The following is a 288358-nucleotide window of genomic DNA, read 5'->3' as shown; positions in this document are numbered from 1 at the left end:
AAGGAGGAAAGAAGCTGGGGAGGGTCAAAAAGGTGATGTGTTGGATGGAAGGAAGAGAGTGAGATCATTTAGAAGGGGGTGATTGGAGAGAAAATAAGAACAGAATCAGGTAAAGAAGAGATGGAAATGGTGGAACCAGATAGAAGTAGGGGTTTAAGTTTACATTTGACCTCACCCTTACAATGGATGAGGCTGGGACAAATACATCTGTGTAGGAATAGATGAGTTACAGGAAGCTCAAGTCTAGACCCACAAATAGAGTGGGTTTGGTCACAGTGATGTAGAGAAGGTTACACTGAGTATACTGAATGTAGTAGACTGGGTAATATTGAGTAATATTTATATTTGAATACTAAAGAAGAAAATCTTTCATGATAAAGCTAAATTAAAAATTGTCAAAAAATGTATTTATTTACTCTTCCTGATATTGATACTACAAATACCCAAAAAATTATATATTTTTTGGCATAAGAGAGCCATTCTTTCGCAGGTATTTCAGTTGATGAGAAAACTACAGCTCACTTTTGCTCTACTTTGATGATGAAACCTAAGGGAAGAGGTAGAAATCGTCCCTAAGTAGTGTTCAGATTTATGCTCCAATGGAGATTCAATTTATAAGATAGTCAATGCAAACAGAAAATAGCTGTGTCTAAATTACACCTAATCAATATCCTTATGGCAGCATGCAGTGATGTTAATCCTAAGTTTTAAATCATTTGTTACGTGTAATTATCCTCCACTTGCTACAATTTTCATATGTGATTTCCTGTTTTTATTGGGAAAAGTTGTGGAGGTTTCTGTTTCCTCTGTTCTTTAAACATTGTGTTCTGAGTCAATGGAATTTGTTTGCTCCACAATTGTTTGTTTTCTATGAGCTCAGACATTATCCCCACCCTTCCTCCAACTCATTGGCTAACAGTGTTGTTGATAGGGACTCTTCAATTTTAAACTATAATGCAGTGAAACAAAATTCAAGGGTCAGTTCCTCTGTTGTGATTATAGATCAAATGAGGAAAAGAAACTTCCTCTTTAGTTCTCAACAAGTGTCAAAAAATATTTAGGAAATTTAGACATAGAAAATTAACAAAAGTGTGCTCACTTTAAATGGAATTCTTTTGATAATCATCATTTTGAATTCCACGGAATGAATCCTATGCTGGCTGTTTTACTCCATTCCTCTCATTAGATGTCCTTAATTATAACTATTTAATTCACCTAAATTATAATACTGAATTTAGCCTCAAATAAAGTTGAAGCAAATCTGTCTTTAATTCACAGATCAGTTCATTAAAATAAGCAGTTAAGAAAAATGAATAGTTTTTGCTTAGTATTAAATGATAACTTTTCTCTAATTTGTCATCTTTCTTAATCAAAAGCTATTATAAAAAAAATGATAGTTATTTACAAAATCCCTGACAATTGCAAACCTATTTGATTCCAATAAACTATATGGAACTATATACAAAAGTAAAACATGAAAATCTGCAGACACTGTGGTTGAAGTAAAAACGCAAAGCTGGGGAAACTCAGCAGTGTCCTTTATGCAACAAAGATAAAAATACATAACTGACATTTCGGGCTTGAGCCTTTCTTCAAGGTATTTGGAATATTAACAACTATCTATCTTGGAAGGTAGAATGAGGAGAAATGTTATTTCAATATTCTGTCTTGACAGATATTTGAGTGCTCAAGTACAGCATTTCATTTTTAAGCCTTTTTACATTTACTCATTTGGAAGGCATAGTTTTTGCTTTATTTAATTCCCTACTGTGTTTGAAAAACATAATTTCTAGGGTAGCGGCTACCAACATATAATTGTGCTTATTTATAAATTAACGGATGTATCATAGAATTGTGCAGTGGTTTAGTGAACTGGATCACCTCCAATACATTGTATCACATTTCGTGATAAAACCTCCGATTTTCCATTATCAGGCATGTTTCTGTATAAAGTCATCCAAAGGTAATTCCCATTGGGATGTAGGAGAGGGTGGGGATTGCCAGTTAGCAGAAATAATAAAAGAAAAATCTTTCTATTTTGTGGACCTAAAGAAAAATCTGCATTTATAGAAGACGTTCTTTGTGGCTCTAAGGAAATCACAAATCACAATGAAATACTTCTGAAGTGCAGTTATTGTTGTGATGCAAGAAGGATGTCAACCAGTTTGTGCATGAAGTCTCCAAGAACAGCAAAGTGAAAATGACTAAGTAATTTGGGTTAAGTATGTGGACCAATAATTTCCCAATTTTTCTCAATAATACTCTGAAGGACCAGGTCAAACTCAATTTATTTTCTCCTCCCATCCTCAATACTTCACTGCAACGTCAGCCTAGATTTTGTCCTGCATTTTCTTGGATCCCACAACTATCTGAGGCAGAGGCAAGAGGTCCACAAAATGAGCTACACCTAACTCACTTTTCTATTAAAGGACAATTGGCTAATCCTGACTGAAGGCAATATTCAAAACTGTTTTAATGTATGCAGAAAATTATAGCTATTCATGTACCTCCGAATAAAAGTCCTGATTAAAGTAGTCCTGCATTTATTTATAAATTATGGGATGTATCATATAGTGTAGTGGTTTAGTGAGCTGAAGCACCTCCAATACATTGAACTGAACTTTCTTGATAAGTATGTGCAGTCTACAGGTAGAAATCCAAGGCAGAATCCAAAGCTTCAATTCATTTTGCATATTAAGTAATTTACTGTACAACTCCAATAACTCAGCACCCTCAAAATGTTGTTGGTGTCAGACGAGCAGATTTTCTGGATTATTTGGTTATGACTCTTGTTACGAGCCCAGAGGACCCCAAAACCCAGCAGCAATAGAAATTCATCGAAAAATGGTTAAACAAAAGTTACTTTTAATTTTCTTTAAACATAAATACAGGATCAAACTTTATTACTATTAATGTAACCTAACTTAGCCCCCTTCTAATTCTAAGTGCACGTGTATGTAATGTTCAGGAAAGTTCTTTGCTTTATTCACTTCTCCAATTCACTCGTATCAAGCAATTCTTATACTGTGCACAGAATTTAACATTTATGAATTTTCACTAGGCTCTGGTGCTTAAAGTTAAATGGTTACTGCTCAGGAAGGTTTTTGTAGTTTTCAGAGAGATATTTGTTGCTTGTTGGACACACACAAACTGATTTCCTCTGATCAGCCAAAGAAACTTTCCCCATCATGGGTTTATCAAATGATAACCTCTTCTTCCAGATCACTATAGAGTTTCTCTTGTTCCCCTTATTTCAGGAGAAACACTCTAGCCAGCCATTACCTCTTGTAAGGACTATAAGGGTTTTCAACAGGCTGAACTCAGGACTCACAATCCTACTTCAAAATGGGGTTTTCAACAAACTGCCAGCTTGCCAAGTTGCAGTTTCAAAAGCTACTGCAGAACTGGCTTCTCTGTATAAGAGAAGAATCCTGTTTTCTTCCTCTCTCTCTGCTTGTAAAAACCAGAACCCCTCCCAAGGCTCCAAATCCAATCCTTGAAAGATCTTTATCAGCACTTGAGCCCAGACTTGTCCATTTATGCCTGCTTTTGAAATTCCTTCCAAAGCAGTTCCATTGTCTTTTGCAAAGCCACTGGTGCCTGAATGTTCAACTTCAGCAAAGCTCTTCCATTTTAAATGTGATGTGAACTGTAATTATCTGTTTGTGAAGTGACCTACACTAAAACCTCCCGCAATCCATCTCTTTTAAAAATATTTATATAATATAAATTATAACCCATAACAGTCTTCATGTTACTGTATTCAACATAGTTTCATTTTGTTTTTACACATTGGTTATTATTTTCCAGTCCATCTGCTAGTTTTAAATGGAGTGAATAGATACAAGCTCTCTGGACTCTGCCTCCGTCTGAAAAAATGCTGGTGTTCTGGACCCCAACCACAGATTTGGCTATGCACCTGGCCGACAGTACAGTTTCTGGCCACAGCTACCCTCTGGGACCTACTCCAAATCTGAACTAATGAATGGGCCAGATGCTGAATCCACAGGATTTCAGAATAAATAAATAAATTCCAAATCATTAGTTTTACTGCAAAGAATTTATAGTACAAATATATACAGTACAATTTTGTGGCAGAGTCCTCAACGTGCTTTATCTCATTCTGTTCTGCTGGCGCATGGCACAGCTCTTGAAAATCTGAGAATGTGTTGATTTCAAGGAAGAATTTGGTTAAAATATGTCATTTGGCTTCTGCATTAGCTGATCTTCTGAACATGGTATCCATGGTAACAACATCCTCCTATGTCACCTGGAGCTCAGATAGATATGACGCACAACTAGTTGGGAAACAGTCTGAAGCTACCAGAAGGAAGCAATTTTGAATATGTGATTAGAGACACAATGATAATTAAAAAAAATTATAACAAACATGTACATCAAACTGCCAGAAAAGGAGAACGAGGAAACAAACTGAAAACCTAAACAAAAATGGGAACAAGATCTAAACATAAAGATAAAGAATGAAACATGGGAAAAGCTATGCTCTGGAACTATGAGAAATAAAATAAACACGAGGTTATACAATATAATTGGTTACACAGGCCAAAACATCGCACCCCAAAAGTTAAATAAATGGGACCCAACAGTATCAGACAGATGTTTTCACTGTAAAAAGGAAAAGGGAACAACAGTACATGCAATTTGGACATGTGAGAAAGTGAAAAAATTTTGGGAAGATCTAAACCAGATATTAAATAAAATCACAAAAAGCAATATACCAAAAAACCCAGAGATCTTCCTTCTAAATAATATAAGAAATAAAGAATTTGGACTTGATTTGGATGGATCACAAAAAAGATTTATTATGATAGCCTTAGCTGTAGCAAAAAAATCTATTATGTCAACCTGGAAATTAGAAGACAAATTGAGAATACAACAATGGTACATAGAAATAAATAAATGTATTCCATTAGAAAAAATAACATACAATTTAAGAAATAACATCACAATATTCGAACAAATATGGGAACCATACATGAAATACAATAGAGAAATCCTACCATGGACCTCCACCACCTAAAATGACAGAAGGAGAAGACAACGAAATGAACTGACTCAGTATATAAAAGTAAAAGACAAAAATTTCTTGTTTATTTTTATTAAGTGACGACATTGTTTAACGGGTTTAATGTATCTTAGATTGAACTTTGAATAACTGGGAAGGGGGGAGAGGGAGGGAGGGAAGGGAGGGAGGGAAGGGGGTAAAAGGGGAGAAAATGACACTATATATTCAAGAGAAAAATGTCTGTATGTTTTGGTCAGTATGGTTTATAGTGTGAAAAATAAAAAAATTAAAAAAAAACTAGTTGCTCAGAGCCTCAGCTCAAAGGAAGAATTGTGGTATATTGTAAAATTCTAAAGGGGCAGTGTCTCAATTCCAAAAGCAATTTGATGACTGAAAGAGGGTGGAATTATAAGAAAAAATAGATTGATTCAACATTTAGAATGAAAATAAGAATGGGAGCAAGAGGTGGAAAGATGGAAATGCAGAAATGACGGGGAACACCAAAATATTTATTTTACTACTGATCAAGAACCACGGCATTCCAAGATTATGTGCCTCTGAATGGCACTCAAATTTCGGGCTCCAGTGATCAGTTGAAAAAATACAGAAACGAATACAGGCAGAAAATGTCCAGTTGTTTGACTTGCAGAGGCTTTGCCAAATACTAATTGTGAAATACTGATCCCCTCTTCCACCTTGACTGCTTGAAACAGCATTGAAAGTAGAGTTTGAACTAAACATCATAAATTAATATTTACAGGAATATATTCTTCAACACACCAATAAGCATAGACACAACATGGTTAGAATACTGTTTAATACAGCAATCCAATTTTAAATCTGACGTCTGTAAGGTGTGTGTTCATTCTCCCCATGTACTGGGTGCTTCAGTTTGCTCCCACCCTTCAAAACATACAGTGGATATTGGGGCAGCACAGGCTCATAGGCCAGAAGGGCCTGCTACTGTGATGAACATCTAAAAGAAAATAGGTTCAATTGGTTCGCCTGAATAATCCTGAGAATCAATCCAGTGAACCTTCTCCGAAATGCCTCCATTCCAAGTATATTCATTCTTTAAATAAGGAGACCAATAAACTGTCCACTGTACTCCAAGTGTGCTCTTGCAAAAGCTTTGCAAATTTTCCCTAATGTTGAACTGGTTTCTCTTTACCGTACAGGTCATATCTACATTTGCCTTTTCCCTCTATTTCCTGTCACTCCAGCATCATCTCCTAATTGCCCTCCTTTAAAGTAATTAAGGATGGGTGATACCTGCTGATCTTGCCAACAACACCCATATCCTGCTGGTGAAATAAACAAAATTTGTTATTTCCTACTATTCAAGCCAGTTTATTCTCTAAGCCAAGGTTTGTAATGAGTTTTGTGCATAACTAATGCTTGTTTGTGAGCAACTGTATCCAGAGCCCAGGCAAAGTCAGTTGAATGTAATCTAGGACTTTACCCAAATCACTGGAGTTCATATTTTACAAGAAAAGTCAAAAACTATATATTTGAACTTTCTCTATATACAGTATATTAAGAGGTCAGAACCAATTAAGCTCTGAGCAATAGTAGAAGGCAGGAAAAATGCAAATATATAGTTGTGATAGTACAGATTCTATCACCAATGTGTATATGTATAGATTGTAGTGTAAGATTATTGTGAATGGCTTAGAGCAGAGCCACGCCTACTGGCGGGTCTTAAAGGGTTGCTCCTAGCCAGAGCAGGTCATTCTGGACTGGTCGACGTACATGTGATACGCACCAGTCTTCTAGTTAATAAATGCCTTGGTTTGGGTGAACAAGCCTTGATTCTTTTGACGTGCTCTACAATAGTAAAACCCATTATCCAGAATTCAAGCAATAAGCAATCACAAGCAACTGGGAGGAAAAAAAAGGGGAGGGAAATAAATAAATAAATAATAAGAATTTTAAAATTAATAAATGTCAGTTAAAATAATGTTTTATCATGTAACAAATAAATCTTTGGCAAAGATGGAAGCAAATATTCAGCCAGCGAAGTGCCTTGGTCGTGCTTAGCTCAAAGCAGATGTTTGAATAAAATTGTGTTTGAACAAAATGGTGTCACCCATGATGAAAAACTCGTTGATGGGGCTTGCCATTGGGAAGACTCTCTTAAAGTGTCTCCTCACCCCTCCTTAGTAAGAATTTTTAAATTTTTCCAAGTATATTATTAAGCATATTAGTAAGACTTTTTCTATAAATGAGGTGGGGGGGGTTGGGTAGACTAGCGATTAGCACAATGCCATTACAGTGGCAGTGACTGTAGTTTGAATTTACGATTTATTTTGGCTTATAATTTGACTGGTGTACAAGTCAATCCCCATTTTTCAGCCTAATTTTAAGGGTTTTATTGTATATCCAGCGTATAAGTTGACCCCAATTTTCTGGATGCCTGATGTGCCACGTTGACTAGCGGATAAGCCGACCCTCCCCCCAAAGATCACACGGATTAATTTGCTGCATGCTAGCTGGAGGCAATTACTATCATGGAGGGTCCATCAACACAACACAACTCACGATGAAATTATGAAGACAATTTTAAATCAAAAGTGATAGAAATGGCCAAGAAAACCAACAACCGTGCTCCTGTAATAAAATGTGATGTATATAAGAAATTGGGAAGAGATTGGAGGAAGAAAGAAGAGACTTTAAGAAAAATACCAAAGGGGCAATGTCATTGAGAAAAGGAATCATGTATTCCATATTTATTCCTTAGTTGTTCAAATGACATTAAATGGCCTTGTTCATAACAACCTTCAATATTTTTATGAAACCAAATAGTTAAAAATTGATTATCCTTTGAAAAAGGTACGTGATAATTTTGAATCAGAGGCATCTTGGGTAATATACTTCCTTTCATTCCAATTGCATCATTTATCTTGTTCAAAACAGTAATCAAATATTTCAACAATGGTATTTCTTGAAGACCAATCATTAATTTTGAATCCCATTGGTATACAAATTCTTCTGCTAATCTCTCTCCTATTTTATCCAATTCCATTTTAACCCATGTTGGTGTTTCTGCTCCTCCAAAAAAAATGTGAGAAATCTCATTTGAGCCACTTGAAAATAAATCTTGAAGTTAGGAGGCTGTAGGGTTCCCAATTCATATTTCTACAGAAATGCTTGACATTTTATCTTTCCAAAGAAATTTCCATACATGTTTATTTAATTGTTGGGGGAAAAAAACTTTTGAGGTAATAATATCAGTAGGGTTTGAAAAAAGTATTGTATTTGGGAATATATTCATCTTAATACAGTTAACCATTCCTACTAATGTTATATGTTAAATCATCCATTAAATGTGAGTACAGGCAGTTAGGTAGGGAGTTAAAAAGAAGGACCGCAAAGGGGGTAATCTCTGGATTACTCCCTGTGCCACGTGACAGTGTGAATAGAAATAGAATGAGGTGGAGGATTAACACGTGGCTGAAGGGGTGGAGTAAGGGGCAGGGTTTTATGTTTCTGGATAACTGGGACCTTTTTTGGGGGAGATGTGACCTATACAGTAAGGACGGGTTACACTTAAATCCCAGGGGGACCAGAATCCTAGCAGAGGTATTTGCTAGGGCTACTCAGGATCCTTTAAACTAGAATGGTTGGGGGGAGGGAACAAAATAGTACAGAGCAGTAAGGAGAAGGTTAGAATGCAAACAAAGAAAGTTTGTAGTAAGTATTTGGATATGGATGGGCAGGTGATAGAGAAGGGAAATGCTCTGGAAGAAGATGAAGGGCAATTGGCAGGAAAAGTAAATAATGTTGTTATTAAAGATGAGGGAAAACAGGGATTAAAAATTGAGAAATCTCTGAAATTCATATATTTTAATGCCAGGAGTATTGTAAAAAAGGTGGATGAGCTGAAGGTGTGGATTGATACTTGGAAGTATGATGTGGTAGCGATTAGTGAGACATGGTTGCAGGAGGGATGTGATTGGCAACTGAATATCCCTGGGTTTCGTTGTTTTAGGTGTGATAGAGTCGGAGGGGCAAGAGGAGGTGGGTTTGCATTGCTTGTCAGGGAAAATATTACAGCGGTGCCTAGGAAGGATAGATTAGAGGGCACATCCACGGAGGCTATTTGGGTGGAACTGAGGGGTAGGAAAGGAGAGGTTACACTTGTAGGGGTGTATTATAGACCACCCGGAGGGGACCGAGACCTAGAGGAGCAAATCTGTAGGGAGATAGTAGATATTTGTGATAAGCACAGGGTTGTAATTATGGGAGATTTTAATTTTCCACATATAGATTGGGAAACACATTCTGTGAAAGGACTGGATGGGTTAGAGTTTGTGAAATGTGTGCAAGATAGTTTTTTACAACAATATGTAGAGGTGCCGACCAGAGAAGGAGCAGTGTTAGATCTACTGTTGGCAAATGGGATGGGTCAAATGACGGAGGTTAGTGTTGGCGAGCACTTCGGGTCCAGTGATCATAATGCCATCAGCTTCAATGTCATTATGGAAAGAGAGAAATCAGGGCCAAGGATTGAGGTTTTTGATTGGGGAAAAGCTAGATTTGAGGAGATGCGAAAGGACTTGCAGGGTGTGCATTGGGACAATTTGTTTTATGGGCAGGATGTAGTAGAGAGATGGAAGTCTTTTAAAGATCAGATTTTGAGAGTCCAAAAGCTTTATGTTCCTGTTAGGTTAAAAGGAGGGGCAAAAGGTTGGAGAGAGTCGTGGTTTTCAAGGAATATTGGAAACTTGGTTTGAAGAAAAAGGGAGGCGTACATTAGATATAAGAAGCATGGAGTTAAGGAGATGTTTGAAAGATACATTGAATGTAAGAGGAATCTTAAGAGAGGAATTAGGAAAGCTAAAAGAAGGTACGAGAAAACTATGGCAAGCAGGGTGAAAACTAATCCAAAAGAGTTCTACAAATATGTTAATGGTAAGAGGAAAGCTAGAGACAAAATTGGTCCCTTAGAAAATCAGAGCGGAAAACTGTGTGTGGAGCCTAGAGAAATGGGGGAGATATTGAACAGTTTCTTTTCTTCGGTATTCACTAAGGAGAAGGATATTGGGAGATGTGAGATAAAAAAAAGCAAATTGGGTAAATATGGGGAATATAGAGATTACAAAAGGTGTAGTTTTAAGGCTTTTGAAGAATATAAAGGTGGATAAGTCTCCGGGACCAGACGGGATCTTCCCCAGGACATTGAGAAAAGTGAAGGAGGAAATAGCAGAGGCTCTGGCGGTAATTTTCCAAATGTCATTAGATATGGGGATAGTGCCGGAGGATTGGCGCATTGCGCATGTGGTTCCGTTATTTAAAAAGGGTTCATGGAGGAAGTCTGGCAACTATCGGCCTGTAAGTTTGACGTCTGTGGTAGGTAAATTAATGGAGAAAATTCTTAGAGATAGTACTTATAAACATCTGGATAGACAGGGTCTGATCAGGAGCACTCAACATGGATTTGTGGGAGGAAGGTCATGTTTGACCAATCTGATTGAATTTTTTGAAGAGGTGACTAGGAATGTGGATGAGGGTAGCGCAGTGGATGTTGTCTATATGGACTTCAGTAAGGCCTTCGATAAGGTACCACATGGAAGGTTAGTTAGGAAGGTGTAGTCTTTAGGTATAAATTTTAAGATAGTCAAATGGATTGAACATTGGCTGAAAGGGAGAGGCCAGAGAGTGGTAGTGGATAATTGTCTGTCAGGTTGGAGGCCGGTGACCAGTGGTGTGCCTCAAGGATCTGTATTGGGCCCATTGTTGTTCGTTATATACATTAATGATCTAGATGATGGGGTGGTGAATTGGATTAGTAAATATGCAGACGATACTAAGATAGGTGGAATAGTGGATAATGAAGAAGGTTTTCAAGGATTGCAGAGGGATTTGGGCTGCTTAGAAAAGTGGGCTGAAAAATGGCAGATGGAATTTAATGCTGATAAGTGTGAGGTGCTTCATTTTGGTAAGAAGAATCAGAATAGGACATACTTGGTAAATGGGAGAGCATTGAGGAATACAGAAGAGCAGAAAGATTTAGGAGTAATGGTACATCGTTCCCTGAAGGTAGAAACTCACGTGAATAGGGTGGTGAAGAAGGCTTTTAGTATGCTGGCCTTTATCAATCATTGGATGGAATATAGGAGTTGGGAGGTGATGTTGAGATAGTATAAGACGTTGGTGCGGCCTAATTTGGAGTTTTGTGTGCAGTTCTGGTCGCCTAATTATAGGAAGGATATAAACAGAGTGGAGAGAGTGCAGAGAAGGTTTACCAGAATGTTACCTGGGTTTAAGCATCTAGAGTATAGGGAGAGATTGGACAGATTAGGTCTTTATTCTTTGGAGCGTAGAAGGTTGAGAGGGGATTTGATAGAAGTATTTAAGATTATGAAAGGGATAGACAGAGTGGATGTGGGTAGACTATTTCTGTTAAGAGGAGGAAGGATTAAAACAAGAGGACATGAGTTAAGAATTAAGGGGCAGAGGTTTAGAGGTAACATGAGGGGGAACTTCTTTACTCAGAGAGTGGTAGCCGTGTGGAATGATCTTCCGGGAGAAATAGTGGCGGCGGAGTCAATTGTATTATTTAAGAAAAGGTTGGACAGGTATATGGATGAGAAGAAGATGGAGGGTTATGGGCATTGTGCAGGGAGGTGGGATTAGAAAGGGGTGTTTGGTTCGGTGCGGACTAGAAGGGCCTAACGGTCTGTTTCCGTGCTGTAATTGTTATGTTATGTTATGTTATGTTATTCTGCAACCTGAATTGGCCCGTTTTCAAATGAGAGGATATTTGAAGAATAAGTTAGGTCCAGCAACGCTGTTACCTACTTGTAGTGAGGTGAAAATTCTTATTAGAAAGGGAAATACCAAGAAATTTAGTTCTGCAATGTATCTTTTATAACAAGCAGGAACTACTAAACATGGAGTCCATAAACCTAGACAGAGGTGGGAGCAGGATTTGAATATTACAATTGATGAGCAAATATGGTCAGATCTATGTCAAGATTATATGTTAAATACTATAAATGTAAGGTATAGATTAACTCAATATAATTATTTACATCAGTCGTATTTGACACCATTATATCCTCCTCCAATTTATTAACCTCACAAGAATGCTGTTTCTTAATCTTTGATGAGAAACTAATAATTTGTCCTATTAATAATACGCCTTCAAAGCATCCCATAAAACATACTTACTATTAACTGAATCCATATTTATTTTCAAACATTTCTGTATTTGATCTCTCATAAAATTACAAAATTCAAAATTTTTTAACAATAAAGAATTAAATCTCCATCGATATACAGAATCTACCATTTCCAAACCTATTAATGTTATTAACAAAAGAGAATGATCTGATAACTTGCTACTTTTATATTCTGCAGATATAACACAACCTTGCAACTGTGCCAATATTAAAAATAAATCAATTCTAGAATAAGAATCATATCAAAATGAATAGAACAAAAAATCTTTCTCCTTGGGATTTAGACTCCTCCATATATCAACTAAGTTCATTTCCTTCATTAACATTGACAGTTGCTTTGCCATTTTAGTCTTCATTACCATTTTTGGGGATTTATCTAATAATGGATTCAAACAGCAATTAAAGTCACCTCCAATCACTTTGTCAAATTAAAAAAAGAATCTAACAAAAATTTCTCATCATCTACATTGGGGGGCATAAACATTCAATGTCCAAGGCTCTGAATGAATTTTACAATTAACAACCAACAATTTACCCACTGTCTCAATTACTGATTCTAATTTAAATGATAACCTCTTATTAATCAAAATAGCTACCCCTCTTGCCTTAGAATTAAAAGAAGAAGCTATAACTTGGCCAACCCAATTTTTAAATTTTCTGATGTTCTTTTTCAGTCAAATGCATCTCTTGCAAAAAAAAGCAAAATCAACCTTCAACTTTTTAATACAAGTCAAAACTCTCTTCCTCTTAATTGTGTTATTGAGTCCGTTAACATTAAATGTGCAAAATTTAAATTAGACAACATTTTAGTCTATATCATTAAACCTCCATGGTCAATATGGTGGGGTTCCAATCCATGGTCAATCTGAAATAAATATTCCATCTCCCTACTAAAAAAAAACCTAGAAAGAAAAGAAATCATAAAAGAAAGATAAAAACCTAAAAAGAGAAAAAAGGAAAAGTACTACCTCCCTCGACTATACAAGAAGTGACCAACGCCACAAAGTGGCCAATGACTTTGGAAGGAGAAATGAACAATACCACCTCCCCCAAGCAGAACAATAAGGAAATCATCAAAAGTAAAAGATTTCAAGCATGATAAGTTTCCTCCAAATCTCTATTAACTTGATCATCATCAATAGGAATTTCAACTAATTGACAACATTCTTTCTCTTGCAAATCATTTTACTTCTCTTCTTGAGCTAGTTTCAATTGGTAAGAAGAATGTTCTGGACTTTCTTTCTGCTTATTACCTGGCAAGGAATTAGCAAATGTAAGGGCTTCAGCATCATTAAAAAATTGAAATTGAAAATCTCCATAAAAACTTTAAGAACAGCAGGAAATTTAAAGGCAAATTTATATTCTTTCTATCAAATTGACTTGATGAACCTGAATCATGAGGATCAGATTTAAACTTTCCTTGCACCTGGTTAGATAAAGGCCTACCCTTGAACATTACAGTTTCTTCTTCTGCACCTGGGTAAGTTTCTTCCTCTTCCTATCCCCCCACAATGTCTCCTCCTTCCTCTTCTGTTGATACTGACAGCATTTTGACCTGCCCGCAAATTCTGGTCCCTCCTCCCAATAGTCCAGGTTCACTTGGCCGTAAGAGGCCAGGTCCCCCTGCCACACGGTATAGCATGTATGTGTGAGACTTTGCGGAAAGACGGTTGCTCCTCATACCGGGCTCCAGTGCCATCTTCCCTGGCGCTCCACGATGTTGGCACTGGGGTTAACTGAGTGTCTTGGATGAACAGAAATCAACTCTCCAGGGTCCATCTTAAAGGTAGGCCAAGTTCTTCAGTACTTGAAAGTTGCCTCTGAGTCTTTTTTTTGCAGTTTGTGCTTTTGTCTTCCTCATTATTGCTTTCAAAAATATGCTAGCTTTACATTCAATATTTTTTAAAAGTTTTCAAAAACTTTAAAATTGGATTTTTAATAGTTCTTTTGGGAGAGGTATCTTCCCACATCTTCCACCTACACCATCACACCCCTTTAAGGTGTTATGTGAGCAGAAAGAAAAAGGTTTGAACACCACTGTTTTAATCACTCCTAATTGACTCGTTATGTGCATGGTTTCTTAACTCCAAAGGAAATGGGCCAATGACAATCTTTCTTAAGCAAAATATTTCAGTAACATTTGGGTCTAGAGCAATGGTTCTTAACCTTCCCTTCCCACTCACATACCTCCTTCAGCAATCCCTTACTAATCACAGAGCACTTATGGCATAGGGATTGCTTAAAGTGGAATGTGAGTTTATGGGGGGAAATTTGAAAACCACTGATTTACAATCTTGGATATGTCAATCCATTTGTCTACTTCCAATCTGAAGATACTTCCTCAATATTGTTAAAATCGAGATCCTTTAAATCCATGCTAAAGAAAACTATAACATGATGTCACACAGATTATGGAAAATGGCTTTCTTCTGTAGTTTGTCATTCTGCAAATTTAGCTCGAGCATCACCTTGGCACACCCTGCTATTTATAACAAAGCATGAAGATTGGATTAAGATGATCCTGAAAACCAGTTTGTGTTAATTTTAAGTGAGCTGTTGGCACAGAAGGATATTTTTCACTTTTTACCTACCTTTTGAATCCCAGTAATCTGGAAATAGATCAACGAGTCTCAAAAGCCAAATAGCATTGAAAAAAAAATCAATCTTGGAATATTACTTGTCTAGAAGTTTCTGGAGCAGGACTTTTCAATGTAGGTTAGTATTTAAATAATTTTCTGCATATTCAGTTTCAAAATCTTATGCACCTTAATTTGCTGGAAATATAAACTGATTACAATACAGAGCAACAAGGCATCAGTGAATAGCAGTATCAGCAATGTATCTCCTTCACCAGTTTAAAGGTAGAGATATAAAGACCAAAGGAATGGAATAGAGGATCCATTAGTCTGTATCCCATGATCCAATCTGGGAAAAAAAAAACAAGGAGAATAAAGGGGGAATATTTAGTTTAAAGGACAGAAAAAAAAAGGCAAAAATGTAAGATCAACAAAACGAGAGATTTTTGAAGCTCAGAGAATGAAAGATCTGGGGAAACAGCACAGAAGAGGAGATGAGGCCATGATTACATTGTGGGGCAGAGGAGGCCTGAAGATTGAGTAGCCTGTGATGATGTTCTTGTATTTGCTCAGAGCTATATCTGAGCAAGGGAAATATTAAGTACAACCTTCAAATAATAACCGTTGAACATGAAAAATAAATAAAAAATATTTTAAAAAATTCTGATACCTATATCTATCCTTACAGAATAGTCCTATTAAGAAAATTGGCCACTGCAATATAGAACATCTGTTAACTATTTATATATTCATATTATTCTTAGTCATCCCTCAAGGAACATTGGCAAATTCTATTGTAGAATGATGTATCATTTGAATACTGTTATGCATCTAATCATATATAACAGTACTTGTACACAACAATGTACAGGATTTCCAATTGAACAACATCCAATACGGTGCCTGTGCCCAAATCAATGTCTTGGAGTGATATAAAACTCTTTTTTCGTATCTGATGTTTCAACACACAAAATCCGAAGTCCTAATTGTTCCAAAATTTAATCTTTTCAAATAAAATTTCAACTATTAAAGACAACTGGAGCTTAGGTTGCTGATGGTTTGAACTTGAGTCTGTGTGGCTACAAGAGCACTGGGGGTGAATCCATGGACACAGTGTTTCTTTTGCTTCTTTTTCTCCTATTGTTAGGATCATAAGGCTATACTCATGGTGACTCTTTGTTTGCCTAATTGCAGGCAAAAGTTCAAGTATAGTCATGTATACTATATTTTTAGTGTATTACTACATAACAAAAGGAACCTTTTAACTGTGCAGCACCATAGTCTGTGTTCCTCCATTCATCCGACTGCAAGAAACAAGGATCTGATGGTTGATTTAGGAAGGCGATGCATCTGTTAACATTGATCGGAAGGAGGTGGGGAGAGTCCAGACCTTCAAGCTCTTGGGAGTCCATATCTCAGAAAATCTCGAGTTAGTACACAAAAGGCACTGTCAAGAAGTCCCTCTACTTTCTAAGGAGTCCGAGGAGATATGGCAAGTTGTCAGAGATTCTTTCAAACCTCTGCAGGTGGATGATGGAATGTATATTGACTAGCACAGCCTGGTTTGGCAATACAAATTCCCAGGAACACAGAGGGCTGCAGAAGGTAGTGAATGTAGCCAAATCCATCACAGGCTCTGACCTTCTATTCATTGCAGGAAAGTGAGGAGCTTCCTCAAGAAGGAAGGCACCATTTGTGAAGGCCCTGGAGACAACCTCTTCTCGCTGCTAACTTTGGCCAGATGGTATAGAAGCTTGAAAACCAGCCCCTGTAGTTTCAAGAACAGTTTCTTTCCAACTGCTATCACCAGTCATGCACTGTTAGCACCATATAGGGTTGTAAAGAAAGCTTTTGGCATGTTGGCCTTCATAACCTAAAGTATTATGTACAGGCGTTGGGATATTGTGGTGACGTTGTACAAGACATTGGTGTGGCCAAATCTGAAGTATTTTGTGCAGTTTTGATCATCTAACTACAGGAAATAAATCAATAATATGGAGAAAATGCAGAATAAATTTACTAGGATGCTGGCAGGACTTCATAACTGAGTTACAGGGAAAGGTTAAACAGATTAGGACTTTATTGCCTGGAGCATAGAAGAATGAGAAGAGATTTGATAGAGGTGTATATAATTGTAAGGTATATAGATAGCCCGCGCCGCGTTCTTGGAGACTGCCTACATTTGCAAGGCGGATTTCACTGAGAGCGGCTATGTCGATGTCAAGTCTGAGGAGTTCATGTGTGATGAAGGCAGGCCGACGTTCAGGTTGGTGGCTGTCAGCCTTGTCTAGCATGGTTCTGATGTTCCAGCATGCTAGCTTAAGTTTGTGAGCATCTTTTGAGGGGGAGGACGTGGAGGGGGAGGACGGGGACATGTCCTCGGGCCTGCGCAAAGGAGCTTTTAGGTGGAATGCAGTGTGCGCAGTACTGGCCCCACCCTTTACACCCATGGTTCGTGTGCCATGGCCAAGCAAGCTGGGATGTGGCAGCGAGGTCCTTGGATCGTAGGTTTTATATCGGAGTGGCCTTCTCCTATGCAGGCTACACACTCTACTGGTCTGGCAAGCCTATGGATGAATGACGCCTATCTGGTGTAGGCTTCATGGTCAAGAACTCCATTGCCTCCAAACTCGAAAACCTCCCGACAGGCCACTCGGACCGGATCATGTCCATGCGACTCCCCCTTCATGCGATGCTTCACCCTCATCAGTGTCTATGCTCCAACCTTCCAGGCGGAACCAGCAGAAAAGGACAAGTTCTCCACTGATCTGCACAACCTCATTCAATGCACCTCTACAGCCGACAAGGTTGTCATCCTTGGCGACTTCAACGCTCGCGTCGGCAAAGACTCAGAAACCTGGCTAGGAATCCTGGGCAAGCATGGTGTCAGCAAGTGCAACGACAACGGGTGCCTCCTGTTGGAGCTCTGCGCAGAACAGCGGCTTGTCATTACAAACACACTTTTTCAGCAGAGGGACAGCCTGAAGACTACCTGGATGCATCCCCGATCCAAACACTGGCACCTCCTGGACTACGTCCTGGTGCGAGAAAGAGACAAACGAGATGTGCTCCACACCAGGGTCATGCCCAGCGCGGACTGCCACACTGACCACCGGCTTGTTCGCTGCAAGCTCAACCTTCACTTCAAGCCAAAGTCCAGGAACAGTAAAGCCCCCAGAAAGAGGTTCAATGTTGGAAACTTGCAGTCAGACGAAGTGAGAGGAAACTTCCAGGCAAACCTCAAAGCAAAGCTCGAGGATGCAATCCGCCTCACGGACTCGTCCCCTGAAACCCTCTGGGATCAGCTGAAGACTGCCATACTGCAATCCACTGAAGAGGTACTGGGCTTCTCCAGGAAAAACAAGGACTGGTTCGACGAAAACAACCAGGAAATCCAGGAGTTGCTGGCAAAGAAGCGAGCTGCCCACCAGGCTCACCTTGCAAAAACGTCCTGGCCAGAGAAGAAACGAGTCTTCCGTCACGCATGCAGCCATCTTCAGCGCTAACTCCAGGAGTTCCAAAATGAGTGGTGGACTAGCCTCGCCAAACGAACCCAGCTCAGCGCGGACATTGGCGACTTCAGGGGTTTTTAACGAGGCTCTAAAGGCTGTGTACGGCCCCTCACCCCAAGTCCAAAGCCCGCTGCGCAGCTCAGACGGCAAAGTCCTCCTCAGCACCAAGATCTACATCCTCAACCGATGGTCAGAACACTTCAAATCTCTTTTCAGTGCTAACCGCTCAGTCCAAGAATCCGCCCTGCTCCAGCTCCCTCAACAGCCCTTAAGGCTAGAGCTGGATGAGATCCTCACCCAGGAAGAGACATATAAGGCAATTGAACAACTGAAAAGTGGCAAAGCAGCAGGTATGGATGGAATCCCCCCAGAGGTCTGGAAGGCTGGCGGAAAAACTCTGCATGCCAAACTGCATGAGTTTTTCAAGCTCTGCTGGGACCAAGGAAAGCTGCCTCAGGACCTTTGTGATGCCATCATCATCACCCTGTACAAAAACAAAGGCGAGAAATTAGACTGCTCAAACTGCAGAGGAATCACGCAGCACTCCATTGCAGGCAAAATCTTCGCTAGGATTCTCCTAAATAGAATAATGCCTAGTGTCGCCAAAAATGTTCTGCCAGAATCACAGTGCGGCTTTCACGCAAATAGAGGAACTACTGACGTGGTCTTTGCCCTCAGACAGCTCCAAGATAAGTGCAGAGAACAAAACAAAGGACTCTACATCACCTTTGTTGACCTCACCAAAGCCTTCAACACCGTGAGTAGGAAAGGGCTTTGGCAAATACTAGAGCGCCTCGGATGCCCCCGAAAGTTCCTCAACATGGTTATCCAACTGCACGAAAACCAACAAGGTCGGGTCAGATACAGCAATGAGCTCTCTCAACCCTTCTCCATTAACAATGGCGTGAAGCAAGGCTGCGTTCTCGCACCAACCCTCTTTTCAATCTTCTTCAGCATGATGCTGAAACAAGCCATGAAAGACCTCAACAATGAAGACGCTGTTTACATCCGGTACCACACAGATGGCAGTCTCTTCAATCTGAGGCGCCTGCAAGCTCACACCAAGACACAAGAGCAACTTGTCCGTGAACTACTCTTTGCAGACGATGCCGCTTTAGTTGCCCATTCAGAGCCAGCTCTTCAGCGCTTGACGTCCTGTTTTTTGGAAACTGCCAAAATGTTTGGCCTGGAAGTCAGCCTGAAGAAAACTGAGGTCCTCCATCAGCCAGCTACCCACCATGACTACCAGCACCCCCACATCTCCATCGGGCACACAAAACTCAAAACGGTCAACCAGTTTACCTATCTCGGCTGCACCATTTCATCGGATGCAAGGATCGACAACGAGATAGACAACAGACTCGCCAAGGCAAACAGTGCCTTTGGAAGACTACACAAAAGAGTCTGGAAAAACAACCAACTGAAAAACCTCACAAAGAGCCGTTGTCATACCCACATTCCTGCTCGGCTCTGAATCATGGATCCTCTACCGGCATCACCTACGGCTCCTAGAACGCTTCCACCAGCGTTGTCTCCACTCCATCCTCAACATTCATTGGAGCGACTTCATCACCAACATCTAAGTACTGAAGATGGCAGAGGCCGACAGCATTGAATCCACACTGCTGAAGATCCAACTGCGCTGGGTAGGTCACGTCTCCAGAATGGAGGACCATCGCCTTCCCAAGATCGTGTTATATGGCGAGCTCTCCACTGGCCACCGAGACAGAGGTGCACCAAAGAAGAGGTACAAGGACTGCCTAAGGAAATCTCTTGATGCCTGTCACATTGACCACCGGCAGTGGGCTGATCTCGCCTCAAACCGTGCATCTTAGCGTCTCACAGTTCGGCGTGCAGCAACCTCCTTTGAAGAAGACCGCAGAGCCCACCTCACTGACAAAAGATAAAGGAGGAAAAACCCAACACCCAACCCCAACCAAACGAGCCTGCAGCTGATGTGGACATTACCCCTCCATAAATCTTCGTCCGCGAAGCCAAGCCAAAGATATAGATAAATGCATACATCCTTTTTTCCATTGAGGTCAGATGAGACAAGGACGAGTGGTCATGGGCTAAGGATGAAAGGTGAAATGTTTAAGGGGATCATTAGGATTTGTCTGACTTGTATCTTTTCCATGTTCCTTATATTTTTTTTCTACCTTTGTTTTTCTTTTAATTCCAGTCATAAAAGCATATGGCAACACATTTAGGTGAGGAGTTTGAGTTTTTCTCCTCTTCTATTTTCTTCTTTCCTCTTTTTTTTTTCCATATTATGTTTTTTTCTTAAAAAGGTACATACTATTTAATATATGAATTATGGATATGATTTACAATTTATGTATGTTAATGATATATTTGTGGAATCTTATTTAGTTTATGTAACTGTCCATACTATCTTACTGAACTTTACCCGTTTTGCTTGTAAAAGTTCTTTATTAAAATCAATAAAAATATTTTAAAAAGAAAAAAGGAGAAACTTTTCATACAGGGAGTGGTGAGAGTGTGGAATGAGCTACCAGCTGAAGTGGTGAATGTGGGCTCAATTTTGACATATTAAGAACAATTTGGATAGTTACATGGATAGGAGGGGTATGGAGGGCTATGGTCAATGGGACTAGGTAGAAAAATAGTTTGGCATGGAATAATGGGCAAAAGAAAAAAGATGCATGTTTTAGGTGTCTCAGCTGGGTAATTATGACTGACCTTGTTACTTTTTTTTCAGAATTATGGTGCTGTGAACTTTGTTGTACAAAACAGTCTTTTATATGCACAGGAAATAAACAAAAATGTAAACAGGGATACAGGTCAAACTAAAAAAAAGAATAATGGGCAAAAGGACCTGCTTTTGTGCTGTAGATTTCTGTGGTTCAATCCCTATCACATTCCCTTTGTATGCTGCTAATTGATCTTTCACTTTACTGCAATCCTATACCCTGTAAGTTATGCTCTTTAGAATGCTGTATGAATGTTGGAGATAACCTGATGGGCTCATTTATGAGCAGACTTTCTGACTGTACTAGGTATAATGCGACAAATAAAACTTAAAACTATTCTAATCTCACCTTATCACTTTCCAAGTTCTTTGTGTCCATCATGCAACTTCCAAACCCACCTCCTTTTGCATTCTCAGTATATTTGACTGCAGTTGAGAGAAATGTGGCCAGCAGAATTAGGTCCTCCAAGCTACATGGAAACAAGCCCTTCTCCCACCTGCTGCCAACCCACCTACAGGCACCCAATTACACAAATCCTACATTTACATTCTTTTGGAATAACTGACCACACTTTAATGTTTTTGATCATTCTTGTGCTCTGAGAATTCTTAGTGATTTCAGCATTTTACATTTTTGATTTCAATCAGTTCTGTGCCTTTAAATTACAGGGACATTCAGTTATCTTTGGCAGCTTTTCCAGCTGGCAAGGCCTTGTGTATGCTTGGCCTGCAACCAAACTCTTCTGAAGTGTACATAGCCCACTGATATGGCAGCATTACTTCACGGGAAACCTCAGCACTGTGAATCAGTGTGATGTTTAACATTAACTAAATGTGGGTGGATGGAGAAAAAGTAATAGAAGGCACCTCATCACCAGTGTCAATTATTCAATGGTGGCTGGTTTAATCACTAAAATATATTTCTAAACTCACTCCTAGTGCTTGTTGCACAGAGAACCATTAAAAAAAACTATGCACAGAAAACAGGCCATTCAGCCCTTCTAGTCTGTGCCAACCATTATTCTGATTGTTCTATTGACCTGCTCCCATTCCATAATACTCCAGATCTCTTCCATCCATGCATCTATCCAATTTATTCTTAAAATTTAAGATCGAGCCCTCATTCACCACATCAGTTGGCAGCTCATTCCACACTCCCACCATTTTCTGAGTGAAATACTTCCCCCTAATGTTCCCCTTAACCATTCCCCTTTCAGCTTAAAACTATGCCCTCATGTATTTATCTCTCCCAATCTAAGTGGAAAAAGCCTACTCGCATCCATTCTGTCTAAACCTCTCATAATTTTGTAAACCTCTATCAAATCTCCCCTCATTCTTCTTCGCTCCAACGAATAAATTCCTAACCTGTTTAATCTTTCCCTATAACTCAACTCTTAGTAAATCTTCTCTGCAGTTGGTCCAGATCCTTTTGCAAGCTTTAAAAATCTTCCTCACTGACCACCCACAGTGCCTCCAATCTTTGTGTCATCAACAAACTTATCATCCAGATCATTGATATAGACAACAAACAACAATGGTTCAAACATAGATCCCTGAGGCACACCACTAGTTACATGCCTCCAGTCTGAGAAGCATCCATCCACCACCACTCTCTGTTTTCTGCCACACAGCCAATTTGGAATCCAATTTACAAACTCTCCAAAGATACCTAGTGTCTTAATTAACCTTTTGAACTAACCTCCCATCTGGGACCTTAAAGGATTTACTAAAGTCCATGTAGGCAATATCCACAGCCTTTCCTTCATCTATCTTCTTGGTAACCTCCTTGAAAAACTCTACAAGATTTGTAAAATATGACCTACCATGCACAAAGTCATGCTGACTGTTCTTAATTAGCCCATGGCTGTCCAAATACCAATATATCTGTCTCTCAGAACTCCTTCCAATAATTTACCTACTAATGATGTCAGGCTCAATAGCCTATAATTATCTGGTTTATTTTTTGAACATTTTTTAAACAATGGAAGAACATGAGCCACACTCCAATCCTATGGCACCTCACCTGTGGCTAAGGACATTTTGTATATATCTGCCAGGGCCCCTGTAATTTTTCACTAGTCTCCCTCAAGGTCCAAGGGAATATCATATCTGGCCTGGAGGATTTATCTTCCTTTATTCCTTGTAAGGCAGCAAGCACCTCCTCCTTCTTAATCTCCATATGTTCCATGACACTTCTGTTTATTTCCCTTCTTTCCTTATCAGACAAGGCCCTGGAGTTTCCATCTGGAATTATTGAAATGTTTCAAAACAACTTACCAGGAATCAAGCCATCCAAATCTTTAAAAAAATAAAGGAATCAGAAACGCAGATTACAACCAGGACAAACTGAGTTTCTGTGTTCTTCTGAACTTTTCTAAAAGAAGCCCGCCTCATCCTCTGACAATTTCCCCAACTTAAATCCATTTCGGCTGAGTTTGCAGTGACTGTAACAATTTCAATCAACTCTGAAACTCCTGTAAGCTGTAAAAGGACATTGAATGCTTTTGAATGCCCCTGTCATTCCCAAAGAATGAAACTGTCAAAACTATTCGAAATCAAAAAATACACCTTCAAATGACAAAATAAATTAAAAGCAATTCACTTCAGTCAATTACAAAAATAAGTAGGTTTTTTTTAAGCTTTCAATAAATATATTAATCATTCTTAATAATTTTCCTCTAAGATTTTTGTTGGGATTTTGAAATAGGTTTCACGTAATTGTCGGCTAAATGCTGATCAATTACAACTGTCTCAAGCAGAATATATGGAGCTGTCCCCATCACTGCCATTGCACAAATGAAAGAATATTAATATGGCATTTAAAAACTACATGTTCCAAAGCCATGTCATAGTTCAGCGTTAAACATAGGGCAGCACGGTTGGTATAGCGGTTAGCACAACACCATTATTGCACCAGCAATCGGGACTGGGGTTCAAATCCCACGCTGTCTGTAAGGAGTTTGTACGTTCTCCTTGTGTCTGCGTGGGTTTTCCTGGGAGGCTCTGGTTTCCTCCCATCGTTCAAAACATAGAGGGGGTGTAGGTTAATTCTGTGTAATTGGGCAGCATGTGCTCATGGGCTGAAATAGCCTGTTATCCTGCTCGATGTCCAGATTTAAACACTTATACGACTAAGTATGAGGAGAAACTTGAACAGAAACTTGAGGAAAAGTGAAAACAAAGCCAGAGCAAATCTGAGTGCAATTTGTATCTGGAAATCTGGCTGTATACTAAATAGAAAATATTGGCTGTAATTTACTGTTTATTCTTATTTCGTTGAAAGGCATTTGCCAGCTATAGAACTCAAAAGAACAGGGAAAAAAAATATGTAGGAATGCACATGACTGGATTCATCAAAAATATATTAAGCACAAATATAGAAAAATACACAGGGCTATAAATTATCTGGCACCTGATAAGACACTTTAATGAAGCACTGTGTTCCCAAGTCAGCAAAGTCCCATCAGACATCAGGCTCAAGCTCCACTCACAAAAGGACAGACCTTGGTCTCTGCACAAGCAAAGGGGGAGAATTCAAAGAGGGATTCATGAAATTAATATGAAATCAATGGTTGGTGGTCAGGGTGAATTCAATGGATCAAGGGGTGTGTTTCTGCGCTGCATTTCACAGTGATTCTAACCACAAATTCCCGCCATTGGCCAGAGGAATAATGAAGGGAGGCGTGCATGGAAACTAATGGTGCAAAGAGCTGTGGATAGAATCTGGGTTAGTAGCAAACAGAAAATAATAAACAAAGACAAAGACTGCAGATGCTGGAATTGAGCCAACAATGAGAAACTCAGCAGATCATACAGCATCCATGGGTAGAAATGGTCAGTTAACATTTCAGGTCTGTACTCTTTATACTTGTTTTTGGAGTTGGGGAGTGGTACACATGTTGAATTAGAACAGGGACTGTTCCATATACCCCACAAAAAATGTGTGTCTGTTGCCTATTCATGTGCCCATGGCTACACCCTGGATCTGGAGAAAATGGAAAGGGTCAAAGGAGAAGCTGTTAAATGTGAGGATACATTCCATGAAGTAGAGGAACGTGTAAGTTGATGGGGACTGAATGAATAAAGGGAAACTTTGACTGACCATTTCTACCCTTGAATGTTGTATTCCTCCAGCAGTTTAATGTTTGGTCCAGAAAATAAGGTCAGGGCTGCAGGCAGTCAGATAGCTCGGGCTCTTCAGGAAAAGGGGAAAAATAGGGAATGGCAGAGATAAGGAATATCACTTAAAGGAGACTAATCTGTAGGGTTTTGGGCACTTTGTGTAAACCCTTCCCTCCTCTTACAGAAAAAATAGCAAAGTGGCCCCAGGGTAGAGACCTCCTTCAGTGACCAGAATCTATATTGTGTATATAAATGATATGGTTGCATTTCTGTGGGGACATGATGGGATCCTATCAGATTTATATTACTAGCTTTGTATAGAATCACTCACATTCTGATTTTCTGGATTATGATTTCTTACCAATTTTATTGTTTGGCAGAGCCTTAAAATTTAATGGTGCATTGGCTGCAGATAGTAGATATGAATCCCTGTATGTTGAATTTTAATTGCAAGTTAAGTGTTGATCTAGGTAATAGATATAGCTATATCTTTGTGTTTGGGAGGGATGTGGGAGGGAATAGAGCAGAGTTCAACACACTAGAGCTTGCCATTTTACAGAGAGTGGGATTGTCTCCACCAATGATTCATTGTGAAGGTGGAGCTTTTCCTGAGTTGGCATTTGTTACATGTACAGGGCTGCTTGAGAGAATCTACTGGGAGCTTTGACCCAGTAAAGAATTCAGAAATGAATAATGACGGTATGGTAATTTAAAATAAAACAAATTCACCACCCATTTAGAAGATTTCCTTAGGCTACATCTATTGAAGATGTGTGTTAAAATGAGACAAGTCATTTTGAGAACTGTCAAGCTTCAATACTTAGTTAAAATAGAGTTGAACATGCAGAACAGACAGGAAGGAAAAACAATCATGAACACTTTTTACCTTCGCCAAGATTAACCATCAAATTACTCCTGCAGAATTCCCACACTATCACCCTCCACAACATCTGCACCATCCCCCATCACCATATTTTACACTGCCTCCCACTGAGTCCCTGCACTGCGAACATGAATATTCCTGACAGCACCACCAATGAACTACCCTGCATCACTTCCCATTACCAATTTCACTCTCCCACTGCCTTACAATGTAAACCCTCACTCTATAACGAGCATCACCACACACCCACCAATGGCATTTAACATTTCAATACATCTGTGCACATTTTACCTGGGAATATATCAATGCAGAGATAATTTCCTTGTGAAAATGCAACCACGAGAAGAATGGCCCCAGACTCTTTCATGTGCAATTCATCGGTGTGCCTTTGGTTTTCTTGGTGAAAGTCACATTGTAGATTGAACAGCACAAGTTAGCTTTGTGCCAGCAGAAGTTGGAGTTTTAAAAGGCAGTGCAAGACTTTTGCTTATTAGGTGAAAACTAGGAGTACACCTTGCAGAATTTGGGAATGGGACAGCAATGGGAAGGGCTGCTGTGTGACAACATGTCTTGCACGCCTTTATCTGCCAGCTTCAACTTTCAATAGAAAATTATTCTCTGGCCATCTCTTCTTTTTCCACAGCATTTACGTGCAGACCAGTTCTTGGCTGCACTTCCATCCTTCGTCCCAGAATACATCTGCGCCTATTGATGGGAAAACAATTGTTCAGGTCAGGCCATTGCAAAGGGCTGCCCAGATATAGAAAGGATTGCCATGTCCTCACTTGCTCCTTTTATTTTCACCCCATGGCGGTCATTGGATGCCATGGGGAGAGTTGCTTGGTCTCAGACTCACTTTCCAGCCTCAATGCTGAGAATAATGCAGCAATTGCAAGGAAACAACACAGGTCTTGTGTAAACACATCTTTTTGCATGCAAAATGTCATGAGGCTACTTTCATACTTGCCCAACATCTCAGTTTATTTCTGGATATTGGAGTAACTGCAATGTTCTGTATTGCATTTAAGACTCAAGGAGAAGGGGAAATTCTATTTCTCCGCTTTATTCACCTATGCAAACCAATCGCAGAACCACCCTTTTCTTGAACTTCAGGCTGCCAGCAGCCAGAAACAAATTCCAAAGTATGACAGTTCCTTGAGAAAGAAATAAAAAATCTAATACCGGCAGGAAATTTCTTGTGTTTTTCTGTTATTCTGTTCAAACTCATTTACATTCAGGATGAAATCACGCTGCTCAAGAAATTCAACTGGGAGTATAATTCAGATTCGTGCTTGCACAATTAATATAATTTCTGTCTTATTGTGGAAAATAATATTCACTTTGTTGGAGTGCACTGACTTTTTAAAAATCTGGTCAGCCCAAAGTTAGTTACTGTTGAAGTGCTTTTGAAGTATTGGTGCTTAGGCAATGTTGGAAACATCAAAACCAATTTTCTCACAATACCTTACAATGAACAAAGTGATCATAGCCAGGCAGTCTTTCTTCTTTGAGCTGTGATGCTTCATTCTCAATGAGCTGAATGCCTTTTATGGTCACTTTGAAAAGGAGAATTTAATTTTAGCAGTGAGAATCCCTGCAGACGCTGGCGACCCTGTGATATTCCAGAGGCCAAAGTCAGAAAATCTTTTAAGAGGGTGAACCCTCGCAAGGAGTCAGGTCCTGATGGCGTGCAAGGTACTGTAAATCTGTACCAACCAACTAGCTGGAGTGTTCACAGACATTCTCAATCTTTCACTGCTGCAATTGTAGGTTCCCACCTGCTTCAAAATTACACAGGTGCCAAAGAAGAGTAGGGTTAGCTCTCTCAATGTCTATCACCCAGTAGCATTCTACTGTAATGAAATGCTTTGAGAAGTTTGCCATGTCCAGAATTAGCTTGTATCCAAATCCACTGCAATTTGCCTATTGCCACCATTTTTCCTCAGCAGATGCGCTATCACTAGCTTTTCACTCAGCCTTGGATCACAGGAACAACAACAATACCAACATCAGGCTGCTTTACATCAATTTTTGCTCAGCTTTCAACACTATCTTCCTCTCAGTACTGGTCAGTCAGCTTCAAAACCTGTAACTCCCTCTGCAACTGGAACCTTGACTTCCTCAATGGAAGACAACAGTCAGTTCAGTAACAACATTGCCTCCTCACTGGTAATGAACCTCAAGGATGCATGCTTAGCCCACTGCTCTACTCAAGGATGCATGCTTAGCCCACTGCTCTACTCAAGGATGCATGCTTAGCCCACTGCTCTACTCTCTCTACACCCATGACTCTGTAGCAAGGCCCAATTCAAATGTCATCTATAAATTGAACCAATGTTGTCAGCAGAATCACAGACAGCAATGAGGAAGCATACAGGAGTGAGGTAGCTAATTGACTGGTGTCACAATAACAACCATTAATGCACCTAATGTCAGAAAAACAAAGGAATTGATGGTGGTCTTCAGGAAGGGGAAATTGAGGAGAACACAAAGCAGTCCTCATCGAGGGTCAGCAGTAGAAAATGGTAAGAAACTTCAAATTCATAGATGTCAACATGTCTGAAAAACTATCCTATGATCACCATGTTGATGCAATCATGAAGAAGGCAAGACAGCAGCTATATTTTGTTAAGAATTTGAGGAGATTTGATATATCCCCAAATTTCTACTGGCATAGTGTGGAGAGCATTCTGACTGGTTGCATCACTGTCTGGCATGGAGGTGCCAATGCTCAGGACAGGAACAGGCCATCATGGACATTAGTCTTCACTTCATTAAGGACATCTTTAAGAGGTGGTGCCTCAAGAAACCACCCTCTATCATCAAGGACACTCACCACCCAGGTCATGCCCTTTTCTCACTGCTATCATCAGGAAGGAGGTACAGGAGCCTGAAGACACACACTCAACTTTACAAAAAGAGTTTCTTCACCCCTGGCATCAGATTATTGAATGGACAATGAACCTATGGACGCTACCCCACTTTTTCTCATTTTTATACTAGCTATTTATTTTTAAAATCTTGTATTTATGAAATTGTAATTTAAAGTAATTTTGCACCTTGTTCTGCACAATTCTGTTGCTGCAAAACAACAAATTTCATGATATATATTCATGATAATAAAACTGATTCTGTTGGGGCAAAAGAAATTGTCGACTTAAGTCTTGGTGAAGGGTTTGAACCAGAAACGATGAGAATCCCGCTTCACTCCTCCCCCCACCCCTTCCCAAACACCACCCCGTGGAAGTTGAATTCCTCAGCAGAGTGATTTATTTTCCTCCAGATTCCTAAATCTGCAGTCTCTCGTATCTGCTGTCATTTTCCTCTGGCACCCCAAATTTTGAGAGATAAATACCGTCTTGAACACTCTTGATCGCTTCTTTGTTCATTTTTGAAATAAATCTATGTATTACCTTTTACATCCATTGAAAGTTCAGAATGGATTAAAGACCTCATTCAAAAAAACAAATGACTCTCAGGCAGTGTAAGGCTCCCTCAATACAACGGAAGATTGTTAGGTTTGAAGTTCACCATCTTGGATAGCACAGTTCATTTTATTTTTAAAACGACACTCCAGAGTGAACATACCTTAGCCAGTTTTATTGAGAGGATTGCTGGGATATAGAAAAGAGGAAAAAATCTGGAGGATAGTTCTCCTTCTGGCTGGTGATGGAGCTAACGAAAATGATCAATGGATAAAGGCAATCAGCAGCTCACTGGCAAGGGTGACTGGACGAACCAGGCCCAGGGGAATTTCATGAAATACAAGCCCGGATTTGTCAACATCAGATAACCAACCAGGATGCTAATGAGGGCCTTTAAAGAGAGTATATATATACACCCCTAATGTCGAGGTACTCGAGATGGCAGAGGTCGACAGCATCGAGTCCACGCTGCTGAAGATCCAGCTGCGCTGGATGGGTCACGTCTCCAGAATGGAGGACCATCGCCTTCCCAAGATCGTGTTATATGGCGAGCTCTCCACTGGCCACCGTGACAGAGGTGCACCAAAGAAAAGGTACAAGGACTGCCTAAAGAAATCTCTTGGTGCCTGCCACATTGACCACCGCCAGTGGGCTGATAACGCCTCAAACCGTGCATCTTGGCGCCTCACAGTTTGGCGGGCAGCAGCCTCCTTTGAAGAAGACCGCAGAGCCCACCTCACTGACAAAAGGCAAAGGAGGAAAAACCCAACACCCAACCCCAACCAACCAATTTTCCCTTGCAACCGCTGCAATCGTGTCTGCCTGTCCCGCATCGGACTGGTCAGCCACAAACGAGCCTGCAGCTGACGTGGACTTTTTACCCCCTCCATAAATCTTCGTCCGCGAAGCCAAGCCAAAGACAAGATATATATATTATATATTTTTTTTTTGTTTCTGCATTATTTGAATGAAGATGAAATTTCACTACATCTAATTTGCTACAAATTCATTTCTGTTTATGTACTAAATCAGCTCAAAAAGGTTTGTACCTCACTAACCCTAACCTACAGGCTGTGAGAATGCTGAACGATCAAAGGAACTGCTCACACTAACCATCTGAGACTCTTATATGTACAAAACAATATTTATTTTTATAGATTAAAAAACTTGTCCTGCATATGTATTATTTGTCTGTGCGTTATGTCTGGTTGTGCATTGGCATGTTTTGCACCAAGGACCAAAGAACACTGTTTTGTTGGGTTGTACTTGTACAATTAGATGACAATGAGAGAAACAAGATAGGCTGCAGAAGCTGTGATTTTAGTAAAATTCATAAATGTCAACATCTCTGAAAAACTATCCTATGATCACCATGCTGATGCTCAGATCAGGGAATTATGTTCATAGACACTGATGATGCCCAGAATGAGATGCAAAAAGCAGGAAGTGGCCAGCTCAAAAAACAAGGTGGCGGTTAGTCCATCATGAAGAGCAAACTGGAAGAGGATTATGTACATCAGGAATGAACTAAGCTGGTATATAATCACTTCTCCTATGGGATAGCAGATGCCTCATGACCCCGTCCACCCCCACCCAGATCACAGTGGTCTGGAACCAGCACACCGTGATCATCAGTGCACGTGCTCCAACCAGTAAAATAACAAATCTGGTCAAGGAGGTCTTACCCCAGACAGAGAGAAAGAAAGTAAACAAGGGAGAAATTGATGCAATTCCCCAGGACCAATTGACTGGTGGGGGAGTGGAGAAGTGTAATCCACTTGTATCTTCCTCCTGTTGGTTTAACAATGGACTCCAAGTTGAATGACTGCCACTATCAGAAGGGCAAATTCAAAAACCACCCTTCATAACATCAGGACTGAGATTTAATGACAATAGACACGCTGTGAAAATCTCCTCTTGCTTTTCCTATTATGTCTGATGTGGGGTTGAGGCCTTCAGCAGTTTAGAGAGAGAGAGAAGAAGAAAGGGAGAGGAGGCAGCTGTCTGGGGCTTTTAAGTTTTAAAACCCATCCATCCTCTGATTTGTCAAATAACCTGTGAGAGGTGATTAATCCCAGATCTGAAATGTTGGAATGGTGTTTGGTTGGGGGAGGGAATTGACTGCACCCAATGCCAAGCTGCTCCTGCCAAACAGCCACACATTAAATTGGGAGTTAATGGATACTTATAAGAAGTGTGTTTTTTTTTCCCCCTGCCTTTGCCCTGGTCATGCTAAGGCCAATCAAAGCAGCACAATTGCTGCTCCAATTTTCTCAGTGCAGACTGAGGAATGAAGCTGCGGACATCTGGCGTGTATCAGTTAATTACCCTGGGGCTAAAGAACTTCCAACAGCCTCATTAAAGGAACTGCTCTGGATTCCAACTTTTAACAAAATTTTACTTCCAATAAGTTATGCTCTTCCATCATTTGGGTTCCTCTGTTTCCATGTAAGAGATTGCATGGACAATCGCCTCACAATGTTTTGCTGACACTGTAGGCAAGGTACTTTTCATGTTCTCGGAGTGAGGCCATCTGTGGGAGCACCAGTCTCCTTCCCTGTCTGCATCCTCAGCAATACACAACAGGGCCATAAGGTTGTCTAAAGAGGAAACTATTTCCAATGGTAAAATCTCTTGCTGGCTTAATTTTGTGTCACTCTGCAGCAGAGTGAGAGCCTCTAATTTAATGAAAAGATCAAATTAAATCCTGGTGACCAACTTTTTGCCTGCTCAAGACGAGAAGCTGTAGAAGGCTGGGTTGGCAGGAAGCTGCCCATGAATAGTCCATCAGCACCCAGCCAGTATCAGGATCTTGATGGGTAACATCAATGAGGCTGGGGGAGCTGGGAATGGAGGTGTAGGATCAAAATAATACCAAGTAAGATCCAAATTACCACTGTGGGGAGCATTAGGAAATTAACCTCAAAAACTTCCCCTGCACAGTTCTCCTGAATCCCAAACCATTCATCTCTATTCTCCTTGGTACTGTTGTCCTGAATCACACCAAGACCATTTGCCTATCACCATACCTGGTGAAATAACATGCTGATTTTAAGAGTTACAATATCCCAAAACCAGTTCCAAAATATGATAGCTGGTTTGCTAGATGATGAAGCTCTACCTGTGGGAATAATTTGTATGAATCCTTCAGCTCTTTGCTCCTGCTCTTGCAGGTAAGCTAATAAACTCTGTGTTCCATAAATGATGTACATTGCAACTGACTCATACTGCCAGAATTCTCTTTGGAAGAATTCACTGTCAGAAGAATTTATAGCCATGAGGACCTCCACAGACAACATACAATGCACGTTATGATGACAGGCTCCAATTTACACTCCGACAGATGGTCTGGCCAACTGACAATCTCGGTGCTGGAATAGAGCAGCCTTAAATGCTGAATACTACTGCAGGTTCTGTTTTAATAGTCTGGACATGTGTACTATAATACTTCCTCGTGCAACCTGTGGAGAGCTTTGCTGTTTGACCCCCTTGCTGGTTCGCTGTCCTTTATACAACCATGGTCATAGTCATCGAACTCTACAGCATGGAAACAGGCTCCTCAGCCCAACTCATCCATACTACTGTTGCCAACCTGAGATCGCCCCACTTGTCTCTGTTTAGTCTATATCCTTCTAAAGTTGAACAATGCAAATGACCCAGTGTCTTTTAAACTGGATCTAAAATTATCTAGAAAAGCTTCTTGTAAATATTCTACATCTTCTAGCTAACTATGAAAATATATTTGGCAAGTTAAAGTCTCCCTTGGTTGTTGATTTACCTCCTAAGCCTTTAATTTTGTGACTACATCACATCAAATAGTACAAGCAGTTTTCAATGGCCTAAAATCAATTCCTCCTTCCTGTTTCCTGGCAGATCCTTGTTAATCTATTCCTACTTAACCACACCTGGTGCATCATCCTGCATGTCCTAAACACCCAGCTCTCCCTGCCTCACTCAATGACCCATTACTGTTGTGCATTCCTTGTTTAGGTCTCCCATGCTCAGTCCTTCTTTACCTGGTGTGGACCGATAGGCCATCACCATTTCAGGCCCGTTTCCACTGCGCTCAAGCCTCTGCCTTTTAGGTCTGCTTGTGCACCAAGCTGCCATATTCCTTTGAGGTCCACTTGTGTTTCCCTTACCCTTCCAGGTGCACTTGCACACTATGCTGCCACATTCCTCTAGGTGCACTTGCACTGGCCTTTACCTTTCAGGTCTGTCACCCATTCCTGCTTCACCCTGCCAGATGTACTGGCTTTTCACCTGATGTCTCTTCACACTTCTGAACACACTGTTCCATTACTTGAGCCTTGCTGTTGTTTACAGTTGTGCATTCTTTGGTTCTTTCCCTGTACACTCTTTTGTTCCAGTGCCTAGTTCACTCTACACGATCCACTGGGCCTTCACCCTACACTGACCGCTTGAGCACATCATTCTCTTCCATTCAGGTCTGCTTGCACTGACCACTCCCTTTCAGGTTCACTTTAGCACCAGGCTGCCCTCTCCTTTTTGGTACAATTCATTTGCACTTGACCACGTCGGGTGCTTCAGCTCATAATGCCACATGTCCTCAGATTGCCTGGTCCATGACTAAACACAACCTCCTGCTTCACCCGGCAGCCCATTACTGTAATGTATTCCTTTCTCATCCCTGTTTCTTCTTCACCCAACTTAGTCCTCCAGACCATCACCCTCCCTGGTCCACTCATGCTGCCCTCTCCCTTTCAGGTCAACTTTAGGACCAATCTGAGATCTCTCTTCCAGATCTTTGTTAACCAATTCTTGCTACACCCTATCTGACATCCTGGGTCTTCACCTGACATATTTTTACACTTTCAATCACCCTATTCCCCCGCCTGATCTTGCCGTCGGTCATGGTGTGCATTTCTTGATTAGTTTCCTCGAAACTCTGCCATCCCTATTCCTGGTTTAACCTCTCAATTCCAATGGAGCTCCATGATGTCAAGTCCTTTTCAGGTCTTTTTCTACTTGCTCCCACATACCAATCCATGGTCCACTTTTACTCTGCATGCCCTGACATTGCCTGGTCCACTGGTAAACACCTCACCCTCCTTGCTTCACACAGTAGCCCATTAGTGTTATGCATTCCCTGTTGAGTTTCCCTTCCGCTCAGTCCATCCTTGTTCACCCTTCATGGTTCTCTTGTCCATAACCCTCTTAGATTCCTTTATGAAGGGGGTTGCATTGTCATTGGCAGCAAGTAAATCATATTGAACAGTTTTCTAAACTGTCACATCTTATTCCATAAACTCTCCTCTAATCTCGGTTGCTTTGGCCAATTATCCACATCATTACTAAAGACACTGATTTCCATCTCAGTAATGTTTCATGACATTCTCTTTACTGTCTCATATGTTTTCTCGCTTGCTTACTTTCCAAAATGATTAAGGAAGTGATGTTTCAAATGCCTGGATGACCACAAAAAGGACCCGATCAAGTGACTTAAGAGTTGGATTTTGGACCTGGAAATCTCAGAGGACAAATACCAAAAATGTTGAATGTAGTTCAACATTGTTGAATGCTGAAGACAAATCATCTTTAGCCAGCCATTTCTCAGAACTTAACCCTTTAGAATTCACTCCATATTTCAGGGACATTGCGCCCGTTTCAAAGTAACTCAGAGCCAAAGTACATATTGGAGTCAGAGAAAGAAACTCTGCATCCTGTTTCTTCACGCTTTTAAATCAGTTATTTATGGGCATCACAATAACCAACTAGACTCCGGATGGTGAGTTTAGTATTCACAGTGTAATTCCATTAGCAAATACAGTGGAACTGGCATCTAGAACTTCATTATTCAATCCTTTCATCAGTTCAATTACACACCTCTACCGCTAAGGAAGATAGATGGAGGTCATTTGGGAGCTGTAAAGCACAATCAATTGAATACAAATCTATTGTGGTCTTAACTAATTTACACTTGTTCTCTGCTGTTCTCCAGCAAAAGACAGCAATTGAAATGCAAGATTGATGAATGAAAAGCCCATTCCTGTCTTCTCCTGAATACCAAGATTTTGAGTGAAGCACTGATGAAAAAGTATGTAATGGCAATAGGGAAACAATCAGATCCCTCTTAGTAATGCTTCTGAAAGAATACATGCATTTGTGATAGCAATACAAAGGTCTATTCATCTCCACAGCAATAAAATAGTGCTAAATTTTCATAGTTAAGGCAATGGCTCCATCTGAACATTAAGAAAACTGTCCAAGAAGATCCAGCAGTTTCTCTGGAAAAGACTCACCTTTTTCCTTTGTCTTCTGTGGTCTCCCAACAGAACAAAGAGGTATGGACATCCAACAATGATGATGTTATGAACCTGGCTGAGCAGCCAATCATATTAACTAATTCTCAAAGTCCGCAAACTACTCTACATTTCCTATTTTTTTTATTGCAAAGCACTAAAAACTGTAACTTCTATATTTTAATATTACAATTAAGTATTCATAAACTGCTTAGTTGTTTGGTAATTTATATACTGTATTAGCATACTCCAAAGATTATCATGTCAGGTATCCAGGATGATTCAAGGACAACACTGTGGCATTCCTCATTTAATTTGAGATCTATGATTCCCTGACATGTGTCTAATGTATTCACTGTTTTGTCAAATATTGATTGTAGAAAATTAAAATCTGCATGCATAAATCTGTTTTCTGGAGCTAGATAATTTACTAAGATGTAATTATGGCTTAGAATTAGATCTGATTCCAGAAATTATTATGTACGAATGTTAGAAATAGGAGCAGACATCGGCCATTGTCCATCAAGGCTGCTTTGCCATTCCATAATGTCATCATTGATCAGACCATGGACTCGGCTCCACTGAGGATATTTTCAGAATATTTCAGTCATTCAGCAGAGGAAATGGATTATCCAATCCAATGAATCCACATCATTCATCAAGCACCCATTTACATTAATCAGATTTTATTCTCTCCATATTTCTGTCAACTCTCAGAAATTCTCACTTGCCTATATATTGGGGCAATTTAAAGTTTCAAATTAACCTACCATCTGATGTTCTAATGAGGAAGAAACCAGCATGATCAATGGTAGACTTTACACAGACAGCACTGGAGGTCAGGATTGAACCTGGGACATTTAGAGCTGTGAGGAAGCAGAGCGATTATACTGCCCCATTTCATTGTGCTTCTAGATATAGATAGGTTGGTGTTAGTTCAACTGTGTTTGCTTGATTCGAGTAGAGGGGGCTGCAGACAGCCCTGCCTGTGGAGGATGGCTGAATCACTGAGAGTAACTGAGACATGGACATCCCAAAGATGCTGCCCATGTTACCAATATAACAGCCAACTCATTGGGTTTCAATACATCTGCAAAATGTTTTCTTTTTATAAAATATGCTCCATGGGTTTCTTCACTTATTTATCTCATCACTTCAAGATACAGTAGGAATCTTTTGCTGAATAATTGAGTGGCTATACTTTGTAAGGAGCATTCTGGCTGATTGCATCACTGCCTGGTACAGAGGCACCAACTCTCAGAACAAGAATAAACTCCAGAGGGTTGTTAACTCAGCCTGTGACATCACAGGCACAAGACTTCACTCCATCGAGGACATCTAAATGAGGCATTGTCTTAAAAAAGCAGCCTCTATCCTCAAAGACCCCCACCACCCAGGCTATGCCCTCTTCACTCTACTACCATCGGGAAAAAAGTACAGGAGCCTAAAGACAAGCACTCAATGACACAAGGACAACTTCTTCCCTGCAGCCATCAGATTCCTGAATAATCAATGAACCAAAGACACTGCCATACCTTTTGTGCATTAATATTATTATTTTTTTAATAGTAATGTTGAAAGATGGATATAATATGAATGTTTACACTATGCCACAAAACACCAAATTCTGATTCTGATAAATGCTAAATAAAGCAAAAAAAGTACCTTTTCTGGACTTGATGTTGTAGAAAGGGTTTATTCTTTGACAGTGTTTGAACTGTGGGTATTGTTGGCAAAATATTTGGTCTAGAAATGTCACAATCTCCCAAGATTTTGTGAGATTCGGGCAGAATGCACCTCCTAACCTATCAATAATTCCCACAACACATATCAATGAATGTAAGAAATTGGAGCAGGTGAAGGTCAATTGGTCCCTCAAGCCTGCTCTATCATTCAAGAAGATCATTGCACACCTTTGATCTAAACAATCCTTCCCCATATTCCTTGATGTTTCTAATCTCTAAACAAAACTAGGAATACAATCAATGACTGGCCCTTCATAATCCACAGAGGCAAAGATTCCAAATGAAGAAATAATTTCCACTCAGAGAAACATTCTGCCTCTATCTGACCTAGTAAGCTTTCTAAGATTTTATGTTTCAATGAGATCATCTCTCATTCCTCCAGTTTGAAGAATGGGGACTAGCCTCCTGAATCTCTCCTTCTGTTACAAAACTGCCAGCTCTTGAGCCAGACTAGAAAGTTTTCATTGTATAGTAAACTTATCTCCTCAAAACCTCAAGGTAAACCTTCCAGCAATAAAGGTTAGCATAACACGCACTCTTATTAGGCCCCTCTAATTGCCCCGAGCTGAATACTCTGCTAACCCATTCAGTGGGCAGATAAGAATCTACCATGTTGTGTTTCTCACATCTAGTAAGGATGTCAGGGTTAATTTCCTGAAGGGTTTGTGAAACTGATGTGGTTTTCAAGATTATCAATGCTAATACATAGAACATACAAAAATACAGTACAGGAACAGGCCCACCATGTTTGCACAATCCATGATGTCAATCTAAACTAATCCCATCTGTCTGCACATGGTCCATATCCTTCTATTTCACGACTGTTCATATGTCTAAATGCCTCTTAAACATTGTTATTGTATGCAAGCTCTTTATTCCAAATAACATAATTATTTTTTTCCCAATTTATCACTCAGTCTCCACTACAAAAGTTTACCAGCCTAACTTTGGAATGGGATGCAAATTTGATTCAGTTCAGTAACCCTGGACTGTGGATATTACTTCAGGAACTTAATGCTTCAGAACACTGAGGATAGTACTAGCAATGCATGTTGTTTGGGGTTTGATGTTGGCTCTACGCATTTGGGTAAATCTGCCTGAATCCTACCTGCAAATACTTAATAATAGTGTTGTTTTGTGTTAATTTTGACTGATAAAAGGGCAAGAAAACTTAAGGTAAGTGAGGAACTTAGTGGATTTCATCCATTAAAAAGTGAATACAAATATAAAGGAGAAAAAGCAAATTTTACAGCATATCAAAGTAATTCTTATAGAAAATGCTGGTTAATTTGTCACAAATTGTTTTAGAAACTTGTATCATAAGACACAGAATGAGTGAGAATTTTTGAGTAATATGATCAGTGATCTGCATGAATTTGTCAGACCAACAGAGATAATTTCTACTTTGAAATTTTCAGCTTGATAGAGATAGAAGCTACCTTTTTTTGTGTCTCATATTCCAAAAGCATATTCCCTATTCGTGATGACTTGCATGACAGTTCAAACAATGCAGAATATTTGCACTAGATCCAAACCTTATTATCAAAGTAAGTTAGGAGGTTCAATTGTTTGTGGAAGCTGAAAGTCCCAGAGACACTTGGAAAGATTAGGTGAATGAACAAAACTGGATAAAACAAAGATCTATTGGTGAGAGAGATGTCAAGTAGGAGTGTGGAATACTGTTATTCACATTTATATCAAGGAGTTGAGAGGAGAAAATAAAGAGTAATATATTCAAGATGGCTGATAATAAAAACAGCTGAATGGCAGTGTTGGCTGTGAGGATTTATTTACGGATAGAAAATAGAGAAGGAATACATGGGTTCTTTTCAAAGTGGGAGGTTTTGACCAGTGGGATGCTGTAGTGATTGGTGCTGGGGACCCATAATCTACATCAAAACTTAGACAAGGTGGGGGTGGGGAGCGGTTCAGTGTAATAATTTCAAGTTTACTGATGATTAAAAATTGGTGGCAGTGTGGGCTGAGAGAAATCTGGCAAGACACTTCAGGGGAACATGGATTGGTTCATTGAATGGCAGGCAGATGGAATATAATCGTGATTAAAGATTGTAGTCATTTTGGTAGAAAAAAAAGTGGCAGAGAATTTTTTACTGATGTGACTTTGAAAGACATTAGTGTTTCGAATTTGTCATTAAGTTAACATGAAGCTGCAGCACACACTTAGCAAGGCAAATTATCCACTGCCCTTTATTGTGAGAAGATTTGAGTATGAGACTAGAGATTACTCATTCCAATTATATTGAGCCTTGTTGAAACTGTGTCTGAAATATTACATTTTAACAATACAGCACCACTGAAGGCTCTTCCAGCCCATACAACCCATGCTACCCAATTACACCCAATTTGCCTGCCAACCCCAAATATTTAGGAGAGTGGGAGGAAAATGGAGAACCCGGAGAAAACCCATGTAGGTCCCGGAGAGAATGTAAAAACTCATTGGAGACAGTGATAGAAATACTGTTCACCATCTGATCTCCCCATCTGAGGAAAGATCTACTTTTAAAAGAGGGAATCCAGTAAGTTCATCAAATTGTTTCCAGGGATGATCAGTTAAAACAGATTAAATAGACTTGGTTTACACTCTTCTGAGGGTGGAAGAATGAGAGGCGATTTCAGTGAGGCATATACAACTCTGTAGAGTTTGACAAAGTTAAAGTAGAAAAGACATTGGTCTAGAGTTGTGGTTTACAACCAGAATCAAAGTCACTAATTTAGGACAGGGATGAGAAGATTTTTATTCATGCAGAGGATAATGAATCTTTAGAATTCTCTACCCAAGAGGTCTGAGAAAACTCAAGTTACTAAAAATATTCAAGAAAGTGGGTGATAGACTTTTAGAAATGGGGGCAATCCAGTGATACAGGGCAAGTGCAGTAAAGTAGTACAATCAGCTATGACTTTATTCAGTAGCACAAGAGCATGAAGACAAAATAGCTTATCCTGCTTCAAAGCTATGTTTCTAATGTATGGATTGGGCAACTACAGATGTAATTTACCTAAGTGCAGCTGAAGACTTTTCCACTGTCAACTGTACATGGGATCTTGCCATGGTACAGACCGACATATAAGATACTTTCATGTGGTGCACTTTTGTTTTATCATTTCTAGATGTATAAAAATGAATTAAATATAGAATAATTAATATACATATCCATTTAAGCAATGGAAAATCCTCTGAAGATCGCACATCAGTATTTAATAATCTGGCAATACTTTATTGCCAATTACCTTTGCCTATCATTTGTAAATTGCTGCTACATCTGGATTAGATCAACTGTGTGAATAATTACCTTTGCTTGAGTATTTCATATTAAATATTATCCTTGCCGTCGATTGCAAAAGACAATTTTCAATCTATTTAAATAAATGACAATAAAGGCAATGAAACAAGCCTAATTTTGTGTTATCTTTAGTTCTCACTAATGATTTTGAAGTCTGTCTTATTCAAGAGATGTTTTAATTACATGTAAAATGAAATGTTGGCTAAGAAGATTTGAAAACATTTTAGAGTTTGGCTCTTTGCCTGAAGATATCTGAGTTTGAATTCCAGAGCTATCCATTACACAAGGATGCCTCATTTAGATGTATGCTACTTGTCAACCAGGCAGCTTGATGAAGGCTTTTATCTGAGGATATTGGGCTGGTAACTGGAGAGAGGTAGTTAGGGGGAAGCTGTATGTTATTTGACAGTTGGCATCATCAGAATTATCCTGATGAATGAGACTTATGGCATTTACTGTGGTTAAAGAGAGCCCTCAGTCAATTCATATTATCATGTTCTGCAGTTAAGGAATGATATATCATAAGAAATCTTGTTTTTTTTTAAAACTCATTTTGCCTCCTTTTCACCTCCGTCTTCTCACTCCCTTAAAATGGAGCAGTGTTGAATGTGCTGCAGATTTCTCTTAATTTCAGTGACAGTGTCATTCAACAGATGACATGTGGTTGATACAGGGTGAAGTTACATGTGTTAGGCCTCACCTTGCATGGGCTGAAAGATATTTTCCATTTTTAAAATGGTCTCCTTTATGCCATCTTTTCTAAAGATAGCAATGTTTTACCTAACAAGAAAAAAAATAGAGGTTAAGTGCAGTTTATGCCAGTGGATATCCACCTAGACAAAATCAAATTAATTTTCTCACCTTTTGCGCTGAGATATTTTGTGACGTTAAAATTTTCTGCTAACATCTGGGTATTGAGGTACAAACATCCTAATTGAAATGCCATTGGGTTGAGCTAACATTCCTTACTTGCATAGTTAATTACCAAAATTACCTTAAAAAGTGCTCCGATGTTAGAAAACACATTGTGGCTGTTAATCTTCTAATACCTATTCTTTAAACATTGAAGTAAACCTGATTTTTTTTAATGCCAGCCTTTGTAAAACTCAATTGAAGATTAAAATGCAAACCTTATTTTGCAGTTCTTTTGGTGTTATTTTACATTAAGGTGCTTCTAACCTTTATTTATTGACCTGGCAGTGAAGCACAGAGACAGTCTATAAAGATATTACCTCTAATAAAAGGAGAAAAAAGTGGAAATTCTCAGAAAGTCCATAGAGAGAAAAAAAAAGTTTCAGCTCAATGATCATTCAGCAGCCTTGGAATGCCCAGCACATTCTGTTTTGTCCTTCAGATTTTCAACAACTGCAGTTCAGTTAAATGCAAGGTCTTTTTCGTTTTATTATCCTTTTATATATAAATGAGGGCAGCACAGTGACATTGCTAGTGAAGCTATTGTCTCACAGCTCAAGAGATTTGCTTCAATCACAACCTTACGTGTGGAGCTTTCACATTCTCCCTGTGACAGAAGGTTGAGATTCCAACATCTGCAATCCCCTGCATGTCTCCCTGTGACTGCATGGGTTTCCTCTGGGTGCTCCAGTTCCCTCCCACACCCAAAAGATGCATGATTTGGTAAATTAAATGGCAACTGTAAATTGACCCTGGTGCTGGAATCGAGGGAGAATTGAGAAGAAGGTGGAAAGAATTTTTTAAAATGGGATAGAAGTAGAAAGATGCTTGTTGCTTGACTCACTAGGTTGGAAGTCTTGTTTTTGTGCTGTATTTCGCTCTGATTAATCGAATTCAACATAGCAGTTGAAAAGGTCTACTCTCCTGTGATTGATAATTTCCTATACGGGTAGTCCCGAATTTACGATGGTCCGACTTAGAAATTTTCGAAGTTACGATAGTTCAAATCCTTAGCTTCGATTTCGAGTTCCGATGTGTCCCCACGCTTGAGATATGCGACACGTTATTCTGACACGATTCTGGGTGATGACAGCATCGCACGAGAGTAGCATACAGCATACTCTCTCATGATGCTGACTCAACCATGCTTGCAGTTGCTGTATTCAACACTCAACTTGTTGTATTCAGCATTTAATTAAAAAAATAGTAAGTGCGGTATTCTTTTTTGAGTTACGACTTTTTCAACTTACAATGGGAGTGCCGGAATGGGACCCTGTCGTAAATCAGGGACCACCTATAATTGCAACATAGTCAAAATCTAATTGGAGAAAGGGGACTTCCATCATTGCTTTGACACAAAATTAGGCCACTTCGGTTTATCAATCTTCTGCTGGCTGACAGAGCAATCCCATCCCCCTTTGATTTTCATGCTTCTGCGTTGGAATGATCAGACGTATCATACAACGGAGAAGGCAACAGGAGTCCTAAATTTTCTGAGACACAACATCCATCATTGTTCAACTTCTGTCAAGGAGAAGCTGTAGCTCACCCTCAACAGACCACGTTTGGAATACACAGTAGCTGCATGGGACCTATACACAAACAAAGCACTACTACCATCAAATGCGTCCAGAGACAGGCAGTCCAATTGGTCACAAATACACAAGGAAGAGAAGCGAGTGTTACAAAGTTCTTGGATTCATTAAAGTGGAACTCTTTGCAAAACAGACCTGTTTTTACAAAATGCTAAACTGCCAGCTCAATACAGAAGTCCAATTCTACAGCGAACCCAAGCCTGCTAGGAGCAGACGAGAGCATGCAACTCAATTTGTAGTGATATCTTCCCCCATACAATTAAAGCATGGAATAATCTTCACAACCAGACCTAATTAAATTTAAGGCAGTTCTTCTTCAAAAATCTTCTCCTTAAGCCACCCTCCTCCATCTCCAGTTTAAATTCCATATGGAATATTTTTGAGGATCAAGAACCAAGAACCTATTCTTCCCACATTCTTAATAGCTGTTCTACCACTCACCTACACACCAGGTGAAATTTCGAGTTAGCCAATTGGTCTACCAGCCATGCAGGAAGAAACAGGAATACCTGGTGAACTCCAGGGAGAACATGTAAACCCAAGACAAACAGCACACGAGGTGAGGCCAAATTTCAGGCTCCCACAGCTATAAGGCAATGTCCCCACCACTCACTTCTTCCAAATCATCTTTTGATAGTTCAGCTAATTAAAGATTGACAATTGCGAGTGAATTTAACTCATTTGCTGTGATAAACATCAAATGTTATTTTCAGCTGAAAGGTAAAGACAAAGCCTATCTTTTTTTAAATAAATCCCAAACTCTTGATTTCAAATTGTTGGGCATATCATTTCATAGATGTGTGATTCAGTTATTAATTATTGACTTAAATTGGATGACAAAATGTTTGAAAAACTGACTGGGCTGCAGACAGGACAGACAAATTTACAAGATAGTAATTTTAAATTTTTATTAACGGAAGTAATTTGCAACAGTCAGTGGCATATTTATTTTTGAAGTTGAAACAGTTTCAATTTAAAAAAAAAACTTCTATGCCAGTAAATCCATTCTTAGGTGTGAATAATAGTGCTTTGAGGCAGCTGCAACAACCAGTTGTTGTCCTCCCACTGTCAACAGACATCTTTAGCCAGGATTCTGGAATGAGCAGGTTGGTGGCTGGCATTGATCTCCCAGGGCTGCCTTTCACACCTGGATTGGTTGAGACCCCAACAATCAACCTGATCCCTCCTTCTTTGTCATTCATATTGGAACAGGCAGCTTGTTTTTAAAGACTGGTATCGGCAACTTTATCATCAACATGTTAGAAAGTAAGTGGAGTGGCAAAATGTTACAATAGTTTGAACACCATGAAACCTGTAATGTATATATTTTTCAAAATCAAGGGCCAAACATGTGATTTGATGTTGGCTCACTTCATAAATGAATCATAGAATTGAATAATATTTTTTTTGTTGCATATTGTTTTGCAAAAAACAAAATGTCCGAAGTTGATTGCACTGGAATTTATTTGCACCAACTTTTCTCAATATTTCTACTCAGGCTGTGAATGAAACTTGAATCTGACTTCCTTCATCATCCTTCCTTCCAGGAAATTTACTTATTATGTACCACAATTAAAAAGTTTATAATTCACATCAGTAGATTCACTGCCAGACTGTAATCTATCATCAACAGGTCATTTTAATGCCAAGAACATAGAATGCGTGCAGGACCAGTTATGGTTTTTAGACTACAATGTTGGGGGAAAAAAGAAATGGCTGAAAAAATTAGCATAAATACTGCCCGCTTGGTTATTCACACTGGGCGTATTTTTAGACTGCAAGTACCTGAGTGCAACAGTCCGGTGGTTGGTCGTGCAGTAGAGTGGATAACTGTCAGCAAATTTTTCCGGTATGATTTACACTGCAGGATTCCTCCAAAAGGCTGTCGGGATCCTACAGGATAAATCACGGTGCAGGAATTGACTCAAAATTCCTGCACATTCCTTTTCAGACTGGCAGTGTAGCAATAAAATACCTTGATTGTGCTGTTACGTGCCTGTAGTCTAAAAACCATAAATGAAATACAATTAAAAAAAAATAATGTTTTACTTTTAAATCAGTGCTCAAAGGGCACATCAAAGATTCTGAGCCAAAATGTCAATAAATACATTGATGTAAAACACTGGTATGTTTAAGGCTGAAGGAGCATCTGTTTATCACACACTTGAGAATTAAAATTGTCAGGCCTCTTCCTGTACCACACAGAATTTTCTGTTCAAGAGATTTTGTGAATAGGTAATGTGTATCAAAATCACATTGCAGATTGTACAGTAATTTACATTTCATATTCAACCCTGGATAATATCAAATTATATTCTATCTATTGCAGCTTTATGGGTGGAGCTGAGGAATGAGAAAGGAATGACCATACTCATGGGGTTGTATTATAGACTGTCCAATAGTCAACAAGAATGGAGGAGCAAATCTGTAGAGAGATAACAGACAGCTGCAGGAAACATAAGGTTGTAATAGTGGAAGATTTTAATTTTCCACATATTGACTAGGACTGAGACTGTAAAAGTGCGCGATGGCTTGGAGTTGGTCACATGTATTTGGGAAAGTTTTCTAAATCAATATATAGAGGTACAAACTAGAAAGAATGTGCAATACTGGATCTCCTATTCGAGGACGAGACAGGACAGGACACAAAAGTATGTGTTGGGAAAAATTTTGGGTTCAGCGGTCATAATGCCATTAGTTTCAAGTGAATTATGGAGAAGGATAAGTCTTAGCCTCAGGTTGAGATTCTAAATTGGAGAAAGGCCAATTCTGAGGAAATTAGAAAGGATCAAGAGAGCGTGGATTGGTACAAGTTGTTTTTGGGGCAAGGATGTGCGAGTTAAGTGGAAGACCTTCAAAGGTGAAATTTTAAAAGTACAGATTTTATATTTTCCTGTCAGGATTAAAGGCAAAGTTATCAGGTGTAGGGAACCTTAGTTTTTGAGGGATATTAGGGATTTGGTTTGGAAGAAGATAAAGGTATAGCAGGTCTAGGCAAAATGGAGCAAATCAGGTACTTGAGGAGTATAAAAATGCAAGAAAAACCTCAAGAAAGAAATCAGGAAGGATACAAGAAGACATGAGGTTCCTTGGCAGACAATGTGAAGTAAAATCCTAAGTTTGCAGATGACACTAAGATTGGAGATGTTATGGACAACGAGGAAGGTTTTCAACGCTTGCAGAGGGATCTAGACCAGCTGGAAAAATGGGCTGAATAATGCTGATGGAATTTAATGCAGACAAGTGTGAAGTGTTGCATTTTGTAAGGACAAACCAAGAAAGGACATACATGGTAAATGTTAGGGCACTAACAAATCAGAAGACATGGGTTCAGAGTGAAAGGGGAATAGTTTAGGGGGAAACTTCATATGGAGAGTAATGGGTGTGTGGAACGAGTTGCCAGCTGAAGTGATGAATCCAGGCTCAAATTCAATTTTTAAGAAGAATTTGGACAGGTACATGGATAGGAGAGGTATGGAGGACTATAGACTGAGTTCAGGTCAGTGGGACTATGCATAAAAGGGGCCTGTTTCTGTGCTGTAATCTTCTATGGTTCTATGGAAGCAGAGAAGTAAATAAATCTTTTGCACACAGATTGTTTGCTTATAGTACTCAATTCAGACAGTATGCAGTTCAATCTCAAAACAGTGGCTGTTTTATTTTCAAACACAGAGTCTTTGCAAAATCTTAGCATGAGGTTGTATCAGTGAACATCTCTCTGCAGGAGCTCAGACCCAGAAGCAAGAAAGTTTGAAATGTAACAGTGCATTTAATTTATTTCTCTTGTTAATTAATAACATTTAAATGGAGCATTTAAGGTTTTCTTTGCAATTCTTGTAAACCAGTTGGAGATCATTTCAAGAAGTGACTGCTTTGCGTAATAAATCTTTGTCCTTGAAATGCAGGACAGATTCATACATTATTGCTCATGATATGTGTTCAAATGTGCACATGTGGTTCTCATCAGTTCACCAACAAACTTGAGGTCATGAAAATGAAACGAGTGAACCATGTGCAGTCATCAGAAAATAAGTGATGTGAGTCCAATTATGGTAATTTTATGGTAAACAGTTCATTGCACAGTATCTTTTTTATTCAGAGCTGCCCCCTTGGGGAAATTGTACATAGAATGTACATCCTATGGCCCAGATTTTCCAGTCAGTGATAAAGTGATAGGGCGTTTCACTGACCTTGAAGAAGTCTGCCCAAAAATATCTTGTGACGTCTGCATTGCAGATTTTACCTTACCTGGCTATTGGTTTCTGTCAGGCATCAGTTCCACCAACAGTGATGTCATCAAGCAAGTGCAGGCAACAAAGCATGTCCTCACATTTAACTAGTTTTGTTTTAAACATTTTGGATGAGTGAAATAAAAATAGAACCATTCACATGAAGTTAAGATAAAGCTGAAATGTTATAATTTAAAACTCTGAAGACATTAAATTTATATTATTGTAAATAACAATGGAATATTAAAATAGTTGGCTGAAAGAATGATAATCTGCAAATGTAAAATGAAATTGTTAAGACCACAGATGGTGTAATCCAATAATTCTGATTTACCATGGTATTAAAATTTAGTTACACCCTCTCCAACAGCATAAAAAATATCATAATGCCCCCTGATCTGATACAATGACTTCAGTCAACTTTCCTGCAGGATCCCCATTTTTACTAATGCTTTAGGTATATAAATTTCCAAGTCTTAGTACTGAGAACACTCAATAAATGAACATGCATAGCCCATTGAAATTGAAGATTTGGATGATTGTGTAAAAAGAGGTTCTAATCAATTCAATATTGAAGCACCAACCATTATTCTGAGATCATTTTCACTAATTCTAGCCTCTGAACTTAAAAGAAATGAAGAAAATTAAAAAAAAGAGAATATAATTAAATCACACCATCTTCAACACATAGACAAAACCTAAGTATCCACCGTATCTTTTAGAGCACACATTATATTTGGCCCGCAAGATCATTTCAAAAATGTATTAGAGGTGGCCCGCCCTGCAGCGAGAGCCGATGCTGTTTTTTGGTAATGTCACCCCCACCATCCTCCCCCTTCATTGCACATCCTTCCCCATTGTAACACGAGAAATTGTAACGTGAGAAGTCTGTCGATGTCATCAGCCAGCAAGCCAGTTGGAAGGCTCCCCGCACAACCAGTCACTTCTCCGCACCTGTTGAGCGGTGCGGCGGATTGGCGAGCGCCTGTGATTTCCTGTCGGCGCGACGGGCATGGCAGGCTGCGCACAGCCTCCGGGCAGCGCGAGCCCCACGCGACTGGCACCGGACGGCCCTTCCACAGCGCGAGCACACTTCTCCCGGTCGCCACGGCCTTCAGCGCTTGCACCCGCGCGGACCCCAGGGACGGCTGGTTCGGCTCTGCACGTGAAGAGAGAGATGGTGGCTGTCCGCAAAGGCTGATTGGCAGCGCGCTGGGCCTGAGTGGGTGGGTAAGCAGGGGTAGGCAGAGGGTGTAGGTGAGGAGTAATGGGCAGGGGAAGTTATGGTGGTGAGAGGGGCAGTTAGTGTGAGGGATGAGTAGAAGGAGGGGTGGATAGGGAAGAGGTAAAAGGGAAGGGGCAGGGCGAGAGGGGAGGGGTGATTAGAGGGTGAGAGATGGGTAGAGGGAGGAACAAGTTGAGGGGAGAGGCAGTAGAGGGGCATGTATAGGATGAGGTGAGTAGAGGCAGAGCAAGTGGAGTGAGGGGTGAGTAGAGGTTGGGTAAAGGACTGGTTAGGTAGAGGGATGGTGGGTCGAGGGTGAATAGAGGCCTAGAGCCTGAGGAGTGAGTAGGAAATGCTGAGTCCTGATGCAGGCCAAAATGGACACAGCCTGTGAATGCTGACTACATCTCCACAGGGACCAAATATGTTTCCCTCAGGTCAAGCAAAGGGTGAACTTGAGCTACCTACTCCTGACCTGTAACATTATCCTCCTAAAGTTATATCCTAAAGTTTAACATTACATATGTTGAAAGAAGAGAAAACATGCAGATGCTGTTGAAAATTTTCAATAAATATTTAGTTCGGCCCTCGACTTAGTCCAAGTTTTTAATTTTGGCCCTCCGTGAATTTGAGTTTGACACCCCTGTTTTAGAGCATTGTATGCCTTAATGTTTACTTTCAGTGAGTATGGCCAATTGTTTCAAATCTTCCTTGAAAGGGCAACCTTCATCCCAGGAATCAATCCAGAGAATCAATACTGAATTGGCTTTAAGGCAATTGTGCAGAACAAATAAAATTACATACATTCTTCCAAATGTAGCCTCTTCAGAACATTCTACGAAAAGCATTTCAGGTCTATTTAAGATAGGATGGTGAGCTTCACATGTAGATTACTGGCTGGTGTCACATTGACATCTCCTCTTTCATAAACACCTCCAAAAATCTTGATAGTTTAAACATTTTATAGATGCTGTAGTTCTTTAAATGTGACATTAGTAAAATCCAATCTGTTCTGCAATTGTTAACTAGCATCCTATCTGTGATTAAATGATTACAGTTACATGGTATGAGATTAATTAGCTGTGATGTTTTATCCATTATAAGTTAAAATCATTCTAAGTCACTGAAGTGTTAATATTAAGAAAGTTCCTTGTTCTACTTATTTTACTGTAGAGCTTGATTTCAACCAAATAGGGAAAATAATCATCAGAAAGAATCAATTTGGAATATTCATTGAATCCTGGTGGTGTATCAATTAATGCTGTTATCTCAGATCTAGGGCCACAAGCGTTATCTGTGTGGAGTTTGTACATTTTCTTTGCAACCATGTCGTTTTCTTCCTGCTTGCCAAGAATATATTGGGAGGTTACCTGGCTACTGTAAATTTGCCCTAAATATAGGATAATGGCAAAAGAATTAAGGTGCAGTGGTTAATGAGCATATGTGAGAGAAATTAAGCTGGAGGTGGAAGAAGATGAGGAATTGGACTAAAGGCATTGCTCCCTGGGAGGAAGCATGGAGGTGTTGAGCTGAATGGCCTCCTTTTGTGTTATTATAAGAATGATACCAAACCACAGAAGAAAAAGCACTCAGTGTCCAATGGCTCACTTGTATTGGCTTAATAACATTGTTTACAGTGAGGTGTGACCTCAGGTCACCTGTTCTTCAAATAGAGAAAAGATCAACCTTTCTACGTCCTCCTATTTCCTGTGCAATGTATACTGAGACCATCTATAACATTGGATCAACACAATATTACATTTGGATGTAATTGCCTTTCTTAGCATCATAACAACAGCTACATCCCACTGGTTCATCGTGAACTAAACAACCAGGAGCAATCAGCTTGAAGAATAGAACAAGGGAGGAAATAACAGTATCAAATTAATGTATTTTGCTGAATTTTACCAACAATTAAACGTTCCAGTTTTTACATTTGATCATCTTGATGCATGTATTCCTTCTCTCTCCTTCCTCACCTATCCCTTTATTTCAACTTGCATTCATATCTTTTTGATTGTTTAAAAACTCTATTTACTAATGTGTAAAACACAGTTTTACCAGAATGAACATGACACTGTTTATTACACATTAATCCCAAAATAAAATAATGGAAAATTAGTTTAATATCCTTCCAAATTTTGAAATAAACCATTCACATTAAAAAAAACCTTAGACTTGTCTTTATGGAGACATTTTTATGATATGCATTCAATGAAAGGTTCTATTTTGACAGCATGTGATAAACTTGCTGGACAGTGAAATTAAATCACACCACCTCCAACACATAGACAAAACCTAATTTACTCTGAGCAATCCACACCAAATATTTATGCAGGAGTTATATTCACTTTTGCCTTGATGTTTCCAATACATGATAATGAATCTCAATTACATCTATTTTTCATCAGTTGCCTCGTATAACCCTTCATGTTGTTTTAACAATAACAATTTTTTAGTTCAATGGGATAATGGAAATAAATTTAAAACAGAAGAAGTGCATACATTCGTAAAGTGACTGTTTTGGATTTCTCAGATGGAACCAGCAGGAGGGAGATGAAAATGATCTGTGTGGGTGAGGTCTAAGTAAAAGAGTTGAAGGAACTCGGCAGTATTTTCTCATTACTAGCCTTCTTATATTCCGATAATAAAGAGCATGCTTTTACTAAACTTGATTTAAACATTAAGGAGTTACGTTACTTATCTTTGCATTTAGTTAGAGGAAACAAAGGATAGTCTAAGTGCATTAAACTATATGAACCAAAACAATATATTAATTGTATTGAAAGTGTAATGAGAGAAGATCAGTTGACTCCTCATGACTGGTCAACCATTCAGTAAGATTGTGGCTAATCTTTTACCTCATCCCTTCTAACCCCAGATTTTTCTATGATCTTGTCATCTAAAAATCTATTGGTCACTGCCTTTAATATAGATGGCAACTGAACCTCCATATTCCTGTTGGAAAGAATAACACTGGATAATAAAGATTTGCATCCTGAACACTTCTGGATGTATTTTATGAATTTTGGGCTGCTGATCACGAAAATCACCTTAAACATTTCTGATCATGTACTTTTTCTTTAGATACAACCTATTTTTGTGATTTCCTGTCATATGTTAAGTCTACTTCAAGCATACAAAATCATGAAGTGTAACATGTTATTGAAAAATCATTTTCTGTATTGGGACTTCTTCCCTGCTAATCTTGGTGCAATCAGTGATGAACATGGTGAAAAGATTCACCAGGTGAACATTGTGACCACAGAATAGCAGTACAATACTTTTCCGATTATCTGAAAACCATTTAACTGAAATTCTCAGTTATCCAAAGTTTTTTTTGGCAGTGATATGATGTCACAAGTTGAAAATATTGATCTTTTCTTGAATTTATGCATTTATCTTATTTTGTAAGCACAGATCATTTTTTTGATAAGAATCAAACATTATTTCATGCTTGGAAAACTTTCCGTTGTTTTTTTTTGTTGTTCAACCACTGATACAAATATTCTGCTGATGCTATTGCTTAAAGCAATTTCTCAGTTATCCAAAAAATCCAGTTAACCGAAAAACGTCTGGTCCCAAGCATTTTGGATAATCGGAAACAGGACTATTGTTAGACGCTGACAGGAGAGGCATCAGATACTGAGTATATATGAAAATCAGCTTCAAAACATTTTATGGTCAGTTGAACTCATGCAAAGTGTCAGCATCGTTAAACACACTAAATTCAATGAAAGTTAATTTACTGTTTCTCCAACTTCCTATGTGATCCAGCAAATCTGAAATTATCTTTGTGATAATTTTGAAGTTTTCTATCATACTTCCCATAATTTTTCATCAAGCAAACCTTTTGAAAAAAATTGTTGTTCAGTGTAATCTAAACTTCATTCACTACCTACTGGAAGAAGATATCTTTCTGTATCTCAATCATAGAAGACAAACTCTTTATTTTTGTGAATCCTGGATTGAGATATTCTCAGAGAAATATCCCTGCATCTTCCATGTAAGAAAATTTTATGCTCCAATGAGATTGTCTCTCATTCTTGTAAACTTGAAAATTTATAGGCCCATGATGAGTCCTTGCACCCAGATGCCTTTCTTTTTCCTTAATCATGGCTTTGTCTTGACCATTGTGAGCAAAGTCCTCATCTACTTCCTATACACTGCTCTCATATGTTCTTCCAGCCACACCAACATTCAACAGATCAGCTTTTGTGCTTTCTGCCACCTGTAAAAAGATTTCTCCACTATCCCCTTCCCTTCCCAGTATTTCAAAAGGATTATCCCCTTCATGCTTTCCTTGATTACATCTTCCACTTTTATAACCATATAACCATTTACGGAGCAGAAACAGGCCATTTTGGCCTTTCGAGTCCGCACCGGTTCACTGATTTTGTGCGCCCTCTTCAGGCAATGGTCCCGGTAGATCTGGTCCTATCTCTTTATTCAGACACCTGCCCAATTTTGCTCATACCTTGATGATGGTATAGATGATGCATTAATTATTCACTGCACTTTCCCATGCAACTGCAGAAGATGCAATATTTGTTCTTTATCTTATCCTTTCCCATAAGTTGCAAATGAACCTGTCAGATGAAGTAAAAATTCACTCACACATCTTCTGGTCTAATGTACAGCATTCAATGCCCACAATGTGGACTCTACTACACCACACACAGACTGGCTGACACCTCTGCAAAACATAATCATTTAGTCTATGAGGTTGAATTTAAGCTTTATGTTGCCTGATACTTTAATTCTCCAATAAAAACAATATACAGGAAAAAAAGAAACACTACAGTTTGAGCAGCATCAGTGGGAGAAAAATAATTGTCAACTTTTTGCGTTGGAACTTTCCTCAAGACCTCAGCTTATTCTCCCATTGATGGTACTTGACCTGCTGAGCTCCTCCACTAGACAGGCTTTTGCTCCAAATTCCAGTATCTGAAGTTTCTTGGGTCTCCACTTTAATTCTCCATTCCATTCTCTCCCAACTTACCAATTTATGGCCTATTTCAATGATGTGTAATGGAAGCTTTAGGAACGTTCATCTTCTATCTAATTATGTTGAAGCCTTTGGCAGTCAATACTAAATTAAACAATTTTAGTTAATTTGTTTTCTTGGTATTAGAAATGTCTTGTTGGAGGACTATCTATCCTTAACATTAATTCAGCTTTTCTCTCTCTCCATAGACTGAACTAGCTATAAAACAGCTAAATTAACCACAACTGGGGACTCTCGAACCAAGTGCTGCAATTTCACAATTAAGTTTTGAAATAAAGGCGAAAGCATTTCCAGATTTTTTTTGGCATTTAGGGAATCAAGGATTTTGAGGAAGATGGCAGAAAATGGTGTTGAGGTAGAAATCAACCATGACTTTATTGAATGGTCACTTTATGCTTCTATATCTTTCATTCTTAGGATTGTAATTCACACCTTTACACACCCCTTTGATTTTTCCCTGTAACTATCCTGATTAATCTGTCTGTTAGACAGCTTTTGCAAGCAATTTTCCCATTGACAATCATGGTCTCATCCAATCAGAGATATTCTCCTTGTCCCAGTCATCCTTTTCCCATGATCTCTGCAACTTGAAACTAGCTTGTTTTCTCACTTTTCCAGTTCTGATATGTAATCTCTTACCTGAAATTTAACCCTGTTTCTCTGCCTGGCCTGCTGTGTATTTCTAGAATTTCCTGTTTTTATTTCAGAGTATATGGTTTGTCCTTCCTTATGGAACAAGGCTCTCATCTCTTATTAAATATATTGATATACCTGTAGATCATGAATAACTGGGAGTGACCTGGTAATAAATATTACCCTCTGATCAAAGCCTATCAACCAAAAATGACACATTCTTTCTCACTCTCTGCATTCTGTCCATTAAAATCATTGTAATTATTAACTAGGAATCTTTGTACTCAGCTGCATATCAAAACTTATTGCACCCTTATTGATTATTGTTGTCAGTGTTAGTTGTACAAACTTGAAAAGCTGCAAGTAAGATTGCCATTGTATTTATACATTGTATTTACTCTATGTATATGACAATAAACTCTTATTCAATTATACCTGGAAGCCCAATGGAAAAGACTTTAGTACAGAATGGGAAGAACTTACAGCTTCTTTCACCGTATGAACATTTTCAAGGCAATGAACATTTTTGAAAGTGTTACAAAATTCTCTCTTGATAGAGTCACTGCACACAATTTGCCTTTGGACACAAAAACAAATTTTTTTATGCATTGATATGTTGTCTTAATTGTGTGTGGAATTTTCCATGGGAGGACATTTAAAATACATAGATGATCTAAAGCCTGAACAAAGAACTAGGTCATAAAAAGCTTTGAAATTGTAAAGTGTCAATTTGGACATTTATATCAAATGAATACTCCATTGCAAATATTGGACTAAAGAGAGGGTAAAACTGAGAAAGAAAAAAAGTTGAGCACTGAATTGAAAATATGGGAAAATGGAAGAATGCAGAGATGGGAAAAAGAAAGATTTTTAGATAGGATTTAAAATTGAAAATATTAACATTGAGGAATTATTGTAACTTATGGGGATGGGTGAGTGAGAATGACTTGGGATGGGATATATTCAGTGGATTGTTTAAACTTGGATTTAAGGAGGGAAGATGGAATACAGCAACAATGATGATAAGAAGTTTATTGGCATAAAATTGCAGCAGCCGAATAGGTACTTTGTAAAAAATCTCCGATAAATTAAAAAGAGATAAAACAATACAAAAGATAGATGCTAAGTATCCACATCTATCATATTACAAAAAAGTCTTGTTACAATAATGCAGATTGGTCTTTTTGTGGAGTTCTGTATTTTATGATTAGTGTAGCAATAGAAGACTCATTGCCATTGTAAATAAATTGGAGAAATTTAAACCAAATGTAGTTAATGGATTCAATGGTGTTTTCTTAACATCTATGAATTGATGTTGAGAGAAAGAAGGCAGTTTGGATTGATGGAAAAGGGAACAGTAGCTGTTCTAAATTTCAGTATATTCTCACACTGATCTCAAAGATCAGATTTATTGTCAGAGTATATACATGACATCACATACAACCCTGAGATTCTTTTTCCCACAGGTGAGGAAGAATTAACATTTATTGGTAGTGCAAAATATAAAAGAACTGTACTCAATATGCACATGAAAACAATTAAAGAAACGTAAACAAATTGTGCAATGCAGAGAGAGGAGAAAAAACTAATTTATAAAGTGCAAAAGTAAGAGTCCTGAAATGAGTCCCTGATTGAGTTTATTGTTGAGGAGTCTGATGGTGGAGGGGTAGCAACTGTTCCTGAACTTGGTGGTGAGAGTCTTGTGGCACATAAACCTCTTTCCTGATAGTAGCAGTGAGAACAGAGCACATCTTAGATGGTGTGCATCCTTGATGATTGCTGCTGCTCTCTGATTTTATCAGTGGTGAGTATCTCAACATTGAATGGAACAGCTAATTTGCCATGTTTTCCCTTCTTCATGCAAATTCTTGGTCTTTGACATTTCCCCAGCTCTCTGCTGTACTTGGTGCTGTCTTTGTACCTTTGTACCTTGGAGTGATTGCTGTTTTCCTTCTTGGTCAGATGGATCACATCCCTGTAGTTAGTAATGTGCTCAATGTCTAGTCTGTAAGTCTCCTGGCTGCTTGTCACTGTGGGATAATCTTAGTTCAATTGCATTCTCCGTTGGATTCACAATATTTTTAACTTTATGCTGGTTAGGATAAAACTATCAAAAGATTTTGAAAGTGGTTTTATCATTGACTTTAGTTATTTTTTCAACCTAGAAAAGAATCACAGCACTCTATCATTCTAATCATACCACAAGGCGTGTATATTTATAATCAAGTAAGCAAATAAATAGTGGGCTTGCAATGCCGTGACTAGCATAATCGAGCCTTATTGACAGGAGCTAACTAAATAAGAAACACTGAGATTTTATTGCTACATTTCAGGAATTCATCACACTATGCTAGAAACAAAACTGCAGAAAAAGGCCATTTCGTTATTTACAAGAAGGCAAAATAGGACAGTGATGATAACTCTACATATGAGAGATATTTTTGGTTTGGATTGCAGTATATGAGAATAAAGTATATTTTGTTTTACTTTAATTACATTTATTGCTATTAAAATGATAATGATGTATTTCCATTCATCAGATATGTGTGCATTATTCTGTGTTCAGGAGGGCAGGATTTGGGCCAGAATCCAAAATTTGAGCCTGTATTATTCTTGAACTATAAACAGTTTGCCAAAATGTCTTGAGGTCACTTCTTCTCTAATTCATCATTGATCCTGCTGGAGATGTGCCAAGTTTTACTCTACATTTTGCATTTTACTCTGACAGCTTGACTGTGATTAGAAGTTGACATGATGTGAACAAGTTCAACTATCCACTGTTTATCTTACTCAGATAACTCAGATTGAACTTAATACTGATTATAAATTACAATATGAAAATGGATAATTTATAATGGGGATCAAAGGCATGGACGAGCAATGAAATCAATACTTTGGTTTGTCTTCACAAAAGAGGACATAAACAAATACCTGTACCCAGAAATCTTTGTGAACCCAGACTGAAAGGAAAAATCACTGAAAATTAGTATCAGTGAAAAAAACGTGAGAAAGAAATTAACTAAAAGCTAATAAGTACCAAGGGCTTGATAACCTACATCCTATCACACTAAAGGAAATAGCCATGTAAATAGCTGATGGCCTTGATTGTAATTTTCGAAATATGAATTCGCTCCTGTAGATTGAAGGGTGGAAAATATCACCCAACTATATAAAAAGAGAGAAAACATAGAACGACAGAAGGGCAAAAATGATAGCAGAATACTTTGTCCAATACTATTAAGTGTGAATCGAATTATGAAAGGTTTTTGAGGGTGTAACTGCTGCCACAGAAAGTAAGAGTGTAAGAGGTGGATTTAAATTTCAGGACTTTTATAGTCTAGTGAGCAAACAAAGCATCAGAGATCAGGGAATAACATGCTCAGAGGATAGTTAACCTGCGATGTTCACTTCCAGAGGATGTGGTAGACAGGAGCACAGCCAGGTTCTAAAAAGGTGCCATGACACATACCAAATAATTTAAAATCATCCAATCTCTGACATTTTGATGATTCTTTTTCTCGATTTGCAATTTCTTTCATCTTCTTTCTGTCCCACCCAGATAATTTCTTCTTCTTACAGTATCAAAGTCAGGGGAATTATGATTTCACCCACGTTAGGAGAGCAAGGAAAGTGCATTGGCTAGGCTGAAGTGTTTCTGTCTTGTAAATGCACGCTCATTTCTCCTACATTACACAAAATATTTCAGTACCCCTCTATTATATACATAATTGCATTCTACATTCATTAATTTAATGTTTCAATAATAGTGTCATTATGAATGAAACTTACATATATCTGGGGCTGTATGACTTGTGACATGAAAAAGATGAAGTTTCTCGGAATCATCCAGCGCCAGAGAGAAGGCGCTGAAGCCAGGAGCCAGCTACCGGCACATCACAGGAGAATGACACACAGTTCAAAGCTGTTGGTTGAATAAAGTAATGGATGAATCCAGAAAGTTCTTCCAAGGCCATGCAATAAAGTTAAAAAAAAATGATGTTCAACTTTTATCACACAAGGAAACTAGAGTTTAAAAAATTGTTGAAAAGGCACCACTTCTGAAGAATGTCCTCAGGGGGAGTGGTTGTTCATTCCCCCCCCCCCACCACTTACTCTCTAGCTACACCACTGGCGGTAGGGTCTGACTGAATCACAAGGAAGCAGATAGATTTGGAAGTATAAGAGGCATCAAAGAGTTATGGGGAAAGAATGGGTAAAAGATATTAAGATTGAGGATCAACCATGATTGTATCATGTGGCAGCACAGTCTCAATAGGTCTGTATAACCTACTTCAACTCCTATTTCTGATTTCTATATTTCAATAAAGCAAAAACTGGTTGTTGCAATAATGTCAAATATTGGACTTTTGATGTTTATATCAAAAATTCTGCTTACTGAATAAAAACTATGCCAATATGAATATTGTAAAAACGTGGATGAAAATGTAAAAAAAAATGAAGATGATGGAAATTTGAAATAAAACCAGAAAATGTGGTAGGCATTCAGCAAGTCAGGGACAATGTGTAGGAAGAGGTACAAAACGAACACTTCAGGTACACAACCCTTCATCAGAACCAGAAATTTCTGATGAACCACCTTTGACCCGAAATGTTCATGTTTTCACAGATGCTGCCAGACCTGTGAGTGTTTTCATTATTTTACTACAAATAAATACATTTTGTAAGAAACTAGGTCTGGCTAATTTTCCTTTACAGTAAGTTATCTTCTTAGCACTGCTATATTCCTCATGATCTACTCCAAATAATTATTTTCACATGGTTAATAAATAAGCAAAAATCTTTCTGTCCTAACTTATTTCCATGCTGTGAATATACTGATTCATGACCAGAGAATGGAATTGACCTTTGTGATCCTTAGTGTAATATAAAAATAGAGTTGTCTTTTTAATTTGACATACAGTATTAGTAAATACTTTGAAAAGACCAGGAAAATAAAAAGGGATAACATACTTTTATCTTGGAAGTCTTATACTCACATCAAAACAAAATGCTTTTTCTGATTTTTTTAGTTTTATTTTTATTTAATTTGTTCCTTACTGAAGCATGTTCCAAGCTCAAGCCATTGAATGAGTGTGCCCTGTCTTTTTAAACATGTTATTTTGCAAAAAAAAGTTGCAAGAGTCAAAAGCAAGGCAGCACTGAAATCAAGAAATAAATTTATTGGCACAGTCCAGTGCAAATTATATCACTTCAGCATGTTATGAATAAATGAAGGCAGGCAGCAACATTTCAACTTCCAGATGATAATGAACATTATAATTAAAGAAGATCATTATTTCAGTATTTGGCTCAAATTCCTATTGGAAATCTTGCCAAAGCACATCATTGTATAAAACCATGGTTACCCACATATGAGTAACTAATTATTATGTTACTTTAAATTACTTGATCTGGTTCAAGATGCATTCTGGGGCTGGTGGGGGTGTGGGGGATTAACCTTCCAAGTGAATGCTTGAAGACTCACAGTATCTCTCTTGCTCTCTCACCAACCGCTCAACCAAACTTGTGGTTTCTCCTTTCTTACTTCTCATCCCGAATGAAACTTACTATCATTTTCAAAATGACTGCGTACTGATGAGGAAAAGGAGGAAAATATTCAAACAGTCTTCCACTGTTACTATTTCAGAACCTTACAAGTTCCTTCCAGTTCTGCTAAAGTGTCAACCCACCAACGCCAACCTTCTAATGTTATATTTCCTCTGTCCCTGTCTTCCTGTGGCTATCCAGGATAGTAAAATAAACTGTAATATCACTGTGATTCATGTATATGCCTGGTTACCTGATGCACAGAGGTACTCCTCTGAAGGGTGCTGCATCACGTAGATCAGAAGATCCTGGATTAGAAAATTCATCTATGCTGTCTGCTATCTCAAATGAGATTACAATTGGAAAGCTTCAATATCAAGGTTCTCATTCCTAATTGCTTTGCAGCCACCCAGTAAGCTATCTGGAAGTGCGAACAATGAGGTGGTGCTCTTACATGATGCCATTTATAACTAAGTAGTTGCCCAAACTAGTGCTTTTAATTATACTACCAGTTCAGATATTGGCAACATATCGTGATGATGTTTGGCAGTCTCACTCTGTTCTGCGACCATATCTCTTTAAAATCAACAGTGAATACTCTTTTTAACCAAATTTCTTATTGCTAATTCTCTCAAAATTCTCACACTCTTCTCTTAACTTGCACTAATGATCCATCAACTTCAATTTGCTGATTCAAACTGGTTCTCATTTAGCAAAAGGAAACTCTTAAAATCTTATTTTCCTTTTCAAATGCATCTTTGGCCTCACCTCTTGAGGGTATTCGAACCACCTCCAGTCCAATAACCCTTCAAGATACTGGCGCTGGTGCAGTTTTGATTGTTTGTGCATAATCCACTTGCAATTCGGTCTCTAAATGGAAGGATTCAAACTCTACAATTCATTCCAAACCTCCTGGCCTCTTTATTTCTTTTGTGTACCATATTCCTGAGATGTGTTTGCTTGATAACTGAATGGAAATGGTTGTGGTTGCTCCAACATCTACCATCCCAACAATATTCATATCCTTAAACTCGTCAGCATTGACTTAGTCAATTACCTTCATGTCAAAAGGATGCAAGTCCTACATACACTAAAGACAATGTCAACTTATTTAAAAGCCATGACAATACAAGAAAAAATGTCTCCCAATATGTTTTACTGTGTTCCTCAAGGATATCACTTCAAATATCACTGCAAACATTAGCCTCCATATTGATTGTGATTAAAGGGTAGTATCAGAATATGACAAAAGCTAATGTGGCAGCTGATTGATCAAGGTCATCTGCCCACATTTTGAATAGGTTAATTAGGCTTACACTTTTATTTTGCTTAGTTTGGTTCCAGCCACCTAAATCAATACCCTTACTCGATTAAGAACGTAGGTCAATTGGGTGTGATTGGGTGGCAAGGGCTCGTGAGCCGAAAGGGTATGTGTCACTCGTCTGAGTGCAGCTGGTACCATGTAACCCAGTACTATCTGTCGCATGGTTGGATGGCCAGCGACTAAACCGCCTCCCCTATCAGGCTTGCATGGTGCGAAAGGTGGCTAGACACTCTGCAGGATGAAAAACAAGACCTGTTAAAGGGTGGATGAACCCTCTTGTAGGGTCAACTGCCATCTTCCAAATGTGCAGTGAAGTGCGGAAAGGGCATCCCTTGCATCAAAGCTTGGTCTGGCCATTCACTGCAACAGAACTTTCCCCCAGCCTTCTTGGACCTCACCGTGGCGCTGGATCAGGAGGGGATGTTGAGAGGGTGGATATGAACCTGTGCAATCCCTACTCACCTAAATCCATTCACATACATGCTGTTCCTTTCTGAAGAGTGGGGTATCCTCATAACAAACCCCACAAACTGACTGAAAGGAACCATCATCATCCTGTGGGATGGATAGCCAGAAGAGAAGAAGTAAATTTAAATTTAAAATTTAATTCTTTCTGTCCCTATGTGGTTTAACATTTGAACTTGCACATTCATTCATGACCAAGATATCTCAAAGCATTTCACAGCCAAAGTATTTCTGAAATGTTGTTACAGTTGCAATGCAGCCAATATGTGTATAGCAAAATCCCACCTTGGTTTGACATTTTAATAAGTGATGACACCATTTATAACACAATACTCCCTCAGTGTTGTTTGCTAAATTTTGTGCTCAAATGTTTAAAACAGATTTGAGAAAAGAATTTACATTATTTCATGTTAAAAATAAATAACTGACATTTTGGACTTGAGCCCTTTATCAAGATATGGGAAAATGTCAGCAGGCGTCCGAATAAAAGAGTGGGGGGGGGGGAAAGGCATGGTCACAAAGGCAGGAGGTAATAGGTGGAGAAGGGAGGGAGGAGACAGCAGCAGGGATGAGGAGGAGTGAGGGAATGACTGGGTGAATAGAGGGATGGGGAAATGAGAGTTGGAAGGTGGAAGGGGAGGGATGTGAGGGGAAGAGGAGAGCATGATGATCAGATGGCATCAACATCTACTTTTTTGGTTTCTGCTGAACTGCTTTCCTCTCCCCTCCCCCCTTCACTCCCCCCTTCCAAGCTCTCCTTCACCCTTCCTTCTCTCAATTCACCCAGCCATCCTTCCTTCCCTTGCTTGCCCTCTGTCCCCTCGCTCTCCTCCCTTATTACATTCAGCCTTTGTGAGCATGCCTCTTCCCCCCCCCCCGCCCCCCATCCCAACACTTTTATTTGGACGCCTGATAAAGGGTTCAAGCCCGAAACATTGGATATGTAATTTTACCTTTGCTATATAAAGGACACTATTTGACTTGCTGAGTTTCTCCAGCTTTGTGTTTTTACATCAATCATGGTGTCTACGGATTTTCAAGTTTTTCTTTTCATTATTTCATGTTATTAAGTTATAAGAAAAAGTGAGCTAATAAAGTTGGTTTTAGCATGTTTGGAAGAATTGTTACTGCTTTACTGTTTTGTCCATTATGGGTTCAAAGTAAAAGTTTCAAAATTTCCATCAGAGTAGAAAAAAATTATTTGCTTCCAATTCTCTTTTACTGGAAGTATTTATGTGAGAAATAAAGAAAAAACATTTCTGGTCATATGTTTTATATATTTTTGCTCTCATATTTAAATTGTCAGGTTTCATTATATCTCAGCAAACACTTGCTAATTTCATTTTGCTAATCAGTCCCACATTATAAACTGGTCCAGAAGACGAGATTGTATGGGATCCTGGTGAGCTAGCCAACTGAAGTTATTAAAAAAAGGGGTCAGAGGGTGGTGGTGGAATGTTTTTATTCAGATCAGAGGGCTGTGATCAGTGGGGTGATGCAAGGATTAGTGCTGGATCTACTGATGACTTGCATGAGAATGTAGATTGCATGACAGTAAACTTTGTGGTTTGCTGGACAACAGGATCTGCATCAACTGGAAAAGTGAGAAATGAATGGCAAATAGAATACCGACACATGTAAAGTGATACATTTTGGGAAGTTAAGAAGGAAGGGATATCTTCTCTTTGGCTTGGCTTCGCGGACGAAGATTTATGGAGGGGTAAATGTCCACATCAGCTGCAGGCTCGTTTGTGGCTGACAAGTCCGATGCGGGACAGGCAGACACGGTTGCAGCGGTTGCAGGCGAAAATTGGTTGGTTGGGGTTGGGTGTTGGGTTTTTCTACACAGTAAAGAATAGGACTCGAGAATGTCAGAGAACAGAAAGACCCATGGGAACAAATACATAGTTCCTTGAAAGTGGTGATGCAAGTCGACAAGGAGATAAAGGAGATGTATGTTTGTCTTAATTGGCAGTGCATTGAGTACAAGAGTTGGATGCCAATTTACTGCTGTACAAGATATTGATGAGACTGCATCTGTTATGCAGTTCTGTTTGTTTGGCATAATAGAGGAAGATGAGAGTAAGTTAAAGAAGGTACAAAAAAGCTTGTCGCCAGGACTGGAGCTTCGAATTAGAAACAGAGACTGGATAGGCTGGGACATTTTCCTGGAGTGAAGGAGGCCGAGGGGCTGACCTTGTTGGAGATCATAAAATCATGGGAACAGAGTAAAGGTCAACAGATGCAGTCTTTTCTTTTCCTAGGGATGGGAATCTAAAATGAGAGAGCTAAATTTTGAGGTAAGAAAGAAAAGCTTTAAAGGGGACCTAAGGAGAGGTTTTTCACTTAAAGGCTGGTGAGAATATGGACTGAGCTGCCAGAACTAGTATTAGAGGTGGGTACAATTACAATGTTTAAAAGACATTTGGACAGGTTCATGGGTAGGAAAGGTTGAGAGGAATATGGGCACAATGCACGTATATCATTTTAACTCTGGAGAACTTATTTTCCGTTTCTTTTGTTGGTGAAATGTTATCAGCTTCTTAATCAGTTTCTTAAACTTTCATTATAGAGTGACAACCTGGCATAATATCAGACAAAATTTAACCACACATGGAATTTGTTTATATTTAGAAATGCAACACTATGATTATCTTGAGTAGAACTATATTTTTTCTCAACAGTCCTTATTCATTGTCCCAAATGATTTCGAAATTAGCTGAAAAAATTTTTAAATTATTATTTGGATTTTTGTTAGTGTGATCAGTCTTACATGAGCCAGGTTAATACAGTATAAGCAATTGCACACGACATATAGATGATTTGAAGTTGCTGGGATTGCTATAGATTCCATTATCTTCCATACCCTGGATGGATTCCCGAGCGATGAAAAGGAAGACTTCAAGTTGTAAGGACAGGGACTCGTATCAATCATGAAAAGATGCCCAATTGTTCTGAAAAAGTGGTCCAATTCCAAGGAAATGGAAAATATTTGTAATAAAGAACAAGTCCTTTCTCTCTACACTAGGTTTTACCATATTCACCACCGACTCAAAAACTGTTGTTTACTTGTCTGCATACTGAATACTATTGTTTCTTTACATGGGGAGGACACAATACTGTACACATAGATTCAAATTCTAGGTTAAACTCTGATACAATTCTCTTATGGAATTATGTTCATATTCTTCCTTTCTATTTGATTTGGCTTGACAGCTGAGAGGCTGAAATTTGTCATTTAATCTCATGACTCACTGAGCCAGTACATCAGATGAATGACTCTCTTCAAGAGATTATGAGAATGAATTAGACCATCTCATAATATATGAATTACTCAGTTTTCAACAAAACCTCTCAACAAAATTGGATGCTGACAGCAAGGTAATTGCTGTTGGAGAAAATAATGTTCAATTAAACTATTTTTACAAATTCATCACAGAGTGGACTGTATTTATTTGTTCTTAATGCTCAGGCTGTGATTAAATTAACTATATGTAAATTATTACAATGCAAAATATGAGCAAACCCTTGCTAATTTAATTTTATTCATCAATGGGATTCTATTCTGCTATTATTTAAGATTTCTAATGATATTGTGGACTGATGCCTTTTATATCTATTAACTCAGTGTTAATTGGAAACTCTGGCCTTTATATTTTGGGGAAGTGGTAAGATACAGAGAAGGCTTGAAAGGATCGAGTCCAGCAAATTCATGCATATGCTGGTTTACAGTTTTGTCATTCCAGAAAATTAATGTGATATCCATAAAAGTTTGAACATTAGAATATTTGACACCCAGGCATTTTAAAAAAATGCAGTATTTACTTCACCTTCTGCCACAAAATGTATTTCGATTACAGGGATGGCATCAAATTTCATTGACCTGAAGAGAATCAGATATCTTTCTTTATCTTCATAACATGTCATCCAGAGAACTGACAAAGCGAAGCGACAGTTTGAACTGTACCTTATGTCAATCGAAATCTGACTCTTCTAAATTGTCACAAATCCTTGCAGTGTTGCATTTGCTGGCTCAGAGTATCTAAAAGGCCAGTGCACAATGAAACTACACAAGATATCTGACAGTGCTATCAGAACTGATGCAATTAGCTGGGCAAGAAGAAAGATTATGGCTGACAAGGCACAGGCTAAGTAATGTTCTGTGGTGGAAATCAGCCCATAGGGTTTTACCGTGCAAGATACGACTACCTTTCAGGGTATTCAATGTTCAAGTATACAAATTAGGAGCAGGCTCTTCTGTACTTCTGTCTGAGCTGTTATTTAATTAGTTCATTTGATTATATGGCAGGTAGCACGAGAGTATATCAAAACTACTATACTGATTGACTTTATCATTTGAGTATAAAGTGATGAAGAAAGAACAAAGTGAACGAGAAACTGGTGGTACGGAAAGCATCCATGGAGAAACATCATCAGTCAACATTTTGGGTCAGGACCCTTTATTAAGATGAGGAAGAACAAATCTCTGGTACAATACCAGGGGTGTGTGTTGCATGGTTTTGGAACACAATCATGGCACCTCTCATTCTTTTGCAGCCATCAAAAAGGATTAAAGAAGTGCATGCCAGGAGCAGCACGAACAATGAAGTTCTAACCAATCATCACTCAATTGTTTATTACCATACAAAATATACAGCTGGATCAATACATCTTCCATCAGTACAATTGCTTTGTTTGCTGGGTGAAGCATTTGGGTAATTATTGGGTGGTTAGTGGGGGAAAGCGAGACAGAATAAATTTCATTGAAGTGTTGGATTGACACCAACACTTTGAAAAGTATCTTGGCAAGTGACTTTTAAAAATGTGTAATTTCACTGAATGTTTTTTAATTAATTTTATTTATGCATTGAAATGGATTGAGATTAAGAATGATAAATAAAATGATTTCAGCTATCTCAGTAACTCCCCTCCCTTCCCATCAAACCAAAACAATCGGGGGCTCTCACCCCTTACCATGAGCTCTCATCTTTCACCTCTCATCATGCCCTGATCGAGGTTATTGTAACCATGAACAATTCTATTTCCATTCTGCTAATCATTGCAGTGAACATTAACTGTTTTTTTCTTAACAGTGCAGGTCAAATGATGGAGCTCCTGACATTCCACCCATATAAATATACCACCCATAAATTACAAAGTGTGATGGAATGCTCTCCATTTGCAGACTCAGTTTTAATATTGAAGAAGAATTTGGACAGGTACCTGGATGGGAGAGGCACGAACGGCTATGCAGCTCAATGGGACTGGGCAAGAAATGGTTCGGCACAGACTTGAAGGGCTAAAGGGGCTGTAATGTTCTATGGTTCTACAAGTGCAGTGCCACCCACTCAATAGAAACTCAACAGAATTGCAGATTAAACATAGAAAGTTGTTGGCACCACACCTGCCATTCTATTCATTCCACCACCAGTTCAAAGTGTCTGCACCATGTACTATGGACAAGAAGCTTCATAGTTACCGTAAAACTCCGATTATCCGAAATTGGATTCTCTGAAACCCTCATTTATCTCGGAGCCGAACTGACCTGGTTCCTCGGGCCCCCCGGTGGCGACGGGACCTCAACCACCTCCCCCCACCCTGGCAGTGGCGGCGGCAGCGGGACTCTCTCCCACACCCCCACTGGCGGCGGCAGCGGGACTCTCGGGCCCCTGGGCAGGAGCGGGGCCTCGGTTATCAGCGGTAATCAGCAATTTTCTGGTGAGAATTAAACGTTACTCTATTCCTTTAAAAGTCTCACCTTGTTATTCGCTGTTGTATAAACGTGGTGACAAATAATTTGCTGTCACTACTGGGCTTTTTTTTAAATGACCAATTCTCCGAAAAAAAACCATTGAACATAAATGCACCCGGCTACTTCTCTGGGCTACTCTGTGTAATTTCCCAATTATCACTGGCAGGTCCATTTAAGTTGTCCAGCACCCTGACTTGAAAAGCTGTTGCCAGTCATCATTACTGTGTCTAAATACTGGAACTCCCTACCCAGCCACATTGTGGATGTAGTATCACTAGAAGAAATACAGTCATTCAAGAAGGCAGCTCACTGCCACCTTCTCAAGGACAATCAGGGACAAGCAATAAACACTGGATTTGCCAGCAACATCCAGATTCAGCCCCCCCCCCACCCACCCCGACCCCCCAAAAAAATATTAGGAAGAGTTTGGCATTTTAGAACTAGCATACATGAGATGATGTGGAACATGCATAGAAGAGTTTTGGAACACAATCATGGCACCTCTCATTCTTTTGCAGCCATCAAAAAGGATTAAAGAAGTGCATGCCAGGAGCAGCACGAACAATGAAGTTCTAACCTACGAAGCTGCAACACGTCTAAGCAGCAAAATCAGCAGGCAATGTACAACATCAAGCAATGTCATATCTAATAGATCCAATCAAAGTTAACTATTCCTGCTGCATACAGTCCCAAACGCTAAGGATTGTGAGCTGCAAGGCCATGCTGGTAGTTCAACTCAAGGAAGGAATTTTTAAATTGAAATGTGCAAGAGACTGAGGAACAGGAATGATTTTTTTTTAAAACACACACACACACACAATGCCTGAAACGCTCAGAAGGCTGGGTAGCATTCATGGAGAGAGAAACCGAGTGAACATTTCAGGGTAATGATCCTTCCACATTAATATTCTGAGACCACATGTGTAAAGGATCTAAGGATGTTAAAGGTGGGAGACAGACCGAATCATATTTTGGAATTGTGGTATGCAATTTCTTAATGGGAATTTGAAATTGGAAACATAATTTGGCATCTAATTGGAAGATAACATTGTTAACATTTGATTTGGCTTAAGATGGTATCTTCTAAGAAAAATATGACTTTATCCTCATGTGGACTACTGTGTCCAATTCTGGGCAGTGCAACTTAACAAGGAACTGAGGAGTGTTGGCTGCCATGAAAATCAACTTCTCCCCCCTCTCGTTTCCATCAGTACTTCTCACTGTCTCGGGAGAGCTGCCAAAATATTGAAGGACATCCCATCATGGTCGTACTCTCTTCTCCCCTCTTATGTTGGGTAGAGGATATATGTGCTTGAGAACTTGAACCTCCAGATCAAGGACAGTTTTTTTTTCCAACTTTTAATCAGACTCTTGAATGGTTCTCACATTGGCAGAAGATAATACTTCTGCACTATCTTTTCTGTCTGTACTTTACTTCCTGCACTATGTTTTTGTACTTTTCTCCATATCCTGCACTATTTGGCCTTGGTAACACTATTCACTACACTGTTGTCTTACTTATTTAGTTGTTATTGTGGCATTACCTGCTGCATCAGTTGGATTGCCTGGGAAGCCCACAAATTGAAGCTTTTTACAATATCTCAGGGCACATGATAATAAAACAATTCGGTCCACTGAAAACGTAAGGAAAATATTCACAAGATAATTCCAGGAATGAGAAATTGTGGTCCCATGGATAATTTGGGGAAGCAAAATTCTATCTCCTTAAATGGTAAAGAAAGCTCAGAATTGTATTGATAAAGGTGTTCTAAATCAAACAAGATTTTGTGGAGTATAAAGAGAGAATTCTTGTTCCCTTGAGTAAATACCAGTTGACGGGGGGTGGGGTGGGGTGGGGGGGGTACGGATTAAAATTGATTGGCTAAAGAACAACAAGTGACATTAGAAAAAGTAATTCAATGGAAAGGCTGATTGCTTTACAAGTTGGTGAATATGGATTTGTTGAAAAATTTCAGAAGGGAATTAGAAGATAAACATTTACTGAAGGGGGAAAGGGTGCCTAATGGGATTCACACAGAATTGCTGGAGGAATTCAGCCTGTCTCATAGCATTCATAGGAGGTAAAGATATATTACCAATGTTTTGGGCCCAAGCCCTTCTTCAAGATATATTCAAAAAACAGGAAGGCATCTGAATAAAGACTAAAGGATGGCAATGGGAAGAGTTCAGACCAACATCCAAAAGGTGTTAATTGAACATGATAAGAGGAGAGTTGAGAATTGATTTTGGATCTGTGAAAGGAAACAGAGGAAAAAAGGGAGAGAATGACAGTCAGAGCTGGGGGAAAGGAGAATTGGGCAGGGAGGGGGGAATAATGGAAACCAAAGATATCAATGTTAATGCCATCCAGTTGGAGGGTGCCCACATGGAAGATGAGGTCTTTGACCTCCAATTTACAGGTGGGCTCAGTTTGGCAGTGCATGCAGACATGTCGGCAAGGAAATTATTAGATTACCATCAAACAAACATGGCACAGACCGTGCAAAATTGCCACCTTCTTCGCTGTGCTATTCAGTAATTCTGAATTGTGTCAGTTGTAAGGAGCAAGGATGCAGAGTTTGTCTGGGAAGAAGGATGTGGCTGGAATGATAACAGTTGTTTTGGCTTTCCTAATGTTTTGGTGGAAGAAACTGCAGCTTGTCCAATATGACTCAGAGACAAGTTAGATACCAGCAAGTGAAGGATGCCATGAAGTTGTGCAGCAATAAAACTAGATGCTCTCAGAATTGCTATAACTCTATAGCATCATTAAATTATATATTTTTTGCCATTGACACCCCAGCCTCAAATATGTTCTTTGAATCCAACCTCAGAAAATCCAATTCCAAGTTTGCTGCGAATGCCAAAGAAATGTTTGCTGTTCCAAGTTGGAGAGAGAAAAACTCCTTTCAATCTGTTGATAAACAACAGGATGTATCAAAAAACGGAGTGCATCAAGTGACTCCAGATTGACTTATTTTTCTATTGATATATTTCATGGAAGTAATTAGGGAGAAAAGGCTGCCTGCATTAAACTTTTTCAGCAATTTATACACACGCCTGTTGGCTAGGAGAGATTCATGTGAAAGAACTGCAAATTCAAATCCCTCGCTGTTCAAATGTCACGGTGATCTAAAGAACACGCTGATACCCCTCAGCTTGTGGCCTTTTTATCTGCACCCTTTAGATTAAGAACATCTGAATTCCGGATGTTTTGAGTCTGAAAACAAAATTAATCCAAAGGTTGTCCACCTCACATATTACCTCATTCACATTGGTGCTCTATAGGCGGTTTTATTTAAAGTAAGCTGAGCTAAAAAAAATGTCAGAGCCATCTATATTTAAAAAAAAATAGACATAGCAGACTCTCAAACTGGCAGCATAGAAAATGGAATGTCAAAATTATTCATATCAAGGATCGAAACCAAATAGAAACTGTTGCTGAATAGGCCCCACTAAATTCATGGGCTTGGCAACCAAGTCATTTTGCAAACAGAGCTGACTCCAGATGCACAATTATCTGATTGAAACATAACCTGATCCAAGCATAGCATTCCACATCAAATCACTCCCTTTCCTCTCATCATATACAATTCCTAATTCAGACATAACAATGACTTCTAGACAATTCACATTTGTGATGTTCAACTCACGGGAGTCTCTCAGTCCACTAGAAGCTGAATGCTTTAATCAGGCAAATGGCTTCTTGCAAGCTCCGCACAAAATATATTTTCTTAGCTTTTATTCCCTTATTTCCTGAACACTGTGATATTGCAATCAAACAGTGAATTATTTTCTTCGAGTCCAGCTGACCAGTAAATCCTCTGATGAGAAGGTTGTAGCTAGCTCACCAGCTCTCCATTAACCCTGCTCTGAGAAAGCTGCTTGATGATAGGCAATTGCAATTTTTGGATGATACTTCTGATTTATCTCCTACTGCTGCCCTCATGGTCTTTCTGCCATACCTCAGGATGGGTCATTGCTCAGTCCTCATGCCTTTGAATCTCTGGGTTCTTATTTGGGGATTTTAGCATCAAATTTAAGCAGAACTGAATAAACTACTGTAGCTCAGAAGCACTGTTGGCCAGGTGAAATGTGAAACCAAGTTCTCTTCTGTCCTTGAGGTGGATGTGAAACATTCCAAGCCACTGTTTTGAATAATGGCAGGGGAATGTTCCCCATAATAAAGGCTAATAGTTGTCTTTGAACGAGATAATCTGGCCATCTTTGGTGGCACAGGCTCCTGGGCCAAAATGACCTGTTACTGTACATCTGCAAATCACCTTTGGAGCATCATGAATTGTCAAAAAACAAACTTAAATCTTGCTTTGAATACTTTAATTTATTTATTTTTGATGTGATTGTTTACTCCTGCAGAAGGTGAGAAAATCTATCCTACCTACCAATAACTCCAGATGTAAGTGACCCAATTCTGTGCTCTAATATCTTGCCCTGACATTTCACTGAGTTACCAGACAGAGCAGAAGACAACACAGGTCTGGTACCCAGTATCTGAAGTTCTGAATACCGAAAAGATCCAAAAAATGGAACTTCATTTTAGCGCCGACATGACGTCACAAGTTGAAAAAAATTCACCACCTGTCTTGCCCATGTAGAGCTCTCACGCTCTGTTGGCGCCAGTTTGGTAATAACAGAGCTCAGAACCAGCCAGGAAGACAGAAGCTGAATGGCTGGAATTTGGCTCAGAGAAGCAGCCTGGAATCGCCAGCCATCAGTGAGCGACTGGAGGAAGTAGGTGGGTCAGGCAGCGCTTGGGTAGAAACTAAGTGCAAAGGTCAGGCCTCAAATCAAAGGGCATGAACACCAAATGTCCTCATTTCAGGTAACGCCCTCTCCTCTCTCTTTCCATTTCTTCTTTACTCTCTGCTGTACTTGGTTCACAAACTGCGTGCCGCTCTCTGCCAGCTGCAAGCAGTCAGAAGAATCCTTTGTCATCAAGGAGAGCAGCCTCTCGAGCAGGAACGGGGATCTTGGGCTCCCGAGCAAGAGAGAGGAACATAGTCAGGACCGGTGGCAGTGTAGAGTTGTCAGAGATTAGCGGCAGTGGTGGGAGGTATCAGGAACTGGCGACAGCTGATGCTACTGTGCTGTTTTGGGGTTTTTTCGTTTTGTTCCAATAAATGAAACAAAAATCTAAAAACTGAACAACATCTGGTCCCAGGCGTTTCAAACACAGGGTACTGTCCTGTATCATCATATGTCATGTAGTCAGTTCAGAGCAGAGAGGAGCTGATTTTTGCAGGTGTTTCCTCACATAAGCATGACAAATTTGAAGATTCCCACTTCCATACTGAGTAAATGTGGAAATTCTAAAAAAAAACAAATTGGCAATTTCTCTCAGGTGATTCCCCGACCACAGGAATATTTTATTATTGAAGGAGCCTGAAAACTTCACAGGGTGAAGTTGCAACAACTACTCAGCACATACTAGCAACTTGTTAAAACTCATTCAGATGCAACCAAGAAATTGTATTTCTCCCTTATTAACACACGACAAATCAAGCAGACCACTCAGCCTTTCATGCCTGCTCTCCCATTTGATTAAATCATAGTTGACCTGATTCCAATCTCAAATCTACATTCTCATCTTTCTACATACCCTTCACTTCTGTGCTTTCAAAGAACTGACCTTTGCGTCAAAAATATTCAGATGACCCCTTGAGGAAGAGAGTCCCAAAACTCATAATCCTTGAAAGAAATCCCTAACTTTTATCTGACATAGGCAACCCCTTAGTTTTATCTTACCCTTTATTTCTAGATACCCCTACATCTGCTCTACATCTAAGCTGTCAAGATGCCTCAGAATCAAATGTTCTCTCACTCTTCTGAGTTTGTCCAACCTTCCTCCCGACAACCCATCTCTTCCAGGTTTAATTTTATAAATGTTCACTGAAGTGTTGCCACAGGATTATCATCTTTCTTTAAATAAAGAAATTAACATTGCATGCAGTATTCCAGATGTGGTCTCAATAATGTCCTATATAATTGACAGTATCTTTCTACTTTTGTAATCAATTCCCAAGCAATCAACAACAACATTTGTGCTATTTTCTTCTCTTCCCCCCCCCCCCCCCCCCCACCCCCCACCCATTACCTGGAAAAATTACCAATCAAGGGACCGGCATAAAAATAACAACATTTGGAAAATGTACCTGTAAAAAATCATTCCAACACTTTTCATTCCTCTATGATATTAATGTGCAACAGCTAAGTGCTGCCAACAGAGAAGACTAATAAGATTACAAATGTCATTAAAGAATCTTCCAAACGGACACTGAAATTTCACTGAGAAGGATGTACAGAAATAAATTGGGGTAGTAGTTTGTAGGATGAATTTATGCAGTTCTTGGTTGTGATCCAGTCAGAACCAAGAACACTTATCCTACAATGGAGACCGACATGACTGAATTTTATTCAGGCTTTCAGGAAATAAAACTGTGTGTAGAGCTTCACCCCGAGGAGCAAATTTTAAATATTTTGACACTGCGGGTGGGACCATCTGGCTTTTGCACTGATTAGAAAAATAGATTCTACTTAAAATATGCCAAGCAAGGCCAACAGGGTGCACATCCATGTTTGAAGGATTTTTTGATTCTTCACAAGGGTTGTACACCATGCAGCATCAAGCCTGGGTGCACGAGACAGCCTACCTGAAGGATGTTCACATCAATGTATTCTGCAGTCAAATCAGAGGATAAATCAGACAGTTTGAAAGCTCGGCAACCTATTCCACCCTAAGCTGAATTTCTGACACAATTTATTTTCAATCATCCTTCTTTGTCTTGCTTCAGTTCAATTGCTGCTAAAAATCCGATATACATGTTTAACACCTCCACTTCTGACTATTTAAATAGTGTCTGGTAGTTTCCCACAATACACCTTCAATGTATCCAAAACCTTCTCTATCCAAAACCCTTCCAAATTTGAGACAGAAATTTGTAACCCTTGTATGCACTAAAGGCTGAACACAGAATAATACAACACAGGAACAGGCTCTTCAGCTTACAATGGATGTGCAAAACATGACAATTATTAAATCAAATTTCTTCTGCCTGTACTTGATACATATCCCTCTATTCACTGCATCTTCATGTGTCTATCTAGAAGACTCTTAAATGGTCAATTGTACCTGTTTCCTTCATTATCCCTGGTGGCCCCTTCCACACACCTATCACTCTCTGTGTAAAACAAATATGCCCATACATTTCCTTTAAGCCCCCTCCCTCTGGCCTCAAGAATTTGATATTTTTATTCTGGAATAAAAGTTCGGACCATCTACCCCATCTCTGCCTCTCATCATTTATAAACTCCTATCAGGTCTCTCCTCAGTTTATAAGGCTCCAGAGAAAACAATCCAAGTTTGTCCAACTTCTCCTTATAGTTCATACCCTCTAATCCAGGCAACTTTGTGGTCAATCTCTTCTGTACTAGACAAAAGAAAGTGGTTTGGCACAGACAAGAGGGGCTGAGGTGGCCTGTTTCTGTGCTGTAATTGTTCTATTGTTCTTTTCAAAGCTTCCATATCTTTCCTGAAATCGGGTTTTGATGAGATGAAGACAGTTTATTGTCATACGATGTACAGATACAACAAAATTCTTACTTGCAGCAGCCAAAATAGTACAAGTTAAATTACCCAATATGCCAAGACAGAAAAATGAATAATAAATCATTTAGGAAAGATAAATAAATATTCACGGTTGCAGTTACTGCAAGAAAAAAATGTTATTTCAATAGTGCAGGCAGGGATGTTCAATTGCATACAATACTCCAAATGCGACCCAAACAAACTTTTATATAGCTGCAATATGACGTACTTATTCTTGTACTCAATGCCCCAACCAATGAAGGCAAACATTCCATACACTTTCTTTACTGCCCTACCTAGTTGTATGACCATTAACAGGGAACTCTAGGCTTGGACCTCTGAACATTAATGTGGTTAAATGTATATTTTCACTTTTCAAATGCAACACTTCACACTTGCCTGGATTAAGCTCCACCTGCCATTTTGCTGCCCATATCTGTAACTGATCTATATCCTCTGGTATTCTTTGATAACCCTCTGCACTGATCATAACTATCAGTTTTTGTGTCATCTGCAAACTTACTAAATTATCCATCTACTTTTTCATCCCAAGTTATTTACATAAAGCCCTAACCCTATTAGGAACAACTTGGGCACCAACACCAATCCCTGCTGAACACTGCTAGTTAGATATATTTTTTACTAAGAACTTGCATGATTTTTCCATTGTAAAGTGTCTCCCTACCTTCTGGAAGTGGCCAAAACTCCATATGTCCATATCATACTGTGAGTTTAGACAGAATACCTGAAGTGAAGTAATTAAGAAGGCTGGATGTCCTATTCATTAGCCCATGGTTCATGAATCAATTGCAGTCTAAACTGAACTGAAGGCGATCCATGAAAATAATTAGGGGTCGAAGAGGTAAAATGCCAGAACAGGGATGAGTCCTTGTTCCTGTTCCAATCTTTTTGGGAATAATTTCCTGGAGCACAGTGGATATGTAAAAAAACATAAGGTCTCAAGCCCAAATAATCCTTCCACTATTACCCTTTGTTTTCAAAAGCATTAATTCCACATCCAAACCATCAATTCACCATGGATTCCATGCATCTTTACCTTCTGGATCAGTTTACTATAAGGGACCTTGTCAAGTGCCTGACTAGCTGTGTTGACAACATCCACTACCCTATCCTCGTCAACTACATTCTTCACCTCCTCAAAAAACATAATCAATTTAGGAAGACACGACTACCCTACTCAAAAGCTATATTGACTGTCTATAATCTCAATATGCCTTTCCAAATATGTGTAAATTCTTTCCCTAAATATCCTCTCCAATAGCTTCCATACCATTGAGGTGAGGTTCACCAGCCTTATAATTTCCTGGGTTACAATTTTCTCTCTTGAACAAGGGAATAAGGGCACAGTCCATTCCTAGTGAGAATGAAAAAATCTTTGTAAAGGCCTCAACAATCTTTTCACTTGCCTCTCTTACTTTCTGGGATATATCTTATCAAGCCCTTGGACATCCAAATGTAAGAATCAGGACTCCCCCCCCTCCCCCACTTTCCTGATCTCAAAATGCCCTAACACGTTAGTATTCGCCACAATTTTCTTACTTTCCTCCATATAATGCTTCCTTGTGAATATTAATGAAAAGTATTATTTTGCACCTTGTCCATATCATTGGATTCCAAGCACAGATTCCCTCAAATGACCTTATTTTTTCCTTAATTTTCTATAATTTTTAATGTAGGTATAAAATAGTTTGGGATCCTATTTCATGGCTCTCCTTAGCCTTCCTAATCCCCTGCTTGTGTTTGTTTCTGCCAATTTATATTCCTCAAGAGCTTTGCCTGATTTTAGCTTCCCAAACCTCCTTACTGGAATATTCCAATCCTGGATTCTGATCATCTGGTCCTTAATCAATTCCCCCGTCAGATGTGAACTTGCCTGTTCCCAATGAACTTGCCCGAGCTCCGATTGAACAGTATCATAATGTGCCCTCTTCCTATTCAATACTTTCCCACAATTTTCCAGCTCATCTTTATTTATAACTATCTTGAAACTTAAGGAGCTGTCATTTATATTTTGATGTATAGCATGGTAACAAGCCCCCCCGGCCCAGGAGCCCATATCCACCAAATCCACTGATTAACCTACAACCCCGTATGTTTTGAAGAAACTGGAGCACCCAGGGAAAAAAAAACACGCAGGCCATGGGGAGAACATACAATCTCCCTACAGTCAGTGTTGGATTCAAACTCAGGTCACTGGCACTGTAATCACGTGGCATTAAACGCTACACTAACCATGCCGCCCAAAATGTTCTCCCACTGAAACTCCAATCATCTAGCCAGGCAATGTGATATAGAAGTATTTTACTTTGAACTCCAGTTCTGACTGAATTTCATAAAGTTGTTCATCACAAATACTTTACTATGTCGTGTAATTAACAAATTAAAGTTTTATCCTTATTTTACCTCTCCCTATTTCTGAATTCCCTTGGTTAGCACTGACTTCCTTCTTCCTAGTTTCCATTGTTCTACCATTCATAACAATGCCTTCAATTACTTACACTCTATTTAATCCTGTGGAGCGCATCAAGATAGCTTACGACACGAGAAGAGATATATGAATGCAATCTGATTGTGGTTGTTATTGTGTCATTCCAAATCATTTCAAAATGCAATAAATTGTATTGACAAAATATTGACTAATACAGACAAAAAGACTTAACAGCTTTATAATTACTTGGGATATTAATGTATTTAAAGTTTCATTATTGGGAATTTTAAAATGTAAAGCATGCTAGTGAATTTTGACAGATGGACCAGAAAAACTCCCCTTAGTCTTGGAAACAGTTTGGTCTGCTGAGCATTCAATGGTTTTTTTATAAATTGACAAAGACATCAGTTTGAAAGAAGGAAGACATTTCAATGCAAAAGCTTGGTTTTCTGCATACTATTAAGCTTGCTCTGCCTTCTGTGAAAGTGAACTGAATATTGATAAGGACAATCTCTTTAATGAGTGAATTTGATGTTTGAATAAGGTTCATTGAATGAATTGTCCAACTGAAAGTTGATCACACCGAATAAACATATATCTATATTGTGGCCATCCATGCATATACTCCACTTCACTGCTTATAGGAGAACCAATATGGATTACATCTCCTCGCTTGTCACTATGTTTTCTCTGCTTTTCACTTTAATACATACATTAAGAGGAGTTGAAATGTTGCTTTGACACAAATATTGCATTAACATTCCCAGTAACAGCACAATTGTTAACAAAGTGCTTAATAAAATTGAACAATATGATCATGTGGTGAATCACATGACTTTTAATTTATCACCTCTGATAGGAGATAGTAAATGCTGCTAATTAACTTGTAAACACCATAATCTTATGTCATGAGTCAAAATATTATGAAATATTTTATGACCTGTACTTCTGATGTGATCTTTCAGTTTTTGTTTCATTTACGACATACCATGATTTCATATAGGATTTATTCTTTTTTATTTATATAGGATTAGTCATAATCAAGGGGAAAAACTGCTAGATCAAGCCAGACATCTTTTTAACAAGCAATAAATAGCAGTGCCCATTTAAAAATAATCACAACACAGGCTTTATGTTAACTGTTTGATAACTGATACCAAAGAAAAATAATTAATACAATACTGAAACCCCATCAGAATCACATGCCAAGCAGATTGTCACAGTTTGGACACTGTGTTTGAGAATGAGTTCATTTACTGTAACTATTGTTTGTCATAATCAGTGATGTATTGCCTAATTACTTACTTTCCAGCTTGTTCATCCCTGACGCAAAATATTTCAGACACTACTGATTTTTAGTGCAATGATATTGGCAGTTATCAATCGCTTTTTATCTAAAGAATCGGTTTCTTGTTCACCTCCAGGCAATACTTCAAGTTTCAAATCAACTTTGACTTTTCAACTGTAAATCACAAAATTCCGTAGACACCAGGGGTTGAAGTAAAAACACAAAATCCTGGAGAAGCTCAGCAGGTCAATCAATGCCCTTAATGTAGCAAGGCAAAGATACATACATTTTCATAAAGATACATGAATTTTCAACTTCTCTTCATGGGGATATGTAAGGAAAACTATTGTTTCACATTATTCCCCAAATTTCAATGAAGAATTTCTCCCAGGTTTAATTGTTCTTTTGTGATTCGATGAATTATGCAGAATAGGAAGGTTCTGGTTTAGATCTTTGGGTTGACTGCTGGAACCTGGGAGATGACGGCAGGATTCAAGTGCTTTTCAAATCCTTGAATGCAAGATTTGAAAAGCACTTGTCTCTGAGTCTGAAGTTCATGAGATCAAGTCGTACTCCAGAGACAAGCATAAAATCTAGGCTTGAAGAGAACTGCTCTGTTGACAGAAATGTTATTTGGATGAAATATTAACTACTTGGCATCTCAGCTGAATGCAGAGAAACTGATGAAACTATTCAGAGGAGTGGAGTTCATCCAACTAACCAGACTGATATTAATCCCTCAAAAACGTAATTTAGATTACCTAGCCGTTATTTCATTGTTAACAAGAACTTGGTGTGAGCAAGTTGACAACTGCATTTTGTACAACATAATAGTGTCCTCCTGCATTTTGTCAAAATACATAATTGGCTGTGAAGCCAATTCTGAGGGATTGTGAAAGGTACCTGCATGTAAATGACTGCACAAAGGCCTTCAAGAATATATGACAGAGCCACTGAGGAAAACAAAAAACATTCCATTACTGAAATTCAAGTCACATTAATAACTAAGTTAATCAGCCACTCCAAAGGGCATTCTCTGAAAATACCTTCTGGAGAAAGGAAGTGGATCAACATTAGATTGGGAAACAAAATGAAAAGAGAAATATAATTGACCTCCACACCTTTGACATAATAAATGGAATAAGTTCCATCAAATATTTTGGTTGTTTTGATCTTAGGGTTTGCCAAATCGTGGGGGCCAATGGTTGATATTCATTTCTTTAATACTTTAGCAGCAGCCTTGATAGCTCTTGAAATAACGTCTTTCTTCATGACTGCATCCATATGTGAGAGAAAGAGAGGGATGTTGGACAGGGAGGAATGTGGCTGTGATGTCCTCAACTAGTGTGCTAATACTATTAGGAGCTTCAAGAAATTGTTTCTCGCAGAAACTACAGTATGTAAAAGTTGAAATTTAATCAAGGGTTCTCCAGCAAATATCAGTTAAATCCATTAGATGGATTCATCAGTTGCAATAAATTTTCTCTGGGGAACTGGGAAAGCATCCTTAAGAATGATTTTTTTTTAAGTGAGAAGTCACGTGACGGAGTAGTGGCTGGTTGAGTGGAACCAGCCCTCTCCAGAGAAAAGAAAAAAAGTTTGAAAAAACAGAGCTCAATAAACATAAAATAAAGGAAGAGAAAGATAAATTTACAGAGAAGAGACAGAAGATGGCACCAAAAAGAGAAAAAGTAAGAATAACAGTGAAAAGGGAAGAAGGAAAATCACTGGAGAAGAAAGAAGAAGGCCTTATCTGCACGTCAGAGCAGAGAGCCACCGTGGAGAGGATCAGCTGATCTCTGATGTTGGTCAGTCCCCAGAGGAGCAATGTCCTCCCGACTGGCGGACTTCAAAAATGGCTCTCAGAGCCAAGAGGAGGTGCAGAACTGCCCATGCGCGAAGAGTTGCCCATGCGCGAAGAGTTGCCCATGTGCAGTGCGCAAGTAAAAGAAAAGGTTAACGCCGGTGGGAGGGGGACTCAGTTGAGGAGCAGCCAGCTGAAAGACGCCCAGTATCGGGGCGTTCGCTGGGGGAAGCAAACAAGAAAGAAGTAAAGAAGCGTGGTGAGAAAGAGAATGAAGGGCGGGAAGAGGATGAGTGGCAAAGGGGCGACTGGCAGGGGAACGACATGTGGCAGAAGGCCCAGCAGTGGGTCAACCTGCAGCAGGGGGCCCAGCAGTGGGTCAGCCTGCAGCAGGGGGCCCAGCAGTGGGTCAGCCTGCAGCAGGGGGCCCAGCAGTGGGTCAGCCTGCAGCAGTGGGCCCAGCAGTGGGTCAACCTGCAGCAGGGGGCCCAGCAGTGGGTCAGCCTGCAGCAGGGGGCCCAGCAGTGGGTCAGCCTGCAGCAGGGGGCCCAGCAGTGGGTCAGCCTGCAGCAGGGGGCCCAGCAGTGGGTCAGCCTGCAGCAGGGGGCCCAGCAGTGGGTCGACTTGCAGTGGGAGGCCCAACTGCAGGAGACGCAGCAGCTGGAGGCCCAACAGCAGGAGATGCAGCAGCTGGAGGCCCAACAGCAGGAGATGCAGCAGCTGGAGGCCCAACAGCTGGAGACGCAGCAGCTGGAGGCCCAACAGCTGGAGACGCAGCAGCTGGAGGCCCAACAGCAGGAGATGCAGCAGCTGGAGGCCCAACAGCAGGAGACGCAGCAGCTGGAGGCCCAACAGCAGGAGACGCAGCAGCTGGAGGCCCAACAGCAAGAGACGCAGCAGCTGGAGGCCCAACAGCAGGAGACGCAGCAGCTGGAGGCCCAACAGCAGGAGACGCAGCAGCTGGAGGCCCAACAGCAGGAGATGCAGCAGCTGGAGGCCCAACAGCAGGAGACGCAGCAGCTGGAGGCACAACAGCTGGAGACGCAGCAGCTGGAGGCCCAACAGCAGGAGACGCAGCAGCTGGAGGCCCAACAGCAGGAGACGCAGCAGCTGGAGGCCCAACAGCAGGAGACGCAGCAGCTGGAGGCCCAACAGCAGGAGACGCAGCAGCTGGAGGCCCAACAGCAGGAGACGCAGCAGCTGGAGGCCCAACAGCAGGAGACGCAGCAGCTGGAGGCCCAACAGCAGGAGACGCAGCAGCTGGACGCCCAACAGCAGGAGACGCAGCAGCTGGAGGCCCAACAGCAGGAGACGCAGCAGCTGGAGGCCCAACAGCTGGAGACGCAGCAGCTGGAGGCCCAACAGCAGGAGACGCAGCAGCTGGAGGCCCAACAGCAGGAGACGCAGCAGCTGGAGGCCCAACAGCAGGAGACGCAGCAGCTGGAGGCCCAACAGCAGGAGACGCAGCAGCTGGAGGCCCAACAGCGGGAGACGCAGCAGCTGGAGGCCCAACAGCAGGAGGCCCAGCAAGGATACAGAAGCAGCTCACCAGAGAAGGATGAAGATACACAGACACAGAGAAGAAGACGAGATAGACATAGATACAGACACAGAAAAAGAGGAGGAAGACCACCAAGAATTTCAAAGGAAAGAAGGTAAAATAGAAGGACAAAATTTAGATAAAGCCTTTTTTGAAGAACAAATGAGGTAATTAAAAGAGTTGGTAATGCTGAAATAGGGAAGAGTAGAAAATGTGGAGGAACGAGAAGCTGCTGTAGAAATGGAGATAAATGATTTAAGAGGGAAGTTGGAAGAGAGCGAAAAAAATTAAAGAGACACAAGATTTATTGTCACAAAAAATTGACGTATTGGAAAACTACAGTAGGCGAAACAACATAAAAAATAGTGGGCCTGAAAGAAGACAAAGAAGGGTCAGATATGAAGGAATTTATGAAAGGATGGATCCCGAAGGTGTTGGGAATGACAGATTCACATGAAGAAATAGAAAATGAAAGGGCGCATAGAGCACTAGTACTGAAACCACCACCACATCAAAAACCGAGATCCATATTGGTAAAACTTCTAGATAAATGACAAGAGAGAACATACTGGAGCAGGCAAGAAAGAGGGTTAGAGAAGACAATAAGCCTCTGGAATATAAGGGACAAAAATTTTTTTTTTTTTTACCCGGACATAAGCTTCGAACTTTTAAAGAAGAGGAAGGAATTCAACATGGCGAAAACAATCTTATGGAAGAAAGGTTATAACTTTATATTAAGACATCCAGCAGTATTCAAAGTATTTATTTCTAGGGAACGGAATAGACTGTTCTCGGACTCAAAGAAAGCCCAAGAATTTGCTGAACATTTGCAGGACAGGAGAAGAGAGGAGGAGGAGTGACAAGAAGGAAGACCAGCAAGAAAATATACAAAAATACGTAAAAATATAAAGATACTAATATATATATCTATATATAGATATATATATAGATATATATATATATATATCTATATATATATATCTATATATATATCTATATATATAGATATATATATCTATATATATATATCTATATCTAAAGATTTAAAGATGGATAAGAGAAGGGGAAGAAGGGGAAAAAAAGAAAGAGCTTTGTTATATGTATAGGAAAATAGTGTTCTCTGGGCGGGGCTGGGGTTGGGAGAATAATGGTCACTGTGAAATCGGTTGATGCTTGCGAGTAAGTTCGCAAACCGAATGGAAAGGGGAGTTGTGGTTGCCGTCAAGGGAAAAGGAGCAATCCAAGGAGGGGAGGTTCATTTGGGGTTAAAGGGTTATTACTTGTGGGGATTGTTGGGGTATTTCATGTCTTAAGTGCGTTGTCATATTTTGAGATTAAAAAGGAAAACTTAAAAAAAGTAATGGAAAAAAAGGGGATGGAGGTGGTGAAGAGGTGGAAAAGAAGCAAAAATAAAGATACAAGATGGCCATGTTGGACTATATGACTATAAACATTAATGGAATATATAACCAAGTTTAAGTGTATCCCATTGGGAAAACAAAATCACATATAATTTAAAAGACAAAGTTACAATGTTTGAAAAAAACCTGGGAACCATATATGGAACATAACAGAAAGAGCAGACCTAGGACCACCACCACCTAAAATGACAAGAAGATAAACATGATCAGATTTAAAGTGTATAAGTAGATGATATGTCTTTTTTGTTTGTATTCCTTTTGTATAAAGATATTGTTTTATTGTATTTTATATGTTCAATATTTACTGTTTTAGGAAGGGGTGGGAAGGGGGAAGGGAGGGATGGGGGAAAAAAAGAGAAAATGTCACTGTGAATATTTAAAGAGATACATCTATAAATATATTGGTTGATATGGTTCATAGTGCAATAATTAAAGAATTACCAAAAAAAGAAAATGAATTTTTAAGTGAGGCATTGAAGGGCCTCGGTCCTGAAGAATGCCTGTTATCAACTGCTGCTACCACTCTCAATGGTGCTGTGATAGTTTGGTGATGGTGCAAGACTCTTTTATTCAGTTCAGACGCATGTCCCCTCAAAATCCTAATATTCCTTTATTATTGCACCAAAAGTTAGAGCTCACAACATTTCAACATCTTCCTGTCACACCCCTCAGAATCTTACATGTTTCAATAAGGTCACTGTTCATTCTTCTAAACCCCAAAGAATGCAAACCCAAATGTTTAGCCTTTCTTGACAGAGCCACCTGCTCATAGCAGAAATTAGCCTGGTAACTCTGCTTTGGACTGCCTCCAGTGCTACTATATCACTTTTTTACAAAACAGATAGAATGCTCAGTGAGTCAATGGTTAACTACACTGCAAACATTTTTCAATTTAAGTAAACCTCTTCCTCAAAGAAAAATACAGTTGCTAGATGCTTTCTCTCATCCTTAGAATTAGAGGTCTATCAATTATCTAACTGCAGGAACATATGAAGTAAGGCAAGTAGAAACTATATTAAAAATAGTGTTTCTCTGCAGAAAATTCTATCACAAATAGAGTTCAAGTTGTAACCTGCATACGAAATGAGTTGTTTGAGGACTGGAATTGTACAGGGAAAATTAATAACCACTCATAGCTGTAGACACTCATTGAATAATGCACTTTCTACTTCATTTTCTCCAAAATAAAAGCAACCATTTAAGCAAAAGAAATAGTCGTGGACCACATGTTCTTATTTATATTTTGAAAAAAATTATGCCCATGTCACAAAGCCTTTGGCACTGTCAATGCTAACAGAATAACAGCCACAAATATGGCAACAGATGCTTGGGTGAAATAGAAAAATTGCCTTTATGACACAACGGAGCAGTTTACCAATAAAGATTTCCTCAGCTGCGCAGTTTTGTTCAATAGCTCTGACAGCTGTCATGGAGCATAGGGACACTCTGCTGTGCCACCAACATTTTGATCACATTAGTTAGCTAGCTAGAATATAAATACATTTTCAAGGGTTTTATATTGTTTGAAGCTTTTATTTTTCAGATTTTTCTTAAAAAAAACCTGTTACTTTAATCCCTTTTAAAGGGCAAAAAATTAATCCAGAAATTGGTAGCAGAGATGACACCTGGAATTTAATCTTTCATTATCATGTCCTATTTAACAACATTCAGATTGACAGGCTTTCCTCGCAGTATTGGGAGAATTAACTGTGTGTCTGGGCATTATTAACATGTCCTTTGTGAATAGATTGAAAATGGTTCTTTTTTAATTCACTAACTGAGCAATAATGTGATAGATTCAAAACAACGGACTGAACATTCAGGTGAATGGGAGAGGGGGAGGCCATGAGAGATACCATATCACTGATCAGTTGGGTAGAATGAAGACTTACTCCAAAATCATTCTCTCCATCATTAACGAGGAGTTTGGGGTCTTAAATGCTTGTGGTCAAAGATGAAAATCCAAAGTATCTCTTTTAACATTCACAAATTTCACACATGTTGGGGGTGGTCTGAAGTGGTAATAATGTATCTTTTTACATTAATCCAGTTATAACAGGATCCGGCAACATGCTGCTATCTCCATGTCTGTGAATTTTATATGGTTTTGTTCAGTTTGCCTCGATGTGATATGATTGCTACCTTCCTCTCTGGGAGGGAAGCAGATTTTGGTCTATACTTTGTTGTGTCCACTTGGCATTTTCAAATGTATCAGCATGAAATTACAAATTGCACATCTGTATTTGTGAACTTCCTTCTGGAAGCCATCCTGATCCAAAAGAGTGAGATGCTGTGTGGCAGCAAGACCCAATGTGACACAATACCACCGTGTGGGTGGGTCACAAGCCCCAAACATAGAACTGTTGAAAACTGCTTTGACAGCCTGCCAAATCACACCTCCAGATTTAACCAAATGTCAAAGTTGACAGAGACTATGAATATTTCAAAATGCCTGTTATTAAATGACATTGAAAAATAAGAAAAGAGTCAATGAAATAATTAAAAAGCTAAATTGATAAATATATGAAGGTAAAACATTTAAAAATACTGTTTAGGATTAAATCTATGAAGCATGTTCAACTAATTAAAATTGTAAATGATCTTTTACATATCTTTGTCCTTCACAGCTTTTTTTTAGTATTTAATTGAATGGGTTATTTGAAATAAAATAACACAATGATGGAGTTTGTGCATGGAGAAAAGGAATGAAGGTGCAAACTTACAATTCTTCATTAGTTTTGGTCTCCAAAGCTATTTGCAATGTTTTCAGAATGAATTAAAAGAAAATCCTCACAGGGAGTACTGGAAATCAAATGGGCTCATGCAACTTCTAGCAGCTGATAAACAGGAGAACCAAATGAGATTGGGAGCAGATCACCTGCTTGCTGCTTTAGACAGAAATAATACATCATGTATGATGAATGAGGTGGGGAAGCAGAAGTTGAAAAATAACCAACACACTTTAACTTGCATTAATTTGATTTTATTCCATCAAAAGAGGTAAGGCAGAGATGGAAGGAATCAACATCTTTGTCGATCAACTGGCTCATTATTGCTGACTGTGGTGTGAAAGTCTTGTCCAATTTCTTTAGTGAGCTGTTCATTAAATAGCAATCTTAGGTTCATTCCTTGCCTGACACTGTCATCTGAGCTTATATTGGGAGATCTGCTGTCATCTTTAATTGAATAAAGTGAGATAGCTCAGATTGATTTTCTTTTCTTGATCATTGTGCAATAACTTGATCTGAAAAAATCATGTTGGTGAATCTTAGGCAAGGACAAGCTGAGGCTTAGTTATGGCTGAATAGTCTACTGACACTTAGATCCCTGGTTCATACATATCAGATGGGTATTAGGAGGATAATTGCCAAGTTAACATACCCAATCCTCATAGAAAGAATTTTTTTTAAAAATCGTATTTTCATACTGCTGTCTCTATTATTTGCCTTCACCTACATAATACTGCATAGTAGGTCTGATGAAGAAATTGTGTAGTTTTTTTCCATGTTTCATTACCTAAAGGTATAGCCTTTTAAAAGTGACAGCCATTTACTGCTCTCTGGATCCTAATACTTGCTCTTTCTACATTTGAAATATTTGTCAGTCTCACTAGAGATCAAATAAAAGGTAATGTTTTCCTATGTCCATGTATTCAATGCTCAAAATCATTATATTTTTCATATAATTATTTTTAACATTTATATTTGTTTTCCCTTTTATATTTGTTATAAATTTGGTTTCAAAGAGATTTCAGCTTTTTAAAAAAGGTTTCTAAATCAAGCCAAATCATTAATGACCACTGCTTGGCCCATACCATGTGTCAATGTATTTGTGCCATAGTATTTTCTTTAACCTGGTGACATTTGTTATTGCCTCAAACATGCATATTTACCAGATTTCCAAATCCACACGCCAATGAAAATGAAAAAAAAAAACTGCAAATGATGGAAATTTGAAATAAAAGAGAAAATTCCAGAAAAGCTAAGCAAGTCAGGCAGAATCTATATTAACTTTTCAGGACGGAGACATATCAGCATGCAGCTTCCTACAATCGTGCAAATCTCAAAATTGTCGTCACTTTTATCGGCCATTTCCAGCCTCTCTTCCCTTCTCATTGTCCCTCTCTGACTCTGCTTCCTGATCTTCCTATCCCCATCTCAGAGGATAGGCCACCCATAAACACCCAACAGATGCGTTGATTTTGCTTCCTCTCATCCTACCTCCTACAGCAACTCCATTCCCAACAAACATTATTAAATAGGTCAATTCAATCACATTTTAAAATGCCACTTTTAATGATCAGCATCTACTTCCAAGTCCACTATCAGATGTAGAATAATAGGGTCAATAAAAGGGGTTTGGATGATCTTAGACTACCCTTGCTCTGGCGTGATTTCCAGAGGGTCTACTAGTATTTACAGAACCAGTCAATAGAAGCAGTCAAAGAACATAACAAAAATATGCATGTCTTTTCATGATTCTATTTGATATTGATTTGTTCAGATTGTGATTTGAATTTAAATTTTAGAGTGATGTTAAAATCAATATCAAATAGAATCATGAAAAGACATGCATATTTTTGTTATGTTCTTTGACTGCTTCTATTCAATCCCAATTAAATTAAACTCAAAAATACAGTGGCATTTTTAAAACCACAACATGATAACTCTGCTTGTTCATCTAATTTCTATCCTGTTTCTAATCTTTAGAAGTTGGACACTACTAAAACATACATCCTACATTGCAGACAAGGATGCTGTTGTTCTGTGTCTCCTTTCAAAACATGTCTGAAGCATATTTGGACCATGAATATCCAAGTTATAAAGATTCAATGATTTAAGTGAAAAAAAGAAACTGTTAATGAAGGCAGAATTTCTGTGTTACACAGCATGATAATTTATTCTTTCACTTATCTGAAATAATATTGGTTAGAACACAAATATTTGACAACATTTTACTGAAACATTTTCAATTATCTTAAAAGGCAATCACACCACAAATATATATCCTATATTCAGGAACTATACTTTGAATTATAGACTCACCATTGATACAGATGTAATGATTTTAATTTGAAAGACTTTTCATCTTTATTTAACTTTTTAGTTATAACCTATGATAATATTAAGTGCCATTCAAATGCTTTAGCAGAAGCAGAATTGCAGAATTAAAATTTGTAACAGGAGTTTACAAATAGATTATTGATCATGAAGAAAAAGATCATTAAATTTTCTCTGATAGACTGTGCACAATTGATTTGGGGTGGTTTTGGTTCCATGCTTTTCAGATGTCCCTGCTAATTTGAACAGCAGAAAAACTTAAGGATATTGGGAAACTTGCTGACACCAATTTGAGCTTGGGGCCTGACTAACAGCTATGTGGGCTGCAAACAATGCAGATGTGTGGGTTAACACAGAGGCAAGTGGAACAAAAAAGATGGAAGAAGAGGAGAATTTCTCAGATATATTATAATACTGAAGGACTGAAAGTCATCAATCAGAACAGTGACATAAATGGTGAAATACAACAGTGCTGTTGCGACAAGAGTACCAGATGTCAGTATCACCCGCAGCGTGTCAATCCCCAGGATACCTTGGCTTTATGTATCGTATGCCTGATATTGGGCAAAGTTCACTTCCATTGGCCCATGCAACTGAGCATTGCTGCTTTCTCCTGCACCTCCTAATACGATCTTTATAATTGCGCAGCCTCATGTGTTTGACTACATTTATCTTTTGACTGATCTTGACAGTCACTTGTAAGAAAGACTCTGGATCCACCAGATGTTGCGCGGTCCCACAATTACGTAGGGATTATTTCAACTAGGCAACAAACCTTTGACAATACTGATGGATCATACGTACAATGGAACATCAAAAACTCAGCAATTCTCACAATACCTATTTTTCACAAATTTGCCTGAATCTTTTCTCCTTGACTAAAGTTTTTATCTCATTTTTTTTAAGGAATATACAATCATGATTACTTTCACAAAATATCTTCAACCAACCAAATCCAAAAAATCTGCAATTCAAACCAAGAGCATTCAAAGCGATTCTAAATGTGCTAATGAGCTTTTTTATTGCAATGCAAAACACAGAGCTTAAATCCTCCCACTTCAACATTTTGTAAAGATTTCTATTTGAAATAAAGTAATAGTGACCATGTCTTGGGAAGAGAATTGTCTAGTGTCATATTTGATCTCACTCCTTATTTTCAAATCAAGGAATATTTGTTGGCATGATCACTGACAAGTAGATGGACTCAATGTTTGTCAGGCTCAATAAATTGAATAGTCACCATAAAGAAATGTAGACAAGAACCGCATTAAATTAAATACCAAAAACTGCTACTTATATTTTGTCAGTAGCAGAAAATGGAAAACCTCCACAAATTCCTCAGTTTTCTAATCTAACATTGGATGTTTTGTTTCTGTCATCAGTTTCAACACAAAAAAAACTCTTTATGTGACATTGTGCCCTGAAAGCACCAAATGTTAGTTCATACAACCGTTTATCAATCTTATGAAAACACCCATTGATTGTTCTGCACTGTAATCATGAAAAAGCTAACAACACAAAATAAATCGCACTGACTAGAAACAATTTCAATCAATACATGCATTATCCAGTTACTGAGTAAAATACTGTGTCAGTCTTTCAAAATATCTAAGATTAGGCTGACACTGTGATGGATAATATAAAGCTCATGGGCCACCTGCAGCCTGCAAAAGACTCCCATTCAATCCGCACTTATTGCAATCACTGCCCACCTGACACTTGACTCGTATCCCTGGAACCTTCCTTCAGGGCTTTTCATTTGAGCTAGATTCTGACTTGGAGGCATCCAGTCATAATCCTCCAGTTGGTAGCTTTGTCCACAGAACACAAGACCTTATGACAAGCCCAGTACCTGACTCTAGTATCAAGGCTCAAGTGACATGAGATGAGGCATCCAGAGACCAGAAATCTCATCAGGTGAAAGGGAGAGAATGGTCAGTGAGCTGAAGTGGAACAGTGAGGAGGCAATGAAAGGAGTCTGAATGGGGATGTGAGAACAGTAGCATTTGCGTCCTTACATAAGACCAAATATATCAGTAGCTTGCTGCATAACACATGTTTCTCATAAAGGCTGTTGAAATTAAATGCAGGAATAATCAAGGTCAGAAATAAGGAGTGCAGATTTTTCAGAGGGTTGGAGAAAATGACAAGTAAAGAGTGAGCAAAATATTGAGGTGATATTTGAAAAGGATGAGACTTTAAAATCAAGTCAGTGTACGTGCACAAGGGTCAATAAAGCTGTGATAGGAAACAAACCATTTTTTAAAGATCACTGAGTGGATGGAGGATAGAACATAAAGAGAGGAGCTGGAATAGTTAACTGAGTCTTTTAACAGGGAAGTAAGCTGACAGAGGGGCAAAGTCAAATGTTATTACTGTGGGGAAAAAAAAGTCATATTAATCACACAGATATGTGGTCCAAAGCTCTTTACAGAAACAAATACATGAGAATAATACAAAAATTGCTTCAAGTACTAGAAATATTTTCTTGTGGTGTAAAGAAATAAGAGCTGGAATAGTTAACTGAGTCTTTTAACAGGGAAGTAAGCTGACAGAGGGGCAAAGTCAAATGTTATTACTGTGGGGAAAAAAAAGTCATATTAATCACACAGATATGTGGTCCAAAGCTCTTTACAGAAACAAATATATGAGAATAATACAAAAATTGCTTCAAGTACTAGAAATATTTTCTTGTGGTGTAAAGAAATAATACATTTTAAACTGAAAACCTGTCTAAATTTGTGTTAACAGTTTTTTAATTTTTACAATGCCTACCTTGAGTATTAGGTAAATAGCAATGCAGTATAAACTCTCCCTGCATTATCCCAGCAAATAATATCAATTATACTCTCAGCAGAAACAGCCAATACTCTTTAAAGCCAGAGGAACAATTTCTTGTCCCATTATAACTCACCCTGACACCCAATTTGTAGGTTATTCCTGCTATTATCATCTTCAGCTCACACAATATTTTTTTAAATGGGAAACTCTTGGGCCCAGTTCACATCATAGTAATTCCTGTTTTATTTTAAAATCAAACCTCAGTAAATTGACCATTAAACAACTTATCTCTGCATGGAATGTGAGCTGTAATATGTGAATAATTGACCTGAAAACTTCCAAATATTAGTTTTAATGCAAGATTTAAAACTAAATTCATTCTGGAAAAATCAGTAACTTTTTGACATAACATTAACGTAAGTACAGGAACTTTGCATCTAAGGTCTATTTTACAAGTGGAAACAATTGCTGTGTTTTGGCTATTTCACCTGTAAAGCACAGGAATATAACATGGAAATGAAAGGGAACAGAGTGAGAAAGAAATAATCAGAAAATTAAAGTGAAATAAATGAAAGTTTTTTTGTGTGTGGTCTTAAATGACCAAAGATAAAATAGAAAATATAGCAAAAACCCGAGAAGTTAGGCGATGATCAAAAGAAATAATATTCTGGGTTGTTACGTTATATTAATTTGAAAATGTCTAAGAAGATGCTTGTATTTTTCATGTTGTTTACAGTATAAATCATATATTGTGGAGTGTTTTATGTGACTGAAAAACATAAAAAGCTAAAATGTAATGAATCAAAATAAATAAAGCTTCATTTTTCTGAGAGACATGTCAAGTTGATTATCTGAAATAACAAATCGGCATGTCAAACTTATCTTTGTTGCCTTACCAAACAAACCAACATATGGTTTCTATTCCTTAATGTACTTTTTGTCAAATTAATAGTCTGATGTAGATTATGAGCATAATTGAATTAAACAAAAACGTCATTACTGAAAGAACACTTTCGGAACATTTATCTTTTGTCAAAACACAAAGCATAACACCATTTTATTTCTAATCCACATTTTTAACACAATAAGTAAAAAAATGTATTCAATATTTGGTATCATACTCTGCTATATAAATGCTAGTTTCAATGTTTCTTACATTCAACATGTGAGTGAGAAATTCACTGTCTTCTCAAATTTGATACAGCCACGTTTAGACATTGATACCTATGACTGTGATTCACTTGGTCTGTGATTTGGCAAATAGAGTAAATTAAATCTTAAGCTCTAAGTGTCTTAAATTTTTTCTTCTTCTTTCCTAAATATTTAAAAAACATTTATAAAGTGTTCATATGATTAAGACCATTAGAATTTCAAGTTACAAAATAAATTTGGGAAATGAGACTCAGAAATAGATTTATTTTAAAATGTTCAAATGCCAAAAATGAAGCAAAGGAAAAAGGAAGTTGAGCTGTGTGTGTGTGTGTGTGTGTGTGTGTGTGTGTGTGTGTGTGTGTGTGTGTGTGTGTGTGTGTGTGTGTGTGTGTGTGTGTGAGAGAGAGAGAGAGAGAGAGGGAGAGAGAGTCTGCATTTCAGAACGTTATAAACAAAAACAAAATATTGCTGTGGGTCAAGGAGTCATCAGGATGGTTCTGTTTTGGGTCAAGACCTTGCAGAAAGACTGAGAGAAAAGAAGAAATATTGCTAGTATACCAGAGTAGGAGGGAGGGGTAAGCACAGGCTGGCAGGTAATAGCTGGAATTTGATGGAATGAGGGGTTAATGATGGGCAGATGGCAACAGGTAAAGGAGGGGGTTGAAATGGGAAAGGGGGGGGGAAGGGAGAGAGAGACTGAGACTCAGAGTTCAACTTGCCTGAAAATAAAAAAATCAATGTTCATTGCAATAGAAGATGTTCAAACAGAATATGAAATGTTTTTCCAAATCTATTTATTTCTTTTTGTTATAATACATTTGAATAATTTCAAAACGAGGGAGCTGGAGGGGAATACAGTAAATTAAGATAAAAATTCCAAAATGCCCTTTATTGAAAAATGTCATTAAACATCTTGTGCTTACTCAAGGTTATCAAAAGCCATATTCTCAAACAGCACTACATGGAAGTTGCCAGAAACTACTAATTCAAATTTAACTATACATTGCTGCAAGTTTACATAAACACCCAATTTATGGGTATACCCTGCTTTATAAAACTAGAGTGTTCCTATGAAACCTTTTGTAAGCTGAAATGGCATAAAGCAAAGACCCATTCAAATCCTTTTGTAAAAGTGAACACAAGTTTCTTCGTAAAACGAGTGTTCGTAAAACAGGGTATACCCATATCAGACTCTGGAGACTCTGACAGGTTCTGATCACCATCCCAGACTATAGGAGGGCTGAGACCCAGGAAAACTCTGGAAGTCCTCATGAAAGCACGCTTAACACAATATAGTAAAAGCCATCTTATAATTTTCACTAATAAATGAGAAAGTCATTATCATTAAACAAAACAGAATTGTGACTGAATCACAATGTTTTTGGATTCCAACCACTGATGCCATTTTGTTCAATTTCATTATCATAACCAAGCTTCATTATTGCTTGTATTAGGAGACTTATTTGCCTGGGTTTAACTGACAGTGAGACAAATTATATGTAAAAATCCTATACATTCTTATGTGGATCTTCTAAATATAAGTTGCCTGAACACTGATTGAGAAAATACTTATATAAAAATATAATTTTGATAGATTAATTTTAATACAGCATTGTTAGAAGGTCATAAAAACAATCAATATACTGGTTATTCATTCTCGTTTGATTAAAAAAAATACATTTCAGTTCAAAAATGTCACTTCTATGTTAAAAGCCGTGACCACTTTATCTTGCTGAAGTAGTAGGATTGACAATGAGAAAGAGATTGGTGGGTGAGGTGTTCACAGCCTAAGGAAAGTCATGCATTTAACAGTAACTATAGATTCTTCCATTTCTTCTGTCTTGGTTACTTTCGACAATGATAGGTGTAAACCTTTTATTATTCAATAAGTGTAATTGTTTCTACAATTTAATAATTTACAAATGGGTAAATATTTCCAAAAATACATTGTTTAACCCTGTCTTAATCACATCTCATTTAAAAAATATCTACACCATAGAAGAATCTGTGCCTATTTCAAGATATAATCAACTTTTCACTAACAAATCTGATGCAACTACAGCTTTGTCTAATGAAACAACTGTACTTTCATTCATTAGACATTGGAATGTGTTTGGGGAATGAAGTGTTATAGGGTCAAAGTGTGTAGGTGGTAAAATAGCCAAGTGGGCATAACATGGAATGAATGAAGTGACTGCTTTGACACTTTGGAGTTTGTCGAGATTGTATTTTGAGGCAAACACTCTGTGTTTCTTTTCATCTATATTCAGGAACAGGCCTGAGGGAGGCCTATGGATACACAAAGCCTCCCAATGGGCTGCTGCCTGTCATTGGTTGACAGCACATCTACTGGGGAGATGTAGAGCTGTGAGTAGGAGGAATTTCGCAGTATCTCAAGGAATAAGTTACCAGAAGAAAACAAGTTAACAATAGACATCACCACAAAGCTTTAATAGTCTTTCAGCAACACAGAATCTTAAGTAGGACTGTCGCATTTACTTGATGACCTTCAATCAATTCCTTTAAATATGAAACATTTGGTCAACTATCCAAAATATATAAAAACAAACAGTATTTACAATTCAGTGGTTATTTGAACACAAGTATCAGCAACAGAATTTATTGGAACTTAACAGTAAATCTTATTTGTATGAAATATTTTTAGCACTTTTCGTTGAAAAAAAATCCAAAGAATGCTTATCAATTAATAACATTTTGTTGCAGCAATTGCCAATCAGCCAAGTTCTTTACAGCAGGATCCCAAAACTTCCACTAATGCTATTTGAGGGGAAAGGTTGCCAAGCTCATTCTCTTTTTCTTCTTTGATCAACAATATATAAAAACAATTAAAAATGAAGCAATCCAGAGGAATTTGTACACGTGTGGTCGAAATTGTGCTGACTGGCCGGATCACAGTCTGGTATGGGGACACCAATACCCCTGAGCATAAAGTCCTACAAAGGGTTATGGACACAGCCCAGCACATCACAGGAAAAGTCCTCCTCACCATTGAGAACATCTAGAGGGAACACTGGATTGGAGAGCAACAGCAATCATCAAAGATCAAGGATCCACACCACCCAGGACATGCTCTGTTCTCACTGCTACCATCAGGAAAGAGGTAGAGATGTCACAAGTCTCACACCACCAGGTTCAGGAACAGCTGCTAAGCCTCCATCATCAGATCCCTCAACACCAAACTCAATCAAGGACTCTTACTTTTGCACTATATTGATTTTTTTCTCTCTGTATTACATAGTTTGTTTACATTTCTTTATTTGTTTATGATTATGTTTATGTTGAGTAGTTTTCTTTCCACTACCAATAAATGGTAATTCTATCTTGCCTGCAGGAAAAAGAATCTCAGGGTGGTATGTACTCTGACAGTAAATCTGAAATATTACTTCAATTTCATCCAGTATACAACCCCTCAGATGCTAATATTGTAAATTATACTTTCTTAATTCTTAAATCTTAAAACATCAGATTTGGAAACAACAACTGATCATTCAGCCAAACTGATATTGGTGATTTGAAATGATAATATCATACCATAAAATTAAAAAAAAGGAAAAATGCTGAGCAGCAGATGGGCAGGAGATTTGTATTCAATTAGCCTATGTCTGGGAGAGTGGAAGTAGATGTGATCTCACTGACATGGTTGAAATGAATAGCTAGTGCCAGCTAGCCAGTAAGAATTAGTTGACTTGCCTGGGTCAGGGTTAGGGTATCTCAGTACATGTGACAATAAACAATTTAATCCAGACCTATGCAGGTCCATGGCTGCAAGTGGCAGAAGAAGTCATGCCAAGGTTAAAGCATTACGGCAGATCACATCTGGGAGCAAGCCTCATCTTGTTTCTCCAACACAGCCTTTGAGGCACAGGCGGATAAGATGTAGAGAAGGAGAGCACTAATCTATTCACAAAACATATCAACCAGCAGTGGTTGGACGAAGACACAATGGATGTGCACATCAGAAACAACCCCTCAAAGACATAGATCAGTGAAGGAAATGATCTGATCTCCATAATTTGGTAGTTTAGGTCAGTGATACACCATCTTGTTTTCAATTGCCCTCGGCCCTTCATTTAATGGAATATTCCAAGCACTATAAATGCACGACATCACCACTAATAATCTTTAACAAACTATGCTCAGTCATTTATTATATCCCACTGCATGTTCACATTCCTCACCATTCCAAGACTCTCATTCATGCCTCTCAACTTCAATCACCCTGCAGTCATAAATAAAATTGAAAATGTTGGGGAAACTCAGGTCTGGCAGCATTTGTATAGAGAAAACACAGTTGGCCTGGAAATTTCTTTGCACATGTCTGTAAAATAACAATGCTGCAATTTAAAACCCGCTACCCCAGTGTTGAGTAATTTTGTGTGTATATCCGGGTGCCTAAGTGTCTGTTGAGAAATTTGACTCCTCTCTTTTCAGTGAGATTTTCACTTGCCCTTGTACATTTCATCCAAAGTAAACTTCCCACAAACGACATCAATGGTTATGTTAAATGCAAAAATCTGTCTGCAGCAAGTTTCAACTTAACTATCTGAAAAATCACAGTCCCTTATTCATTGACTTAACAGCCAGGTTTTACAAACCCAGTTTTCCCCCAAAACCATTCTAATTAAAGGACCAACACTCAATCTGCACTCTTTGACCTCACCATGATGTATTGCCTCCTGCAACCTGAAATAAACCTGGTCTGATTTACCCACAGAGGTCAGGGTTGCATTCATGGTCAGCTTCCTAACCTCCAGGGTTGTTCCAGGCTCTGCTTCATCTGAGTTTGCTGCTCACTCTTTAGGAAAGTCACTTTAACTTTCGACTCAAGATGAGAAAAAAATTATATTTTTTCTAAAATACGCAGCAGATAATATCCCCCAAAACAGAAGCATCCCTGGACTTGAGAAAGCTCTTCATTGTAACCTCCAATCAGGAACTAACAGTAAACTAGTAGGGTGTCACTTGGTGCAGTGAACAAAGAGTGTGCTTATTCTTTCCATACTTACCCCCAACTAATTTGAGTTTACATTATCTATTTGTCCTACAGCAACAGTCTCTCATATTCTGAAAACTATTGGCTTGAGCTCTGGGATGTGCCTCCAAAAGATGTAGCTGGAAACAAAACCAAAGCTTCCCTCTCCTCCACGGACTCCATCCACATCTCCACTGACTAGGAAAGGCAGAGAACACACTGAAAAAACTAATCCCACCCCAAACACACTCTTCTTCTCCCACCCATTGGAGAAAAGGGTTAAGAATCTGAAAACACACCCTCCAACTCTGTAGTCACAGAGCTACCCCCTCCCTCAATTCTCATCTTCCCTCTGCGGTCCTCCTATCTATGTTCAATTCTCACATTTTCTCAGACAGAGGCCGACTGACCTGCAGAAATTCCTCCTCCTGCAATCAGGAGGGATGGATGTGAGAGAGGAATTCTGAGAGGTGAAGAGCCAAAATGTTGTGCTATTCACCTCAGAGTTCTCCACGATCATCTTCCTATCCAAAGACTGCACATTGGAGCAGGATGAGATGTGGTTGCACTTCTTCTACCAAAAGGTTCACAGAGGTAGCCCTGTGATCCACAGTCTTAAGGTGGAGGTCAGCTCAGTCACATCCTCGCAGACAGGCATACAGAGGATCAGAAGATCCTTTTAGGCTGAACTGTACAACACTAAGGCTACAGAGAGAATGGTCTCCTAAAATGTCCTGACCTCTATCATGGAGGTATTAGACAACAGCAAGCAGGTATTAGACAACACCAGCCAATTACCCTGGGAGAAATGACAGATTCCATCCCTTCCTTTGGGTCGAGTAAAACTCCCAGAAGCGATGATTTGTACACGGCTCTGTGGGACTGGGTGGGCCTGGATCTGCTGGAAGTATATAATGCTATGCTCCTGCAGGCAGTTTGTCAGACTCCACGAGGAAGGACAGAATCGCCCTCATCTTCGAGCAGAAGGGGAAGAAGGAAGATATCAGGAATTGAAGACTCATATATATCATTGTAAAAAAAACTGACTACAAAATCCTGTCCAAAGTCATCGCAATTGAGTCAAGTCTGTCCTGAGACAGATAATCCCACCCAGACCAAAACTATATGGTTCCGGGCAGGAAATTCTCTATAGCCTCATGCTGCTCAGAGATACCACTGCCTAAATGCAGGATAGGGAGATGGACACCTTCCTGGATCACTTTGATCAGGGGAAGCCTTTTGACTGATATCACACACATACATGATGGACATGATCTCCAAAATGGGCTTTGGGGAGGGAATCCAAAATGGATTGAACTGCTCTACACAGACATCCATAGCACAGTCCAAATCAAAGGGTGGGAAAAAGACAGCTGCCCAATCAAGTCTGGAGTCAGACAGGGTTGCCTGCTCTCTACAGTCTTATTTCTGAGCTGCATAGAGCCCTTTGCTGAATCCATCAGGGAAGACAAGGGCATGAGGAATAACATGCCAGGCAGTGGAGGCACTCAGGTTAAGGATTCCCTGGACATGGAAGACATCGCTGACATCTGTTCGGTCACATGATTGGCCTGCTAACTGATCAGCATCTGCAGCCATTTTGAGTATGCATTGGCACCAGGTAAACCAGAAGAAGACCGAAGCAATGCTCTTTGGTAACTGATCTAACCAGTCCACCATCCCCTTCACAGTCAGATCTGGCTACTGGAAGGAATTGGGGATCTGGTTAGGTGGGGCTAAGGTGTGCAACAAAAATTGGTCAGAGTGGAATGCAGAGGTCCACTAGAAATTGGGTCTGTGGGTGGGATGCTCCCCCTCAATAACAGGGAAGGACCTGGTCATCAGGTGTGAAGAGGTGTTGGTACTGCTGTGCATAGCACAGATATGGGCCAACCCCGCAACTACCCTGGCAGTCACTGCAGAAGTCTTCCGGTTCATATGAGGATCCAAGATGGAAAAGGGTCTGAAGGATTGCCATGTACCAGTCATCAGACAATGGGGACAAAGGCATACCCAATGTGGCACTATCCTGTATGTGGCTGCATCAGGCTGTGCATAAAACCAAAGTATGAGGGCACCACGTGCCATTATGTGCTGAGGTTCTACCGTCTCAGGTGTTAAAAAGGATGGGTCTTGGCCCAATGACACACAATGTCCCAGTTAATTGAACTTTGCCACACCTTCTATCCTTCGAGAAAAGTTTATCCACACAAACACTTTTGACCACAAGATCATCAGGCAGAGGTCAACACAGAACATCCTGCAGACATTAAGAGACAGTGTCGATGGACATTGTGGGGAGAGTTCCCAGAGCAGACCATCCAAGTCATCTGACAGAATGCCTCATTACCAGCCTTCACAAACAAGTACCTGGATGGCTGTGAGAGGAGCCCTCCCAGCCAGATCCTTCCTATACAACAAGATAATCACCCACCACACATGTTGTCCCTGAGATAACTGTGGTGGAATGAGTGTAGACAGTTGCCCATCTCTTTCCTGACCCATATTCACTCAGAATGTGTGGAAAAGTATGCAAGGTTCCTTGTCACAGTTCATCCCCTGCAGCAGCATAACAGAGAACTCTTTAATATACAGGCTAGTCCCAGGAATACACAGAGTAAGGCATCCAGAAAATCAACTAGAAGAGCATCAACTTGGTGAAAGATGCACTTTGGTCTACCAGAAACCTGTTGATCTTTCAGCACACCAGAGATTGTGAAGGAATCTTGCCGACTGGCACATTCCAGGCTGCAGGAATACATGTTGAGGATGCCCTGAACTTGGCACAGCTAAAGCAAGGGCACTGTGGGGAAGGATCACAGTCTAGGTTCCTTCCATGACCAAGCATTAAGGGACTGAGACTGAGGGAACCCCTTCAAACAACAGAGGGGGTGGTAATGACATGATGCCACAGTGGTGGTAAGGGTGTAAGTAGAAATTAATGTTACAATCTACAGTGATGGAATGTATGAATACAAAACTAAGGATGGGGAGAGACTTCAAACAGTTTTCCTTTGATAAATAATTTATTGTGAATAAAGTCTACTTTTGGTTAAAAAAAATCTTTACCTCCTATGGATGCTGCAAGACTTGATGCGTTCTACCAGCATTTTGGTGTTTTTACTATAATCAGTGTTTGCAGACTTTTGTGTTTCACTAATAGTCTTAAAGTCAAATTTCTCCCTGCAGCCATCAAGCTCCTGAATGAACCTCATAATAGTGCTTTCATGGTGCCCGTGCTTGATCCTAATTTATCTTCCTTTTCATAGTTACCCTGTACTCTGTAAATTCTGCTCTCCACACATTAGGTCAAAGATGACCTGTGGTCTGTTTGCAGAACAACCCTTCTCACTGCATTTGGTATTTTGTAGCACATAAACTTAAGTGCAATTAAAGCTCTTCCCTGTAATGTAACTTTCAAAACCAATATGTGGGGTACCCCAATACTGCCTCAATGCCAAGTAAAGACAAAAAAACATTTCCAAGTCAGGGTTTCATACTAATAACCTTTCACCAATTTCATTCCAACCATGCCTGAATGAACATTTCCAAACTAGCAGATCCAACCACCAGACAGCCTCTCTAGTGACTGACCCTATTTCTGCAGCCGCAGAAGCCACTCAATGTTTGGTTGCTCGAGTAGAAGCAAATACTTCAATGTGAAAGCACAGGCTCTGCTGTTTTGGCATTACAGCTGATGCTAACTTGGTGCAGTTCTGCAATCTGTTCTCTGTCAGCTTGCTAAGATTAAAGATGCATGTCCTGGCATGGATTTCCGGATCTCAAGGTGATAAAATATACCCTCCTACCCCTGTGGAATTAGGCTTGCCAGGAAATGAAGGCCTCGGAGTCCCAAATGAACTTAAAAGGAACTTGAAACAAGGAAATGAAAGACAACTGTAACTGACTGCATAGTTTGTTACACATGCAGAATATGGCAGATGTCTGTGGCCGATTCCCAGAGACACTGCTTATCTCAGGTGTAACTTAAAACAGTGGGGCCTTGAACAACCTTCATAGAAAGGGTTTCCTGCTCAGAACCCTGTTTTCCTTCCACCTCCTGCCTAGAAGGAGGAAGTTTTCCCTTTAAACACCACATTTTGATCATCTCCCAAAGGTGTGAGCACCATGCCTGTTGGACAATGGCCATGCCCGAGTTTCATGATAAAATGCTGAAAATTCAACTCAAAGCAAAATACCTTTGACTTTACAAATTTCTCACAAACAATGCCAAAATGTGTCCCAACGAACTCTCCTGTCGTTCTCACCACTACATGCAATTTTTCATGTTTTTTTTTTAAATGGCACATGTCGAAGGAAAGGGTGAAATAAGTTGCGGAGGCCTTCCCATCACGAAGCAATGCATGTTTACCACCTGGCAAAAGCTGGGTAGACATAGCCACTTGAAAGGCCTGGAATCAAACTGGCATTACACAAGGATTATGGTCAGCAACTGGCTACTTGCATGTGACACACTAGGTACTATCCCAGTTAATGAAGGCCATTTCTGGCTGAAAATCTGTGCTGGTGATTCATATTAGGAATGAGAAGCAATATAAATTGGTATAATTAAAGTTTTTTTGTGACCCAACTTATACATAATTATTTTTAAACTCTGGATTTTACTTTTTGAAGTTATTAATTGTGCCTTTTTTTTACAAGGCAGCACAAATATAACACATCCCAATGTAGAACTTGATTAAAAAAGAGTAGAAGAGAAAATGGGCAGTACTGCCAATGGAGAAGCTGAGATATTTCCAGCCCTCTTCTACAGTCTCCAACTACCTGGTCATCATAACTGACAAGACCATACAGATTCAATCCATCTGCAACATGGGAGCAGCAACATTTTTTCCCCCCAGAAGTCTATGCCCATGATGGCATGCAGGCTCTGGATGACCAGCAGACAGACGCAGGGCATCAGGCTGAGAGAACACCCCTCCCCGCCTCATGAAAGGACCCTGAGACCGCAGCAGCAGACCAACATGGGGCTCCGTGGCCAAAGGAGTCACTGGAGACTGGCTTGTGGGAACCAGATATTGGGACCAGGATTTGTGAGGGTGGCAATGGAAAGCAGGGGTCCCGAAGGGTTTGGAGCACTGCTCCCTCATTGTGTTCAGGGTTTCGAACTAGAATTTGAGAAGGGTGACTGGAAGCCTGTAGCTGCTGTTCACGGTTGGAACATACCAGAGGCCACGTGGGCTTCTGAGGTGACAAGAGAGCAGGAGACGGTGCTTTCTTTGGAAGATGTGATGGGATACACAGACACAATGTCTCTGAAGGGTCTGTGTTTGGCATCCCTTTCTCTTTTTGATTGGAGCCCGTCTGTGGGTCTTTACAAAAGTAACCAATGTGTTTGCATTTGTGTGCATCAGAAAATTATTAGTTTGAAATTAAATCAAGCCCGACTGAATATACATTATTTTACACACGAGGTGAAAATGTTCTGTATCAGTTACTGTAACATTTTTTTAAAATCGTTACTCACTACATTTACCTTGCTGGCGTTTTACCTGTTTTTCAGAAGAACTCATTTAAAGTTGTCTTAATAGCAAAGGTAATGATTTTTTTGGTCTACAATAAGAATGGATCTAATTAGTAAATACAAGTATTTAAAATGATTACCAGGCAACGTGACGCAGATTTAATACGTGCATTGTTACGACACCTTGCTTGTTACAGTCCTTCATTGAAATGCACATGCGGAGTCCATCCACAGTCTCGCGGGGAGAGATGTCTCAATCTCATCGAACACTTTCCATCGCGAATCACCCCGACGATTCCACTTGGTGGCGCTGGTGGGTCAGTTGCCAAAAAAAAACCCTGATTAACTAAAGCAGGGTCTCAGAGGTCCGAAATCAGTCGTCAATAAGGTCAAATGGACAGGAAAAGGTATATATATGGGGGAAGGAACTTGAGAAGGCAGGGCGGAATGAAATAAATGAGTGGAGAAACGGAGATCAAGATACCCACCTGGCTTGGGTCAGTATCAGTTGAACCTTGGCTTTCTCAGTTCTCGACTCGGTATGAAATGAAACAAGGAGGTCTTGACCGCATTTGAAGTATGTCGCGAGCCATAGCAGAGGGCAACTCGCCAGCAAGATGCTCCTTGCATCACGGGGCAAGGGTCTAAAGTTGGCATTCAGATGGCATATTGAAATATTTTACCAGTGGTTATTGCTGTAACCAGGTAAGCGAATGAACGTTTGCAAGAGGTAGGACTTTTTTAAAAAAAAAGGGTTGCAGAAGGGAGGACAATTGTATCATGTGCAGGCTCTGGGTGACCAGCAGACAGACGCAGGGCATTTGGAGCAAGAAATCCAGTGATTTCTTAGAATCACTCTTTGATTGTTTCCCCACCCCCCCCCCCCCCCCCTCCTATCGCTTATTTCCGAATCAGAATTTATTGTCATGAACAAGTCATTGAATTCGGTGTTTTGCTGCAGCATCAGGAGTCATTATGAACCCTCTTACGACATTAGCTCTATATAAAAAGATAATAGTGGACGAAAAGTAAGGCAGTGTCTTCGGTGCACTGAATATTCAGGAATCTGATGGGCGGGGGGCGGGAGAAGCTGTCCTTGTGCTAGTCTTCAGGATCCTGGACCTTTTCCCGAGTGAAGAGGGCATAGCCTGGGTGGTAGGGATCTTTGAGAAACAATTCAAAGAACACTTTACTATCTTTTACTTTGATACATGATGGAGTTTTTTTTTGGTACTGCGAGGTGACTGAGAAAACGGGAAGACGTTGAATGTGGGACCTAGGCTACCCCCAACTCCCGTAGCCCCAGTCTTGGTGCTGCAACTCCAGCCCACGTGCGACACCAAGTCCGAGGCCCCAGTTAGTCCATGCACCATCTTCGATGGTTTCTCACCAGCCCAAAGTTTCTCACAAGCCGAAAGTTGTGAAACTGTGCGGCGAGTTGACTGCTGCCAATTTCACCGGCTATGGGGATGCCAGAAGGATGTCCCCATCGACCCAAAAATCACTCGTGAATCTCCACTGAAATCATTTGGCAAACTGAAAGTAGACTTCTCGCAAGCTGTTCCACGTCTCGATTTATTTTCTTGGTTGCGAGAAGCGCCTGTTGCAATAGATCTCTCTTTCCCCCCCTCCCCCTCACCCCCCCTCTCTCCCCTCCCCCCTCTCTCTCCCCCCCCTCTCTCTCCCCCCCCTCTCTCTCCCCCCCCTCTCTCTCCCCCCCTCTCTCTCCCCCCCCTCTCTCTCCCCCCCCTCTCTCTCCCCCCCCTCTCTCTCCCCCCCCTCTCTCTCCCCCCCCTCTCTCTCCCCCCCCTCTCTCTCCCTTTCAGTCTGAGAAAACGGCATCAAATTAACCGTGGAGCCGCCACAGTTAATTTGATGCCGTTTTAACAGGAGGTGGTGGTCGGCAGTACTGGGGGTGCGTCCAGAAGGTGTTCTTTCCCATTATTTTGACTGGATCTTTTTGATTGACGTCTGACGTCAGGCGCTGGCACCGCCCCTTCGGCAATGTCTTCGAGCTGCAGCTCCCAAAGTCCAGTCACTATTCCACCGGGAAAGAACCATCTAAAGTGAAGCTCCATTGACAGGGTTATAACAAGGAACTAAAAAAAAAGGGGGGGTGGGGGTGGAAATGGCCGGGACTGTGCGGTTCAGCATCTGTGCTCTGCTCCTTGGGATTGCGACGGCATTTTATAATTCGAAGAGCCATCCGCCCAACCAAGGTAAGTTAGCGGACACATCGGGTTGTGAACGAGCAGAAATTGGGATGTGCCCACGTCTCGCAGAGGACGCGGGGCTTCCATCTGCATCCAGCCGCCTGATGAAGTGGCGATGGGTGGACCGGGATGGGCAGGTGTGGGGAAAGTGCATTTTAGTGTGTCCAGGGCTGTCCCGATCGCTGAAGTTTAGAATTCGATTTCCCTGCGTGTCCGATCAGTTCAATGTTCTTTCAAGCGTCGGAACCGAACAGGACCTCCCGTCCACTTTTGTTTTGGAGGGAGACGGTCGCTTCTCCCGTCCCCAACTGTGGGCACGACATTCCGCCGCGCTTACAGTGGGACCACCACAAGTTGAGCGCTGTTTTGTGCCGGCAGAGCCTCCTCAGTCCACGCATCGAAGCCTCCCCGGTACACTGAGAAAGCAGTTACTGAAGACTTGCACCCGATCCTAAATAAAGCCTCAAATTCGAAGTGAAATGGGAGGGTACATTGATGTGGCAGTTTTAACTAGGTCACTCAGAGACCGTAATCTGAATAGGCAGAGATTGTAGATTTTAATCACTTTGTTTAATAAAAAAAGTGCAGTGAGCGAACTTTGTGATAGCGTTTTAACGGTGAGAGCGGATTGTACGGTCTAAACTCTCCAGTCTCATGCCGACGCGTCTTAACATTCAAGCCACGTATTTTCTCCTTTCTGAGCCTGCAATCGAGTCCTCATTGTCCTGCCGCAGTGTAATCCACGGTAGATTCATCCAAATGCTTCTGGAGTGCTATTTGCAACGCGCCTTTGGTGCAGAGTGTGGGGGGGCGGGGAAGCACCTTATCTTTCCTTGAAATCTTGAGGTGATGATACCCATCTGCAGATGGTGGCACTTCTCAAACAAATCCTAAAATGAGATTGATACGCCTGTTTCGGGCTCTCGAACACGAAATGATAACCATCGCGGAGAACACTTAAAATCAGTGTTTTTCTAAAGTTTGAATACATTTCTGCGGTCCTCCCTTTCTCCCAGTCAAGCCTACCTGCACCTTTGTGAGTTTTCGCAGTGTATTGGGCAATAAGAAGTGAGCTTTGACAGCGGACGCTTGCCAAGAGAAAGTATTCCTCTTTAAATGCCCTTCCCTTCCCCCTTCCAGTCTCCAACAGCCAGAGAAGGCGGCGAGAGCAGCTTCGCTCGTCATTCCCTGAGTGAGCATTGGAGCGAGTGCACTGCAGACAGCACTAAGACCGCTCCAACTCCTGTCGGTAATAACCCTCGTATTTCCATTAGAATGAACCAATAAACTTGGGATTGACGACTTATTGATTTGTATTCACATGAATACGTTTTAATTACTACAAACTTTAATCATTAACCCCTAAGTGGTGCCATACTTTAACTTCGAGTAACTGATCTATGGCAAGCGAGGTAATTAATTATTCTAAATTCCAATAAAGTGAAAATTTCAAAGTATTATATCTTTGCAACAATGTCAGCTAATTCCTGTTCCTGTTTCAATCCCAGGTGTGATATTAACAAACGATCAAATGGAATTTCGTATGCCGTAGCGCAAAACTTTAGTTGCTTAGTTTCTGCAGAAGTTTTGCAAAGTTTATTAGCAAACAAAGTTTTTTTTTAAAAATGAGTGAGGGGCGATATACTCCCTTGCCCCCTCCTAATGGGCTGTTTTAATTCTCGACAGTTGTCCTGCTGGATTCCCGTTCTGTCCAAGGCGAGCTGGGCTGGGAAGCTTTTCCTTCTGAAGCCGGAGTGAGTATGAGAACTTGGTATCGCGCTGGAAAGTATTGGATTCTGACCTAATCGGAGCAGATTGTACTGGGAAGGTCGGGTTTCTTCCGTGCTCCCGTGGACTGAATTGCTCTTTGTGAAGGGGTAATTATATACTCCCATCGGAAAGCCATAGTTCGAAGAATGGAACCCCAAAGGGCAGGAGTAAAGGGGGAGACAGTTAAATCGAGAACGGATAGGATCATTTTCACTGGTCACTTGATTCAGAAATCTACATTCACTGTTCAGAGAAACTAATGAAGGCAACCATTGTTCGGAATTTCTGTAGCTAATAAGGGTTAGATTATTGAAACGGTCCCAAAATATAACCTTCCCCGTGAAAGAATGCGCCGAGTTGTTATTTCCACAGTTTAGTGACGGATTTGGGTGGATTACAAATAACAAAAGGGGTTTACAAGCCGCGGGGACAGATTGAGTGTGAAGGGATTCCTTTCCCTTACAGAAACAGGGCGATCCCTCAGGACGTGGCCGGTCCGTGGTGGAACATCAGAGAGAGCGTGAGAGGTCAGCAGGGCTGCTGCTTTTTGAGGATTAAGGGGGAAAGCCGATCTGCTGGAGGAGATGGCATTTGAGCCTGGCGTATTGGTGGGATGAGCACGAGTGTGCACTCAGTCTCCGCTTCTCAGAGAAGTTGAGCATGTCGCAACACAAGGAATCGCGCGGCTGTGATTTGCAACTTGCACAAGACTCTGCAGTTCACGGCCTCACCCTGGCGTCTGAAAATACCTTCGTATTCTCTCTCCAATTTTCCTCGGCATGTTCTACATGACACGTTAGGCGGCGTTTGAGTCAGGCTTATTTTTGAAGGAGAAATGCAACCGAAGGCTAGCATTCTCAGTAAATCGAATATCTACTTTGTATTTGTAGTCGGGATTGCGTTACTAAGTTGTTTCATTCAAGTCGCACAACAACGCAAAGATGTGAACGTGGTTGATGAACCGGAGCTCTTTAGCTTTGATGCATTGATAATGTTCTGAACGGGTTCAAATGGATTGCTGCCAGAGTTTAGAGACCAATCACGGATTGCCAGCGAGTGCCCTACCGCCTACCCAACCCTTCCCCAACCCATAGGGCGATAAGTGCAATACCTCCCACCCACTCCAGCGACAAAGCAGCCCGCAGGACACCGGGTGCTGCCTGCGCACGGTGGCTGGCAGGTTTGAGAGAACTGGTGCCTGCAGGAGGCCCTTGGGTTTGACTGGAGGGTTAATACCGAGTTAGCGGGGAAGGCCTTGTTTTATTTGTAGGACGGAGTTTAATGTTAAACCGCTTTCCAAGGATGGTGGTTTTTCCTACCATGCATCTGAGTCCTATTTATAAACCTCGAGGGAAAAATTAAATAGCCCCTTGATTCTCAGCCGCTCAAAGTGCTCTTGAACCCTTTATTTCGATTACTCTTGGTCAATGTTTTATTCGATAATGGTGTATAGAATGGGAAATACTTTAATTCTGAAATAAAACAACATTCAACTTTGCAAAAAGGAACGTTATGCATCGAAAAATAGAATTGTTAAAACGTTATTGCAATTCACACCTTTATTAATTGAAGAGAAGGCGGTTACGAATGCACTGCTTTATATACCTCAATGTGGGGCGGCCCGGCGCCTACCGACTTGAATTTTAATTCGGTGGTGAGAGAGACGCCTTCCAGTTTCTCTTGAAACCCAGCTTCCAACTAACTATTCTTTTTTGCTTCACCAACAAGTTTTGTCACATCGGCTTCCAATATTTAATTTATCAGTACAATCCCCCGGGAGTTAAGAATTTCTGGTTGGTCATTGAATCTTTATTAATGTTCAACCAAGTCTACATAATCACCGAGATGTTACGAGGCTGACCTCAGGATTTATGTCTGGCGATCTCTGAAGACAGCAGGTGCTGCTCATAGCCTTCCTTTTCTCTAATTAAACGTAAACAGTCAAAATGACTCGTGTGGAATGAAGGCTTTGACAGTTAGGAAACATTATCAGCTTTGTCCTTCATCTCTTCCTGCACACCGCTTGCTATTTGAAATAAATATCTGCAGATTGATTGGAGTGTGTGGGCTTGGTAGGGCATCCTTTTAATTACATTGCTTATTCCCTGTGAAAGCAAATCAACTTGACACATTCAAAGGTTCTTTTTGTTGTGAGGTGGAAACAAGTTATTGATTATTATATCATCTGAAACTGGATTTGCTCCATTCTACACTATCCTCACAACTGTTTGCATGTGCATTTATTTATTCCATGATTTCCCAAATTCCTTAATCTGTTGTACCCCACATTTGCACTCCGTTCAAATCCTCTGTTATTCTTGTCTTTTTGCATATTCTACCATAATTAATTTTAAGAAATTTTCTTCTTCATCTTTGTGCATTGTTAGTTCTCTTCCCATTTTCAAGACCCTTCTAAATCTGTTTGAGTTAAATGATCTCCGTTCATCTTTTATGTGATTTGGCATTTGCGCTCCTTCATGAAGCAGGAATCAAGAGACTATTAAAAATGAATATTCTTTTCAAACTGGGTGCCATGCACATTACATCATTTTAACCAAATATTTTTAACTTGCATGTGCACAACAAGCTTTGGGTGATACAGATGGACTCATTTCCTTGGTCCATCCATACCTTGGGGTGAAAAAAGATCTACATTACTAATGTTAATTGGGATTTCCCAGAAATATGTACCTACGAAATAAAAGATATGTGTGCTTTATTTCTACAGTGGGAGGAAGTGAGTATTATGGATGAGAAAAATATTCCAATTCGTACCTACCAAGTTTGCAATGTGATGGAAGCAAATCAAAATAACTGGCTGCGGACTGATTGGATACCTCGTGAGGGAGCCCAGAGAGTGTACATCGAAATTAAATTTACCCTTAGGGACTGCAACAGTCTGCCAGGTGTCATGGGAACATGTAAAGAGACCTTTAATCTGTTTTACTTCGAATCAAATAATGATAATGAGTGGTATATTTCAGAAAACCGATACATAAAGATTGACACCATTGCAGCTGATGAGAGTTTTACACAAGTGGACATTGGTGACCGGGTAATGAAACTGAACACTGAAGTTCGGGATGTTGGCCCTCTGACTAAGAAAGGCTTCTACTTGGCATTCCAAGATGTTGGTGCCTGCATTGCCTTGGTGTCTGTTCGTGTTTTCTACAAAAAATGCCCGCTGATAGTACACAACTTGGCACAGTTCCCTGACACCGTTACAGGTGCTGACACCTCATCCCTTGTGGAAGTGCATGGCTCTTGTGTGAACAACTCTGAGGAGAAAGATGAGCCAAAAATGTATTGCGGTGCAGATGGTGAATGGCTGGTACCCATAGGCAACTGTCTGTGCAACACTGGGTATGAAGAGCAGACTGGAGAATGCCAAGGTAGAAAAATGTTTTTTTATGTAATTCCATTTAGGCTTTATACGGAAGTAATTTAATTAGTGTTAGTACGGTATGGTGTAAATAGAGATAATTAGCTTGTCCTTTGGGACTCTTAATGCCTCAACAGAGTGATTAACAGTTCTGTCAGTTCTATGTGGTATCTCTTTGCTTCATAGGTGAAAGCACACACTGTAAAACATCTGTTTCAAAAATTAGAGATTTAAAAAATCACAAAAGAATTATAGTCAGTAATGCAAATGCATACCTAGGTTTTAGAATTTGCTGTAAATAGCTATTTCAGGGCCATTAATACTGTTGCAAGGCTCCCATTTAATTCCTAACATTTACAATGATTCTATTGGGTTCTTGGTGAATGTGATAACAGGATCAGCATTCATATACAGTGTAATCTCAGGATTGTAACATTAATGCTTCTGCATGGTGGCATAGCAGATTTATGGCAGGTGCAGCATGCAAATGTTGAAAATATGATGTGAACTGCACAGAAAAGAAATGGAGCACTGAGATTCCCATAATCATCTCTGCACCTATGCCAACTAAAGAAGAACCACCATGAGGAAAAGCATTTCCGGAACAGTAATAGAGTCCAATATAACAGAGACAGATCAAGCAGTACCTTGTGGTCCGTCACTACAGCTTAGTGATGGGCCATGCATTGTTTTGATTCACCACAACTAATCTGGAGACTTTGCAGTGTCCCTTTCATTGAAATACTTTGCAGATATGTACAAGAAGGTGAATAATCTTAACAATTGTAAATAACCTTCCTGAGTCATAGTGATGTACTCCAGTGCTGTATTGGAAAGGACAATAAGGTCTTGGTACCTCAGTATTACAAAGTGAACAATTTAAGTTGAAGCCGATATCAAATCAGCTGAGCAGTTGAGCTTTACAACAACTAGTTTACAAATTGCTTAGAGCCCTCAGTAGTAGACTAGAGTCATAGAATACCATTTTCTGTACAACATTTCTCAAATGAATGAATTTGAATTGATAAAGATCTGTAAGTGCAGTTTTCATTGACTTCGTTGTTATTAATGTGTATAAAACCAGAGTGACTTTTGCTTATAAAGAATTTTTTTAAAGTGGTACCAATTTTGGTTTTGCTAGAACTCTTAAATCAGAAATGTGTCACATATCATTCAGGTGAACACAATCCGATATCTACGAGAAAGTCGTACAGGATGTAAACTGAAAATCAATAAGAAATCGGTTGAAATGTAATCTTTTTGCTCACAATAATTAATGAGGATCATTATTTTATTCTCATCTGCTAATAGGTGCTTTAGTCAGAACCTAATTTATTTGAGCAGAGAGAAAATCTACTCTTTCTAAGAATTTAGAAAAAAATTTCAAATCAAAAATTGTGTAATAAAGTAAATTACACCTTTAACTAGAAGTTTTGGTTTCTCTTATTTTGTTCGTGCATTCCAGTATTTCTACTTTTCCTGTTCTCAAGGCAGTATTTTTCTGAGTCTTCAGTTGATGCAATGAACATGAGCCATCTTTTATATCTCTATAGCCTTTATGTGATCTGTTTGGTTTAGTTATTCTAAGGTTACTCAAAGAGCTCAACGTGCAGCCTCACTGGGTTATCTTGATTAATGGGAGAATAACAGAGTTTTCTTGTTTTGATCTTTCTGCCGCATGTTTGGTACAGCTAATTACATTGCTTTGTTCCATAAGAGCCTTTAGATAAGTAAGACTGGTAAACGATAGGACAGATCCCTAACAAATGCTTAAGCCTAGCCAAAAGGCTTTGCTCAGACACCAAGTCTTGTTTACCAGTGAAGCTACAATCCAGCAGAATTTGTTTAAAGGATGCATCTTCAATAAATTATTCCCAATTTTATGGCCACCCATTCCAGTTTTTAAAAAAGAAAAAGCAGTGAAATGAGTTGTTAGGAAGTGACAACAGAGTATTTTATAACTTAAAAAAAAATCACACTGTTGCTGAAGTTGGGAGTCAAATTATAGCATGTGTTCCTGAAAGGCAAAATGTGATTCTGGTTCATGTAAATACATTATTAATATTATCATTTGGAGATATAATATTCAGCCTTTGAACTGAGAAGGTGTTACCATAGGGGGCCAGGATCTTCTGCCCCTACCTCTGCCATTTAATTCAAGTGACATTGAATGTGTTTGAATCTTTGTGAATAGGAACTGCCCCTATTGTTTTGCATGGAAGAACTCTGACGGGACAATTATGGAGCAGGGGTCAAGGGTCATTTACTTCCTCATCCATCTTCCTCCTGTCATTGGGGGGTTAGCCTTAGATTGATTAAGATCTCATGGTGTGACAAAGCCCTGGCAATCATCAATAGTGGATGCTTTTTGTTACTGGAGTCACCAATGGTGATCATCTGCTGGGGCCTGGGACCATGAGAGACAGACTTACATTTCCTCTTCCAGTTGTCACCTTTAACAGAATGTGTTAATACTTGAAAGAAATGTAGGATTGGTAGGGATGGACCTAAGGTTTCAAAGTGACAGATTGGTATTGTCTGTGCCACCTGCAAGTTCATTTGAAAGGGGCAATGATGTCTGACTTCCTTGTAAGATAACAAATAGAACCGAGTTGTGATGTCAATGCGTCATTAACTATGCATTGGTTAAAAACCAATCAAAACTTTTATTTTAAACAGAATCCTGCAACTTCGCTGTAAAACAAAAATGCATAGTTGGCTTTAATGGTTGTTAGCATACAAGTGTTTGATTTACTGCCAGTACAAAAAAATATCTGATTGATCCCTCTTTAAATTATTGCCTCATTTAGACAATCTCTTAATTATAGTTAAAAAAAATCTCTTAAATATGATGCTAAATTGAATGTTTTGTTAATCTAAATAGGATAGTTGTTCAGAACCAAATCTCTGAAGAAAATAAACTTGTTGGAATTGAAGGAAAATGAGCAACTTATTTTGGCTCATTAGAAGCATTTTTTACAGAATGTGCGAAGACCAAGTATTTCATTGCAGTGACTGTCACATTAGGAATGGAATACTCAATGGCAAACAGGTTTTGTATTCATCACTAACACAGGAAAGTGGTACATGTTGAATTAGTTTTCTGATTCCAGTGAATTAAAAAATGCACTATGTGACTCTTCAGAGAAAAAGATGTTCAGTAATTCTATGCTGAGTTCATGTTTGAATGATAACCCCTTAAAGTTGAACCTAATTATATTATTAATGTACTGAAATAGAAATATTCCACAATGAGACTGTCTCTTTACTGAAGAGGCATGTTAGATAGCATAACCATATAACACTGCGATTGGCTACTATTGTAAAGTGCAGAGGGCTTAAAAAAAATTCCCTGAACTTCGTATGTGGGATTCACATGTTCAGCATCTGTGTTTTACTCTCAATAAATGATGGCTCTCAATGTGGTCATCACACTGACAACCCTGAGCCGTCTTATCTCCTCATAGATCAGGTTCTTTGCAAATTTTCTACACACTAAACTATGCAAAATAGTACATCCCATTTCCTAATTCACAAATTTTCCTTGGAAATTGAACCTTGGGACACATCAGAAGTTAGAAAAAACATGACATTGTCTGAGGGCAAACATTAGATTTGGCATCATAGCCTTACATTAACCTTTTACACCAATGACTTTGCACATGTATAGTGGTCAACATTACTCGATGCAAGAATGGTGCTTACAGCATGTGCATTTCATGTACACTGTATAGTGTAGGTAAACTCAAAATCTGCAGATACTGGGGTTTAGTGCAGTACTGAAGCCATTCCCAGTTATTTTTGGCCATGGCCCCCTTAGGACTCGGCTCAAAGTTTATGGGCCCCCCTTTCCTTGTGCAGAAGTCAAGTTTACTTGGTTTCTCCCATACTTCTCTCCTACGGACTACATTAAAACAAAGAAAGTTGAGATTTTAGTCCATCTTCTCTACCCCCCCATCCCAATCTGGGATGGGTGGGGGGGGGGGGGGTGCTGAACAACACAGTTGAGAATGGCTGGAATATACAAAATTGCTGGAGAAACAGCAGGTCGCACAGCATCTGTAGAAAGTATAAGGCAGTTGACGTTTCAGGCGTGAGCCCTTCTTCAGAAATATGCCCAAATAAAAAGGTGGGAAGAAGCAGAGGATAACTGGCATTAGGTGTATACAGATGGGGGGAAGGGGAGAGAAAGGGTAGAGGGATCACTGAGAGGAGAAAGAAGTGGGTGGGGAGCTGAAGGGAGACAGCTGAGCAAAAGGGAAAGATGAGAGGAGGGACATTCATGGAAATTGGAGAAGTCTATATTGATGCAGTCCTTTGAGAATGTTGGCCTTCATTACTAGAAGAATTGAATTCAAGAGCAGGGAGGTCATGCTGCAACTACAAGGTACTGGGGAGGCTACATCTGGAGTATACTGTGTGCAGTTCTGGTCTCTATACTTGAAGGATATATTGGCCTTGAAGGCAGTCCAGAGGAGGATCACCAGGTTGATCCCAGAGATGAAGGGATTGACTTATGACGAGGAGAGACTAAATTGCCTGGGATTATACTCACTCGAATTCAGTAGAATGAGAGGGAATCTTATAGAAACATATAAAATTATGAAAGGGATAGATAATATAAAAGCAGGAAAATTATTTTCACTGGTAGGTGAGGCCAGAACTAGGGGACACAGCCTCAAGATTTAGGGGAATAGATTTAAGACTGAGATGAGGAAAAACTGTTTTTCCCAGAGAGTAGTGAATCGTGGAATTCTCTGCCCAGGAAGCAGATTCCTTAAACATTTAACGTTCAGTTAGATTTTTACATAAAAAGGAATTAAGGGGTATGGGGGGGGGGGGGGTGGGGAAAGGCAGGTAGGTGGAATTGAGTCAATGATCAGATCAGCCATGATCTTATTGAAGGGCGGAACAGGCTCGATGGGCCAGATGGCCAACTCCTGCTCCTATTTCTTCTGTTCTTATGAAAATGCTGAGAAGGAATACAGGATGTTGTTCCTTCAATGAATGGTGGCTTTAATTTGACAGTACATAAGGCCATGGAAAGACATGTCAGTGTGACAGTGGGGTGTGGAATTGAGGTGGTTGGCTACTGGGAGGTCCTTCCTGTTGCAGCAGGCAGAGCAAAGGTGCTCAATGAAGTGATGTCCCAATGTTCATCAAGGGTCCTTGACCTAAAGGAGGCCACATCAGGAGTCTGCGCAGTGTGTTGGTTCTTGAAGCATTCACGTAGAATTCTGAAAGCTTGTTTGGGCCATTATGGAAACTAAGGCTCACTTGCCATTGATTGTGCAAATTGTGAGTGGGCCAGGTGGGTTAGATGGTCACATCAAAAGCAGGTAACAATTTTCCTTCTTGCTGCATATTCTGGAATCATACTCTCAATGCAAATCCACTCTTAGATTGTTCATTTTATTTCCATGAGTGCCAGATTTGTTTCAGACTTTCACATTCATTTTCTGCTCCATGGAGATGGCTCTGAGGTGCGAATTAAGGGGGTGGTGATACTAAATCCCCATGATTCTCAAAGTAGCAGGTCTGGGAGGAGGCTCCAGACCTCTGGCATTTTTCTTTGGATCAACTGAGAGAGAGGATCCTGAACCTAATGATCCTATTGGATGGTATGGCCTTCCACCAACTGTGCCCCTTACCCATAATTTTCACAGGGGTCTGAGGATGGCTGCTCTTGAATGTTGACTGGGCTCCTGCTGATTCTGCTCTTCCTCGATGTTGTGCTTCCAGTACATAGCAGCTAGAGCAATGCCCACATACACTCCCACTTCTCCATGTGAAGTTGTCAGAAAAACCTTCAACTGCAGCCCAATTCTCAAAAAGACCCATCAATGGACTGTTTGAATGCTCCAAACCCAACAAAGGCCATTGGAGTGGCTTAAGTTGTAAAATCAGAGTGACATAAAAATCTGTCAAGATGCACGGTTTTACGTGGTATAATTATTAAGCCAGTCTCATGAGGAAATGTTGATATCACGGTCTCTGATTCAGTTCCTTTTATTGTCAAGTAATAATACATTAAAAATGTAATCCACATAATGTACTTAAACTTCTGTGCCTTAAAAATTGCTATGAACATTGCTCGGTGCTCCTTACAATAGGAGTAAAAGATGCAAAAGCAAGTCCCTTTAGAGACACTGGGTGTCTGTGGATTCGCCTCCAGCCCTCCCGCAGCTGCTGCAGCCACGTAGGCTCCAGATCCAAACCTCTGATCAGTTCTTCTCTGGAGGCTGTTTGTGAATATTTCTACCATAATAATAGATGGAAAAAAAATCACAAACGTGCAAAATTAGTTAAAGATGTTATCTTTATTGCATGAGGTCCAAGTGAATTATTAATGGTGAAAGGAGCTTAAAATGACTGTTTAGCAAATTCTATAACCACCAAACAAAAGTCGCATGTAATGAAATTGTAATCCCCAGTCATAAATATCTCAAAATTAGATCTTTTAAAAAGAAGTTTCTGATATTTTAGCTTCTGCCTTGATCTTGGATGTATGTTCCAGCCTTAAGAATTATGTCCAATGCATAAAATTATTTTCTTCTTGATTTGTTGCTGGTTCCTTAATTCAATGAATTTGGAGCTCCTGTGATGTTTGTAAGCAGCTTTCATTGATGCCAGTGGTGAATCTGTTAGTTTGTTGTTCTCTGCAACATTTAGGCTATTCTTTTCTAACAATTTTGTGTGCCTTGTAATTGGCAGCCATTTGCAGTCAAGCAGCTTAATGCACCCTGAAGCCAATGATAAGAGGCTGGCTGATGGGAGTTTATTGAACTGAAATGAGAATGAGTTCCAATTGTTGTATAGAATCTTGAGTTACAGAGTGTGCAGGAAATACATTGTGGTCAGCACTGGTGGCTCAGGTGAATTATAGGAAGCCAAAATGTCATTGTGTGAATGAAGATGGCTCAAAGGGTAATTTGTCAGAAAACTTTCTTCCTTTCCACCAGTGAGGCTTCCACTTCAGGTGTTTCTGACATAGCTGACCATCTGTAGCCATGGGTGGGGCAGATATTGGTCGACAGGGTAGTTGAGGGTTTAGTTTGGAGTGATTTTATGTTCCCTATGCATGGATTTGGGTTCTGAATATGCTATTTTCAGTGATTATGGACCATGGATTTTCTTGATTGGTGGGAATCTTCTGAGAAGGCTTTAAGAATACTGTATCCTTGAACTGTTTTTCCTCTTACTATCTGTAATCTCTTTGAACTTGGAGTAAAGTTTGGTCACAGGTGAAAGTGTGTGTGTGTGTGTGTGTGTGTGTGTGTGTGTGTGTGTGTGTGTGTGTGTGTGTGTGTGTGTGTGTGTGTGTGTGTGTGTGTGTGTGTGTGTGTGTGTGTGTGGTCTGAACATCATTACTCAATAAAAGCAGGTCGGAGCAACCTTGATTCTGAGTTGCAAGCAATGTAAAAGATCGACAAAGTCCCATTTGCTCCACTCCAGTGGGAACTTTGTTGGTGAGGTGCAGAATTGTGATGAGAAAGATTTGGAAATGTGTGACACAAATGGCTTCTGAGAATCCATTGGTTTTGTCTTCACTGACATGACGTAACAGGTCTAAGCTGGAAACTAATTTCTCCAGATAGCTAAATTTGAACAGAAATCCCCTCAGTCTGTCTTGTTTGATGGCATCACCGAAACCAGGTGATGGTTGGAAAAGTTCCAGACTCCAGCAACGAGATGATAATCATGACATGCTCTAACTCTCCAGTGCTTTCAAAGGCCTCCACAACCTTCGATGGACCCATTGATCTACGTGCTTGGCCATCCATGTGTAACTGATGTGATTAGTCATTTAAAACTTTAATGTATTAAGAATTAATGATTTGGTTTGATCCTTCTTATGTTGGTATTGATAAGTATGGTAAAGTTCTAGACCATATTGATAGATGGAATGGCCACTGCTAACTAATTGATCCTAGTTTTTTTGAAACATGACTTACAAAAGATGTGATATTATTACATACTTTACATATACAGATAATCCTATTGTTTTACTAGTTCCAGGTTGAAAACATCATTAAAATCAAGCTTCCTGACAATTATATAACATATTCAAGAAGCTTGAAGAGCAAAAGAAGGTCAAGCATTTGAAACACTTGTGATGCAGAGAAAAGACACATGGTCACCCTTGCTTTAAAGTGTTTCTGTCAGGTAGTTTGATAATATCCAGATTAAAGTTTGTAAGCAATGAAGTTTCAGAAACAAATCAAATGTTTCTAATGATGGTTTGTCCTGAGTTTCCCAACCAAGTTTTGTGGTTTGATTCTGTGACTAGCCAGAGCATCATAGATACTATCCACCAATAAATTGCCAAGTGTTATTTTGACAGTTTGATCCCCTGCTGTTTGCAGTTTGACTGTGTTCTGACATGGCTCCAGATCGTCTCTTTGTTTCTTTCAGTTTAAGGGGTCAGAGGTTAACCAAAAACTTTTTCTCCTTCACCAATGACAATTCTAGAATTGGGAAAATATTCAGTTATTCAGTTCTTTTGTTTCAGATTCAACTGTTTAAAACTTGCATATTTGCAAATTACTTTTTGTTATATCATTGCAACATTTTCTTTAACTTGTATTTTATTTCAAATTTGTGTGTCTTTTGCATTCGAGCTCAACCTACAAAATTTTGCACAGTCCTTTTATTTGCTGTGATGATCTGCCACTGTTCTTGCTATCTTTGACAAATAAATCAATCTGCTTAGTATTGTTATTTCCATACCAATCTTTTCCTTTCTGATTATAATTAATACATTGAGCAGCTCCTTATGTGACTAAATTTAACATGGTTTTATTTGCAATTGCTTTTTCTGCATTTTGCACAAAGGGTTATTGGGACAAAATGAATGAATGTTCGAAAATTCAAGAGTAGTATCATTAAAAAAATTGTAGCCAAATTATCCAAACGATTCCAACCATTTGAACTTGATAGTAAAATATTATTTTAAAATAAATGGTCTTGTGTTGAAAAAGACATCTTACCTTTGAAAAATGTCTCATTTTGAAGTGTGCCTGGATGGGAAAGTGATTAATGCAGTTGCTAAGCAAATTAGCATGTCAAAAGCTTTGAATCAATACCACTACTTTTTGTGCTGGCTGGATGGAGTTGGGAAAGCTTGCGAAGCACCAGGAAGCTCTTGACAGCTGTGGAAATCAGCAAAAGAGACTGTGATGGTGATGCAGGCATAGAAAGCTTGATCTAGCAGGGATGCTAATCCCAAAAAATGACTTGAACAGAATAGTTGAAAGATGCTTCAATATATCTAATTACTTCAAGGTGAAGAAATTAGGAACCGTGCCAAAAAAAAATCATGATCTGTGTATTGCAATACTCAATATATCTAATTACTTCAAGGTGCAAAAAAAAATCACGATCTGTGTATTGCAATACTCAATTTTTGTGATTTACTTCATGTATTTTCTGAGGGAAAAATAAATAGGACCATTTTCCAATGAAGCACTAAAAGTATTTAATATCTCTAGGCCTGTGCTCCTGTTAATGGAAAATATTTAATTTGTATCTTTTCAAATGAGCTTTAACCCAAATGTCTAGATTTGATTGGCCCTAATTTATTCACTATTTTATTTCTGACTTACCGAAAAATGATTTTTAATGTACCCATCAAATACCATAGTATTCATTTTACTTTAATCAGTCATGCCCCATTTGGTTGCGAACAGCTAACTTTCGTTTTATTTTGGTTTATTTAAATGCTGCAAAACTAGCCCTCTGAGAAGATGTTTTTGATTTGAGACAACAAAGTGACTTGGACATGGTGCACATCAAGTCTGTGCTTATTGACCTATGTTGACTCCTGATTATCAACACCTCCTTTTTAAAATAGTCCCAGCCTGTGTTTAGATTCCTGCCTGGTCTCGCTCCTCCTCAGACTCTAAAGTGCGTCATTGCAAGAACCCTTCACAAATAATGTGCTCCTCCAACTATTCTCATTGGTGGATTTGGTCTTGTAGATTTGTGCTCTGAAATTCCCTGTTGAATTTTCCCATCTTTTCATAGTCTTTTTAACCCTATTTATTTGCTTTTATTCACCTACTTTACAGCTGCCTCTTTGGCTCAGTGCTGATTGCTGTTTGGAAAATACTTCTGCGAAATGCAAAAGCATGGTTTTCCATGTTAAAGATGCCATATAAATGCAAGATGTTGTTCTCTGCTGTGATTCACTGCTTGTGAATGGAAATAGAGAATTTCAAAGTGCAAGAGGTAGATGCAAATATATTTCTCATTTACTGCCAAGGTAACAACAGACAGATGATGATGCATATCAGATGATGATATGCATATCAGATGATGATGCATATCAGATGATGCATATCAGATGATGCAGATCAGATGATGCATATCAACATTCAAAAACTCAAAAATCTGGTCAATCCAGGGTTAAAATTACCCCCCCTCTCCACAAGGAAATAATACACTACATTTTAACTAGTCTATTTTCCTTTAAAGAACTGATATAAAAAGTGGCTGATAAATTTCAATGCATAAAGCAGACAGTGCAAGAAACTGCTGCTTTTAACAAACAGCGTGTCAAAGCTGACTTATGATGAGAATTTTACAGAATTGTTAGCAAATGCTGAAACTTAACTATATATTATCAATTATATTGAAGTCATGAATCTTGAAGAGCTCACTATTTGTCAGTTTTGAATGGAGAAAGGACTGTTACATGGAAGCACAATACCGTACCCTAAATTAAAAACCAACTCCCCTGATTTTAAAAAAAAAAATCCGTTCTGGTAGTTGTTATCGGCAGTATGTTTCTAATCTGGCTTAATTTTATGAGAATTATTTGTTGTTACAGAACCAAAGTTATCTTTTTGATAGGATGTCAGATATTAAGCACTCGTACATTAAGGATTGGGTTTTTGATGTTCTGAAAGGTGGGAAAATTTATATTCATTCATTTTCTGTTGGTGTTCTTGGCAAGAGCAGTATTTACTTGTCCCTAATTGCCCTTGCAAGTTAAGCAGTGAGCAGCAATCCATGTGCTATTGGTTTGAAAGTTTTGTAAAGGTTCCAGCAATAATGCATGAATAGCAGTATAAAGTATGCACACATAGTGTACTGGTGAAGGACTCGAAGAATATTTAAATGCTAATTAAATGTATATTGCGTGGGATCAATATCTTTGACTGTTTGAGATTCACACATTCAGAGAAGTGGGAAGTATTGCTTTTGCCTTCTATATGGTTGATTAGAGGGTATCAGGATCAAAATACCCAGGCTCTGACCTGTTCTTATCTCCCATAGAATGTTGCTGCTGGAGTATTTAATAATGATCATGAAGGAGGGGCGGGTGGGTGGAACTAGACCTGTCATGCTATAATTGCATCGTACAGGTTGAGTATCCCTTATCTCAAATGCGTGGGACCAGAAGTGTTTCAGATTTTGGATTTTAGAATAATGAGTAACTTTGGGTAACTAAGCAGCAGAATATCTGTATCAGTAGTTAAACAACAAACAACTGCAGGTTGTCTCCACATACAATGCTGTGTTGTGATCAAAAGATTACTATTGTAATGTGAGCTGTTTTTAAAGTGAGGCTGGGAGGGGTTTTACTTCCTGTCTGTCTTTACTTCCTGTGTACCTTGTTTAACTTGGGGCCATGCTGTGTCCAGAGGAAGAAGTCAAGCCTCTTTGTGTGTGTCAAGCTTGAAGTTGTCAAGTGGTTCTATCTCAAAGTAGAAGATAGCACATACTTTTGGCATTGAGGTGAACTGCCTGTGTGGAAGTGTCAACCCGTTTTGAACTGGAGCTGTGCATTTGGGTGGCTGTGTTTGGGATTATTAGTAAATTCGTGGAAGGAAATGAGGATTGGCCGGAGTATGAAGAAATGCTGGGACACTTTTTCTGTGCTAATGGAATTACTTAGGAGGCTAAGAGTGTTCTATTCTTCTGAGTGTGTAAGGGGCAAAAACGTACAAGTTGATAAGGTACTTGGCTACACTGTGAAAACCAGGGAAAATGCCATTTGGTCAAACTTGTGGGGAACCACCACAAACCAAAACCTTCTGTGAGAGTCCAACGGTTTTAAGTTTCACATCCTTTTCAGGAAGCCAGCACAGTCTGTGGCCAATTTTGTGCTTGAGCTTTGGCAGCTATCAGAACATTGAGATCAAGGCAATATTGGATGACATGCTCTGTGATAGATTGGTAAGCCACATTAATAATGATGATGTTGGGGGCAACTCCACTGCTGACTTTCAAGAAAACTCAATGCATGGAGATAGCTCCTAATAATGCAAAGAATATCCAGAAAGGACATGGTGGTGGTGGAGGGGGTCGCAGTCAGCAAAAGTGTACCAAGTCAGGAGGGAAACTAAACTGGTATACAGGCAAAGTGGGTGGAATGTTTATGGTGTGGAGGGATGCACTATGAAAATGAGTGCAAATTGAAAGACACTGTCTACTATGAGTGTAGCAAAAAGGGCCATTTAGTTAAGAAGTGCTATGTTGGGTGGCTGCGCAGACATGCTTCTCTGAGAAAATTCTCTAAAAGACGACCAAAAAGTGGTTTTGATAGAATTTTTTGACTGCAAAAGTGTAGACATGTCTTTTGAAGAAAACTACTGAATGATGACTGGAAGATCACATGGGGGGAGAAAAACAAAATCTGCATTGGAAAAAGCTCCAGCTTCAGTCACTTTGACGGACAATGTGGGTGGAGATGCTTCCTCCTCCCAATGAACAGTGAACCTAGAAACTCTGTTGCAAGAATTTGGAGGTCTGGGACAATGATTTACAAATGTAGAGATTGCCATTAAACCACTTATCATTTCAGTGAGAGAGGTGGATGAAGCCATTAATGACTTAACTGAAAGAATAGATGGCGCCGAGATCTCTGTAAGCATGAAAAACAAATCAAGGAATTAAAAATCAAAGCTAAACAATGGGTCACAGATAAGCAGCTTCATCTGGATCACATGGAGAACTTCAGTCAGAGGAACGATGTGTGAATAGTTAGCCTGAGAGAAGGTGCAGAAGTCGGAGATACTATGAAAATCTTTGAGACTTGGATCCCTCAAGTCCTTTGAATGTGCTCATTGAATGCTAGAACCAAGGAGAATGGGTGAAGCCTGCCCTCGTCTTGTTTTGGTGAGATTGTTGAGCTTCAAGGACAGAGAGACAATCTTGAGCTGCTTATCAGAATTACGGAACTCTCATTCTCCATAAAATGGGACAATGCAGAGATTGTGTACTTCCAGGATATGTGGTAATTCAGAAAAGAAGCAACTCCGTGAAAATGTCTTTAAATACAGAATGTTGTACCCAGCAACGTTAAGAGTCGAAGTCTCTGAAGGTAAAAGAATATACCTTAAATTGAAGGAGGAGGTGGAAGAGTTTATTCGACAGTTATGAAGAAGAACAACAAAGTCAACTGTGAAAAGATTGGTGTAAATAAGATATTTAGGGACATACTCAATTTTTTTTTGTTTGAAGATTGTCTTACATTTTATTATGAAATGTGAAAGTTTTATCCTATCTATGGTTCTTGGGAGCTCGGAGAGTGGAAAGAAGGTACTGAAGGTATAGCACGGTACAACTTGGGATTAAGTGGGGGGGGGGGGTAATGGCATCAACGGGGAAAGAATAGTTTTCAAGATATTGCTTTAGGGTGGAGTTCTCCTTCTTTATCCCTGGAGGCTTCATTTTTTTGGGCCTTGGGGGACTTCCTGTCTACGTCACTGCCGGAGTAGAGATTGTATGATACTTAGTGCAGGGTATGGATCATGAAACTCTTTACATATCTATTTATTTGCACAGAATTTTTAATATGCTGCTTTGGATATGTCATTGAAGTTTAAAAGTTTTAATGTTAATGGTTTATATGGAACAGTCAAAAGGAAAATAATACTCACATATTTTAAAAAAAATTTTTAAAAACTCGATATGGTATTTCTCCAGGAAACACATCTTACTAAAGTGGAACATGATAAACTGTGGTGGTTGTGGAAGGGGGGGGGTGGGGGTGAGAGGTCTTTTCATAAGTTAAATGAAAAGCAGTGGGAGTGGCAATCCTGATTAATAAAAATGTCCCGTTTGCCTTGGTACTTCAATGGACCAAGTGGGTAGATATGTAATGATAAACGGAAAACTTTACTCAAAATTTTGGATTCTTATGAATATTTATGTCCCGAATTATGATGACAAAGACTTTGTGAAGGATGTATTTTTAAAAGCAGCAGAGGGAAGGCAAAATATATTGATTGGAGGAAACTTTAATTTTTGCCTGGATCCAATCCTTGATAAATCAGCAAAAATGGTAACAAGAGCTAAAACAGCCAAGTTAACACTTTCATATATGAAAGATTTAAATTTGATGGATGAGTGGAGACCCTAAGGAGAGAGACTACTCATTTTATTTTAAAAATATGACTCTCATTCTAGAATAGATTTATTTTTATTATCGTTAAGTCCGAAAGACCATGTAGTAAAAACAAATATTTACCTAGGCTGTACTCTGATCACTCGCCTCTAACCTTGGTAACACATATATTGGGGAAACAGGAAAATAAATATAGATGGCGATTAAATACGATGTTATTCAAAAGGGAGGATTTTAGACAATTTATAATACAGCAGATCAAATTTTTTCCTTGAAACTAATTTGGGTTTGACTGATTTTTTTTTTAATATGGGGACACATTAAAGGCATACTTGAGAGGACAAATTATTTCATACACAAAAAAGATTGAGATAATTTAATGCAGAAATAAATAAACGAGACAGAAATAGGGGAATTGGAAAAAGAATGTCAGAGAACCGGAGACCAGGATAGATATAGAACAATGGAAAATTAGAAGATCTAATACAATACTTTACAAACATTTTGAGTAGAAAAGACAATATTAAACACAAAACACAAATACTACGAATTAGGAGAAAGGGCACATAAAGTACTGTCATGGCAAGTGAAGGCTGAAGAATCAACAAGAGCCATAAATGCTATATAGAAGGAAAATGATACAATTGCATATAATCAAAGAGATAAATGAAACATTTCATCAATATTATAAAAAAAATATGTAAACCTGACTCGCCAGGAGATGAGGTTGAAAAAGAAATTTCTGGATGGAGTGGAACACCCAAAGTTGAATGATGAGGACAGGCAAAAATTAGATTTACATTTTATTAGGGAAGAAATTGAAAAAAACACTGGGAACTCTTCAGGCTAATAAAGCCCCAGGTGAGGATGGATTTCCAGTGGAGTTTTATAAAGAATTTAAAGAGCTGTTAATGCCTTTGTTTATGGATGCAATAGAGCAAGCAGTGAAAACTCAGATATTACCAGACTCCTTCTCAAGACTCCTCCTCAATGGCAATAATAATTGTGTTGCCAAAAAAGAATAGAGATCCTCTGAAAACTTAATCTTATCGACCAATAACTCTTTTAAATGTAGATAATAAAATAATAGCGAAAGCACTGGCAAATAGGCTAGGACAGTATTTACCCAAATTAATATATAAAGATCAAATAGGATTTATTAAGGGGCAACAAGCATCAAATAATCTGGTGCAATGATTTAACATAATACACTGAACTCAATCATGGAAGGACCCCAATATGGTAGTAACTTTGGATGCAGAAAAGACATTCGATAGACTTGAATGGCCCTTGTTTAAAACACTGGAAAAACTGGGGATAGGACGAGGATTTATAAACTGGATTAGGGCGTTATACCAAAATCCACAGGCAAAAGTAATAACTAATAATCAGATATCAGGAATGTGTCCGTTGAGTCGATCGAGTAGGCTGGGCTTCTCCCTCTCTCCAGCATTATTTGTTATGGCAATAGAATCTCTAGCAGAAATGGTTAGAGGTGATCCTCAAATCAAAGGCTTCAAGGCGGAGCAAATTCAGCACAAGATTTGTCTGTTTGTCAATGATGTACTGCTGTATATGTCTGAACCCAAAGATAAGGGGTACTCAACCTATATTGTAATCCAGTATACAGTTTAAATTTGCACAGATTTTAATATTTTAAAATTGCTCTTGACGACGATCATGAAGTACTTTGGACTGGTAATGTTGAAGATTTTACCTTCCACGTTTCTTTGTGAACTGACAGGAAAGTTGGATAATGAGCTTAATCAAAAAATACCTCCTGTTTGTCAGTACAATAAAACCCCTGGTATCTGGCACCAATGGAGATTGGTAGATGCTGCTGGATAAGTAAATCTTCTGGTTGCTTGTGATTTCATGATTGGCAAACTAATGGTGAGGTGCGCCAATTTTAAACTTCCGTAATCTTTACTTCTTTCATTTCTGTGATTTTTTTTTTCCTGGTTGCTTGGATTATGGATTACAGGGGTCTTACTGCATAACAATGTGACTGTGTTGTAGAGAAAATATGCCAGCATTCCTTTGGAGTATTATCAAAATAAATGGATTTTGCCTCCCCATTTTCTGTTTCCCAAAGGAGGAGATGGAAGATTTTTAAGTTGGAGGTATAAGAGAATGATGATGTTGGAATCTTGAGCAAAATGAAAACTGCAGGTGGAACCCAGGAGGGATCAGGGAGCATCTGGTAAAGCAAAGGGATTGGAGATGTTTCAGGTCAAGACCATGCATTAGGACTGAGGGTATATATGGAAAATAGCCGGTGTATGAAAATGAGAAGAAGTGAGACTGAGGTTGGTGGTAATAGGTGGGACTAGAAAAGGGGGTGGGGGTGATGGGACAGGTGGAGGAGCAGGGATGAGGGAGGAAAGACAATCAAAGGGGAAAAATCCCATGTCAATAGGTATGTGAGTGATGGACAGATGGAACCAGGTGGGGGAGAATGTGAGCCGAGGTAATGATGGGGAAGGACTAAGAAGGTGAACAGAGTTGCTGGGTTGACTGGTGAGAGTGGGGAAGGAACAGAGGAGGAGTGAGTTATCTGAAATTTGAAAAATTGTTGTTCATGTCTTTGAGCAGTATTCTGTGTGGTGTTGTTCTTCAATCTTACATTGGTATTACAGCGGAAAAGGTTGAGGACAAGATGGGGGGAATGGGAAGAAGAATTGAAATGACGTGCAACTGAGAGAACCAGATGATTGTTGTGGACAGAATGCAGGTGCTCTGCAAATGGGTCCTTAGTCTACATACGGTGCTCATGGGGGAAGTGCAGATGCATGTGTTGCATCTCCCATGGTTGAAGGGGACAATGCCAGGGGAATGGAAAGGGGTGTGTATGAAAGGCTGAGAGGACTGAGGTGTCTCTGAGAGTCAAAATGAAGGGAACCAAAAACGTGGCTCATGATGGGATCCATTGAAGCAGATGGAAATAGTAAAGAATGCTACATTGGATTTGGAGGCAAGAGGAGTTTAAAAAAAAATAAGGAACAGGAAACTATAGGCTTTTTCAGGTGCATTCTATGCGGCTCTGAGCACACTCCAGGAGCTCCTGCCCAGTGTCAGCTGTGATCAGCAGCCTGACCCTTTAACATCTGCTTTCAGCCGACTCCATTCAGATAGCTGGGGGAGCCACTGAGCTGAGCTGATTATCACTCTCGAAGGAGGGTTACGTAGCTTGCCTCAAGAGTTCCTCCTGCACATTCAGGTGACCTCAAAACAGACGCATATTGCCTAAACATGCGGCTTTATATGCGGGCAATTGGCCACCTGAAAGTGCCTTATCTCTGTTTGGGAAGAGGGGGTGATAGCAGACGTGTGGAGAAATAGATGGTATGCATGAGAAGGCGTAATCAACAACCGCATGGGAAAGCCAGGTTTCCTAAAGGAGCAGGATATTTCACCTTTCTGAGTTTGTAAAACCTCATCTTAAGAATAGATGGGGTGAAGACAGAGAAACTGGTGTTCTTAGAGGAGATCAAAATGGAAGAATTATAATAAAGAAAACTGTGGCAATCTGTAGGTTAACAGTAGATATTAGTGGGTAAAGGAAGGGAATAGAGGGATATGCATCATTTGACAGCAGCAGAGTTTAACTTGGGCATCATGTTTAGAGCAGCATTGTGGGCCAAAGCACCTGTTCCTGTCCTAAACTTTATTGAGATGGAAAGAAAGTGTCAAAAATAATCCTGGTGAATTGAATGTGGGGCGGATGTTGGTGGCAAAGGTGATTTAATCAACTGAAAATATTTTTTTCAATTTTTTGATATCATTTGAAAATAAGAAATTATTAAAACAAATTTAATGCATTGTGCCATACAAAATACAAACTAGTTGTGATGTAGAAATAGTATTTTATTCTCTGAACTACCCATGTTGTTCAAGGTATAGATTTAATGTATGATTTTCAAAGTTGCTTTAGTACAGTTGCTCAGAAATTTGAAGAAATAGAGGTTTGTTGGTCTTTTGTTGGAACAGTGACTTTTTCTTCTGAAAACCAAATAATATTTATGTCAATCATACTCCAACTTCGAAACAGCGCAATGTCAGTGCATAGACAATTGTTTGCTATTAATGTGTTGTAGAAGAGGCTCTTGTAACGTGAGTCTTTACAGAATAATTATATACCACAGTTTTTTGATAGCTGATTATCAATCCACATTATCAAGCCACATTATCAATCTTGTATCAACAGATTTTCAAAGAATATATTTTATTTTGTATTGCAGAAATTATGGTATTTGATCAATTGAGAAATTTGATGTCTATTGTACATCCGAACAAGGAATGTTTTTATATGTATTGCTCGTTCACCTGTGAGATTCTGCATTTTTGAGATGGGTTTTCTAAGCATGTTATTGTTTAGCAAGAGAGGATTAATGGACTCTTTGTCGACACACAATATCAGCTTAGCATCTTTTATTCATGCTATAATTCTATACCACAGTATCGTGTTTTTTTTTCCCAAAGAAACCAAGATATCAGGAAAATTGTGATTATTTTCAGCTTTATAAGTATCCTGGATTTTTAATGTGATATATTGGCTAGATGTATTAGTTGGTAGTGAGGACACCTTCTGTACTGACCGATGGCCATGATGGATCAGTTGCAGGCTTTTGAGCAGAAACAGTGGTGTCCCCTGCCAGGGATTTGTGGCAGGACATGCATTACTATCTGTCAAGTGCAAGAATCATCAGTGTGTCATGCAGGAGAGATTTTCAATTCCTATAAATTAATGGGTTATAGGTCAGGTGTTGGCCAAAAAAAAAATGAAATCCATGCCCCCACCCACTTCCAAACTATCTACTTTTATTTTGAATGAATGCTGGATTAGGCAACCAAATTATTTCACAAAGCTAGCGTGGTCAATCAAATATTATAATTTAGGTACATCATTTTAAATTCAGTCCTGTACTGATAGATTTCTAAAATCTCTTGCCACCCAGCAGGTTGTATCAAGGGGTAAATTGTGTTCCATTTAACTGTGAGATTCAATTTATTTATTTCTCTTTTATCATGAGAGAGGGAGACCATTGGGTCCAAGGAATTTTTGGCACCTAAAAGTTACAACTGAAAATATGTGTTTCACAATACTTCCTTTTTCACAGGATCTCTTAAAATGAGATTACTCACCTGTCAAAGAATTGCAGAATTTAAAATAGGAAGTAGGAATTTCACTTTACTCGTGTATAGATTGTAAAACAAAGACAAGTAAAGAAAAATAAGATTAACACAGAGAAACAAAAAGCAAAAAAACCCCAAACTTTATTTTTTGAAATATCTGAAAGAATGAGACTCCATACTTGTAACATCTACACGAGGCAGTGTCTTAAAAAAGCAGCCTCTATCCTCAAAGACCCCCAACACCCAAGTCATCGGGAAGGAGATACAGGATCACTCCGCCGCATGAGGACAGCTTCTTCTCCTCTGTCATCAGATTCCTGAATGGTCAATGAACCAAGGACACTGCCTTACTTTTTGTGTACAGTATTTTTATTTTATTGTTGTAAAAGATGGTTCATAATATGAAATGCTGCTGCAAAACAGACTTTTGTGACTTGGTCAATGATGATAAATTCTAATTCTGAAATTATTTATTTTACTTTTATTTCAGCGTCAATTTTATTGGTAGACTCTCGTGTTACAGAATACAGTGAAACCTAGCTAGAACGCGATTCGGTAACCTGGGGAATCGCTTATAGCACGGGTGTCCGTGGACCCCAAACATTGACTTTAGGATGCCAGGCTAACAGCCGCTAATTCAAAAATGGACTCTCATGACTCATTTAGAAGATGTGTATGTTAATATGTGGAGTTTAAAGGTCTTAAATGTCTGATTATAGGGTTTGAGTCACGGTATTTTGCTTTCCTGTATCATGACATATATGGATCTGTTCTGTGTCTCGGCTGTAAAGCGGTATGAAATCTTGGACCCCAACTACCACGTGCTAACGAGGTTTTACTGAATTTGCAATACCAAAACAACTGATTCAGAAACATCTGGATTTTAAGTTTATTTCCTGTTGCACTTACCATTATGCTTAACTCCAAACACTGACCAGTTTGATATGTTTCTAATGGGACCTTTTGTCCCCAGAATAGATATAGAGGGAATTTTTTAAAGGGACCTGAGGGGCAACCTTTTCACACAGAGATGGTACATCCCTCCTCCCCCAGTCTTTTTATTCAGGCCCCTACTTGCTTTTTGTTCATACTTTAAAGAAGGGCCCAGGCCAAAACTTTGGTCGCATATTTTCTCCTCCAATGGGCGCTGCGGTTCTCTGGCATTTTTGTGTTCTGCATAGAACAAGCTGACAGAGGAAACGGTGGAAGTGGAGATAATGCATTCATAATAGCAAGTGGGACTAGCTGAGTTGGCATGAGCAAGGTGGGCTAAAGGGCTTGTTTCTGTGCTGCAGAACTATAGGACAAGAAACTGCAGATGCTAGAATCTGAAGCAGAAAATATGCTGCTGGAAATAAGTTTTCAACTCGGTGTTTCTATCCCTGGATGCTGTCTGACATGCTGAGTTTCTCCAGCAATTTGTTGCACAAGATTTCAGGATCTGCAGCTTTTTGGTTTCTCTGCTGGAGGAGTTCAACAAATGAAGTAGCATCTGTGGGGAAAGAATTTGATGTAGTTTCTTCCTGATCCCAGGTGTTGCTTGACCAGCTGAATTCCTCGACCACTTTTGTGCATTGCACTAGACTCCAGCACCTGCCTGTTCTTCAGCCACATTACTAGTGAACAGTTTTTACTTTGTGAAATGTTTTAATCTTTCAAGTACTTGTTACCCCCAAAACCTCTTCAAAGTAATTTTTAGCATCCTGATGCAGTAATAATTCCATTCAAAAATTGTATGTTGATTTTTTTTTGCTCAGTTATGTCACATGGTTGATTCATTGTGCAAGATTAGAAGGTGGTAATCTATAGATATCTTTATTCAACCACTTCTTTGTCAAATTCAGGGCTCCTTGCATAAGAATCAATAAACTGGCTGTAAATGGTTTGTTTATTCCCGAATTGTGCAGCAGTGAGAATTGAGATGCAGACTAAATATAATCATCATTAGGTTTTTGTGCTATAAGTGTTGGTTGCAATGAAAATCAATACATAGTTAAAAGCCTCTGATAGCCTCAGAAAGGAGTAGTTCACAAGACAATGCTCAGCAGAGTAGATCTTAATGGCAGTAAAGCAACTCACTTCAGTTTAGTATTTAATTACCACATCCTTCTGCTAAACAAGATCAGATTTATCTCTGGTTTTAATTTGGCTGACTCCCCCGTCCAGATTTCCAAGAACAATATTGTTTCCAGCTGTTGATAAACCAATCCAAAAGATTATTGAAAAAGTATTTGATTTGGCAATGAATTAAAACAAGTATGAAGGTTGCGGAGGGGGTAGGAATGGTGGTGATTGGGGTGTTCCTGAAATTCCCAACTTTGCATTGGTCATGTAATCCGCATCAGAATTAAAATCTCATGCTTAATTTAACATGTCTCCAATTGTAATCATGCAACCATGGAAACAAACCAAATGAATGTATAGTTTACTGCAGATTTGTATTTGGTGAATTAACGTACATGTTGAATTGAGAGGGAGTCAGAAATTTGGCTTCTATCCAAATAGAGTGGTTCAAATACATCATAGATTTTACAAACGAAACTTGTAGATGTCATCTGAACCCTGAGACTGGATTACAACTATTCCCTAGATGTTTATTGTTTTCGATACAATATAGTCATACAGAATTGTATAAAGTTAATACCTTTGACATGTCAGCATGCTGAATGTTCTGCAGTTAAGGAATAAGGATGTTTGACTAGAAGATATGCAGCTTCTTGCTGCCACAACTTGATGCACTTTTTAAACACATTTTTGTTTTAGTTTTCATCTTGATTATGATAGAATTTTAGACTCTCTCAAATAGAAGTGGTCTGTTTGCAGCTTGATTTCCTAAATTGTATTGTTCATGTAACAAAGTACAGAATATGATACTGATCTAAGGAACTAACAAGGGGAAATTTAATAAAAACCGAACTTAAGTAATATGATGGCATGGACTCATGGGCCAGAAGGGCCTGTTACAATGTTGTATCTCTAAATATAAAGCTAAATAAAACAAAATTTTAAAATGATTACGAGCAGAAGAGAAATTGAATGTGTCTAAAATTATTGGACAGCCCAAAGCCCTTCAGCCACTCTCAAGAAGTTATACAGGCGTATCAGAGCCAGCACCACCAGGCTGGGGAACAGCTTCACAAGCCCCTTTCACACTTGCCAGTGATCCCAGGAATCAAATGCCAATCGGCCTTTAAAGTGGCAAGTGTGAAAGTAAAATCTGCTCACCGCAGGCGTCAGATGACATCAGCTCATGCTGGGATTGCCGGCCTTAACCCCTAGTACAATCCCAGGTGTCTGCACACACTGGTATTGAGATCAGGCAAGTGTGAAATGGGCAGCAACATTGCAGGCACTATTGATTAAAGGTAGAACAGACCAAATGCTGGGGATAAATGCTTGCAAGTGTAAAAGTGTTCAGCAGTGTCCTGGTTAGGAGTGGTGTAGTGTTAAAGGCCAAACCCTCATCCCTATCCCGGGGCAACGAACGGCTGATTTACTGGGGATGCAAGTGTGAAAGGTGTCATAGCTTCTTCCCACGGGCAGTGAGAATGCTGAACACCAAAGGAACTGCTCACGTTAACCATCTCATGAGCCCATTTCAGATAGGCAAAAACAAGGGATGTAAAAGCGGAAAAAAATCCGTCAAAACTCATAAAGACCTAACTCTGAAGGTGTGGAGGTGGTCTCCAAGCCGCATAATCCAACCCCTCTCCGGGAGGGATAATCTCCACAATGCAGCCCTCCGCCTATCTATCTGAATTGGCAGCTGCGCTAGGTGTCTGTGGGTGAGCTGATGATGCCGTCAGCCCGCGACCCATCTCCCCACTTACCCCTCTCCCTCCAAGTCAGGGGCAGTGGGAGCAGTCAGGGCAGCGGGGACCATCGGGGGCGGCCAGTGCGGGATGGGACAGCCACACTGGGTTGCTTCGGCCTTCAGGGCTGCTCTCTGTGGCTCAAAACATGGGAGAGCAATGGCCGTCTTCCCTACCCATAATCCCCCACGCAGCTGGAACTGTTCTGGGAACCATAGAGCGGTTTCAGCTGCGTGGCGTACTATTGCACTCTTAACTTTCCTGAGGGCAGTAGTTGTTGAACTGACAGTGACAGCCACATTCTATGAATGAATAAAGTAATTCTCAAGTTTAACCAAATGTAACCTATAAATCTCTGTGGCAATTAATTACATTGTGTCATTAAATGTGGAATGCACAGCTCTTTGATGATTCCCTCTTTTATGCAGAAAAGCTTTTTAATTTATTTTTTGGTTGGTAAGGTGACCCTGTTATTGATATGCTAAAGCTATGCTTTACTAACCGTACAAAGTATGTGGCAATAATCAATCCATTAGTAACATGGTGTCAAAATAGTTTCAGTAAATTAATTGTGTATCTATCAGTCAATAAGGAATTCACACAAATTAAAAAGATTAATATCTTTCTCATGCTGAAATAAGCCAAGGCAATATTTTAAAATTCTGATCATTCCAGCGGATGATGTAACATGAAAGTCTTCTAGAATTTCCAAATAAAATACTTTCATTCTGTATACAAAGGCACATAAAACTCACAAAATGAATCCAAAGTCTGGGGGCTATTTATCATCAGGGAAGAAGATGGAAATATTGATGGTAATTGGTTAAATGAAGAAAATATGAAGAGAAGCATTTTAATGGAGCTTAATACAATCTTTTGTGACCCAGAGGAATATTTTAAAAATCTGTCAGATTTTTGATGTGTTTTGAAAACATCATCATGGAGGAGATTTATTTTGTAGATTTCAGGGTATTTCATCACCAAAGGAGAAAGCAATCACATGTTCAGGTGATAGCGAAACAACTATGAGAGAGTGTGTGCTGGGGAGATTAATTAGTTCTTTAAAAAGCAGATAGTAATTTTTATCAGCACAAAATATATCAAAAGATTATAATAGAATTGGAATTTACCTGCTGGCACAGTTGGCCAAGGGCATATTTCCATGGAGTAGTTCTAATCTAGAAAACTATGTAAACCTGCCAACAAAATATACATCCTTATTGAGCCCTAAAGTGAAAAATCCGGCTCTTCAGCTATCATTTACAAGTGACTTACAAGAGGAACCTGAAAGCACTTCTCCTTTCTACTCCATCATTTTACATTCTGAGTTTCTTTAATGACTTTCTGCACTTTCACCTTTGGAAATGGAAGTTTTCCACTAAGTGCAGTGAGTTTACGTGATTTCAATATAACGATTGATCTGTGCCTACCATTTAGACAAATGTTTTTAGCATATATTGGTATTATATTACTTGTCTCACTCAACAGCTAGATGAATTGAGGGGAGCCATCGTACATCCATAAGGAGTACCTAATGCTGACATTTGGTGAGCAAAGTTTCTCCGTGTGTATGTATGTGTGTGTGTATGTGGAGAAAGAGAGAGATACTCCAAATGATATTTCTCCTAAAATCGCTAAATGTCTACTGATACTGAAATATATTTTGATTTAACTGGGTGACCAGTTAGCATAGCGGTTAGTGCAATGCTGTTACACCACCAGCAATAGGGACTTGGGTTCAAATCCAGTGCTGTCAGTAAGGAGTTTGTACGTTCTCCCCATGTCTGCATGGGTTTTTCCCTCGGGGCTCTGGTTTCCTCCCACCATTCGAAATGTACCGGGGGTTGTAATGGGGCAGCGCACAATCATTGGTCGAAATGGTCTGTTACGATACTGTATGTTTATATTTAAAAATGTACAATTTAAAATTCCTGCTGGTTTGTTAATATACGAAAGAGCATTTCTTGCAAGTTAATATTATAATCCCTTTTTAAGTTGAGTTTTTCTTCATTTCACTGTCAGCTGTAAATGCGTTTACACCTAATATTTTCGTGAAAGTATTTTAAGGATTAATTTATTATAACTATATGGTTTATTATAAGTAAAATTTACATATTGATTTAAAGTTTAAATTCAGTGTTTGCGCTCCCACGATTTTCCATTTTGTTAAAAAAGTTAACAAGGGCCTTAGCATTTATGCAAGTTACAAGTTTCCTGTGTTGAAACTTGTAGTAATGGTGAATGACCTGACACCATTTTTGTTTTTAACTTTAATTGGGGTTGGAAGGCAAAAACATAGAGTTTAACTATTGTATCAAAAGTGCTGTGGTCCAACAGTATTCAAAAAGAGCACCCATATTTTCTATATCTTCTGTCTTTCACTCTTTACCCTTTCATAGATGAAGGCAGCATACTTCAATATCTCTTCTGCGAGTGCAGGAGTGTTGATGTGTGGCTATGATGTAAATGCACTCCAGTCATGCATCCCTTGTATTTCAAAGGATTTATGACTAGGCACCAATAGCAATACTAACTGGACCATTGAATAATTATTATTCTTATTTTAATAATATAACTACCCTACTTGGGTCAATTGCAGCTGCTTTCTGAAGTTAAGTGGCTTTTTAAAGATCAATGAAGCTTAAAAGATCAGAGATAATCTAAAGCAGTCAAGTATTTAAGATATGGATCTATGCTTCCTTTACTTTCACACTTTCATTGTTCCAGAAGACATAAACGATTCTCCTGTCACAAATGTGAAAAATCAATGTAATTCCAAGGAGAATGCTGTTTATGAAACCAAGTTACCAGTTAAATTTAATGTTGTTTCGTTTTGATGAAAGAATGAGACTATATTAAACAATGAAGATATTTTTTATTTTTAATTGAATGCAATGAGAATCTGCAACAGCTGCACTAATGGCCAGTTCCTATATTTAAGCCTTTCAAACAAGTTTTTGTAATCTACATTAGTACATAGGCTCTGTGACCTGTTAACTCTTCAAGCTTAATATTAGCCATTTCCCTTCTCTTTCAAAAACAAATTTTTATTAGTACTCAGCCTATGAATGGACATGAAGGGAAGGCTGCACTTTCTCTGGGAAGAGTATTTGTCCACGGGGCAACTGGGTATCACAACAGTTCATCTATTCCAGAGCCAAATTTTCACTGAACTTTGAACAAACAAGATAACTGGATGAATATTTGGATCTGTCATTTTCAATCAACCTGCTCTATTTTTTTTTGTATCACGATAGAAGGTGATTTCAGTAATTGGCTGCCCAATTACACCCAAATTAACTTACAGCCCCATATGTTTTGGAGGGTGGGGAGAAACCCCCTCAGACATGGGGAGAAACCCCCTCAGACATGGGGAGAAACCCCCTCAGACATGGGGAGAAACCCCCTCAGACATGGGGAGAAACCCCCTCAGACATGGGGAGAAACCCCCTCAGACATGGGGAGAAACCCCCTCAGACATGGGGAGAAACCCCCTCAGACATGGGGAGAAACCCCCTCAGACATGGGGAGAAACCCCCTCAGACATGGGGAGAAACCCCCTCAGACATGGGGAGAAACCCCCTCAGACATGGGGAGAAACCCCCTCAGACATGGGGAGAAACCCCCTCAGACATGGGGAGAAACCCCCTCAGACATGGGGAGAAACCCCCTCAGACATGGGGAGAAACCCCCTCAGACATGGGGAGAAACCCCCTCAGACATGGGGAGAAACCCCCTCAGACATGGGGAGAAACCCCCTCAGACATGGGGAGAAACCCCCTCAGACATGGGGAGAAACCCCCTCAGACATGGGGAGAAACCCCCTCAGACATGGGGAGAAACCCCCTCAGACATGGGGAGAAACCCCCTCAGACATGGGGAGAAACCCCCTCAGACATGGGGAGAAACCCCCTCAGACATGGGGAGAAACCCCCTCAGACATGGGGAGAAACCCCCTCAGACATGGGGAGAAACCCCCTCAGACATGGGGAGAAACCCCCTCAGACATGGGGAGAAACCCCCTCAGACATGGGGAGAAACCCCCTCAGACATGGGGAGAAACCCCCTCAGACATGGGGAGAAACCCCCTCAGACATGGGGAGAAACCCCCTCAGACATGGGGAGAAACCCCCTCAGACATGGGGAGAAACCCCCTCAGACATGGGGAGAAACCCCCTCAGACATGGGGAGAAACCCCCTCAGACATGGGGAGAAACCCCCTCAGACATGGGGAGAAACCCCCTCAGACATGGGGAGAAACCCCCTCAGACATGGGGAGAAACCCCCTCAGACATGGGGAGAAACCCCCTCAGACATGGGGAGAAACCCCCTCAGACATGGGGAGAAACCCCCTCAGACATGGGGAGAAACCCCCTCAGACATGGGGAGAAACCCCCTCAGACATGGGGAGAAACCCCCTCAGACATGGGGAGAAACCCCCTCAGACATGGGGAGAACATACAAACTCCTTACAGATGGTTCAGGATTCGAACCTGGGTCGCTGGCGCCATTGTAGCATTGCACTAGCTGCTGAGACTTTCAGAAAAATTGGTGAATTTTAGCTGAAGCGCCAGCAATTTTATTTGTTTTATGTTTATGCACCAGAAATTATAGTGATATGCATTGGTCCAACAGATGCCCACCTTACCATAAAGTGCTCATCTCCGCAAATTTTACCAAAAATTAGACTTTACTCACTGTAAATTAATTGCGAACAGAAAGCTGTCCAAAATCTCTTCGCATCCTCAGTTTTGCATCCATCCATTTCTATTGCAGTGCCTTGTTACATTCATTTCAAATTACACTATTGCTACTGCTGTGGCATCTTGTCTTTACTTTCCCCCCACCCCCCCCCCCCTCCTTGTTGTTTGAGGGGCTTCCCCTCAGTTTTAGCCCTCCAATGCCTGGTAACAGAAGAACTGTGGTCCTTCCTAATAGTGCCCTCATGTTGGCTACACCAAGCCTCAGTGAGTCCCTCAATATGTACTCCTGCAGTCTGGAATGTGCCAGTTGGCAGCATTCCTGCACAAACATTGTGCTGAAAGACCAAAAGGTTTTGGGGAGATAAAAATACATCTTTTACAAGATTGATGGTCTTCTTGCCTTGCAGATGTCTGGCTCTGTGGGCATCTCTGGGAGCAGCCCATAAATCAGAGAGTCCTCTGTCATGTAGCTGCTGAGGATCAACCATGATAAGGACCCTTGCATCCTTCTCCACATACTCTTTGCGAATCTGCATTTTGCCAAGAAGTGGGTGACTTTCTCCATTCCACCACAGTCATCTCGGGGAGTACGTGCTTTGTGAGTGATGTCCTTATTATACAGGACAGATCTGACCGGGAATGCTCCTCTCATCACCAGCCAGGCTGAATGTTAGTGCTTGTTGCATGAGAACTGCTGATGAGGCATTCCATAATCACGCCACTGAATCCTTGTATCTCAGTGTGCGCAGGACATTTTATGCTGGCTTCTGCCCGATCGATATCATCAAAGGTATTTTGGGGGGGGTGGGGGGGAAATCTTTTCCATGAAGGATAGGTGGTGTGCCAAAGTCCAGCTAACTGGGACATTGTGCAAGGACCACCCTTCATAGCACCTGGGACAGGTAGAATTTCAGCATATAGAGGCACTTAGTGCCATTGATCTTTGGTTCCACATACAGCCTGATGAAAGTGGACATCAGGATGAGGGCCACATTGGGAACGCTCTTGCTCTGTTGTCTTATACGTGGCAAAGTTTGGATCTTTCCATCTTGAATGCCGATATGAATTGGAAGACCTCTCTAGTGATCGCCAGGGCAGAAATGTGGAGGATAGCAGTACTGAGAGTGCCGAGCACCTAATGACCTGGTCCACAATATTGGAATTCAATATTACCAATATATATTAGAGAGAATTGTAGTCAATTTCTCAGTGATCCTTATATTTTTCTCCTTTAAGTCTTTAAGGTGAAAGAAACCTATACGAACATTTAATTTTTTGAGGCAAAGTGTCATTTTACCTTCTTTAGATCTAGACCTCTTTAACAAGCCAAAACACTGGAGGAACTCGACTAGTTTCGCAGCACCAATAAGGAGGTAAAGGTCTATTACCAATGTTTCAGGCCTGAGTCCTTTGTCAAAGTATGAGCAAAAAGCAAGACTGCAAGTTACTACCTTGTTAAATCCTTGTGACACAAGTTAATTATCTAACTTGTTTGCATGTTAACCATAGGATTGCATAATTGGTGATTTGTAGCAGTGTTTATTGGTTGGTTTACCAATTGTAATCTCATGAAAAACAACATTAAATTAATGCACAATCCATGCACTCCACAGTCGTGTACAAGGCACATTATAGTCCTTACCGAAATTGAAAAGAATGAAAGAGGTAACAATTTCATCTTGTCAATTAAAAGCACATTGTCAGCAACTCTTTCTTAGGCAGCATCTTTTCTATAGTATATGATTTGTTATTTTTTTTAAAAGTGCAGTAGATTGGTAAATAATGGAGTCAAATTGGCAGATAATCTTATGACACTGTCATATATGCACAGATTGCTGTTGTTCTGCAAGAAAGACCTGCCTGAAAGACTTGTTATGTCAAAAGTGAAGAAGGGTGCCAAGGACTTGGATAGGGTGGACAGCCAACACCTTTTTACCAGGGTAACAACAGCAAATACTAGACGATATCTGTTTAAAGCAGTGGTTCTCAACCTTTTTCTTTCCACTCACCACTCATATACCCTATGCCATAGGTGCTCTGTGATTAGTAAGGGTTTGCTTAAGGTGGTATGTGGGTGAAAAGAAAAAGTTTGAAAATCACTGTTTTAATTGTCGCTAATTGACTCATGTGCACGCTTTCATAACTCCAAAGGAAGTGGGCCAATGAGAATTTTTCTCAAGCAAACTATTTCAGTAGCAATTGGGTCTAAAGCAGTGGTTCTCAACCTTCCCTTCCCACTCACGTACCACCTTTAAGCAATCCCTTACTAATCATAGAATACCTATGACATAGGGATTACTTAAAGTGGTATGTGATTGGAAAGAAAAAGATTGAGAACCATTGGTTTAAAGTGAGTGAAAAATGTTTGGCAGAGATACCACAGCTAAGTTTTTTTTTCACCAAGAATGGTTGATGACTGGAAAGCTTTTTGCTTGAGGTGGTGGTGGAGTCTGGAAGAAATTAGATATTTAAAATACTCTTTGATAGGCACATGGATGCAAGAAAAATAGGTTATTGATATGAAGTAGGAAAAAGTTAGATTGTTGTGGAGTAGATTTGCATGGATCAGCACAATGTTACTAGCTGAAGGGCCTGTACCATACTATAATATTCTATATCATCCCATGGAGAGATGCCTGTCATGACCATTTTGGAGAATTCACTAAGATGTTTGTCAAAAGCCATCATTCTCATCCTGACTCGTGTAATCTAAATGCATTAATTACATACATGTAGAATCATGTGCAGATGAAGGGATGAGAAACACTTTAGGAACCCACAAAACACTAAGAATTTATGCCCGATAATTAGCTTCAATTTGGTTCATATTTATTTGAATACTGAATGAATTGCAATAATATCAAGCACTCATTAATTCCCCTCAGACCATCCAGTTTCTAATGATGCAGCCAAAAGGTTTGTATGCAATTTTAAAGCTTTCGAACATAGAACAATACAGCACAGTACAGGCCTTTTGGCCTTCAATGTTGTGCCAACCCATATACTCTTCCCTTAAAAAAAAGTAAGCCCTCCCTACCCTGTAACCCTCTTTCTTTCATCCATATGTCTGTCTAAGAGTCTCTTAAATGACCCCAATGTTTCAGCCTCTATTACCATCCACGGCAAGGTATTCCAGGCACCCACAATGTTCTGCATTTTTTTTAAAAAAGCTTACCCCTGATGTATCCCTTAAACCTAACTTTGTACATATGTCCTCTGTTGTCTGCTGATCCTGCCATGGGAAACGGATGTTGGCTGTCCACCTATGCCTATGCTCCTCATAATCTTGTAGACCTCTATCAATCTGCTCTCATCCTTCTACGCTCCAACGAGAGAAGTCCCAGCTCTGCTAACCTTGCCTCATAAGACTTACTTTCCAATCCAGGAAACATCCTGGCAATTCTCCTCTGAACCCTCTCCATAAATTCCACAACCTTCTTATAATGAAGTGACCAGAACTGAACACAATAGTCTAAACGTGGTCTCATCAGTGATTTGTAGAGTTGCAACATAACCTTGAACCTACTCTTGAACTCAATTCCCCATTAATGAATCCCAGCATCCCATAGGTCATCTTAACTATCCTATCAACCTGTGTGGCAACCTTGAGGGATGCATGGATTTGGACCCTAGGGTCCCTCTGTTCAACCACACTCTTAAGTAACCGACCATTAACCCTGTACTCAGCCTTCTGGTTTGTCCTTCCAAATGCATCATTCCATGCCTGGAATGAGTCTCTCATGGGGGGATCCTTGTCAAATGTCTTGCTAAAATCCATGTTGACCACATCTACCACCCTACCCTCATCAATTTCTTTTCTTACGTCCTTAAAAAAAAAACTCCCTTAGACTCGTGAGGCACGGCCTTTCTTCACAAAGTCATGTTGACTAATTTTGAGTAGGCTGTACTTCTCCAAATGCTCATAGATCCTATCCTTAAGAATCCTCTCCATTAGTTTGCACTAATGGAGTCTAAGACTAGTGTAAGACTCACAGGTCTATAATTCCCAGGATTCTCCCTATTATCTTTTTTAAACAAGGGGACCACATTTACCATTCTCCAATCATCCAGCTCATCCCCTGTAGCCAAAGCGGATTCAAAGATCATAGCTACTGCCTCAGCTATCTCTCTCACTTCCAACAGCAGCCTAGGGTATATCACGTCCGGCCCCAGGGTCTTATCAGTCTTGATGTTTTTAAGAAGATCCAACACAACACTTCCACTTCTTTAATCTCCACATTGTCCAGCACACAGGCCTGTTCAATTTCAATCATGATCAAGGTCCTTTTCTCTTTTGAATAGTGATGCAAAGTATTCATTTAGGACCACCCTAACATCCTCTTCCTCCAGGCACATGTTGCCTCATTTATCCTTCAGCAGTCCCACCTTCATTCTCATTATCCTTCTGTTAGAATGCCTTGGGGTTCTCCTTATTTTTATATCCCAAGTCCTTCTTGTGCCCCTTTTAAGCTCTCCTATGTCCTTTCTTAAGCTCCTTCCTGGCTACCTTTTGAAGCATTCCGGAGTTGTTTGTTTTGTTATGAATCATGGTTGAGCTAACATGTATAAGGTAACATCCATTCTAACACAGTATTCACTCCAGCCGAGCTGTTGATGTATCACAGTGTTTGAACACTCTTGAATTTGTTATGGTCTTGTTTGCATGAGAGAGTAGAGAGACAGCCATTGAAACAAGTGCAAAGTCAAGATTGATAACCAAGAACTCACCTGAGATGATGAGTGTGGTGAGACAGGCAAAATGAGTAGAAGTAGATTAGATTGGTGCAGTAGAAATCTAATACTAAATGATATCTTGTTTAAATTGGAAACGTTGTCCACATGACCAAATGTTTTCTGAGAGAGATATGGAATATTTTTACCTTGCAATTACATGAAACACTTTCAAAAAGACTGGGTAGTGAGAATTTTTTTGCAAACAAATAATGACTCCGAAAATGTGGGCCAGTACAATTGCAGAGTTGTGATCTGGGGATTTTGATGACATAAGAACAACTGTGTAGATTTATAGTTTAAAAAGTTAGATTACATTAATTTGGGTGACGTGGTTAGCGTAGCGGTTAGTGCAACGCTATTGCAACCCAGGTTAAAATCCATCGTTGTCTGCAATGAGTTTGTACATTCTCCCCAATGTCTGCATGGGTTTCTTCTCGGTGTTCCAGTTTGCTCCCGCCCTTAAATGAATGGTGGCTGTAGTTTAATTGGGGTATTTTGCACTGTCTCGTGGGCTGGAATTGTGTGTTTTATTGTGCAGTGTGTCTTAATTAAAATGGAAAATTGATAAAACTGAGACAAATACAGCAGGGTATGTGATGTTTTGGAGGAGTTGGAATTTAATGTGGTCATTGAGAATCCCATGATTATAAATAACTTCCTAGATGAATTGTGGCCCAGAATTGATAAATTGCAGTCTGAAATTGGGGCCTGTGATCCAGCATGAAAGGAAAATGCTACCTGGGGCATTTTGTTCCTGCAGTTATGATCTTTGGATTGATTATCACAGAATTAGTCAATTAAAAGAGACAAGAAGGTGTATTTGTATCTGCAAGTGAGGCAGGTATTGGAATTCAGAAGGTGGTGTTGGATTAGGGTAAGCCTATGCACCTTTGCAGCCTGTGTGAATTAAGGAAGCATGAGCCTTCTGACCAGAGCACAATGGTACAGTGCAGGAGTGAAAATCGATGTAGAAGTGAGATCTAAGGTGATAGATATGTTCTCTGGAGTTTTTAGTGCAAGTCCCAAGGGTTAATGACAATTTGGGGGTGTCAAGTTATGGACTTTTATATAAAAGTGCTAGAGAAACTCTACAGGACAGAGTATGGGGCTTGAGAGAAATGTGAAGTGGAAAGACCAGGTTGGTGTGATTCTTTGCGGCAACCAATGACACAGAAAAAGCAAAACAGGAGGCTGCACTGAAGGAGTATGAGCTCGATCCAAATAATGCTTCAAGTTGTAATGGGGTCAATAAACTCAAAATTGAATTTGTGGCTCAAAGATTGGTGGTGGGGGGGATGAGTTTAAAATCAAGGGGGCACTGGGATCAGTACATGGGCAAGCGGGAATTGTTCCAGTGGGACAGGATTCATTTGCTTTGAGTTTGAAATTAATGTCTTACTGAATTGATTAATTAGGACTATAGTTAAGACTTTGATCTAAATAGTTGGGTGAGAGAGTGAGTAATGGTGAAAGGAAATTTAGAAAGGTAAAATAAAGAAGAGTGATAGTGCAGGAGAACAAAATGGGAAATGATACATCGAGACTGTCAAGGGACAACGTATACAAATGTAACATGTTCAAGTAAGATTAGAGCATGGTATAAGACAAAATCACAGCCTATGCGCAGAATATTCATAACAAGACGACTGAAGAAAAGGCACAACTAGATCCAATATTCACACTGAACCATGCTGACCAAACAGCTTTCAACCTTGTAACCACATAGAAAAATGTAACCAAATTTTCCAGCATGTATAGTTTTTATGAAGATGTACAAAAATAGAAATGGAAGAGGACAGACCCTGATCATGAAGAATGGGATAAAGGCAACAGGAAGAATGGACCTTGATTCACAAAATCAAGGTGCAGCATCATTTTCAGTGGAGATATGAAACAGCAAGGGCTAGAAAATATTGTGTATGGACCCCAAACAGCAGTGGTAATGTTGAGCATAATATAAAGCATGAAGTCAGATGTACATGTTAAAAGATTAAGGTCATATAAAAGGTTGACCACTTTCATTCCTGGGAAAGGTCTGGATTCAGCAAATTGACTTGAACAAATTGAAACAAACCAATTTGTTGCTATGAAATTTCAGGGATGGTGGATTCTGAAGCTGAGACGTCTACCATCTGGGGTCATAGTCTCAAAATATAGGGCAGCCATTCAGGATCAAGATGAAAAGAAAGATCTTCACTGTAGATCTTTGCAATTCTCCACTCAAGCAAGTTATGGAGGTCCAGTTTCTCAGTATATTCAAGGCACAAATAATTGTTTGGATGCTGAGGAAATTGAGCACTATAGGATCAGTCCTGGAAGGTGATAATGAAGCAAAAGATCCTCCTTTGTATGGTGGAACGTACATGAACAGTTCTGCTCCCATTTCTTGTAATTTTATGTTAAATATGCAAGAGGGTCATGTATGATAATGATAAGCCGACATCGTATGTGATGTAAACATGAGATTGCTGTTACTAATCTAAAATGGAGTGTAGAGCCAAGTTTTATAATTAGACTTTCCTGGGGATTATTTTACATCAAATGTTCCAGTGCTAATTATTAGTTTGACCCACAGACCACCTCCAAATACATAAGTCTGTTATAATGTTTGGCAGGGTGGAAAATGCCCTTCAAGCAGAGTGAGCAGAGCTTGAAGCAAAAAGATCTTGCTTCAAGGTTGTATTCTCCTGTGGTTGTTGTAATGCAACATGGTCACAGCCCTCTTGATTGAGTTTCTGAGCAATCCGGACAATTTTGCAGTGACCAATGCCAGAAAGTACAGATGTAAATATCTTGTCATTAAAGCTTGTGCTTTACTTTTGCAGCCAATAAGATCATGTAGCCTATCTTCATTCAGGCATGTTTTAAAGGTATCCAGAGACTGTGTCTCCCAGAATGTTTTATATCTAGTATTCCCTAGTTTACTTGGTATCTGGTACATTTGGCAGATTTCTTCATGTCTTACTGCCAGCTTCATTTAAAAAAAAATGGAACAGTATTATTTTCCCCTATGTCTTGAAATGTAAATCAAGGTTATATTACCCACTACATGCTAGTTTGATCTTTTTGATTAAGAACTATTGGTGTTTAATATTGAAATGCAAATCATTCAATACCTGTAACCAGCTCTGAGTAAGGATCAGATCTCCACATTCATGGTTTACAGGTGCAGAATGACCTTTTGTGGATTCCCAACATCTTTTCTCTCAGATCCCAGTGTCTGCAGTATTATGGAGGTAAACAAGAAAATCTGCAGATGCTGGGGTTTAGTTCTGGAGTGCTCCTCTCCCTTCAACTTTTTCTTTCTTCCTTCCTCTCATCCTCCCCCCAACATTTATATTCCAACATCTGCCACATTCCCAATGAAGGGCTTAGGACTGAAATGTTGATGGCCTTTTTCTTAAATGTTCTAAATGTTTATTTAAATGTTTAAAAAATTATTTAAATTTTAAATGTTTATTTAAAATTTTAATCGTACAGCATGGTTGAAGACCCATCTGGCCCATGAAACCCAATTAACCTGCTAATCCCATGCATTTTGGAGGGTGGGTGGAAATGCTAGATCACCTGGGGTGGGAGAAAGAAACTGTTCAGGACACTGAGAACATCCAGTTGAAGATTCAAATACTGTTGCACTAACTGCTTGCTAACCATACTTCCTGTGGATGCTGTGTGACCTACTGAGTTCCTTCAGCACTTGTGTGAATTGCATCTGTAATATTAGTAGTCTTTTGGAGCCCAAAAAGAAGTTTTTCCCATTAGAATTTAGAAAGTTTTGGATAATAAAGCAGTCCTTAGTTTGGCTTAAATGTGTTCAACAATTTGACTCTATCTACAAGGGGAAACTGTTAAGATTCAACTGGAGTTTGCCTAGTTATAAAGAGATTTCAATGCATCAGATTACATTTCTGCATTATTTTCTTGAGAACTAAGCAAATGAGTGTGAGCAACTGGCACTATTGCGTTGGAATACAGCTGTTAAAATCATTGCTTTCGAATGCTCCATGCTAACAGGACAATGTGCTTCACACTTTCCATTGGTCTAATTTGACAGCTTTCTTTGCACATTGAGCTATATTATTGGTTTTGGATTGTGTTGTTTGATGCTGAGAAGCTTTGATCCTTGGCCATTATCCATTGTTGTGGTTCCTAACTTTTTTTTGTCAACACAGTCCGGAAATTGCTGAAATGTAGGCAAAATTATCTTGCAACCTTGCAATGCTAGTACCATAAATCTTAGGCATCTAGGTTCAAAGTTTGAAGTCGGGCTTAGGTCGATTGATAGTTTCAGTTAATCTATACATGTTCCATCAGTAGAAGTTTATCTAACCAATTAAAACTCTTGATAATTTTGTAATTGTCAAGGAGGATAAGCAACCATAAAGAATGAGTTGATAATCTCCAGATGACATGTTGCAACTCCCCTTTTTCACTTTTATTCAAATCTCTGTCTGGGTCAAGAGAAATACAGTCTAGTGACAAAAAATTATGACATTCTGAGCAACAGAACTATTTAATCTGAGACACAAAAGAACTGATGGCATGTAAATGCTTTGCATTCCATCTCTTCACTCCTCTCACTACTTGCATTAACCTCCATATCTCTTCCATTAAAAATCAAGGGTTATCCCCTGGTGGGAACTTCAAAAGTGTTATTGGAGCTTTTTCTACAAAATTAGATAAATAACACAGTAACATTTCTTTCTTTCAGCTTGTAAAGTTGGATATTATAAGGCCTTGTCGACAGATCCAGGCTGCACAAAGTGTCCTCCACACAGCTTATCCATTCATGAAGCGTCTGCCTACTGCATCTGTGAAAAGGGATACTTCAGAGCTGAAAATGATCCCTTATCTATGCCATGTACAAGTAAGTTTCATGCATGCTTTGAAATTGGTCCAAAATGTTTGATTTTGTGAAATGCAATTAGATTACCATTTCTGCCAAAAACAAAGAAATTTGGTGCAGTGTGCACTAGAGATCTAATACTGATGAAGTTAAAATTTATTTAAATAGATTTTCATCATTAGACAAACAACAGGAATGCCAATATATTTAATTCAGTTTTACAATTTAAAAAAAATAGGAAGGATATGCAATAACCAGGTGCTCAGCCTGAAAAGCCTGATCACTATTAGATAGTAGAATAAAGTAATGGTGTGTACCCCACTGGAGTATATTTAATCATGTGATGTGGGAAAGATGCTGATTTAAGCAAAAAAGAACCACAGGAAATGACAGAATTATGCTGATTGAAGAAGATTTTGTAAGTGGGTAGAACTGTCGATAAAAGGAGTTTCAGAATTCGGGGTCATAATAGATAACAATTTCTCAGCCTTTTATGGTTTTCAAAAATCATCTTTATTGGGATCCATGCTGCATTTATGACTGTAATGGAGCAAAGGAAGAAAGCCAGCTCTGGGCAGCACAGTGGTATACCAGCAGAGCTGCTGTCACAAAGCTTCAGTGACATGTGTTCAATCCTGGCTTCTGGTGCCGTTTGTATGGAGTTTACATGCTTTGTCTGTGACTTGCTTTTGAGATCAAATGCCTAGGCTGTGAAGAGCAATTTCTTGTTGGTCAAACTTGTGTTCAATTAATCCTGAAGGAAATGCTGGGTAATACACAAAACGCTGGATCTTCTTTCCAGGAGACATTTAGTGATTAATATTCCAGGATAAAAGGAGAGCAGTGAATTCTTGTTAGCTTATGCAACAATGTTTTTGCACATACTGGGCTGTTTTTAGAGAGTCAGGTAGTATTGGTCAAGATGGTAGGGGAGAGATATACAATTTACCAGAGTGGATATAGCCATTGTTGTAATATCCTGATAATATTTGAAGATAATGTTGGATAAAAGATTAGCACCCATTGTTCATTACAAGCTTCTACATAACTATAAAAGATTGAAACTGTAACATTGAAAGTATAAAATTAGACAAAAATGCCTGAAAAATATTGATTGTGTTAAGGGGAGTCCTAAGCACCTGGGCCATAAAACATTTATAGTTATTGATTCAAGGCAGCTCATTAACTAATCATTATCAGAGAATCGTTCCCTCCCAGCATGAACTGTTTTCCTCAGTGTCCTGGTTTCCTCAAACCTCAATTGGTGACCATAAATTACCCATAGTGCAAGTGAGTTTTAGGAGAATTGTGGAGGGGGTAACACAGATGATGTTATGAATGTAGCCCTTAAAAGGATTAAGTGGGGGAATGGGATGGATAGGATTGCTCCAGGAGGTAGCATGGACTTGATGGACTGAAAATCCTCACCAGAAGATGACCAGTGTTTCATTAGTTGATGTGTATGATCAATTGAATTTATTATCCCCATAATGGAATTTGAAGCTACATCCACAGATGACAGCAAATGAGAGGGCTGTTTGAATGTTAGACATGGAGGATCTGTTTGTTCAGTACCAATGGACCACCTGCCTCAGAAGGGCAAGTTTCTTCAATAAGCCAGTATAATCACAAAGAAAATCAAAACTAAGACTTCAAGGTTTATCAAAGTAAGGTCAAGTAAGCTGGAGTCTGGAATTTACAACTGCTTAATTATCTCATTAGACAAGGAGTATATCTAAAACAATAATCATAATTCGTGCTGTAATTCAATGTAAACATGAATTTAATTTTTTTTACAAGAAAAGAAATGTCAATATTATGTTGCATTGGATTAATTTGGTATCCGTTTATAAATCAACTTTGAAATGAGTTGCTAACACTAGATAGTAATATTTAGAATACATTTAATTGGGTTGTTTAAAGTTATGAGAGGCCAAGATAGGGGAAAACAGGAAGGGCTTGTTTCCCTTTGCAGAAAGCTCAATAGCCGGGAGGAATGGACTTAAATTAATTGGTGGAAGGATTAGAGGGCAGTCTAGTTTTATTTCCCCAAAAGAAAGGGGTTTTGATTTTTTTTTCCTCTAGGAATATGAGATTTCAACTCACTTCCCAAAGGAAGTTAAAAGCAGGAAACTTCAGTGCATGTAAAAAAATATCTGGAGGGATATATGGAGGAATGATAGTTTACATGACTCTTAACCAAGAACTGTTAAGTGAGATTAACGAAGTCTGTGTCTACCATGATGTCTACAGATTTTCATGTTTTACTTACACTTAAAGTTGTGATTTTGTTTATATAGCTGGCATTGACATGATGGACTGAATAGCCTCCTTGAGTGCCATTAGTCATTTTTATTCTTAAAAGCAAACTGATTTCTAAAGTTGGTATATTCTGGTGTTTTAATGTTTGCAGTGTGGACTATTTTTACCTTTAGTTACATACTCTGTTCTCTATAATTCTGTTATTCCTTTCCACCTGAAACATTAAATGTAAATCTGTGTCTCATGTAGAATGATGAAAGATGCAGAATGTCAAAGAAACCATTGCTAACAGGTAATGTAATTTGAGCATCACTGTTTGGAAAAAAGCAGCCTCTAGCAAACTAAACACTTTTCATATCTGTTGAAGGAAATCTGTAAGTGGGGTGATTTGTGGATCTGTCAGGAAAGAAAAAGAAACAGTTATCCTTTGAAAGGATTAATGCAACATACTTCTGTTGTTTATTATCATAGAAACATGCTTTTCTGTTGTAATATTGACAAAGATTTCTCTTGTGCTTGAATTGATCACAAGAGCCCATACTTAAGAACATCAGGTATTGACCAAAAATTATGATGACAGAAGTATGAAATTCATAAACTCCCTCTCAAAACAAACTTCAATAGTATGCCTTTCATATTGGGATCAACAATAGATAAGATGATTTAATTGAAAATGTTCTTTTATTTTGGTTGCAAAAATTGGTTGCAATCTAAATCTGAAACTGTTTTCCTCCTCTACACCAATCCGGAGGCAGTCCTCCTGTTTCCTGACCAGACTTCATCTACGAGCTAAATGTAATCTGTTGGAGGATCGCACTGGGTTGAGTTGCATCGGTGGTAGAATGTTGTAGACTGAAACCAGTCAAATGCTACCATTAAGATGTTGATGATCTCTATACAGGGTCCTGACCTGAAATATTGACCATTTCTTTCCATGGATGCTATCTGACCTGCTGAGTCCCTCCAGTTTCTCATTCCAAGATGACACTTTATTGTGTCCATAATCTGATAAGAGAGTAGTCACAAATGTCCAATTCCTACAGTCAGCTTGGTTGTAGCAACCTATCATTTAAGCTAGCAGGAGCAACTAGCTCAAAATTTTATGGCTTCAGCAGTATCTATCGGGTTAATCTTGCACCTGATGACCCGCTATTCGCTTTTCAAAGTGGCAGCCGTGTCCAATCCTGAGTTTTCAAAAGTACTTAATTGGCACCAAATGAGATATCTCAAGACTGAAAGGCACTATATAAATGCATTTTTTTTAAAACAATTTAGCCATCTGGAGCCCAATAAAGCATTATTTTAAAGCACATTATACCACATTAAAGTTTGATTTCTGGGTGATAAAACTTATCAAAAAATGATTATTTGTTTAAAATAAATCAGGACTGTATACTATTTTATGTTTAGACATCAATCCATTCAAATAAGTAAAAAGCATGATCAACCCTAAATAGTTGGGTGAAAGTAGCAATGAGTGACTAGTTCTACTTTGCATTTCTCCAAATCTAGGCATTGACGCAGCAATGCAAGATGGTGTTATGTCAGTTTGATTATTTTTGAAATAATTTCCTTAATTCTCTCACAGTACTAGTAATAACGTTGCACTCTTCTCACTGATCTTTACTCTTTAAACCATTAGCAATCGCCTAGGCTGAGAAGTTTTATGGCTCAGCACACAATGCTTAAGTTTACAATTTTATTGGATATGTGACATTAAATGTGTGGTTGATGAAATCTGTGGAAATTCATCTGCACATGTGACCTGTTAACACACAGAAGTCTGGGCATTCAGGGTCAATCAAAGTTTGCAGAAACTCTTTGGATGGCACTTCCAAGGAAGAAGCTGGTCTTCACAACAAATGTTAGCCCCAACTTGACAACATCTAAAAGGGACCTGCCCAACAGCTTAAAAGTTAGCCCTTGTTGGAAGTCTACCTTGGATTCTCCACCATTGTAGCAAGGCCTAATTCTGACCAAATCCCTCAACTCTGCTATATCTAGGATTTAGTTAGCTAACTCATTTAGAAAATTTTCAGGTGACTTTAAAATTGATGGTGTAGTGGAGAGTGAGGACAAAATTTAGATCAATTGGGAAGGTGGACCAAGAAGTAACAAATTAAATGTAACTCTAACAAGTGCGAAATGTTGTATTTTGGTGAGTCAAACCAAGGTAGTACTTGCATAGTAAATGGCAGAGCCTAGAGAGAGTTGTAGCACAAGCTGCAAAGTTGGGGTATAGATTTTTTTTCTCTGAAAGTTACAACTCAAGTGGACAAGATGACGATGAAGGCATGTAGCATTATTGCCTTTATTAGGGAGGATAATGAGTACAGAACTTTGGATGTCATGATACATCTGAATTAGTTATTGGTAAGACTGGACGGAGTACTCTGCAAATTTCTGGTTGCCAAGGATATCATTAAGTTGGAAGGGCTCAGGACTAGATTCTTCAGGATGGTGCAAGGACTGGAGAACTTAAGTTATTGAGAGAGGTTGAATAGGCTGGGTCTTTATTTCCAAGAGGGCAGGAGGTTGAGGGGTGACCCTATAGAGGTTTATAAAATCATGAGGAACATAGATAAAGTGAATGCTCAGCCTTTTTCTTGGGGTAGATGATTCTAGAGTAGAGGGCATGTTTTAATGTGAAACGAGAGAGATTTAAAAGGACCCGAGTCCACTCTCTGGAATAGGCTGCCAGAGGAAACTAGAAGCAAAATGATCAAGAGTCGTTTGGATAAATATATGGATAGAAAGGGCTTGGAATCATATGGAGCAAGCGTGGCAAATGAACCAGAATGCTAATTTGGTCAGCATGGACAAGTTGGGCAAAAGGGCTGTTCAATTCTGTATGACTTGATTACTCCCCATGTGTTATCAGGTGGGAGCGATCAAAGTCCTAATCCTCCCACTTTTACCTGTGCCTCCTATATCCTCCTTCATAGTGATCTGATCCTTGAGCACTGATCCCTTACCTGACAGCCATATTGATCTTCACTACTGCAGTCCCCACCCCTCCAACCCAACAAACTGCCACCCACCTTCCTGCACTGCTGTTATGTTGAGCGAGGAAGAATTATCTTTAAATGACCTGTTCCATTGCACAGGTGCTCTGTACCTCATGTAAAATAAAATATGGTAGCAGTGGCCCTGTGAACAAATCATGCATTGGCCTGCTGTGCAACACTGGTTAAATGCATCTTTCCCCGTTTGACATGTTTCTGGGCTAAGAAATCTGAGCGAACAAGTTGCACAGTACCAATACTGATTATTCTGCAATGAAAGAGAAAGTATTTTTTCATTAAATTATCTCAAACAACATATTTTCATGTGAACATATGAATTAAGAGCAGTAGGTTATCATTTTGGTCCATCCAACCAGCTCTGCCATTCACTAAGAATATGGCTGATTTGATTGTACCCTCAATACATTCTGATCTATTTCAGATTAGCTTTCACCTCCACTCTGAGGCATATATTTAAATAATAGAATATGATGTAATTATATTGCCAGCAAACTATTCATCCTATTTTGTATGACCAAAAATAGCCCAAGAAAACCAAGATGATATTGCTTCTAAATCTTGTATTATGCTTTACATTATTATATAAATGTTCAGTCTAGCTATAGGGGTCCATTCCAAGGAGCTGCTGTTTCTTTGACAGGGTGTTTCAAAGTTATTTTGGATGCAAAGTGCAGTCTCACAAGCTTAGCTTTTTTTTTGAAATGTCAATGTGATTGTTTTAATGTTACACCATCTCTGGATCACCTTGAAAACAGCAATTCACATATACGCTGCTCCTCATAGTCTACAGCTTAACCTACAATAGCATTATTCTCACAGTGCTGGTCAAGAAGCTCCAAACTCTGGGCCTCTGCAGCCCCACCTGTAACTGGATCCCTGACTTCCTCATTGGAAGAATAAGAATTGGAAACATTAGGTCATTTCATGTCAGGCCTCTGCCTGGAGGCCGGCTACAAGAACGGATCAAAAACTTGCCTTTCACACAGTAGCCCTAAAAGGCTGTTCCAGTGTCCCATTTATATCCAGATGTGTTTCGTAGCACCCTCCAACAGAGGTGGGGTGGCTGGTGCTATAACGTCACCTGTCATAAATACCCAGAACAGTTCTAGCTGCATGGGGGATTATGGGTAGGAAAGACAACCATTGCTCTGCTGCATTTTGAGCTGCGCAGAGCGGCCCCGAAGGCCGAAGAGGCCCGGTGTGGCTGTCTCAGCCTGCACCAGCCACCCTCTGACAGCCCGCTGACAGCTCCAGCTGCCCCACTGGCTCCCACCTGCCACCCCTACCTTGGAAGGAGAGGGTGAGTGGGGAGATAGGTCTCAGGCTGAAGGCATCATCAGCTCACTCCTAACCAGCTGCATGCAGTGGCTGTATGTTCAGATCAAGACCAGAGTGCTGCACTCCGCCGATTATCCTTCCCAGAGAAGGGTTGGAATCAGCACTTCGAAGCCAGCCAGGGCACATTCAGGAAGGTATGTCATTAGCCATAAGGGCAAAGAGCCTCCACCTTTACAGACTGGTGTTTTCCCTGCTTGAATGTGCCTAATCCTTCCTCCTTACTGACTATCAACCACAAGATTGTGTGCTTAGCCCACTGCTCTACTCATTATACACCCATGACTGTGTGACCAGGCACAATTCCAAAGCTATCTACAAATTTGCTGATGACACCATGGTGGTCAACAGAATCACAAATGGCAAAGAAGTGTACAGGTCGGAGATAGATCAGCTCATTGAGTGGTGTCATGCCAAAAACCTTGCACTCAATGTTAGCAAAACTATGGAGATGATTATGGACTTCAGGAAGAAGACAGGAGAACATGATCCAGTTCTCATGGAGGACTTGGACTCCAAATTCCTTGGAGTCAACATCTCTGAGGATCTCTCCTGGAGCCTCCATGTCGATGCAATCACAAAGAAGGCTCACCAGCGGCTATACTTTGTGGGGTATTTGAGGAGATTCAGTACGTCGCCAAAGACTCTCAAAAACGTCTACAGGTGTACTGTGGATAGCATTCTGGCCAGTTGCATCACTCTCTGGTACAGAGGTGCCAATGCTCAGGACGAGGAAGAACTTCAAGGGGTTTGTAACTTGGTCTATGACATCACAGACTTCATTCCACTGAGGACACCTACATGAGGTGATGTCTTTAGAAAGCACTGTCTATCCTCAAGGACCCCCACACCCAGGCCACGTCTTCTTCACTCTGCTACCATCGGGGGTAAAAAGGTACAGGAGCCTAAAGGTGAACACTCAGTGGCACAAGGATAGCAACTTCCCAGCTGTCATCAGATTCCTGACTGCTCAGTGTACCAAATGACTTTTCGTGCATTTAAAAAAAAAAATTTTTGTAAAGTGGTCTTTATGAATTATTACACTATGAAAAGCTGCTGCAAAACATTGAATTTTGTGACTTGTTCAGGACAATAAATTTTGATTCTGATTTTGAACTATGGAAGGAGGATTTATTTGCTCCATATTTAAAAATGAGTTAATAATGAAACAATTGTAACTGCAAAATGCACTTCTCTTGCTGGTTCAGACACCACCACCACTCTACATAATAATTATTGACCTTTGCTTCGATTAAGCATTTATTTAGTGTGGGGAATTTTCCCATATGAACACTGTTCTAATGTAGTCTTGAGACCAATGCACAAAAGGAAATTCTAGTAGAACAACTCCTTTGCAATCTCGTAATTATATGTTTATTTCTTTGATTGGTTTTAAGTGTGATTATTGTAGTGGTATATCAAATGGCATGAAAGTGTTTACTGTTTACAGAATGTCGTGGAAGTTATTGATGGATATCAATTGTTACATCTGAACAATTATATAAATTGCAGTAATTTAGGCTGTTGGTGTATGCAAGGCTCCAAGGACAGACAATAGAAACAGTGAATTTCTACAATGAGTCTTCAGAATAGAACATCAGCAGTTAAATTTGATGTTGGTGAAACATATTACATTTACTATCTTGTAACCATCTCTTGACAACTTCATTTTTAAAAAAACTTTTTGCCCATGGCTATTATATAAAATGAGTAATCCAAGTTATCATGAATGAGCTGGAAGGAAGTAAAACAGCCACGACGATTTTAAAAAAATGTTTAATTTATTTTGAAAAAATATTTTGACTTATTTATTTTCAATGAAAACACTTAAAATGTCTTAATTAGGATTAAGTGAAATGAATATTGTATTTCTTTTTAAACTCAATAAAGCTGTCATTCACTGAATTTCTCCACTCTAACTAGGACCACCCTCTGCTCCGCTGAATCTGATTTCCAACATTAATGAGACGTCGGTAATCCTCGAGTGGAGTCCTCCTCAGAACAACGGGGGCAGGCATGATATTACGTACAATGTGATATGTAAGAAATGCACCAGTGATCTGAGCCGCTGCCGACCATGTGGGAGTGGGATTCATTTTATCCCCCAAAAGACAGGCTTGAAAAACACCAAGGTCTCTATCACCGATCTTCAGGCTCACACCAATTACACTTTCGAGGTTTTTGCTGTTAATGGAGTCACGAAACAGAATCCGAGCCGCGACCAGTCTGTCTTGGTCACTGTCACAACCAACCAGGCAGGTAAGAGTATAAATGATGCAATTGTTACTTTATTATTTACATGTTTAACACTACTATTGTTGGGTCTAATTATTAGCATTTCTCCAGCATTTCTGTGTGTTTTTACTAATCATTAGGATACTTGAGAACTCACTTTACAAATATTCAAAACTTTGATCAAATTAAGTGTTTTAGTGTTTTGCAAGTTAAGGAGTTCATCCTATTTTAAACACTCCGTTGCAGTATTATGCATTCCAAATTTGCTAGGTAGAACATAATAAATTGCAAAATAAAGGGCTGTTTATATCATTCAGACATTATGGGTTTCATTCAATCTAAGATCCAATTCTTAATCTTCAGAATGATATTTTGGCTAATTTCTTAATAACCAGCTGAGGTATACCTTCTGTGAGATTGCCAGCTAGAAACAATTTTGCCCTGTTAATCTCATTGACACTTCCCAAATTAATTCCACATTACCCAGCCAAGAGGTTTAACAGAGACAACTGAAGTGGTAAAGGGCTGTGTCAAAGTTTCTGGGTTGTAAAGATTCCCAGTGTGAGCAAATTGTAAAAGAGATTTATTTGGGACATCAATAAAATCAGCTTTGAACCTAGCATGCAAGAAATATTCATGCCCTACACTGTACTAACAATTTTAATAGCTTATCCTGTATTTAAATCATCAACAAGAAATGTAGTTGCAGTCTCATGGTTGGTATTAAATGAGTAAATTATATAATTTGTGTGGACAAAATGTTTCACCAACTTTCATGCATAATCCATTCTTGGGAAGTAAATTTACAATTTAAATTAGTAGTATTGGCTTTCTTCAACGGAATGAAGTCATAATTCTACTTATTTACAAAAAAATTCAATTATTTTCGATCCTCCATGTAATTCAGTGTGAATATTCAAACCAGTACAATTATGTTAAAACCTACTTCCCAGCATGTCCTGCAAGTGTGGCTATTCATGCAAGTTCAGTAATGCAAGCATCAATTTTTTAATTGATTTTTGCACAGTCTAGACTGCTGTCGTCACTCAATGTGGTTCATCTTTTATAGAATACAGCTTGTAAAACACAGGTTATTTTAAAACATAATGGTGCAGATGTAGATTGATTATTTTTTAAGAGCCAAAGGAGTCTTGATTTTGAAGTTGGGAAACTGGTGAGCAGAGTATTTTCTGAAGCACAACTTCATAGAAATCTGTCCATCTGTCATCCTGGAAATGAAATGAAGACTTGTTTTTAATCAACTGTCTTCCTAAGTGAATTGTGAGTTTTAAAAAAAATAGTTAATGATTTGTTCAGAAAGAAAAAGATTTTTTATGGTTGAGAAGTACAAAAACATAGAAAATAGCCTTCCAGAAATATTGTGCAGACTCAATATCTGAAACAATTTCACTTAAGTATTGTGTTCTTGACAAAGTTTGCTTCCTGTTGATATATGATAAAATGAAACTCCTAAACTTGGCTGCTCTGACTTCCACAGAATTTTGCACAATAACTATTAAAGGAAATAGTGCAATTGAAATATTAAATGTCCCCAGACATTCTCCAAAAAAAAACAGCACTGAATCAAGTCGCTGATGAATTTGGCTTCTGGCTTATTTTTCCTTATCAAACAGTTTCAAGAACTCTGCTAAGTAACGGGAATTACTTTGTTGGCCTTTTGTAGCATATTGATAACTGTATCTAGAGGAAGTCATTTCTTCAGTCTTTCGGTAGACTTTAAGAGGAGCATACGTCTGTATCAGTCTGATTAAACTAACTAATAACCTGGAATGGCTTTTTACAATCTACCATCCAAGCCAAAAGAATAATGTATTTTTAAATCAATATGAGGTAGAAAGAAGCTAGAAGGTTATACTGGTAATAGAGTTTGGACATGGGTTTGTATTGCAAATCCCTGATTTAAATGCATGACTTTCAGAATTAGGTATAATTTGTGGAAATTTAAGACTTGTAATTTGTAAAATGCCTTTTCCAATCTTTGGATGACCCGAACCACTTTATAGCTGAATATCTATTTTTGAAGTGTGGTCAGTGCTTCTTTTTGTGTGGACTTGATCAAGGGATAAATATTGACAGGACATCAGGGCTAACCTATCTACTCTTATTCACGTCTCCTGGCCCATCTTTTTACCTTGCTCCAATACCCCACTCTATTGAAATTGGATTACCTTTGGTCTTCTGATCTATTATATTCCTTCCTGTTTGCTTTTTCCTTTACTTCATCCTCTCCCTTCCTTGGTACTATAAAACTGTTTCCTGGTCTGATGAAAGATGAGCAACCTGAAACATTAACTCTGTTTTGTTTCTCCAGGTCCCATCAGACCCGTAGAATATTTCCAGCAATTTCTGTGTACTTCAGGTTGATAAGTCAGCTCTCATATTTCCTACTCTCCCTGTCTCCTGATCGTTTCTGCAGCACTTGTCCCAAAACAACCTCCTTTACCAGTGACCTAAAGAGCCCTTCCAAGTGATTACATTGCGCATCTACAGCCTTTCCCATTCCCACACTGACCAGTCTGACCTTGGCTTATTCTACTCCATGATGATGCCAAATGCAATTTTTGTATTCCACTTGAGTAGCCAAATAGTCCACAGCCCTGTGATATGAATGTTAAATTTTCCAGTTTTGGGGAACTCACTCCCCCTCTGCTCTTTTCCCACTCTGACTTAGCCATCTATATTCTCTCTGTTCATATATTCCTAGTTCCATCTGCCCATCATTCGCACACCTTTGTTTTTCTGCCCGGCTGACAGTTTTCATTCCCTCCTCCATTTCCTTGTATCTTCTCATCATCCCTCCTGTATCTAGTTCCATATCACCTTCCAGCCTCTTTCTCCACCATATTCATTTCCTTCTGCCACCTGACTCCATTCACCTATTTCTTTTCCTTCATGTTTCTACTCATTGCCTCCTTGTTCTCTAAACTCTACTCTCCCTCTGCCACATGGCTCCATCACTATCACACGTCACCCTTCATCTGACCTTGTTCTATCTACCTCTCCCACTCTCTCCTCTCACCTCTTAATGCTGGCTATCTTCTCTCTACACTCTCAATCCTAATGCAGGGTCATGACCTGACATATCAGCTATCTCTGTCTCATCACATGTTGCTTGACCTGCCAAGTTCATCCAGCAGTTTGTCGTCGTTTGTTTGCTCCAGATTCCAATATCTGCAGTCTCTTGTGCACACAAGTTGCACTTGTATTCATAAGTCCAGTGGACAGCAATGGCTTGATTTAACTAAATGAAAAATTACTCATGTGTAAAACACGAAAGTGCAGACACTGTGATTGATGTAAAAATACAATGCTGGAGAAGCAAGTAAGTCAAACAGTGAACTGTTCTCCTTCCCCCTGCCCCTCCCACTCATCATTTTGTTCAGGTTTTGTCCCTTTATCTTTGCTATGTAAATTACACTATTTGACCTTCTGAGTTTCTCCAGCATTGTGTTTTTAATTCTTTAGCTTGGACAGAGATAATCACTTCTATGAGTTATTGCACTGTGAATCCAATGAGGTGTAACTCCTTCTGTTTCATTATAATTTTTTTTTTAATTGTAGCCTAAATATCCTATGTAAGTTGTACAGCTATTAAATGGGGTAGAGTTTGTAGTGTAATAGAGTGCAAGGTTATGTGAGGCAAAAACATGGAAGCAGTTTCACACAACAGTGTAATTGCAATTGGAACTTTAAAACTGCTATCCTGTCCAGAAAATTCATTGCCACAAAAAGCCACAAAATATCAGAGCATGGAATTTATTTGTTGTATTAATCTGTGCCTCATGGTAAATGCCTAATAATTCAAAAGCATGTTTGGTACGCTTTCTCCAATTTAATTTTGTAAGTTCCATACTCACTCAGGTCCCATAGCATAAACAGCAGTGTTCCCTGCTGGCAGAAGCACAGTTGCCATCCATTTACAAAGCAAATGGGGTGTAAAGTGTTACTGGCTCGAGACCGAGTCTCGTGCGGAATCAATATATCAAGATTTGCTGAATGTCACATTGTACACAGCGTTTAACAATGTTTTTGGATTTGCCTCCGACCCATCCATTACCTTCATCCAAATGAGTGACACTTTCACATCAATGATAAGGGCCCAAGGGAGCTAATGTTTGTGTTCATAGTAGATTTTTCTGTAGACCACTTACAGTTTTTGTACAAAAGACGTGTAGAGAACTGTTGACTGCACGTGCTTAATTTAAGATTTACAAATGAACTGGAATTGTTTCTCCTGTGGTTATGAAGATGATAGATTTATATGGAATGAGATAATCAATTTTAATACATCATGCCATAGCTATTTGAAATCAAATTTAATTTTATATCATTAATTGTTTACATGAAGCAGAGCTAAGATATCAGTTATATATACAGCAATGCGTGGCAGCTAGCATAATAAACACAAGAAAATATAGTCTGCTGGAGGAACTCGGTGAGTTGAATAGCATCAGAGAGAAAAAAAATGGTCGACATTTCGGGTCAGAACGCTTCGACTTGATGGACCTGTTTCCCACTGATGCTGAGTTCCTTCAACAAATTCCAGCATCTGTTGTCTCTTGTGTCTTCATCATAAATACATCATTCTTTTGACTATTCCAGACAGGAATATTCAGTATTTTTGTTCAAAATTGATTTTGCTCAGAAATTAATAGCAATAGGACACACTAAGATTGAATTCTTTGAAAGTGCAGACACAGATAGAATGCATGAAGAGAGATTGTTTTAGCCTGAAAGTCCTCTGTATTATTCTCCTTTAACATGGAATTAATTTAGTGGAAATTAAACCAGAGTCCATCTGACATTCTATATGAAACCAAAAGCAGAATTGTTTCATGATTAATTCACCACACAGTAACTGTAAGATAATTATCTGATGGCAGACCACAAGTCTCAGAAAAAGAATGATTTGCTGTTATCTTGGGGCTACTGAACCTGAACCCTATGCACTTTCAAGCAATGTTGATAGCAAAATATTGGTATCAGTATTACTTTCTTCTAATGAAACCATACCAAAATAAAAAAATGTCTGCAAATGAAGTGTAAAGGCACAAAGAGAAATAGGTTAAACACAGGAAGAAAAAAAAAATACAATGTTCCTTTTGCTGGTAATGACTTGTTCTGGGAGTGCCGCACAACAATCTGTGTGTGACACTCTGCAATTGGTACTCATTGTCTGCCACACCTTCACATGAGGTTGATGTGCTAAATCCAGATTTCAGGTTCAGAATTTTCAGATTTATAGTCAAGAGTATATGCATGACATCACATACAACCCTGAGATTCTTCTTTTCCTGCGTGTGCAGCAGGATTACCAACAATAGGTAGTGTAAAAAAAACCTGTACATAGCGTAAACATCTAAACAAAGAACTGTAAATATATAATGTAAATAAACTGTGCAATACAGAGACCACCAAAAGAAAATCAATTAAGTGCATGAGTAAGTCCTTAAATGAGTCTCTGATTGAATGTCATTGACGAGCTGAAGGTGGAGCTGTTCCTGAACCTGGTTGTGTGAGTCTTGTGGTACAGGTGTCTAACCTTTTATCCGGAATTCCAAAAGCTGGCAATCTCCAAAAACCGACACTTTTTTCGGGAGATGACATCTCCTCATCAAAGATGGAGTTTGGCGCCAATTAGTGCGATTATCACTTTATGAGAGCAACTCCCTGTCAGGTGCCATCGCTGATTAGTTTGATCGTTATTTTATAAGAGCCCCTCCCTGCCGAGTATCATTGTCACTTGCCTCCCAGTCGACACTACCTGTCTGAAACTTTTGTGACACCTATGAGAGAGCTGCAGATTCCCTTATGGATAGCAGTGAGATGCAGAAAAGGAAGTGTCTTTCGTTACTGATTGTGCAGAAGGTGGAGTTATTGCGGAAGTTTGATAGTGGCATACCTCTGCGTCGTCTAAGGAAGATTATGGTGTGTGATTGTGCACCATATATGATTTGAGGAAACCGAACAGTTGTTGAAGTTTTACAGTGAGAGTGATGACCAGAGACCGATGAATAAAAGGAAAACTTTACATAGGGCAAAAAAAAGTAGATATTGACCAAATGCTTATTGAGTGGGTGCGACAACAAAAAAGTGAATGCATGCCACTGCCTGGTCTGCTTGTAAGCAAACAAGCTCGAAAACTCCACGAAGAACTTACCCTTGAGGGTGAGTGTGAATATTTACATGGCTGGCTGCAAAAATTTAAGTAGTGTCAGAATACAAAATGTCTTAAAATCTGTGGTGAAAAAGCTTCTGCAGATGATGCAGAAATGATACATGATCAAAACCTTAGCCCAGAGCAAATTTACAATGCAAATGAGACAGCTCTCTACTGGCATTACCTTGCTAGAAAGACATTAACAACCGCAGATGAAAAAGCACCATCAGGTTTCAAGGATACTCAAGGACAGAGTGACTGTTCTTGGGTGTGCAAACACTGCAGCCATAATCAGGTTAAGGTTAGCAGTGCTTGGAAGAAGCCAACATCCTCACTGCTTTAAAGGTGTAAAGAGGTTAACCATGAATTATTATGCCAATAGGAAAGCATGGGTTATGTGAGAAATTTTTACCGATCGTTTCAATAACCACTTAGTACTGGTTGCGCACGCACATTGCACAGAGGCTGGCCTGGAAGAAATCTGCAAAATTTTATTGCTCTTAGACAATTGCTCTGCGCATCCCCCTGCTGAAGTCCTTGTGAGAAATAATGTGTTGGGCATTTACTCCCTCTTTCCCCCCCCCACCCCCCCACAATGTTACATTGTTAATACAGCTTTGCGACTAAGGAATTTTATGCTCAATGAAAAGCAACTACCGGTCTTTTTAATGTAAAGCACGCTCAATGCAGTCAACTGAGGCATATGCATTAAAGACTTCTTGAAAGTTTCACTTTAAAGGATGCAGTTTAAGCACTTATTAATGCATGGAGAATTGTAACTGAACGTAACTGAAGCAACATTAAAAAATGCTTGGTGAAGACTGTCAACAATGTTCTGTGGCGGCATGCCACTAGACAGGTGAACCGGCCCTGCTTGTAATCCATGCGGCGGGGCAGCTGGCCAAAATGGCGCCGTCGGGGGTTTCCCCTTCTTTTCAGCACCGGGCTCAGAAGCCCATGCTGGGGGACCACATGACGCCCGAGTGACATCGGTGCCCCCCCCTCCAGCATGGTTCTCAGCCAGGTCCGGGCTGGGAGTACAAGTCCAGCCCAACAGCCAGCATTAAACTAGTTTTCTGCTCACTGAGCTCAACCCCTTTGATTGTGTGTTCTTTCAGTAGCAGTGTAGCTGCCACTACAATTGGTGACCCTGACTGGTTCAAACGTCTTTGAACCCAACATGAGTGAACTTGTGATCAGTGCTATAGCTGTCAGGCTGCCTGACGTCTGGGTTCAGGAGCCGGAGACCTGGTTCAGCCAAGCAGAGGCTCAGTTTCACCTCCGACAGATTTCGTCCGACACAACCAAATTCTACCATGTGGTCGCCGCCCTGAACCAGGCCACCGCCAAATGTGTGCTGCATCTCGTTCAGCACCCGCCTGCCGAAGACAAATCTGGGACCATCAAGCGAATGCTCACCGGATCCCTCGGACTATCCAGGCGTCAGCATGCCGCTCAGATGCTGCACCTTGACGCCTCCCGTACAGAGCAGCCGCAGATCAGCATGCCCAGAGACGAGTTGCAGCGAATCCTGGACGAGTTTCCGGCCCTCCTCAGGCCACACACAGTTCTCCGCTGCCTCACCAAGCCACGGGGTGTTCCACCACATCCCCACCCAGGGTCCACCGGTTCACGCCAAGGCACGCCAGCTCCTGCCCGACAAGCTCCAGGTGGCAAAGGAAGAGTTTTTGCATCTGTTGGAGCTGGGGATCATTTGGCGGTCCAACAGCTCGTGGGCCTCGCCGTTCCACCTGGTACTGAAAGCCTCTGGTGGCTGGCGCCCCTGCGGAGACTATCGACTGCTCAATGAGGCGACAGTTCCTGACAGTCACCCCATCTCTCACATTCAGGACTTTACGACTAACCTACATGATGTGAGGGTTTTCTCCAAGGTTGACCTGGTGCGCGGGTATCACCAAATCCTGGTGCAACCCTGAGGACATACCCAAGATGGCCATCATCACCTCCTTCGGCTTGTTCAAATTCCTTTGCATGCCATTCGGGCTAAAGAACTCTGCTCAGACCTTCCAGCAGCTCATGCACTCAGTGGGTAGGGACCTGGATTTCATCTTAATTTACTTGGACAACATCTTCATTGCCAGCAGGGATCAGGCGCAACACAAGGCCCACCTGCGTGCCCTCTTCTTCTGGCTGGCCGACTTCGGCTTCACCATCAACCCAGCCAAGTGCCAGTTCAAGAAAGAGTCCATGCAGTTCCTGGGCCATACCATCAAGGCCGAAGGAGCCACGCCCGCTGCTACGAAGGTTGCTGCTATCAAGGAGTTCCCACGCCCAGACAACCTCATGGCTGCAGGAGTTCATGGGTATGGTCAACTTCTATAACAGATTCATCCTAGGAGCCACGCGCATCATGCAGCCGCTATTCGCCCTCATCACAGCCAAGCACAAAATGCTCACCTGGACCCCAGAGGCCTGCAGTGCATTCGAGGCCAACAAGGACACCCTCACGAAGGCTACCATGCTCACCCACCCACACACAGACCTGCATATGGCACTCTCCATCGATGCCTCTGCCACAGCCTTCGGCGCCGTCCTGAAGCAGTAGGTGAATGGACAATTGAAGCCGCTGGCATTCTTCAGCCGGCTTTTCCGCCCAATAGAGTGCGTATAGCGGCTTCGACCGTGAGTTACTGGGCATGTACCTGGCGGTGCGGCATTTCCGCTATTTCTTGGAGGGGAGGACTTTTACCATCTTCATTGACCATAAACCGTTCACTCAGGTGCTCGTCATGGCAAAGGATCCCTGGTCGGCCTGCCAGCAGCGTCACCTCTCCTTCGTGTTGGAGTCTTCCATCACATCCACGACCTTTCGCACCCGTCCATCAGGTCCACAGTCCGTAAGGTGGCAGAGCGGTTCGTCTGGCATGGGCTGTGGAAGAAGATTGTGGGCTGGGCCAGAATATGCACCCATTGCCAGATGTCCAAGGTGCACAGGCACACCAGGGTGCCCATGCAAGAGTTTGAGCACGTCCTGGAACAGTTCAGCCACATTCACGTGGACATAGTCAGGCCCTTATCAGTTTCCCGGGGAAACCATTACCTGTTCACATTGGTAGACCACACCACTCATTGGCCCGAGGCGATCCTGATGCCGGACACACGGACTCCTGCTCCCGAGCGCTGTTGCATGTTTGGGTCGCCCGGTTCGGCATTCTGAATCACCTCACCAGTGATCGAGATGCCCAGTTCACCTCTGCGCTCTGGGGACTGCTCGCAAACAGGTTGGGGATAGAGCTACACCGCATACGGCTTATCACCCGCAAGCCAATGGGCTGGTCGAGTGTCTGCACCGCCACCTTAAGTCAGCACTTATGGCCCGACTCACCGGTCCCAACTGGGTGGACGAACTGCCTTGTGTGCTCCTGGCCATCCGCTCCATGCCCAAGGAGGATCTGCAGGTGTCATCAGCTGAACTGGTTTAGGTCGCACCGCTGGTATTGCCCGGTGAGTTCATCAACGCGCCTCACAACCCCCAGCGGTCGCCACACGAGCTACTTTCCCACCTCCGGGCCCACTTGGACTCCTTCACACCCCCACCACTGCCCAGACATGGCACACGGCCATCTTGCATCCCCAGTGAGCTGCACACTGCAGAGTACGTATTTATTCGTGGGGCCCACCCGTGGCACCTCTGCAGAGACCTTAACGAGGGGCCGTACAGGGTGGTCCAGTGTTCAGGGTCTATGTTCAATCTGGACATCAGCGGCAGGTGGGACCTGTTTACTGTGGACAGGCTGAAGCCAGCTCACCTTGACCCCACCAGTGATTGTGGCCCAGCCCAAGAAGTGAGGCCGTCCAGCTAAAAGAACATTGGCGCTGGTTGTGGGGGGGCGGGGGGGCGGGGGGGGGCGTGTGGCGGCATGCCACTTGGCAGGTGAATTGGCCCTGCTTGTAATCCACACGGCGGGGCAGCTGGCCAAACTGGCGCTGTTGGGGATTTCCCCTTCTCAGCACCGGGCTCAGAAGCTCGCATTGGGGGACCACATGACGCCCGAGTGACGTCGGGAACCCCCAGCGCGGTTCTCAGCCAAGTCCGGGCTGGGACTATAAGTCCAGCCCAACAGCCAGCAATAACCTGTCTGGTTGTGTGTTCTTTCAGTAGCAGTGTAGCTGCCGCTACAGTTCAATGAAAATGAGCCTAAAGGTGAAGCTTTTAAAGGTTTTCATGTCAGTAATGAGAGGAGTATGATCACTAACTTTATTGCAGCAGAAAATGTAAACACTTTAGAGGCAGCTGGCATCGAAGAAGTGCAGAACATTGATAATGATGCACCCATTGTGCATTCCTTAAGTGATGGGGAAATTGCTGAAATAGGGTTACATACCTATCAGCATGAGGAGAGTAGTGATGAGGACGGAGACATTGTGCGCACAGGTGAAAAAAAGCCCATTGATGACATGGTTAAAATGTGCAATCAGTTAATTGGTGAGATGGAACAACGTTCATTTATCAGTGAGCATGAGATGATGGCTGTTTATTCAATTAAAGAGAGACTGCTTCAACAGAACCCTCTTAATTAAACAGATGACACTGGTTTGAAAAGAGTTCATTCTGATGCAATATTTGAGCTGTAATGTGCATTTACTGCATTTGCATTGTTTGAGATGTCTGAGTCAGTTTTATTTTGATAGTGACTTCCAAGAACTTAAAATTGCTCATCCTTTCCACCTCTAATCCCCCAATGATCACTGGATTGTATACCTCTGGCTTTCCTTTTCTGAAGTCCACAATCAGCTCCTTAGTTTTGGTGACATTGACTGCAAGTTCAAGGTTGATGTTGGTTCACCATTCAGCCAAGTTTTCAATCTCCATCCTGTACGCTGACTCATCCCCTTCCTTTATATAGAGTGCTTCATGCAGCAAGACACTGGGACTTGCTCTGAATGTTCTGTCAACAGATTGCCATAGGCGATAGAGATCAGATATCTTTTATTTGAATCTGCTGGTGACAACAAAATGTTACAGCATAGAACTGTTCAGCTTAGAAAGTCATGGTGCTGTACAACAAGGAAACAGCCTTTGACCAAGTTGGTCTGTATCTTTATTTCATGTGTCTGCTTGAAATGCCTCTTAAACACTATTATTATATCTACTGCTTGGCATCCACCATTTGGTGTATTTTTTTAAAAAAGCACTTCACAAATCTAATTTGAACTTTTTCCCTCTCACCTCATATCTATGCCCTCTGACTGGTGGGGGGGGGGGGGGGGGGGAAGGCTCCAATTGTCTTCCTTGTCAATCCCACTTATAATTTTAAATCTATTGGGACTCAGGTGGTGGAACCCAGGCTGTTCCCATGTTTACTTCTATGCTCACTTTGATCGAGGGAACAAGGAGGTAACCCTCAAAGTGGAACTTCCACCTGGTGAACTGCCTCTCTCACTTTCAGACGTGTGGGCCACCCTGAGTAGGGTGCATGGCCCGGGTGGTATACCTGGCTGTGTGTTCAGAATCTGTGCAGGGCAGTTGGCCGGGCTCTTTACGGATATTTTCAATCTGTCCTTGGCCCAGGCAGTTGTCCCCACAAGTTTCAAGGTGACCACCACTGCCACAAAAGTGCCTGAATGACTTCCATCCAGTTGCACTCACCCCCATAATTGCAATGTGCTTTGAGAGGCTAGTTCTATCGCATTTGAAATCCTGTTTGCCCACCACCCTGGACTCCCATCAATTTGCCTATCACACCAACAAGTCGACTTAGGATGCCATCTCACCCTGTCCTGACCCTCTTGGACAGCCCCAACTCTTATGTCAGAATGCTGTTCATTGACTTTAGTTCATCATTCAATACTGTGATTCCCTCCAAGCTGATCACCAAACTTTGCCAGCTTGGTATCAGCTCATCCCTCTGCATTTGGACCTTGGACTTTCTAACTAACAGACCCCAATCTGTTAAGTTGAACAACCTCTCCTCCTCTATTCTCACCCTGAATAAAGTTGAGGGCTGTGTGCTGAGCTCTCTTCTGTACTCCCTTTTCACCTATGACTGTGTTCCTGTACATGGATCTAACTCCATAATCAAGTTCACTGATGACACCATGGTGGTTGACCTGATCAGAGGGAATGATGAGATGCCCTATAGGGACGAGGTCCAGCACCTGGCTATGTGCCGACAATAACCTGTCCCTTAACACCCAGAAGACCAAGGAGATCAGGTGATTTGGGAGCCAGAATCATGCCCCTATCTACATTAATAGAGCTGTAGTGGAATGTGCATCAAGCTTCACATTCCTTGGTGTCCACATTTCCGATGATCTCACCTGGCCCCTGAATTCCTCCATCTTGATCAACAAACTTTATTTCCTGCAGAGCAGCAAGAAAGCTCACCTCCATCCCAGGATACTGATGGATTTTTGAGAGCATATTCACTTAAAGCATCTCAGTGTGGCATGGCAACTGTCTCATTTTGGACCGTAAAGCTCTCCAGCGGGTGGTGAAAACTGCCCAGTGGATTATCGGCAACCAATTGCCAACCATTAAGAACATCTTTCAGAAACGCTGCCTGGGCGGGGTGAAAAGTATTATCTCCTTCCATCTGATAGGTTGTACAGGAACCTCTGCTCATGAACCAGCAGGCTCAGGAAGAGTTTCTTTCCTGTCTTTATCTGTGGCCCTACTGAACCTTTCATCATCATAGCACTGAGCAGTACTGTCAATACTTTTATACTTGTTTGTTTGCTCGAGTACCTGCTTTTATTCACTGTTACTTGTAAATAGCACTATTGTTTGTACTTCTGGTTAGATGCTAATTGCATTTAATTGGCTTTGTATCTGTACTAGGCACAATGACAATAAAGTTGAATCTAAGCTATATGACGCCACTCCGTGAAAAGCCTTTGCAAATGTCTAAATATTTTGGACCCTCAGAGACATTCAAAGAACAAGGGAAAAAGATAAAATAACTCAAATATTAAAACTTATTTCGAACATTCAAAGCATTAAAGTGACATTTAATTGACAAAAATCAATTGAAATTGTTGATTTACTGAAAGAGAACTAATATTATCTCCAGTCATATTTTCCCTCTATGTTGGCAACTCAATTCAAATGAGTCTGTGATAGAAATGCCAGCTCTGGCTCAATCGAAGCCCTAATGCAAAAGTGTATCCTGGCCCTCAGTTCAAGATAACTAAACTCTTCCCCCAGGAATTGGGAGAGTCTGGTGTTGGAGCTGGAGCTCAGGATTCCTTACATGTTTTGTAGATCACAATGCATTGTTTTGGGTACAGAAGACAGGAACACACGGAGCTATGCAATCTTCTAGCAGATAGTGGTCTCCAGAATTGCTGGCTGAAGAGTGCCAGTGCCTTTTAAGTATTAAAAATGATCAACATTTGATGAAAATCCTATGTTAGTCAACAATAGTAAAACATGAAAGCCTGATATCTCTGCGATTGAAGTGAAAACACAATGCTGGAGAAACTCATCTGGTCAAATAGCAAAGTTAAAGATACATAACCAATGTTTTAGACTTGAGCCTTTCATCATATTTATAGATTGGTGCCCGGACAAAGTGGTGGGAGGGAGGGGCTGGGAGAGGAGCACTGTTCCACAGGCAAGAGATAATAGGTGGATAAGGGAGGGAAGGCACACCAGCAAACAGGGGGAGGGTGGATGTCTCTTTGAATGGAGAGGAAAGGGAGGTGGAGAGCTGGAGGAAAGAAAACAGAGGGATGGGGAAGGAATTGAGAACGATATCAATATTTCCGGTCTCTTCTAGCCTACTCACCGTTCTCTCTCTCATCCCCATCCCTCTGTCTTATATCCTCCAGTTCTCCACCCCCTTCACTCTTCATTCAAAGTGACATTCACCCTCCCCCTGTTTGCTTGTGGGACTGTGCTCGTGCCCCTGCACCCTCACCGCCACTTTGTTCGGGCACTTGACTGCATTTTGTTCCTACCGTGATGAAGGGCTCAAGCCTGAAACGTTGGTGATGTATCTTTATCTTTGATATTAGAAGTATACTGTTTGACCTGCTGAGTTTCTCCAGCATTGTGTTTTCACTGTTCAATAATGACAGGTGGATCTGCTGATGAAGTCATTCCTACAATAACCTCCAAACCAGTTCTGGAATCTGTTACTCATGCTGAGATGCAGATGTTAGGTGCTAAAATCCCACAAGGATCTCAATCAAGTGTCTGCTTCAACTGTGAGAAGCCAGCCAGTGAGTGTCATGAAACAAATTGATGATGGTTAGACATCAAAGCTGAGCACTGCCCTTGCAGGCTATTCTCTAGCAGATGTTATGGGATAATGTCACAAGCAGAGATTTTATTCACTGCCTTCCAAGCAGAGGAAAACTGAAACCACTTGCAGTCAGCCTCTTGAGCAATAAGCACATAACTCTACTCAGACATGAAATTTTCCTCTTCTGGTTTGTATTGCACAAAGGAAAAGTTACCCCCCCCCCCCCCCCCCCCCCCGCCCCAACCACCTAGAGCAGTAGAGAGAGAACCAATGTGAGAATAAAACAAAGTACACTGACCATCTTGGTTCCCTCTTAATGCTGCTGAATGGCTTGGAACATTGTCAATGGTTGGAGCTAGCAGCATTTATCAGCCAATATTCATTCTGTACCCTCCCTGTATTCTGTGATCAATGCTTTGTACTACTTTCCCTAAGCCAGTTTCTTCTCTCCATCTTCAGTCTTTCCTTAAAAATTGCCCTTTGATTAAATTATCAGTCTCCTCTCTTTACTTTTCCTCTTCTTCAAAATACATTTTCCTCTTTATTTATATCTCATTGTTTTTTTATTGCTGCATATGTTTGACCCTATACATCAAGCACCACGCACAAGGAAGATACTCAAATAGAATTCAGCTGGCTGGCTCTTCAGTGAATTTTAAACCAGGAAATATTTTGAACAAGTTTTGTTCCTAATTTCTTTCAATTGTCTGGCTGCACTGGAGAATCTAAATGTACTTTGAGTACACAATAAACAAGAGGCTTTTAGCTCAATGTAGTTGATGGTCTTTTGAGTTTCCCAACAATTCCATCAGGTCAGGCTGGAGACCATCCATTAGTTCACTGTCAAGTTTATCTCACTGCATGGTCATCCCAAATACCTTGGTTTTCCTGCCGTTTAATGGAAGTTTTATTGCTCATAAAAGGCTTTATGTCTTTTAACTACAAACAAAACAGATGGTGAGATAGTTTCAGGCAAAATGCATCCACATTCCTCAAAGTGAACAGGCCATCATTAAAGAGGAGGTTATAGAGTTGCGTGACTAAATTCTTTTATCTTTCCCTTCCTATCCTGCATTCCTTCAGAAATGTATCAGGCCCTGGAGCATTGGATTACAACCACTTTACCTGTGCATAGTTTATATTGCAACAGAACATTCCTGACAGCATAAAAAGGAGGAACTTTTTAAAAAGGGAAACTGGTCACAAACTTTCCACACTGAATTGTTAAACTTTATAACTCATAAAAGTTGTTTTTTTTATCCGCGATGTAATGATGAAATTATTTTGCTTTAACAATGCTTTGACTTAAGTCCCTTTTCATATACATATATTAAAAAAATACATTTCAATAAATATTTGCAAGCAGTCATAAATGCTCTGAGCAAGACCAGGAAGAATATCAATGAAGTTGCAAGTACACTGGGCATACTTTCAGCATTATTTTATATGACTAAATGTTTCTTTTCTCGAATTACTGTCCTTGCATTAGGATCTTCGGCAAGCAATATTAACTAACTGCCAAACGGATTTTGTTCATTTTCAGTTCCGTTATTTCATCGGCTGAGTTCCAAAACAGATCCAGCTTTGAGTTAGTATTCCGCCGGGAAACATTCCAATTTTATGATTGCTATCCTACTTTGAATGAGCAACTGCACCTGATCATAGATGGTGACTTTACATAATAACTGCCTTGCTCATTTCCTGAGACTGAACAACATAAAAGACATTTTTCCAATATCCCATAGAGGTTTAGAGTGATGAGAAATCAATCAGAAGCTCTGTATTCCGAGAAGTTGGTCGTTTAGGTTTTTGTGTTAATTACATCATACTGCTATGATTAACAATATTTGGAACACGTTACATATTTTTCTTAAAAAAAAAATCTCTTGGAGCAGATATGCTGAAATGGCACTGGTGCATTATGATGTTCATGAAGGTTTAATCTTAATCGTTAGGGCTGCCAGATAATTGGAGTGATGAGCAAAATATGAGCTGCGTAAGAAAAAAAGTCATGCTTTAAGTAATTGGTAAATTTGAGGTGCAGTTGTGGAAACCCAGGTAACAATTCACTTTCAAATGTCCTCTTGCTATGCCTGCTTTTTATCCCACGAACGCCTTTTAAGTCCATGCAACCTCAAATACAACAAAATGGCAAATTAACAATGTAAGTAATCTCCATCCTTAAAATACCAAGGAGAGGAATCCAAATAGTTTCCAAAATATGTGGGAAATGTTTATCTCAAAGCATTGAAGGAATGTCTTTTAATTCAAAAGGCTAAGAAGCTATAGGCCCCAATGACGATTCATGATACCGTCAAAGAACATATTTATGAACTTTTAATTGAAAAATGATTGTAAGATTTTCAGTTCTAATGTCAGAAATACTTTAGATTTTAGTGAATTAAAACATTCATTTTTGAATTAGAATATTTAGTCTAGAAACATTCAGGATTTTTTTTCAAACTTAAGTACACCACAAATTCAGAGCTGGTTCTTGAAGTACAATGCACAAAATTGTGCCTTACATAAAGACTGCATTAATAAAATAGTTAGAAATACTCATGCGCTGATATTTAAGAAGTAGGAATGGTTAGTTGTCTTACAATATTTGGGATGGATGATTCAATGTTGGTTTTACCTATCAAGTCCATATCCCTTGAATAAATAAAATTTTAAAAAAGATATAAATTAGAAGTCTGATGTAATAATTTGCACCTGCCTGGAAAAATGCAGTTCCTGCAATACCAAAGAGGTTAAATATTATCAAAAATAAAAAAAAAAGACCACTTTACTGGCACCTTGATCACCATCCATTCACTCCACCACTGGTGGACAGCGGCAACAGTGTGTGCAGCTGACAAAAAAGCATGGCAGTTGGTCTTTTCCAACAGCATTTTTCAAAATTACAACCTCTAAAGCAAATGGCATAGAGGTATCAGATTCATGAGGCCACCACCACCTGAAGGTTCCTTTCAACTTGCTTGCCATTCCTGACTTGGTCATATATTTCCACTCCTTTGTCATTACCAGGTCTAAATCTACCCAATAGCTTTGTGGGAGCATCTTTATCAAACTACAACAATGGTCTAAAAGGTTGTTCATCTAAAAGGCAATTAAGGACAGGCAATAGTGTCCTTACCAGCAATGACCCCAAACTAAAATATGTATACCTTTTAAACAAGCATGGTTTTGAACAATACATGTATGAAAATCTGAGTTTTAATTTTCTTTTCTTTTTAAAATATTTTTATTAACTTTAACATATAAATCCTATGTACAAAGTCTTCTAACATTACAAACAGGTCATATCATGTACATTATCACAAATTAAATATAAATGTAAATTGAAAACCTATCCATATTTGTTTATTTAACAATATTTATTTTAAGACATTAAATTCTATCAATTATAGTAATTGTCTAATATATTTCTCATAATATATTTCAAAGTAATTCTGGATAAAAAAATAAGACTAAATTAAACAATCTTTTTACCTAAAAAAAGGGTAAATTCTGTCTTATTTAATGATATGATCCATGACAACCATATTTAAATCCATATTTAACAAGTTTTAATTTTCAACTTGTATTGAATTACTTGGTGGAAGTTGCACTGTAATTTTGACGTATAAAGTAAACAGGCTGATGAGTCTGTCTTGTTTCCTATTTTTGATCTTAATAGATTGATTCTTGCTTGGTAATTTTTAAATATTTAGTGCAGGCAAGGACTGCATCAGGCATTGGAGGAGTGACAGGAAATCACTAATGGAAATTACAGAGTCAATTTTCTATGAAAAATGGTTGTTTGAAGTGGTCAAACTTCAAGATACTAGCTTGAGTTTCAGACTCTTAAGTAAATGGTTCCCTAACAAAATTAAAAATAAATCTTGCATTCATCTTTTTAAATTCCTGACTGTAAAACTTAATATCCTAACTTGTACCTCTCTAAAATGCTAAATAGTTACACCTGCATCAATAATATTGACACTAGTTTTTAATCTATTGGAAATTGTATATTGTCCCTCAAGATTAATTTCTACTCCCTGCTATGATCATGTGGACATTTCCAGAAGTTTTATGTAATGTTGGTATGGGTGGCAGATTCTGAACTCACATTTTTCAAGATCTGTACTGCTGATGCATTGGATTGTTATGTTCTGGTGTATGCGTCGTGCAGAGTTCAGTGTGCTTAGCATCGACTGAACCTATTTAATGTAAGTGTACATTTATTCGTGCCACAAAGATCTATGATATACATTCAATGACACGACATTGCTCAAGATGTGTATAATTATATTTTAAGAATCAATTAATTAAATAACTGTAGGCAGCAGACAAATATGACTGGTTCGATTAATATTTGGATATAACATTGAGTTCACATGCTTTGTCATCTGAAAATTTTGGTCAAGCTTCACCCATTTACAATCTCCCTATTATTGCATGTCCTGTAATCAACAGTAGCAGCTCTGTAATGACAAAGTGCTATAGGTGGACACTGCATTATGTATAGTGTATACTAAAATTAACATGAGATACAGAGGAAGACATCACACAGGATCAATGGTCAAGAAACACGAAAATTGCTAATACCAGCCTTGTGCTGATCATTCATGGTTAAAGTCCAAATTATTCCATACTTTCCATGTCTCTGGAGGTTCTCAAATTCATTTTTTGTTGATTTGTTTTGACATGATTGATTTGAGAACACAAATGGATGTGCTTAATTGTTAAAGATAGCCATAACACATTAGAAGTACAGATGACATATTTCAACCAAACCTATTTACTGGAATAGAACAGCAGTTCCAGCAAAATGATCAATGAGCTGTACTTCTTGATGGAAAGGTTCAGAAATAGGTTAACTCCTTACCTCTTAGTTTGTATAATAATGTAGTGTAACTACTTACTTTTTCAGAAAAGATTGGAAACATTGATGCTTGCAATTTGATTTTAAGCAACAAAAATATTACTACTTTATTTGAATTTAGACATGCAGCATGGTAACAGGCCTTTCCGACCCCACAAGCCCATGCTGCCCAAATTCCCTACAACCTCCATGTGTTTTGAAGATTAGGAGGAAATTGGAGCACTTGGAGTAAACGTACAAACTTTAGTCAGCACTGGATTCGAACCTGAGTCACTGGCACTGCAAAAGTGTTGCTTTTAGTTTTACAGATCAATTAACAAAAAATTTGGCTCTTGTGAAAAGTCAAAATAATATGGAAAATGCAGTTTTTCTTTAAAACTTGTCACTTGCAAGTTCCTTTCCAGCAGATTGCTTTGGATACTTAGCTGTAGCTAAATGTATGCTGTCCATGTTTCTCTTGGCTGGTCATAAGTCTTCATTACCAGATTCAGAAGAAAGCACACACATTGATGGATTCAATTGTCAGAAAAAAACAATATTTTGTTAAGTAGAAGTATTTTTTAATTTAAGAATATGAAAAAACCTCTCAAATATCTGAGACCAATAATGTCAAACGGATCCTTATTAGGCCCTTTCAGGTGGCCTGAACACCCAACATAATCTCCCCCCCCTTGTGGCTAAAGACATAGTCACCTGAAAGTGGCAGAAGCACCTAGAGGTGCCGATGCTAACCCTCCTCCGGGAGGGATATAAACGGAGCGCCGGGCTCCGCCAATGCACCTGAATGTGCAGCCACTCTAAGCGGCTTCCTGGGGTGCCAACCTCACTGGAGAGGGGATGTCAACGGGGAATGGTCGGTGCAGGCTGCACTGCCTGGTTGGCTGCTCCTGCACTGGGGCCACTCTCTGCAGCTCAAAATGCGGCTAGCAATGGCAGACTTTCCTACCCATGATCTCCCATGCAGCTGGAACTGTTATGGGAAACATGGAGCAGTTCCACTTGTGTGGGGGATTATGGGTAGAGAAGACTGCCATTGCTATGCCACATGTTTATGATGGGTGGCGCTGCGGCACCAGTCGCCGTGCCTCTGGATATGAATAGGCCCATTCAGATGGTCCAGGCAACACTGCAAGCAACCTTTTAGGGCTGCCACCTGAAAGGTGAGTCCACAAGTTAAGATCCGCTCTTGCTGCTGCCCTCAAGGTGGAGGGTCCACCTGAAAGGGCCAACTGCCTTGCATGCCATTGCTGCACACCTTACAAAGTCATTGAGATCATTAGAACGTATTCATTTCTGGCTAAATACAGAGGGGTATATGTTGTGAAGCCCCATATATTTAATGTTTGTTCCATTAATTCTCTATCAAGGGATATCATTCATACTTTATAAAATATTATTTAAAATTCTATCAATAATTGAAAGGAACTCTATCTTCTGCCATTCAATTAAAAGTTGAAACATTATAGCATGATTTTATTCTTCCTATGCTTGGCTGAGCTGAAGGAGTGGCTCATTGAAAGGTACCTCCAGTGGTTCACCTGACCAATCTTGGGTTCTATCCTGATGGTACAGTGGCACAGGGTTGGGATAGGTGTACTCTCACTGTGGTGATGTGAGTGAAACATGACACCGGAGGCAATGGTGTGTTTGCTATTATGGATGAGATTTAATGAGAGTCCATGCTCTTGCAACAATGGTGGCAGAAGGGGTGGCACAGTTGGCATAGCAGTTAGTGCAATGCCTTTACAGCGCCAGTGATCAGGACCAGGGTTCGAAGCCTGCGCTGTCTGAAAGGAGTTTGTAGTTCTCCCTGTGTCTGTGTGGGTTTTCTCTGGGGGCTCCGGTTTCCTCCCACCATTTAAGATGTGTCGGGGCTGTAGGTTAATTGAGTGTAAATTGGGCGGCATGGACTCATGGACCAGAATAGCCTGTTACCGTGCTGTATTTAAAATTAAATGTTAAGTTTAAAGGGGGATGTTTTGGAACATGCGATGTCACTGTGGTGTTAATGGGAGAGACATCAGGGGCCCATGGTATACTTTGTGGATGGGAAAAGCATTGGAGCCCTATATCTTAGGTCACGTAGAAGAGGGATCACACTGAAGATTGGGCAGACAATGAGACAAGTGGTAGTGGGAGATGCAAATTGATATCTCCACTGGTAGACGATCATGCGGTGGGTGGGATGATTAGGGACTTCAGGGGATCATGGTGTCAGGGTTGGGTTGGTTCTGCTTTGAGGTGCAGATGGGTTAGTGCTGAGAGGGGGTCAGTGCTGAGGAATGGATACAGTGGATTGAGCTGAAGCAGTCCAAACCTAGTTTATGATGTCCCCTGTAAAAGGAATGTTGCACAGAAAATGTCATCACCCTGTTTGCTCCTATCACAGATATTACATTTGGGAATAACAATGATTCAAAGATTTACTTGCTTGAATTTCCAGAGTAATGTGAAATGAGGCTAAAATGTAGCCTGCTGTATTAAAGCATGGTGGACTTATCTGAATTGCATGCAAAACAGTTCTTTTCACTGGATCTTAGTACATGTTGAATTCAGTTCATTACCACAGTTCTGAATATCCAGACTTGAATTCCTGGCTATATGAATTTAATTATATGGATGTTCTCTGCCCTGTGAAAGCCACATCGCTCATGAATTTACAACCTAATTTCAGAACAATACTGATTCCAAACATCAGGGGAAAGCTGTTGAAATAAAAAAAAGTTATGTTCTGTATATTATGGTAAATATTCACCGTGATATGACATTCCTTGATAAGTTTTTGTAACCTTTCTTTGGCTATTGACTCTTGACTGGAATGAAACATTTGGTTCCTTAACCAAGGGACCATTTTTTGGCAGTTAGCCTCATCAGGCTGTTCAAATATGGAAGTTCTGCTGCCGCGCGGGCTGGACCACATCCATTGTACGAGGATGGTAGTCTGCCAAAGGACATCCTCTACGGAGAACTAGCAATAGGCTAGTCGGTAGACCCCAGCTTCGCTTAGTAGCCATCTCAGTTATCCGATCAACTGTCATGGTATCACAGTGCTTGTGTTCAAGTATATAGAGTTCGAGGTTCAGTACTATCTGCAGTTTCAGGCATCCACTGGGGGTCTTGGAATATATCCCCCACAGATAAGGGGGGAATACTGTACTTAAAAATAGAATCGTGTTGCCACAAATATTGTCTTGGAGCAAAGAGGTGACAAAAGTTGCTGGCTTTCATAATGAGTCTTAATTGCTCAGTCAGCTGTCCATTTTTCATTACTGTTCTCTTTAAGAAGCATGTCCTATTTGTTTCACTGCTAAAAGAATATAAAGCTTTTTGACATGCTCAAAAGTGAGTTATAGCCAATTAAATATTTGTGTAAGGGTTGAAAAGGAGCAATTCATTTGTGCAGAGCAAGGTCCCAGAAATGGATTTGACTTCATTAAAAAAAAACTTGACTCAATTGATTTTGATTGATAATTATTGATCAGGATATTATAGATTATTTCTCTTTTCTATGAAATAGTGCATTGGGATATTTTATGTCAGTCTGAGAGATCCAGAGGGGACACAGTATGTACAGCTCCTGCAAAAGACAGAGCCATGCAGCACCCCCTCAGTATAAGAATGGAGGGTCATCTTTGATTTTTGAATTCAAGTTCCAGCTCTGAGACTTGAACTCACAACTTTCCAGCTCTGAGACAAGAGGATTACCAGCTGAGTTATGATAATCAGTCTCTTTAGTTCCATTTGGAGGTGCTGGACTTTTAAGTCATAGTAATTGGAAATTTTAAAGTCATAGTAATTGGAATCAATGGCAACACACTTTTGATTAAAAAAAGACTGGCTCAGTGAGACAAACGTCATTGTTCCCATTTAATCTGACTAAATCATTGCATTCAGTGATATTGACAAATAACAGCAGGGGATGACCTTTTGTGACAGCAGGAATCAATCTTCAATCAATATGAAATCATTTGCACAGGCTACAGAGGGTCATGTTTTCAATTGACCTGTAAATGGATTTCCTTGCGACTCTATTCTTAAAAATGAAAACTTAGCACATTTTGCTCATGTGTTCCTTTTAAAGATCACTTTCCTATTTTTGAAGTCCCTAAAACTAGGTTAAAAATCTGCAAAAGTTCATAGATCACTAGTATATTTGGGAAAAGACAAATCAGAATATAAAAGAGTGGCACGTTTAACGTAGCAGTTAGCGCCACAGTGTTGCAGCATGAGCGACCGAGGTTCGAATCCAGTGATGTTTGTAGGGAGTTTGTATGTTCTCCCGTGCGTGCATGGGTTTCCTCCGCGCTTTCCGGTTCCCTCCTACCATTCAAAACAATCCACCGTTGTAGGTTAATTGGGTGGCTAGGGCTCATGGATTGAGAGGGCCTGTTACCATGCTGCATGTCTAAATTTAAAATTAAGTTTAAAAAAAAATTAACAAGAATGCAGCTGATTTGGAAAATCCCAGATCAACAAGATATTGCATTTCACTGAAGATCATTTAAGAATGCTCCCTCAATGCATGGAGAAGTGTATTTGTACTTGAATGGTCTTATTCAGCAAGTGAATTAATTTTGACATGTAAACTGGTGCATTTATTTCACTCAGCTCCGTCTTCTGTTGGCATAATTCAAGCTAAGGAGATAACAAGACATGGTGTGACTTTGGTCTGGCCAGAACCTGAGAGACCAAATGGTGTAATACTAGAATATGAGATCAAATACTATGAAAAGGTTAGTGATCAACATCTGTTGACAATAATGAAAACCTGGAATATCACAGATTTTTTGATCCTCACCAAATCCTTCAGATAATGCTGTTACTTGTACAGAATAACTCTGATTATCTAAAATCAGATTCTCTGAATTCCTCATTTATCCAATTTTTAAAAAAAATTTTGGATAAATGAGGATATCCCAAACAAATCAAAAATCCTTATTTATCCAATTTTTTTGGGAGCTGAACTGACCTCACAGGTTGAAAAAAATTCACTTGATGTGAAATTAGAATGACAATTGTCCTTGTTTCAGGTAACTCCTTCCCCTCTTGCTTTCCATTTTTTTTTTTACCTTCCCTTATTGGCTTTTCTCTCCAACTCTCCCTCTCAAACTGTGTGCCGCTGTCTCCCAGCCACAAGCAGTTGAAAAAAATCTATTGTTCCGGTGTCATCAAGGAGACCAGCCTCCTGGGCAGGAGCAGGACCACGGGTTCAGTGGCATCTCCTCCCCCTACCTCACCTCTTCCCTCCCTCCTCTCCCCTTCCTTCCCTCCCTTTCTCCTCAGTACAGCGGAGCTTCCGACCCCGACCCTGAACTGTCACCTCGGCCTACTACCACACACGCACCCCAGATTCGCCAGTGTGCATGTGATCTAGGCCTAGGGGAGGATTCGGAGTTGGGATCGGGAGCTCTGGTGACCGGAGAGGCAGGAGCACGTCGACATGGGGATCAGTGACAGCAGTGGGTTCGTGTTGGGGATTGGCAGTTGGGATGTGTCGGTGATCGTCTGCGGCCAGCATTTTTTGGGTGAGAATTAAACATTATTTTAATGCTTAAAAGGCCTTCCCTTTTTTTAATTGTTCAAAATTCATACAAGTAATTTGCTGTTGCTATGGGGCTGTTTTTAAAAAATGACCAGTTTTCCAAAAAAAAAATGCTTATCCAACATAAGTCCCGACCATTTTGGATCATCGGAGTTTTACTGTATATTTTTTCTTTCTGCTTATCCTCAAGGCAAGAAAGACCTATAGGTTAATAAATATGAAGTTTGCACAGTAATTGCTTAATAATCTAATCTCTCAACCACTTGCAATTCTACTGTGAACAAAAAGATAGTGTCAATGAATTTGTTTTATAGTGTTCCCATTCTTCATAAATAAGAGTCTATTCTGAATTAATTTGTTTTATTCTGGTGTGCCAATTTATTTTCTAACTGGTTCATTTCTAACAACATTTATGATGTATCTGCTTGCACAGGATCAGAATGAACGCAGCTACAGAATTGTTAAAACTCTCTCAAGGAATACAGAAATCAAGGGCTTGAACCCTTTAACAGCCTACATGTTTCATGTTCGTGCGCGAACAGCTGCAGGATATGGCGAGTTCAGTGCTCCATTTCAGTTTATAACAAACTCAGGTATTAATCAATGCAGATATTGTTTCAGTCAATGCTCTTCCCATTGATTTTTTTTCAACTTGCATTGCCTGTTGTATTGAACTATGTTGAATTCACATCTATGAGCATCATTTGTCTGTAAATAAACAGCCTCTGTCCCTTTAGTTATATGTGACCCTCATGTGTGACACTGAGTTGCCAACAAGCTATTCAAAAATAACAGCATCACAGCAAAAGCTAAAACTGCCCTTCAACCAACAAGGCACTTTGCACTTTCCAACTTGGATATCTGTCATTAGCTGCACTCCATCATTACCCTGACTGAGCCAAGCTGAGTTCAATAAAGATCCACATTTAACTCCGGCACATGTGGTCATGCTCTTCTCAACTGAACCGCATTAAACTTTTGATTAAATTCAACCATCTTTCCGATGCTCCCTTGTATATTAAAGCGATGTTTTTTTGTAACAAAGTTTTGTATTATTGATTAGAAAACTAATGTAAATATTCTGTTCCTTTTCAGCTCCGTCAGCTATCATTGGAGATGGTGCGAGCCCCACAGTTTTGCTGGTGTCCGTGGCTGGAAGTGCAGTTCTTCTTGTGATACTAATCTCGGCCTTTGTTATTAGTAGGAGGTAAGACTTGATTTTCTTTGCATCACCAGGTACAAAAGCAACAGGTACAAGGTAATTTTCAATTGAAATGAAAGGCATATCCACTGACTTTATTTTTTTTGTACATACGCTGTGAACTTTTTTTTAAGGAAGGCCAGCAGTTTTTGTCCAGCTGTAATTTCCCTTAAGCAGTTAGTGGTGAATTGACTTATTGAACTGATGAACACCTTGTGGTGAGTGTACTCCATGTGTTGATGTAGAGAGTTCCAGGATATAGAATCAGTGACAATCAATGGATTATTGCCAACTTCCAAATCCGGATGCTGCTTTGGCATTTCTTTGTACTCATCAAGGTGGAGAACTGACGTAGTGATGTTGATGGTTTTATACAATTCATCTTATTGATGTTGCACATCACAGCTAAGGTGCACAAGTGGTGAAAAAATTGGGTTATTTAAATTAGTGAATAGAGTGGAATAATTTGTCATGGAAAATCTCCAACCACTTGAAAGATATTGGAAACATATTCATTACCCCTCCATAAATCTTCGTCCGCAAAGCCAAGCCCAAAGAAGAATTCATTCCATAGCACTTCTGACGGTCTGTCTTTCTATCGTCCACAAAGAACAATGAGGAATCAAGAGCTGCGACATTTGCCACTGTTCCACTCAGTATTTATTCAGCTCATCTTCTGAGTGTGGGCTCTCAGTGACAAATTCAGCAATTGTAGCATCTTTGAAATTGTGGACAGGTAGTTGAATACAGTCATTGCCTGTCACTAATGTGACTTATCAGACAAGCCTAAATGTTGCAGGCAAATGGACTGTTCTAAAACAGGACTTGTGAGCAAAATCGAATACTGCCAAACTAGTTTTGATTACCCATACATCTGGTATGGCCAAGGTTAGTTATTGATGAAACAACTGGTGAAATTCACCCTGAGGAAAACCTACGGTAGTGCCCTAGAACTAAAATGGCTAGCTTTCAATAGCTCCAACCATCCATTTTTGTGCAAGATTTGGTTGCACCTTTTACAGAGATTTCTTTTCCCATTCCCAACTTTTCTGATGATCATTTCCACACTACTGCCTTCCTTTTACCTTAACCACAAGAGACAGTCTTTGACCATTTCCCATCTAATACTTGTCTCTCTGCTCTCATCCCTAGAACAAGTAGAACAAAGATAGAATAGCTGTTTCTTATCTCCTCTACGAGCCTCTATGTTCACATTGTATGTCACCTATAATAATATTCCATTGCTGAACATTTATTATCCTCTCTTTTCAGCATTCTAAAATAACCAATCCCTTTGTGAGTTCCTGATCTATGCAGCACCTGTCCTTCCACCCCTTCCCATCACTTAGAGACTAACAGTCTTTCCATTTGAAGCAGCAGTTCACCTCGGTGCTCACAATGTAGTCATCTTTACATTAGAAAAGCCAAATGCAAATTGGGTATCTCTTTTGGAAAACATTTCTGTCAGATTAGGAAATTCTGAACTTCTAGTCGCTTTTCACTCTAAATGTTCTTCCCACTCTCAGGACCTTCGTAAACGCTTCTTCTAGCTAGGCACGTTGCAGCCTTTGAGACTCAATATCTTCAATAGTTTTAATAATTACTTTATTTGTTTTTATCAGAACCAGGCCATTCTTCTCTAGGTTAATCGTGGTAAATTTAATTTGGCTTTTCTTTCTCTGCAGACTGTGATCTGCATGCCATTTCTGGTATTCTCCTTTTGGGTTTCAAGAGCAGCTCTGACCTGTATTTCACAGCTTTAATATGTCAATTTTTTTTATTTCCTCTCTCTCACTCTCTAACTAATGAATCTATTAAGACAGCTCTGTGAAAATTGGAATCACCTCAGCATCTCTGGCTCCACCCTGTCATAGATATCCTTTTGTCCTTGTCCATCCCTCACCCAGTCTCTGCAATTTAAAACTAATTTACTTTCTTACTTTCCCAGGTCTGATGAAAGCTTGTTGACGGTATTAATGGTGTTGATCTTTCTGCAGATGTTACCTAACCTGCCTTAATATCCTGCCTTAATATCAAGAGCAGCTACCTTTGCCTAATGTCTAAATTCAACTCTTTTGTCCATCTTTGTGTTGATACAAAACGAGGTCCCAGTGGCCCAGGCAGTACTCAAATTGAATGACAGTTAGTGATTGTCACTTGACAGTATTTCCAATGCCATAAAGTAATTAATTTTATCATTATTCTCATGGACAGATACTTTTCTTGATAATCTCAGGAAGGTTTAGTCCTAATTTTTCTCTTTCTGCTACCATCATTCCAGACTGTTATCCTGTCCTTCAAGACTCGGATTGCTTAATCCATGGATATTGATATACCTGAGCACATTCTATATCCTTGCTAAACTGAACACTTCTTCCAAATCCTATATTTCACTTGAGGGAGCGTAGTAGTACGAAATCAGCAGGAGGTTTCTTTCCCCGTAAACCTTGCAATCACTGAACTCATTCTCAAGGGTCTTTTAAAACAGGTTAGTTCTTCCTTTGAAAGCAGAATTTGGAATGAAAGATTCATCAACTTCTGCAGCAGACCTGATTGACGGCTGTCATAGGCCTTTCTAATTTCATCTGAGCTCACCAACTCTGCTTGAACTCGGTTTTTTAGGGAGTTGACACAAGATGGGAAGAAGATGAATGGTTTGCTGACTTTGGTGACATTAAAATTGGTCCCAAATGATATCACTCGGAGGATTGCTCATAATGATCTTGATTGGAAAGCAAACCTGTATAAACCTCAGTACTTAGATTATATTTAGCTATAAGCCACCTGATGATAAAAGGTGCCTTGATTTAAGATTGATCATGGCTGATTCCAAGAAACTTGAATGAATCCAGGCCATAATGGCCCACAAAATGGAAACTAGCAAAACACCAGCATGTTCTAAAACCCACCAGAATTCTGTTCCTTTGGAATGAAGATCAATGGTATTGGAGATTGGGCTAAAGCCAGGGGGTACAATAAAATTACACTTCCAGTGAGATTGAAGAAAATTGAAAAGCAAAACCAATTTATCTGATAGTTCCAAATATTGCAAAAAGAAAAAAAAAATCTTCTGAAGATTAAGACTTTAGTAGTTGTTCAATATTTCATTTTTCCCTTGGTCTTATTTTCCCCATAAAAATAGTACCTTAACCTGCGAACGTATATTCTGTCAAAATCGCATAAAATTTTCAAAATACTCTTCAGGCCACTGGCATTTTTTTTTTGCCAAGCTGCAACTCTAATTTGTAACCTTGAAATATCTGTCAGGTTACATTTTGAGTAAGGTATGATGAATAATAATTTTATGGAGGCATTTTAACCTGAAGCTGTTTCCGAGAACAAAAGCAAAAAGTAAAAGATGGTATAATTTAGTGATTGTGTCCTTATGAAAAATTATTCTAATATGACATGGAAATGACAAGCATGGTAGTTTAATATCATATCCAGTTATTTTGATGGGTTTATTATTTAAGACAGGATTGATGGTACTATTCAGTGGAATTCTAATTTTGACTCACAACCTAAGAACATTGAGATTCATTGAGTGGGGAAGATGGTACATTTTCTGCCTTTCATAAAAAGAATCTGGTGATTGAGTCTCAATGGATCACCCTTAGCAAATGAAATGTCACCCTTTAGCCTCATTGATTTCTTTGCATCAGAGAAAAAAATTGTTCGAAGATAACTGGAGGGGTAACCAGTCAAGGGCATATTTGCCATGTTGGGAGCAATCATGTGTTCAAAGGTGAAGTACTGTTTATATTACTGCAAACGAGCCATAAATCTGGTGATAACTGCCATGCTTGTGGATTGCAATAAATCAAGAATAGAAATCAATTGAATTCTGCTCCTTGCCTTTTAAAGATTGCTTTTTATTTAGAGTACTTCACCATTGTTCACTTACTGGCAAGCCAGCTAATCTGTCCAAACCTCAAAATTGACAGCTGTGTTAATCTGCAGTAAAATGGAAAAAGAACAAATGGGGATTGTTTGCAGGGCTATGGACCAAGCCAACAGTGGAATAAATAACAGCATTGGACAGGGATGCTGTGGAACTACTTTCATTTAAAAAAAAATACAACCAAGTGTCCAGTTCTCTGGCATTGCACAGATTTTGATGAAGCTAAACGGGAGGATCATTTTTTGAACTCAGTTCTAATTTTTTTTCATTAGTTCTTCTGTACTTAATGGACTGAAAATTTGCGGGTTCATTTACAGAATTAATTCAGCATTAGGATTTCAAAAGAATGTGATAGGGGAGCATGTAATTTGCACATAACTTGTTTTTTCCTGAAAAAAAACCCATAATTATATCATTATGTGAAACAATGTACGTGAATTTCTCATGTTTTCTGATTAGAGGCAGGAAAGTTTTTTTAAAAATGATTAATTGAGGACATCATACAGAAAATGGTGCCAGTGACTTGAATTTGAATCCAGTGCTGTCTGTAAGGAGTTTGCATGTTCTTCACGTACCTGCATGAGTTTCCTCTGGGTGCTCTGGTTTTATCCGGGGGTTGTAGGTTATTTGGTGTGTTTGGGGGGGCACAGGTTCATGAGTAACAAGGACCTGTTACTGTGCTGTATGTCTAAATTTAACCATGGAGCTATATTTTTTCCTTGCTTTTTAAAGCTAGTAACTAAATCTAAATCAATCGTCTTGGTTTTGTATGACATCCAAAACCCTGGCCTAGCAAAGTTCTACAGATATGTGGTGGAAAGAGAGCTGATCAGCTACATCATGGCCTGGTATGGGGACACCAATACCCCTGCAATTTTAGCCCTGCTGCCACAAGACTCATGCCACCAGGTTCAGGAACAGCTGCTGCCCTTCCAACATCAGACTCCTCAACAACAAACTCAATCAGGGACACATTTAAGAATTCTTTCTTATGCACTTTATTGATTTTTTTTTTTTAAATTCTCTCTGTATTGCAGTTTTTACATTCATTATTTCTTTACTGTTCTTTATTTGTTTATGGGAAAAAGAATCTCAGGGTTGTATGTGGCGACAATAAATCTGAAAATGTAAACTACACAGATCTAGAAATTAATCCCATTCTTTTATGCATTGTACAATCCCATTTCAAAGGAATAATTAAATTTATGTGGGTACCCAAATTCATAATTTTCATTTTGGATGTTCAGCCATGGAAGTTTTCTGCTGGGATACCAAGTAGTATGTGCACTCCCCTTCTGCAACTTTTCGTGCCCACAAATAGACTTTGATGTCTGTAAGCTACTTGTATAAATGTAGGCCTATGAGGATTGCTTTTCTTTCACTTAAAATAAGGTTGCATGATGGTAAGGGGAGATTAAATAACTCAAGACAAGCTCACCTTTGGGCCTCCTGTCACCAACATCCCTTACTCCCACTCCTTACTCTTGTCTGCCTTCTGCCACATATTTATGGTACCTTTTGATCACCAATAGCTCTTTTCACACCTCCAACTCTTCTAGGAAGTGGGTAAACTTACCAGGCATGTAGTACCTGGTAAGCCATTAACACTGCACCATGATTTACCTGGTTAACCTGAATCTCTTGGATCTGGGGGGGGGGTTGAGAGTGGGGAACCTCCAGCGGTGACATCACAAGTGACGTATTACCTACTCGCAGGGCAGTGAAATTGTAGCAGGAATAAAGGACATACTGTATAAAGAGAGTAGGGAAAAAACACACACACAATTTAGTAAGACATAAGCACTCAATGTATTAAAAAACCTTGGGGAAATCAACTGTAGTGGGCAGCATTACATTGCATTAGGTATTATAAGTAATCTTGTGATCATTTAAAGCACAGGTACACGCTGATAGCTGACAGCCCCGCTGGCCGCCTTGTGAAATATTACCGTGCAGTTATATTTCACAGGGTGGCCAGTGGAGCTGTGAGCGTGTACCTGTGCTTTAAATCATCTCAAGACTACTTATAATACTACCAGACTGATGCACGCATGCAGACACTAACGCCACTAATGGTACTTGCAGCGTGATTAATTAATTAACTTGGCTGGGCTCTGATACTGCCCCCCCCCCCATCAAGAGTCAGAGGCCGGTTGATTTTTACGCACCCTGCCCGGATGGGACATTTCACACCATCAGATTTCCCGTTATGGAACCACTAAATTGGCTGGTTCAACCCACTTTGTTTGGGAGTGTGAAAGGGGCTGTCTAACCAAAACCAACCTTCACCATAAAATGGTTGCCCCCTGATTACCTATCCAAAACATGTCTGGCATTTCAGATGAAAATTTCTCAGTGCAGTTTGCCCCAGTCATTCTCACACATCTTTTTACTAATTTCTAGACATTATGATGTGTTAAAGTAGACTACATAGATCAAACGGGGATCTATTTGGTCTCTGCTTTGTGTTAGAAAATCAAGCCCAGCAATGGATAGTTCATTGCGATTTGTAGAAGAAATGTAAGTGATAAATAAACCTTAATGGTCTTGTGCATTAATCCTTTAAATGTCTAGTTAGTGATAGCAGTATGGCCTTATCTGGGCACCATTTTTATCGCACCTCTGGCTGGCTTTTGTTTGAAGTTAAAATGGACTATTCATCATGATTATGTCATTGGGAAGTGCTATTTTAGTTTGTGCACCACTCTTGGTCCCTGCTATTTTAACTAGCCTGAAACCAGATATGAACTGGCTTCCGATGTCTGGTTTCAGTCTAGTTAGGAGGGATCTTGAACCAGACATGCTTTTAATTTGTTTACATATTATTCTGACTAGGTGAAATGAAATTTAATTGCCAGGTAACACCTCAATGTGCTGTCACAAACTAGGGAAATTAGGGAGTAAGAGATGCAGTAGTACCAAAACTTTCAATTTATGATTTTAATTTACCCTCTTTTGACAGAGAACAAAGAATTAAAGCACTTTTCTTCATACAGAAAAGGTTAAATATATTTGTACTGAAATCAGGAGGGACATTGAAATAAGGATTTAAAGTACCGTATTTTTACTCTCATAACGCATGCACTCATATAGTGCGCATAAAATCTTAAACTGTAAAAAAAAATTCTCGTGTAGTGTGCATGTGCTTATACCACGTGGGTGTAGAATGCTACATTATAACTCACAAGCAATTTGTATTTACTTGGGACATGAAACAATACAGTTTCCATTGTCCCACCATCTACCATAGTTAATCTCCCATGATTTGCAATCTGTTCAATTTCCCCCAGAGGTGTCAATCACCCATTATATCTGGTAGAGGCACTTGACATGTCAATCTCCTCCCTCAGGATGGGTTTTGGCTATTAACATCGATAAAGTTCAGTGCCCTAGCCAGCATGTACTGTTTCTCAGAATACCATGGCACTCAAGCTAAAGAGATATTCCTGAGACTGTCAAGATCAAAATTTAGCATTTTGCCATTTCGTTCACACCCAGTCCATTAATCCCACTATGATTTCCCACGTTCATCTGCAAATTGTATGCATGTGTTTCATTGCTGCTATTACTTTCCCACTTCGCTATAAGTTGTGCGTGTTGTTTATTGCTAGTCTTTCCCATGCCCCCTATCAATTGTGCATGCTTTTATTGCCACTCCTACTTTTCCATGCCTGTCTTTTGTAAATAAAATCATTTATTACAAAACTTTTTTTCCATTCAAGTGATAAAAAATAAATTTTAATTTAGAAACCGTTGCTGCACAAATAAGTTCAATTTTATATTAACATGTGAAAAATAAACTTGTATAGTGTGCACATGCATATAATGTGCAGTGGGTTACCTGGTGTGTAAAAAAAAAAATGCAAATAACGCCCATGTCATACGCGCAAAAATATGGTAATTGCCAAAGGAAAGAATTATAATTACGTGCAAATATAATTAGAGGGAAATGTGTCAAATAATATAGCAACTTTAAGAAGAAAATGGTCAATACCTGAAGGTGAACATTTTTCAGGCTAGAGCAGTGAAGTGGGACTGATTGGCAAACACTTCAGATGAGCATGTCAATCAGTAATTTGTACTGTTGTGGCTTCCAAATGTTAAAAAAAGCAATTGCCAAAACAGATAAATGGAGTTCAGATTTATTTGTTAATATGTTGATTTTGGCACTAAGCAAACTATTGAGCAGCAGCCGCCTAAACTAAACTTGCCCTTTTAGTGCAGTTGATGACAAAGAAAGAGGCTTTATGGGGAACTGTGATCATAATGCTTTTCCTTAATCATACTCACCAAGGATATTTCATGGCTCCTTTTGGCCCTCTTTGTTCCCTGTTTGCCTTTTTTAAACCCCACCCCCCCCCCTGCTTACATTATATTCCTCACATACCCTATCTGGCTTAAGATTCCTAAGCCTTACTTTTGCTTCATTTTACTTCTTGACTAAATTTACTTCATCTCTCAACATTTCAAGGGACCCAAATCTTGTTCCTTTGAACATGCCATTCCTGAATTCCATAAAGCAAAATTGCAGAATACAGTGTTACAGAGAAAGGGTTCAATTGAATCTCTACAATGGCAATATCATTTTATAAATGAGAGGTATATTCAATAGTCTGATGACTGGAGGCAGAAAATGTCCTTGAAGGTAGAAAAAAGAGTGATTGAATGATCTACTCCAGCTTTGATTTCTTCTGTTTATCCAAATGTTGACCACTGTTTTCTATTAAACGTTTAGTTGTGAAATGCTCAACATCAAGATGAGTGAACTCATCAAACCACTGCATCTCTGAACTCATCACTTCCGGTCACCACCCAGCACAGCTTCCAATTTTATTGTTTCCTAACCCCGTTCCACCAATTTCTACCTCCTGCCCAAGATCCACAAACCCAATTGTCCCAGCAGACCCATCATGTCCGAGTGTTCCTGCCCTGAATTAGTCTCCGCTTACCATGACTCTGTTTTGTCCCCCCCGGTCAAGTTCCTCCCTACCTACATCTTGAACACTTCACTCACCCTCCATCACTTCAACAACTTCCAGTTCCCTGAACTCGATCACCTCATATTTACCATGGACATCCATTCCCCATACACCTCCAATCCATACTGAAGGCCTCAAAGCCCTTCATTTCTTTATGGACAATAGAACTAACCAGTTCCCTTTCTCCGCTACATTGATGATTACTTTGATGTTGCCTCATGTACCCTTGATGAGCTTGTTGACTTCATCCATTTGCTGCCAACTTCCATCCCAACCTCAAATTCCCTTGCTTCATCTTTAGCAACACTCTCCCTTTCCTCAATCACTCTCCGTCTCCATCTCTGGAGACAAACTCTCGACAGACATCTTCTATAATCCCACCAACTCGCACAGCTACCTCAACTACTTCTCTTCCCACCCTGTGCCCTGTAAGGATTCTGTTCCATTCTCTCAATTCTTCCATCCCATCTGCACCCAGGATGAAGACTTCCATTGCCAGATTATCAGAGATGTATTCTTTCTTCAAACAAAGTAGCGTTGCCTCTACCATCATCAATTCTGCACTCACCCACAAATCCGCCAACATCTGCACATCTGCCCTGGCCCCCTCTGCCCCCACACGCAACAAGAACAGGATTCCTCTTGTCCTCATCTACCACCCTACCAGCTTCCACATCCAACACATCCTCCTCCTCCATTTCCACCACCTACTACGTGATCCTACTACTTGACATATATTCCCCTCTCCATTTTCCACAGGGACTGCTCCCTCCGTGACTCCCTTGTCCATTCCTCCCTCCCCACCAAACATTTACTTGGGACATATCCTTGTGATTGCAGGAAATGCTCCTCTTGCACCCACACCTCTTCCATCATTCACAGCCCCAAACAGTCCTTCCAAGTGAAGCAACATTTCACTTGTGAATCTTCACTCGTCACCTACTGCATCTAGGGCTCCTGCTGTGGTCCCCTCTACATTGGAGAGACTGGACGCAGACTTGGAGATTGCTTCATTGAGCACCTTGGCTCTGTTCGCCGCAATAGTGTGGATCTCCAAGTGGCCACCCATTTCAATTCTCCATCCCACATGTCTGGCAGCACCTGTAAATTGGAGGAACGACACCTCATCTTCCAACTGGATGGCATTAATATTGACCTCTGGCTTTCCACCACCCCCCCCCCCCCCCCTGCCATTGTCTCTCCATGCCCCTCTTTCCTTTTGCACAGATATGATAAATTCCACCTAGTCCCTTATTTCATCCAATTAACACATTTTGTTGATCTGGATTCGTCCCCCATTGTTATTGTCTGGATATGTCCTGCTTCCACCTTTTCTGATTTTTCCTTGAAGAAGGGCTCAGGCTCAAAATGTTGGCAGATTTGTCTCCTATAGATGTTGAACAGACCAGCTGAGTTCCTCCAGCATTTCGGTGTTTTTACCACCATCACACCGTTTGCAGCCTATCTCTGAATTATTAAAGTCTGCCTTATTTGAATTAAAACTAGCTTCAAAAGAAGTTATGCATCTAGATTTAGATTAGATTTCAGGTTTATTGTCATAGTACATTTATAACATCACAAATGATCCTGAGATGCTTTTTCCTACGGGCGAGGCAGAATTACAACTTATTAGTAGTGCAAAAAAAAACTGGACTCACCGTATACATGTAAACAAATAAAGAAATGTAAACAAACTGCAATACAGAGAGAAAAAAATCAATAAAGTGCAAAAGTAAGAGTCCTTAAATAATTCCCTATATTGAGTTTGTTGTTGATGAGTCTAATGGTGGAGGGGTAGTACCTGCTCCTGAACCTGGTAGTGCGAGTCTTGTGGCAGCAAGAACAGAGCGTGTGCTGGGTGATGTGAATCCTTGATGATCAGTGGTGCACTCTGACAGCAGTGCTCCCTGTAGATGTTCTTTGTGGTGGGAAGGCTATGAGAGTGCACGTTCTCAATCAGAGGCTCATGAATTGATTTTCTTTTTTTATCCTCTCTGTATTGCCCAATCAGTTTGTTTACATTTGTTATCTGTTTACAGTTCTTTATTTGTTTACATGTACACGCTGTGTACAGTTTTTTCTGGTCTACCCTTTAGTGGTAATTCTGCTGTGCCTTCAGAAAAAGAATCTCAGGGTTGTATGTGATGTCTCTGGCAATAAATCTGAGAATTCTGGTAATATTCTCTATTTTTACCTTTGTGCTTATCACACTGCCAAAATATGCTGATTCGCAGTGAAAAGGAGTTTTTAAAAAAATAATATGTTTTCTTAGATTGTAATGTCATAAGACATTTGACACCTATGGATAATGTGTCACAGGTAAGAGGAGAGACATCTTACTGAGTAACATTTGTTAAGCTAAATTTCAAAGTAACAGATTCAAATATTTTAAATATATCACATTTATATGGATATAAAAATGGACAATTTGTGTCGATTACTTCCCAAATGATATTTAATTCAAAAGATTTTTCTGGTAGGGTTTTCTTTCAGCTTCATTCCTTTCACTGAATCTTGGTCAATTATTTGTCATGAAATAATCCCAGTAATTAATCTTTCATCAGCGTTCTTCAAATTCAAAGCAATAGGTAAATCAAGGTTTGCTTCTTTTTTGTTGTTTTGGCAGGGTTGATTTAAAGTGAGGTTTGACAATATTAACAGTGAAATGTTTACCCATTGTTAATGTAAAGAATGTTCATTATCTTTTCTTTTCTGCATAATAATGGAACTAGCAATGAAGCATTAGAGTTTGAGGCTCCATATGTTTTGCCACATTGAATGAATCCACAAATTCCATGTTAATGCTGTTTTGTGCTGTGGTAGCCTGCAGAGAATGCCCCCTCTGTCTCACCTACAACCTGCTAGCCCCTTTGACCCCTGCTGCTTATAAAAGCACTCTCTGCCCGTGCCCTGTCATTCCACATAAACCTTTCTAATTATATAATTCAAACCGTTACAAAGACTTCCTTATTCTCTTTAGGAAAGCCATCTCTAAATGTCAATTTATTTTCTAAGTCTGCAACTGGCTATTAGCATTCATTTCCCTTGCTCAATGACTGGCTAATGAGTTCTCCAGCTTTCTCAGTGGTTAATGATACACAGCAGGGTCTTACCCTAGGCGAAGTTCAGCAGGTGACAGTCATGCAGGTAGGGACTGGAGAAGGAGACTCAGACCTATAATTATGGGGCAGAAGGTACAATCGAATGTTTGAACAGGGAGATGCAGTGCATTCCCAGCTAAGCAGGTGGTCTTGAATTCTTAATTCCCCCATTGTCATTAATCTTCATGATTCATTCATTCATTCCTTGATCCTGCAGGCGCAGAAAATACAGTAAAGCCAAGCAGGATGCGGATGAAGAGAAGCATTTACATAATGGACAAGGTATGTGATAATAAGCCATGTTTTGAACTAGAAAGAGTACGAACTTTTGCATTTAAATAGTCATTTGTACAATAGATAACAATAGCCTTTTATTTTGATCTTTGGCCAAATATCCAGATTCAGCTCTATAAACTCTGAAGACTATCTTATGAGCACCATTTTTCAAAGATTATAAAAAGATGAGCACCTTACTTTTATCACAAGGCACTTTTACACAGTCATTGAAGAGCAGAAAATTTCTGCTCCAGTGGCAGTGTAAAAATGTAGAGACGGAATTAATGATGTAAATTCCATCCCATAATTTTTCCACTGGAATCCCAGCAGATTTTTACAGAGCGGCTGCTATGTAAAATGACCACAGCCATTCTGTAAGAAACAGACCTAGTGAATATGACATTCCCCCTCCGACAAACTCCGCTGTGTAAAAGTGCTCTAAGTGTGCCTGTGTAAACGACCATATCAGGACATACTGAGGTAAGTATGTTAAAAAATGTTTTAATAATTCCAAAGTTTTTGTGTAAAAATGCCAACTGTTGTGAGGTGTTGCACTTTGCAATGTCATATCTAAAGGTGTTTTTAAAGAGGGCCTCCACTTCAAGGCTGGCTTCATCCACAGAGAAAAAGATTAACTTACCTTATGATAGAAAAGCCTTAAAAGGATTTTATGTGGAGCAGCGCTTCGGTGTGTCCTTTGGAGCTGTTGCAAGCGGAATGACTATTGCCATGACGCCACCTGTCATAAATACATGGTGAGCAATGGCCATCTTCATTATCCATAATCCCCCATGCAGCTGGAACCACTCTGGGAAACGCAGGGTGGTTCCGGATGCATGTGGGATTATGGGTAAAGAAGTCGGCTATTGGATCTGTGTCAATAGTGACACAGATATTCAAAGGTGTATCGTAAAACCTTCCCTTCTCTAAATGGATTTTACATGATAGTCATCATCGATGTGTCCGCCACACCTTTGGGGCCCTGGACTTGCCTCTAATCCCTTGCCCTTCTCCATCTCTCAGCTACAGCAGACCAGGATCATGAAGTCTACAATGATTATTCTGCAGCAGGACATTAGGAGCAATTGACCCAAGTCCGACAGTGTCTTCCTCTGCTTGCTCCTGGCCACCTTCACCTTCAGAGTGGATTTTGCCATCTTCGGTGCTCCTCGGCATCCATCGCTATAACTTCACCCTCTTCCAACGGTAGTGGTCTGAAGCCCCGGCTTTTGGCTGCAGAGCTTGTGGGGCCAGCTCCATCCCCAGAGCTGCTACAAATGGACGATGGTGCTGTGCCAGCAGAAGCGGGGCTGGGGGGGGGGGGTGGGGTCAGACTGCTCCTGCTAATCTGCTGTAGAATGATCGTCATGGGCTTCATGTTCCTGACCCACCATGGCCAGGAGATTGAGAAGGACGAGGGAGGAGAGCGGCAAGTCCAGGGACCCAAAGGTGTAGTGGTGGGTGGCGGCAGCAGTCACACCGATGATGACTATTCTGTGGTACTCTAGACAATATCTGACACACTGGCTTAATATGTTGATCTGCAAGATGTTAGGGAGATGATGACATGGGAATGAAATGCATCGGTTTGCCTGGGGAATTTTGTGCTCCCACCCTCCACATTCACACCCAGGATTCTGGCTGACATGAACTGCTTAGTGCAGATTCACTAAACACTCCTGGATCAGGGCTGACAACGTCATCGTGATGTCATCAGCCCGCCACTAGCCAGCTGCTTGCAGCGGCCGGACATTTATGGAGTGAGGTGAAGCACTCCGCTCCACGTCTGACACAAGTCTACAGAAGGATGGGAGTCGGCACCTTGGAGCTGCTCCCGAGGATTTATGAAGGTAGGGTCAGCAACGTGATGGCATTTTTTTTACTCTATAAAGGGGCCTCAAGGGAAAAATACAAGGTTATTGCCAGGACTCTTTTGGGGAAAAAAATGGGGTAGAGAGATCGAGGGCCCAGCTCCAATGTGAATAGATAGGGTTGGAAAGAAAATGTATGGTAGGCTTGCCTTCATTGGTTGGGCATTGAATATGAGTGCAAGGAATATCAAACTTCAGTTGGGTTGCGATTAGAAGAAGAGGTTGGACAAACTTGGGTTGTTTTCACTGGCATATTAGAGGCTAATAGGAGACCTGATTCTGACTGTCCACCTTGTCAATGTCCATCATGATTTTACACACCTTTGTTGGTTCTTCTCTCTGCCTACTGATCACCAGTGAAAATGACCCAATTTTATCCAATCTCTCCCCATAACTCATACCCTCTAAATCAGGCAACAGCCTGAGAAATCTCTTCTGTACCCTCTCCAAAGCCTCCATATCCTTCCTGTAATGGAGCTACCAGGATTGCACACAGTATTCTAAGTGTGGTCTAACCAAAGTTTGTATATATCTATAACATAATCTCCTCACTCCATGCCTTGCCCAATTATGCCAAGTAGAGCCTATTGACTTGCATGGCCACTTTCTATGAGCAAATTTGAGCTCTCAAAGTGCAATACCTCAGATTTTTTCCACTGGATTGAACTCCATCTGCCATTTCTCTGCCCGTATTTATAACTGATCAAAATCCCTGTCCACAGCTCCACAAATCTTTGTATCATCTGGAAATCTACATTTTCATTTAAGTAATTTATGAATTTCACAAACAACGGAGATCTCTACGCCAATCCCAACACCACTGGTCAAAGGACTCAGGACTGCAGCCTGAATAAAAGTCTTGCACCACCACCATCTGTCTTCTGTGAACCACTCAGTGTGGGTGGTGGGGCCTGTTCCTGTGCTATACTGTTCTATGTATACTATACTCATCCATATTCAATGATATCCTGATGTTAAAACTTTGGAGTGCTCTGTGCAATCAAATAGATTTCTCAAGTGACATGTTCTGGCAGGGATATCCTGCTGCTTTACACCAACTAATGCAATTCCAATGCATATTCATACCAGTACTTTTGCCAGAATTCAAATTCTCTATAGCAATATCATCTTGGTGCCAAGTGTATGTCACTGTAGATATTCATTCAAATCGTAAGATTGTATCACAAGATTACAACACTTGCTTTTTTCACTGTAAGTGTTGAAAAAGGGCTCAGACCAGAAACCTGACTGACCATTGGTTGCCTGCAAAGTACCTCCAGCAATTTTTTGTCTGCTTAAGGTTGCAGTATCGGCAGCTTTTGTGGTTTATTACAACTCCCCAAGACAGCTTTGTGAAACCATTGGAATTTATTCAATGCATTTATTATACAAAGCTCATTGAATGCATCCCAGATGCTGTATTGGAAAGAAATCTGGTTTTTTTTGCCTTTCAACATATATTCCACAAATTTAAAAAGAAACTTGTAAATTTTGTTGCTCATAAAGGGACAAGAAACTACTCCTCATGCTTCTCAGTAATCCTTCAAAACATGTAGCCATTCTGGAGTCTCATTTGGATGTTGATCTGGGGTAACCACAATTTAACACCTTTTGGAAGCAAAATTTCCCTCAGGCCTTCAAGCAAGAAGGAGCTAGGACTCTTCCAGATCATGATCTGATACTCATATTGCATGAAGTTAGAACCAGAGTTGTTACACTCTTTTGTGAGTGAATGGCTGACTGGAGGCCCTTTAATAGAGTGAAAAAAATGCTACAATGAAGACGGAGATTCTCCACCCTTGCGTAGTAGAATTTACCATCATAAATGCTCTGTGAGTGGCTCCAAGGCGCCGACTCCAATCTCTCTTCAACCTAGTGTCAACGGTGGAGCAGAGCACCCCGCCACGGATCATAAATGCACTGCCACTGAAAGCAGCTGGCTAGGGGGCAGGCTGATGACATCGCGATGATGCCATCAGCCCGCGACCCAGGAGCCAACACTAGGGTTCCCATGATGATTGGTGCTGGGGTTAGGGCTCCCTCCTGCCACCCAGAAATGTCTTCTTCCTGTTCCCCCTCAATCCTTCACTCCTTCACCAAGCCGTCGAGACTGAGGAGCAGGAGCCCCAGCGGGACAAGGAGAGCCAAAGGGTGAAGGGACCCAGGTACTGAGCTCCATGGCTCAGGAGGAAGGAGGACAGATGCTGATGAGAGGAGATGGAGAAGCAGAGCCAGTGAGACCAATGGATGCAAGAGGGGAATGAAGAGCCAGAGGGGTAGCACTGGGCAGAAGAGCTGGAAGAATGATCAATGTCCATCTTCATTACTCATAACCCCCATGCAGCTGGAACCACTCTGGAATTTCTATGGCACTACTCGCCCTGCCTCCATAAACTCCATAGGATGCTATGAGGCATCGCTCTTTATAAAAGTGGCACAGGAGCAGGCTTTTAGGGCTGCTCCATGAAAAGGTACGGTTGGAGCTGGCCTCGAGGCCAAGGCCCAGCATAAAAACACTTTGGCTTTCAGTTATTTGCCATCCACACATAATGCATAAGGAATCAAGTATTGGAAATATAAGGATTTTTGTACTTGAGGCAAAAAAAAGCCTTTGGGAGATCAGGAGAAAAGAGGGTCTCCTCCCTCACATAATATCAACAAAGATGTTGATATTACTGTATTATAATGATGGAAAAAATAACTTCTTTTAGTAGTTTATTATGTAAGCAAAAGGATGGTGGTTTTGCAAATTAAAATTAAGTTTTTATTTTTACATTGTATATTTTAAAGGGGTGAGGACATATGTTGATCCTTTTACATATGAGGACCCCAATCAAGCAGTTCGTGAATTTGCCAAAGAAATCGATGCTTCTTGTATAAAGATTGAAAGAGTGATTGGTGTAGGTAAGTTAATGGGATCATTTATGATTTATATTTCAGTTTTGTGATTGAACAGCATTTCTTTAAAAATTCTCTTCAGGAGATGGCTTAAAGTTAATCTGCAGGTGGAAAAGTATAAAGTGATTTTAAATACCAAGGTTTAGAGGCCTTTAGGTACAGAGCAAATTTTCCTCTACTTAAACTTGGAAGACAAGAGAATCATTATGTTTACATCAGGTCCTCTTTCATACCAGCCAACTTCGAGAGTGCTCAAATAATATGGCACAGAACAGGCCCTTTGGCCCAACTTGTCCATGCTGACCAAGTTGGTATTCTGGGCTTGTTCCAATTACCTGCATTTGGCCCATACTGTTGTTAAGAGCTTAATAAAAACATTGGGACAGATTATGGATTGTCAAAATTGTGCCCACTTCCACAGTTTCCTCTGGGAGCTTGTTCCACATTCAGACCCACACTGTGAGTGGAAAAAGTACCCCCTATAAAATTTCTCTCTCACTTTCAACATATGCCCTCTTGTTGCAGAATCATTTACCCTGGGAAAAGAACAGTGTACATTTACTTTATTCATGCCCCCCATGATTTTATTAATGTCTATAAGATCATCTGTCAACCCATACTCAGCCTATCTAACCTCTTTTCCATAATTTGAGCTTTCTTGTCCCAGCAACATCTTGGTGAACCTCTTCGGCACAACTTCCAGTTTATTGATGTTGTTCCAATATCTGGGTGACCAAAACTGCACGCAGTTGTATACCTCAATCATGAAGTCCCAATTTTTATATTCAGTAACTTGCCAATGAAGGTAAGTATGCCAAATGCCTTCTTCCCCACTTTGTCCAGTGTTTCAGGGAACTATACGCCTGTATCCCAAGATCTGTCTGATCCAAGTGATTTTTTAATTTAATTTTTTTTTTTAATTGAAAATTTTATTTATTTAGACATACAGTGTGGTAACAGGCCCTTCCAGCCTAATGAGCCAATGTTACCTAAATTCCCCAATTAACACAACCTCCATATGTTTTGAAGGGTGGGTGGAAACCGGAGTATCCAGAGAAAACCAATACCTACATGGAAAGAATGCACAAAATCCTTACAGACAAGCAGTAATAGCATTTCTGTGATGCCCATCTAAGCTTTAAGACAAACCTGAATTTCAGGACCTTGACAAAGGCCTTGTTAAAGTTTATATGTACAATATCCACTGTCCTGTCCTCGTCAATATTCTTCATCAAAAAGCTATTAGATTTGTGACACAATCTTCCACCCAAAAAACCATGCTGTAGCCTTGACACCCCCCCCCCCCCACCCAGGCTCGCATCCAATAATTTTCTGACCACTCAGGTCAAGTTCACTGGCCCATTGTTGCATGGTTTGTCCTTGCCAACCTTTTTAAATAACAGCACATCATTAGCCACTCTTCAGTCTTCTGGCACTTTACCAAAGGCCAAAGATGATGCCAATATTTCACCAAAGACCCTCCACAATTTCTTCCTCAGTTTATCACAAAATGCAAAGATGTACTTCTTCTGGCCTTGGGGATTTGTCCATTTTAACACACTCTAAAGCTGCCAAGACCTCCTCCCTGGTACTTCTTGCTGGTTTACCCCTTGTTTCCTTCAATTTCTTTGGAACGGTAAAAGCTGATTTGAAGTATTCATTCAAAATCCCACCCATCTCTTGTGGTTTCACACAAAGATGATCCTATCGATCTTTATTGGGGCTAATTCTCTTCCAAACTACTCTTTAATAGACCTGAAAAATATCTTGGGATCCTCTTTTTGCTTGAATGATTTCCCACTTAAACATACACCAGTATTTGAAGGGGAGACCATTGAGGAACACCAGGCACTGTAGGTTTCTGGGAGAGGCGCTGGATAAAGTGGCGACTCTCTGCCTTACAGTAGACAAAAGTTAAAGAATTTCATGTATGTTACATTCTAAATGTAGTATTACATGACAATAATGGAACCTTTGCTTATTAATCAAATCAAGGGCTTTGTTTGATCTGAAGTACTTTACTTAAATCTGATTTACACCTCCTTTCTTCTATCCTCTTTTTTTCTTTATCTTTTGAATACCTACCTTAGTAGATATGAGGGATGTTTGTGGAGCTTTTTTCCATTGGTTAATTGTCTCCCAACATTTATGATGGATTTGGCAAAACAGATTTTTGATCTGTCCCATTGGGTCCAATATTAAGGGATGGTTCCTGCTCAATGGTGAAAAGGGAGCCTATGGTTTAGTGTTCCTTTATGACAGCCTTTCTTTTAGCAGTTATTGTTATCATTCCAAAAATGCTTTTCTGTGCAATGCATTTAATGAGAGTTAAGCAACCCTGCCTTGCAGACAAGAGTTGTACTGGCAAAAAGAAAATTACAGATTGTAGAAAATAATTCTGCAGTTGTGAAATGAGGCTACTGCCTAGTGTGCTTGCATGGCCAATTTGTTTGTTTGGCTAAAATTAAGCTGTTATGATTTGTATAACTAAATACAAATATAATTTTATAAAAAATATGGAAAGGCATTGCAAAACATTGGCTGCACCACAATTGGAGTTATTAGTATGAAACTATTATAATAGATGAAAAATAGTTTGGCCTTGGAGGAGATGCAATGTAAATGTCCAGGAATGACACCTTAATTCCAAATTACAGAAGCTAGGGTACCAAGTTCCTAAGAGATCACAAAAGCAGGGTGGAATTCCTAAGAATTTAGAAGGGTAAAGGCTAAGGGCTGATCAGTTTAATGGTTTTGTGATATTAATGATAATGGGGAGTTGATATTTTTGCTGGTTGGAGAATCTTGGACTTGGGACAAAATCTGATATTTATGGTTAAAAATTTCAGTATTGAACCTGCAAAATACTTCAACAAAGGAGTAGTAAAACTTAGAGATTCGTGCCAATTTGTTAATGTTAAATCTTGTGTTGATAATTTCTTGTTAGGCAAGATTATGAAGTGATATTAGGAGAAATCGTATGTATAGATTTAGAAGTAACTTTGGAATAAGGGCTTGTAGATGGACTTGGGTCATGAATCAGCCATGACTTTGTTGATTGATGCGATCACCTTAAGGGACAAAATGCCTCATTTCTATTTGTATGTTCCAGAGCTGATTTTTCTTTTTCTTCCCATTATTTTCCATAGGTGAATTTGGTGAAGTATGCAGTGGGCGATTGAAAATGCCAGGCAAGAGGGAGATCTGTGTTGCCATCAAAACTCTGAAAGCCGGCTACACTGATAAACAGAGACGAGATTTCCTGAGTGAAGCAAGCATCATGGGACAGTTCGATCACCCCAACATCATCCACTTGGAGGGGGTTGTCACAAAATGTAGGTCCAATGAACGGGACTGAATGTAAATGCTGTATACATTCATCAAACAATGGCAGATGGAACACCTACTGATAAATAACAAGGGAGAAGCCTTGAAGTACAAGTCATTAATCTTCATGGCAGATTTAAATGAGTTTATGGTGTAAATTGACATTCTATCCTTAAGACAGCTTGTACGAAAATTTGCAGTGAAATTAATATCCAGATTATTCAGGCCAGGATATTTATTTGAAACTGTGACAGACTTGGCAGGGTGTCATGGGATAGGTGAAAACAGATGGCAAGGAACTTGATATTAAGCAGCAAAACAATTCATTTCTTTTGTAAACTATATCCAAGGCTGAAAGGATGAGAAGTTATAAATAATGTTGCACAAGAATTCTTCTCTTCCCCAGTGACTAATATGTTGAGCTTCTATTGATAAATGTGCTGCAATTAAACATTTACAACTCGTGTGTAAACCTAGCAGTAACAGAAAATTACTTATTTGCAAATGTGAGTTGCAGTACATTTTTAAAAAAATGTCATTTAAATTTAGAGAATGTGAAATCTGACCTATTGTGTCCTGTTGTTTGATAGCTGGCGGACAGTGCACAACCATAATTAGCATGTTTTCCCACAGCCCCTGCTTTCCTATTGACTATCACTTGATGAAGCATTTTTCTCAACTGCATCTGTGTGGATTTTGATGGGTACAACAAATGGCAATTTACATTTTTATTTTTTTCTTTCAAAATATGAAGTTCTGAATGTTGTTTTTAAACCAGACTCCAAGCTGTCACTTTAGCACATTTTCTTTTCCCTACTTGAATCCCTGTGGAGGTAGGATTTCATACCATGCTGTAACATACAATGATCCTTCTCTCGTTAAACTGAAAAAAAAGAAGCTGCCACTTACAGATCATTCACCTGAGAACCTTGGGAATTTCTGTGATAAAGTTTATAATTGGGTAAGAGTCTGCTATGGCATTGAGCTACCTTGAAAAGGGATTGAGTGGCCAGCTTTTGATATGAGGTGCCACCAGGCCCTTGGCACTCCTGAATTGATGATGTGGGAATGTAGAGAAGCGGGGAAGAACTAGGGTACTAGCATGAAGAACATCTCCAGCAGTTCTTTGTTTACTCATGTTTCTGGTTTCATGTTCCATCCAGTTGTAGAAAGAGTTGCATTTATCTGTGATGCTTCTCAGAGTCAAATAGCCTGCCAGCAGACACAGACTGCTCTCAAATGAAGAGAAGTTGTTTGTTTTCATGGTTGCTCATGCCTGCCTAACCATGCCCCAAAGGAGGTCTTAAAGCAAGACAGAAATTTGGAATTGGGGTTAGAGGTATTATATTTAAGACATGCCTTTAAAAAGAATTATCTTCAATATTGCATCTGGAACTACACGGATAAAGTTCTACATTTGGATTAGAATGCAGCAGGTTTTGCTCAGGAAGGGACTGCAGGAAACAATCACTGGCATCTGAGAGTTTTTACTGTCTGGTTACTCATTGTAAGGGGGTAATTTTCACTGATGGTACATGTGTTACATTGACAGTTGGGATATCTTCCATCCGACTCTCCTCTACTCTTAAACACCCAAAAGAGCAGAAAATAGCCCCAGAGAATAGATACAGCTTCAAAGAAGATCTGTGAAATCAATTTAGCAACATGTCACATCCTAAAAAGGCACAATTATGATCCCTAGAGTCAGGGTAAAGTATGGGAGGGAAAGCTGAGCTTCCTTCAAGCAGCTAAACTCTAGAGACATTTTCCAAATTACACAAGACCTTCCAAGTATATAACTCGTAAGGGTTAATCTGACAGATGGTGTCCAATGTGTTGTTCAATAAATCATCCAGACTGCTATGCATCAAGGGCATAGATTTTGGCATTTTTAATTAAATTAGTTCTCTCAAGATGAATGAAGGTGCAGCCAGGGTAATTCTCTATATCTCATTTTCATCACATTAATGGAAGTGTTTGGCAAGTAATTCTGTTTTTGTTTGAATCTCTAGGTAAACCAGTAATGATCATAACTGAATACATGGAAAATGGATCTTTGGATGCATTCCTCAGGGTAAGTCATCTGTCAGGCATTGAAGAAAATACTTTTTTTTGTTGCAAATAGCCACTTTCCAAGAGGTAATTGGTGGTTTGCTACATTATATGTCAGAAATGAACTTGATTTGTGTTTTTCACAGAAGAATGATGGTCAGTTCACAGTGATACAACTGGTGGGAATGCTGCGAGGAATTGGGTCAGGAATGAAGTACCTCTCTGATATGAGTTACGTCCACCGAGATTTGGCAGCAAGGAATATTCTTGTGAACAGTAATTTAGTCTGCAAAGTTTCAGACTTTGGCATGTCCCGAGTTCTTGAAGATGATCCTGAAGCAGCTTACACCACACGGGTAAAGACACGCACACATCATCACTGTAAAATTGTGAATGACCAGAGATAACACCACAAACTCTTGCCTTCTATCTGATCATTGAATTCTCATTTACAGGGTGGAAAGATCCCAATTAGATGGACAGCTCCTGAAGCAATTGCTTATCGCAAGTTTACCTCAGCAAGTGATGCTTGGAGTTACGGGATTGTGATGTGGGAGGTTATGTCTTATGGAGAACGGCCTTACTGGGATATGTCCAATCAGGATGTAAGTTTATTTCATATGATTCTACTGTTTGTGACCCAATGCTCCGGGAGAAAGAAGGGGGAGAAGCTATCTCCAACTGGCGCCCTATTAATAATGCCAATTTGTAAATCTAGTTTTGTTCCTAACTGGTCATCATAATTTAAACATATTTAGATAGTAAAACAAAGATTCTGAATATTACAGGAAATTTAATTGAAAAACAATTGTTTAACAATACTTCAGCTAATCAATTTTGGTTCAAACTTCAACTCTTTTACCAAACTGGCAATTTGTACTAAACATGGGCAATAAAAAAAAGTATTGTGGGTAAGACTTTGTCTTGTTCACTTTTGAAACCTTAATAGTTAAAGTAACACTCCAATGTATTTCTGTGCTTAAACAACTCAACTCTGATCAATTTATTTCTTTTGGATTTTTTAAAAAAGCTGCAGCCTTCACCACAAACATTAATCGGCAAAGAGCCATTGTACATCGATTGGTTCTGAATTAGCTTTTGCCTTAAACCCATTTCCATAATCTTTCCTCAGATTGTTTAACTATATTTTTCCTAATCAAATAGTGATGCACTTCCATTTGAAAAGCTATTAGACATTGTTTCCATCACTTTTATGAGTGTGTCATACCAATAATATGGTTTGTAACAATACTTATCTCATAAATTACCAGGTTTATGTTCTTCAGTTATTTTCCCCAAAGTGAAATACTTTTTGCTCATTTCACACAGAGTGGGAGTTATGTACATGGACCAGGTGTTGGACATTGGTCTGATAGTGAATTGCAATAACTTAAAATGTCATGGGCTAATCCTCTGCAATTGTTGTTTGACTGTCCATCTCCCTTTCTTTCTTAGCCCTCCTTAAACCCAACTCTCTGATTCAGTTACTCCTGGTATGTGGCTGCACATGCTTGGATAGGTTCCACATTTGTTTGTTGGTGTTCATGAGAACATCTTTCTTTTGTATGAAACACGAAAGTCTGCAGACGCTGTGATTATAGTAAAAACACACAAAACTGCTGGAGGAACTCAGCTGGTAATTTCAGCGACTATAGGACAAAGATGTGTTGCTGACGTTTCAGGCCTGAGTCTTTCAGACAATGCTGGCTTGGGGAGGAATATCGACCAACAAAAGGTGTTAATTCAATATGAGAAGGGACAAGGTAAGAATTTATCATGTTTGTGCAAAAGGAGACAGAATGGAGAGACAGATAGATAGGGAAAGGCACCAGGAAAGAGGGTGGGGTCGGGGTTTAATGAAAGCCAGAGAAGGCTATATTAATACCATCCAATTGAAGAGTGCCCAATTAGAAGATGAGGTGGTGTTCTTCCAATTTGTGGGTGGTCTTAGTTTCGCAGTTCATGAGACCATGGACAGGTTGGAGAATTGAAATGGATGGCCACTAGGAGATCCATGCTTTTGTGGCGTACAGAGCCAAGGTGCTCAAAAATTTCTTCATTTATGTCTGGTCTCTCTGATGTAGAGGAGACCACAATGAGAACACCAGATACATTGGATAACCCCTGCACATTCACTAGTGAAATGTTACTTCACTTGGAAGGATATTTGGGGCCCCAAATAGTGGTGACGGAGGAGGTGTGGGCACAAGTGGAGCACCTCCTGTGGTCACTGGAGGACAAGATGCAGACTTGGAGATTCTCCCCCATCACCATTCCCTATCTCTGTCCCTCCATTTAAACATGATAAATTCTTACCTCATCCCTTGTATCCAATTAACATTTTTTTTTGGGTCTGGTTTCTTTCCCCAGCCAGCAATAGGTCATTTCATGCCAGGCTTCCATTTGGAGGCCGACTACAAGAAAGCAGCCCTAAACGACTGCTCCAGCATTCCATTCATATCGAGAGGCACTCATAGCACCCTCTGGAGCCGATGGAGGCGGGGCGATTGGTGCCATAGTGCCACCCATCATAAAAATGTGACAGAGCAATGGCAGTCTTCCCTAACCACAATCCTCCACACAGCTGGAACCGCTCTGTGGTTCCCAGAACAGTTCTAGTTGAGTGTGGGATTATGGGTAGGGAAGACGGCCATTGCTCTGCCATATTTTGAGCCACAGAGAGTGACCCTGAAGGCTGAAGTGGCCCAGTGTTGCTGTCACAGCCTGCACCAGCCACCCCCTAACGTTCCCCGCTGATGACTCCTGCTGCTGCCCCTGCCTTGAAGGGGGGTCATGGAGGAAGAGGGGTGAGTGGAGAGATGGGTCGCAGGCTTGCAGCGTCTATACATTCAGGTCAGCCAGCAGAGCGCAGCGTTCCGCCGATTATCTTTCCCCGAGAAGGGTTTGAATCGGTACCTCGGAGCCGACCACAGCGCATTCTGAAAGATAAGTCGCTAGCCAGAAGGGAGAAGAACCTCTGCCTTTACAGACGGGTGTTTTCCTTGCTTGAAAGTGACTATTGTCTGAATTCTGAGATTTCCTGCTTCTGGCTTATTCTTTGAAGAAGGGCCCAGGCCCAAAACATCAGCAATATATCTTTATCTCCTATAGACACTGAAAAGACTGACTGAGTTCCTCCAGCATTTCGATATGCTTTTTTCTTTCATTTGTATCATCATCTTCAGGAAAATAGGCACCAAGGAAAGAAAAAGAATGCTAGTGTTGGCCAATTTAACTCTGATAACCTGTTTGTACGTGAATTTAATCAGTTAACATTGAAGAATTTCACAATAAAAGGATGGAATGGATCTTCATTAGACTGTTTCCTAGGATGGAAGGGATGGTCACACAAGGGATTGGTCAGGACTGTATTCTCTTGAGAGTTTAGATCAATCAAAGGTCAGCCCTTTGATAGGTACAAAATTCTCACAGAGCTCAACAAGGTGGATGAAGAAATATTTCCCTGGTTGAGGCGCCTGGAACCAGGGATCACATTCTGAGAATAAGGCACAGGCATTTCATTTCTTCAAATAGAGGGCGTTACCACTTGGAATTTTTCTACTCTTGAGGGTTGTGATCAGTGGCTTAATTCAAAACATCAAAGAGATGGAGATATTACAATGAACACAATCTAGATGGTCAGCTACAATCTTGATGCAGTCTTGAAGGACCAGAAGGTCTACACTTGGCTCCTGCAACATACAAAAGTGTGCAAAAACTCAGCAGGTCACACAGCGACCACAGGAAGTAAAAGGGAGTCAACGTTACAGGCCTGAGACCTTACTCAGGAATTTATTCCAATTCCTTATTCTTTTGTAGGTGATTAAAGCAATTGAGGAAGGTTACCGATTACCTCCTCCCATGGACTGTCCGGTCTCCTTGCATCAGTTAATGTTGGATTGCTGGCAAAAGGAACGTAACGACAGGCCCAAATTTGTCCAGATTGTCAACATACTGGACAAACTGATTCGAAATCCAAGCAGCTTGAAAAGAACAGCAGTGAATGAGAATACAAGGTCAGTTATATTTGGTGCACATGCAGTAAATTTTAACTGCAACAATAAGTTTAAGATTTCTCTGCAATCATTACCTTTCAGTGTTGCGATTGTCAGTGTGAATTACATTATTTCTAATGAATTAACATATTCCAGGGGATGGTTTCTTCCTCCTATCACTATGCTAAATTGAATTCAACTATTGTTTACACTTGTTCACTCTTCCCCACCCACCAATCATCCCCTGTGACTGCAGGAGATACTCCACTTGCACCCATACCTCCTCCCTCACCATCATTCAGGGCCTGGAACAGTCCTTCCAAATTAAGCAACATTTCACTTGTGAATATGCAGGGGGTCTTTGACTGCATCCGGTCCTCATATTTTGGTCTCCTGAGACTGGGTGCAGGCTGGGAGATCGCTTTGTTGAGCACCTTGGCTCTGTCTGCCACAATAGTGTGGATGTCCCATTCCCTTCTGTCCGTGGATTCATGAACTACCAGACAAACAACATCTCATTTTCTGTCTGGGCATCCTCCATCCAGCTGGCATTAACATTGACTTCTCTGGTTTCTGTTAAACCCCTCCACCTTTTTCTTCTTCCACCATTGCCTTTTTTCCCCCAGAGCCAAAATCAATTCTTACCTCCTATCATCATATCCAATTAACACCTTCTTTTGGTCTGGAACTCTCTCCCTTCTAGTCTTTATTCTGACGCCTTCCTGTTCTTTGCTTATTCTTTGAAGAAGGACTCAGGCCCAAAACGTCGACCAGCTGAATTCCTCCAGCATTGCTGTGTGATTTTACACTCTTGTGATCACATTCTCAGACTGAACCATATGGGTTTACTATCATTTCAATAGCTCAGGTCCAATATTCCGGATTGATGTCTAATGGAAGAAGTAACGTCCACCATTGGAGATGCTGACAACAGAATAAGATACTATATTAAGATTCTGTTCACTCAAGTAGATTAAAAGAATTCCAGGTTATTCGTTGAAGAAGGGCAGGGAATTATTTCTGTACAAACTTTATGCCTCGGGTAACATTATTAATACAAATTATCTATTCATGATAACATCACTCCTCATGTGAACATTATGCAAATTTACTGCTTTCCCCTCCCCCCGATTTAACAAGGAAAATTACTTGACTCTTAAGGACGTTGCAATATCCTGCTAAATAACCTCTATTTATTTCAGACCATCAGATCCTCCCAAATTAAATCCTAAAAAATCAATTGAATAATTTTAAAGATTCAGTATTTAATTAGGTAATACAGGGGTTGTTGTTGGTGTACTATAAATACTTTAATAGAACATTTTCAGCACAGTACAGGCCTTTTATCTCACTATATCAGTCTACTTAACTAACTAAACCTTCCCTACTTCACACCCATAACCCTCAATTTTTCTTGCATCCATGAGCCTGTCCAAGAGTCTTTAAAATATCTCTATTTTATCAGCCTCCACTCCACCACCACCCCAGGCAATGCATTCCAGGCACTCACTACGCTGTGTGTGTGTATATATATATATATATATATATATATATATCTATATATATATATATAAACTCACCCTGATGTCTCCCCTAAACCTTTGTCCCTTCCCTTTCTACAGACATTCTTTGCTACTCTCACCATGGGGAAAAAAGGTGCTGGGTGTCAACTCTATTGATGCCTCTCATAATAATCTTTTAGGCCTCTATTTAGTTACCTCTCATCCTTCATTGCTCTAAAGAGTTTTGTTTTGTTAGCTTTGCCACGTAAGATTCCTTCTCCAATCCAGGCAACATCCAAGTAAATCTCCTCTGCATCCTCTCTATAGCTTCTCTGCTTCTATAATGGGGGCAACTGGAATTGAACACAATATTCCAAATGTGGACTAACCAGAGTTTTATAGAGCTACAACATTACCCCACAACTCTTGAAGCATTCAGTAAGCCTTCATAACTACCCTATCAACCTGTCTGGCAACCTTGAGCAATCTGTTGATTAGGACTCCAATGTCCCTCAGTTCTGCCACACTGAAAAGAATCTTGCCATTAACCATGAACTCCAACTTCAATTTCAACCTTCCAAAATGCATCACTTCCACTTATCTGAATTGAATTCCATCTGCCACTTTTCTGCACCCTGTCTTTATCCTGTGGCAACCTACGACAACCTTTTACACTATCCACACCACCTCTATCCTTAGTTTCATCTGCAAACTTACTGATTCATCCCTACGAACAGGAGACAGAACAAATCCTTGTGGAACTCCACTAGTCACTGACCTTAAGGCATTTATATTTACATCTACCCTCTGCTTTCCATAGGCAAGCTAATTCGAAATCCACTCAGCCATGGCTTCATGACTTTCTGAATGAGTCTACCATGGGGGATGTTGTCAAATTCATTAACATACACACACCTCATCTACCTTCATTAATTCACTTCCTCAAAAAAAATGGTGACTATATCTGAGAAGACTATACTTCTCTTAATGCTCCTAAATCCTGTCGCTAAGAATCTTCTCCAGTAGCTTTTCCATCACTGTTGCAAGACTCTCTTGACTGTATTTTCTCTATTACCTTTTTTTAAACAATTGGACCTACATTTGCCATTCTCCAATCCTCCAGTACCTCACCTGTGGCCAAGAAAGATGCAAAGATCAGTGCCAATGCGCCATCAATCTCCTCTCTTGCTTCCTCTAGTAACCTGGGTTATATTTCATCCAGTTCTGGAGACTTATTAACCCTAATGTTTTTTTTTTAAATAAGATTCAGCACTTCCTTTCTTAAACTCAATATGGTCTAGCACATAAGCTTGTTCTGTACTGACCTCATGTTGACCAAGGACCCTCTCTCTGAAGCAAAGTATTTATTTAGGACCTTCCCTACTTCCTCTGCCACCCAGACACACATTGACTCTTTTATCCTTAAGTGGCCCTCCCTTCATTCTCATCATCCTTCTTCTTCACATATGCATAGAGCACCTAAGAGTTTTCTTAATCCTATTTGCCAAGACTTTCTCATACCCCTTCTGATTCTCCCAAGTCCTTTCTTAAATTTCTTCCTTCCTCCCACACTGGCCACTCCCACTATGGTCACTCCACTTCCCTTTATCTGCTATAGTTAATTAGCCAATGGAGAAATTTAAACAAGCCCCAACCTTTTCTGGTGCTTTTTAAATGATTCTCTTCTCGTTCCACATCCCCCTCTCATACCCAAAGAAATGGTTGGGGTAATTAATAACATAATAGATATCTTTCTCAAATATGAATGCATGACTGCATGGTAGAAAGTTTTTGTCGATGCTGTCATTTTGCATAATGGTTACAGATATTATTGACCTTTACATGAGTTGAACCAGTAACAACCACATTGGGGCCATTAGCTGGCACATCTTTCTTTAAATTGATTTAATTGTAGCAGGCTCGAGTGCCACAATACATTCATATTATGGAAGTTCTCCAACTGAATACTTAAACCTGTTAGCTAAACCCAAACCCAATCAATGCTACATTTAATATTAGATGTAAATTATTCAATTAAATCAATGTTTTCCTCACAGTTCCTACTTATAATTAGTAGAAATACATCAATTTGTTATGATTCATTCTTCATAATTATTTTAATGAATTTCTATGAGCTGATGGGAAAGAAAGTCCCCTATGAACAAATGGCTGTAAAGCTAATATTTTAATGATAAATGTAAAGGCTATAAGTTTTCTTTAAACTGTATTCCAATATTATCAGTATTTTGTGTCGGATCACTTGTCGAGAGTTACTGGTACCATGTAACCCAGTACTACTTATCACATGGTTGGGGGGGGTCGACGACTAAACCGGCTCCCCCACTGGTGTCAACAGCCATCTAGCAAACTCGCTGTGAGCATGGAAATGGCATCCCTTACACCGAAGCTTGGTCTGGCCATTCACTGCAACAGAATTTCCCTTAGCCATCTTGGACCCCACCATGCTGATCTGGTAAGGGGTGGGGGTTTGGACTGTGCAACCCCTACTCACCTAAAATCCACTCATGCGGATGCTGTTCCTTTCTGAGGAACTGGGTATCCTCATATCAACAAATTAACTGAAAGGAACCATCATCATCCTATGGGATGGAGAACCAGAAAAAGAAAGAAATTATCAATGGAAAGCCCTAATTTTCAGTATCTTATAATGATGAGCAAATCTAAAAATGCTGATGATGTCTGGAATTTGAGTTTATAAAAGATGGGGATAAATTTAAACAAAGGAGCAAACTAGATATTAATTGATAGGCTGCAGCCTATAACCTCCACTAGCACCAATTGGAGAAATTTTTGCAAGATCTTGCTGCCTTTTTTTGGACAGTTATTTGGGATTGAAGATTACCTGGTTCTCTGGGTTTTGTGGGTTGAGATGAATGGTTAGATTGACGTGGGAATTGCTGCCTATTAGGTTGGCCAGTGCATATTGATATATATTCCTTCTGCTTGTTATACTGGGTCTCTATGCACCCAGTCCATCATAGCTCAAGGTCTGAGTGCGACAGGGGCTCAATGGTGGGGGTGGATGAGGGTTCATCTTGAAGAGGATGCTGACACAGGTTTGCTCATCTTTCTGCTGAATTTGGAGGTGAAATTTTGCAGGGCAACATAGGCATATTTCAGTGCTTGAGATGCCTGCTGTAGGTTGTCCTCAAAACTAGGATGGAGAACACAGTAGAACTCTTGGTCAATTTGCTGTGGCTTGTAGAGGCCAGAATTGAGGTTGAACTTCATCTTCAAAGTCATTGATAATACACATGCAGCTCACAAGGCTTAACTGTGTGTCTGCATAGTGTGTTTTTTCCTCCAGTCTCTCCCTCAGTTATCCCAAAGTTATTGCCAGTAGATATATTATGATTTCATAGAATAAAGTATTATAAAATTACAATATCTTTTGCAATCAAATCATTATCAATGTCAGGAAGAGCACATGCAAACGGCCCCCCCAAAAAAATTAGAAGTAAGAGAGACCAGGTGGCTTATGGACATTTCCACTCTTGCCAGTGAGTGCTGGATTTTAGTCTAAATTTTGTGGATGGGCAAGCCACCTTTCTTCCTGCACTAGTCTATGTGCTAAGGCTTCACTTGTGCTGATATGACAATGAGAACAGGGCTGGGGGGAAATACTGACTCCAAACTCAGGGTCCAGTCCTTCTGCACTTGTGGCATGTGGAGTACAGAACCCTCTTAACAAAACTGCTGAAAAATATTTTTTATCCATAAAGCCGTGCTCTAATGCTTAACCTGCTTTCACATCATTCTTTTTGTAAAAATAATAATTTTCTTTCAAAGTGAACACTTAAAATGTACTTAAAATATTTAATAACACTGAGGAATGCAATTAAATAAAATCTAAATACATGAAGACTGGTGATAACTTGTTCCAGCTGTTCTCAGAGTTGTTTCAGGATGATTTGCAGCAGAATTGAACTTCACATCCAGGTTCCAAAAAGTACTGATTTGTCGGCAGTCTCCTGTTGAAATATTATTTCCTCATAAACTCCAATCCAATGATTCACAACATCTTCACCTTCTTGAGCCAAGAAATCTCAAGGAGAGCAGGGAAGAAAAAAAATCCACATTTAAAATAAAAAAAACTTATCCAACCTTCCTAATGGGTCAAATTCACAGGAAAAAAACTACATTGATAAGAATTTTTTGAATGTTCTAAATAATTTATTTGCTGGAATTTCCATCAGAACTAAGTTTTGCCAGCCTTTTGGAAAATAAAACAGCAAATCAGTACTGTCCTGCATAAATAAGAGGTTTACTCCATAGTTTAACTACTCTAGCATACTAACAATTTGATGCTGCTCAACCTCCCAGAGTATCAAAGATAGATTGTACTTCGTGAAACCATTATCTTCTAATGTTTGTTGATTTTTATTTTTTACAGACCTTCCACTGCATTGTTAGACCCAGGCACACCTGACTTCTCTGCTTTGGATTCTGTTGATGACTGGCTTCAAGTTATTAAGATGGATAGATACAAAGATAATTTTACAGCAGCAGGATACACCTCCCTAGAGTCTATAGTACACATGAACCAAGAGTAAGTACTAACTCTTTTTATATGATTGAATAAAAGTTCCAAATTATTTTAAAATGCTGTAAATTTTGGCATTCAATGTGTAGACAACACCCTCTCTCCTATGGAAGGGATCCAGAATAGAGTTTACCAAATGCAACACTGGCATGCAGGTTTGAATCCAAAAGCACAAGGCCACCTGAATGACGGCTGTAAAAATTCCACTTTAAAAACAGTCAAGCATCTGTTACTCATTCGAAAGTGGGTATAGATAGAGCTAAAGACACTGGAGTTTGTACTCCAAGTTGCTGAGATTTTGTCCAGGTTTTAAAAAAATATATATATATGTATTTCTCAATATAACTCTTCAATCGTTAAACTGAAAATGAAGAAGGAAAATTCAATTTCTCAGTATGTGATTGCTTCTTTCATGAACTCAGGACATCCCAAATTACTTTTGGAAATGTAGACAGTCTTGTAATCAAGGTGGATGTGGCCACCAATTTAGATATATATCACCACAAACAGCAGCAAAATATATTGCCATGGTATCTATTACACACATCTGGAGGGATAGATAGGGCTTTTTTTAAATTTAGACATACAACATGGTAACAGGCCATTTCAGCTCATGAGTCTATGCCAATCAATTTACACCCAATTGACCTATAACCCCCATAAGTTTCGAGGAAACTGGAGCCCCTTGGGAAAACCCACACAGACATGGGAGAATGTACAAACTCCTTACAGACAGTGCGGAATTCAAACCCTGGTCCTGTAAAGGCGTTGCACTAACCGCTATGCCAACCATGCTGCTTTGTTTAATATCAGATCTGAAAGACATCATTTAACAATACCTGAACTCACAGAACCTTCTCATTACTGCAAAAAGTATCAGCTCAATTTCCACTTAAAAGTTTTTTTTTTAAATTCCCTTAACTGTATTCATTCATAGGACATGGATATTTCTGGTAGTGAGAGTATTTATTGACCATCTGGATTACCCCATTATTGGTTTTAGACGTGTGTAAATGGGCCATACCTGATAAAATTGACAGATCTTCTGCCCTAAAGAGCATCAATTAAAATTTTTCAAATGACATTTTGGTTTTTATGGTTACTAATATTAAGACGAGCTTCATGTTATTTTTCAAAACAAAGAACAGGGCCCTTGGCCCATGATATCTGTTGAAATTTAAATTTACCCCCCTTTTGGTCTGGTGAGATTCAAACTCCAGTGAGTTTGTGAGAGTAATAAATAAATCCACTACACGGCAATATTCACCCGAGTTATTCACATAGGTAGGCTATTTTCCAATCCCCTTCTCCCAGAATTAATGGTAACCCTGACTTATAGCTCAAATAATTGTATTTCCATGGTAAAAGGAATGACGATTATCTTGTTATTTTCAGAATTTGAGTACAAAGATGGGATTTCCTACTTACTATGTAGTTCTTATCATAGAATGAAAGAATTGAGATTGTAAACTGCCATGTTAATTTCCAGCAATTGTCTACATTGCCCAACAGTAGAAAACCTTTGGTGGGAGTAAATTCATTGAAACTCCAAATGAAAATAAATTCCAAAATCTAGACATATTATGGTGCATGTGCTTTGGAAACAACTGATGTACTGTTTTTTTTTGACATCTATTATTTGTTACCATAGTGACTTGGTCCGAATTGGAATCACAACTATGGTGCATCAGAACAAGATCCTGACCAGCGTCCTTGGAATGAGGGCCCAGGTTCAACAGATGCAGGGAAGAATGGTTCCAGTCTGAACCCAGTGCAAAAACTCAATGAAATTAGTTTACCTCATTCATGCACTTTAACAGAAAAAGAACTGCACTTTTTACTTCATTGTTGCCCTTTGATATACAGATATTTTGTCAGTGGTTTTGAATGATTTGAGGACAGAATGCTGAACTTCAAGATCATCATATGACATGTGGCCAAAAAGAGGAAACGGGATCATATGTATATTTGTTTTTGAATTCCTGTTTCTCTTGAATAAACGATCACAAAGGAGCCAATCTATTGATGCCATTATTCATACCAGATTTCAAATGGTTTTTAATGATCACTGGATTGAAGATCATTTCTGACTTGCCAATGAAGGATTTGTTAAAGCTGATTTGAAGCTCTCCAAGACATTCTTGCAGATCCAATCTTGACTTGAGGAGTGGATTATGAATAGCAAAGCTCTTTCAATGACTGTATCCTGCGTGGAGATTTCTGTAAACTGCCATGTTCCACCAAAGCTTTGCTGAGTTGAGAAGGCTGCCGTGTGGATTACAGTTCAAAATATCGTGACTTAACTTGTGATGTAACTTAGAGTCATTCTCCGCACAAGTATTGCGGCAATTTCTTCCATCAAGAAATGTCTCAGTAGTTTTTGTTTGGAATTAAGGACCATCAAGTGATGAGTAAAGAAATACCAATTTACAATGAAACAGATTAATTGCAACCAACTACAAAAGAAAATGAGGTAAATATTGTGAAACCAAACTGAGTCATTACAAACTTGATCATTTGAATTTAATGATCTAACTCCAGAATTTTCCAATTCATGCAGTATTTGTTTCTATAGAGTCCAAATAAGCCTTTGAAATAGTCACCTGGGTGGCAGGGGTATTCACAGATTATGGCAGAGCATTTTCAAAAGGCCTATTGAATACCTCATCCATTCCTCTCACCACCAACCTGAGCTACATTGCACCCTTACTCTAGATCTCAGTTCCACAGTCTGATCCTCAAGAAACTGATCGCCACCCTAAACCCAACCAACAACTGCTTTATCACACCTCTGTCTCCCATTCATTCCCACCTATCCCTACTTTCCTCTGGTGATATGGAAACCAGGCACACCAATGACATGTTTAGCTCCATGCATTTCACAATGGAGAGAATGAGATTGACAATCATGCAACAGCTTGGTTCTTGTGCACAGTGGAAGTTACAGCAGCACGTCCTCTCACAACTTGTTACTAGAGTTTCTAGATGATAAATAATTACTAGGTCAGCTTGTTCCTCGAACATATTTGTGGATCTACTTTTATATCTAGTATGTTTGAGAAATACCCAGCTTGCAATGAAATCAAGAGTTGTAGTCCTAACCACATGCTGCCATAAAGGCAGACCAGTCTGGCAGGTAACGTTGGCCAGCTTGAACAAGGTACTTCATAAATAACTTTTCAGAAACCACAATTCACCAGGGAAAAGTCAATTGTTCTTAATTTGATTTTAAAAAAATATTGGAGAATTTAGTCCATTATACCGTTGCATATTAAATGAGTCAGAACTGACCTTTATTTCTTGTGCAATAATCATGTAAATTCCCATTTGCTCTTTTTATGGAACTGTTCGGTAATGAGTTTTGACATTCCATCTGAGATTTTATCTAACTACATTTTTTAAAAGTTCTATCCTTTTTTTCATCCACCGTAAAAATTTGGATCACTGGTATGTCTTTATTAAATAAATAGATTAAATGAAACGTGTCGCTCTGTACAGATTTTTCACAGGTGGTCAGGTTCCAGTCATCCAGTGCTGCATTATTGCATCCTTGCTTTGACTGTGAGCATTAACAGGCTCTTCAGTTTGTAGGGGAAAATTTAGGAAGAAGTGGAGGGGGGATGACACAAATACTTTCCAAGTGGGCAAAATAAATGATGATGAGCTTTCTGCTCTTGGGCCAAAGCAAACAAAGGTTAAATGCCTCCTTGCGATGAGCTCACCTAACAAGATGCAGGTTGGAAATAAAATACACAGCCTCCGGCTTATACAACTTAGTTTCTCCTTTTAACCAGCTGACCCTTGGTTGAGACAAACCATTTATATTTCAGTGAAGAAATATTGAGTTTTTGTCTGGTGTCAGCAGAAAGATAAATTTGCTCAATTAATCACAAAAGTTGGCTTTCAGTTCAAAGCAAGATACCTTGGAGGTAGCAGACAAAAAAATTGAGTTGAACATATTTTTAATTCTAAGTTGATCATCCAGTCTGTGAAGCCCTTGATTAAATCAAGGCCTTTATTCAATATTAGATGGAAATTATTACCAGGAAGGAGTCAAGCCTACCTGAAGTTCCTGACCCCCAGTTACATCATCTTCATATGTTTGTCCATGCTGGATTCAGTGCTAAATAGTTCCAAGTCCTTTTGCATCCTATCTGTATTGACAACGTCGTCTAAAACAAAAAATGATCCATCCCAATTACAGCATTTGCACCAAACATACAAACATAGTGACTGCAACTAGGAATTACTTGCTTAAAAAAATTGTAATTAACTTCTTAAAGGGATACAATCATCCAAGAATTTCATTGTCCATTATAGTTAAATCAATAGCATTGATTGATGACACGCTGGAGATTATATATTGTTGATAAAATTGTCTCTTATGAACAATATTCTATAAAGATGGATTTGAAAGAGAATCAAAGATAAACCAATCAAAATTGATTTAACCTTTAAAATATGTAACTATCATTCCTGCATTATGCAAAAAGAAAACAAATAAATTAATGATTCCTTGCTTTGCTTTAGAATTGACTGAACTGCTTAATAACCTCATGCAAGCACTGGGAATTCAGAACAATGAATGTGGAAAACCACACAATAGCTATTCCCATGAAGATCAGATCCAAGGAAGGAACTCAGCTTCAAAAACACCAGCTTCAGACAAGCCCAAATTCAAAGCAAAAAAAGAGAAAACTCTCACAAGTTTTCAAAGTTCAGCATCTGTTCTGGAAAATCACAAGTGGAATGTACTGTGTAAGATAACTAAACTTTGTGGACTATTGCATGCCACTGCTACGCCTAATGTGACAACCTGTTCAAATTACTATTATTAGCTATTAATAATATATGGAATCTGTTATATAGGAACAGATCCCTGGACCTGTCACTGAGCTGTACATGTGTATTTTATTGAAGTAGCGTTTCAAACGGTGCCATTAGAACCCACCATTGTTTTGTATACATTTGATTACATCCAAAAATTCTCAATAATTTAACAATTCTAGTTGTTTTTTATTCAGACTGTTTTGCTTGAAATTTCAAATAGCTTGGTGCACATTTATGTTATAATTGAAAATTGTGACATAATCTTTCAAAGTTATCATAAACTGTAACTGATATTTTCATTTATATTTCACATTCTTCTGTCCTAAGCAGTGTTCTCTTAAATGCTAATTTTAAACAAATGACATAGATCTATTTTTTGTATTCCTGCTTGGAACAGATTGGGTAAATGCAAGACTGTGTGTGGTCTTCTGAGTAAAAAAAAAGTACAGTGTGTTTTACTTTAGTTCAAACTGGAATTCTAACGATCCAATATTTTATTTTCCTTTATAACTTTTTTGATGAGTTAGGCATAGATTAATTTTTTTTGCTGTTTTGTATTTTTTTTATTTGAATTTTAGGTACATGTAACTTATGTCATTTATTTATGATCGTGAGAATCTTTTTGTACCTAGTTTGTACATTGTAAAATAATAGTTACAAAATGTGCACAAGACGTGCATACAAAATAAAGTAGTTACAACACAGTTCTTTGTTTGGCAGAATGAGTAACACAGATCTGGAGGAGTACTGTTTGGGTTACGACAAGAGAACAGATTGACTAAACTCCAGAAAGCAATCATACAAAAGAAATTGATGGATTAGGTTAGATAGTGAAGACAATTAAAAATGTCGGACACAGGCAACAGTTGGTAAGTTTCTTCAATGATTAGAAGCCAACTCAAAAAAAAAACTTTAAATCTGATTATCTGGCCTGATCACTTTGGATGTGGTCTGTTACCTGAAATAACAATGGCAATGAATTGCCTGCACTCCATAACCATTGGTGATTAAGTGACCTGAAAGTTGTGATCAACCCCACTCCCCCTCCCCCTGTTGATGTATCCCAAGTCTCTTCTGCTCACCACCACAATGGCCTTTGAATTATTTTAATTGAATCCCAGAAAATAGTTAAAATAAAATAAGCAAAGAAAACTGAATCAACCATTTACCTCCCTCTTTTTGGTTGGTGATGAGCCAGACACTGTGTTCAGAGTTCCTCTGCAGGCTCTGGCCTAGATGTGATGCAGAGTCCAGTGACAGAGCAGAATGCTTGATGCACTTGGATTTCATCTCAAGCTCAAAGATCAGAGATGCGTTGATGATACGGATTAGAATGTCATTGAAATTTCTCACAAAATCATCAACTACAGACTGAACTAGGGTCAGTTCACATCTATACGCATTAATGATGGGGAGGAACAAAGTATTTCAGTTGACCTATATCCATATGGTGGGTTTGGCTCAATGGCCTCTTAATCAGTGAACAGTTCAAAGCATAACAAAACATAAAATAAGCCATTAAAACCTACAACCTAGAAGATTGGAGAGACAATAAATTCTTTAATGGAGCAAAGAAAAAAAAACCATCATTCCTCCCTTATCCCTCCCCACCACCATTTGGTTCTTCCCCTTCCCTCTCCATTCACAGAGCCATCCCCCTCCTCCCTTATCCACTTATTACCTTCTGCCTGTCGGGCTGTGCCCCTCCCCACCACCATTTTGTTTGGGTGCCCGCCTAAATTTTGCTCATACCTTGATGAAGGGCTCAAGCCCAAAATGTTGATTAAGTATTTTTATCTGTGCTATATAAAGTACACCATTTGACCTGCTGAGTTTCTCCTGCTTTGTATTTTTACCTCGATCATCCTCCATATCCCTCACTTCATTTTTCTCTTAAAAGATGCAATATTTCATTTCTCAAGTTGTGGCAATGTATGATTATTTCCACAGCTTTCCGAATAAAGAAATTTCATCTAACTTCTCACTTTGCTCTCATTTTGAGAACTTGAAATTGATGGCCTCTTGGCATTGGCTCCCCAGTGAGAGGAAATGGCTTTTCCTTAATCACTGACAAAGACCTTCATAATTGCGAAAACCTCCATTAATTTTCTTGAGCTTCCTTTTCTCAAGCAACATCATCCTGGTGAATCTGCACATAATTCTTTTCTCCAAGGCTTCAACGACCTTTCCATGATCCAGCCCTAAATATTATAACTGGTCTAATTGTTTTAGAAAAGTTTATCCTAACCTCCTTTGATCTTTACTTCCACAGTTGTGTTTATGAAATTCAAAATACTGTTAAATGTTGCTGCATTTGCATTTTCAGGGAATTTATTTCTCATTCATGACCTCTGAGGCCATTTATCCCATGTGTCACTGCTAGCCTTTGGAGGAACACAGACACCCTGTAAATTCTCTCTCACACCTATTCACTTCGCCCTGATCCCTCTTTTTCTTTTTAAAAGTTAAGCTTAACATATAAGCATAAATACAGAATTAACAATTACATAATAATTAATTTGTACACAAGAAAGCACGCACAAAAAAGCCAATGAAAAAAAGATAAAACTACATCAATAATTGCTTACAATACCTCAAAAACATGTATTTGAAATGATCTACGCAACTTTTGGTTGAAATAACGTATAAAATAAAGGAAAAAAAGACTTAAAACTAAATCTAATCTATCCTCTCCCTCTTATCAAGGTTACCTTAAAAATTAAAATCAATAACAATGATGACCCCTGGAGAACAGGCAATGAACAACTGGAACATACAATAATTGTTAATTCTTCCAGTTATAAAAAAAATAAGAATGGGCCCCACAATTTCATAAATTGAAATTATCCATGTTTAGTATTTTATCTGATTTTCTCTCTTGCATCAAGGGTCATTTACAGTGGCCAATTACCCCACCAGCCAACACATCTTTAGGATGTTCAAGGAGGCCAAGATGGTCATGAGGATCGAGCCCTGGTTACATGAGGTAGCAGTATTAGCTGCTGGACAGATGTTGATTCAAATATTGCTTATTTTCTTTGCTCTGTTTAAAAGAATTGTCCAAATTTTACATTAATTTTACAGAACTGTCAGACGAATGCACACCTCTGAAAGCAGATGAATTCTCTGGACCCATTCCTCCTCTCCCCATTCCCTAATTGCCCTTCACCAGCACCTTCCTTCATTCAGATCCCCACCTTCTTTCCATGATCTCCATCCTTCAGAGTGCATTTTCTTTAGCACTGCCTCTTCCTCCTATCACCTCTTGGCTTCTTGCATTATTCCAACTTCTCTCTTCCCCCACCCACCTTTTTCCCCTCCCACCTATCATCTGCTACTCCTCCCCACCCCCATCTTTTATTCTGGCTTCTGCTCCCTTTCTTCCCACAGCTGATGATGGGTTTTGCCCAAAACCTTGAATGTCCACAGCAGGGGTAGTCAAACTGGCTCACAAGCCACATCCGGCTCTTTGACATGAATGTGCAACTCATGTTGGCTGGGTAATGTTAGTGGGCGTAGCTTATGATCGCATGGTTGTGGTGCATGTTGCTGTATTGCGGGCAGTAGGATTAGCGGCGTGCATGTGATCCAGGCTGCCCTCATAACTAAGCTCCGGCTGCCCTACCATCTGAGTTCCTGATGCCCCAGCCAGCCGCCCTCTGGAGCTCCCGACGCCCTCCCATCTGAGATCCTGACTCCACGATAGACTCAGGTACTTACTGCAGTCAAAAGTTGCTTGTGTGTAATAACAAACCCCTAAATATCACCCTAAAAATTGGACCACAGAATTCAACTATTACATGAGTATATGTTGTGTACATTTTGATTATTGAAGCCAGTACCCTGTACAAATTAGCAGTGTAAAACATTATTACATACATGTATTTCTTAAGATTTATCTAAATTTTTTGTATCAAAAATGCATATGCAAGAGTGAAAATGTGTATGTAACAAATTTTCATGTCTTGCAGCTCTCAAACATCTAAAGTTTATCATATGTAGCTCTTACCTTAAGCAAGCTGGGCCACACCTGGTCTATAGCCTTCCATGAATGCTTTCTGATCTGCGGAGTTCCTCCTATATTTTGTGTGTTACACAAATGGATATCTGGATTTGATTTATAGGTATTTACAGACATTTTTTTTAAAAACATATCAAAACAAACAGCACCAGCTCATAAATTAATTTTGAATGATCTTGTTATGGATTTTTTAAAAATTCTATTTTAGTCTCTGAGTTCATTAGTTTAGGGAGATTTTTACATTCATAATCTTCAAAACAAAAATTAGTAGACATTTATGTTTCAAATTTCATTCTGGGAAATGCCATATAAGTTAAAGAATTCCAAGTACATTACATAGTTAATGTCGTATTGCATGACAATAATGGAACCTTTACCTTTTCAATTTCTGCATCACTCAACTAGCCACAGTCACGCTCCAAATAACACACACCTCACACCTTCCACGCTCTTCAATGTTCAGCCATCAGAAAAACAGATCACTACACAACCACTAATATTCTTTGATTTTTCATGTAGGAGAAAGTGACAGGCAATCAACACTTACAACAAAAGGCTGTTGTGGGCTAGATCATATCAAATTCATAACTGGCTTCTTCAAAGCTTTGTCCCCACTGATAATAGCTATGCTGGAAACTCAATAAAACAACACAAAAAAGAAACAAAAGCCGTGCCCTTCACTTCCAAAATCCTGAAAAATCTAGACTAGTTCCTGACCCCAGAGATCATCAGTCTGAGAGAATCTCCAGCCCATCTGCAAATGAGTGCTGATTTCTTTAAGTAGCACAGGGACATTGGTTGTTCCTACTGTTCAGACCCAATTTGCTGCCCGCACTGTCTTCATTGCAGGGGAAACACCAATTATGTCATGAACGATGACTAACAGCATTCCTTCATGTGATTATGTGCTTTAAGCATGTGCACAGAACCATGAACAAATTTCTCTTTATTGCAAAATGCTTAATAACAATCTGAATTCACAATCAATTTTATGCTATGACTCAGTCTATGGTACCTAAAAATCAAGTGCTCTGTGATTGAACGTTTAGGCAATATAAACAAGTCAGCATATTTTGGACATTTGGATGCAATTTCTTATTGCAAACAAATCAGAGTTTCCACCTTAAAAGCTGCTTGCCCACATCCTGCAACAAATTTGTATGGAGTTTATGCTTCAATTTCTCATTTTCTCCTGCCAAAGAGGATTACCTCACACTTTGCACGTTAAATTTTACTTTGCTGAAACTCTTTCAATGTCTTACTGAAGTATTTTATTATTTGCACTGCTTCTCTCTCTAAGTGGGTCAGTGGCAGCACTGCCATTTTCTTCATTTTGTGTCAGCATGCAGCATGTTGAGTTCTGTTTGAAAATAATGAGGAAATCAACAATTTAGTTTATTCTGCAACCAGTTGACAATGAACCCATTTGTAGTATCCAACTCCTACCACTGACATTCCTATAATTATTTAAAACTTTAAGAGTTCTTGTGTATCGTGCCAGGGATATTATGAGATCTACATTATTTGATTAGTTCATGAGGAGACAAATTTGTTGGTTCTGGGATTTTGGTGATCACCAATCAGCTGTCACATTTTTCCATTACGACAATGAACAATCATGACGAAAAGCTATAAAGCGCTTTGGATATTCCAGGGTACAAAAAAATATAAATGCAAGTCTGGGTTTTTTTTCTGCTGATTTAAAACAAACTCATTAAAACTGTATTGATTGTCTTAACAATATTTTTCTTATTTTGTAATTTTGAACTCGTGTACAATAGTTGATGGCTTTATAGCTCAGTCAAGCACCTTTTGCAATGGTAACAAATTTATGCAAGATCTTAAAAAAAAGACCATTGTTGTCATTTTGCCAGAAAACATTACTCCCTCTGAATTATTTAATCATTTTGCATTATTTCTATTTAATTGCAGCATTTTTGATAAATAAATTATATTAATTGAAGACGTACTTCAGACCTAATAGTAAACAATTTACATTTATCTAATGTGGGTGGATTAAAATGTACAACCATTAAATGTTATTAATACACATGGGAACTGCCTGATTGTTAACTATTGAAACAAACCAATGAATAAGAGGATGGAGATTTTACAGGAGGAGATTTCCTCTGAGTAAAATGTAAAAGCATTTAAAAAAATTGATAAACAGGTTTTGAATTTCACAGTAGTCAATGAGCAGAAAAAAAACCCTTCATTCACAATCAACTGAAGGGCAACCATAACATTCATTCTTAGTTGAGTAATTATTGATAAGATTTTTTTTAATGAATTTGGATTTAATCAGTATTTCTTCATTCCAAGACAGAATTCACTTAAGTTTTATTGATTCTGTTTTTGTCAAGTGGCAGATGTCAGTTTTAGATGGTGGATAGGTCATACTGCCAATTTTCACACACACATTTCTGGCATTTCATCAGTAACTAATTGCTGCCAGCAACAAAAGTAATTCACTGTTGCAACAATGTAAAATATTAAACTAGTGATGGTTCACGTTGCATTTCACTTAGCTTTAAAACCTTTCACTAGTTTGCAAAATAATAAATAAAAAGATCCCAGCAATGGAAGGAAAAGGTAAGCATGAAGTCTGTGTTGAAATAAACCATGTGTTTTTGTTTCTCAGTCCATTTGCTGGTTCTCAAGTGTTTTTAAGAAATAACTGACAATACACAATCTATTTTCTTGTGAATTTAAGTTTGTAAAATGGAAGTTCCTCCAATTCCGCAACTATTTCCATTATATAGGGGAGAAAACTACATGCATGTTAAAAGATAGCTTCAGAAGGCAAGAGATATAAAACATGAAAAAGGGGGCAAGAGCGAATTCAGGAGGACTAATTTGTAATTGTTGAGCAATGGTTCTTCTTGAAGGAGAGGGAGGAGGAAGTAAGTTAAGACCATAAGACAGGAGCAGAAATAGATCATGAAGTCCATCAAATTTGCCACACCATTGAATCATGAGCTGATCCATTTCCCCACTCAGCACCACTGCCTGACCTTCTCCCATCAACCTTTGATCCCCTGGCTAATTAAGAAACAATCAATCTCTCACTGAAATATACCCATTGACCTGCCCTCCACAACCATCTGTGGTAACAAATTCCACGGGTTTACCACCCTCTGGTTAAAGAAAATTCTCCGCATCTCTGTTCTAAGTGGACACCCTTCAATCCAGAAGTTGATCTCTCTTGTCCTAGACTCTCCCAATATGGGAAATCACCCTTTCTACATCTACTCTGCTACTGCCTTTCATCAATGGAAATGTCTCAATGAGATCTCCCTCATTCTCTTAAATTCCAATGAGTACAAGCCAAGAGTTGTCAAACGCTTCTCTTATAACCCTTTCATTCTTGGGATCATCCTTATGAACCTCCAAACCTTCTTCAATGGCAGCACATCTTTTTTTAATTGAGAAGCCCAAAGCTTCTCACGATACTCTGTGAGGTCTCACCAGTGTATCAGAAAGGATCAACATCACATCCCTGCTCTTATATTCTATTCCTCTTGAAATGAATGTCAGCATTTTATTTGCCTTCCTCACCACTGACTCAACCTGCAAGTTTACCTTCAAGTGGCCTGAATTCCAGGTCCCTTTGCATCTGGGTATTTTTAGTTTTCTGCCCATTTATTTTTTCTACAAATGTGCATGCCTGAACACTTTCTGACATTGTATTTCATTTACCAATTTTCTGCCCGATTTTCTAATCTGTCCAAGTCCTTCTGCAGTCTCTCATTTTCTTCAACACTACCTGCTCTTCCATTTACCTTCATATCATCTGCAACTTGGCCACAAAGCCATTCATTCCATAATCGGAATCATTAATGTACAACATAAAAAGTGGCCCAAATACTGACCTCTATGCAACACCTCAAGCAACTGGCAACCAAAGAGCATATGATCCCTCCATTCTGACTCTCTGCCAAACAGCCAATGCTCTATTGATGCTCCTATGTTTCCTTTTATACCATGGGGTCTTATCTTGTTAAGTAGCATCTTAAGTGGCACCTTCTGAAAATCCAAATACACAACATAACTGCATCTCCTTTATCCAGCCTGCTTGTCACTTCTTCAAAAAATTCCAATAGGTTTGTCAGGCAAGATTTTTCCTTAAGGAAACCATGCTGGCATATGCCTCCTGGTCTTTGAAAATTGACTTAAATATTTTTCCAACCTGTGACATCAGGTTAACCAGTCTATAATTTCCTTTCTGATGCATCTCTTCTTTCTTGAATGGTAGGGTGACATTTGCAATTTTCCAGTCCTCTGGGACCATGCCAGAAACTATTCATTCCAGAAAGATCAATACCAATGCCTCCACAATCTCTACCATTACTTCTTTCTAAACACGAGGGTGCAATCTAGTTGATACAAGAGACTTCTGCAGCCTTTGACCATTCACATTTCTGATCACCTTTTCCCTTGAAATAGTAGCTCACTTCCCTTCCCCGATACCCTTTGCACACGGCTCTTGTCTTCTACAGTGAAGACTGATGCACCATACTAATTTAATTCTTCTGCTATCTACTTGTATCCCATTATTATTTACCCAGCATCATTTTCCAGTGGTACTATATCTATTCTGTTTGGCCTGGAAGTCAGCCTGAAGAAAACTGAGGTCCTCCATCAGCCAGCTCCCCACCATGACTACCAGCCCCCCCACATCTCCATCGGGCACACAAAACTCAAAACGGTCAACCAGTTTACCTATCTCGGCTGCACCATTTCATCAGATGCAAGGATCGACAATGAGATAGACAACAGACTCGCCAAGGCAAATAGCGCCTTTGGAAGACTACACAAAAGAGTCTGGAAAAACAACCAACTGAAAAACCTCACAAAGATAAGCGTATACAGAGCCGTTGTCATACCCACACACCTGTTCGGCTCCGAATCATGGGTCCTCTACCGGCACCACCTACGGCTCCTAGAACGCTTCCACCAGCGTTGTCTCCGCTCCATCCTCAACATCCATTGGAGCGCTCATACCCCTAACGTCGAGGTACTCGAGATGGCAGAGGTCGACAGCATCGAGTCCACGCTGCTGAAGATCCAGCTGCGCTGGATGGGTCACGTCTCCAGAATGGAGGACCATCGCCTTCCCAAGATCGTATTATATGGCGAGCTCTCCACTGGCCACCGTGACAGAGGTGCACCAAAGAAAAGGTACAAGGACTGCCTAAAGAAATCTCTTGGTGCCTGCCACATTGACCACCGCCAGTGGGCTGATAACGCCTCAAACCGTGCATCTTGGCGCCTCACAGTTTGGCGGGCAGCAGCCTCCTTTGAAGAAGACCGCAGAGCCCACCTCACTGACAAAAGGCAAAGGAGGAAAAACCCAACACCCAACCCCAACCAACCAATTTTCCCTTGCAACCGCTGCAATCGTGTCTGCCTGTCCCGCATCGGACTGGTCAGCCACAAACGAGCCTGCAGCTGACGTGGACTTTTTACCCCCTCCATAAATCTTCGTCCGCGAAGCCAAGCCAAAGAAAAAGAAAGATATCTATTCTCATCTCCCTTTACTCTTTATATACTTGAAGAAACATTTTGTATCCTCTTTGATGTTATTTGCTCGCCTACTTTCGTATTAATCTTCTTCCTTCCTAATGAGTTTTTTTTAGTTATCTTCTCTGAATTTTTAAAAAACTTCCCAATCATCCATCTTCCCACTAATTTTTGCTTCTTGTATTCTTTTGTTTTTATGTTGGCTTTGACTTCCCTTTTCAGCCATATTGTGACATTTTACCATTAGAATATTTCCCCTTTTTTGGTATGTATTTATCCTGCACCTTCCCCATTTATTGCAGAAACTATCCATTGCTGCTCTGCCATCTTTCTTACTAACACCTCCTTCCAATCTACTTTAGCCAGTTCCTCTGTCATGTCACTGTAATTCCATTTACTCCATTGAAATACAGACACATCTGAGTTTAGTTTCTCCTTGTTAAATCTGAAATTGAACCAAATCATGTTGTGATCACTGCCCCCTAATGGTTCCTTTATTCTAAGCTGTCTAATCACATCTGTTGCATTACACAACACCCAATCCAGTACAGCTGATCCCCTAGTGGGCTCATGATCAAGGGGCTCCAAAAAGCCATCTCATAGGCATTCTACAAATTCTCTCTTTTGAGATTCACTCCCAACCTGTTTTTCCCTATCTACTTGCATTCTAAAATCTCCCATGATTACCATAACATTGCCCTTCTAACAAACCCTTTCTATTTGCTGTTGTAATTCGTGTCCATGTCCTGGCTTCTATTTGGAGGTCTGTATTTCACATGCCCTCATACACTTGCCATTTATTAACTCAACCGAGATATAACTTCTGACCCTATGTCACCTCTTTCTAATGATTTAATGTTATTCCTCCCCAACAGAGCCCTACCACCCCCTCTGCTTGCCTGCCTATCCATTCAATATACTGTGTATCTTGAACATTTTGCACCCTAACCCCCAATGGCATTCATCATTTGGCCACAACTCCATGATGGTCATAACATCATACCTGCCAATCTGTAGCTGTACAAGGCCATCCATTTTATTTTGTATGCTGCAGGTATTTAAATATATAGCCTTTAGCACTGAATTTGTTTCTTTTTTGACTGTTGCCCTGTGGCATTGTAAGTCATCTCCATGGCTGCATTTTTTCCCTATCTGCATGTGCCTCCACACAAACTCCCTACCTTCTGCCCCTACTAATGCACCAATGGACTCTTTCTTTGCCTCTTCACTTCGGTTTCCACCTCTCTGTGATCTAATTTAAACACCCCACACCCCCTTCCCCCACCCCCAACAGCATTAGCAAACCTTCCTGCCAGGATATTTTTCCCCTCTTCCCCTCCAGTTTAGTTGCAACCCATTCCATATGAACATGCCACCTCTTCCCCAGAAAAGGTTCCAGTGGTTGAAAACCCATGACCCCTGCACTATTTCTTCAGCTACACATTTGTCGGCATTATCTTCCTGTTCTGACCTTCCCTTGTTTGTGCCCCTGGGAGTAACCAGAGATTACCACCTTTGAGGTCCTGCTCATCAGCCTTTCCTGACTTCAAATGTTACTTTGCAGGAGCTCTACCCCACTTCTGTGTATGTCATTGGACTAATATGTACCATTGGTTGCTCACACTCTCCTTCAAGAATATTCTGCACCCACTCAGAGACATCCTGGACCCGAACACCCAGGAGACAACACACTACCCTGGAGTCTCCTTTGCAACCACAGAATCTTCTGTTTCATCCCCTAATTACTGAGTTCCCTTTACTTTACTTGGCTTCACCTTTCCCTTCTGAGGTTCAGAGCCAACCATAGTGGTATTGGCTTGGCTGCTGCCTTGTCCAGATCAGTCATCTCCTTCATTAGTATACAAAAGGGTATACATGTTACTTGAGGGGAATGGTCACAGGGGTACCCTGCACTGCCTGGCTGTTCCCTTTCCTTCTCCTGTCACACAGCTACTTTCGTCCTGCCTCCTAGGTGTAATCATGTCTCTGTAACTCCTGTTTATCACCACCACAGCCTCCCAGGTGTTCCTGAGCTCATCCAATTCCAGGTTGAATTCCCTAACATGGTTTGCAAGGAGCTGCAGTTGAATGTATTTCTCGCAGGTGAAATCAACAGGAACACTGATAGCTTTCCTGACAATTCACATTCTGCAAGAGGATCATATCCCTGCTATTCCCATTGTCAACAAAATAGAATAAGAGGTAAAAAAGCTTGTCCTTACATGTGCCTCCTTGCAAAATCATTTTTGTTTCCTCACAGAGTTGTCCTTACCTTCCTACATAAGCACCAAAGCCTCAAAGTCCCACTCCTACTCTGATCTACTCTCACGTTGGCCGCTCCACAATTTTACAGTCAGTGGAGCATCTAGCCAGAATTCAATCAATCTGTTCAAGAACGTTTAAATTGAGCTTTGGAGAGATTTTCATACACAGGTCTAAAAAAATGGATTCCCTGCAGCAGAAAGATGCAGCTGAGTTTACCTAGCAAGTAGATTGCAATAGGAATCTGGAAGAAATTGTGTCAGATGAAATCGCATTAATTGTGAATTTGGAACAGGCACTTCTGGTCAGAATTTTTGTGTCTCAAAAATTTCCAGCATCAGACATGCACCTAATCATGTCAATTGTGGTACAGAAGAGGCCTGAAGTCCTCCCAGTTGAATTGGACTTTAGATTCAGAAGACACAATGGTTTGGGAGCCTCTCCAAAAACAAGCACATCTTGGAAAGCTCACAGGAGACAAGTAGTGTCCTAGAGGAGGGAGGGGTGGAGGGAGAGGTGGTCAGGAGGGGGAAAAATGCATGTGTTTGTGGACATTAAAGAGCAGTATACAGAGTGCAGTAGTGGTCTCATGACATCTATAATGTGATATTTTCCAACATTTGAACTTGTGTCCTGGTTCCTAGCATGTATCTTATTCATCAGCATTTCAGTTTCAATCTTGTTGCAATTGTCCTCTTCTGCAATCTCTCTCTCTCTCTCTCTCTCTATCTCTCTACTGCTTTATGGTTGCCATAGGGTATGTGTGTCATTTAGAGATGATATCCTTTCTGATTGCTGGGCTGCCTTTGTGAAAGAATGGACCCATACAACTCATGATTTAACACACATTTCCAGGCAGAAACCATGCCAATAATTTCCCCAGTGAAACATGAAAATCTGCAGACGTTGTGATTGTAGTGAAACACATAGAAATGCTGGAGGAACTCAGCCAGTCTTGCAGTGTCCATGGAAGGTAATGATGTTACTGATATTTTGGGCCTGAGCCCTTCAAAGTGTAAGCAGGAAAACAGGAAGGCATTGAATTAAAAACTGAAGAATGGAAGGGGGAGAGGTCCAGTCAAACAGCCAAATGTGTCAATTGGATATGAGAGGAAAGGTAAGAATTGATTTTCGGTCTGTGAAAGGAGACAGAGAGAGAGAGAGAGAGAGAGAGAGAGAGAGAGAGAGAGAGAGAGAGAGAGAAGGTGACAGGGCAAGAAGGGGCAAGCGGGTGGGGGGGGGGTTGGGTTTAATCAGAAACCAGACAAGTTGATGTTAGTGCCATCTGGTTGGAGATTGCCCAGGCAGAAGATGTGGTATTGTTCTTCCAATTTGTGGGTGCTCCATCTGGCAGTGCACGAGGCCATGAAAAGACATGTCAATAAGGGAATGGGACAGGGATTTGAAATGAGTGGTCACTGGGAGATCCAGGATTTTGCAGTAGAAAGAGTAGAGATTCTCTCCCTAGCAACACCCTCCCTTTTCTCGATTTCTATGTCTCCATCTCGGGAAACCAACTCTAGACAGACACATTTGACAAACCCACCAATTCACAGCTACCTCAACTACATCTCTTCACATCCTGTCCCTGTAAGGATTCTATTCCCTTCTCTCAATTTCTCCATCTCCATTGCATCTGCTCCCAGACTGGTATCTTCCATGCTAGATCATCAGATATGTCCTTCTCCAAACAATACAGCTTTCCCTCTACCACCATCAACTTAGCCCTCACCCACATATACTCCATTACCTGCACATCTGGCCTGGCCACCTCTGTCCCCAAATGCAACAAGGACAGGATTCCCCTTGTCCTCACCTACCACCCCATGGATCTCCATGTCCAACACATCTTTCTCTGCTATTTCTACCATCTACTATGTGAACCCACACCAGACATTCCCCTCTCCTCCTCTCTTCTACAGGGATTGTTCCCTCCATGACTCCCTTGTCCACTCCTCCCTCCCCACCAATCATCCCCTTTGCACCTACTCTTGTGGCCGTAATGTGATGCTCCACTTGCACTCACACCTCCTCTCGCTACCATTCAGGACCCCAAACAGTCCTTCCAAGTGAAGCAACATTTCACTTGTGAATCTGCAGGGGTCATCTCCTGCATCTGGTGCTCCTGCTGTGGTCTCCTCTGCATGGAGGAACTGCGCACAGACCAGGAAATCACTTTGTTTAGCACCTCAGCTTTGTCTGCTGTAATAGCATCGATCTCCCAGTGGCCTCACATTTCAACTCCCCATACTATTCCCTTGGTGATACATCTTTCAATGGTCTCATGCTCTTCCCAACTGAGACTACCTGCAAATTGGAGGAACAAGTCATCTTCCATTTGAGCACTAGCTATTAAACCCCCACCCCTCCCTTCTTCTGCCCCCATTGCTTTTCTCTCCCCTTTTCATCCTGTCTTCTTTCACTGAGCCAAAATCAATCCTTACCTTTCTTCTTATCATATCCAATTAACTCCTTTTGACTGTTGTTCTGGACTCCCCTCCCTGCCATTCTTCAGTCTTTCTTCAGATGTCTTCCTGTTCTTTGCTTATACTTTAAGGAAGGGCTCAGGTCTGAAACACTGATAATATATCTTTACCTCCTATGGACACTGAGACTGGACCCTATGCTTTGCCCAGTTGCCAATATGGTGCTTTGGTTGAAGGGGCCAGCTAGAATGCGAGAAATCCAATTTGGCTTTGAAATGACAGATAATGGTATTTCAACACAACAAGCAAGGCGAACTTGAATTTCTACACCAGCAACCACAGAGGACCATGAGGATGCTGGCAGATAGAGTTACAGATATGCTGGTATTAGTGCGATGTGTAATGTGATGGCCAATGGGGAGAATGATGCATTTGTAACGATTGTGTGTTTGGAGCATAATTTCAGCAACGCTTAAAAGAGGAGGGATGACTGGGTGATGGGGAAGCTGTAGAAGCATCGAAAGGCAATGTTCCAGTGTCAGAAAAAGCAATTGTTGCAATTGACTGAATAAGAGGTAGAAAATACAACTCTGTCTCAAAGTAGGATGTCAAGATTGTAAATCATTGGATTTTGCTCCGTGGAGACAGCTGTGCATGTTGATTGGATCAGGGCCAGGACTCTATAAATCCTCACAGGACCCACAAAAGATGGCTTCTGGTTTGCCAAGATTGAGGGAAAAAAAGAAAACTTTTACTCATCCAGATTCTGATGTTGGGCAAGTGGAAAACATTCATTAGTACTAAATTAGCACTCTTAGACAGAAACTAAAAGGATAGCTTGTGTGAAAAGTCAAAACTCTCACCTTGGCGGAAGAGAGCACTTTGTAGTGAAGTGGATTGGGATAAATAATTGGCGCAGAGTAACAGACCTTTTCTCTGCATCTATTTAAATCAAAGTGTTTTTGATATGATTTAATACCTTCAAACTGCACACTTTCAATCTTGTTTTTAACTGGCTTGTTAGTGTTCTTTAGGGACTGAAATATATTAAGCAAATAAATCAGTTTTTCTACCCACACCTTCAAGTAGAAAATGATTTAATGGTCAGAGGTTTGCTGAGTGACCCCGTAGATGTGAAATCCAGTCATCTGCAAAGCACTATTTTATTTTTTTTACCTTCACTGTAAAATGCTTGTTCTTTGCAACAATATATAATTGTTACCCAAAGTTAAAATTGTAACAGTATTAACTGTATTATATGCTTGTTTAAATACAAGTGGTTATTATCACATTATATGCAAACAGATTCTGGCATAGCATATCTTCAATACCTACACACCTCTCTACCCCTAAGTAATTTTATGTAGTACCCTGCTAAAATGAATTTTAAAAAATCAAAAGAATTGGCAAAGAGCTAACTTTAGCACAATCACAAATCAGATGGGTGGAGAATAGAAAGGCCCTACAACAAAGGCATCAATCAAGATTCAGGGAGCCTGTCCAATTGCTACATACAATTTCTAGTCCAATACCCAAGCTTCCAAAAGTGAGATTTCAATTTTCATTATTTCATGATTGTGTATTTAAATAGCTTCCTCTTGTTTGCTATCTACAAGTAGGTCCAACTGCTGCTGGTACTGCTCTCCTTCTGAAGAAGTTGCCTACGATTTCAGATTTCACGCAGAACATAAAACAAAATGTGTGAAGATAGTCACCTGGAAACTACTAGGTAGTAATTCAGTCCACCAAATTAATGCTCAAATATCTTCAATGCAATTTAGAGCTATACCACAGAAACAGGTCCTTCAGTCCATCTAGTCTGTGCCAAATGATTTATTCTATCTTGTCCCATCGACCTGCACCCTGACAATAGCCCTCCATACCACTCCCATCTATGTAATTATTCAATCATCTCTTAAATGTCAAAATTTACCCACATCTGCTGGCAGCTTGTTCTACACTCACCACCCTTTGAGTGAATTCCCCCCTAATGTTTCCCTTAAATGCTTCAGCTTTCACCCTTGAACCATGTCCTCTAGTTCTTATCTCACCCAACATCAAAGGAAAAACCTGCTTGTATTCTATCTTTCATCCTCATAATTTTGTACAGCTCTACTAAATCCTCCCTCATTCTTTGACACTCTAAGGAATAAGACCTTTCCCCTTAACAGTCTTTCAAGACCCTCCAACATCCTTGTAAATTTTCTCTGCTCCCTTTCAACCTCATTGATATCTTCCCTGTTGGTCAGTGAACAAAATGGCACACAATACTTCAAATACTAACTTCAACAGCTCTTGTACACAAAAATGTCCAGAAGTCCAACTCTAGCTTATTATTTTTTTCATCCTGTATATGCGCAATGGTTCTCATGTTGAACATAATCTTTGGTGAGATAGACAAGGTTGTCTGTAGAACGAGACCCAAATTAATGATCAATAACTTGGGAAAAGGATGAAAGCTAACTGGTCAATTACATAACTGCCACAAATTGTGATTGACAGTCACATGAATTTACACCAAGAAAAGAAATCAGTTGACGCTTGTGAGTGGGTTCGCAATCCAAATGGAGAGGGGAGTTGTGGTTGCCCGGCAAGGGACAAGGGGCAACTCAGAGGGGGGGACGGACAGTTGGGGCTAAGGGAATTTTAGATGTGGGAATAGTGGAAATATTTTATGTTTTAGAAGTGTTGTCTTACAGTGTGTTCAAAAAAAGAATACAGAAATGGATAAGGAGGAAAGGTGGTGACGAGGAAGCGGAAATGAGAGGTAAACAAAGTATGAAATGGCCATGTCGAACTATTCTTTGGCTTGGCTTCGCGGACGAAGATTTATGGAGGGGGTAAAAAGTCCACGTCAGCTGCAGGCTCGTTTGTGGCTGACAAGTCCGATGCGGGACAGGCAGACACGATTGCAGCGGTTGCAGGGGAAAATTGGTTGGTTGGGGTTGGGTGTTGGGTTTTTCCTCCTTTGCCTATTGTCAGTGAGGTGGGCTCTGCGGTCTTCTTCAAAGGAGGTTGCTGCCCGCCAAACTGTGAGGCGCCAAGATGCACGGTTTGAGGCGTTATCAGCCCACTGGCGGTGGTCAATGTGGCAGGCACCAAGAGATTTCTTTAGGCAGTCCTTGTACCTTTTCTTTGGTGCACCTCTGTCACGGTGGCCAGTGGAGAGCTCGCCATATAACACGATCTTGGGAAGGCGATGGTCCTCCATTCTGGAGACGTGACCCATCCAGCGCAGCTGGATCTTCAGCAGCATGGACTCGATGCTGTCGACCTCTGCCATCTCGAGTACTTCGACGTTAGGGATGAAAGCGCTCCAATGGATGTTGAGGATGGAGCGGAGACAACGCTGGTGGAAGCGTTCTAGGAGCCGTTATATGACTATATATATTAACAGAATACATAACCAAATCAAAAAGAAGAGGCTGTTAAATTAAGTGAAGAAAGAAAAAAATGATATAGCATTTGTGCAAGAAACACATCTAACTGAAGTGGAACACAAGAAATTAAGGAGAGACTGGGTAGGGCACGTAACAGCAGCATCATATAATTCAAAAGCCAGAGGAGTAGCTATATTAATCAATAAAAATGTACCAGTCAAAATAGAGGAGGAAATAATAGATCCAGCAGGGAGGTATGTAATGATAAAGTGTCAGATATATTCAGAATTTTGGAATTTGCTCAATGTATATGCACCTAATGAAGAGGATCAAAAATTTATGCAAGATATCTTTTTGAAGATTGCAGATACACAGGGGAATATACTGATAGGAGGGGACTTTAACCTTAATTTGGACTCAAAGATGGACAAAACTGGACAAAAGACTAGTAGAAAGAACAAAGTAACCAAATTTATGGTTAAATCGATGCAGGAAATGCAACTTTTGGATATATGGAGGGGACAACACCCAAAGGAGAAGGAATACTCATATTATTCGGGTAGACAAAAAACATACTCAAGGATAGACCTGTTCCTGTTGTCAGCCCACATCCAAAGGAGAGTGAGAAAAACGGAATATAAAGCTAGATTGTTATCGGATCACTCACCCCTGTTATTAGCAGTAGAGCTGGAGGACATCCCACCGAGAACATATAGATGGAGATTAAACTCCATGCTACTTAAAAGACAGGACTTTAGAGAATTCATTGAGCGACAAATTAAAATGTACTTTGAAATAAATACAGAATCAGTGAAAGATAAATTTATACTATGGGATGCAATGAAAGCATTCATCAGAGGGCAGATAATAAGTTACGTAACTAAGATGAAGAAGGACTACAATCGGGAAATAGAAAGCTGGAAAGGGAAATAGCAAGTACAGAAAAAGAATTAGCAACAAGGGAAGATACAACAAAAAGAAGAGAATTGGTGGACAAAAAATAAAATATGAAACACTACATACATACAAGGTGGAGAAGAACATAATAAAGACAAAACAGAAGTATTATGAGCTAGGAGAAAAAATGCACAAAATGCTAGCTTCTCAGCTTAAGACAGAACAAACTAAAAGAACGGTATTGGCATCAAGGAAAAATGACAAACAAATTACATATAACCCAATAGAGATCAATGAAAACTTCAAGGAATTCTACGAGCAATTATATCGAACTGAAAATGAAGGGGAAGAACACAAAATAGATGAGTTTCTAGCTAAAATTGAACTACTGAAATTGCAAGAAGAGGAGCAAAATAAATTAATAAAATCATTTGAAATAGAGGAAATACAGGATATATTAAAAAAAAAACTGCCGAACAATAAAACGCCGGGAGAGGATGGACTCCCAATAGAATTCTATAAAACATTTAAAGACTTATTAATTCCTCCCCTCCTGGAAGTAATGAACCAGATTGAAGAAACACAAAACATGCCAGATTCATGAAAAACTAATAATTACAGTAATACCAAAGATGGGGAAAGATCCACTAACACCAGCATTGTATAGACCAATATCTCTACTCAACACAAATTATACTAATCTAAACTATTAGCAAACAAATTGGCCGACTGTGTACCAAAAATAGTAAAACTAGATCAAACTGGATTTATTAAGAAAAGACGAACAATGGACAATATCTGTAAGTTCATTAACTTAATCCATGCAGTATAAGGAAACAAGATGCCAACAGTGGTGGTTGCCTTAGATGCAGAGAAAGCCTTTGACAGAGTAGAATGGAATTATTTATTCAAAGTACTACACATGTTCAACCCACCAGAGAAATATATTAATTGGATTAAAGCATTATATAAGAGACCATTGGCAAAGGTGACAGTAAATGGATATATATCAAACCAATTTAAATTAAGCAGGTCAACTAGGCAGTGATGTCCACTATCTCCATCACTGTTCACGTTAGCTATAGAACCACTGGCAGAACTGATAAGAACAGAAAATAAAATAAGAGGGATAAAAATAAAAGAGAAGGAATATAAAATCAGTCTATTTGCAGATGATGTCATAGTATACTTTACAGAACCAGAAATATCAATAAAAGAATTACATAAGAAATTGAAGGAATATGGAGAAGTATCGGGGTACAAGATCAACGCAAATAAAAATGAAGTGATGCCAATGAATAATGCAGATTTCACAAAGTTTAAGAAACAATCACTATTTAGATGGCAAACGCAAGCAATCCAATACCTAGGTATTCAATTAGATAATAATCTAGGCCATCTATACATACTAAATTATCAGCCATTAATGAAGAAATTACAAGACAACTTAGAACATTGGAAAGATTTACCACTAACACTGATGGAAGGGTAAATTGCATTAAAATGAATATCTTCCCAAGGATACAATACCTATTCCAATCATTACCAATTCACCTAACAGAGAAATTCTTCAAGGAGCTAAAAAAAATAATAAGGAAATTCTTATGGAAAGGGGGGAAACCGAGGATAGCGCTAGATAAATTAACAGAATGGTACAACCAAGGGGGCTTACAGTTACCAAACTTTAAGAATTATTATAGAGCAGTACAATTAAGATACCTATCAGATTTTTATCAAACAAGGGGAAAAACCAGATTGCACCAGATTAGAGCTAGATAAAATAGGGGAGAAGGTACCTGAACATATACTATATAAGTGGGATGAAAAGCTGGTGCAACATGGGAATTCACAAGTACTGCACCATCTGTTCAACATTTGAAAGAAGATTCACGTAGAAAGGAAAAAAACAAATTATCAACTACCAAAATTAATATTGACGCAAAATCAACCAATCCCCTTCACAATAGATAACCTTTCCTTTAGAGAATGGGAGAGAAAAGGGATCAAAAGAGTAGAAAATTGTTTTTCGGGAAATAAATTATTATCTTTTGAACAAATGAATGATAAATATGGTATAACTCATGGTACAATGTTTGCATACCACCAACTGAAAACCTACTTGAAGGACAAATTGGGAAGCAGGCTGAGGTTACCAGAAGGAAGCAATTTTTAATATGTGATTACAGACACAATGATAATTAAAAGATTTATAACAAATATAGACATCAAACTGCAAGAGAAAGAGAACGAGGAAACAAGCTGTAAACCCAAACAAAAATGGGAACAAGATCTAAACATAAAGATAAAGAATGAAACATGGGAAAAGCTATGCTCTGGAACTATGAGAAATACAATAAACACGAGGTTATTCATGATACAATATAATTGGTTACACAGGCTATACACCACGCCCCAAAAGTTAAATAAATGGGACCCAACAGTATCAGACAGATGTTTTCATTGTAAGAAGGAAACAGGAACAACATTACTTTCAATTTGGGCATGTGAGAAAGTGAAAAAGTTTTGGGAAGATCTAAACCAGGTATTAAATAAAATCACAAAAAGCAACATACCAAAAAATCCAGAGATCTTTCTTCTAGTAATATAAGAAGTAAAGAACTTGGACTCGATTTGGATGGAGCACAAAAAAGATTTATTATGATAGCCTTAACTGTAACAAAAAAATGTATTATGTCAACCTGGAAATTAGAAGATAACCTGAGAATACAGCAATGGTACATAGAAATGAATAAATGTATTCCATTGGAAAAAAATAACATATAATTTAAGAAATAACATCACAGTATTTGGAAAAATTTGGGAACGATACATGGAACACAACAGAGAAATCCTACCGCAGACCTCCACCGCCTAAAATGACAGAAGGAGAAGAAGACGAAATGAACTGACCCAGTATGTAAAAGTAGAAGACACAAATTTCTTGTTTATTTTCATTGTGTGATGACATTGTTTAATGGGTTTAATGTATCGTATATGTTGAACGTTGAGTGGGTGGGGAGGGGGAGGGAAGAGAGGGAGAAAGGGGAGAAAATGGCACTGTGTATATTCAAGAGGGTAATGTTTGTGTGTATTTTGGTCAGTATGGTTCATAGTGTGAAAAATTAAAAAAAATTAAAAAAATTTACACCAAGAATTATTCTATTTCTGTAGTATTGTGCAAAACGATTAGTTCATTCATAGAGATCTGAGAGCACTGTCAATGTTTTGTCAGTCCTTCCTGTCTTTTTGATCTATATGCAAGTTTCCTGTGCAAAGAGGGAATTGATAGTTTTGCATGGAGATCACTAGAGAAAGTCAATAGCACATATGAATGTTGCATAGTGTAGTGCAATCATAAGTTAGCTAGACATAAAACAATTCAAGACCAAAGATACAAGCTAGATACAACCTTAAAAGGCTGTATCGGCCTTGCCAGTGATGTTATTTAATCACACTTCAGGGTTAACTTTAACTCACCAGCTATGGTCATTTGTAAAGGGACCTTGCTTGGGTGTTGCTTTCAGACAGTATGTTTCTTCATTTTTTGAACTGACATTTAATCATGTCATTGACAAAAATAAAAAGAAACAATTGTGCAGATATATAGAGGAGCAGCTTTATTCACCATTTCATCCATAATTGGAAGTGATGGAATATATTCACTCCTACAATATCTTTATGGTTATTGAGCAACATAACTATTACAGCTCACTACACCCAGGGTACCTTTTCCTATTCTTGAAAGTTCAAATGCATTTTAACATGATCTCAAAAAAATGCATTTTTCCAAATAACCAGATTCTTGTCTGCTCTAACTACTTCAACAGGCAAGGATAGAAAATGGATGAATAGGGCAGGATAAATGTGAAAGCACCGGTAGCAATACAAACTTTCCCACAGAGCCTTCACTGAAAGCTTGCCATGGTTTTTGTTTTGGATAAGAATGGAAAACTTTTTCAAGTTGATAAATTGTTCCCCCTTTAACACAATAGTTCAATATGAGATTGTCATTTTCCACCCAAAGCACATCCACTTCACATCACAGCAGATGAACTCAATGAAATGAGTACAGTGGAGAGGGGGTGAGAGGCAGGAGTGGGCAGCAACAACTGGATTGCTCTTGCTTAAATCCAGTCTAGAAACCTCAGAGCATTTCTCTGATAATATCCAAAGACATTAGAAATAGGATAGGTAACACAGCACAGGATGGAAATGACTACATGACCTCATCTGACTACATTGACACACACAAAAAAAGCTTTGGCGTATAGTTATTATTATTTCTACGTTAATGCTACTTTACTGCATCCATCACATTCTGTTGTACTTGGATAATTACGTTTGTATTTTCTAAAAAATATGGTTAAAACTGATTTATTACCAACAGCTGTCTCTGATGTAATTGTCCATTCCCAGAATAAATAAACTGATCTTAGTCTGGATGGTGTTGGGTGACTAACCAAAGATTCATCGCATCACTTGGTTTCTTGCAGTTTCATGTATTACCAGACCACAATGATAGAATCCAGAATAAAATTACAATCTAATTACTGCATCTTATGTATCGATCGTCTTCCAAACAGGATAGTTAATCTTTGTAGTGTGGACTTGAAGAATCAAAGTTTCTTAACATTATTACTGCCAGATTGCTGATTAGCACAGGTTCAAAGATAATATGTTTACATCCAACTTCCTGAGGTCAGCCCTTTAGTATAATTTCAAATGGAGAATTGTATAGATCAAAAGACCATCCAAGTGATGGAGGATGAAAATTAGATCCAAGTAATTTTATGAACGTGGGAATAATTAAAGGAATTGAAACACAAAACTTCATCCATCTAAGAAAAACCAAGAACAACCAAGCTCAACCTGTTGAGTCGTTCCAGGAGATTGTTTGTTGCTCTAGATTCCAGCATCTGTAGTCTCCTGTGTGTAAACAATAACCATGTTGATTGCGAACAAAACATGAGCAATGTTACAATAGTAATGATATTTTGATGTGAAAAGCTGCTCATAAATGAGTAATAGATTACAGCCTTAAGGAAATGACTAGGTGTTAAAGTAATTGAATATGTACGACATTGACTGGGTCCAGCAAATATCCTTGGAGGAGATGGCCCATCTTTGAATCTGTTTCTTTGCTGACCTTGAACCTTCAAAATCACTGCTGGCATTTTAATTGATCTGGTCAATTAGGACACATCATGACTGGCCATACCTTCTTCCATGTAGAGCACTGAAAGCATGATGTTAGGCAATTGGAATATTGTTGGAAGAATTAGCTGCAATCTACTTCCCTTAGTGATGGTATATTTTCTACTTTCCCAACATATTCTGGGAAGTAGTTGGCATTAATGCCAACCAACAAAATGTTTGATTATTTATCTGCAAATGCAAAATGTTGGGATAAAGGTGGTAATTCCCTTGAAGAAGTGATTATAATGCTTTCCCCATTATATTATTGATAAATAGTAACGAGACAACAATTTAAGACTTGTGATCAGTAATAATACACAATTCTACAAAGGCATGATTTACACCACTGCCTCTTGTATATGACCATCAAAACATCCACCATCTTTAAATAACCTTGGATTTTACATCAACTCCAGGCATCTAACAAACCAGAATTGATATCACAGTTCACAAGGATGCAATGCTTTATATGGGTACAAATTCTAAAGATGCACCATACATTGAATTCAGTTCCTTTTCCCACATGCAACAGGCACAAATCACCTGAAGTGAAATGATGCAAGAGTAACAACCTGAGACTCAACATGGACAAGATGAAGGAAATGATTGTGGACTTCAGGAGGAGGAGGAACGACTACTCTCCACTACAGATCAACAACTCTGTAGTAGAGAGAATGGAGAACACCAAGTTTCTTGGAGTTCACTTAACTAGTGACCTATCGTGGACACTCAACATCTCCTCAGTTGTCAGGAAGGAACTACAGTGACTGCACTTCCTGAGAAGACTGAAGTGAGCAAGGTTACCAGTCACCATTATGTCAACCTTCTAAAGGAGCTCTATTGAGTGTGTCCTGGCTGTCTGCATCACAGTGCAGTACAGTTGCTGCAGAGAAATAGATTGGAGGTCAATCCATAGGATCATAAGGGTGGCAAAGTGGATCACTGGAGTCTCCCATCAACGTGATTTACAGAGATCTTTGTCTGAAGAGGGCATGCAAAATCATTGAGGAAGACTTCCACCCTGCACATAGCACCTTTCAGCTGCTCCCATTTGGGAAGAGGAACAGGGATATCAGAGCCAGTATCATCAGGCTGAGGAACAGCTCTCCATGGGCAGTGAGAATACTGAATGACTAAAGGAACTGCTCACACTAACTATTCGAGACACTCATTTGTACAAAACAAAATTTATTTATTTGTATAGATAGAATACTTGCTCTGCATATATATTATTTGTCTGTGAGTGTGTTATATCTGGTTGAGTGTTTGCATGTTTTGAACCGTGGACCAGAGAACACTGTTGGGTTCTACTTATACAATTAGATTATTGAAACTTGTCAAGTTTATAGTCATGTCTAAAAAATCATCACCTTATTAACCTTTGTCTTGAAAAGACAGGCAAATTTGGCTTTCCCGTGTTCTTCTCTGGTAAATTGATTAGCTGTGAAGTGTGGCGTGTTAAGTGGACCTACACACTGTCATGTGACAGAAATGCAATAAGCAGTCTAATTTATATTTTGTTGTGTTCATGACATGCATGTGAAGTTTTCCCTCATCTGGAAGGTCTGTTTGTGCCCCTGCAAGAACTTGGAGATGTCTCTCTCTAAGTAGCTCCTTTCAGGTGCTTGGACACAGATAATGCACCGGCAGACGTGGCTGGGGGTGTGCAGCTGGGTTGTTCAGGTGGCCGCGGAGAAGACGCCTTTCTGTCACCTGAATGTGCCAGCTGAAGGAGAGCCGCGTCTGAGAGAACCCTGGCTCCTGTGGACCGTGACTGTAGTCCCACTGCTGCTTTCAGGTGCAACGGGGGGTTCTTGGAGCCAGAGATTATACCTACAGGAGCAAGGTTAGCTAAGTGCTCCTCCTGGCCAGGTTCTCCACTTTCAGGTGTCCTCCCAACAGCAGCATAGGGGTAGAATGTGCAGCTTTACATTGGGGTATTTTGGCCTATATATATTGTGCTCCAAGATGCCCTTCTATACTTAATACTTAATTAGAGATATACAGTATATTTATATTAAATGAATCCTGGAAGATATTCTACATACTTGGATATCTAAGATTTTTATATTATAAGCACATTGTATAGAATAAATAGTCCAAGATACTACTCTGTCTGTAATGAGCACTGAGATGTCGCTGAATGTAATTTACGTACAAAAAATTACACAATGCTTTTCTTTCATGTACTGGGTGCTCAGATAAGTTTCTACAGAATTAGCATTTGAAGACATCTACTGTGATGTAATGAGTCCCTGGATATGGCAAGAAAGAGCACTTTGAGATACCTCTCTCTCTGCCATGAATGCAAAAAGAAAAGTATGTAACTGTTAATTTATGAGCATAATTGGTTTTTGATACCTTCATTCAGCAATTTACTGTACAGTTCATTTGGTTTTATTATGAAAATGCCTGTAAACATCTGTGTTTTTAATTGAATAAGGTGTGAGTACTGATTAAATGCTCCTATGAAAAAGCTGGACAAGATACAACTCTACAGCAATAAACCCAGTTTATGATTAGTTTTCTGGGATATTTTAAAATTAAAACCATTATACATGACATTTGAAACCCAATTTTGTCACAAAATAACAAGTGACTGTGCCTTAATATCCCTCCAGAAAGAGAACTCAACATGTTCCTGTTTTGTATAATTTAAATACATGTACATGATTTAGAATTCAAATAAATACTCTGTAGTTTATTTACATTATTTTGCTTTCATTTAATTTCTTTACTGATGTGTGTGTGTTTCACAATATTCATTTTTCAAAAGTACACAACAAACAAGAAATACAAAGAAACCAAAGCAATGAAAGTTGCTTTTACTCCAAGTAGGGAAAAGTATTGAGAATGAATAGACTGGATTTTATCTAAAAATTGGATATTGCAGGGAAGCGCTGGGTTTGGGATAAATGGAAACAATGGTAAAGCTTATGATCACTTTTCTTCTCCAATCTCAATTTCACATTGCAAGGATTTTGGGTGAAAAATTTATGAGGTCAATCCATTTTTTTCATACCTGCCCCCTTACTGCCAATCATCACTGCTCACAATCGACAGGATAAAGCAATTTAGGTACAGGGAAACAACACCATGGTGTTATATATCACAGAGTTAATCAACCTGTGTCACTTCAACTGTTTCTCAGGTATGGTGTTCAACACAATGTGCCCTCTATAATATTCTATAATACTTCAGTGCAACACAAATTATTAAATCAGACCCAGACTTTCTAAAATCCAATTATGAGTTCTTCCAGCTGGGATTATCTCACCACGATATTATGACAAACACTTAAAGGGCCCTCACCATGGAGAAATGGGATTGGCCGGGTGGGTAGGATGGGGAGGGCACTCTATTTCTTGTTCTTATCTTACAGATTGCGTAAAGGAAACAACTTCCCCTCAACCACATCAGAGCAAGAGAAAGATCAGTGTATTTTAGGATCTTAGGCATTTGCAGGATATTCCCTGCAATATTGTTCCGTACAATACAACTTCTGAAAAACATCCACCTTGATGACGTTTGCTAATAAGTAACTCACATAATGATAAAAATCATGCTTTGGTCACCATATCTTCAGAAGGAGGATGAAGCAGACATAACTAAGCATTGCATGACTTCATTTCTATTTGCATAAACTATAAGAAACAGTACAAGAAAAATCCTTTTTTCCTTTAATGTATGTGACGAACAGTGAAATAAAATTTCTCAACAATAAGTCAGTTCTACTTTGTATCCTCAACATTGGATCAACAATAATCACATTATTTAATCATCAGTGATGGAATTAAGAGAAAGACATTTAAATTTAGCACACTAACAGGCCATTTCAGCCCACAGGTCCTTGCCACCCAATTAACCTAAACGACCCCCCCCCCCGCCCCCCACCCGGTACATTTCAAATGGTGGGAAGAAACTTGAGCCTCCAGGGAAAACAGAAAACACATACAGACACGGGGAGCACGTACAAACTCCTTACAGACAATGTGAGATTCAAGCCCTGCCACTGTAAAGGCATTGTGCGAAAATGCCAACTGTGCCACTTTTCAAAGCCAAAATTCCTAAATCTAATAATCTTCTGAAGACTGAACATCCACTTACCTTCAACAGCTTCCTGTAATCCTGGATACTTCTTCAATCCAACTGTAACAACATGAAACACAATCTGCTGGAGGAACTCAGCAACATCAGCTAGAGAAAAACAGTAGGCATTTCAAGCCAAAACTCTTAAGTTTAGTTTCAGATTCCAGCAATCTCTTGCATGTCTTCTGTGAAAACAGTTTCTCTTTTCTCGTTCACAAAGTTTAGGAAGATCAGACAACAATGGGACAATTACTTAAAGGATTAGATCAATTGTGGTCACCTAAATTGAAAGTGAAACAAAAAGTTTGCAGTCACTGCAATTGTGGTAAAAGCACAGAAATGCTGGAGGAGTTCAGCTGGTCTCATAGAGTCCATAGGTGGTAAAGATATATTCCTGATGTTTCGGGCCCGAGTCCTCAAGTTGAGTTCCTCCCGCATTTTTTTTTGTTTCACATCTAAATTGAGAAACGGGTTGAATTAAAAATGGAGCTATCTCATCTCCAGAAAAAAAATGTGGATTTGTTTTCCCCTCATCTGACCCTACACACTAACTCTCAAACAATTAGGGCAACATGATTAGTGCAACGCTGTTACGGCGCCAGTGATCAGGACTGGGGTTCAAATCCCACACTGCCTAAAAGGAATTTGTATGTTCTTCCTATGTCTATGAGGGCTTTCCCTGGGGGCTCTGGTTTCCTCCCAGCCTTCGAAACATACTAGGGTTACAGATCAATTGGGTGTAACTGGGTGGCATAGGCTCACAGGCCAAAAGGGCTTGTTAGCATGCTGCATTTCTAAATTTTAAATTTAGATCAAACAAACTCTCATATGCCAGCAGAGACATAGTTCACAGTGACTTCCAACAGAAATAACAACCCTTGAATGTGAGGGTGGGGCCTGCAAAAACTTGAAACACAGATGCAACTAACGATAATGTTGTGTAGTTTTGTTGAATGCTGATGAGCTGGTGACAGAAGATTGGAAAAGCAAATGAACTCTCTTTAACACAAATACTTGAGTCAGCCATTTGTGTTAAACCTCAGGGCTTTATGGATGAGAAGCTACTCAACTGGTTCATTATTGAGACCTGATGGAGATAGGATTATTCCAAACCTGAACTAGCAAATCCCTCCAGCTAATAAACAGAGTGGTATTGGTGACCAAACAACTCATTCTGTGCTTTGATTTAAATGCATGGTTTAAGGCTGCATCTGCTTTCTCAGATGGTTTTAAAATATTTCATAGCATCATACTTCAGAAAGGCAGGGATTTCATCCATGAGTCTTAAGCCCCGTTCACACTTGTCAGTGATTCCAGGAATCGAACGCCAATCGGCCTTTAAAGTAGCGTGTATGAAAGCAAAATCTGCTGAATGCTGGCGTCAGATGATATCATCTCCACCACTGAATGCCGGCCTCGACCCCTAGTACAATCCCCGGCATCTGCAGAGTTCAGATCAGGCAAGTGTGAAGTGGGCAGCAACATTGCAGGAATTTTTGATTAAGGGTAGAACAGACCAAATGCCGGGGATAAACCCTTGCAAGTGTAAAAGCCTTCAGTGTCCTGGTTAGGAGTGATCTAGTGAGAAAGGACAAACCCTCATTCCTATCCCAGGACACTGAATGGCCAATTTACTGGGATGCAAATCTAAAAGGGGGGTTTGGTCACAACACACTTAAAACCTGTTTACTCATTGAGACTTACAATGCACAAATATGCTGGAGAATCTTAGCAGGTCACACAGCATCCAGAGATAATAAAGGGTAACCAATGTTTTGGGCCTGGGCCCTTCATCTGGTACAAGTAAAAACTGCTAAGTCTGTGAATAAAAAGCTGGTCATTGTTACTTGATGTTCATTGAATCATGCTGTGTATAAATTGGCTTCTCTGCTCATCACCACAGTAACCACATTTCAAAGATTATTTATTGGCTCTTGAATGTTTGAGAATGTCTGAACTTTCGAATGGTGGTTTGAACATAAGCCTTGCATTCAAAACTTTATGTATGCATATGTGGGCAGCTTGAAGCTTGCAAGTTGATAATTTGCTTAAGGCAAACAGATGTTGACAAAACTGCAACTCCTCATGTGTAGATTTCGCAGTACAGTTTAGAAGAAAAACAATATTTTTCAGTTGCATGCCTGTAAGTAGTCTGAAAAGAAACTGCAATAATAGGGAATATCTGAAATAAAAGTGTTCAGAATCAGAATTTATTGTCATGAACACGTCGCAAAATTTGTCATTTTGCAGCAGAGTGCAAATATTGTTATAAATTATGATTTTTAAAATAAATAAATTAGTGCAAAAGAAAGTGATGTAGTGTCTGTGGTTCATTGTCCATTCAGAAATCTGAAGGCAGAGGAGAAGAATCTGTTTTTGTACCATTGGGTGCTCATCTTCAGGGTCTGTACCTCCTTCCTGATGGTAGCAGTGTGTTGCGGGCATGGCCAGGGTGGCGAGGGTCCTTGGTGATAAGAGGCTGCTTTCTTAAAACATCACCTCTTGTAGATGTCCTTAATGGAGTGAAGACTGATGTTCACGATAGCCCTGGCCAAGTTAACAATTCTCTGCAGTCTTTGCCTGTCCTGTGCATTGGCACCACCATACTAGCCAGTGATGCAACGAGTCCAAAAGCTCACCATGGTACACCTGTAGAAATTTGGAACTTTTTGGTGACACATCAAATCTCCTCAAACTCCTCATTAAAGAATAGGTGCTGGTGAGCCTTCTTCTTTATTGCATCAGCATGGAGGCCCAAGGATAAATCTTCAGAGATGTTTACACCCAAGAATTTGGAGTTTTTAATCCTTTCCACTGCTGACACCTCGATGAGGACTGCTTTATGTTGTCCTGAAGTCCACAATGAGTTCCTTAGTTTTGCTAATGTTGAGGGCAAGGCTATTGTGGTGACTCAACTAGCTGATCTATCTCACTCCTGCACAGTTCCTTGTTGTAGATGGCATTTGAATTGTGCCGAACCTCACAGTCCTAGTGTAGAGCAAATAGAGTAGTGGACAAAGCATGCATCCTTACAGTGCACTTGTGTTGATTGTTAGTGATTGACTGATTCATATTGACTGTGGCCTTCCAATGAGAAAATCAAACACCCATTTGCAGAGGTCCAGGTTTTGACCAGTGCTGAGGGTATGATGTTGTTACAGTGTGGATATCTTAAACTGTGCTAGAACAATGGAATACATTTGAATGCAATTACAGGTTTAGCCAAGGTTTGAGTGGCTCTTGAAATGCTATTGAAATTATCTGCTGTTGAAAGTATGCTGCTGTGACTGATGACTGGTAGTGTCTGGTCCAGTTGCGACAAGGGACAGGCAGCATATGATCAGGCCAGGTGGTTAGACAGTTGATAGACATTTGGATCAGCAGTCATTTAAGCATCTGGAGATTGAGGTGAAGTGGGAGAAATACACCCAGAGAGATGGGAGAAAGATTCATAGTTAGTCATAGAATGATACAGCATGATGTCAAGCTCTTTGGTCCACTGAGTCTGCAATAGCCATCAATCATATATTTACTAGAACCCTACATTAAAAAAGTAACAGCGGTGCTGCTACCAGCAGACCCGGAAGTGTGGAGAGGGGCATCACAGTGAAAGATTTCACAGCCCAGCTCTAATTCCAGTATCTCTGTAAAGGCTTTAAGTAGGCTGTAAAATGACCTGACAATGTTTGTAAGTAAAATCCTGCTACCACAGAGGTCTGTGCCCAAGATGGCAGAGCCTGTGCTCAGCAACAGCCAAGAGGGGTAGCAGGGTCCATGGACCAGCAGACCGGTGCAGGGCACCATAAATAGGGAGATTCCCTGCCTACCATTGAAAGGGAGAAGCATAGGTGATGGCCCTACATGACAGTGACCATGGCATTGAACTAGCGAGAGGCTTAGTAGCTGAGGGACCCACACGTTGCGGGCGGCTTGTGGTCAAATCACCCACGTGGGATGAGGGCTGCTGGAGACTGGCTCATGGGAACCAGGTATTGGAACTGAGATTCCAGCGGGTGTTGAGGGCAAGAAGGGCTCCCCAAGGCCCTCAGGTTGTGAAGGCTTCCTGATTGTATCAGAGGTTTGGAACTGGAGCTCAAGTTACCGATGAATCCAACAGGAGTGTGTATGGCTGCAGAAGACTCTGAAAGGACCTTCTTTCACTTCTCTTTCTCTCTTACTGTAAGAGGTGCTGGGTAACACTAATGCCAACTCTGCATTATGACAGGCAGAAGGCAATTTCATGTAATATTACGTTCTATTCTATTACAGGTAAAATAAGGAATCTTAATCACATTCTTTATTCACTCTACATTCACGTTAACCCCCCTCCCTCCCCTGCTCGCCAGGTTCTTTGACTTACCTACACACTTGGGATAAATTCGTTTAAATTCACTTTGTTGAGTACCTCAGCTCTGTCCTCTGCAATAGTGTGGATCTCCCAGTGACCACTCATATCAATTCTCCATCCCATTCTCTTACTGACATGTTGTCCTTGGTCTCATGCATTGCCAGACTGAGATCACCTGCAAATTGGAGAAACACACCTCATTTTCTGACTGAGAACCCTCCAACCATGTCCAGGTAGCATTAATATTGACTTCTCTGGCTTTCGTTAAACCCCTCCCATTTCCCCATCACCTTTCCCAATCTCTGTCTTTCTCCCTTTTACCTGTCTCCTTTCACACAGACACAATCAATTCTCACCTCTCCTCTTTTCATATCCAATTAACACCTTTGCTTGGTCTGGATTCCTTCCCCAGCCATGTCTATATTCTGAGTTTTCCTGTTTTTTGCCCATTCTGCATATTCCTCGAAGAAGGGCTCAGGCCCGAAATGCTGGCAATATATCTTTGTCTCCTATGGATGATGAAAGACTGGATGAGTTCCTCTAGCATTTCCATGTATTTTTGCTACAATCACAGAGTATGCAGATTTCCAGTGGCAAATTAATCTTCTAACCCACGCATCTTTGGGGTGTAGGAAAAAACCATAGCACCTGGATAAAACCCACACGATGACAAGGGGAATGTGCAAACTCCACACAAGCAACTCCTGAGGTCAGAACTGAGACCATTCTCTGATTGTTAGGCAGTGGCTTGATTAATGCATCACTGTGTCATCCACAGTCCAGGGTTGGACTAATGGATGGAGTAATAAAGTAAGGGTTCAGGAGAGAAGGAAGATAAATATACCTCAGCAAAGTGGTGCACTGTATATACCTGTGAAATAATGGTCACTCCCAGGACAGCACAGCTTGCGCAGTGGTTAGTGCAATGCTGTAGCAATGCCACCAACAAGGGGTCAAATCCAGCACTGTCTGTAAGGAGTTTGTACATTCTTTCCATGCCTGCATGGGTTTCCTCTGGGTGCTCTGGTTTCCCTCCACCATTTAAAATGTACCATGGGTTGTAAGTCAATTGGGTGTAATTGGGCAGTATATGGCTCGCGTGCCGAAAGGCCCTGCTACTGTGCTGTATGTCTACATTTTAAAAAGTAAAATATTTAATTTCCCCAGCTCTGCTCCAAAGGAGCTTTTCATTGGCATTAATGTGATTTTAAGAATCTTTGATACAGGAATCAGATCAGATGATAAGTACATACAATTTCTAGCAGAAAGAGCCTGGTTGAATTTATGGACAGATGCAAAATGACTTGGAAATATACAGTAATCACTCAGTGCAACGCTCTGGAAATATATTGTCTGTTGTGGTCTGCTGAAATAAACAACATTGTGCCATTTAATGAACGTAAACCCAGCATCAAATTTGTGTGCAATAATATTCCACCAGCAACAAAATGATAATGACCCGATAATCTGGGTATTTATTGAGACACAGGTGTTGGCCAGGATACCAATGACAAGTTCATTGCACTCCTTGCACATAATGCCACATCTGTAGGCAGGCTGACGGGATAAAAATTGTATGGCTTAGATGTCTGATTATCTGAATAAAAGCATGCTGCTGCTCCTTGCCACATGGCACTGTTCCAAATCTCAGAGAAAGAGAGGTCTTTTAAATACTGGGACGGCTGCCCATTTCATACGAACGGTTCAGAGGTACTCAACCCAGCACACTTAGATCATCATTCTGGCACCTTACCAGTTATTCGAGGGGGCCAAAGACCAGTCTATCTGAACATCCAGAGGTTTCAAATCTTATTTGCTTATTTTCCATTACAAGTGGTCTCCCTCCCTTGACCACACGTCATCAGGTTTTGTTTGGTTCAGCTCTGGGAGCTGCAGGGCCACATTCAGCCCCATAGGACCGGCACACCTTACACAAGCAGATGTGCTTAATGTGGGCCATTGAATAGCTGGCAGGACATCTGGAGGAATCTCACAGCAACAGAGAACACACATATGCAACATGATTGACAATGAGCATGAATAGTTCATAATTCACATATTTTTTAAAAAATGCAGTCCTGCATGAATAAACAACTCTCCTAGATGAAGTGGAATCTCATCAAGCAACCTTTCCTTTCACACACACTCTTTGGAATTTTCCTTAATGTATTCTTCAAAAAAATAACTAAGGAAATAGTTCCTTTAAAGTTATTTGAATTGCAATCCCTCTACAAAGAATGCAATCTGGACTGGAATCCCAAGGTAGTACCTGCTGTTTCATATTCTTCTGTGCCCTTCCCTTGAGCACAGAGTGACATTCCCTTTTCTCTTTCCCATCACATTTGTCTGTATTGAATTACATCTACCACCTGTTGCCCATTCCATTAGACAACCCAAGTCTAGTTTTTTTTAAAGAAAAGTACCTCCTTGCTGCCTGTCAAATCCTCCACTTTAATGTTAGCAGCAAAATTTGAGGTTCTTTTCCAAAACGCAAGTTAATTTCCCTGCAAAGAGAGAGTGATCCCAGCATTCACCTCTGGAATACTTAAAACCTTTCTCCTCTTTGACCAACACCTATTTCTTCTGAACACATCCAGGATTTTATTAGGGAGGCTATATTCAGAATTTCCATGGATTAGCAGAAACACATATGACATTTTTGATTTATATGGACAATTATATAAAGCACACATTGAGGGTTACATTAATATTTAGGCTGCATTTTGTAATTATGTCAAACTCTGAGTACACAAGTCAAGAAAAAAAGTATATATTACTTACTTAAAATGAATTTTTTTTGGCATTATAAGAGATCAACAGCATTTTCATTCTTTTCACGGTTGGAATCCAGCTGGGGCTAATACTTTGTTATTCAAAAAGCAATATAGTTAGATTAATTTACATGTCTCAGCTAGCATTCCAACTAAGATCCATACAGCTTTCGTACCTTACAATATAGTACAGGGTGAGTGCCAACACTAATAGAAAGCTTTAGGGGAAGGAATTCAAAATTTCTGTAGATAAAGCTGATGTCAGCTCTTCCAACAAATTTTAATGGCTCAGGCTGGTGTATTTATATGCTACAAGTCATCTCCCATGTACCATTTCAGTTTTTAATAAATGTAAAGAGTAATAGCCCAGTGACAAATTTTACAGTATAATTCCCAAATTATACCTTCTACAATTATTTTAACAAACTGTAGTTTTCAGTCTAACTTTGCACAGCAATGATAAAAAGCAAAAGGACACCATTTTCTTTGTTTGATCCTACTTGTGGATTTACAAACTTCTATGAACATTAGCTAAAAAAAATTGAGTGGGAAGAAATTTTTACTAATTGAGGTTAGTGGAAAAAAATAAATTTAAGGTCCTGCTGTGGATTATTAATGGGAAGTTCGTGCAGGAATAAACTGACCTTCCGTATTCTTGAATGCTGAATAAATTACTCCAGGTTTGGTTTTTCTTGAGGGAGTTTAATCACTAATTCATTAGCAATGAAATTGGATTTTGTCTATAATGCGGAATTATGTACTTTATGCTGAATCATGCACAAAAACAAATCTAAAAGCATCAGCACGTAATGAATTGAATTGTTTATTTCTTGTCATCTGCACCGAGATACAGTGAAAATCTTTGTGTGCTATTCAGGCCGTTCAACCCAGACATAGGACAAAAGAAAAAAAAAAGTGCAGAATTTAAAGTTTCAGGAAAAAGTTCAATTAAAACTGTACAAGATCCACGATGAAGTGGAGTTTGAAATCAAGAGATCATCTTTTACTAATGAGATGTCTAAAATTTACAAGAATTAATTGGTGGTGACACTGATACACAGGACAGTTCAATTAAACTTTGGCATAAATGAGTGTCCACTTACAAGTTTACAGGTAGAAATAGAGGGATGGGAAAATGAGCAGTAAAGTAGCACAGCTAGAAGAACCAAGATAAAAGATGCTGAAATCTGGAACAATAAATAATCAACTGGGGGATCACAGAAGATCTCAGAGGAAAAAACCCTGCCTTGGGACTCATCTAGTCAGTGTGTTTGCATTTTTTTCTTTTGTTTACATATTTTTGTGTCCATTTCTTTCTTCTTGTATGCAGTTTACAGTTACCAATAATTAGAAATACTGCCTGGCTCACAAGAAAAAGAATCTCAGGATTTTATATCTTAAAAAAGCAGCCTCTATCCTCAAAGACCCCCACCACCCAGACCAAGCCCTCTTCACTCTGCTACCATCGGGGAAAAAGGTATAGGAGCCTAAAGATCAACACTCAACGGCACAAGGACAGCTTCTTCCCTGCTGCCATCAGATTCCTGAATAATCAATGAACCAAAGACACTGCCTCACTTTTCATGCACAACTATTTGTTGTTTTTTTAATTTATAGTAATTTTGTAAGATAATTATAATATGAATGTTTGCTCTATGATGCTTTTGCAAGACACCGAATTTCATGACTTGTTCATAACAATAAACTCTGATTCTGAGTTGCAATAGAACAGGGACACATAAAGGGGTAAAAGTTTTGTATTTAAATACATCAGCATAAGAAATAGAGTGGATAACCTTGTAGTACTATTACACATTGGCAGGTTTGATGTTGTGGCCATCACAGAGTCTTGGCTAAATTATGGATGTCAATAGAAGCTTAATGTCCAAGGAAACACACTGTTTTAAAGGACAGGCAGGTAGGCATTCATCATTAGACAGAGGTGGCATAGGATCAGAAGATATAGAATCATTGTGGGTTTGGTTAAGAAAGGGTAAGGGTAAAAGGTTACAGTCAGAAGTTATGCATGGACCTCCATATAGAAACTGGAATGTGGACAACAAATACCACAGTCAATAGAAAAGGCATGTCAGAAGGGCAATGTTATGGTAGTCATGGAGATTTCAACATGCAAATAGAGCACCTGAAGACACATGACAGGATTAACCAAAGCCAGCATGGTTTCTTTAAGAGAAAATGTTTCTTTTAAAAATTCTTTGATGAAGCGACAAGCCCGCTAGATAAAGCAGATGCAATGGATACTATTTATTTGGATTTTCAGAAGACCTTTGACAAGGTGCTGCACATGAGGCTGCTTAACAAGATAAGAGCCAATCCTATAACAGGAAACATACTAACATGGGTAAGGCATTGGCTGATTGGCAGAAACCAGAGAGTCAGAATACCAGGATCAACTGGTTGGCTGCCAGTTGCTAGTGGTGTTCCACAGGGATCAGTGTTGGGGACACTTCTTTTTATATTTTATATTAATGATTTGGATTATGGAATGAATGGCTCAACAAAATACTCAATCAGAGACTCATTTAAGGACTGTTACTTTTGTATGTTTTGATATTTTTTTCTCTCTCTGTATTGCACAGTCAGTTTGTTTACATGTATAGAGTCCACCTCACTGACAAAAGTCAAAGGAGGAAAAACCCAACACCCAACCCCAACCAACCAATTTTCCCTTGCAACCGCTGCAACCGTGTCTGCCTGTCCCGCATCGGGTTCGTCAGCCACAAACGAGCCTGCAGCTGACATGGACATTACCCCTCCATAAATCTTCGTCCGTGAAGCCAAGCCAGAGAGAAAGAGAAGATATATATATATATATATCTTCATGAATACAGCTTTTTGCACTACCAATATGGAGTTATTCTGTCTGGCCTGCATGTATGTACTGACAATAAATCTGAACTTTGAACTTTGTTGCCAAGTTTACAGATGATCCTGACATAATACATTTTTTTGCTACAGCTAAGGCTATCATAATAAATCTTTTTTGTGCTCCATCCAAATTGAGTCCAAGTTCTTTACTTCTTATATTACTTAGAAGAAAGATCTCTGGATTTTTTGGTATGTTGCTTTTTGTGATTTTATTTAATACCTGGTTTAGATCTTCCCAAAACTTTTTCACTTTCTCACATGCCCAAATTGCATGTACTGTTGTTCCCGTTTCCTTCTTACAACAAAAACATCTGTCTGATACTGTTGGGTCCCATTTATTTAACTTTTGGGGTGTGGTGTATAGCCTGTGTAACCAATTATATTGTATCATGCGTAACCTCATGTTTATTGTATTTCTCATAGTTCCGGAGCATAGCTTTTCCCATGTTTCATTCTTTATCTTTATGTTTAGATCTTGTTCCCATTTTTGTTTGGGTTTACAGCTTGTTTCCTCGTTCTCTTTCTCTTGCAGTTTGATGTACATGTTTGTTATAAATTTTTTAATTATCATTGTGTCTGTAATCACATATTCAAAATTGCTTCCTTCTGGTAACCTCAGCCTACTTCCCAATTTGTCCTTCAAGTAGGTTTTTAGTTGGTGGTATGCATACATTGTACTGTGAGTTATACCATATTTATCCTTCATTTGTTCAAAAGATAATAATTTATTTCCCGAAAAACAATTTTCTATTCTTTTGATCCCTTTTCTCTCCCATTCTCTAAAGGAAAGGTTATCTATTGTGAAAGGGATTAGTTGATTTTGCATCAATATTAATTTTGGTAGTTGGTAATTTGTTTTATTCCTTTCTACGTGAATCTTCTTCCAAATGTTGAGCAGATGGTGCAGTACTGGTGAATTCCTGAGAATACAGCAATGGTACATCGAAATGAATAAATGTATTCCAATGGAAAAAATAACATATAATTTAAGAAATAACATCACAGTATTCGAACAAATTTGGGAACTGTACATGGAACACAACAGAGAAGTCCTACCGCGGACCTCCACCACCTAAAATGACAGAAGGAGAAGAAGACGAAATGAACTGACCCAGTATGTAAAAGTAGATGACACAAATTTCTTGTTTATTTTCATTGAGTGATGACATTGTTTAATGGGTTTAATGTATCATATAGGTTGAACGTTGAGTGGGTGGGGAGTGGGGTGAAGGAGGGAGGGGGGAAAAATAGGAGAAAATGACATTGTGTATATTCAAGAGGGAATATTTTGGTTAGTATGGTTCATAGTGTGAAAAATAAAAAAAAATTTAAAAATTAAAAATTAAAAAATTGTTTACAGATGATACAAAGATGGGTGGAGGAGCAGTTAGTTTTGAGGGAACACAAAGGCTGCAGAAGGACTTAGATAGATTAGGAGAATGGGCAGAGAAGTGACAAATCAAAAACAATGTTGGAAAGTTTATGATCATTCACTTCGGTTAAAAAAAAATTGCAGATTATTTTTTAAATGGGGAGGAAGTAGAGAATGCCCAGATGCAAATGAGCCTGGGAATCATCATGCAGGATTGCCTGAAGATAAACTGACAATTTGAATCGGTGATGAAGAAGCAAATACAAGGGTGGCATTCATTTCAAGAGGAATAGTATATAAGAGCAAGGATGCGATGTTGAGGCTTTATAAGGCACTAGTGAGACCTAATTTGGAATATTATGAGCAGTTTTTGGCTCCTCATTAAGAAAGGATGTGCTGATACTAGAGAAGGTTCAGAGGACGATCATAAGGATGCTTCCGGGAATGAAAGGGTTATCAGATGAGCAATGTTTGATGACTCTTGGCCTGTATTCTTTGGAATGGAGGAGAATGAGGGGGATCTCATTGAAACATTTTGAATATTGAAAGGCATTGACAGAGTAGATGCTGGGAGTGTTTAGGACCAGAGGGCATAACTTCAAGATTGAAGGGCGCCTGCTTAGAACAGAGATGCGTTCTTTAGCCAGCTGGTGGTGAATTTGTGGCATTTGTTGCCACAGACAGTTGTGAGGTTGTCACTGGTGTATTTAAGGGAAAGATTAATTAGCCAGGGTATTGAAGATTATAGGGAGAGTGGGAAAATGGATCAGCTCATGATTAGATGGCAGGGTAAACTCGATTGACTAAATAGCCTATTTCTACTTCTATATTTTATGGTCTTATGTTGACTTTACCAAGCTTCCTACAATCTTTGGTTAGGGGGAAAGTTTGCTATCAGATAAACAGAGGTTGGAGGAAAGGAGGTGAAGGGTGGGTAGAGGGGAAGTAACAACATCTCCTGATCTCTTGCCACCCTACTTCACAGTTACCATATCAACATGGACATAGATTTAAACCTATGCATGGAATGGACAGGTATTCAGCAGAAGTTTGGGCATATCGATCCAAATGCTACAGAAAGTGTCCAATACCATTTTCAGGCCAGGCATCATTAGATGACTGTTGGCAAGCTTCCCAGTGACTGGAGGTGGGCAAACTGTTGAACTGGGAGGCCAAGAACTGGCAGTTTCATGAATAATCTGAGCCTAAAGTTAGCACAAGGCTTAAGAGATGGCTAGTTGGGATGTTCCATCCAAAAGTGGGTGGTAAACCACAATACTTTTGTCAAGTTAGGGGGAGCGTTCCCTTTCAACCACTCGTAACCAAGCCCAGCTAGTAACGAGCCATTGCTGAAAGAAGTTACTTCTCCCTTTCTTGGCACACACAAGGAGTGGCAGCCATTTCACCATCTCCAATTGCAATATGTTGTGTAAATGAAGTTATTGTTTTCATTGCAAATCTCCAGCAGGGTGTATGGCATTTTTCCCCCCCAAGGAGGAAAACAACTGGGGATCAGAGAGTGAAACAGGTTATGCTATCTACAAATCTTTTGGTGATCTATAAATGACTGGGATATTCTGTATGAACATTGGAAGGTGCAGAAAACCAGCTCTTGCGAGATAAAACACTGAAAAATCAGAGCTTAGTTACAAAGATCATAGAACTGCCACAAATTGGCACTGATTCAATAATCCATAGTCAGGAAGATATAGACTATGAGCTATAGAAAAACTGCTGCAGGAAATTGTACTATTCCAAGAATGGGGTGAGGCACAGTCAGATGCAGGTCAACATTACAACCATCTGTTGCCCAGGTGACCTGAAATTCCTCAGTGTTATCACCTCATGTGAGATAGAAAACAAAAATTGCTGCTCTTGCCTGAGTGGAATTTATAGACATCACGGGGACTTCCTGCTGGCCGTTGATGGAGTAGCAGCTTTTTGAAGTTGCCTTACTGTTTCCAACTGTTTTTTAGTCCTTATTCTTAATCTTCATAATGCTTACAGAATTTATTTGGATTAACCACTGTCTTTAACATGACTACGACAAGGGAAGCTAAAGGTACTGGAAGAGGACCTTCCTTCATCTTTGGAATCTATCGCGGAATTGCTTAAAAAAAATAGAAAAGGATCCTCTGATAAATTACAACAAACCAGAAATGAGTTTAAGCAGATGGATGTAAAATCGGATTCTTTTCAAAAAACCTTAGAAGAACATGATAATGATAATTCAAGATAATGAAATAATTATGACTGTTTTGGATGGAAGAGTGGATGATATGCAAAAACTTTGTAAAAAGCTATCAAAGACTAATGAAAAATTAATGCAGAAGATTATTAACCTAGAAGAAATAACTTACAAATTCTGGGCTTCGAAGAAGTAACTGAGAGTGGACAATCTATTAAATTCTTTGCAAGTTTTCGATCAGAATTGTTTGGACCTGGAGTTTTGTCAACACTCCCTGCGATAGTGTGTGCACGCAGATCACTGGCTTCTAAACCAGCTCCCAGTCAGAGACCTCCATCGGTTATAATGTGTTTTTATGAATTTAAAACTAAGGAGCTTTTAATATGTCGAAGAGGAATGATTGATTACAAAGGTCAGAAGATTAGAATTGTCAAGGATTATTCACCAGAGGTTATGAGTGAATGTGTTAAATATAAGAAGATCATAACAAAATTCTACAATTAGGGTGTTAAGTCATCTTTGCTTTTTCCAGCACGCCTTTCGATCAGACTGAAGGAAATTCTAAGAAATGGTTCCGTTCCGTTGAAGAAGCCCAGAAATGTTTGGTTAAAAAAATTGCCATCCATTATCTCTCCATCTGAGTAACTGTTTCTTTAATACTCTGTAGCAGATACACCTTTTGATTTTTTTAGATTGATTAATAAAATAAGGTCCTAATGAGTGTTTAAACATTTTAAATTGAGGGTTTTTTTTACATTTTATGCTTTTACTAATTTAGCTTATAAAATAATAATCTTATTGATTCTGATTTAACTATCAAAATTAATATTTTAAAATTAGTGTATTGTTTACTTTAAAGTTTTTCCATGTTAATAATGATTAAAGTACATTATTAATATTGTGAAAACATAATGATTATCTTTGTTTCTGTCCTTGGCATTAGCTGCAGTAGCTGTGTTTTGTCTTGTCTGGAACACATTCAAAGTTTCATATAATATTGGAGTTTTGTCAGCAGGTTTTGGGGATGGGCAAATTAATTAGTAGCATACTGTCTGTATATTGGTCAGCTTTCTGGCTTTGGGAAGAGAGAGAGAGAGTGTGTGTGTGTGTGTGTGTGTGTGTGTGTGTGTGTGTGTATATATATACAGCAATGACAGCACACATCTCTTTAGACGATGGAACAGGATGCATTTTGATTCTTTATTTCAGGGTAAATGCAGAGGGGTATCCATTTTTATAGATTATACAATTTCCTTTGTTCAACATAGTGTTTTGTCAGATAAAAAGGCTTGTTTTATTATGATGACAGGGAAATTATATAATGAATTGATAGTGTTTGCTAATGTTCATGCTCCAAATGTGGATGACCTTGGATTCTCTGAACTTTTTTTTTCATTCTTGCCTGATTTGATCCTTTACTCATTGGTGATTGGAGGAGACTTTAATTGCTGATTAGGTCTGGTTTTGGACTGCTCGTTTTCTAAACCAGCCATTTTGAATAGATCAGCTTTTTTATTCAATCTTTTTTATTAAAACATGGTATTATTGATGTCTGCTGTTTTTTTCCCCCAATCAGAAGAAGGCAGTATTCATTTTTTGCTCACATTCATTGCACATATTTGTGGATCGATTTTTTTTATTGACAGTCAAATGATCCTGCTAATTTAATCTTGTGAATATAAAAATATAATCATTTCCAACCATGCTCCTGGGTTATTGTCTTTAAACAGATATTGGCTTTGTAATTCAACCTTATTATATGATAAATATTTTTTTAAAATTTCTCAGAGGAACAAATTACTTTCTTGAAAAAAAAAACATACTGAGGAGAGATTTCTAGTCTTATTATTTTGGATGCTTTCAAGGGTTTTGTTAGGCTGAAAATGATTTCTTACACTGCAAGTATAAAGAGGAAACTGATTTGGCGAATCAACTGAAACAATTAAATAAAAAGTATGCCCAGGCTCCAGACCCTGCTTTATGTAAACAGTGTGCTGAAATTAAAACTAAATATGACATTATTCTAAGTATCCAATTGAAAGCCAAATTTTGAAAGGTAAAAGTCAATTTTATATTCATGGAGATAAAACAGGTAAGCTGTTGTCTAATGAATTAAAAGCTTTAGTAGCTAAATGACAAATTACAGACATTTGCAGCGCTAATGTTGATATGTCAAGTTATATTTAGAAATAAATGATACTTTTAAGGAATTTTATTCTGAACTTTATAGTTCTGATTCTCCTAAGGATAATATTGTAATATATAATTTTTTTTAGATCAATTGAATATTCTTGTACTTTCTGCTGCTAATCAAAAACAATTATATCAATCTATTTCATATGAGGAAATTGCCAGGGCTATATTTTCATTATGTACTGGGAAGTCACCAGTTCCTGATGATTTTCTGTAGAATTTTAGAAGGCTTTTTCCTTATTACTTACACCTCACCTTTGCTCTGTTTTTTAAAAAAAAATTCTTTCAAGTTGGGCAAGCTGCACAGCCTTTTTATGAAGCTTCCATTCCACTTAATCTTAAAAAGAATAAAAACCCAGTCGACTACTCTTCATAGTGACCCATTTCTTTGCTCAATGTTGATACTAAAATTTTATCCAAATTTTTGGCTCATAGATTTGAAATTATTTTGGATTTATTAAGAATTGGTATTCCTATTTCAATATACCCCATTTATTTATTATTATATACTCTCCTTCTAAGGAGATCTTGCAATGTGTGATATATCTGAATGCAGAGAAGGCTTTTGACTGGGTAGAATTATATTATTTATTTAAGAATTTAGAATAATTTAATTTTGGGGATTACTTTATTCAGTGGATTAAATTACTATTTCTATCCCCCTTTGTTTGTGGTCTTACTAATTTTCAGAATTTTAAACTATTTAAACTCCACCGTGGAACCAAACAAGGATGCCTTTTGTCCATTGCTTTTCGACCGGGCTCTAGAACCTGTAGCTATCATTTTTTGAGAATCTAATGATATTACTGGCATTTTAAGGAAGGGCACTGCCCACAAAACATTAAAGAAAACTTTTTCTTTGAATAATTTGGCACAAGTAAACACTAATATTCCTTTTAAAATTGTAATAAATCAATTTACTTAATTGGGTGTAAGAACTATAAACACCTATTCAAAGAAAAAATTCTCACTTTAATAAAACACTTGAGAGATGTTATCAAATTGGTTACCCCTTTCTTTATCGTTGGTTGGTTGAATCAGCTATTAAAATAAATATCTTACCTAAATTTATATACCTTTTTCAGGCTTTGCCTGTTTTTATTCCTGTCTTTTTTTTATTCCCTTGTCTCAATCTTACCTTATATCTTCTTCTTTCTTCTTTGGCTTGGCTTCGCAGATGAATATTTATGGAGGGGTAATGTCCACGTCAGCTGCAGGCTCGTTTGTGTCTGATAAGTCCGATACGGGACAGGCAGACACGGTTGCAGCGGTTGCAAGGGAAAATTGGTTAGTTGGGGTTGGGTGTTAGGTTTTTCCTCCTTTGTCTTTTGACAGTGAGGTGGGCTCTGCGGTCTTCTTCCAAGGAGGTTGCTGCCTGCCGAACTGTGAGGCGCCAAGATGCACGGTTGGAGGCGATATTAGCCCACTGGCGGTGGTCAATGTCACAGGCATCAAGAGATTTCTTTAGGCAGTCCTTGTACCTCTTCTTTGGTGCACCTCTGTCTTGGTGGCCAGTGGAGAGCTCGCCGTATAACACGATCTTGGGAAGGTGATGGTCCTTCATTCTGGAGATGTGACCTACCCAGCGCAGTTTGATCTTCAGCAGTGTGGATTCGATGCTGTCGGCCTCTGCCATCTCGAGTACTTAGATGTTGGGGATGAAGTCGCTCCAATGAATGTTGAGGATGGAGCAGAGACAATGCTGGTGGAAGCGTTCTAGGAGCCGTAGGTGATGCCGGTAGAGGAACCATGATTCGGAGCCGAACAGGAGTGTGGGTATGACAAAGACTCTGTATACGCTAATCTTTGTGAGGTTTTTCAGTTGGTTGTTTTTCCAGACTCTTTTGTGTAGTCTTCCAAAGGCGCTATTTGCCTTGGCGAGTCTGTTGTCTATCTTGTTGTCTATCCTTGCATCCGATGAAATGGTGCAGCCGAGATAGGTAAACTGGTTGACCATTTTGAGTTTTGTGTGCCCGATGGAGATGTGGGGGGGCTGGTAGTCATGGTGGGGAGCTGGCTGATGGAGGACCTCAGTTTTCTTCAGGCTGACTTCCAGGCCAAACATTTTGGCAGTTTCCGCAAAACAGGATGTCAAGCGCTGAAGAGCTGGCTTTGAATGGGCAACTAAAGCGGCATCGTCTGCAAAGAGTAGTTCACGGACAAGTTGCTCTTGTGTCTTGGTGTGAGCTTGCAAGTGCCTCAGATTGAAGAGACTGCCATCCGTGCGGTACCGGATGTAAACAGCGACTTCATTGTTGAGGTCTTTCATGGCTTGTTTCAGCATCATGCGAGAATGGTGCGAGAATGCAGCCTTGCTTCACACCATTGTTAATGGAGAAGGGTTCAGAGAGCTCATTGCTGTATCTGACCCGACCTTGTTGGTTATATATGGAAGAACAAACACCCTCACCCAAGTAAAGCCCACCTTCAAAAATTTAAAAAGAATGGAGTTTTAGCCCTATCAAATTTTAGGACTGGGCAGTCAACATACAAAATGAAGACTGTTCAATATAACCATATAACCATTTACGAAGCGGAAACAGGCCATGTTGGCCTTTTGAGTCTGGACCGGTTCACTGATTTTGTGTGCCTTCTTCAGGCAATGGTCCCGATGGGTTTGGCCCTCGAATTCCAACTTCAGTGGCTGAATTCTTCCGTTATTCCACCTTGGCAAACTCCAAGAGTCTCTTTTGCAAAACCTACAAATTGGGAAGATAAAGAGGTCCATGAGCTCCTTACCCTCCAAGCTTGAAGACTCAGCACAGTTGTTTTAATTCGTTGATAAAAAAATAAATTAGCAAACATCTCAATGTTACTTGTAAGAGCCTGTATTAAATGTGGTCACAGAGGTTCAACCTTGTGAAGTCCATTCAGGTGCCCAAGAATGTCCTAAGTACAAATTCTTCCACTTTTCCCCAATTACTGGAATCTAATACTGTTACAAAAATTTCTATTACTTTTCTTCTAAGTTCCCCACTTCCCTTATCTTTAAATAAATGAACTGACAATCAAGTAGGTAAACATACTTTGAGGATCTATATACACCTTAGAAAACATTTTGGTCGACTGAGATTTTCTCTTCTAGTCCTATTTTTTCTAATTATTTCTTTATATCTTCTATGATTGACATTGCTTTTAAAGAATGGTTTAGATTAGGCTTTAAATCTTTCAGAGATCTATTTATTGAAGGGAGTCTCGTGTCTTTTGAACAACTGTCAGTTAAATATAGCTTACCAAAAACTTTTTTTTGTTATTTACAGATTAGAGATTTTTTGTGATCTCAATTATACACATTTCCTAAAAGGTTTGATAAGAATTAAATAGATGTAACTTTTAACGTTCAACCTTTTTACAATAGTTCAATATCTAACATTTATGACATGTTGTTGGGAATAAGAGGGGCTCCTTTAGATAAAATTTAAAAAAAGCCTGGGGTAGCTAAATAATTAACAATGAGCACATCACTGGAATGTTGGAGGAAACTAGAGCTGCTGAGGTGACCCACAGGAGCTTGTGCAAACTCCACACAGACAGCATCCAAAGTCAGGATTGAAACTAGGTCACTGAATCTGTGATGAACAGCTCTGCCTGTTATTTTGGATGTTTCAGCAAGGTGAAGAATAACATTCCTGGAAATTTTGTTGGATATGTGTTAATATCCTGGATTTGGATGTCACAGTGTGTAGTGGAAGGTGTGCTGAATGGCTGCATCAAGACATGGAATGGGGACACCAGTACCTCTGAGCAGAAAGCCCTGCAAAATGTAATGGATATAACCCAGCACATCACAGGAAAATTTACAGATGCCAGGATGCTAGGTGATATGAATGCATGGGAATAGTGAGAGCTTCATGGGAGATATTCACCCAAGGTGCAAGAGGTAAAGGCGTGCTTAACAAAGGGGACCATGAGGGAGATACTCGGGGAATGAGTATATAAGTCTTTGGAAATGGCAGGCAGTTTGAGAAAATGTACATGAGGTACCTGATTCCACCTGCATTCAATTCGTCCATCGTTATTGAATGAAGATCTACCGGGACCAATGCCTGCAGAGGGTGCACAAAATCAGTGAACCGGTGCGGACTCGAAAGGCCAACATGGCCCGTTTCCGCTCCGTAAATGGTTATATGGTTATAATAGGACCTACAGTTTTCAATCTCTGAAGAAATTTGGAATGTGATTTTTAAATTGGTTAATGCCTCATCTTTATGTGCTTGCCACTCCCTCCTACAATTTAAAGTAGTGCATGGGGCCCATGTCCAAAGTCAAACTATTGCACATTTATGTGGATGTATCTCCTAGTTGTGATGGGTGGAACAATGGAGATGCTTCACTGATTTATATGTTTTCAAGATGTCTGAATCTTGGGAAATACTGGAAGGAAGTATTCCAAACCTTTTCTGTACTTTTTCAAGTAAATTTTAAGCCTTTAACTGCCCTGTTCGGTATTGTTGGAGAGAGAAGCATAACTTTAATGGCATTTGATTTGCATGTATTAGCTTTCATTTCTCTTTTGGCTAGGAAGGCAGAGTTGCTTAGATGGAAGGACATTATTCTGCCTACTCACGTTCAATGGTAATCTGATGTTATGTCATGTTAAAATTTAGAGAAGATTTGATGCTCAATATCTGATTTGAATTTAAATTTTCAAACACTGTGAGAACCCTTTATGAATTACTTTCAAAATCTTTGAAAGAGGTGTTGGCTAATAAAGTAATTTATTACTGAGGCAGGGAATTTTTTTTCTTTCTTTGCCAAACAGCTTTGGTTTTGGTAGTGGGATTAGATTTTCTTTTTATAATGAAGTATTACTATATTTTATTAAGAATGCAGGATGAAATAGTATAATCTGAATGTAATGTATTCTGTACATTTTTTAAACTTTTATTATGTATTTTTATCTACTCTGTATTTTTTTAATGTGGAATTTCAATAAAAAGTGACATCACTGGAGATAAGAAAAAAAGCTCATGAGTTTACAAGAACTGTTGGAAGTAGAGGCCTTAAATTAGTCAATTAAGCAGGTCTTCACAGGAGATGCCTTAAAGTTAATGACCCAGCCAGGGTAGGTGTATGTCAAGGCAAGGGCAAACCTCTTTCTCATGCATAGAAAAGCACAGAATGAGACCATTCGGCCCACCACTCAATGGTAATAACCACTCAGGGAACAATCCCATTAGTTCCATTACCCACACTTTATATCCCTGTACCTCTGAAACCTATTCAGTCTCTGCCACATACCCATCAAATCCTCTAATTATTTTGCCATTAAATCCACTAAGTGATAATTTACAATAGTCAATCAATCTAGCAACATACATGTCTTTGGGGTGTGAGAAGAAACCTGAGTATCCAAAGGAAATCCATGCAATCACAGAAAGGATATGCAAACTCAACACACACAGAACTCAGAGTCAGTGTGGAGCATAGGAGTGAAGCTGTAATTAGAATTAGTATTTATGGTTTATATCAAGCACTGACTGAACTGACCATGTTGAGCCCCAACTCATCAAAAGAAAGGATATTCTGAAATTTCCACAGGTTTTGCAAATTAATAGATATGTTCAAAGATATGCAACATCTCCTCAACAGTTGCACTCTTAAATATATAAAATAATAAATGATCTGTTAATGGAGAAAATTTATATATGCAATATATCTGCATAACAATTCAATACGAACAGAACTTCTTTTGTCTGACAATGTTTTGAAAAATATATTTGATAATGCATTGGAAATATTATTTATAATACTTTACAGCATAATGGCCAATAATAACTTAATATTTCAAGAATTTGTAAATACAGATCACTTTTCAGAAATGAGGGCTTATTTTCGAATTAGCTCAAGGTTAACATATGTAACATTGAATCTAATTAGCATAAGCCATTCATTTGCAGCATTAATATATAAATTACATTCATCAATTTAAATAATTTAAATAAGTATTGCAAATATGGGTGACAGCAAAAGAAAACTTATTCTCAACTTAATTTGTACACATAAATTATATTAGAATAATTCATGAAAAGATTTTTCCTAAAGGCACATGAAATATAATTTTCCATTTATAGTTTAATAAATCAATAATTTTAGAAGTTCATTTATGATATGTATTCTTAAATTGGTAATTGTGCATTAAAGGTCCAATAAAATTTCTTCAAGAAAATAACTGTTAAATTGTTTTAAATTTCAAAGAGAAATTTAAAATTTAGCAATACAGCATAATAACAGGCCTGGTTGGTCTCCCTCAGCAACCCTCGGATCTCCATGGTGACCTCCTGCATCCTGATGGGTCTCCTCCTCTTCCCCCTCCTTTCAGATCCTGCAGAGCAGTGGAACACATGTGAAATAAGCCAGATGACTCTTTATGGGCAAACACTGAGAAAACACATTGGATAAATTGGACTCATATGCAATGCAGTTTTATCTTGCTGCAGTTGCACCTTTGCCATGGACGTGCTGAGGAGTTTGTGTTGTTTGAGGCTACATCTCCTGCACTGGTTGATACTACCAGCTCAGGGGTGACCTTGCTGGGGTGGCCTGTCTCGCTGGGGTGGACTGGCTTGCTGGGATGGCTTAGCTTTCTGGGGTCAGGGGTCTTAATGGGGGTGGCTGTCTCACTGGAAGTGGCTGTCTCGCTGTGGCAGATGGTATCACTGGGCCACGGCCTCTCCAAGTTGAATCTTAGCACCACAAGGGGATGCAGATCGACTGGCACCCCAGATCTGGTGAGCCAATTCAAAATAAAGCCAGTCCAGCCAGCCTCTTCCACTCCCACCATTATGACCTGAAGAAACTTCTTGTGAAGATTTTTCAGTTTATTTATAATGAGTTTTGTCCTTGGAAACCCTTGTGTCCCTGAGCCTGGCAGTGAGCCTCTCATACATAGGGCCATCTCTTACAGTCTGCATAAATTGTTTGACATCTCTGTCTCTGCTGTAATGGAGAGCAGCTCCTGCACCTCTAGATCCCCCCAGTTGGCTCCCATATCACAAAAGTAAAAGCACAGTAACAGTACTAAACACTAATACTAAAAGCTACACTAAAATCCTCCCAAATAGAACTGCACTGATAGAAACACTACACTGACACGACACTAAAAACTGCACTAAAAGGCTTCCAAAGCAGACCACTCTAACCTTGCCTCCAAGCATCCTGGCCACACTGACTTTTTTCCCACCAGACTGTCGCACGTACTCAGGCACTGACATCACTAATGATACCCGGCTGAGCATGACGGCTGTTCTCAACTCGGCTGGGTTCGGATACAATCACCCATCAAGTATCAGAGCCCAATTGATTTTTTACCCCCCTCAGAATTCACAATACATTATTTACAAAAAGAAAACCATTCAAAGTCTCTTCCCACCCTTAGTTTTGCATCCATAAATTTCCATTACTGTATATTGTTGCATTAATTTCCATTTATACAATTACCACTACTGTGGAATCTTGTGGTTACTTCCCCCTCATTTCAGGCCTGAGCCCTTCATCATGGTATGAGCAAAAAGGAGACAGGCACCTGAATAAAATGCCTGGGGGAGGAGGAGCACAGGTAAACAGACAAAATGCGATAATTGGAAATGGATCGGAGGACAAGAGAGGAAAGGTGAGAAGTGACCAGGACAGGGTGTGGCTCTCTGAGGATCTGGAGGAAAAGAGGCAGAAGGAAAGGGAGAAAAGAGAGAGACAGGAAGAGAGGAACGGAAACATGGGATAGGGAAAGAGGAAGATGGGGCAGGGCTGGGTGGGGTGGGGTCATGGGGTGGCTAATGAAAACCAGGGAAGTCATTGTTAATACTATCAGTTTGAAGGGTGCCCAGATGGAATATGAGATGTTGTTCTTCTAGCTTGAGTGTGGTGTCCATTTGGCAGTGCATGAGACCATAGCCAGATGTGCTAGCATGGGAATGGGGCATGGAATTGAAACTGGTTGCCACTAGGTGATCCCAGCTATTGTGGCAGACAGAGCAAATTCCATCTGGGCACCCTCCAACCAGATAGCATTTACATAAATTTCTCTGGTTTCCATTAGCCCCACAACCCCAGTCTTTCTCTTTCCCTATCCCTGTGTCACCCTTCTCTCTCCCTTTCCCTGTCTCCTTTTCTCCATCTCTGCATTCGCAGAGCCATACCCCTCCTATGATCATTCTCACCTTTCCTCTCCTGTCCTCCAATCCATGTCCAATCATCACGTTTTGCCTGTTGGCCTGTGCTCCTCCTCCCCAGTCTTTTTATTTAGGTGCTTGGCTGCTTTTTGCTCATATCTTAACTAAGGCTCAGGCCTATTTGGTTATATACAGGTAGTCCCTGACTTACGACCATAATTGGGGCTGAAGGATCGGTCATATCTCAGAATTTTGCCCATGCACGTGGAGTACCGAAGTCTTAAAACAAACTTTTTAATCAAATCTTGTTTCATTGTAGATTTTTGTTGTATTTGACAAACTATAACAGAGAAGCAGTGCATGTAAGTGCCAAAATGTGCTTATTTACCTTGTTAGACAGTGTTCCAGGGTCCATAGGTTGGGCGCAGCCATCTTGATTCCTATGCACAACCGCGTATTGGAGTTCAGTTGGCACATGTGTGAGAGTTAAGAGTCCTAATGATATTAAATTTGTGTCCTTAACTCGCGCATGCGCCAACTGATCTCCAATACGTGAACTCACTGTGCACGTGCCAACCAAAGACTCATGCACACCCACAGGAATCAAGATGGCCGTGCCCAACCTATGGACCATGGAATGCCAACTATCAAAGTAAGTACACACATTTTGTCTCTTACATACCCTGTATCCCTGTTATAGTTTGTCAAATCCAACATAAACCATGTAAATTTCATGTATTTTTCTGATAGATATAAATATATTTTAAAATTTGGCCATACGTGTGGATGGATACAAGCCAAGTAGGTTGTAAGTTAGGGAGTACCTGTATCTTTACCTCCTATGGAAGCTACATGAATGCTGTGTTCCTCTAGCATTTTTTGTGTTTTTACTACAATCTCAGTGCCTGCAGACTTTTATGTTTCACTTAAGTTCTGAACTTCCTACTTTCATGATCCAGGCCATTCCCACCAACAGTAGGCCCTTACGTGCAGTGAGAAAGCCCACTGTAAAGGCAGAGATTCTCCACCCATTCATCAGGAGACTTACCTCTATGAATGCGCCATGGCCAGCTCCAAGACGCCAACTGCAATCCCTCTCGGGGAAGGATCATTGTCAGAGCGCTGCCTCACATGAAGGTACAGCGGCTGGCTAGGGGCGGCCCGATGATGTCGTGATGACACTGTCAGCCAGCAACCCATCTCCCTTCTGTCTCCCTCCATGACCCCCTCAGGGCAGGGGCAGTTGACAGGAGCTGTCAGGGCGGGGGCTGTCAGTGCAGGAGCCCTGAAGGCAGGGGTGACTGGCGAGAGTTGTCAGGGTGGGTGGGGTGGCTGGTGAGAGCCATCAGGGCAGGGCCATCGGGGGCTGATTCTGGCTGTGACAGCCCCGCTCGCCACTCCAGTACCTCACCAGGCTGCTTCGGCCTTCAGAGCCACTCATCAATGGTTCAAAGCGCAACATCCCCCACTCAGCTGGAACCCTTCTGGAATACACAGAGTGGTTCTAGCTGCGTGGGGGGAATTATGGGTAGGGAAGACAATCATTGCTCTGCTGCGTATTTATGATGGGCCGCGCCACGGCATCAGTCGCCCCGCCTCCATCGGCTCTAGAGGCGCTACTAGGCACTGCTCAACATGAATGTGACACAAGAGCAGCCTTTTAGGTCTGCTCCATGAAAGATTAGTTCATATTTTTCCCTCCACACTTATAGCCAGCCTCCAAGCAGAAGCTAGGCATGAAAGGCCCTAACCACTCTCCTGCAACCTGTGATGCATTTAAGTTCATACTTCATTTCTATAATGATCACCTGGCAGAGGGGAGATTCTTAGGTGTGATTAACAGTTCTAAATTTGTGTTGTGGTGGAGGAATTGATGCTCGACACATGCATAAAATTTGTTGGCTCTCCTCACATCACTATCTTAATGGGTTTTTTGACACATGGATCTATTTCTGGCCTTTATTCTTCCTCATAATCTCTGCAGCAATGTATTATATCACTACAGGATTTCTATTTAATCAGTGACTGAGAATCACGGGTCAGTCGACCCACATTCTAGTCTGTCCTTTTCTGAGCACACTTCATCTTCCCTTTCCCATTGTTCTGCAACAGCACAAAATAATTGCAATCCCATACTCGCAGGAAGAAATCTTTGCTCTGGTATTTTATTCACAGCTGAAAGACCATTAGTTTTGCATCATGCTGTTCTGATTTATAAAAAAGGGGGTTATAACCCCAAACATTTGAAAATACTCACAATTCAGAAAAAAAGAGCTCATTTAGGGCAGTTCATAATCATGTCAACACCACCCATGTAATGAGTATTTCTTCATCCCTTTGGTATGGTGAATGAGAAACTCATTAGTTAAGGAAATGACTAAAAATACACTGTTTCCTCTACAATCATCAAGACTGCTTTGATAAAGTTATTTGCAAATTGCACTAAATTTTTAACAGATTTCCACAAGTAGTATTTACATTATTTTTTTTTCTCTCTCTGTAAAAGAATGAATGTTTCCAATTACAGGCTCATTTTGTGGATTCATGGTAAACTTGATGAAGTAGTTTTGGCCAAGTGAATTCCTTGGAGTTTATCCATTTCCTGATTGTAGTGTCAATTTGAATCATCTGCTTACAGACCAATTGTAGGCCAATATCTTTCTTTGTGTCTGGATATTTATAAAATGCGGGATTTGTAAAGACTATTGGCCTGTCCCCAATATTGATATCCTGAACTGTCTACTGCTTCAGAAAACTATAAATGTTCTCTTAACTACTTCTATGCTATCTGCCCCGATATCTTCTGAGAAATACATTCCTTAATTTTCCCCTTGTTGCAAATTAATTCAATCTAAATTGTCTGCACTCAATCATTCTTGAAAACCTGGGCTTTTGCTCCTCAGGTGCTTGTTGATTCTTTTGAGAAAATGCTGCACTCATTAAGTTGGAATTTCAGTGCAGGGAATTTGAACACTTCGCAACGATCAGCACCACTAAATAAGTAAACATTAAAAGTTAAAAGTCCACTGCTCAGTCTCACTTCACAGCTCTAAGCTCTGAAATCAACCAGGGTGACAAATTTCTCAGTTAATCTTTGTGAGATTCTGCATTGTGGCACAAAAAGCTGAAGCTGGTCTATTTTTTAAACTTTAAACCCATCTTATTTCAAAAGATCAGGATTTTGCAATGCTTTACACGGCAAGAGGAAAGTACTGTGCAAGCAATGATGACCAATAAAGGTAAAAAAAATACTACAAAGAGATGCTTTCTTTTATCTTTTGCCATGTTAAAATGTATGAATAGGCCAATCCATCTTATCTCAATCCATTCATATCGATTAGAACAAGATCAGTAGTTGCTGATGTGCCACAACTTTCTTGTTTCTGCTGAGTACTGAACAGCAAAATTATTCTTAAAAGCAATGTGCTAGAAATTGTAGCACTCCATTACCAGCCATTACCTGGTCATTCTGAAGTACACTCTTCACTGATTTGGTTGTGGGCTTTATGCTGAATATTTGAGTAGTGTCCCAGAAGATGTAGAATTAAAATTACATTTCCTCTTTCACATGCTGCAGAATGCAAGAGTGAAAAGAGAGGCTCCAGAGATCAGGACAGACAGAAGTGGTCGCAGGACTGCTTGAGTTAATGGATTGGACAGTGTTCAAAACTCAGCTGAGGATCTGAATGATTACATCGGAGCGGTGACAGACTATCAAAACAACCGTGGATGAGTGTGCCCCCATCAAATCATTCAGGGTTTTCTCCATTCAGAAGCCTTGGGTAAACAATGAAATCTGGAATCTGCTGAGACCCAGGTCACAGGCATTTATGTCTGGAAATCAGTGGAAAGACATTTCCTGGGCGGAGTGGAAATTCCGGATGAGAATGGAAACAACAAAGTATACCCAATGTGGTGGAACACTGTACTATTTGGCCCACCCCTGATAGTGTAACTCCTCCCCTCCAGGATTCCTAATAAAGGCAGTATCGCCCAATCGCGTCCATCAGTACTGCCTTGAAATTGAGCCAACAGCATGCAAGATATGCCTGTAAGTTTATAGTGCTTAAAGCCCATTAATCTTGACTTCTGGTCTAATTGATAGCACTACACTCAACAGCTCTGGCAAGGTATATTTTGACATATCTTTCTACAAAACCAAATCCAGTGCAAAACGAGATAACAAAGCTTCGCTCCCAGATGAGCACAATGTCTTCTATGCCTGATTTGACCACTAGAACAAGGAAGAACCATTGCGCATCCCCCACATCCTCTTATGATCCTCTACTGTCAAGATCTGAAGATGACGTGTGGGCTGCTTTCAGGAGAATAAATCCATGCAGTCACACTCACATCCACAGCAATGAAGTATTTGGAAGCATATCAGTTCCTGTCTGAGAGCGAAATGGATCCATTCTAATTTGTTTACCATTGTGATGGAATTTTGTTATTAATATTTAATTATTATACATTTCTTAGTGAAGGGATTTTGTGGGTGGATAGAGACACAGGCACCACAGACCCTTACATACAGAAACCATTTTGAAAGTCAAAATGTCTGCTGTTCCAATGTTGGCTGAAGCTGTGTAAACAGCCATAAAAACTGAAGTGATTCTTCCTTGAAACTAAGACAACAGTGTTTGCTGAGAGGTGGCATATGTTCAAACAAGCAAGTTCTTGCTTGAATGACCTATGCAGACACCTGGAGTCCTTTGATCATGATTCATACTTGTGAAATGGGTTGAAGAAACTTCAAAAACAGCAATGAGGTTATGTCATGTGATTAAAGACACTTGAAGGAGACATCTTTGATATTACACTAGTTGTCATCTGAGGTCAGAAATGCAATAACATCTTGTAAGGAAAGAATTGCTTGTGTTCTCCTTGTCAAGAGAGGAACACAGATTTGAAGTAGCTTTGGAAAGGATGGCCACTTTGCTGCTTCTCTTGGTCAAGAGAGAGAGCAGTGCTGTGGTGGCATTTTAAATAGTCACTTATGAGTGACCCAATTCTGGGTAAAAGAAAGCAAGATCATTCTTGCTTCTGGATGATAACCATTGTGATGGTTAATTCATCAAATTCATACTCAAGTTTATGAAATCATCATGTGAAACACAGATGCTGTAACGTCCTTGAAAGAAAAGGAAATAATTCGTATGAAGAAACAATTCTCTGAAAATAACTCTATAATAATTTTGTTAGTTTTGAGAAATCTGAGGCCTCACACCTACTCCATAATTACTTTTGAGCAATAATTTAAAGAATCTGAGTTTCAACACAAAACTGACTGAACTTAAAAAATTGATTCAATGGTGCATAAACTGTAATGATTTTGGGACCTGTCACAAACAATATATAAATAAATAAACACACACACACACACACACACAAATAAGTAAGTAAGTAAGTAAGTAAATAAATAAATAAATAGATTTTTGTTTTGAAGATACCATTGCCTGAGTGGACTTCTATTGCTGCTGGTCTGGTACGTAACAACCATAGCAACGGGTCTATAGAAGATCCCATCTCATTGGTTCTACACAAAACCCCTGGAACACCTGGACAGCAAATGTGCATAAATCAGAATGTTCAGTATCGACTAAAGTTCAGCATTCAACATCATCATCCCCTCAAAACTAATCAGCAAACTCCAAGTTCTGGGCCTCAGAATATTACTGTGCAAATGGATCCTTGATTTCCTCACCTTTAGACCCCAATCAGTACAGATTTGTAAGAGGGTCTCCTCCACAATCTCCATTAGTACCAGAGTACCGCAGGGCTGTGTAATTAGCTCCCTGGTCTACTCACTTTACACCTATGACTATGTGGATCGGTATGACACTAAAACCATCTACAAATATGCTGGCTATATCACCATAGGGGACTATATAAAATGGGAGATGAGTCAGTATACAGGAGGAGATTGAAAGATTAGCTGAAAGGTGTACCAAGGACAACCTCTTACTCAATGTCACCAAGACCAAGGAGCTGATTGTAGACTTTAGGATAGGGAAACCAGAGGGAGAGGATCAAGTGATTATTGAGGGATCAGAGCACCTTTCCTGGAACTATCATACTTGTGACATGAAAAAACATCAGCGCCTTTACTTTTTCAGGAGTTTGCAGAGGTTCGATATGTTATCGGAAACCTTGGCAAACTTTTTTACAGTGAAAAGTCTACTGGATGGCTGCATAGTCTGGTATGGGGGTCCCAATTCCTCTGAACGGAGAGGCCTGCAAAAAGTAGTGGATACAGTCCAGTACATCACAGGCGAAAATCTCTCTATCACCAAGAACATATAGATGGAACACTGCCGTCAGAGAACAGCAGCAATCATCAAGGATCCACACTACCTAGGATATGCTCTGTACTGTTGCCATTAGGAAAGAGGGATAGGTGTCTCAAGACTTATGATCCAGGTTCAGGAACATTTGCTACCCTCAACAGACTCCTAAACAACAGACTCAATCAGAGATTCACTTAAGCATTCTATTTATTTTTCTGCATTAGTAGTCAGTGTGTTTGCATTTCTTTCTTTTGTTTACATTTTTTAAAACTTCTTGTATGCAGTTTACAGTTACCGATAATTAGAAATACTGCCTGGATCACAAGAAAAAGAATCTCAGGATTATGTCTTAAAAAAGCAGCTTTATCCTCAAGGACCCTTACCAGCCAGGCCATGCCTTCCTCACTCTGCAACCATTCGAGAAAAAGGTACAGGGGCCTAAAGACAACCACTCAATGGCATAAGGACAACTTCTTCCCCACTGCCATCAGATTCCTGAATAATCAATGATTACTTACTTTTTGTGCACTATTTAATTTTTTTTAAAATATAGAGTAATGTTGTAAAATGGTTATAATATCAATGTTTTCACTATGACGCTGCCACAAAACATCGAATTTTATGACAATAAATTTTGATTCTGATTCTACCATGTTTGGACTCTGACAGTAAATTTGACTTTGACCTTTGAACTTAAAATGTCCATCCAGAACTGATGCTGGTTTGGGATCTGGAGGGACAGAATGAGGTGGAGGTCACTAATCCACTCAAGGTTGGTGGATACAGTGTGAGAGGTGCGAGCAGGGTGCATGATGAGATTGAATGTAGTAATGAGAAAAATCAGAACTCTGGGGGACATACAGTACCTTGGCCATTGGTGGTGTTGTGCTTTTTGGGGAGAGGTGTTTGGTTGGTGAGGGGGCACTGAAGGACTGGCGATCAGAATCATTGGAAATGCGAATGCTGTTATATGTAATAGTTTGTGACCCAACACAAGCATTCAATTCCATCAAATTTTGGTGAATGTTCCCTTCTCTGGGTATAAAGTGGTGTTGGCAAATTTCTCCTCCATTAGTTTGCAAACAATAGCATGTATTATGGACCAGATCATTCTCTAAGAATGATATTGCATTCTACTTCTGAAAAATGGATCTGAGGCTAACGACAAAGCTAATTGTATGAGGTCAGAAGCAGAGGGAGAGTAAATGAATTTTACAACCAAGCCCTGATTGTTAGAGATTGTTGCTGGTGATTGATGAAGGTACGGAACATTTAGCAGTGTGTGAAGCCAGTAACAGGTGTGATAGATCACTTAAAGATGCATTCATTGATCTTAGCCATGGAGATGACATTTCTGTGACATTGCACTCAGTCTCTCTGGGCTAAACTTGATTTCAGTTCCAGAGCTGAATCCACCAGAACCTTTTCAGCATTTTTTTCTGAACAGATTTTTAGACATCTTTAGGCAAAAGACAGATCCTCCCGCCTCCCAATTAAAGCCTGCCGTGCAGCATCTGAAAACTACGGAGTGATTCCTCACAGATGGGGCCATGGTCTCTTCAGAGGGTTTTCAACCACCTGTTGCAACTTCCTCTTTAACCACAGGAAGGTATAACATTCTAAAACATCATGAGGATGTGAGAAAGTGACTCTTGAAATGCATGAAATATTTTCCATTTAAAGCACACATCAATAGAAATGTGTTCTCATTGGCCCTCTCTTGTCAAATAGTCATAAAACTTTACATAAAGAAACAAGCCATTTGGCTCAATACTTTATGTAGTCCAGGTTGTTTATCTGAGTTAATCCAATTTGCCTGCAGTTGCCCCTTACCATTCTTACTTTTTAATTATGCAAGTGCCTAACTAATTGTTTTTTAAATATCACAATGGCATCCATTATACAGCTTCGTCTGGATTCTTATTCCATGTATCCATCACTATTTGTGTGATAAAGTTACCCCTCAGTTCCTCTTTCAATCTTTTCCCCTCTTATTATCAATCTCTTCTCCTGAGTTTTGGGCACCTCCACCCAGGTTGAAAGGACTGTGGCTATTTTCTCAGCCTCTTTTATACACCTTTGTCAGGATATTTAGATGTATCCAGACAATTGTCTTTCAACTATACTTTCTAAAAATTCAGGATCAATAAGCAAATCTAAGGAGGAGGAAAATATCCTTAAAGGAAACCCAAGTTCCCAAGAAGGTGACAATAATAAGCCTCAATGTCTATCACCTTGTGGCACTGACTGCCACCACCATTTTGAAATGCTTTGAGCATCTGATAATAGAACGCATCAAAGCACACCTCCCAGTGCTAGACTCATTTCAATCTGTCTATAGAAGAGATAAATCCACAAGCAATGCTGTAGCTTTGTCCCGTCACTCCATCCTGACAAGCTGCTGTTCATCAACCTCTAGTTTTGCCCAAGAGTGGAGCTTGGGTTCATCCCAGAAGAGAAAAAGAGATATGGATCACATGCGGTGGGCTTTATAGTGTCATCAGCTGGATGGTCTGACCCGTGTATTGATAAGCCAATTAAAAGGGCCAATGACCAGATTAACATTGACTTGTGGGAAAGGCTTGACATTGATTGGCAGGTGAGGTGACTTCTAATCAGGTTCCAGATGGAACCTGCCCCTCCACAGTCAACATTCCCACCAGGTTCCAAACAGAGAGGCTAAATTCCCATCTGCAATCCACATTCCCACTGGATTCCAGTCGGAGGGGTTGCATGACCCTCCACAATCCATACTACAATGACCCCTTCCACCCTGCATACAGCATTTTTCAGCTGGAAAGAGATACAAGATTGTCAGAGCCAGGACCACCAGGCAGAGGAACAATCTCTTCCCACGGGCAGTGAGAACGCTGAATGACCAAAGGAACTGCTCACACTTACCATCCAAGACTCATATTCATGAAACAATATTTACTTATTTATTTGTATACTTGTCTGCATATGTGTTATGTCTGGTTGTGTGTCTGTGTGTTTTGCACCATGGACCGGAAAACACTTTTTTGTTGGGTTGTACTTGTACAATCAGATGGCAACATACTTGACTTGAAGAAAACCAATATTGAAAAAGTTAAGTTTTTAGGTCTCAACGTCTGGTGGCATTTTTAAAGTTTTATTTTCAATTGAAGGCATCTAGTCTTAACCACATCATCCTGTTAATATAAATAGTTTGAAGGAATTTGTTGGTGTGCAAAATTATTTTTAAAAATGACAATATGCAATTAGACATTAGAGGACTGATTTAGTTTTAGAGGCTCATGACCTGAGGAGGAAAGTTCATTTAAATATAGATAAGTTATTTATTCCCTGACAGCATAATGTGCCTCTAAAGTGGATTCTTATTACTCAGCTCTTTAGAGTTACAGCTGATCCAACATTTGCGTATTATAACAATTTTAACCTCAACACCACGTGACAAGCCTTGATTGTGAGTATAGATCTATTTATCTTATCAATTGTGCATTAATTAGAAGGATAGCCACCAGAATATTAGTACAGGAGGAGTTTTGGACAAATCTTCAACAGAAATATCTATGCATCTCATAAAGGTTTCATTTTGTTTCAGATTCTTCAAGAGATGCAGCATCGAAACATGCCCTTCAGCCACCTGAGTCCACATTAGGTTACACCAATTAATGCCATTTATTTATTCTCCCAGATTCTCATCAACACTCCCTAGATTGTACCACTCAGTTAAACACATTTTATAGTGACCATTTCATCGACCTGAACATCTTTAGGTTGTGGGAGGAAACTGAAGCACCTTGATGAATCCCATGCAGACACAATGAGAATGTACAGATTCCATCGGGATCACTGAAGATCAGCTTGAATCACAATCTCTGAAGCTTGTATTAACTTGCCATTGCACTCTCCAACATTGACCTCCAATTTCTGTTAGGCCCCTCCACCATCGCCCTCTCTTCACCCCTATCCGCTTACAACTTCTTGCCTCTGGGCCTGTGCTCCTTCCTGCCCCTCCTCCCACTGTTTTAGTCAGGTGCTTGCCTACATTTTGTTCATGAATTGATGAAGGGCTTAGGCCCAAAACTTTGGTTATGTATCTTCATTTTTGCTACATAAAGGACACTGCATGACTTGCTGAGTTTTCATAGAAGATAGGAGCAGGAGTAGGTCACCTTTGAGCCTCCTCCGCCATTCAACGAGATCATGGCTGATCTTAAAGTTCAGTACCCCGTCCCCGCCTTCTCTCCGTAACCTTTAATACCCTTATACTGAAGAAATGGATCTAATTCCCTCTTAAATATATTTAATGAACCTGCCTCTACTGCCCTCTGTGGCAATGAATTCCACAGATTCACCACCCTCTGGGTAAAGAAATTCCTCCTCATCTCGGTCCTAAATGGTTTGCCTATTATCCTCAAACCATGGCCCCGGCTTCTGGATTTTCCCATCATTGGAAACATCCCATCTGCATCCATTCTGTCCAGTCCTGCCAGAATTTTATAGGTCTCTATGAGATCCCCTCTCAATCTTCTAAACTCCAGTGAGTACAATCCCAATTTGCGCAATCTTTCCTCATAAGTCATTCCTGCCATTCCAGGTATCAGCCTGGTGAATCGCCTCTGCACTCCCTCCTTTGCAAGAACATCCTTCCTTAGATAAGGTGACCAAAACTGCACACAATACTCCAGATGGGGTCTCACCAAGGCCCTGTACAGCTACAGTAAGGTATCCTTGTTCCTATACTCAAACCCTCTTGATATGAAGGCCAACATACCATTTTCCTTTTTAAGCGCCTGCTGTACCTGCATGCTCGCCTTCAGAGACTGGTGTACAAGTACCCCTAGGTCTCTCTGCACTTCCCCATCTCTTAATCTATTGCCATTCAAATAGTAATCTGCCCTCTGGTTTGTATTACCAAAGTGGATAACCTCACATTTATCCACATTGTAGTGCATTTGCCATGGATCTGCCCAGTCCCTCAATTTATCCAAATCACACTGGAGCTTCCTGACCCCCTCTTCCGTGCACACAACCCCTCCTAGCTTAGTGTCATCTGCAAATTTGGAGATATTACATCCAATCCCCTCATCCAGATCATTAATGTAAATTGTGAACAGCTGGGGTCCCAGTACAGATCCCTGTGGCACCCCACTGGTCACCACCTGCCACTCAGAAAATGAGCCATTTATCCCAACTCTCTGTCTTCTACCTGCCAGCCAGTTCTCAATCCACATCAATACTTTGCCCCCAATCCCATGAGGCTTGATTTTGGAAGCCAGTTTTTTATGCGGGACCTTATCGAAGGCCTTTTGGAAGTCCAGGTACACCACATCCTCTGGCTCTCCCCCATCTATTTTACCTGTCACCATCTCAAAGAATTCCAATAGATTTGTCAAGCACGATTTACCTTTTGTAAATCTCTGTCCGATCCCTTCTCTGCTAGTCATATGCTCCGCTATTACATCCTTAATAATGGATTCCATCATTTTGCCCACTACTGATGTAAGGCTCACCGGCCTATAATTCCCCGCTTTTTCTCTACCCCCCTTTTTAAATAGTGGGGTAACATTAGCTACCCTCCAATCCATGGGTACTGATCCTGAGTCTATCGAGTTCTGGAAAATAATTCTTAAAGCATCTGCTATCTGAATGGCCACTTCCTTAAGTACCCTAGGATGTAGATTATCAGGCCCTTGGGATTTATCTGCCTTCAATCCCATCAATTTCCCCAAGACCATGTCCTTAGAGATAATGATTTCTTTCAGTTCCTCCCTTGCATTAGTCTCTATGTTTCCCAACATCCTTGGGAGGTTATTTGTATCCTCTCTTGTAAAAACAGAACTAAAGTAAGAATTTAATTAGTCTGCCATTTCCTTATTCCCCATTATATATTCCCCTGATTCCGACTGCAAAGGAGCTACTCTGGATTTCACCAATCTTTTTCTCTTGACATATTTATAAAAGCTTTTGCAGTCGGTTTTTATATTTGCTGCAAGCTTACTTTCGTAATTTATTTTTGCTCTCTTGATTAATCCCTCGTCCTCCTTTGGTGCATCTTGAACTGCTCCCAGTCTTCGGTTGTGGTACTTTTTTTGGCCAGTTGATATGGTCTCTCTTTGGACCTAATGCTGTCTCTAATTTCCCTTGTTATCTATGGTTGAGTCATCTTTTTTGGTTTATTTTTATGCCAAACCGGTATAAATGATTTTTGCAGTTTCTCCATTAGATCTGTGAATGCTTTCCATTGTCTATCCACAGTCAACTCCCCCATAAACACCACCCAATCAATCTTACTCAACTCCCGTCTCATACCATCATAATTCCCTTTATTTAAATTCAGGACCTTAGTCTCGGTTTTAATTTCATCATTCTCCATGTCGAGTGAGAATTCGATCATATTGTGATCGCTCCTACCCAAAGGGCCTCGTACAACTAGATTGTTGATTAGCCCCTTATCATTGCATAATACCCAATCTAAAATGGCCTGCTCCCGAGTTGGTTCCTCGACATATTGGTCTAGATAACCGTCCCGTAAACATTCAAGGAATTCCTCCTCCTCAGTATTTTTACTAATTTGGCTAGTCCAATCTATATACAAATTAAAGTCTCCCATGTTGACAGCTGTTCCCTTATTGCACGCTTTTCTAATTTCTCTTTTAATGCCTTCCCTCACCTCTACACTACTGTTGGGAGGCCTATATACCACCCCCACTAACGTTTTCCGCCCCTTGCTATTCCTCAGTTCTACCCATATAGATTCCGCATCTTCCGAGTTGATATTCTTTCTGTCAATCATCCCAGTCCCTTCTCTCACCATCAATACTACCCCACCCCCTTTTCTTTCTTGCTGATCCCTCCTAAATGTTAAGTTCCCAGGCTTGCCCACCCTGCAGCCATGTTTCTGTAATCCCAATCAAATCATATTTGTTTATCTCAATTTCCACAGCTAATTCATCTACCTTGTTCCGAATGCTTCTGGCATTAAGATATAAAGGCTTCAGATTTGCTTTTTTCACCCTCCTTGCTCTTTCTGATTTTTTACTTTCGCTGCCTAACCTAACTTTTCCTGTTTTATCTTTTCTGTCCTTTGCCCTATCATACAGGTTCCCACCCCCCTGCCAAATTAGTTTAAACCGCACCCGACGGCTGCACCAAACCTAGCTGCCAATATATTGACCCCTTTTGGGTTTAGGTGTAACCCATCCTTCTTGTAGAGGTCATGCCTTCCCCAAAAGAGATCCCAATGATCCAAAAAGCCAAAACCCTGTCCTTTACACCAGCCCCTCAGCCACACATTCATTTTTCTTAACCTTCCATTTTTGTCCTCAGTTGCACTTTGCACAGGTAGCAAACCAGAGATCACCACCCTGGCTGTCCTATTTCTTAGTTTCTGTCCTAGCTCTCTGTAATTCTTTTTCACTACTTCCTCCTTTTTATCTATGTCATTGGTACCCACATGTACCAAGACATCAGGCTGTTCGCCTCCCCCTTTTAGAATACCTTGGACCCTATTTGAGATATCCCCCACCCTTGCACCAGGGAGGCAACACACCATGCGGACATACCTATCTGGCTCACAGAATCTCCTGTCTGTATTTCTGACAATGGAGTCCCCACTGACCACTGCATTCCTCTTTACCTTTTGGTCCACCATGCCAGGCTCAGTGCCAGTGACCTGGTCACTGCTGCCAGCTTCTGTCAGGTCATCTCCCTCAACAGCATCCAACAAAATATACCTGTTACTGAGAGGGATATTCACAGGTGTAATCTCCATTTTCCTGGTATTTTTCTTCCCTCCCCTGACAGTTACCCACTTACCTGACACATCTGGTCTTGGGGTAACTATGTCCCTGATAGTTGAATCTATCAACTCCTCACTCTCCCTTACCAGCCGTAGGTCCTCAAGTTGCATCTCCAGTTCCCCAACTCGGTCCTTAAGGAACTGCATCTCGGTGCACCTGACGCAGATATGGCTATTTGGGAGGGTGGGACTCACCCATGATTCCCAGCAGTTTCTCCAGCATTTTTGTGTGAACTATAATCACATTTTTGCGGACTTTCGATGACGATTTGAAGACTCCAATAAATAACAATGGAGATTAAAATAGCAACCGCCAATGTGCGCACAGTCAAACTCACTATACGATGTGTAAATACTGTATTTGGCCAAAGTCAAGGCAGATGTGACTTTCATACATGACTGTGGACTGGTACACCTCAGGAACTATCAGAGTCGGTCATGATGGTGGCCCCAGGAGTATTTTTTTTAAATTTAAATTTATAAATTTAGATATACAGTACGGTAATAGGCCATTTCGTTCCACTAGTCCATGATCCCAATTAACTTACACCCCTGGTATATTTTGAATGGTGGGAGGAAACCAGAGCCCCCGGGGAAAACCCACGCAGACACAGGGAAAACATACAAACTCCTTACAGACAGAGTGGGATTTGAACCCCTGTCTCACTAGCTGGCGCTGTCAAGGCATGGTGCTAACCGCTATGCCAACTGTGTTGGTTGTCTGCATCATTGGGAGGGAACTATTAACACACCTCTAATCTGTGTATTTTGCTGTGGGGAAATTAAGGAGGTGGTTGGGGATGTCTCCTCGAGGTGGACCTAACATATCAACGACACTAGGCTCCATCTTATCAATGTATATGCTTCACCTGTGCAGAGCGAGAGGCTGGGCATCATCCAGCAGTTCCCACCATTGTTAGTGACTTCCAGGCCAGTCATTCTGGTTGGTGATTTCAACTGCATCATCAATGAAGCTGGATGATACAGCTGTGCCGTCAGCAGATTGGACAGTTCCTCCAGACTCCTGATGGAGATGATAAGGGATACACAGATGTGCAAAGACTTCAGCAACCTGCAGTTTGAGCAGAGCCACAGCCCATCTGGTCAAGATCGGACAACTCAACCTGGTCTTGGATGGACTTCCTCTTCATGTCGAAGGCTGTCACAGTCAGAACCATTGACATCATGCTGCTGTTCTTCTTCAACCACTGCCTCATTTGTGCCTCCTGTCACATACAAGGCAGTGGAACTTGGAAGATGACCATGAAGTTATGGACCCCAGAGAATGTAGAGGAACTAATGAAACAGTACATTGATTGGAGAACCATGAAACCCTTTTTTGATTCCCTAATGAACTGGTGGGAAGCGACCAAGAAAAACATCAAGAGGTTCTTTATTCTCAAAGACGTTCAGATAGGAAGACAGAGGCAGGGGGAGCTGATCCAACTCCACAATGCCTGCAGCAACTCCTTCTCCTGCAGTCGAGAGGGATTGATATAAGAGAGGAACTCTGAGAGGTGAAGAGCCTGAAAGCAGCATTATTTACATCAGAGTTTTCCAAGATCATCTTCCAATCCAGAGTCCGCACAATAGAGCATAATGAGATGTGCTCACACTTCTTTTTCCTAAAGCTCTGTGATCCACAGCCTTAAGGAAGAGGATGGTCCAGTCACATCCTCATAGATGGGCATACAAAAGATTAGCAGATCCTTTTTTGCTGAACTATATAACACTAAGGTTACAGAAAGGCCTCCCAAACCTTCCTGTCCTCTACTATAGAGATTTTAGACAACAGCAAACAGGAGAGTCTGGACCAGCCAATTACTCTGGGAGAGCTGACAGACTCCATCTGTCCTTTGTGTCCAGTAAAACTCCCAGAAATGATGGCTTACTAGTTAAGTTGTACACAGTTCCATGGGACTGGGTGGGCCTGGACCTGCTGGAAAACTACAGCACTATGCTCCTTGCAGGCAACATGTCTGACTCCATGAGGAAGGGCATCAGGACCCTCATCTTTGAACAGAAGGGGGGAGAAGGAGGATATCAGGAGTTCGAGACACATCATTATTAAAAAGTGATGACAAAATCCTGTCCAAAGCCATTGCTAATCAAGTTTGTCCTGAGACTGATAATCCCACCCTGCACAAACCTGTAAGGTTCCAGGAAAATCTCTGACAGCCTCACGCTGCTCAGAGATACCACTGCCTTTGTGCAGGACAGGGTGAAGGCTTATGACCAAACATCACACATGCATGTGACTGACGCGCTCTCCAAAATGGGCATTGGAGAGGGAATCCGAAATTGAATTAAACTGCTCTCCATGGATATCTACAGAGCAGACCAAATCAATGGGTGAGATAGATAGCTTCCCCATCAAGCCTGGTCAGGCAGGGTTGCCCACTCTTTCCAGGGCCCTGGGACACCCCAGGAGACCAGAGTCCTTGTGGAAGCACTGGTGTCCAGCTACTGCAATCTGAATCTAATAC

General features: G+C 39.7%; 1 protein-coding gene and 2 long non-coding RNA genes across 5 annotated transcripts; 1 reads left to right on the top strand and 2 right to left on the bottom strand.

Annotated features, from left to right (window-relative positions):
* The first annotated feature begins 105113 nt into the window (after positions 1-105113).
* On the top strand, positions 105114-220192 carry epha4l (eph receptor A4, like). 3 transcript variants are annotated; one of them, XM_069896689.1, is made up of 18 exons: positions 105119-105242; positions 106923-106990; positions 109735-110398; positions 147841-147996; positions 156522-156857; positions 180703-180827; positions 182070-182229; positions 182732-182843; positions 195036-195100; positions 199756-199869; positions 203013-203198; positions 205203-205264; positions 205389-205598; positions 205698-205847; positions 209062-209258; positions 215154-215309; positions 216955-217776; positions 219834-220192. In XM_069896689.1, exons 1-17 carry the CDS (start codon positions 105152-105154, stop codon positions 217067-217069), a joined length of 2967 nt encoding a protein of 988 aa, XP_069752790.1. In that variant the 5' UTR covers positions 105119-105151; the 3' UTR covers positions 217070-217776; positions 219834-220192. The 3 variants fall into 3 exon arrangements, with proteins under 3 accessions (XP_069752791.1, XP_069752792.1, XP_069752790.1); XM_069896690.1 differs by lacking the exons at positions 180703-180827; positions 182070-182229; positions 182732-182843; ... (8 more) ...; positions 216955-217776; positions 219834-220192 and adding an exon at positions 150487-150529 and having other exon boundaries at positions 105114-105242; positions 156522-156609; XM_069896691.1 differs by lacking the exons at positions 156522-156857; positions 180703-180827; positions 182070-182229; ... (9 more) ...; positions 216955-217776; positions 219834-220192 and adding an exon at positions 118402-118554 and having other exon boundaries at positions 105116-105242; positions 147841-147922.
* Positions 208990-213303, bottom strand: LOC138742390 (uncharacterized). The gene is made up of 3 exons (XR_011344128.1): positions 213252-213303; positions 209883-210161; positions 208990-209225 (listed from the first exon to the last, which is right to left on the bottom strand). It is a non-coding gene; the product is annotated as an uncharacterized lncRNA (long non-coding RNA).
* LOC138742391 (uncharacterized) lies at positions 214649-224234 on the bottom strand. Its single transcript, XR_011344129.1, has 3 exons — positions 224143-224234; positions 219367-219475; positions 214649-214731 (listed from the first exon to the last, which is right to left on the bottom strand). It is a non-coding gene; the product is annotated as an uncharacterized lncRNA (long non-coding RNA).
* Positions 224235-288358: the final 64124 nt, after the last annotated feature.

This window comes from Narcine bancroftii, chromosome 9 (assembly GCF_036971445.1).
Source record: "Narcine bancroftii isolate sNarBan1 chromosome 9, sNarBan1.hap1, whole genome shotgun sequence".
In the NCBI taxonomy this organism is placed as follows: Eukaryota; Metazoa; Chordata; class Chondrichthyes; order Torpediniformes; family Narcinidae; genus Narcine; species Narcine bancroftii.
Note: the sequence above shows the minus strand (reverse complement) of the source record. Positions and strands in the feature narration are given on the sequence as shown.

Excerpts from the sequence above, each read along its gene's own strand:
- epha4l (XM_069896689.1), top strand. The coding sequence starts at position 105,152 with ATGGCCGGGACTGTGCGGTTCAGCATCTGTGCTCTGCTCCTTGGGATT. Across the intron at positions 195,101-199,755 it reads GCATTTACATAATGGACAAG|GGGTGAGGACATATGTTGAT; the intron begins GTATGTGATAAT and ends TATATTTTAAAG. Across the intron at positions 199,870-203,012 it reads TGAAAGAGTGATTGGTGTAG|GTGAATTTGGTGAAGTATGC; the intron begins GTAAGTTAATGG and ends TATTTTCCATAG.